The 288,358-nt window shown below is 39.7% G+C and overlaps 2 protein-coding genes across 3 annotated transcripts in view; both read right to left on the bottom strand.

Annotated features, from left to right (window-relative positions):
• Positions 1-30,525: 30,525 nt before the first annotated feature.
• Positions 30,526-172,069, bottom strand: LOC136876335 (valacyclovir hydrolase). 2 transcript variants are annotated; one of them, XM_067150188.2, is made up of 7 exons: positions 171,952-172,069; positions 171,737-171,827; positions 149,278-149,444; positions 76,434-76,587; positions 39,184-39,442; positions 38,678-38,802; positions 30,526-31,035 (listed from the first exon to the last, which is right to left on the bottom strand). In XM_067150188.2, exons 1-6 carry the CDS (start codon positions 172,063-172,065, stop codon positions 38,712-38,714), a joined length of 876 nt encoding a protein of 291 aa, XP_067006289.2. In that variant the 5' UTR covers positions 172,066-172,069; the 3' UTR covers positions 30,526-31,035; positions 38,678-38,711. The 2 variants fall into 2 exon arrangements, with proteins under 2 accessions (XP_067006289.2, XP_067006288.2); XM_067150187.2 differs by having other exon boundaries at positions 38,669-38,802.
• Positions 172,070-203,158: 31,089 nt separating this feature from the next.
• Positions 203,159-288,358, bottom strand: part of LOC136875667 (valacyclovir hydrolase) — a 115,439-nt gene continuing 30,239 nt past the window's right edge. The window contains exons 3-6 of the mRNA XM_068228094.1: positions 265,250-265,416; positions 243,316-243,469; positions 234,057-234,315; positions 203,159-203,677 (exon numbers count right to left, since the gene is read on the bottom strand). Of these exons, the coding sequence (XP_068084195.1) occupies positions 203,581-203,677; positions 234,057-234,315; positions 243,316-243,469; positions 265,250-265,416 (677 nt within the window). The 3' untranslated portion in view covers positions 203,159-203,580. The remainder of the gene's footprint in view (positions 203,678-234,056; positions 234,316-243,315; positions 243,470-265,249; positions 265,417-288,358) is intronic.

Genomic DNA, 288,358 nt, shown 5'->3' on the forward strand with positions numbered 1-288,358 from the left:
TATCCTATACAATTCTAACTCAATCAATACCTCTAACCCTTCTGACAAATCAGGCGTCTACAGATTTCACTGTAACGACTGTCTCAGCACCTACCTTGGACAGACCGGTAGATCGTTCAAAATTAGATATACTGAACACGTAAATGCGATAAAATACAGAAAATTTTCCGCAATAGGCCAACATATACATGATTATAAACATAAATTTTATGGTATGAATAACGACATAGACATCATTGAAATAATAAACAAAGGCCCCATACTCGATTTCACAGAACAATTCTACATCTCACTCGATCAATACCATAACCCAAATTTTAACCTTAACGATCTCTCCGAAAAACCTACAATACTTTTTGACACTTTTATCAAAATAATGAACACTCTTAAAATACCAAAAAACCGATCCATCTTCAAAACAATACACAACACGCTTACATATTTCCCCTACCATCGCACGCGCCCACCTGATCACAGTCCCGCCTCTACCGCGTTGCCTCCTTCCCCTAACTCAGTAACTCCGCCCCTCCCTGCTCCCTTCTAGGCCTCGTCTCTCCTCAGCCTGTCAGTTCCACTACGTTCCGTCTACCATCAACTTGGCACCTGAGGTGAGTTTCTCATTCACCAATACTTCGCGAAATTTAACTCCCTTTCGTTTCTTAAATACGGTAACTTTATATCGCGTTTTATTTCTTATAGGTTCCGACTTGGATCAGGATCCCTTCTAGTCAATTTATGTAATCACAACCTACAACATAAGATCTACAAGCACCATTTTAGCCAGGACCTTTGTTACTTCTCAGCAAGATGATATACAACCACATATCGACATGTATAATTGTTTAATAGGACTCGCTGATCATCTACATCAACAAGCAGTGACCCATTCAAATTGTTCATTTCTACTTATATTGATATTTTACATAATTATCTGCTCCTTAAGTCCAAGTTGTAGCTTCAGCTGAACTTTACCATATATTTTAAGTGGAACACCATTAACTAAATGTTTTATCAACTTTTAACTTGTCACACATGGCTATATGTCCCGAGTGTTAAAAATACCAACTAAGCCTACAAACATATTACTATAACCTCAGCTGAACTGTATCACATATTCTAAGTGGAACACCATTTAACTAAATGTTTGAACACTTTAACTTGTCAAACATAGCTATATGTCTTGAGTGCCAAAACTCCATAGATTTACACCTATAAACATCTCTGCTATAGCTATAATATAACAGCAAGTTTTTAACACGTTATTTTAATTAGAAATTTTATAAGTGTACACCCTACAGGACTATGATTTTTCTTAAATCGTGATTTTTTACCTGGACATGTTCACACCTTTTTGTAGATAGATAATGTATAATTTTATATTCACTGTTATATCATACCTGAAGTATTGTAAGGTTTATTGTCCTCGATTAATTGTTCTTGGCTGATGATGACAGGTACACTGTCGAAACCGGTCCCGAGTGTATAAAAATGTGAAGGTTTAACTGTAACGTAAAACTGTCACATAATATAATGTATTGAAAAGGTGGAACTTATTGTACTTTTCTTTGATGTGAATTCTGCTTCAATACGGAACCTAAATATGAAGTTCTTAACTTTAAATAATGTAGCCAACCAGGCAAAAACTAAAGCTCATTATTATATGAACTTAAGAATCAAAATAGGAAAATTAATCAAAGACATAGACTTCTTAAAGAAATGCATCGCCTACGATCTGACTCCAAACTTTCTAAAGAATAATAATAAGAAACATGTTTTACCACATCAATATAAAGTTAACCGTAAAACTAACAAATTATGGCTCAAAAATGAATTGAAATTTCTACATAAGAAAAAATCACTTTTAAACAACCGATTGTATGAAACCCACCTCGAAGTTGCCATGTTGTTATCAGACTCACAATGGAACATCTTCCAAGAAAAAATTTACAGTAAACTATCCACTTTGCTTGTCCAAAAACAGTCCACATTAGATAACAAATTTCAAACCCTCCTCAACAGATCTTCCATAACCAACAAACCATCTAATAACCTGATCAACCCAAACACTGCCAGTCACCCTATAGCTAACTTTCACTCTCCTTTCATCAATTTATCTAATACAACATTTGATGATGAAGAGATCACTATTTTGTCAAAAGGCCCTAAACACAACTGGCCTAATTATAACCCATTAAATGTTGCGAAAACACTAATAGTAGAAACGGAAACAGCGATAAAGAAGATGCCTCATGATATACAAGATGAACTCAGACACGAAGCCAACAAACAGCTTAAGAAAACCTTTACATCACCTACCCAAAGCATGACCAAATCTCAACTCGAAGATAGAAATAAAATCATTCAACTTAAAAATAAAATTAAAGATACTCATACTATCGTCACGAAAGCAGATAAAGGCAACACCACTGTTATTATGAATCAAACAGAATATGTATCCAAAACCAAAATGTTTTTCACAGACAGCACTTTTACAATAATTAACAAAGATCCTACACAAACTATCCAACGGCGATTAAAACAGACGCTTAAAAACACATCATTTCTTTTAACCGACAGTGAAAAAAGCAAACTAATTAAAATGAACCCAGGACTTCCCACCGTTAAAGCACAACCTAAAATACATAAACCTAATATCCCGATACGTCCTATAGTAAACTACAGACCGAGCCCATTGTACAAAGTAGCACAATTCACTCAACAATTTCTTAAAAGACACTACACCTTTAAGTCTAGAAAATCTATCAAGAATACACTACAACTTATCAAACAACTGGATGACTTTACACTTCAACCATACCACTCTTTACATTCGTTTGATATCACTAATATGTACACTAGTATTAAACCAGAAAAACTTCTTAAAATTATCCCTCAAAATTTGCATAACCATAGTCAACTTAGTCAACTTGAGATCACTGACTTTATGTCTATCTTGAAACTTTTAATCAATAACAACTATTTCACCTTCGATAAAACAATATACAAGCAAGACGGCCTAGCCATGGGATCCCCAGCCTCCGGCATTTTAGCAGAAATATACTTAGATTTTTTAGAACATACAAAAATTGACAATAACATAACATTTAGCAATATACATCTTTGGTCCAGGTATATCGATGATGTATTTATTATTATGGACCAACGCACTACAGACGCAGCTACCACCTTAACGCACCTTAACACTATTGATACAGACATAAAATTTACACTGGAATCCGAAGCCAATAATACTATTAATTTTCTTGATCTCACTATCACCAGACTTCTATCTTCCTTCAAATATAATGTCTACAGAAAACCTACACATACTGCCACTACAATACAAGAAGACTCTATTCACCCCCTAAGCCATAAACGGGCCACTTATACTAGCTTAGTACATCGAGCATTTAATGTCCCAATGTCGAAATCAGACCTCAACAAAGAATTAAATACCATACGCAATATCGCAGCTCATAATGGATACAACAAGAATTTTATAGAAAATATAATCAGTAAATTCAGACATCGCCCAAAATCGAACCTAATTAAAGAAGCTACTAAATCGAAATCTTTTTCAACCTTTACCTACAACCGTAATATTCACAAAATTACAAATATATTTAAGAAACAGAAAATTAACATCTCCTTCAAAACTAATAACAGAAATCTAGATATCCTATACAATTCTAACTCAATCAATACCTCTAACCCTTCTGACAAATCAGGCGTCTACAGATTTCACTGTAACGACTGTCTCAGCACCTACCTTGGACAGACCGGTAGATCGTTCAAAATTAGATATACTGAACACGTAAATGCGATAAAATACAGAAAATTTTCCGCAATAGGCCAACATATACATGATTATAAACATAAATTTTATGGTATGAATAACGACATAGACATCATTGAAATAATAAACAAAGGCCCCATACTCGATTTCACAGAACAATTCTACATCTCACTCGATCAATACCATAACCCAAATTTTAACCTTAACGATCTCTCCGAAAAACCTACAATACTTTTTGACACTTTTATCAAAATAATGAACACTCTTAAAATACCAAAAAACCGATCCATCTTCAAAACAATACACAACACGCTTACATATTTCCCCTACCATCGCACGCGCCCACCTGATCACAGTCCCGCCTCTACCGCGTTGCCTCCTTCCCCTAACTCAGTAACTCCGCCCCTCCCTGCTCCCTTCTAGGCCTCGTCTCTCCTCAGCCTGTCAGTTCCACTACGTTCCGTCTACCATCAACTTGGCACCTGAGGTGAGTTTCTCATTCACCAATACTTCGCGAAATTTAACTCCCTTTCGTTTCTTAAATACGGTAACTTTATATCGCGTTTTATTTCTTATAGGTTCCGACTTGGATCAGGATCCCTTCTAGTCAATTTATGTAATCACAACCTACAACATAAGATCTACAAGCACCATTTTAGCCAGGACCTTTGTTACTTCTCAGCAAGATGATATACAACCACATATCGACATGTATAATTGTTTAATAGGACTCGCTGATCATCTACATCAACAAGCAGTGACCCATTCAAATTGTTCATTTCTACTTATATTGATATTTTACATAATTATCTGCTCCTTAAGTCCAAGTTGTAGCTTCAGCTGAACTTTACCATATATTTTAAGTGGAACACCATTAACTAAATGTTTTATCAACTTTTAACTTGTCACACATGGCTATATGTCCCGAGTGTTAAAAATACCAACTAAGCCTACAAACATATTACTATAACCTCAGCTGAACTGTATCACATATTCTAAGTGGAACACCATTTAACTAAATGTTTGAACACTTTAACTTGTCAAACATAGCTATATGTCTTGAGTGCCAAAACTCCATAGATTTACACCTATAAACATCTCTGCTATAGCTATAATATAACAGCAAGTTTTTAACACGTTATTTTAATTAGAAATTTTATAAGTGTACACCCTACAGGACTATGATTTTTCTTAAATCGTGATTTTTTACCTGGACATGTTCACACCTTTTTGTAGATAGATAATGTATAATTTTATATTCACTGTTATATCATACCTGAAGTATTGTAAGGTTTATTGTCCTCGATTAATTGTTCTTGGCTGATGATGACAGGTACACTGTCGAAACCGGTCCCGAGTGTATAAAAATGTGAAGGTTTAACTGTAACGTAAAACTGTCACATAATATAATGTATTGAAAAGGTGGAACTTATTGTACTTTTCTTTGATGTGCTATTTCAGTGTTAGAGTTCTCACGCAAGCCATATTGTGCATTGTAAAAGAAATTATTTTTGTTTAAAAAAGTGAGAAGTCTCTTTTTAACAATAGTTTCTAATATTTTGGAGATTATGGAAAGAATACAGATAGGCCTGTAGTTACTAGGATTCCTCCCGTCCCCACCCTTGAAGACAGGAACTACTTTAGCTACTTTTAGCTCACTAGGTAATGTACCAGATGCCAAGGATTCGTTAATGATATCTGTTAGCATCCCACTTAAAGAATCCTGGAATTCTTTTAGAAAGTTGGCAGTTATACCATCCTGCCCACAGCTACTCTTGCTTTTTAGATTTGATATTATAGATCTTACTTCTGTTTCATCAGTTGGATACAGGTAAAACGAGTTCAAGTAACTAGAAACTGCAAGTGTTTCAGTGCTCTGGGGAGGGATTGCTGTAGCCAGGGTTTTAGCAATATTTGTAAAATATAAATTTAATGATTCACATATTTCCTGACTGTCTGTAATTATCTTGTTATCTATTTCTAGAGATGTACAATTATCGCCTTTTGTTGTTTTTCTGTTATGTATGATTTCATTGATTATTTTCCACGTTTCCTTTGGGTTCTTGTTATGAATTCTAAATTTTTCAGAGTAATATTTGTTTTTTAAGCTCCTTTTTAGATTTGTCACATTATTTCTACACCTGCGATATTCCTGATTGAGATTGATGTTATTCTTTAGGGTGGGATTTTTAAGTTTTGCATGTAAAATGTCACGTCGCTTAATAAGGCTGAGAAGTTCAGAAGATATCCATGGCAAGCTACCAGTTCTTTGTGTTTGATGACTTTGTGCTTTCTGTTTTTGTGTACCAAGCGGTAGCTGGTCAATAAAGGAATTATACATTATGTCAATTCTACTAGTAGTGTTGTTTATGACTTTCGTGTTATGTTCAGTGATATTACTACTTTCAGGTCTATCATTATTTTGGTCTACATTAGTTGCTTTCAGCCTTTTCAGTTCAAGCGATTGTGATGGAGATTTAGAATTTGGCAAAAGAATATCAAATATTAATATATTATGGTCACTTATATAGCTACCAACATTTGATAAATAATAATATATTCCAGAATTATTTATAGACACATGATCTATTAAAGTGCTTGTGGTATCACATATTCGTGTTGGATATACATTATTGCATTGCTTGAAATCATAGCAAGAAAGCAGGTTCATGTATTTTCTTTTTAGTTGGTCACTAGTTAAGATATCAATATTCGTGTCACCCAAAAATAGGCATAAATTGTTAGTTGTTTTACTTAGAAAATTTTCGAGGGATGCTAGAAATGGTATGGCATTATTCCTATTTGGGTTATATCCTGCAATTAAATCAATACTTTTATATTTACTACTACTAAATTTATCCCTATAAATTTCAACCCATATCAAGCTATGTTCAAGTTCACAATTCATTTTCACATTTGCTTTCCAACAGTGCGAAATGTAAATACCTAAGCCACCTCCAGCTTTGTCGTCTCTGTGTGAAAAGATGCTTCTATAATTTGGTATATTATAGTATTTCGCCTCCTCACTTTTTACCCAAGTTTCTGTCACAACCAATATATCTACCTGGCCTAAAATGTGCAACAGAATTTCTATTTCCTCAAGTTTGTTCCGGATACTCCTGCTGTTTAGGTACAAGCACCTAACCGCACTGTAAGATTTTGACGGGCCAGTAGAGCTGTTTCCGTCCAGGTGAGAAGCAACTGTATATGAACTGATGTTCTGTAAAACAAAATTATTTATGGAATCGTATTGTATTTCATAACAGCCTAATGGAAAAATGGAATATTTGCTGTAACACTTAGGTACTGCCATTAACGAGTGTTGGTATGATATCTTGGCTGTGCCGTTACACTTGTGTCTTCGCTCTGCAACTTTTTAATATCATCAATGCTCCTAATTCGCACTGATCGATGGTTTTCAGTCCTTCTTACGTAGATTTTGCAGTCCCTTGTCCAAATATATTTATATCCATGTTGCCGTAGATCCCTGGCCATCTTGTGGAGATATTTATTCCCCGATGTCAGATGTTCGTTGATGTATACAGCTCGGTTAGCTGCTTGGATACCTAAATCTTTTGAGCTTAGTGATGATTTATTCTTCCTTGCTGCGAGCAGCTGATCCTTTTTTAACCGGCTGCAAAATTTTACAAGGAGAGGAGGAGGGAGTTCCTGCTTCTTTTGGGGTAGACGATGACACGCATCAATATCACTGTCGGTCACTTCGACACCGAGCGCATTGCCAAGTGCTTTCACAACTGCGACTGGATTCTCGTCACCAAGCTGAGGCAGTCCATGAATTTCTACGTTGTTCCTCCGGACGTACTGTTGGAGGTCTTGATTTTCCTCTCTAAGCTTAGAGACTTCTTCGTCTGCTATTGTCTTTTCCCTTTCGAGGACAGCAACCTTAGACTTCAATGCCGCTACTTCTGCCATAGCGTTTTTAAAGTCATCAGTTATTTTGTGCAGCTGACGCTTAATATCGTCAAAACTCTCAGCACAGAAGGTTACCGACTTTCTAATTTCCGCTTGTTCAGCTTCGATTCCTTCTAGTTTACACAACCTTTTGTGGATGTCCCTAACTACAGATTCCATATTCCCAAGCTTATGGTCACTCGGCCCTACAGCCAGATCACCGCCGCAGTACCACTTCTTTGATTTGTCCTCAATTAGTGTCTTGAATTCCCGTTTATTTAATTTAACACACGCTCTGTGATGTTTTCTATGACACTTACCGTCACAGATGATGTAGTCGTCCTCGGCAGTAATTGATTTTATGCACGAACCACACACAGCTAGTTGCTTATTGCCCGCCATGCCGGTGATAGTCCTGGTAGCCGGGCAACCTGGAACTGCTGGGACGCCTGCTCCTCGTAGATCCGGAAGCAGGCTGCGTCCCTGGGGCGGAGGATGACCACCCAGCCAGGTATTACATCGCTGATAATCTCCGATGGACGAAGCGATGCGCTCGATGGTAAGGCTGATGACACACGGAGCGGTTTTTGCCCAGTCGGCAGCCGAGTCGGCGCATGTTTCCATTGTATCAGATGGGATGAAACAGACACAGCGGTGCTCGCCGACAGGCGGCATATTTGCCGACTCGGCCTGTGGTTTAGCTGGCGGTGCAGCGAGCGTTTTGAAGACTTTGTGCGCGCTCTAGCGCCACTGATTTAATACATTCAGCTGAATCACGGCCGACTTGATGCGTCGCTCTAGCGATAGATCCAGTCGGCCGTGGCTGAATTTACGCGGCGATTGCATCATTGGTAGGTATTCCTGTATTAGATATCATGAAGTATCTTTGAAATTCAATAATATACACGTAATAGAATAAGTAGACTGTTGGAATAAGAACTGTACCGGGCGGTACACCTCTACTCTGTTTATTTAAAAGTTGCGCCAGTTGAAACTCCTCTTCTGGAGGAAGGTTGAACTTTATCTATTCTATTAATTCTCTACTTTCTCAGAAGATGTCACCACGTGGAAAATTTTGAGTTTTTGAACTGTGTCACTTTTGATGTGTTTTGTTTCGCTTGGAGTAAGAAGTGTGAACTTTCTCTTCTAGAGGACACTACTGAAGAATTGGTAGTGCAACCTAGTGCGAAATCAAAGAACTATTTTGTTGGAGAAATTTTTATTTCAAGAGTTTGTTCTTTGTTAAATTTCTTTCTGTCATGGTTTAAGTTGGCTGTATACCCCTCTTTTTCCCCTTATTTTGGATCTAGCCAATCCCGAATTTCTTTAATTAATTTTCCACCAATAATGTGTTTCTTCTTCCTCTATGTAGGGGTTTCTTTTCCCGAACCAATAAAGACTTTGAGGGAGGGTGTTTTATTTCCCCTAACGCCTAGAATCTTCCGCGAGAGGATATAAACTGCTGATTTTGGGGTCTCCGGGCCACTTCTGTTCCATCTTTCAGTGTATTTAGTACATAGCAGGAGGCGGGAAGCGCCTCTTTCTTCTTCAGCCGTTCAACACCAGGTAATGGCCTTTTAATAACTTCTTTTCTTGCTAGGTCGGCAGTTTAACACTCGCGGCGGGTTCGAAGCATTTCCATCATGTAACCTTTTCCTAAAATGTAATTACTCTTTTCATCTTTTTCTTGTAAAGTTACATATTGGGATAGAGAGTGCTAACCCTCTCGAGCTCCCACTCACATTTGTTTTGAGGTGAACTTATTTTCTCAAACTTTTCTTCGTTTATGTAATGTAAAGTGTTCTTCTCTAAGTCACCTCTGTAGTATGGGATTAGCCCTTGCGTTAGTGGCCCAGAGCCAGATTAGGTTTTAAAAGCAAAGTGTATTAGGAGTGCAAGTTCGCCTCCTCTCAAGTTGTATTTTAGAGGTCACGTATTAATCTTTTCTCACCTAATAGACCTCAGTAGGTTGGGTATTTTACCCCTGTGTATATGTCCTTTGAGGACAACTTGAAAGTTGAGTTTGGTGTGGCCTGGGAGAGGCTTAACTTTAAGAGCGAGTGGCTCTTTTCTAAAACTGAGAGTTGTATGCCTCGAGGAGGCTTTGCTGTGTAATTTGGAGCAAAGGCTCCAGGGTTTGAGTGGGGTCTTCTGCCCCTTTTGTTAAAATTGGTATATCGTAAAGTTGAGCTAGTTGCTCAAGAATTGTGTTTTCAGGGCTCGAAGCCCAAATTCTTTAATCCCTGTAATTGTACATTTCAAGTTGTATTTCGGCTACTAAGTACCTGTTCTATTTGTTGTTACCTAATTTTGAAAAGAAAATATAACCTTGTTAAATTTTAAAATTTAATTTCTCTTTAGTAGCTTGAGACCTATTCACCACCCAGCACCTTCTTTCATGCTTAACTACCACAAAAACTCGGTAACAAGTGGTAGCAGAGCGTGGTTGAATGGGTCTCAATTTAGCCCCTTTTGACGGCTAAACATTGCTTTGATTCGAACTCTAACAATTGTCTCAGTTGCTGGAATTTTTTGAGTTTTTCAAACTTGTTCTGTCATCATGCCCGGCCCTCGCGATGTTCTCCTCCTTAACTATTTGCGCAAAGAGGAGTTGATATACGAGTTAACTATCAGAAATGTGCAATCCGGAGGCACGGTTGCAATCGACACCAACAAGCTTAGAGAGTCCCTTGATTTGCCCATTTCCATCCCCAATTTGGGAGAGAAAGAAATTGACGACTCTCTTTCCACGATTGTCGAGAATATTACTGGGCTAGCATCGGTAGTCAGCTTTTTTGATGAAAACGATCCATCTCCTAATCAAATTAAGCGTGTGCAAGGCAGGCTGTATCACTTTGCAAATAGAGTTAATGATCTATTGTCTCTAAAGGTGAATGACGTTCAGAGGAAGCAAGCTAATACGCTCCTTGAAACTATTTCTGAATTGTCTAATAAGGTCACTCAATTGCTAACCGGCGAAGCTCCTCCCAAAACTGATCAACCCGCCACGGTGAATGTAGGTAACGAGGAAGAGCCTCCTCAGGGAGAAGTCAATAGGATAACCGTTGCTGCTCAAACTATCTCTGCCCCATCGAACAACGAATCTGAACGCCGTGCGTCATTGAGTAACATCCGCTCTGAATTAACTTCCTTGCCCTTGAAACCTTTAACGACTATGTCACCTGGGTTCAGTAGCTTGCCTCATCCATTGGCAATGTTGCTCAGAGGTATATCCAAGTTTTCCGTTAATACCACCAGTGACGTAATTTCATTTTTAAGATTTCTAGTGGAATTTCAGGATCATGCCCTTGTGTTTTCTCTTTCCCCATGTCAAATTTTGCAAATTATCTATCCTTATGCTATTGGTGTTCTATCTGACAAAATAGTTAGAGCCATTGCCGAGCAATCTTCTATTGAGGATTTCCACGCCCATTTGCTAGCTAACTTCATCCCGGCTAGGGCCAGGTCCTCCCTTATTCAGAAATACTATTATCGGGTACAGCGCTTGGATGAAAACCTGGCAGACTTCATCCAAGATATTAAGTTTTATACTAGGGTGTTTGCTCTCCACTTCCCTGAGGATCAGATCGTGCAAGCTATTGTTGAAGGGATTTCACCACCCTACAGGTCATATTTGTGTTTCGCGGCGTGCCCGCAAACCTTCTCTGAACTGGAAGCATTAGCCGTCTCTGCGGAAGGAGTTAGGTATGCCGATTCCTTGCGTGTGGCGAAAGAACCCCCGCCTTCCTTCAGTAACACTCGGCCTCCACCTCGCCGACCAGTCAATCCTCGTAAATGTTATGCTTGTGGGTCGCCTGACCATCTGCGGAATAAGTGTCCTCTGATCAAGTCAAGTGGGACAAGGAATGGAGCAGGGTCATCACAAGGCTGTTTTAAGTGTGGGGCCTTCTCACATATCGCCAAGAATTGCCCAAACTCAAATAGCACCCCCTCCTGCTCAACTTCTGGTGCAAATTCCAGCTATGCCAATAATAAAAAGTGACTAGTGGCGTCGGCTGAGCCGACTAATCTATATTCCCGAGACTCAGCCCCTAGTAAACAGGTTGTAAATGCAGAGAACGACCAGCCTTCAAATTCATCTTTTGAATGCCCTAAAGAGTGTCTTAGGATTGCGGCGGATACCCCCGCACCTGTTCCTTTTCTTAAGATTGAGTTAAATAACGAGCCTGTAACAGCTCTCTTAGATTCAGGCAGTGTTTGTTCCATTATTTCGGCTGATTGGTATTCTAAATTGAAATCTGTTTGTAAACTCCCTGACTATGTCTCTTCTCCTGCTCAATACGTTTCGGCTAATTCATCTCCATTAGAAATTCTAGGTTCCTTACTGGTTAAAATTCGTGTTTTTAAGTTTACATGGAAAGTTAAATTGTTTGTGGCCAAGCGTTTGTCTTGCCCCATCATATTGGGAGCGGACTTCATTTCTCACACTGGTCTTGTGCTCGATCTCCAGTGTAGGTCGTGCATATTCAAATTTGCGTCCAATTGTAGAATTCCCTTGTTAAAGTGTAATTCTGTATCATGTTCATCTATTTCGCCTACCCAGGATGAGATGTTGTTAGACCTTAGACATCTACCTGAGGAGCAGGCTGATAGTATTCGGAAACTGTGTCAGTCGTTTCCCGAGGTGTTCTCTGATACTCTTGGTGTTACTGACCTTATTGAATACAAAATTGAGGTCACGGATTCAATTCCTGTCCGTTTTCCACCGTATAGGCTATCTCCACCTAAAATGAAGGCTCTGAAAGAAATCATCGATCAGATGTTGAAGGATGGTATTATTAGGCCCTCTAAGTCAGCGTATTCTTCGCCTATTTTTCTAGTCCCGAAACCCCAAGGAGGCTTCAGGCCTGTCATTGATTACAGGGCTCTCAATCGGAAGGTGGTGTTGCAATCTGTGCCCCTTCCCGACCTTCATTCTTGCTTCTCATGGTTTCGTAAGGCCAAGTTCTTCACCATCTTGGACTTGAATCAGGCCTATAATCAAATTCCCCTTGCCGAAGAGTCTAAACATCTTACAGCGTTTGCCACGGACTGGAATTTATATGAATACAACCGCGTGCCTTTCGGGCTCCCCACGGGGGCAGCTGTGCTCACTAGGCTACTAGATAGGGTCTTTTCCGACATCAAATTTGAGTACTTATATCACTACTTGGATGATGTCGTCGTATTTTCCGAGACTTTTGAAGAACATCTAGATCATCTGCGAGAAGTTCTCGATCGCCTTCGTAAGGCTGGGTTAACTGTTAAGTTGTCCAAGGTTGCCTTTGCTAAGCCCTCAATGTCATTCCTAGGGCATATTGTGTCACCCGATGGGGTATCTGTCGATCATTCTAGAACACAGGCCATCCGTGATTTTAAACCTCCCAAGGACATCAAAGGTATCGCCAGGTTCATTGGTATGGTGAATTTCTTCAGGAAGTTCATTCCTAACTTTGCTAATAGAGCGGCGCCCTTAAACCTTCTTCGTAGGAAAGGCATCAAATTCGAGTGGGGACCGTCTCAACAAGCCGCTTTCGAAGATCTTAAATTAGCTCTCTGTAATGCCCCTGTACTTGCTATGCCTGATTTCTCGAAGAAATTCATCGTCCAAACGGACGCGTCGTCGTCAGCTGTAGCTGCAGTCCTTCTTCAAGAGACTGAACTAGGGAGGCGTCCCATCGCCTATGCATCTAGGACTCTATCGGTTCAAGAAGCCAAGTATTCCATCTATGAGCTCGAAGGGTTGGCAGTCTTATTCGCCTTAGAAAAGTTCCGTCTCTATCTGGAACATGTCAAATTCGACCTGGAGACAGATAATCAAGCCTTAAGCTGGGTCTTAGGTAGGCCGCGTCGTACTGGTCGTATAGCCCGTTGGGCCATCCGTATTTCTGCCTTCCAATTTGATGTACGACATATCAGAGGTACTGAAAATGTTGTTGCTGATGGACTCAGCCGTATGTTTTCTAACGACGTCGAGACCCACGAACCGGTCGACAGTTCATCACCTTCCGAGTCCATACTATCTGGTGTTAATGCCATCTTAACAGATGCTCCCATGCTTTTTAGGGATATTGAGAAATACCAACGTGAAGATCCGACGCTGGCTCCGATAATGGAAACCCTTTCTTCTGGGGAACATGCTGTCCCTTATGTTCTGAGGAATGGTGTTCTATGTTGCCCTTCGAGGCATGATAAGTTGATGAAAGTTGTTGTTCCAGCGGTTCTTGTACCTATGATCTTCAAATACTATCATGAGACCCCATTGGGGGGGCATCTTGGAATCTTTAAAACTCGTGAAAAAATTCGTGAAATGTTCATCTGGAAAGGTATGGACGGTGAAATCCGTGAACTTGTAAAAGCTTGTAAATCTTGTTTGCTTAGTAAACCTACCACGTCCACTAAGGTAGGCCTTTTGTCTTCTCATCAAGCGGCGCGTCCCATGGAACGCCTGTATATTGATTATGTAGGACCCTTCCCCCAGTCGAAGGGTAATGCCAACAAGTTCATCTTTGTGTGTGTAGATGGTTTTACAAGATTTTCCTGGTTATTTCCGACTAAGCTGGCTACCGCTCAGTCCACAATTACTTGCCTAAATTCCATTTTTGCTTCTTTTGGTCCGTGCCAATACATTGTATCTGATAATGCTAAAGCTTTTACATCAAATCTGTTTCGTAAATTCTGTTTTGACTTGTCCATCTCTCATGTAACTACATCTGCTTATTACCCTCAACCATCTCTGGCTGAACGGGTTAACCGTAATCTCAGGTCCGCACTTATTGCCTATCATCATGAAGATCATTCTAGGTGGGACACGTCCCTGCATTGGTTAGCTTTTGCTTTGAATTCGGCGGTTCATGAATCTCACAAATTTACTCCAGCTTCTTTGATGTTTAAGTTTGTTCCCAACACGCCGCTCTCTAACCTCTGGTCTCTGAATGACATTCTGCCCGAGACAATAGATCCGGACAACATTAAAGATCTTTGGAAGAAGGCTAAAGCCAATCTTAAAGTGTCTCATGAAAAGGTTAGGGAAAGGTATGATCGTGGACGGAGACCCACCCCTTTGAAGGTAGGCGACCAGGTTATGGTCAAAAATTTTGTTCCCGCGGGCAAGCTTGCCCCCAGATTTCATGGGCCTTGTATCATTCTCGATTTTCTTACGCCGGTTACCTTATTGCTAAGTAATCCAGCCACCGAGAGGATATTTAGAGTTCACCTGTCCCAGGTGAAACCGGTGTAATTTCTGTGTTAACTTGCTTCATATTATTTTGAAAGGATATGAAGGTTATATTTTTTCTTTTTTTTGAGTTTCACTTTTAAGGCATTCTGCCCCTTCTGTAATATTTTGGTTTTAGATGTAAGCATGTTTGTGAAACCTGCCCCGACCCATTAAACTGCCATCCTGTCTTTGCCACGGCCATTACCACGCTCCCGTCTCCTGCTCCACCTTACACTGTGGCTTCATAATAGTAAATGCCATGGATATCTACACGCCGCTGGCCCCTCAACCTCTCCACAAGCCTGTACCCTCAAAGGAAATGATTGTCCAACACAATTCTGCCGCCTAGCTTTAATGTTTCAGCGCCCCCGCAGCCGCGCAGCGCCGTGCAGCGACTGGGGAGGGGGATGGGCCCCCTCCTCTCCAGCGAGGACGACATGTGCACGGCGAGCCGGAGCTCACCTCCCGGCCAAGGCTGATGTGCGGCGCACGACCTGCTACATGCCCGCAGCCTGTATCTGTTCACCGCGGGCGCGGCGTACTTCAACACCTCTGCTCCCCTCATAGTGCGGGCGAGCGGTATCTCAGGGTACTTGAGGGGTCCGAGCGGCCTCCGTTGGACGCAAGCTGCTACGGCCGGTCTGGCCATCCGACTCAATCTACATCAACTACATGGACAGTCACCATAAGCAATAATTACATTTGGGAAGTTAACAACAATATTTGGTGGACATTGCAAAACTTTTCTTCACCTTTTAAGCATTAAAGGTTTATCTTCAGAAATTCAACTTCTACAAACATAAAAACTTTACTGCACCGGCAACAACAAAATTTTGAAATTGCAACCAACCAAATTACTAAAATCTTATAAATGCTTCCGCAATTAATCTTAATATCAACATCAAAACTTGGACCTTATTTTGGAAACAAAGCTTATGTTCTTCTGTGTTACCCCTTGGAGGAACTTTTGGGGGGGGAGGTCTGTACCGGGCGGTACACCTCTACTCTGTTTATTTAAAAGTTGCGCCAGTTGAAACTCCTCTTCTGGAGGAAGGTTGAACTTTATCTATTCTATTAATTCTCTACTTTCTCAGAAGATGTCACCACGTGGAAAATTTTGAGTTTTTGAACTGTGTCACTTTTGATGTGTTTTGTTTCGCTTGGAGTAAGAAGTGTGAACTTTCTCTTCTAGAGGACACTACTGAAGAATTACTATAGTGCAACCTAGTGCGAAATCAAAGAACTATTTTGTTGGAGAAATTTTTATTTCAAGAGTTTGTTCTTTGTTAAATTTCTTTCTGTCATGGTTTAAGTTGGCTGTATACCCCTCTTTTTCCCCTTATTTTGGATCTAGCCAATCCCGAATTTCTTTAATTAATTTTCCACCAATAATGTGTTTCTTCTTCCTCTATGTAGGGGTTTCTTTTCCCGAACCAATAAAGACTTTGAGGGAGGGTGTTTTATTTCCCCTAACGCCTAGAATCTTCCGCGAGAGGATATAAACTGCTGATTTTGGGGTCTCCGGGCCACTTCTGTTCCATCTTTCAGTGTATTTAGTACATAGCAGGAGGCGGGAAGCGCCTCTTTCTTCTTCAGCCGTTCAACACCAGGTAATGGCCTTTTAATAACTTCTTTTCTTGCTAGGTCGGCAGTTTAACACTCGCGGCGGGTTCGAAGCATTTCCATCATGTAACCTTTTCCTAAAATGTAATTACTCTTTTCATCTTTTTCTTGTAAAGTTACATATTGGGATAGAGAGTGCTAACCCTCTCGAGCTCCCACTCACATTTGTTTTGAGGTGAACTTATTTTCTCAAACTTTTCTTCGTTTATGTAATGTAAAGTGTTCTTCTCTAAGTCACCTCTGTAGTATGGGATTAGCCCTTGCGTTAGTGGCCCAGAGCCAGATTAGGTTTTAAAAGCAAAGTGTATTAGGAGTGCAAGTTCGCCTCCTCTCAAGTTGTATTTTAGAGGTCACGTATTAATCTTTTCTCACCTAATAGACCTCAGTAGGTTGGGTATTTTACCCCTGTGTATATGTCCTTTGAGGACAACTTGAAAGTTGAGTTTGGTGTGGCCTGGGAGAGGCTTAACTTTAAGAGCGAGTGGCTCTTTTCTAAAACTGAGAGTTGTATGCCTCGAGGAGGCTTTGCTGTGTAATTTGGAGCAAAGGCTCCAGGGTTTGAGTGGGGTCTTCTGCCCCTTTTGTTAAAATTGGTATATCGTAAAGTTGAGCTAGTTGCTCAAGAATTGTGTTTTCAGGGCTCGAAGCCCAAATTCTTTAATCCCTGTAATTGTACATTTCAAGTTGTATTTCGGCTACTAAGTACCTGTTCTATTTGTTGTTACCTAATTTTGAAAAGAAAATATAACCTTGTTAAATTTTAAAATTTAATTTCTCTTTAGTAGCTTGAGACCTATTCACCACCCAGCACCTTCTTTCATGCTTAACTACCACAAAAACTCGGTAACAAGAACAATAATGTATTTTTATATAATGTTAGGTAACTTCCTCACCTAACGTCGCGCTCGCTAATGTGTTATGTCCACTGCCAGCTCGACACGCACCCGATGGCTGCTTATAAGCAGTCATTTTAGGTGCAGATCGAGCAGGCAGTGGTTTCGTCACAGTCGGCAAAAACCGCTCTGTGTATCAATCACAGGCAGCAAAAACCGCTCCGTGTGTCATCAGCCTAAGGGTCAGGTAAGCCGTCTCCTGGTAGGCGGGCTCCCCCCACCGGTTGAACACCACCAGCGCCGGAAGTCTGACGTCGGGGGCAGTCACTGATCTGAGCGCCGCTTGTGCTGCCTCTACAGCTCCCTTGTAGTCGAAGTTGTCCGGTATCTCTATGCCGACTAGTTCCTCCATCCTGGTCCTCCTCTTCCCTCCGTTTTAACCAACGTACACAAGGGCTTTCTTCCAGAATTTCACTCTCATCTTCCGAATCTTCGCCACTTTCCCGTGGTGATCTATACTCCGGGTCGTTACTTGAGCGACTTCCAGGCATTCCGTAAAACTTAATATCCACAAATACGTCTAGAAAACAGACGTTACACTGTTTACTGATACAAAGACATATTGTAGTAATAAAACACTTGGCACTGGAATTCACAGCCATGCATCATTCAACTACACAAGCACCACAACTTCTTCCTAAGACATCAAAAAGTCTATATCAATGTTATTCTCATTGGCTTAACGGGATATCTCCGTCACTTGTTTCTACGAATCGTTCGAGAAATTTACTTTCTTTTACACTAAGACATTTATCAAATGACACATACTTCATACTCGAAATGCTGCATACATAAACACTTTCAATACATCTGCACTTCAAAGATATTTTCGAATGAAAGACACACCTGATACGCCGGATGGAATCACTAATATGATGATGGTTCGCAAAGGGGAGGTTATAAGAACCCAACATGGCGCGGATCACACGACGTCACAGCGCACTAGACTAGGAACTTATTTCTCAGGCTAGTGACAAGAACATGATAAAATATGCCATATGGCTGGTCTGGATTGGTCAGGTCTAGCAACTGACAATACCATTGGACTGGGGGCAAGGAAAAGGGGTCTGGGGACGTTAGCCCCCAGGATAGAGCTGCAAAGTGGCCCACATGCCCCTGGTATACCCTGTGACAGTATTAGATATTGACCATCGGATACTTCCGCTGCAGATACTGCAACTATTTCAAAAATGCACTTGGCACACACCATGACACGTCACTTTCAAACTCTGCAGTTTCGTTATTCTCGCTGAGTGTGAGCTCTATCGGAGATGATTGAAACTGCCCTGTCCTGCAGCCAATAGGAATCCAGGAAATAGCCACATTTCAGAGACTGCCATAGCGTCAGTTTTTTCTACCGTATATATATAAGTGAGAACACTTCTTTGAATACTCACTGGTCAGCTATAGCTTGAAAGAGAGCTCTGTATTCTGGAGGCAGTGGGTAGGTCCCACTATCGGCTGTCCTAAGAATGTTTTTATTTTTATTTATCGTTCTCACTAAGGCAATTTTTTCTTTTCTTATCAGGGAGAAGCCCCAAACCCACCAACACAAGCTACATTGCCTCCAACATGCTGTTGTTTCTAAGCAGAGAATGAGAGAGTTGGGAAGTACCGTAGTTATAATAAAGGAAGTATCATGCCTGTCCCTATACTAGGCATACTACCAGGCAGAATGGTATTAAGGCCCATGGTTCTGGAGGTTGGTGTTAGGAATGAGGAGAAAAGTCCATAGGCAGAAATAGGAAGATACCTACAGGTAAAACCTGGCACAGGGATATAGGCTGGAGATTCCAAAGGTTAGCAGTAGTTAGGAAAAGTATCCTACACTAGTCATTAAACATATTTCCTAATTGGTCTAATTATTCAGGCGTCAGTTCTCCCACGCACTACTGTGCCTAACGCGGGCCTTGCTGACTGCCATGCCATGCTGTGAGAGATCTAATGACCTGTGACACAACATAGCCTCCGTGGTATCCCTCATGCCTGGTCTCCGATCCTAGAGATTGTGGTCACGCCTGGAGGGGGCGGGCATATGGCAATGGACCTTCTTCCCCGGGCGGCAGATTCCCTATCTGCTGTTTTCCTACGCTTTTCCTAAATGATTTCAAAGAAATTGGAAATTTATTGAACATCACCCTTGGTAAGTTATTCCAATCCCTAACTCCCCTTCCTATAAATGAATATTTGCCCCAGTTTGTCCTCTTGAATTCCAACTTTATCTTCATATTGTGACCTTTCCTACTTTTATAAACGCCACTCAAACTTATTCATCTACTAATGTCATTCCACGCCATCTCTCCGCTGACAGCTCGGAACATACCACTTAGTCGAGCAGCTCTCCTTCTTTCTCTCAATTCTACCAAGCCCCAAACTTTGCAACATTTTTATAACGCTACTCTTTTTTCGGAAATCACCCAGAACAAATCGAGCTGCTTTTCTCTGGATTTTTTCCAGTTCTTGAATCAGGTAATCCTGGTGAGGGACCCATACACTGGAACAATACTCTAGTTGGGGTCTTACCACACACTCATATGCCCTCTCCTTTACATCCTTACTACAACCCCTAAACACCCTCATAACCATGTGCAGAGATCTGTACCCTTTATTTACAATCCTATTTATGTGATTACCCCAATGAAGATCTTTCCTTATATTAACACCTAGATACTTACAATGACCCCCAAAAGGAACTTTCACCCCATCAACGCAGTAATTACAGTAAAACTGAGGGGACTTTTCCTATTTGTGAAACTCACAACCTGACTTTTAACCCCGTTTATCAACATACCATTGCCTGCTGTCCATCTCACAACATTTTCGAGGTCACGTTGCAGTTGCTCACAATCTTGCAACGTATTTATTACTCTATAGAGAATAACATCATCAGCAAAAAGCCTTTCCTCTGATTCCACTCCTTTACTCATATCATTTATATATATAAGAAAACATAAAGGTCCGATAATACTGCTTTGAAAAATTCCCCTGTTAATTATTACAGGGCCAGATAAAGCTTCACCTACTCTAATTCTCTGAGATCTATTTTCTAGAAATATAGCAACCCATTCAGTCACTCTTTTATCTAGTCCAATTGCACTCATTTTTGCCAGTAATCTCCCATGATCCACCCTATCAAATGCTTTAGACAGGTCAATCGCGATACAGTCCATTTGACCTCCTGAATCCAAGATATCTGCTATATCTTGCTGGAATCCACTCCTTTGAAATGGGAGATACTGGGATCACACTCAACCCAATCTAGTTTTGAGCATCTTGAAAGATAAAGTGTACCAACCGCATGTTTTCCTCATAAATTTAGGACTACTGGATTTCTTTTATCTCAGTTTGCAATAACTATTTCAAGAAGTTTGGACTTTTCTCCATATATGTCTTTATTAAAAATCTGATGTCATGCATCTGGTGCAAAGTGGAATAACTAGAAATTTAAAGAAATTTTGTGTTTATAGATTTTCTGATCTGAATGGACTTTCTTTGTGTTTGATACTTCAAGGTTTGCAACACTTCTTACTCATCCCACCAGCTCTGGAGTTTGGCCAATCATAATTTTTTTTGTATTTATTTTTTAGCCAATAAAATGTGAGGGTGTGTCCGGTTTTAGTCCAGAGCCTTCTCGAACCTTCCTCTCGGGTATAAAAGCTGACGCCTTTTCGAGTTAACTTGTCTTATTGATCGTCGTGCTCTTGAGTGTGTGTGCAAAGAGAGTTAAATGGAAAGGATTAGGAACAGCGCGAGCCATCCTGACAGGTAGAAACAAGATTTCAAGCGATATACGAACCACAACTTTTACGGAGTTTTAGGTTAGGTATGATCACGGTTCACTTTTCTTCGTCGGCAAACCAGCGCTTTTCTCTGCTACCAATGTAACCTTTACTAAGGTGGTTACACAAAACTAGTACTAAACACAATAAAGAAGGGAAGTAAGAACAACTACACACTATCGGAAAACACTATACACTCAGAGAAACATCAGCTGGCTTACGCGGATCTCTGCCAACAACAACATAATACGAAATATCAGTAGGGCCAGCTAGTGGACAATGAATCAGGAAAATGGAAAGAACTACGACCTTGTGAGGGCATGGATACGGCTTAGGTTGCAGATTCTGAAATAATTCGCCGTGATCCTTAAATTTGAAAAATATAATAACAAGTGAAAATTTTACAAATACTTTCCGAACAAAATTCACTAATTTACAACTTACGAACTATACGCTCCGTGATACACATATCTTAAAAATTCTTTGATAATGGGCTTCACTACGAGTTTCAAACTTCAAACCAACTATACAACTAGTAACAAATCCAGTAGTACAATGCAAGTTAGTAGGTTACAAGCAACGTAAAAACAATTACAATTTACAGTGGAAGTGAATGTACTCTCCTAAACTCTAGCGTATATCAAGAGACACTGAACAACCAGAGGCAAACCCCAAGGTAAATGTATTAAATTACAATCTACATATTTAGTGAAGTAAGAAATGGGAATGCCTCGAAAACAAACAGGGAACCCCAGCAGGAAAACTAAGGCGTCGTAAATAATTAATTTGGCGAATCTAGGTTAGGGTAGGGCAGACTCCTATACGGAATACCAACTGAACATTACGGAAATTTTAACCGGAACGGAAAGTAAGAGTCCTTACTCGAAGGTGCCCCATCCCGGAAGCGAGGCGTCGCACACGACGCAGACCAACACAGACTAATGGCATATCAGGCCAAGACAAGACCGAATTATTGCGAACTTCTTTTTTTTGTTGTGAGCGTTTAGTTGGGAGCCCCGGGGCGAATTTTGCCCCTCTACTCATCTCTTTCCGCGGGATACCGATGAGACGGAAAATCACTGTTCCATGCACTAGGTGGGGGGAACAATTTGTTTTGGGGGAGTTTAGGCCCCCAAATCAGTGGTGAAACCCCCGACATCACTGTATATTGTTGTATAATAGGCCCAGAAGGGAGGGGATACCGCTGCTTCTTAACAAACGGGCATTTTCAGGGAAGTTTTCTATTAATTATTGATGGTTGGAATTAAATTTGGAAAAGGCCGGAAGTTATAGCGAATTGTAAACTAACCAAGGGCGTCTGAATTTGTATCTGGTATTAGGCTTCTTGGTCTTAATAATCCGCTTCAACAAAGAGATTCCGGGATCGTTGGACTGGGTTGCGAGAATTCTAGACCTGGCCATCCTAGTAATTTTGTTAATTTGAAAGCGAATAGTCGGAATACGCAGATCATGTCTTATTTTCTTATTTGAGATGTACCATGGGGGCTTTATCATTCTACGTAAGGTTTTGTTTTGAAAAGTTTGCATTCTGCGTATATGAGTCTTGGCAATGTAGCTCCAGGCCTCACAGCCATACAGGAGGATGGGTCTCACACATGCTAAATAAATATTTCTCTTTATGGTAGGATAGATATATTTATTTGAAAGCAATGGTTTAAGACAGGCCACCCTCGCTAATGCGCGCTCTAGGGCCTGGTTCACATTGTATTTCCACGTTAATTTTCTGTCTAAACTGAGGCCAAGATATTTAACAATGCGTTTCCAGGGTAGAACAGTGTTGCCGATTCTACGATGGTCAAGTCTAGGTATCCGCCAAGTAAAGGGAATAGCCTGAGTTTTATCGGCATTAATTTTGATTTTATTAATTTTGCACCAGTCTCCAAAAACGATTTATGCAGGACTGCAGTAGCCGAATAGCATCGCATCTCCGTCGTTTCGAAGTGTAGACGGCAATGTCGTCAGCGTACTGCTGTACCTCTACTCCCGGAACTATAGGTAGGTCGTTTACATATAGGCCGTACAACGTTGGGGATAGCGTTCCACCCTGTGGTACTCCGGCTTTTAGAGACCGAGGGGTGGATTTATCTCCATCACAGGAAACGTAAAATTTTCTATTATATAGGTATGAATGAATAATCTTGACTAGGTAGGGGGAACATAGTATTTACCTATCAATTTTGAGATTAAATTGTCATGCCAGACCGTATCAAAAGCTTTTTCAATATCAAAGAAAACTGCAGGGACTGTACGGCGTAAATTAAACGACTAAGTAGCATACTGAGCAAGACGGAGCACTGCCAGAGGGGCACTCCGCCTCGTCCGGAATTCGAACTGTTCCGGTCTCACTATGCTATGTCGCAGAAGGTGTCCATTGAGACTTTTGAGAATAAGTCTCTCGAATATTTTGGAGATATGCGATAACAAGCTTATGGGACGGTAATTTTGCGGGAACAGTCGATCTTTTCCAGGCTTGGGGAGAACAACAACTTTTGCTGTTTTCCACAGCTTAGGGAAATATCCCGTGGTTAGGCAGGCCGAAAATATGGACGCTAGAAAAAGGACTGCTTTATAGGGCAGGAATTTAATTTCTTTATTTGAAACCTTGTCATCGCCTGGAGACTTATTCTCATTTAGGCCCTTAATAATTTTGCGGACCTCTGTAGGCGTCATTTTCTCAATGTCATTGTCAGGGGTCCATTGTCTTATAAAAGTTGAGACCTTTCTTCGTGCGGCACCGGTCCGTAGTTCGTCATCGTCATCGTTAATATCGTCATGTGTCACACGTTGATTCTCAATAGAATCTGCGAAGGTCTCAGCTTTATCATAAGGGGAGAATACCAGGCCTCTTGCGCCATAAATAGCCCGGCTGGGTTCCCGGGTTCGAGTCAGACAGCGGGTGGTTCTCCAGAAATTGCGATCTGACTCGTGTTCTGTAAGGGAGCGGCAGAGTTCTTCGTATTTTTCAATCTTGCGCTCCAGCAATCTTTTGCGGACTTCTCGGGCGAGTTCGTGGTATTCCGTCCGCTCAGCAAGGTCACGGTACAATTGCCATCTTTTCCTGTATCGGTTTTTAATGTAGATCAAATCCTTAAGGAGATCCGGTGTACTATTATCATCTGGGCTATACGTATTCCCGCCATGATGGGCGGGAGTATGTATGCCATTGTTGTGAGTTTGGGCCGGAAGTGAATTTCGTATAGCATTTGAAGCATATTTCCGAGCATTCCCCATCTTATTATATAGATGTTGAATAGCCCGGTCAATATCCTCCCTGCTACGAGGTTCAAAAGGTTGTAAATTTTTGTTAACATGCCATCTGAACTTATTATAGTCAATTGGTATATGGTCAACAATGGGCGATGTCGTATGTAGGCGGGACCCAGCAATATTGAAAATAATGGGATTATGATCTGAATTTAATACATTTGGGACATTGAAAGTAATATTCGGAGAAAAATATTTAGTGATGGCTATGTCAATTACATCAGGACGACCACGAGCTGGGAAGATGGTGGGTTCGGTGGGACCATGGACTTTAATATTATTATCCCTTACGTGACGTTGAAGTATTCTCCCCTTAGGATTTGTCGCACGTGAATTCCAGTCAGGATGCTTGGAATTGATGTCACCACATATGATAGATGGAACGTTGGCATTGTTATTTAGTAATGTGTCAATTTCTAGAGTGTGTAGGGGTGCATTAGGCGAAATGTAGGCGGCAATTAAACGATAATGGAAATTTCTGTGTTGAATTTCAACGCCTGTAGATTCAATTACTCCCTGAGGGAGGGGGTCAATGAGGTGGTGAGTAAGGCTAGACTTAATCAACACGGCAACGCCCCCAGCCTCAGTGTGGAGCCTATCCTTACGGTACATTATAAAGTTTTTAATTTTGAAAACATGGGGAGGTTTAAGCCACGTTTCACCTAACAACATGATGTCAATATTGTAATCAGAAATAAACGACTCGAGTTCGTATTTCTGATTTACAATGCTCTGACAATTCCAAGCACAGACTGTCAAGTCCATTGTCAGAACATTTTAAGGATCTAAGGTTCCGAGAAGTACCGCATAGCAGCACCTATCAGAACAGTGATCTTATCAAAAGTGTTTTGGCACTGTTTCAGTTTAGTAGCGGTATCACGTAGTATAGGCATTAATTTTGAGAAATTAACCTGCCTACAGAGATCAAGTATTTCCTTGAGGCCTGACAAGTCAGACCCCAAGGAGGAAGATGAGGGGGAGGGTTCAGTGGTAGTGGTGGTGGTGGTGGTGGTGGAGGGGGGGGGTACTGCCAGTTATTGCATTGGCAAAGGAAATGTTCGGATTTACTTCCTTTGCCAATAGAGCACGCTTTTTCTGAGCTCGTTCGTACTCTTTAAGCAATTTTGCCTCCATGATGTTTCTAAATAGGGAGCATCCCCTCCAGGAGGCGGGGTGCTCACCCTGACAGTTGGCGCACTTAGCCTTAGCTTCTGGTTTGAGAGGGCAGGCGGCCGCATGGTGGTTTTCACCACATTTGACGCATCTTAATGGCATTTTGCACTAATTGGCCGTGTGACCCCACCTTTGGCATTTATAACATTGTGAGAGACCTTCCCTGCCCTGATAAGCCTCAATGGTAACCATCGTACCACACAAATACTTCAGGGAATAAATGGTCTCTGAAAACTTCGTCTTGGGGAGGGTAACACTCATGACGCTCAGGGGAATCTGTTGGTTAGAGGTAGGGTCTTTCTTCGTAAATTGGTGAATATCGCGGGGCTCGTAGCTGAGCGCCATGAACTCATCTCGAACCCAGTCAACACCAACTGTTGGAACAATATTTCGGATAATTACTTTAAGCAGTCTGTTACTAGGTAACTGGTGAGTGAAATGAGCACTGTTAGATTGCTCAAAATATTGTTTCATCAGATGGTAGCCCTCCTCGTTCTCAGCATGGTATTTTATGGAATCTCTTTGGTTAATGGCTTTGATTTCCCCAGTGCATTTACTACGTAAGTAGTTAAAATGTTGCTGATAGTTAGACTTGTCAAACACAACAATAGGGGGAACAGAGATTTTCTGCGGGGCTACTACATCCATGTTTTCGCTCACAACCCCACCAGGGTTCGAGCCCTCTTGGGTCCTGTCTGAGTGGTCTCAGGCTGGGACTGAGAGGAAGTGCTCTGTTCAGTTGCATTACCGGGATTGGACTGAACTGCTGGAATTAGAGCAGCATTGTCATTGTTACCACTGGTGGGTAAATTAGTTAGCACTTGAAAGCTATTGCTCAAGGGCACGGGAGCAGTTAGGCTTCTGGTTTTCAACTGCTTGAAACGATCTCCGCGACCTTGCGCTTAGCTTTAGCAAACAATTGGAAAGCTGGAGCACTACGAGAGCTAGATGTTACCGGTACATTAGCAGACTTACACGTGGTGTCGATGACGGCTTGGAGAAGGTTTGGATCGACAGCTGGTAACACGTGGATTCTGGAGTCGGTAGCAGAGGCAGGCCATTGGTGCAGGGAAGATGTTGAAGAGGAAGCGCTTGAAGGAAGATAGCTTATAGGGAACTCGCCTCCCGGCGGGGCAGTCGCCATAGGTAGGAAGGCTCAAACAGAGGAAAGAAAAATGCACTCAAGCAAGGACGGAAGACACACCACGAATGAACAGTCAACAATACACGTCTCACAACAATGTACTACGTCCCCACGCAAACACCAATCACCACGGAGCAAGACACAACCGTATCCGTCAAAGATTAGCAAACGCTGCCTCGCTCACTATATATAGGAAAACTCTGGTCTTGGAGTAGCCAATCAGAATGCATGAGTCCGCCCATCCCCTCCTAGGTTCACCAATCACAATTCCTACTCCCGTCGCGAACTTTAACTAACATTCTCGAATACACACGTTCACGAATCTTCCATTTCCAGAATAGTTAGAAAATTCCTTCTAGAAAACATAACCCACAAAAGGCACACACCCTGTTCAACAATTTTCTAGATACTTCCAGTAAGTACAGAATTTGAAATCTACTATTTACAAATACATATGTTACAAATAATACACAGTACAGGTTAGGTCATTACAAATAAAACATTATATCATACTTTACAAATAAAGTCTTCAAAAACACTTTTCACTTCCACTATATTGTTCACCTGTGACAATAAATTTTGTGTATTTATTTTTTAGCCAATAAAAATGTGAGGGTGTGTCCGATTTTAGTCCAGAGCCTTCTCGAACCTTCCTCTCGGGTATAAAAGCTGACGCCTTTTCGAGTTAACTTGTCTTATTGATCGTCGTGCTATTGAGTGTGTGTGCAAAGAGAGTTACGGCTCAAATATCGGCATAGACAAAATTTTCTGTTCGGTCTGGTAATGGTTGTTCATTGATGCAAATGTTGAACAGCAATGGTGCAAGCACACTTACTTGGGGCAGCACATTCCTTTGTCTTCTCCATCTGCTTCTCTGCCCCTGGAATCAACAAAGAAACTCTGGTGTTGAAGCAGATGTCACATGACACATGTAAAATGGTAGTCCTTCGTGATATTATAGACCCTCTTTAGGAGAAGATGGTGATGAATAGCATCGTAAGCTGCCGAGAGTTCTATGAACACAGCTCCTGTGATCTGCTGCCTATGGAAACCATCTTCTAAACGCTGAGTTGGTTTCAATACCTGTGAAGTGCAGCTCTTTCCTTTCCTGAAACCAGTTTGCTGTGAAATCAGAAGTGGCTCTATCCTGTCCATCAGTCTGTATAAGTCTCTCCATGACCTTGTAAAGATGGTATAAAAGGGAAACTGGCCTGTAACTTTTAGGGTAATTTAGACATTTTCCTGGTTTTAGGATGGCTATGACCCTAGCTTTTCTCTGACAACCACAGCTTTTTCCTCAACTCTGAGGTCATCCAGACCAGCTGTTTTACCAGTCTTACATTTACTGAAGGCCAATTCCAGTTTAGATATCATGAAGGGCTCAGATAGGTCGTTCTTCTCACTGACCGGTTGTCCGACTATTGATTTCTTCCCTGCTTTGGTAACAGGTATAGGTTTTCCGTTCATTATGAGCTGGTGGACTGTTTGATCTGTCTTTATATAGGCACAAGTACTGATTAGGGAAGGGTCATTGCTTAGGGATCTTAGAAGCCTCCAAGTCTTCTGGTTGCTCCTGCCCATGTCAACTTCAGTCACCAACTTCACCCATTGCTCTTTCTTTGCCTGAGAGATGGAAGGAAGAATAGAAGAGCAACCATTGGAAATAACCATCATGGAAACTGTGGAGCTCCAAGTACCATGGATGTCTAAGGTTATTGTTGACTACGACCGTGTGCGAAGGGCCAATCGACGGACTTCAGTGGAACAACTCACCATCCAAATGAACCAGAAGGCATCCGACATTTCTCCCACAACAGTTCAGTGAACCATTCTGTGAATGGGGCTTCAGGGTAATGAGAGGCAACTGCACATGCTAACACAGGTGCATCAACAAAAACAACATTACAGGTGACTGGACTGTTGATGACTGGTGACGGGTAGCATTTTCCGACGAGAAACCAACACCCTGTAATCATTGCTGGACAAACACAAGGTGGTGGGGGCACTGAGAAATGTTCTCGTGTATTCTCTAGGTCCCATCATCCGTGTGAAAGGAGTTCTTGATTGATTTGGTTTTGAATCCATACTTGGGGATCATGCTCACACGTACATGATACTGTCCTTCTTCAGGAGGGTGGGATCTTCCAGCATGATAATGCCCCTTACCACATCGCTAGTGGTTGGAAGAGCACGATCAAGATTTCAAAGTTCTTCTCCGGCCCCCAAGCAGCCCTGATCTCAATCCTGAATATCTACGGGACACATGATCATCGTGTTCGCCATCTGTCTCCTCCGCCACTCACCCTTCAAAAGTTGTGGGATGCAATGCAGACAGCATGGCTCCAGACACCTGTGTTAAGCTATTCTCTGGGTCCCATCATCTGTGTGGAAGGGGCTCTTGATCGATTTGGTTATGAATACATCCTGACTGAAGCACCCGACTGAGTCACTGCCAGCATGTCTAGTTGCTGTCCATTCAGCTAAGGGAGGTTATTCTGGATGCTAGCAGATGGTCATAGTAATCTGATTCGACTGTGTATGTACAAAACAGAATTAATGTTGCACATTACATTTCATTTTCTGCTTTTTCTTTTACCAGTTGTTTAACACTGCATAAACTCTGCAAGTTTTTTGGCGATGATGAAATATGAAAAATGAGAAGAGAACATGGCCTTAATTAAGATATAGCCCATACACTTGCCTGGTGTGAAAATGGGAAAACACAGAAAACCATATTCAGTGCTTCAGATGATGGGGTTTGGACACCACCATCTCCCGAACGCAAGTGAACAGCTATGCAACCGGCACTGTGCAGCCAACTCATTCGATACCCCTAAGGTTTTCCTTGTGAATGATCTTACTCCACTGTATTTCTTTAAAAGCCTTGTAAGAAAACTTTATAATCTTCTATCTCTAATTCCTATTCTCTCTTTATATGAATACTTTCAGTAACATCCTACTTTCTGACTCGGTCATCTCTACATCCTTTCGTTCTTCTTTCCTTCCATATGACCTATGATATTCAGAGTATGCCATTACTGTGTGCCAACGGCCATAGCTATGTTGACATACCGGATCCCGTGAGATCTCTGAAGTTAAGCAACATTGGGTGTGGTCAAGAAGTGGATGGGTTGCCATGTGCTGTTGGTAGGGGTAAGGGACTGGAGGAGCGGAAAGGAACTGGCCACTCTAACGTATGTAAAGTCCGGTTCAGGCACACCTCTGCAGAGATTCGGACCTGCCTTCGGGCAGAATACACCCTTACCTTACCTTATTACCATGCGGTTAAGGGCGCACAGCTGTGAGCTTGCACTCAGGAGATAGTGGGTTCGAACCCCACTGTCAGCAGCCCTGAAGATGATTTTCTGTGATTTCCCATTTTCATACCAGGCAAATACTGGGGCTGTACCTTAAATTAAGGCCATGGCCACTTCCTTCCCACTCCTAGCCCTTTCCTATACCATCGTCTCCATAAGATCTCTTTGTGTCAGTGTGACATAAACCCAATTGCCAAAAAAAAGTAATCCATCCAATGTTAGTTCGCTAGCCAGGACAATCCTGTCAAGTAAAAGTGTGAGTAATATTGAGAATACATTTCTTTGTAAGCAATAACAATTGCATGTATAAGGTAAGTTAGCATATCCTGGGAAAGGGTGTGCCACATTTGCAGGTAAGGAGAAACAAGAACAATAATTTCCATAAATTTATTTTGTACAACAATAAATCAATAACAGATTTATGCATATTTTTTGGAGCTGCTGAGTTTATAACATATTGTTACATTTTCCACCAAATGATAACTCTTGTATAAATCAAGTAGATTCCCCATGTCTGGTCAACTTCTGCTAGGTCCAAGGTAAGTAGAAGAAACCGCAAGTAGTTTATATATAGTACGTTTCCAATCTGTGCATTAGAGAGCCAGTGTTATCTGGGCTATTTACTTCTTCATTCACCTCTAAAATGGTGGCATTGTCATGCATTCTTTGTCAATCATTTACTCTTTCTTTCAGTCCATCTACCATCATTTTTTGGTAACATTTATCAGCACAAAATCTTGTTTTCAACCAATTTAGTGGTTGATTCATAAGCTGAATATTTATACTAAACAGCCAGCTTATTTCTTTTCACTCAAGAAGTTTTCTACAATCTTGTTGAATTCATCAGCATATCTCAAATGAATGTTGTGTTTTCCTTCATCAAACACGTGTAATCTGTAAAAAAAAAAAAAAAGAAACATATTACAATGATATATATACAGAACACTATAAGACAATGAATATGTGACTCTAACCACTCAGTGGACTCTCAAACAAATGATAACGTATTTGTCACAGGGATACAACAACCTTAATAAACATACAAAGGCCAGCACAGATGCAGAGAGGAATGGTAGTTCAAACAACTATCATATAATTCCATTATACTCATTTTTGTAAAACTACAAATAAACTTAATAACCAGTAGGAGTTTAATTTGATCATAGCAGTCATCAAGACATTGAACAAGGTTATCTAGACCATCAACCGTATTTATGTAGGATAATGAGATCTGATTTTAAAAAATGTGTCATGTTAAAAAAAGGGAAGTTCTTAATTAAAAAGCACACAAAAATGTCTAAGCTCTTAGGACCCTAATAATAATAATGGAATCAAGAAAGCAACAGGAGTTGTTCATGAGAGACCTGACAATGTACAGGATGTTCCCAAACATGATGATGATGATGATGATCATCATCATCACAGAACCCCTCCAGCGTGCCGGGTAGCATGGTGTTAAATGAGCCTTTGCCATCGCTGTCTGTCCAGAAATGACTTCTTTCACACCACTGACTCCCATTTCCCTTCTCTTCTCTCCACATCATCTCTCAGTTAGTGTAGCCATCTCTTTCGAGGTCTTCCCACTTGCTTTCTTCCTTCAACCATTCTTTCTAGGCATGCATATGGTGTTCTTGTGCCAGGAATTCGCTTTACATGTCCATACCATATTAGTCTCAAAGTCCTTAGCTTCTCTCCTATTGAGTCCACTTCGAGTTCCATTCTGATGTCATTGTTTCTTACATGGTCCTTGCGTGTTTTTGAGGGTAGTTTGTAGGAACTTCATTTCACATGCTTGCAATTTACTAACTTCTCTCTCTTTTAGTGTACATGTTTCTACACTGTATATGAGAATGGGCACAAAGTATGACTTATACAGAGTCATCTTGGCTCTCATGGGCACTTTGTTCCCAAACATGTGCAAAATAATTCGAGGATGGATAGTATACCCGAAACAACCAAAACTGTCCCTATGAATGTATGCCCTACAGCCGATCATTTACGGGTAACAGACTTCCCAACTTTGTACTGGAAGACTTGATAATACCTCACTTGGCACATCCCACAGAGAATAGCAGCCACCATGTTGGTGTACAAGCACGGATAATGCATTTTAACCTTAAAATCTATTCAGCAAGGCAAGTGCCTTGAGCATAAATTTAGTTGAGAATTTCTGAAGAGGCATAAGACAGTTGAAATGAAGAGTCATATGTTCTAAAGCTCATTAATATGCAGTATTTTATTTGTTTATTTGATTTATTTAATCCGTTTACCGTCCAGGGTTTGTTTTTCCCTCGGACTCAGCGAGAGATTCCACCTCTACCGCCTTAAGGGCAGTGTCCTGGAGCATGAGATGTTGGGTCGGGTATACAACTGGTAAGGAGGATCAGTACCTTGCCTGGGCGGCCTCGTCTGCTATGCTGAATAGGGGTCTTGAGGGGGATAGGAAGATTTAAGAGATAGACAAGGAAGAGAGAAGGAAGCGACCGTGACCTTATGTTAGGTACCTTCCCAACATTTGCCTGGAGGAGAAGTGGGAAACCACAGAAAAACCATTTCAAGGAAGACTGAGGTATGAATCAAACCTCCTCGACCCAGTTGACCTCCCGAGGCTGAGTGGACCCCGTTCCAGTCCTCATACCACTTTTCAAATTCCGTGGCAGAGCCAGGAATCAAACCTCGGCCTCCTGGGGTGGCAGCTAATCATACTAACCAGTACACGACATACGTGGACTGCAGTATTTATAAACAAATTAATAAAATGAATAAATAACAGAAATTATTTAAGAGAGTAATATAATGTATTAAATATGCTTCAATTGATGCAAGCTGCATCATCAGTGATGTATAGTAACGTGTTGCATTATGCCACAAAAAAAGTCTCCTGATTTGTGACTTTCAATGTTGGCGATCACTGTGGTGAATGTTGTGTGATCTCTTGCCAGATGAAAAAAAATCTTTCAACACTGTGAATTCCAGTTCACTATTTGAAGTTTCCAAGCCATGATGTCTGCTTCCTCCCGACACCTCATTAATCCTGTATTTTGCAGTGTACAATCCAATTTAAGATCAGGTAATGGTCATTTCTGAGGATGTGGTCAAGGTAATAAATCTTACAGTGCTCAAAAAAATTATTCTATTCTAGCACAGTCTGACAAGTTAATTGTTCATGGGATGTTATTGAAAATTTAACACAAAATGTGAATAATAAAATACAGGAGAATAATGCATGTGCCTTATAAATTAAGAAATTGGGAGAGAAGTTTCCAGTACAATTTTTACTAGTCAAATTATGAAAATTAACTTGGGAGAGAGAGAGTATCAAATTTTGGTATATGAAGCATGGTTTTTAAGTATGTACTGTTTTTATGCTTGTTGATGATGCTTGTTGTTTTAAGGTGCCTAACATCGAAGGTCATCGGCCCATTACTGTTTTTAAATATGGCCACTACAGCGCTTTGGTCATCATTCAGAGCATGCACGGTCAGTATGTACATTTGTAGGCCGGCCACAAAAGCCATTACGGAAGCATTTGTTCGTATTTACATTTGTTTGTGCGTATTGAAAATGTCTCAGAAAATTAATGGCACAGCCGAGTATGAAGTACATGCTGTGATTCGTTTTCTAAAGGCAAAGGATGTGAAAGCTGTTGAAATTCATTGGCAGATTAGTGAAGATCAGGTAACGGTAATATCTGAGGATGTGGCCAAGGTAATAAATCTTACAGTGCTCGAAGAAATTATTCTATTCTAGCACAGTCTGACAAGTTTATTGTTCATGGGATGGTATTGAAAATTTAGCACAAAATGTGAATAACAAAATACAAGAGAATAATGCATGTGCCTTATAAATTAAGAAATGAGGGAAGGAATGCTAAGAAAATGGGTTAAAGCATTTAAAGAAGGCCGTACTAATGTCCATGATGAGAAGTGTAGTGGGCGACTGTCATTACTGAAGACTTGGTGCAAAAAGTTGGTGCAAAGGTTCAAGAAAATGAACGCTTTATGATTTTGTCATTAAGTTATGAGTTGCCTCAAATTTCAAGGAGTGTTCTTTATGAAATTGTATAAAGGTGCTTAGATTACTGGAAGTTGTGCTCATGCTAGGTACCGAGGATGCTGACAGAGGTGCACAAAACCACGTGTGTAGGCAGTGCTTTGACTTTCCTTGAGCAGTACAATAATGATGATAATGAGTTCCTGAGTCGAACTGTCACCGGTGACACAACATGGGTGGCTTATGTTAATGCCAGAATCTAAACACCAATCCATGGAATGGAGACAGTCAACATCACCCAAAAAAAGTGAAGTGCAAGCAAACAATTTCAGCTTGTAAACTCATGTACACTGTGTTTTGGGATAGGCAGGCTGTGTTCCTTGTGGATTTTTTGAACCAGGATGACACAATAAATGCCAAGACGTATTGTGAGACCTTATGTAAACTCTGTTGTGCAATCCAAAACAAACAGCGTGGTATGCTAAGGGGGATTCTTTTGCTTCATGACAATGCGCGACCTCACCATGGTTGATCGAACAAGAGACCTCATAGTTTCATTTGGTTGGGAACAATTTTATCATCCTCCGTATAGTCCTGACCTAGTGCCTAGTGACTACCACTTTTTCCTGCACTTTGAAAAGCACTTAAGAGGTCAGCATCACAAAGATGATGAAGGCGGCCTAAAAATGACCGTGCTGCAGTGGTTGACAAATTAGGTGGCAGATTTCTATGAGGATGGAATTCAGAAGCTGGTTTCATAATATGACAAGTGCCTTAATATGCTTGAATCTTATGTTGAGAAGTAGTATAAGGTACAGGCTTACATGTAAAAACAGAATTGTTTAAAAAATTGCATTACCTTTTTCCTATATCAAAACAGTACTTACTAAAAAAACATGCTTCGTATTTACTGTAATTGAATAGCTGCCTATTTTCCATGTTAAAGCATTGGTACAAAACAGTCCGATTATGAACTAGTGAATGACTAGTTACGATGAACAACCTGCTTTTTGGTTTTAATTTTGGCTGGCCAAGTAAATGTACTCTGCAAATATTTTCCATTCAATGGATTAAATATTTTAGTACTCAGAAAAGCCCAAGATCACATGGTTGGCAAAGTTATGCAGTTCCTTTTGATATGTATACAATCTGCACATGTTTCTTTAATAGAGAATCAAGTTGTGCATTTTTGCCCTGGCCACTCAGTGAATCCAAGCGAAGGTTTTCTCCATTCTCCTTTAATTGTGGATGTGAAATTTTCTTCTTTGATAAAGGTTAATGATCTTACCGGGCGAGCTGGCCATGCAGTTAGGGGCGCGCAGCTGTGAGGTTGCATCCAGGAGATAGTGGGTTCTAACCCCACTGTTGGCAGCCCTAAATATGGTTTTCTGTGGTTTCCCATTTTCACACCAGGTAAATGCTGGGGCTGTACCTTAACTAAGTACACAGCCACTTCCTTCTCATTCCTAGGCCTCTCCTATCCCATCGTCGCCATAACACCTATCTGTGTTGGTGTGACATAAAGTAAATAGTAAAAAATGAAAAAATGTTCATACAACCAATCAGAACTATAAAATACATATTATTTATTTATTTAAGCATTTAATAGTATTGATTGATATTGGCATTCCCAATCTCTTTCTCTAGTTGCAATTCATTAATAGATTTTAAAAAAATTGAGCAGGTCAATATGTGGAACGTGCAGGAAACAGTACCTTGTGGAACCAAAAGGGGTGACAATAACTTCAGCTACATAATGCTGCATAGAGAGGAAGAGACAGTATCCATTTTAAATGGGAAACTGCTTCTGTTGTGGTTGTTTACATAAAGCAAATATATTTTGGCCAAGTGCAAGTGATATTTAATGCAGTGAAATTTTCCACAGAGTGCAAGGCACTGAATGAGTAGGAAAATATGACAACACAGCAGCTTGTTGGTGGAAAATTTTGGGTAGCCTCTTGACAATGCTGCACGAATGATGATGTCCTGCAAGGCACTGAGTATGAGTCTCTCGTTTGCCACTTTGCTGCCAGAAAGTCCATAAGAAATTAGTTTTAGGCGAGTTTCCATGTAAATCAAAATAATTGTTTTGTTGAAGCTCAGTGCCTGGTGTTATTGTGCGATGTGTCTATTTGAAATGCATTTATTTCTGCTACCCTCACGGGAAAGCTGTCAAAAGGACAATAAAATAATAATGGTATTGATTTTACGTCCCACTAACTAATTTTGATGGTTTTCAGAGACGCCGAGGTGCCGGAAGTTTGTCCCGCAGTTCTTTTACATTCCAGTTAATCTACTGACATGAGGCTGACATATCTGAGCAACTTCAAATACCACCGGACTGAGCCAGGATCGAACCTGCCAAGTTGGGGTCAGAAGGCCAGCACCTAAACTGTCTGAGCCACTCAGCCTGGTACCAAAAAGACAAAGCTTACATGAAAAGTTGAAGTTTATAAGTATTATTAGTACAAAGCAATTTATTTACACTATTATTAAGAGTCAGCTGGCCCTGTAATGTAGGGGTAATATGCCTGCCTCATACCCGGAGACCCTGGGTTCAATTCCCAGCCAAGTTTGAGATTTTTACCTGAATCTGAGGGCTGGTTCGAAGTCCACTCTGCCTACATGATTACAATTGGGGAGCTATCCAACAGCGAGATAGCAGCGCCAGTCTACAAAACTAAGGATAAAGGACAAGAGGATTTGTCGTGCCGACCACAGGACACCTTGTAATCTGCAGGTCTTCTGCTTGAGCAGCGGTTGTTTGATAGGCCATGGCCCTTCTGGGCTGTTATGGTATGGAGTTTGGGTTTCTGTTTTTTTAGTTAGAGTGAAGTTTCATTATAACAAAAGGTCTTGCCAATAAGAACAATAACAACAGAAGGGCCTAAAACTGAGCCTAGCCTAGGGACCCACATTTTATAAATCTCTGATTAGACCACGACCCAACAAGCCAACAAAAATTCTGTTATCAACACTGAAGATTGGCATCATACAAACAATGAATACATACAGTCTCAAAAGTAAACATTCATGATTTTTAAAAGAGAGTGAGAATTTGCTGTAGTCTTAAAAACTGAAACTGTTGATGGATGAAAATTCTTCCAAAATGTTTGAACTTCTGCAGAATTAATGTTCATTTATCAAAACTACGAGGGCGGATCAAATATAAACAGGAATTAATTTTTAAAATTTATTGTATCAACCAAAAAAAAAAAAATACACATATAGAGATCACTTTTTTACATAGTGTCCTGCCTTCAATACAAATTTTCTCCAGCGGATTGGTAAGTTTTGATGCCGTCCTGATAGAAAGAAGAGGGACGTGTGCGGAGCTAGTTGCGCACGAACTCTTCAACACTTGCATCATCATCAAAACACTGTCCTCCTAGGTCTTGTTTGAATGGTCTAAACAAATGGTAGTTGCAGGGTGATAAATTTGGACTGTACGGAGGGTGTTCCAGAGGAGTCCAGTGAATTTCCTCCAGTTTTTCCCTCGTTAAAGCGGCAGTATGTGGCCTTGCATTGTCATGAAGAAGGACATTTCGGATCAGTTGCCGGCATCACTTGTTGCAATACTCAGCTTTTGCTTCATCCAAAAGGCAACGGTACTAGGCTGCATTAATTGTCCTTTGTTCCTGAAGAAAATCCACCAGCAAAACACCCGCGGAGTCCCAGAAAACGGTTGCAAGCATTTTCCCAGCCGATGGGCGTTTTGGCTTTGACCTTTGGTCTTGACCGGACCCCTGCTTCGTCTCTTCGCTGCCGCCACTCCATGCTTGCTTGCTTGCTTGCTTGCTTGGATTCTGCGGTGTAATGATGCACCCAAGTTTCATCACAAGTCACAATACAGCACAAGAAATCCTCTCCTTCCTCCTCGCAGCGATGCAGGAGTCTCTGGCAAACTTTCTGGCGTAAACTTTCTTGTTCCTGGTTAATGAGACAAGGAACCCACCTGGCAGGCAATTTTCTGAAATGGAATTCATCTCGGATGATGGTTTGAACACTTCTGTAACTTATTCCTATGGCTAAAACAATTTGTGAAATTTTTATTCGCCGATCTTCATCAATAATGTCATGAATGGCACAATGTTGTCAGCAGTGATGCTTCTTCACAGTCTTCTTTCATGAGGTTCATTTTTCACAGCTTCTCTTCCTGCCATAAATTTTTTAGCTCACTCATATACTCGAGCCAGCAAAAGTGTTCCTTCCCCAAACTGTGCGCGGGTGGTTTGATGCCCTCTTTTGCGAGAAATTTGATAATGATGCATTGTGCAACAGATGTGTGCGCCTCTTGCTCACTCACAGTGTGCTGAAGCAACCCAGCTCTCAACCGTTGTTCGCGCGGGCAGACCCCTTCTGCGGACACCCCCACCAATATCCTGGCAAAGCCCAACCTCAGAGTTATTACTAACAGCAATGGTACAGACAAATTCCTATTTATATTTGATCCCCTTTTGTAGCATATTCAAAGAAAAACATCAGATTTCTGTACTTAAATGGGAAAGAGACCATTTCTAGCATGTTGGCTTACCAGTATTACCTTAGTTACAGCTGCAAGCAGTTTGTAGAAGGCTTTATTCCATTAAAAAATCTTCAACTATTTTGTTAAATTCCTTCCAATATTTAAAATGAAGATTATGCTTTCCATCCTTCATAACAACCAACCTGTAACATAAAAAATTTCCCCCTCTTCGTGCTCTTAAACTAATTCAAATTTTGGTAAAATAACATTTCACACTATATTTTGTCAGCTCTTAATGAATCCCATTGGAGGTTACTCTGATGTAAATAAAAGAACTCAGTAACGGCATGTTATCACAACTGTGATCATAACAATATAGGAATGCTACAAAAGTGTGATTTGACCTCACAGATTTCAACTTAGTAATACATTTATAAAACAGCTGGCATGAACATGGGGCCTTTCAAGAAAATATGCTGTAAAATTAATTCCCATCCCTTCCTATGGATTGTTCGAAGAATGCATATTTCACGATACTTCACACAATATACAGTATATATATTTTTAAGAGGGAGGTTACCTACCTGCATCCTGAAATATGTTTTGCTATGTACAGAGAATGTTCAGGTGCTACGAGTCTATCCTTGCTGCCTTGGATCATAAGAGTAGGACACTGAATTAGAGGCAACATTTGTTTACATATATCTCCTTTAGTTTCACTGTGATACACAGCAATGCTACTATCTATCCAATCAACCCACAACTTCTTGAAGGTATCTTCTCCATAAACAGCCAACTTTGCTTCCAGTATCTCAGGTTTCAATGAATCCATATTACGATGAGCTGGAGACACAAAATAAATTCCAGGAATCAGGATGAATCAATTAATGAAATTCAGAGGAAAATTAGAGAGGAAGGCACAGCACTTTAGATTTACAACTGTTTCTATTTCACTTGTGACTGGCAACCCAACCTGGCTGCACACGAGCAATTTTGAATTGATGGTGATAGACCTTATAAGATTTCCTTGTAAATTACATTAGTAATTTTCCTGCTACTGTTTGTAAGTAACTCAGTGCAACAAGTTTCCAACACCTTTCTGGCCGCTCGTCTGTACGCTCGCTCATTTCTCCCCATGGAATACTTAAACCATTAAATCATTTTCACTACAACGACAATAACTCTTACACCATTCATGCAAATTATATGATGGAAAGGGGACTTTAATGTCAATATCTCAAAATGCGGTTTCTAATTTTAAGGTTAATTTTTGTTGCTAACTAATTAAACATTTAATGAGGGCTAACTTTTGCCGATAGGTATATATCATTGCCGGCTTTTTTTTAAGCCTTTTTATGCTCAGCAATTTTTCCCACACATACTTGAGGTCTATCATTGGCTGTTTAGGCAGCATGAGCCAAGAAATGGCTTAGATGGCTGTTTTCTCTTTGACTTCTTTCAGTAAAATCACCACTGCTCAGATCTCTTTTGTCACAGATTAATGTTTCATACACCTGAATCATCCTTAATAAATGCTGTGTACAATGGTGAAAACTGCATAAATATCTGTTAAGCAGATCTCAAAATTAGCCTACTCGTGTGCACACAGACAACTACAAGGGACTTTATAAAACTTATAGATTATTAACTCATTTATTACAAATCAGAAATTGAAGGCCTCCCTGGAAGAAGGGTCTAAACCACATTTTCCAGCAAGTTGAGTTTTTTGCGGAATAAGGGTCTATATCATCTCAGGTTATCAATAACACGCAGTTACCTACACATGGCAGATGCCACCCACCCTCATCGGGGGGTCTGCCTTACAAGGGCTACACTCGGCTAGAAATAGTCACACTAAATTATTTTATCTCAGGTTATTGCATACGAACTATGATAATCATATCTTTAACAGAAATAGGTCATTTGTTTGTTAAAAAACTTCTTTGCCTGGAAGAAGGGTCTATGCCACTCATTCAAGATGGCTGCCAGTATGTTGAGTATTTCGTCCAACGAATTAAAAAACTTGAATAAAACAAGAAAAAGAAAGATGAGTATGAACAACTGTAAGGATAATGAACGTAAAAGGAAACGAAACAGGGGTGAGGCTTATACAACAAGGAAAGGCGTTATAAAAGAAGCAAAAACATGGCCACAACAGGTGAGTGGAATAAGGGTCTATAATAAATGGGTTAAGTTGTGCTAAGGAAGATCCTTAGAATAAATTTGGTCTTTTTTAATACATAATACATTATACAAACAATTAATTTAATTATCATCATGCTAAAATGGTATAGGGTATAACATTATAATAATTTTCTGCTTCTTCGTTGTTTAGGGACCGTGTGTATGAACCAGAGATCTGTAACAAGAATGGGTGTATTCAGCTCATTGACTGTGAAAAGGAGGAGTGGTGTACAGAATACTATGCCATGGACCTTAATGAGCAGTCTTCGTTTCTTGTGGAATAAGTGCCTCAAAATCTCTGAACCAAAAAGGAGGTGTAATCAGAGAACAGATGCCACTTTACGTCAGAAATATTCTTTTGAATATCACATTCCAGCAAAAGGTGGTGACAGTAGTTCACTGCAGGTATGTAAAAGAACTTTTCCAGACATGTTTAGTCTGTCTACCCAGAGTTCTGACTTCCAGGACGCGGAATGTTGGTCAAAGACCCTAAATTCAAGGTTACTGAAGCAATGTGTCTGAAGTTTTCTGAAAATGATCCCACATCTGTGTTTATGGGAAGATCCCACAATCTGATTGCTCCTCGGTAGAGATATACCGTAGTTAAAAGTGTCAAGAACAGACAGAATCAGCCACTCCTCCTGCCTCAAGAATTGCCACAACTCTACGGCTCAACACTACCCGTTAAGAAAAGAAAAACGAATGACCTACTGAAGATGTGTGACTATATGTCTCAAGAATTCAGGGGATTCTACAGAATGTCCGAGAAATGCCCGTACCCCTAGTTTCATACGTTTGATATTATAGTGGAGTACTTACATATAAAAACTATGAATCCAGGGAATCTGTATGTGCACCAGCATGCCTAACACAGAGTTCTATCCATCTCCAAGTCCTCATTGACATCTTGCGGAGCATCTCAGGAGTTATGGAACGAAAGGCTTCCTCCACACTTTGGTTCAATTCTTCATTAGTCGTGTACCGACGCTGAGCCACATGGGACTTGATTATTCCCCATAATGCGTTGTCTGGCGTGGTAAGGTCCGGGCTTCGTGGTGCCCATTTCAATGGGGCTGGAGATGTTGGTCAGCCATGGCTAATCCAGCGGCTTTGAAATTGTCCATCAAGGAACTTGCGCACGTGAATAGCAAAATGTGCTGGAGCCCCATCCTGCTGTAACCACACATGACCCATGATTCCCTTGTCTTGAAGCTGAGTTATTAACCAAGATTGTAACATACGCAAATAAGATTTTCCATTCACATACCCATAAAAAAAATACGGTCCGCACAACTGACGTGATGATATCCCGGCCCATAGCATAATATGAGGGGGGGGGGGGTTCTTTTCCAACTCTTGCACATAATGAGGATTTTCTTTAGACTAGAAAACCACATTCCTCCTATGTGAACTGCGATATATCGCACATTCATCAGAAAATAACACTCTTGAGCGAGACACGGCAGTTGGGAATTGTGCCAACAAAGCACGGCAGGCCGCAACTTGTTGCTCCATGTCATTGTCAGATAATTCATTCACATGCATTGGCCTAAATCCTTTCATTTTCAAATCTCTTTTAAAGTGGTCATGCATTGTTGACCACAGTACTTGAAGTTCAGCTGCTCCATTGCGAATGGATTTCAATGGAGAGTGTTCAATTGATTGAGCGACGGCAGCACACGTTTCTTCCCGCGTCTTCTTACGTCCACTACGCGGGCTGTCTTTGACACTGCCTGAAGCAAACGCAAGTTTCTCCCAATCAAGCAGAGTAGCTTTATGAGGTGGGGGTTTGCCAAAGCGATCTCTAAATGCACTTATTATCACTGTCATTGTTTGCCCCGTATGTGCTCGTTCGTGCACCTACACGCACACACCACTAATCGCTCCTCAACAGTGTAGCTGTGTCCGCTCACATCCGCTATGACTTAACAACTGAAATGAGACTGACAACAATGCTAGCAGCAGGGATACCAATACCAATACCAATAAAACAACTATTGAATTCCCCAATTATAAAAACTCAATTGTCCATGCCATAATATAACAAAATAATAATATGAAACGTATGAAACTAGGAGTACGGGGACTTCTTGGAGACCCTATATAGTTTTGCAAGTGATAAATATCCTTATTAATCCGTATTGTAAACATTGAAGTGTTTAAAAATTTATAATGTATTGAATGGGTGACAAAACCCTTTAGCATCCTACACCCTATATAGTGATTTGAATTGATTCATCTGGCAATAAGTAACACTGTATTAAACTGTAAAAATGTGATTTACACCCTTATTCCGTGATATCAAAATGAGAAAATGCTTTTTTTACTACATTAATAAGGTTAATTTGTGATAATTCGGTTTTCAAGTGGCCTTTAAGCATTCTGATTTATTTCAAAATACGTATTTTTCATTTTCTCATTATTGAGAAGTTTTTTCTGTTTCCTGAACATTTTATATTTGTGGCATAGACCCTTATTCTGGGGGGACCTTCAATTATATTTATTCATTTACCGGTATAAGGCTTTATCATTATTTTGAATGTATTCTTAACAAATGGATTTATAAGGTTATCAAAATGCAGCCCAACTAATAGCAATCCATGCTGCATTGCTCCTACTTGACAAATGAGAAGAAAATGTCACTTCACCTTCCTTTGCTGGACTTTGAAAGCATACCACTCGACCTGATTTGGCAAGCATTTTTGACGACATGGTGTCCCAGTGTGTCTTGTCAGTTGAGAGCAGCTCCTTTAAGCAGGGTCAAGAAGTTATGTCCAAGCTACTATAGAAATGTCTGATAACTTTCTCATTCTATTTGGTGTCCACTAGGGCTTAGTTCTAACAATATTTCTGCTCATCCTCGTGATGGACAATATTACAGCAGACTTAAAACAAGCCCACTCCATGTCATATGATGTTGGCATGTAAAAGATCTCTGGTGACACATTTGGTGTTAACCAAACAAAATTATATAAAACCCAATCATGGATTGCCTAACAGAGATCTATTTCTGTGCCATTGGTAGAGTAAAATGGAACATTGAAATAGATATGAAGGCATTCTAAATGGCATCAAATAAGAACGTCTGTACGTGGTGGTGGTGGTGTGGTTTTAACACGCTGAGTCTACAACAGCTAATAAAGGCCAACTTATCGAGGAGGTGAATGCAAGAATTAAGGTATACTGGATGCAGTGGCACATGATTCCTGAGACAGGACAATAAACAACTATTATGGAAATAAAGATCCTAAGATGGTTAGCTGATGGCAGAAGGCTTGATCTTATTTCCAGTGTAGACACAAGAAAACAATTTGGAGCTGTGCTGATCCAGAAGAAAATGTGTGAATACTGACTATGATTGCCTGGACATGAGTTGCAATGAGAAAGAAATGTGTTTGTGCAGATCGGCTATACAGTGATAATTGTAAGAAAGAGACTTGAGGAATGGCCTCAGTAATAATAGGCCAATATGCTACACAGTGACATGAACATCATAAATCTACACTCCAACATTCCTCATAACTAGACTTGAGAATTGAATGTACATAATGCATATTTTTACTGAGCCAGAATATCTCAACCAAATGTTGGGATTTGATGAATCTCATGGAATTAAATGATGACAACGATGATGATGATGATGATGATGATTGCTGTTTAAAGGGGCCTAACATCTAGGTCATCGGCCTCTAATGGTACGAAATGAGATGAAATATAATAAATTAAAAATCCAAAATCCTCCACTGACCAGAATTCAAAACGTGAGGACGAAAAATGAATGAATATGAATTTAAAATAATCAATGGATCCGACCCGCGATACCTCACATTCACAAAAACTGACGTAAAACAATAGTATTACTGATCAAGGGAATGCTTCTATAGCATAATACTGAATTGATGATGCTTGTAGTCTAAAGGGGTCCAAAATCCAAGTCATCGGCCCCTCATAATGGTACTTATTACTACGAAAGTAGAACCATGGTATTTGTCATGTTGCGGTACTAATCAAAAGTAGCGTAGACTCGCTGTATTCCACATATTATGGTACTACTCACAGGTAATGAAATTCGCACATGCAATACAGACCTATGGTGTTTCGCATATTGCGGTACCATTTACAGGCAACGCAAACCTATGGTGTTCATCACATACGTGTACTAACCACAGGGACTTGTACTGTCCCGTGGTGTTCCTCATATAGTGGGTACTAATCATACACAAGCCAGAACCATGGTGTTGCTCCTAAAGTGGTACTAATCACAGGTACTATAAAATACAGCAACGCACTATGTTGCTACTAATCACACACCTATTTTTTACCTATCATAGTGGTACTGCGCACAAGTAAAAGTGACCCATGGTGTTCCCCACGTGGTGGTACTAATTACAGGTAGTCTCATGGTTCTAATTCGATCATCCCTTGGTTGCCCCTTTCAGTTGCCTCTTACAACCGGCAGGGGATACCGTGGGTGTATTCTTTGTCTGCGTCCACCACCCACAGGGGATCATGGAATTAAAGGCATAGGGGAAAAATGTATAGTGTATGCTTGAACATATTTGGACATTAGTGCACATTTGTTCATACTCAAATCTTAATTGCAATCATTCCACTTTCACCAACACTGCAAGTTTACGAATGTAGGGAAGGCTGGAAGTATTTGTGGAATCATATTCATGGGCTGAGATCAAGACATACCATAGTTCTTTTTTTGTTAAGCACCTCTCCCACCCCACTTTCATTATCCAAGAAACAAGAGAAAAATCTTAGTCAAGTATGTATCACTGCCGTTCAGGCTTCCACCTTGTGATACCGGCAAACTCACATTAGTCAAGAAGTGAAGTGAAGATGCCAAAATATGAAAGTGCTAAGAAAATGCTCATATTAGAATTGATTTCAGGATACACTGCCTTACAGATGATGGAAGTATGGTTTTGTGTCAAGGCTAGATCATTAATTAGCACTGTAAAAGGACCTCAGGGGAAAAATTATCACAGATCTTGGTCCTGGAGAAAAATACTAGTCTGACTATTCTTCAGTAAGTAGGGTGCTAGAAAGTGGTCACTTGGAAAAAAAAGTGAAGTGTTATTTGTTTTGATTTTTAAAATATTGTCCTGTGACCTCCTGTGATGTCAATAAGTTTTCCCATACTGAAGTACTGTACATGTTTTCAGACAGGAGGCAATCAATTGACCCAAGCAATCTTAAAAAGATTATTATTGCACATTGCTACAATATCATATTTATTTTGACTCATCATAATACATCTTAAGCCTCCGTGCTTAAGCGGCAAGTGTGACGGCCTCTCACAGCTGGGTTCTGTGGTTCAAATATCGGTTACTCCATGTGAGATTTGTGCTGGACAAAGTGGAGGTGCAACAGGTTTTTCTCCGGGTACTCCTGTTTTCCCTGTCGTCTTTCATTCCAGCCATACTATCCAATATCATTTCGTCTGTCACTCATTGATCGTTGCCCTAGAGGAGTGCGACAGACTTCGACAGCCGGCTGACTTCCTATACTTGCCGCTAGATGGGGGCTTCATTCATTCCATTCCTGACCCTGTTGAATGACTGGAAACAGGCTGTGGATTTCAATACATACATCTTCATTATAGACTGTTATGTCTTTCAGCATTCAGTCTGCAAGCCACTGTGAATTTACAGCGTGCAGCCACAATTCTCTATTTGTGACTAGTTCTGCAGCCTCATTTAGTTCTACACCTCTTATCTTTAAATCATTAGAAACTGAGTCTAACCATTGTCATCTTGGTCTCCCTCTAATTCTCTTACCCTCCATAACTGAGTCCATTATTCTTCTGGGTAACCTAACCTCTTCCATTCACCTAACATGATTCCACCACTGAAGCCAGTTTATGCATACAGCATCATCAATCCCGTTCATTCCTACCTGAACATTTATCTCCTCATTCCAAATACCCTCCTGCTATTGTTCCCATCTGTTTGTACCAGCGATCATTCTCACTAATTTCATGTCGGTTACTTCTAGCTTATGAATAAGATATCCTGAGTCCACCCAGCTTTTACTCCTGTAAAGTAAAGTTGATCCGGAAACAGACCAGTGTAAAGATAGTTTCATCCTGGAGCTGACCTCCTCCTTACAGAATACTGTTGATCACAACTGCGAACTCACTGCACATGCTTTGCTGCACCTTGATTCAATCTCACTTACTACACTACCAGAGCCTCCGTGGCTCAGGCGGCAGCGCGTCGGCCTCTCACCGCTAGGTTCCGGTGTTCAAATCCCGGTCACTCTATGTGAGATTTGTGCTGGACAAAGCGGAGGTGGGACAGGTTTTTCTCCGGGTACTCCGGTTTTCCCTGTCATCATTCATTCCAGCAACACTCTCCAATATCATTTCATTTCATCTATCAGTCATTAATCATTGCCCCAGAGGAGTGCGACAGGCCTCGGCAGCCGGCACAATTCCCATCCTCGCCGCTAGATGGGGCTTCATTCATTCATCCCTGACCCGGTCACTGACTGGAAAACAGGTTGTAGATTTTCATTTTACTACACTACCATCTTTGGGAGAATACACATCCTAAATACCGGTACTTGAAATAAATTTCCTGTTCCAGCTTTGTATTCCCAACCTACCATTCAGTTCTCTTAGGTTTCTTACCAACTGACATCACATTAGTTTTAGAAAGGCTAATTTTCATATCATACTCATTGCACCTATTTTCAAGTTCCAAGATATTAGACTGCAGGTTTTCAGCACAACCTACCATTAAGACCAAGTCATTGGCATAAAACAAACTGATTACTACATTTCCACTTAACTGAATCCCTCCCTGCCACTTTATACCTTCCAGAAGATGATCCATGTAAACTATGAACAACAAAGTTAATAGATACAGATTCACCTAACATATATATCCCTAATTTAGTCCTTAGCTATTTTTTTTTTTTTTACAAATAACATTTAGCCATTGTTCTCCTCTGCTAATAACCACTTACCATTCTTGCTACTTTCAAATCCATAACCTCAAGCTAATGCAACATATCATGAGTCTAGCCAGTTTTTAACTGACAAAACAAAATCAGCTAAAAATTTCCTAGTCCACATGTACGAGCATAACTGAATGGAAAGAGCATGTTATCACTGTGATTTCTTGGCTAGTGAATACACTGCCAAGAAAAAGAAACCATGCAACATCCTCAAGGACAATGTCATTTCATTCACAAGTGATTTGACAGGTAGTTCATCATTGCTGGAGTATACTATTACAAATTCAGACCAAATGAAACACATTTCACAGCAGAGGGTGCCCAAACAGTTGCATCATACACAGTGTACTCCTCTCGGGCAGTAATGCAGGCATGTATTAGCGTATGGAAACAATCATAAAGGTGCCGAATGGCATCCTGTGATAAGACTTGTGATGTTTGGGACATCACTGAATGTTTTCAATTATTGAACTATGAAATTAATTGATAAGATGTGTATATTTAATCACTGATAGGTCATGTTTAAATTAATATGTATATATATATAGGGTTTTTATCATCCATTTCAATCATCATTTCAATTCTTTGTATCGCGGCTATAACGTATTCTGAACGAACAAATTATTCGGTAAAGTATTTCAACATCATGCATATTTATAACTTGCAGTAAATTTTCCAATAGCCGTTGTGAGGTGACCAGAGTCAGCAGGCTAATTTCAGCCCAATTCCAGGAAAAGTACGTCATCTAGATTACCTCTACCTCATGAAGAGACAGTTGATACATTATTAACACCCACTTTTCAAACTCCGCTTCGGGACGCTTTATTTCAGCGGGAAAGTTCAGCCTATGTGAATGAACGTAATGAAGCAACGTGATGGATTCACAGCAATACATCGGAGAAGGGATGAGACCTCGAATCTTACTGGACCATGTGATATGGCTGATGGAAGGAGACTTTTGAGCCGATATATACCACCGACAAGAGCTGGAGAGGACATTCAGATTCTTATTAGCATTCTTATTCAGATTGAGATTCACATTCACATTCTTATTGGACATTCTGATTCTCACTCTTGGAAGAGACTCTTACTACGATTCTACGTCTGCACGTCGTAGAAGATTTTAACTTAGTTCACTTCGCATCTGAATATATTCTACTCAAAAGTTACTCTCATTGGGAATTGTTATCTCAATGAAGAGAGGTAGGTAGTAAACGGGAGACCGGTTCTGACTAGTATAGGGGAGGAGAGCTTTTATTATGAATTTAGCTACGCTACTGTTCCGTAATACGGAAGAATACAAGTGTATTCTCTCCATGAACATAACCCATGGTGGTTTTGCATTTAAAATTAGGACTCATTACGACTTTATGTAAGGAGTACAGTAGGAAGTGTTAAGGACAGGAAATGTAGAAGTAGGACTGGAATCCAACAACAGAGAAGGCAGCCGGTACGAGATCCACACATCATCAGCTTCAAGACAACAGAGTCTACATATGGTGAGCTTATGGCATAAGTTACTGCAAGTCTTCGCGCAACAGTTCATTTTTTAAATTAATTTCATTCAATTTTTCTTTTGCTTCCGTAAGTTCAGATTTCGTTAAAACGCCGTTGCATCACGTTTTTCATCTTAATAAATAGCTGTTTTAATTTTTATGTTCTGAAATTATTATTAATGATCCTTAATTTCCAAGTTAGTTTACTTAATGATTTGTGTTCCGTTCACCTCATCCCTGGGAGTTTTTTGAGTCTCATTACGTATTATTATTATTATTATTATTATTATTATTAATTATCTACTTTTGTTTTCAAGCCATAAGCTTGAAGACTGGCGCCCTTGGGATACTGTTTATGGAGAAACAATGACATATCATTTATTTATTTTAATATTAAAGTGACCCGCCACGTTATAATTTTGTCATACATCTGTGGGCCAAGTGGGTACGTCACAGACTGTCGCAAGCATCTTGCACCTTTTTATGCAATTTGGCAATGATTCTTGCAGGCTCTGGAGAACGTGTAAATTCCCTCTTCATCATGTCCCAGACATGTTTAATTGGCGACAGATCTGGTGATCTTGTTGGTCAGGGCAATTGTTGTACACCATGTAGAGCATGTTGTGTCACAGCAGCTGTATGTGGACGTGCACTATTCTGCTGAAAAAGCACATCACCTTCCTGTCTAAGAAATGGTGGTAGCACGGGGACAACAACCTATGCAATGTAGTGGACAGTGGTTATGTTGCCCTACAGAAACACTAACTATGACTGCAAGTTGTAACTGATGGCCCCCACACCATAAAGCCCGGGGTGAGACCTGGGTGTAGTGGGGGCATGCACTCTGGAATAGGCCGTTTACCAGGTTTACACCATACACGTGTACGTCCCTCACTTGTATACAGACAGAACCTACTCTCATCACTGAAGACAACAGAGTGCCATTCCCCTCTCCAGTCGACTCTTTCACGTCACCAGAGTAGCCATGCTTGGCGGTGTCAATGTGTCAGTGGTAGCCTGGCCAGAGGCACACACGATCGCAATCCTGCTGCAAGCAGACAGTTCCCAAGGGTTCTTGGTGACACAGCAAATGCAACATGTGACTGAATTTCATTCCTGGATGATGTTCAGTTGGCCACCGCTCCTTGCACAATGTGTCAATCTTGACGTGCATCTGTACTACACTAGGGTTACCAACTGAAAATTTCCAAATGCAGGACATTGGTTAACAAAAAGCAGGACATTTAAGAAAAAAGGCCTGACAATTTCAATCGATAACAATATTATACATATATTATACACAACTTTTTACAAAAGGAAATACCTTAACTAATGATCAGTCCTTGCTGCAGTTCTTTTCCTTGAAGCTGTATTTTTCAACAGAACCTACTTTTGAAAGAAGACACGAGTTATTTTCTTGAAGTACATATAAAATTCTTCACACAACACATCTCTGAAATTGAACTTCACAAGTAACGTTCCTTTCACTGATTCTACCAACAAATGGTTCCTTTCCTTTGTCCATTGAGCATTTATGAATGAAAACACACTTTCAGTGGAGGCATTGCTGCCTGGTATGGCACAGAAAAACTGGCAAATGTTCAAAAGTTCAGAAAATACCTCAATGTTCTGGCACTTATTAAAAGAAACAGACCATTGTTGGTCTAGTGTTGTATCTTTATCCAAAGTTGAAGTTTTAGAATAAGCCCTTACGTTGCAGAACTGGTCGAATAATTTTGAATCATTTATTTCTACACCTTTTGACTGTAAGTACTGAATACATGTTACAATATCGTCAAAGCTAAGGTCTTTAACGTTTTGAAGTTTCAACCATTTGAAACACTTGAATTCCTCTATAGGATGCATCCATTTATCCAAGTACTCAGTGCAGGTTTCATAGAAACAAGATACATTCTCCATAAACACTTTGCATTCTTTATCCAAACCATCTTCTGAAAATGTATTTAACATCTGTCTGACTTTAAGGGGAATGAATTGACCTTCAAGTCTGCCTTTCAATTAAGATTGTACAGATTCTAATAGTTCAAGCACTTCTGCAACTGAATTATGTTCTTTCTCAAGTGAAAAAAATTTTATAGTGAAAAATGCGCATGGTTGAGGAAAGAAGCAAAAGATAGAGCTCTGAAAAGTTATTTTCAAGGAAGTTTCTAATTGATGAAGGCACTGACTTCCTACCCTGAGAAAGAAAGTAGGATTTCAGAGCTGGGAAGAATTGCAGGATTCTTTCAACTGCTGGATACAATGTTAACCACCTAGTCTTAGAATGATTTAAAAGCTGCAGATAATTTACATCAACAAATTCACAAAAGTCTTTCAGTTCCTGAGTGCGCACTGCATATACAGTATATGAAAGAAGTTGAACATTTTCGTCACCACAGACTCAATATCAACAGGAAGATCATCAGCTCCATGTTGCAAACAGTTATGTAGAATGTGAGCAGGACATCCAACACCTAGGCTACTATGTTTTCATTCAAGTCTTTTTTGAGAGCAGAGAATACATTCTTCCCCTCCCTGCGTGCAAGGCCTCCAAAATTAACATTGGCATTGTCTCCAGAAAATGCAATGCATCTAGAAGTAATTTTATGCTTTTTGAGAGTATCTGAAATATAGGAGGAAATACATTCAGAACTTTCATTTGGACATGCTTGTAAATCAAGAACTTTTATCTGAATGCCATTATTTTTGTAATCAAAGAATTGGATGACAATTGGAAACAACTTTAGTGCACCATGATTGCTTGCGTCTGTTCCTAAGCCAAAAGATGGAACTTTATTGTTAAGAGATTCAATTATAATATCTGTCGAGTGAGGAGCAATAACATTATTTATTTTGGCTTCTGTTTTAGTTCTTGCACAGGTCAGTTTCTGTGCTACTTCAGAACCTAAGAACATACTCTTATTCAATTTAGCTATGCAGTCCATTTATTTGTAAGACTGGTGATGGAAAACTGTATGAAATGACATTGTAGCTTCTGCGGCTTGAACTTATTTATCATCTGGTGAATATTTGGGAGTGACAAATGATAACACTGAACATGATATGGACCTAGTTCTCACCGTCTTTTTGTGTTTTTCATTGTTAACGTGTCTTTCCAAGTCACCAACACTTTTGTATCCGGCATTAACATAACTATCACACACACTGCACATTTCGCTTCACTTTCACTGCGTCCGTGTTTTAGTTTATCCGAAAATTTACACTCTCTTTTTTTAGATTCACTCCTTTCAGGTTGCAAAGATGACATACCGGTACGTAATAGGATGCAATGAGATTAATATTTCACTCCACTCGCTGCATACTGGCACTATAATTTACAGTGACAACCAGATAACCAAACACGATAGCTGCAAATCCGTTGCCTACGCTATAATACAAGGCCTTGAAATGCACTAATGAAAACGGGTGCCACCGTAGTTCACCGTTCAGCCACTAGGATCGTGCTGTTGCCCCCTTGTGTTCGCATGGCCGTGTATGTCTATAAGTAAATTATATCCTAAATAAAGAGAGCTGAATGTTGTAGGTGTCTACAGTTTTAAAACTTTCCTACTCAGGGGCTTCTTATCCAGTTTCAAAACTTTCTCACTTCTACTTGAGTGGCTCGAAGCAATGTTGTCCAATAGAGGTCTCAGAAATTTTTGGAATAGAAAAAGAGGTATTTTGTCGTCTTTACACTCTCTACACTTAATTTCACTGATGAACCTGGTTTTCAGAAAAAAACGTACACATTTTTAGTAACTGTCGTCGGGGTAAATACTGCACAGCAGAGGTAACAAATTCCGTCATGCGCTGCAGAAGAGCCACAAACGATGATTTCGGGTATCTGAGGGCTCCTAGACCTTGAAAGCGAATAAGACACAATGTTGGACTTTCACTAGCTGGAGAAGTGATATGTTCTAAACAGCCTTCACAGTCTGTTTGTTCTTCTGCCACACGCACTAAGTATCCTGCTACCATAGCTAGAGAAATACCAGGTATTGTAGCTGTTGAATCTGAAACAAATTAATCATATTTATGTACTAGCGAACACTTAAATAAAAAAAGTGTTGTTCACACAGATCTGATGTAATTTACCTTGCAAGGGTTTTGCAATGATAGACATTACGTGTTCAGGAAGCTGCGGAATTTGCACATCATCGCGACTTTCATTCCTTCTATATCTTTCATCCATCTGGCCCATTCTTGGTTGTAGTAAACTAGTTCGTACATTGCGGATCTTATTTTCATCCCTCAGCTCAACATTGCCATGTTTTGATGCCGCAATAATTCCTGTATGGAGCGTTGTTTCGATTGCGTTAAGGCATGACCTTGCGTCCATTGTGTCATTGTATCCCGCTTTGCGTCGTAGGTGGCTAAAGAAAAGCTCGATATCATCGCTTGTTAGATTCCTCGCCAAGACATAATGAAAATTTATACTTATGAGGTATTTTACGCAGGCCACAGTGGATTGGGTAGTCAAGACCAACGCCTGATACGTTTCCCTCGTGAATCTTTTCTCTTTCTCTGGATGCATTTGAATGTTCTTGATATATGACAGGAAATAATTTATTAACCAACTGAGGCGTTCATCTTCAATGCTGAAAAATACCAGTTTGTTCTCATTCCTGGAATATGTCCCATACGAGGTGTTGCAGACATCGTGGGCATCGAGCCACTTCATAAAATGCTCCATGAAATAAATTGTTTCTTTTAAACTGTTCCTGTCTTTAATGCTCTCGGGACAAACCGCCTCCATAACTCTTCAAACCAGCGATTGTTTCAGGGGAAAATACAATTTTGGCTCTTGCTACATTCATTTTCTCCAAATTTGTAGGGTAAACTACTTTTCTGGTTAGTTTCCTCACCGGCTTCATAATTGAAGATTTCTGGAGTTTGAAAAGACCTCTCAAATGATCGCCGGTCACGATAGCATTGTTTACAAAAAATTCTCGTGACAAATGTTGGGATCGCACGTATTTTATGACGTGACTGGGATCGAAACTTAGGAACAGAGGCCTAGTTTTATCAGCTGGATGTTGTATCTCATGCGTAATGCTTCCTCCACATAATGTTTCGAACATCGAAACATTTACCTGAGAATTGTCGGTCACAATTCTGATCACTCTGAAACCACACTCTTCAACAGCATTTAACGCATCCAAGGTTAATTTTGCAAGTTGTGAGCCCGTAATGGATGAAGTGAAATAGAAAGACACCGGTATTCTGTAATATGTAGAGAGTCCCTTGAACAAAATGCCGAGTAGTTTATTGGCCAACCTATCTTCGATTCCAAGAGCGTCAATGTCAATGTCATTCAGTCCAATAAACATATCTAATTTCCTGTCATACAGAAGTTTCGGCTTTGTGGACATTTCATCTATTATGAGGGAACCAACCTTTTCGTTATCGTTCACTAACGACAGTTTTTCTACCAGTAATCAGGCTTTAGTTAGCGAAGTTATGCCGGTCTCCCCTTTTGAGTACCCAACATAAGATTTCAACGTTCTTGGATGAGGAAGATGCAAAATATCGAGTGTTCTGAGAAGCCGATAACCAGTTGGCGACCTTGAAGATAATAGCACACAAATTTTAACTGTAGTCTCCCGGTATTTACATTTCTTTTTTCCAAAGCTCTGAAGTTGTTCTAACAAAAAGTTTGCTTTCATATTACCTCCCTCAGCTTCCTTCTGAATTTTAGAAACTCGACTTGCAAGATTTCCGGGATCCTTCTTTACTTTACTAAGTTCTGCTACCAAGTCACGAATTTTTACGCGCAACTTCTTAATGATTGTCACGTGCTTTCTATTTCTTCTGATCTCCTTCCTTAATTTCCTGGTAATGTATTTTGGTACTGTTGATTTTAGGACGGGAGATAACTGTGTACCTACTGTTGTGGTGCCTACTTTTATCAGGTCAGATTCTCCAGTATTATCAGGCACAGGAGAATCCGATTGTTCCACACATTTTCTCTTATTTCTTATATACTCATTTTCACTGTCCGTTTTTTCAAGCTGTCTTTTCTTAGGAGCTTTCCTACATTTTAAAGTGACTTGTTTGTGTTTGGGGAACTCTGTAAAAACTGAAGGGACTTTTTTTTTTTGCTAGGGGCTTTACGTCGCACCGACACAGATAGGTCTTATGGCGACGATGGGATAGGAAAGGCCTAGGAGTTGGAAGGAAGCGGCCGTGGCCTTAATTAAGGTACAGCCCCAGCATTTGCCTGGTGTGAAAATGGGAAACCACGGAAAACCATCTTCAGGGCTGCCTATAGTGGGATTCGAACCTACTATCTCCCGGATGCAAGCTCACAGCCGCGCGCCTCTACGCGCACGGCCAGCTCGCCCGGTGAAGGGACTTTATTAGCCAGGAGCGTCTTTTTAGATGTACTTATACTAAAGTCTTCTTCTCTGAAGTGTTTACTGCACACCCTCGATTTTTCTGTAGGAACCCAGAGAGATCCCGTTCTTTTAAAGCACTATTCGCTGGAAACTTGTGAAATGAAATTCCACTACCTTTAATTTGTCGTGAATGACCATAAGGAACACAGCAATAAACCATGATTGAACCTGCGAGTGCTTATTATCACAAGAATACACACATTCACAACCAACTCAATACACACGTTTAAAGGCGCGAACCTGGTCAACAGGGGGCAAGGTAGCGATCCTAGCGGTCCGCCAATGAACTGCAGTGTGACCACTTCTATAGCGTTTTACGGGCTCTATTTCCAGGCCTTGTATTATAGCGTAGGCAACGTGCAAATCATATGACAAGCACATGTAAACTGTAGCTCTCGACACTTCCGGTTTCTCTCAACATAAACGTGGAAATGAAGCGCGTTGATTGGTTGATCGATGCCTGGACTTCGAGTTCAAGAGGCCTATATTGAATATTAGTATTACTTATTTCCACCCTCGGAAGTAGCCCCTTGAGCACATGGAGTTGATGTACGATACAATAACATGCTGTCTTCAGCCTAAAACCTAAGTGAGCAACCTTGTAACGAAAAATGCCGGACAATGTCGATAAATTAGAAATGCCGGCCGGACATAACCAAAATGATTGAAAAGCAGGACATGTCCGGCAAAAGCCGGACGGTTGGTAACCCTGTACTACACGGACATCCGGAGCCTGGTCTACAGTGGGAATGTTCCACAGACCACTGCTGATAGCAGCAACACACCATAGATATATTGTGCCCAAAATGTGCAGCAATTTGTCGATATGTCTATCCAGCTTCCCGCAGGCCCAAAATGCGACCCTGTTCAAATGGCTGCATTTGTTCAACAGGAGCACATACTCGTCGGCAGGGCATGTTTGTACCCTAGAATGAATGTTGCAAACACTGTTACCTTTAACCTCAGCACAGTTACTGCCTGCAGAGTCAAAACAGAGGCAGGACAGGCCTCCTGAGCGCCATCTGATCACCAATGTCCGTGACAAATAAATCACTTCTTACCAATTGTACAAAACTATTTTAATCCTCCTAGTCAATATTATATATTTTTTAAATCCAATTAAGGCGAAACTTCACACATAAATAGACATGTTTCGACCCGGCATTGGGCCATCCTCAGTAGGACATGTATGATGAATTAAAAACGTAGGAAACACACAAAATGAAATGTTAGTTAAAAAGTTTTTTAAAAGTTAAAAAACTGTGAAATATTGTACGTTAAAACAGTCTTGAGCTGGAAGTCTTTCTGTTTCAATGTTTTTTGTTGTCCTTTGGTGTGGTTCAACAGGTATCTGTATACTGTTGGCTCAGTTGTTGTGTTCCAACATGGGCTGATATAATATCAATATACACTGACTGACAGAGCAAATGCAACACCAAGAAGGAGTGGTCAGAACTTTATGCCAATTGCAGGGTAGACTGACGTCACTGAGGTATGCTCATGATGTAAAATGCGCCGCTGTGCTGCGCACGTAGCGAACGATAAATGGGACACGGCGTTGGCGAATGGCCCACTTCGTACCGTGATTTCTCAGCCGACAGTCATTGTAGAACGTGTTGTCGTGCGCCACAGGACACGTGTATAGCTAAGAATGCCAGGCCGCCGTCAACGGAGGCATTTCCAGCAGACAGACGACTTTACGAGGGGTATGGTGATCGGGCTGAGAAGGGCAGGTTGGTCGCTTCGTCAAATCGCAGCCGATACCCATCGGGATGTGTCCACGGTGCAGCGCCTGTGGCGAAGATGGTTGGCGCAGGGACATGTGGCACGTGCGAGGGGTCCAGGCGCAGCCCGAGTGACGTCAGCACGCGAGGATCGGCGCATCCGCCGCCAAGCGGTGGCAGCCCCACACGCCACGTCAACCGCCATTCTTCAGCATGTGCAAGACACCCTGGCTGTTCCAATATCGACCAGAACAATTTCCCGTCGATTGGTTGAAGGAGGCCTGCACTCCCGGCGTCCGCTCAGAAGACTACCATTGACTCCACAGCATAGACGTGCACGCCTGGCATGGTGCCGGGCTAAAGCGACTTGGATGAGGGAATGGCGGAACGTCGTGTTCTCCGATGAGTCACGCTTCTGTTCTGTCAGTGATAGTCAGCGCAGACGAGTGTGGCGGCGGCGTGGAGAAAGGTCAAATCCGGCAGTAACTGTGGAGCGCCCTACCGCTAGACAACGCGGCATCATGGTTTGGGGCGCTACTGCGTATGATTCCACGTCACCTCTAGTGCGTATTCAAGGCACGTTAAATGCCCACCGCTACGTGCAGCATGTGCTGTGGCCGGTGGCACTCCCGTACCTTCAGGGGCTGCCGAATGCCCTGTTTCAGCAGGATAATGCCCGCCCACACACTTCTCGCATCTCCCAACAGGCTCTACGAGGTGTACAGATGCTTCCGTGGCCAGCGTACTCTCCGGATCTCTCACCAATCGAACACGTGTGGGATCTTATTGGACGCCGTTTGCAAACTCTGCCCCAGCCTCGTACGGACGACCAACTGTGGCAAATGGTTGACAGAGAATGGAGAACCATCCCTCAGGACACCATCCGCACTCTTATTGACTCTGTACCTCGACGTGTTTCTGCGTGCATCGCCGCTCGCGGTGGTCCTTCATCCTACTGAGTCGATGCCGTGCGCATTGTGTAACCTGCATATCGGTTTGAAATAAACATCAATTATTCGTCCGTGCCGTCTCTGTTTTTTCCCCAACTTTCATCCCTTTCGAACCACTCCTTCTTGGTGTTGCATTTACTCTGTCAGTCAGTGTAAATGGTCCCTTATTGGACATTATACATTTTCCAGCTAACTCATTCCTGGTTGCCAGCATTTCGCCCCTGTGTGCTAAGTTGGGCTCATCAGTCAGTAAATAGCACACCCACCAAAATGCATAGCTAGTGCATTCCATGGAGGCCACTGCGTAGGGTTCGATTCCCGACCAGGTCAAGGATTTTTCTCTTGACCTGAGGGCTGGTTCGAGGTCCACTCAGCCTACGTGATTAGAATTGAGGAGCTATCTGACTGTGAGATGGCAGTCCCGGTCTCGAAAGCCCAGAATAACGGCTGAGAGGATGTGTCGTGCTGACCACACGACCCCTCGTAATCTGCAGGCCTTCGGGCTGAGCAGTGGTTGCTGGGCAGGCCAAGGCCCTTTCAAGGGCGGTAAGTGCCGTGGGGTTTGGGTTTGTATTCCTTAAAACTTCCTAGATTAGGTGAAGAACATCTTCATTTATGCTGTTACATTCATCATTGAAGGAGCTTATAATTGTTCTGTTATAGTAAGCTGAAGAATTAAGGGCCGCTTCACACTAGGCGACAGGAATCGGCGACCAGAATCGACTACAGAGTAGCTCAGGTGAATTCCGTGTCGCCGTGCGGTAGCCGGCCGCGCTACTTAGACGCCTTCCCCGGCTTAGTGACAGTTTTTATAACGAGTTCTCAGGCAGAGGAGTGTGTCTTGCTGCTCTTATTATTGTCAAAAAGAAAGAATGAAAGCTTCGTAGGTTTCATTTACAATCTATGATGAAAGATCGTTTGGAAAAAGGACTTTTCTATAAACTATCCCATGATTTATTTGATAATGGTACCAAGTTTTTTTATAGTTACCGGTACTTCACTATTCTCTGTAGACTACCGAGAAGACGGTACTATAGTTGTTTGTACAGCATCATTTTGAAAACTGTTGGTTGATTTCCTTCCACCTTCATTTTTTTAAAGTAAAATCAAGAACGCTCGCAACACCCTTGTATTGGCAAAATCTTCTCCATTATCTTTCTATTCTGCTTGACTTCTTTCCAATCAATTGAGGTCGGCATCTGACCCAATTTTACGGAGCGATCTATTTACTATTGCATGTGGTGTGTATAGACGAACAAAAGCACCCAGTCCTCGAGGCAGTGCATTAACCATATGAGATTAAAATCCCCGACCTAGCAAACGGCCATGCGGTTTGTGCCACGGAGCTATCATCTTGCGTTCTGGAGATAGTGAGTTCGAACTCCACTATAGGCAGTCCTGAAGAAGATTATCCGTGGTTTTCCATTTTCACACCAGGCAAGTGTTAGGCCTGTACTTTAATTAAGGGCACAGTCGCTTCCTTCCCACTCGTATCCCTTTCCTGTACCCTTGTCGCCATTAGACGTATGTGTCGGTGCTACCTAAAGCAAATTGTAAAAAAATTCCCAACTCATTTGGGAATTGAACCCAGGACCCTGTGGACCAAAGGACGCTGTGCTGAGCATACAGCCAAACAAGTCGGACATCAAAATCTCAATTATATTGAACATTTAATAAAAGTGTTGTCGCATATACTTGTAATCGTTTAATTAGAAAGCTCGTTCCTTTCGTGGGATGTTCTTTCTTTAAAGTCGCTGAAAAACTGTGGCATTACTTCATACCATGTATTTCTCTTCTCAACTTCATTACTACAGCCTATTCTTCATAGTTTAAGTTCTAGATGGACGCTGCTCAGTTTATATAATTAAATCATTCATACTGAATTTAATATATTTATTTAGTACAGTTTGTAATATTCTGAAACGGAACACGCAACGGGAAGGAAGTTGAAATGCACAATGACACTGAAGGGTGTTTTGAATGGAACGCAAAGAGGACGAGTAGCTGGGCTACACAGTCGCCTAGTGTGAAGACTCCTATACAAAACAATGGTTCACCAGCTGTCGCCAGCCGGGGTTCCGGAATTTGCCTTGGCGATCGGTAGCGGGAGTGAGCTACTGCAAGGTCGGTCGCCGGGCTTCTTTCTGTATCTCGGCTACTCAGTCGCTCAGTGTGAAGAGCGCCATTTAATAATATATTTAATGCAGCCAAATAGCCATAACAGAGAATATAGGATTACATTGATGGGTTACATATTTGCATAATCACTTATAGACATTGTTCTTCTTGTAGATTTAGATTTATTATTTTTTTCTTTAGATCTACAGTAATAATACCCATTTGATCCGTTATAAAGAAAAATAACAATGTCCAGCCTAAGCCAAATTACATACTACTACTTGGTGGACCCTACACAGGCGGAATACCGGACAACCATGCAAGGTTCCACCCCTAGCTAAATCTGTTAAGCTGCCTCTAACATGGACGGATGACCGGCTCACATGCTAGGGCACCCCCTATCTCTAAATTAAGCCTATAACTAATTACAACATTAAATCTATACTAATCTATCTTAAGCTGCCTCTAACATGGACGGATGACCAGCTCACATGCTAGGGCACCCCCTACGTCTAAATTAAGCCTATAACTAATTACAACATTAAATCTATACTAGTTCTAAATCTATACTAATCTATCCTAAGCTGCCTCTAACATGGACGGATGACCAGCTCACATGCTTGGGCACCCCCTACATCTGAATTAAGCCTATAACTAATTACAACATTAAATCTATACTAATTCTATCCTAGTACCTCTTATCATTAACTAATAAATCAAAACCAATACTGTCTCAATACACATAAATACATCTTCACTTGAATAAATACCCTCTAAACTTCGCTATCTTTCCTAATATCCATAAATACACCTTCACTTGAAAAAATACCCTCTAAACTTCGCTATCTCTTTTAATATCCATCCATCGAACTCAACAATCATTCACTTCATTTCCATGCCACATATCATTACATATCTACCTCTTATCATAAAGGCACCTTTACTAGAATAAATACCCACTAAACTTCGCTATCTTTCTTATCATCCATTCGCCACCATGCCCCTGCTGAACATACACACAAACCTTTGCACATTCCATTCCTCCTACATTTCCTCTACTTGTCTCTCTCAGGGTTGCTGATTCCATGCTTCAGCGGTATTATGAATGTCACAGACCCCATACACGCTAACCTTAGCACATTCCATTCCTACTACATTTCCTCTACTTGACTCCCTCGTGGTTGCTGATTCCATACTTCCGTTGCACTCACATTCTGCTAATACGTATTCTACTCATGTTGCAACTTTATCACTGTACTACCTATCTATTCCTGCTCATCTTATTCAACCATGCTTAATCTAATTAAATAATCATCTAAAACCAACTTTGCTTGCCGATTTACCATTAACTAATAAATCACTTACCAATACCATTTAAACTTCGCTACCTCTCTTAACATTCATCCATCATCGTCATACTTAACACTTCAATTCAAGTCCTCATTCACTTTACAATTATAATACACATTAAGACATCTTTACTTGAATAAATACCATCTAGACTTCGCTACCCCTCTTCTCATCCATCCATCGAATTCAACAATCTATCCATCTTATATCTCAAGTCTCATTACTTGAATAAGTACCATACAATTACAGTACACTTAAAAACACCTTATCACCTCGCTACCTCTCTTATCATTCATCCATCATACCATACACATGCAGATACCATCACTTCTTTACTTTAACCATTACAATGCCCTTCGAACTCAACAATCCATCCATCTTATATCTCAAGACACCATTATATGAATAAGTGCCATACAATTACAGTACACTTAAAAACACCTTATCACCTCGCTACCTCTCTTATCATTCATCCATCATATATCTATTATCATCACCTTTCATATTTAACACTTCAATTCCAGTAGATACCATCCAACCTCCTTTATATCTCCAAACTCGTAACAATTACACTACACATATAGACATCATTACTTGAGTAAGTACCATCTAAACTTCGCTACCTCTCTTATCATCCATCCATCTAAACTCTGATCCAACTTCTAAACATCAATACATATCTACCTCTTATCATTCTTCACTTGAATAAATACCCTCTAAGCTTCACTACCTCTCTTATCATCCATCCATCGCACTCCACAATCATTCTCTTCAATTCCATACCACATATCCTTACATATATACCTCTTATCATTAACTAATAAATCACTCACCAATACGATCTCCGTCATGCCATCACTTGAATAAATACCATACACTTGGTCTATCCATCTTCTACCTAAAGACACCATCACTTCAATTACAATTATACTACACATACAGGCACCATTACTTGAGTAAATACACACATACAAACACCACCATAACTACGCTTCTGTCCTCCATCATAGGCAAACTATGTTACTTACTACTGTTACTTGACTTTTTACTTCTCGTAATTATTCCTTCCATTTTTCCTTTTTTGTCCCATAGGTCCTTCAAACTCAAGCTTCTCCCTTTGATCACGGCACTTCTTACTTCTGCTTCCTCCCTCAAACCATTATTCTCGCTCCGATTCTGTCCGCTTGTCTTCCCCTGTGGTTCTTTTTCTTCCCTCGCGCAGACTTCCGACACTAATTCGTCCATTAAATTCCTGACTACTTCCATCCTTCTTGCATTTACTTTTTCTTCAGCTCTTTTCATGATCTCTTCCCAGGAACCCCATCTACTCAGTGTTCCTTCATTTACAGTATGTACATCAGCCCTGGTAGTTTCTTCTTGCCTCGAACTGTCAGCCCTGCTAGTTTCTTCTTGCCTCAAACTCTCATCCATTAATTTCAGTTTCGATATTGTCCACTTTCGGGTCCAATTCCTGTCGCTCACCACGAGTATCTGACCACTAATATACGCTTTCAATCCCTAAATTTTTGCTTTCACAAGATGTTTCTTAAGAATTTTAAAATTTCTACTCTCTTCTCTTCCGAAATCTCTCTTAATTCTAATGTTCTCACACTGTAGATTACCAGCGTTCCTTATCACTATGTCTGCCATCAATGAAGATAGCAGCGACACTTTTATGGGCCTGTGCCTTCCCACCTTGCCAACTCTCTCCACATTGTCTATATCTACCTCACTGAAATTTATTTTCATTTTTTTTTGTATAACATCTACCACTTTGTAAATAATGTCCACTTTAGATTCTGCCTTGTCTTCCTCCACCCCATAAATAAATATGGATTTCTTCTTGCGCTCCTGTCTGCAGAATTCGATTTCTTTCTTCAGGTTTACCATCTCTTCATCCATATTTTTTATTTTCTCTCTTAGTGACACCAGTTCTTTCTCGCTGCCTTCTATCATCGCCTTCGTATTCTTCATATAATCCTGGATCCACTGTCTCGTCTTTTCTTGCTCCTGGCCTTGTTCTTGAAGCATTTTCTTTAATTGTTCAAACGGACATACCTCCTGTATTACTTCTCTTACTACTTTCCTCATAACCTCTACGTCTACCCAATTCATCGTATGTATCTCCTTGCCGACCGCTTGACCTTACCGCTTCCTCACTCTTAATCCACTCCACTCAGCAGGCGCACGCCACACGACACGTCCGTCCTCCTCACTGGCTTAAGCTAGACTGTTCTTCTTGTACAGAATTCAATGTGGTACTGTTCACACGTTTTTCCACATAGTTTACACTCACAGTCTATACTTGGGTCATGGAAGTGTTTTGATTTGCAGAGTAGGTGATGAAAACCGTGAGCTGCTAATCTTGTAATGACATGTCTTAATTCAAAATTAGCTTTTGTCCACGAGCGATCTATCATTGCCCCTGTGCCATAGAAGTCTGGTTGGACTTCTTCTCTCTTCTCAGTCAGGTTTGCTAGCAGTTTCTTTGATGCACCGGTGTTCGGTAGTGGCATACTTGTCCTGAGATCTTCTATGAGAAATGATTCCCTTGCGAGGATATATACAAGTCTAGATCGTGTCGTTTTTGATACACCTATCACCTTCTTTATATAGTTCGCTTTCACCTTTTCCAAGGTTGATAAGTTCCTCGTTGTTAAATGTGTCCAGATAATTTCAATGCCGTAAGTCATTATTGGAAGAATTTTTACTCTGAATAGCAACATTGCTGTCTCCAGACTAAGTGATCTAATGTCTTTTATTTCATGCATTGCCATCATTGCTTGAGTTGCCTTTTCTGTGACATGTTTTGTGAAACAATATGCGCTCGATTGCAGGATGATGCCTAAATATTTGAAGTCTGATACTATCTTTAATTTTTTTATCCTGAATGCAGAAAATGGACGAAGATAGTCTTGTACACAAAACCTCAGACAACAGCGGGATAGACAAGTATAATACTCAGATGACATGGAGGCCTAGACCAACACCTCCACAAAGGAGTAATATGCAAATCCGCCGTCCTAACGAAGCTCAAGCAGAAACACCGCCGAGAAAGGAATATGAGTTGGTGCAGGTAAAAACTCTAGACCTTGAATATGCCAATTTTCCGGAGCAAGTTGCCAGCAAATCAAGTAGAAAGCAAACTAGACAGCAATACGCAATTATAAGCACAGGTCCAAGAGTTGAAGAATTGCAAGCGGCAAAGAAGAAAGCTTGGCTCTTTATGGGGCGTTTGAGCCCGCACACAACCTCCGATGTCAAAGAAATACCTAGAAAACAGAGGAATCAAAGACGACGTTACGTGTGAAGAAATAATAACCAATTACGACACGAAAGCTTTCAAAGTGGGGATTCCATTTGATCTAATGGACAGGGTATATGAAGAGGAATTCTGGCCGAAAGGGATTACTATCAAACGTTTTCAATTTCGATCCTTTCGCCCCATACGAGACAATGGACGCTCCTTCGAACGCCTTCGAACAATTCGGAAAAGAAAATAATTGAAAGAAGGAACCAAAACTTAAAAGACGCTTCAAGAAGTCTAAGAATCATGATGTGGAATATAGAAGGGCTAAAAGGTGCAATGAATATGAGCCCGGAAAACTTTCTATTAGGGTACGATATAGCAATTTTATTGGAAACATTCGTCACTGACGACTGGCAACACCCAGACTTCTATGGTTTTCATCTTACAGCTAGACAGGGAGAAAAAGGAAGACCTTCTGGGGGGATAACTATCCTCATAAAACCACACCTAACCCCAATATTATTAAAAAGGCAACAGAACCATACCCTACTACTGGAAATAGGCGGCCTGGTAATTATAGCCGCTTACTTCCAACCGAACATAACAGCGATCGACATAATGGACGAGCTAGGCCAAATGATCACTCAGACAAAGCAAGATAAACCAATAATTATAGCAGGTGACCTTAACTGCAGACTGGACATTCCGAATTACAAAGCAAAACTAGTCCTCGAGAAACTGGAAGAAGAAGGCTTCATCCTGCTAAACAACCCCACTATCCCTACATACATCTCACATAATGGAAAGAGCACAATAGATATTGCACTTACGAAAGGACCAATAACAGGCATCATGACTACAATATGGACAACAAACCAAGCCGTGATTAGGAAACACTTACTAATTGAAATACGTATCCAAGGGGAGTGGGAAAAACTACAGAAAAAGACAATTCACCCCCTTTCAAGGAAAATATATGTTGAGAAAGTTAAAGATATGCTAGATTCAACTACACATCTAGACACATTAATAGATAATTCAAGATTGGATGATGCAACAGGAATAATAGAAGAAATCCTACAAAAGGCCGCCATTCCACTTGCCACAAGAAGAACAAAGATATGGTTTGATAGTGAATGCTATAGGCTGAGGAGGGAGACCCTAGATAAATTGCAACAGTTAAGGCAGAACTTGAATAATCAAAGTCTAATACACATATACAATGAGAAGAGGAAACTCTACAAAAGAACACTGAAAGAAAAGAAACGCGCCTACTTAGAATCGGAGAGCAAGAAGCTAGCAGAGGAAGCCAAGAAAAATCCGTTCATAGCCCTACACCCAAAGAAACAACAACAGACGCACTACATAGACATGGAAATCTGGGAATCACACTTTAGTAAGATTCTCAACATCGAAGGTCCAGCGCACCCCAGAAATGATCTACATACCACTACTCCACATATACAATTAGACTGGGTACCCCTGACCATAGAGGAAACTAGAACCGCTATAGACAGCACTAAAAACAAGAAAGCCGCAGGTCCGGGCGGGATCTATAATGAATATGTAAAAGACACTGCACACCTGCTAGCCCCTATATGGACAAAATTATATAACAAATGTATAGAAACTGCTTCCATTCCCGACCAGTGGAGAAACTCAATTGTAAAAGTTCTATATAAAGGCAAAGGAGACCCAAGAGATCCCAATAAGTACAGAGGCATAGCACTGGAAAACTGCCCCTTCAAAATATCCACCAAAATTATAACAGGAAAAATAAATGAGGAAATAAATGAGCATCTGCCAGAGAACCAATTTGGTTTTAGGAAGGGACGATCTACCCTAAACGCTATTGAACTCCTGCTAAACCAAATCTGGGATGCCTTAGAAGACAACGGAAAATATTACACCATCTTAATAGATTTTACTAAAGCTTTTGACCTGATAAACAGGAAGCTAGTGATAGACAAGCTTAAGGAGATGCTAGGCACGAACAACATATGGACCTATCTCATCACGTCAATACTGCAATGGAACGAAGTACGAGTTTCAGATAACCTCACTCTATCAGATCCAATAGCTCAATCAAACGGGGTCCTACAGGGTGACCCACTGAGTCCTTTGCTGTTTATAGTTGCAACCGCAGATATCCTAAGAATTACCCAAAAGGAGGGAGTATTTTCTTGCGCGTATGCTGATGATATTGTAATTGGCTCAAGAGACATAACAAAATTACAGGAAACTGTAAATGACGTCCAAAACTGGTGCTCCGAAAACAAGCTGTTCATAAACATCTCAAAAACAGACACCATGGTGTTCAGGAAAGGAGGGAGAGTACCCGCCTCAGCAGAGACCTTCATTCAGAGCGCCATTTAAAACAATGTTTCACAAGCACGGGCGGCTGGTCTCCGATTCCTGTCGCCGATTCCCGTCGCCTAGTGTAAAGCGGCCCTAAATTTTATACAATTGCCAAAAAATTACCTATGAATTATTACTTCGAAGTCACTGGGAACCCGTATTATATCATTACTTATTTCAGTTTTAATTTCATTATTTTCTAGTTGTAGTAGCTGTTGTAAACAAGGTTGGGTTTACAAAAACACAACTTCTTTATTTACTTCACATGTAAAATTACAATATTTATACTAACAAAACTGAAAGTTATCTCGAAGCAAAATGAACTATGAATTTGGAGAAAGAGTCTGTCTTTGTACACTATATACACGTTGGAGTATTCACGTTCACTACTATTTCGGAAAGATAGTCCTTGTGACATGAAAAGTTCTTGATAGTCGAAAACTATCAGAAGCACTGACGTAAATATCTCAGAGAGTCCTTCCTTGTTGAAGTGTCTGAGTTCATTAACGTAAGTTCAATGACTGAAGAGTTCCTACTTAGCAAAACTAAGTTAATAATGGGAGCTTGCATTAGCTAGGGAATGATAGTGGCATATAATGGTAAGACTGGGCATGGACAGCGGAATAGGTAAGAGGAGCGGTGACCCGAGGTGAGACCTCTTACTGCCAGAAATTCAGTCCACCTGGCCGAAGCACATTTTCAAGAGGAGTAGCCTCCGTGCTCGACGTAGGGTGTATTCTGGAGCTGGACACCGGGGTCAGTGGGCGTCTGGACAGACTAAGAGCTCCTTTTTATAGCACACACGACGTTCCAGGCACGCGCACTGAGAGCTGCGCGTCGAGGCTCGAAGAATAACACACTGGCACGCGTGTAGCTGGCTGGCGGATCGAGAAGGGAGCGACGGACATACAACACCCCCCCTCTAAATACGCCGGTACGGCGTGAAACGGCGGTGGCGCTGGCGGCGGCTGCGATGCTGGGCCGGAGCTGCTGATGTCTCTGTTGTACTGTCCGGAGCTGGGACTGGGCGGAGTGGCGCTGCCTCGTCCTGAAAGGAACCCATGGTTATTAAATGGTCTAAAGCTCGTTCAGCAATAGATTTATCTGGCTTAGCAATGGCATCAATAGCTGGACATGGACGGTAGCGCAGACGTATCTGGTCTTGATGGCGGCAGATACGTTTCTCCGTAGTCTGTATCTCGTAGAGACGATGACCCAACGATCTGCAGATGACTCCAGGTATCCAGAGTGGGTTGGACTTGAATGTCCTGGTGTAACCTTGTCGTTGACTGAGAACTTCGGTGGTGAGGTCTGAGGCTGGGCCGGAAGAGGCTGTAACAGAGAAAGTAAAGTTCTGTGAGGTCGTCCGTGGAGCTTCTGTGCAGGAGTGATATTATCAGCGCCGGGCAGAGTTCTGTAGTTGCTTAAGAGTTGGAGCAATGCTTGGTCTTTAGTTAAGCCTGAAGAGACAGCTTTTTTCATACTTCTTTTAAATGTTTGTACAAAGCGTTCAGCTTCACCATTAGATTGAGGGTGAAAAGGCGGTGCTAGGATATGACGAATGCCATTATATGTACAAAAGTTCTTAAAAGCAGTAGCTGTAAATTGAGGTCCGTTGTCCGAAATGAGTACTTGAGGTAAACCTTCTGTAGTAAATATTTTCTGAAGAGCACGAATGGTAGCTTCTGTCGTAGTAGTTGAATGCATATCCACTACATATGGAAAGTGCGATAGTGAATCGATGACTCTTAACCACATGGAACTGAGGAAAGGACCTGCGAAATCGATGTGAACTCGTTCCCATGGAGTAGTAGCAGGAGGCCATGAAGCTAGATCAGAAGACGGGGCGTTCTGATTCATTTGACATTGTTCACAATGACGGATGAGTTTTTCGATGGCGGCATCAATACCGGGCCAGTAGCAGTGTTGACGTGCTAGTTGCTTTGTTCTGGATATACCCCAATGGCTTTGGTGTAATAATTCGAGAACTTGTTTCTGTAGGCTAAGTGGGATAACCACTCGGAAGATGGTGCCTGTTTCTAGGAGTACGACTCCAGCACGAGTCGTGAGACGATGCTGCAGACGATGATAAGGTGCAAGGTTGGCAGGAAGCTTGCTCTGAAGAGGCCAACCGTTGCGGATGTAAGTACGCACAGTAGCAAGTGTACTGTCCCTATCCGTAGCTTTAGCTATGCAGGTAGCATCAATAGGAAAACTGGATACAGTATCTTCAAGTTCTATGTCCAACTGAAGACATTCAGATTCCTGAGAATCGAAGGCAGTATCAGGACCAACTGGTAAGCGTGAGAGGGCATCAGCATTACAATGCTGGGATGTGGCTCGATAGACAATCTGATAGGAATAATGAGAAAGGAACATGGACCATCTTTGAAGCTTTCGGAGGGAATTCTCAGGGATCTTATTACCAGGGTGGAATAAGTGTACGAGAGGCTTATGATCAGTAATGATCAGGAAATGGTTGCCATAGAGATATTCATTGAAACGGCGAATACCAAAGATGATGGCTAAAGCTTCTTTCTCTATCTGTGAGTATCGACGTTGATGGTCATTAAGTGTTTTCGAAGCGAAGGCGATGGGGCGTTCCTGTCCATGACGATCCTTCTGGGAGAGAACGGCACCGACACCGTAGTCTGAAGCGTCAGTAGCTAGCGTGATGAGCTTGTCGGGTTGAAAATAAGTGAGTTGTATAGCTTGAATTAAGGCGTTGTTGATGGTTTTCCATGCCTGTTGACATTGCGGAGTCCACTGAAATTTAACACCTTTTTTACGTAGAGCGTTTAATGGAGCGGCCACTGTAGCGAAGCAGGGAATGAACTTATTATAGTAGTTCGCTTTGCCTATGAATGACTGGAGCTGCTTGAGGTTCTGAGGTGCCGGCATGTTTACGATAGCTGAGACATTCTGTGCATTAGGGCGAATTCCAGTCTTATCAAGTATATGTCCTAGGTAGTGAACTTGAGGCTGAAAGAATGTACATTTAGCGAGATTCGCTCGTAGGCCATTGTCTTTCAATTTCTGGAGAAGGAGGCGTAGATTGGTTAGATGTTCCAGATGATCTTTTCCAGTAACAATAATATCATCCAGGTAGTTAGCACAACCGGGAATGGAGGTGGTGAGTTGAGCTAAATAGCGCTGAAAAATAGCCGCTGAGGATGAAACACCGAATGGGAGCCGCTGGAGCTGGAGCAGTCCGAGAGGAGTGTTGAGTGTTAGAAATTTCTTAGATTCTTCGTCTAAAAGTAGCTGGAGATATGCTTCTTTAAGATCAACACGAGAGAAGAATTGTCCACCAGAAAGACGACGGAATAAGTCTTCTGGACGTGGAATAGGAAAGATATCTGTGTCGATGTGTGCGTTGACGGTAGATCGAAAATCTCCACAAAGTCGAACATTACCATCAGGTTTCTTGATGACCACTAGTGGAGTAGCCCATTGACTAGAAGTAACTGGTACCACAATTCCAGTTTGTATCCATCTGTCTAATTCTTTCGTGACCTGGTCTTGAAGTGCTAGGGGTACTGGACGTGCTTTGAGGAAGCGAGGCTTAGCTCCGGATTTCAGCTGTATGTGAGCTGTATAGTCTTTTGCTGTTCCGAGCTGAGAGTCGAAGACTTCAGGAAACTGCTCTAGGAGAGCGGTAACGTCAGAAGTAGGATGCAATGTAGATACGACGTTAATGTTGTCATGTATCTGGAAACCAAATAAGTTAAATAGATCCATGCCCATAATGTTGGAGGGAGTGTAGTTGTTAACTACGAGAAGAGGAATGGCCTTCTGAATTCCTTTATAACTAGCCTGAAGCTTGATTTGACCTTTAATGTCAATTTTCTTTTTGTTAATTGTCACGAGCTGGATGTCAGCTGGAGAGCATGAAGGTGAACCTAAGTCGTGGTATGTAGCCAGGTTAATAATAGAGACAGGTGATCCAGTGTCTAATTGAAAATCGACAGATCGATCAGAGAATGAGAGAGGAACGATGATCTTGTGAGAATTCTTTGTGGGAAGAATAAGATTGATCTGATCAACTTCCATGACTTGGCGGGGCTGTATATGCTTCCGGCGTGCTGCAGGAGTCTTAGCAGGGCGGAGCGAACTCTGACATACAGTCTTAATGTGTCCAAGTTTATTACATCGTTCACAAGTGGCTTTGAAAAAACGACAGTCACGACGTTCATGATGTTTGAAACAGCCTCGGCAGGAAGGCAGGAGTTTCGAGTTGTTTTTAGAATTGGGCTTCCTTGTAAAATTACGAGAGGGACCCGTGCGAGAATGCTTGGTAGAGAGCGCCTTGTCTGCGCGGTTCACTGTAGCAGAGGACTTGCGGGCCTGAGGCGAGACTTGAGCAACTTCGTGTGGAGAAGCTATGGCTGCGGCAGTCTTGGTAGTAAGCTCATAAACCGTAGCAATACGCTGGACGTCTTCTAAAGAAGGGTTACTCTTCTTGACAGCGTCAAAACGTATTTTGTCCTCAGGAGTATGTAAAATTACCATGTCCCGAATGAGAGAATCAGTGTAGGGTGAACCACAACCGTCCTTGGAGCATATGAACTGGCAGGGTTTAGCTAGACCACGCAATTCAGTTATCCATTCAGTATGTGTCTGATGGGGTTGCTTTCTGCTCTGAAAAAATTTATAGCGAGCAGCCACTATGTGAGGAGCTTTGGCATAGTGTTCAGTGAGACGGGCCAAGAGCTGTGCGATGGTACCTCAGAGAGATTTTCTTCTGGACTTAGTTTACGTAGTAATTCACACGTAACATTGCCAACCGAACTAAGAAATAGTGCTCGGCGGCGTTGATCATCTGTGACAGAATGGCAGATGAAATGCTGTTGTAAGCGGGCTAAATAAACTGACCATTCTTCCTTAGCCGAATCAAAAGCAGAGAACGGAGGAATAGCTGATGGCTGTGTAGAGACAGAAATAGCTTGAATAGCCTGAATTAATGCTGTCTGTTGTTGTTGCATAAACTGTTGTTGTTGCTGCTGTAAGGCCTGGAATACTGTAGCGAGTTGCTCAGCTGTAGCCATTGCGAGAGGCGTGCAATAAAGAGCAAGTATAGCTGTGTGTCAGAACTGGTTGTAGGCGAGACCTTGACCGGTATAGCGGGGAGTGAGAGAGAGAGCAAGCAAACACGCTGGAGCGTGCCACACAGGTGGAGCGCACGACAGAGAGCTGTGGAATGTCGGCTGACGTTCCGGAGTGTGAAGAAGTCTAATAGCTTCAGTTGAGAAAAGCGAACTGCTGTGATAGGTCGTACGGGCGCCAATGTGGAATGATGATAGTTACGTAGTATAATGTCACTGTGCCCATGAGTGGACAATATCCCGCAAGAGTTTGTTGGTCTGTTGCAAATGGGTTGATAACCGAATGGACACAGGCTTGCACGTTGTTTCGACCGAGTGGGCGACACATTGAGCACTGATTGACTTCGTCGCCAAGGTATAAGTGTCTGAGGGCACGGAGTTTGCTGTATCTCAGTGTGAATGAGTGGATGACGGGGCCTATAAAGTTCGTGCTGCGTCTCGTCACCACTGAGTGTCGATTGGGGCAGATGAATTGCAAGTTTGTTATCCCGTCGCTCCAGAGTTGGCGACTGGGGCCGATGAATTGTAGTTTTTTTTTACCTCGTCGCCACAGAGTTGTGTTGTAAACAAGGTTGGGTTTACAAAAACACAACTTCTTTATTTACTTCACATGTAAAATTACAATATTTATACTAACAAAACTGAAAGTTATCTCGAAGCAAAATGAACTATGAATTTGGAGAAAGAGTCTGTCTTTGTACACTATATACACGTTGGAGTATTCACGTTCACTACTATTTCGGAAAGATAGTCCTTGTGACATGAAAAGTTCTTGATAGTCGAAAACTATCAGAAGCACTGACGTAAATATCTCAGAGAGTCCTTCCTTGTTGAAGTGTCTGAGTTCATTAACGTAAGTTCAATGACTGAAGAGTTCCTACTTAGCAAAACTAAGTTGATAATGGGAGCTTGCATTAGCTAGGGAATGATAGTGGCATATAATGGTAAGACTGGGCATGGACAGCGGAATAGGTAAGAGGAGCGGTGACCCGAGGTGAGACCCCTTACTGCCAGAAATTCAGTCCACCTGGCCGAAGCACATTTTCAAGAGGAGTAGCCTCCGTGCTCGACGTAGGGTGTATTCTGGAGCTGGACACCGGGGTCAGTGGGCGTCTGGACAGACTAGGAGCTCCTTTTTATAGCACACACGACGTTCCAGGCACGCGCACTGAGAGCTGCGCGTCGAGACTCGAAGAATAACACACTGGCACGCGTGTAGCTGGCTGGCGGATCGACAAGGGAGAGACGGACATACAACAGTAGCCATGCAGCAAATTCCTTTTTGGACGGCTTTGCATGCATATTTGTTTTCAAGTGCAGTGCAATACTTTAATTCTTTAATTTTTGCCTCAGTTATCTCGGCTCTTCCATCTTTGAATACCACAGAAAAATCTTGGTTAAAATCCCCCCCAATTATGACAATTTTACCACCCATTTCTTTTTCACACCTCATAATGTCCTTTAGTACGCGATCGATGCAAGTTATTGCTGATGCAGGAATTATCGAAGCTTTATGAATAATAGTAATAATAATAATAATAATAATAATAATAATAATAATAATAATAATAATAATAATAATAATAATAATAATAATAATAATAATAATAATAATAATAATAATAACAGCTGATTTATGTAAAAGTCTGCTTCTGAGCTGTTCTGTTTAATATGCAAAACTGAACTTCCTCTTACTGGAACAGGCAAATCAAAAGTTTTTTGAATAGTCTTACCATCTGGTAATAACAAAGCTGCAATTCCTGTCCATGCAACAGCGATTGCAATCTCACCTCTGCTTCTAATCATGTATACTAAACTTGAATAAACAAATGTTTTTCCACAGCCTGCTGGAGCTTCTAAAAAAATGTTCTGACTTGATTTCACAGAGCCATTTATTGGACTAACATAGAAAGATCTGCATAGACAACTTTCACAGAGCCCTCTATCGGGCTGGCATAAGAAAGATCAGCGGAAACAACTTTCACAGAACAACGATTTATTGGAATAAATGACTATTTTACGCAAATAAAGGATTTAATTAAATAACATAAATAATATTTTCTAGTAGTCCTGAGATGGAGATCTTTCTTTTGATGTATAATACATATGCACTAGTATTGAGATTTTCTCACAATATTTTGTTACAAGTCAAATTCTATATATAATTCCCCTTCCTTTTTGAGTAAAGATGCTACTCTATATTTAATCTTTCTTCTACTGCTATCAATCTTAAAATATGACGAATTGCTGGAATTTTGCCTTGAACATGAATTATGTCAGGATATCTACTGACAAAAGATTTGAACCATCTTAATATTAAACAACATTAATGTGATTGTATACTGCACCCTAGAGCTCAAGAAGTAAATTGCTAATCATCTGGCTAACTAACCGAACAGAACAGATCTCTAGAATCTCAACAAATAAACAAACTGACAGGTCAGTGGGAGCAAAGGGAGCAACAAATGGAGAGACAAGGACAAATGCAAAAATCCTAATCCTCAAGGGAAGAAAGTGCTTATAGCCTACAAGTTAGGTGTCATCTTGCCATTTTCCTGGAGCTGAAAAGAGGAACTAATATTACTGCTGCTATTAGGATGCCAAGAGTGGGATTTAAACCCACTGCTCTGCCCAATCATATTCCATGGCTAAGTGTACCTCTTCCACCATCTCCAAATCAGTTTTAAAATTACAGCAGAACCAGAAATCAAATTCAAGACCCCTGAAAAGAACACTAATATGCTAACCTCTAAACCAGGGGCAGGCAAATGTTACGCAATGTTGTACATGCGCAAAGAGCTTAGATATCGTAGTAGCTGGTGGGTCTCAACATGGAGAGTTTACATCCCCATCATTTAAAAATGACCTGGAGGCACAGTTTCTCTTTATACAAAAAGACGACATTTTGGTTCCACTTAAGTGATAAATTTCTATTACATTGTGCAATTAATGAAGCGAGGTAGCAAACAAACATTACACACAATAGTCTCTGAAGATTCTTGCGTTTGTGTGTTGAAATCTTGTGCCAGATGTAAACATGATTATTGCTTCAACTAATAGTAGCATAATGAAGTGGCTCTTGCAAAACAAAGTTATAATATAGCAATTATTTCTAACTGTCCTACCCAGCATTATTCTTGTATTTAATGATAGAAGTCTGGTAGAAAAGAATTTAAACATCATAGAAAAAGAAAACACTCTAAGGAAAGACATAGTGAGGGAACACATGTCACAGTAATATAGGAGGGCGAAGGTGACTCTGGTGGGGAAAAATGCAAGGAAATGACAGTTGATCTGCAAAGATGCAAAGAGCTGTGCGTGGAGAAACATTCATTCCCCTTCCCTGTTCTAAACCATGGTAGTGCCTTTCAAAATAAACAAAAGTAAAACAAAGTCAGAGGATTTTAAATTAATGATGTGAGCAAAGAAATATTAGATTACGAAATGAAATCAGAAGAGATATATGACTTTTGTTATTTGGATAGTAAAATGATAATGACAGAAGCAAGGAAGGCAAACAAATGTTGTTCTCTTCAAATGCATGTGTATATAAAATCCTTCCAAACTCTATGGTACCCATTACAGGCAATAAATGGAACAGAAATTTATACTTAAGAAGAATGCTGAAGATAAGATAACTTTAAATAAGAGGGACGGTAAAATTTAACTAGAAGGTGAGAATGGTTGAAATGACACATTTACCCAGGACCTAATCACTTAGGTTTAGAGGGGTGTACGTGGTGGGATAAGAATATTGGAGGATATAATTCAGGAGCATAACAAAGTGAAATCAGGCTGCAATAGTAAAATAGGTATGGAAATGTTAACACAAGATTGGGTGATAAGGAGGTCTGGATCAAACAAAATGGACTGACAACTTGTGCAACACAATTATAAGTGCATTCTTCTCTTTCAACATAACAACATACCAGCATAGAGCATGATTTCAGGCTTGGTGACATAACTAATTGAGCCCCATACAACCAGTTTCTTCACTCTATCTGGGTACTTAGCAGCTGCAATCATAGATGCAATTCCTCCATTACTCCATCCTAGCAAGGAATACTTTGGAATATCCAGTGCCTGCAGATAAAATTCATGAACTTAACTATACAAGGAAACATGCAGGCAAAATATTATATCAACAAAAAAGTAATACTTCGGCTTTATCGACGATATTTTACCCCAGTATGGGAACAGGCTCATCGGGTGGAGTGTCACACCTGTACAAGTTGCTGACTGGTAAACTGCTAAAAAATTATTCCCAGCCTCCTTTGAAGCACATGCACTGACAGTTCATTAGCAGAAATATCACCACACTGGGGTAAAATGCTGGTTTCAGCACTGGAAAAGCCTGAATATTTTTCTGTTTAACGTCGTACTGACACACTAAAGGTTTTCACTGGTGGAAGGATGAGAAAGCGCTGGGATTGGGAAGATAGCCTTATTTAAGGTACATTTGCCTGGTATGAAAATAGAAAACCACAGAAAATAAACTTCAGGGCTGCCGACGGTGTGACTCTAACCCACAATCTCCAAAATGCAAGCTCACAGCTGTGCAACATTAACCACATGCCTCGCTGCCATAAGAAAGGGTTGGTCTGGCTAAAGTGTTTTCAAGATGTAAGCGAGTGTACTTTTGGACAAGCTCCAGTTCTTTGAGAGTAATGGTTTCCAAAGACTTGTTGAATGATGTTGGTAGATAAACGGCTCAACATTTGCACACGTCCAAAGGCTCTGAAAATAAGTATGTAATCAAAACTATAAAAGGTAAATATTACAGCTAAGAAATCAACTTAAGTGACAATTTCCTATTTTGGGAAATATAACACAGATAATAAATAACACAAAGAGCCAAACTTCAATTCTGTACATATTCTGCATGGATTTTTTTGTTACAGAAGAAGCAATTTCTTTCTTAGCTTTGACTTAGTTAATCTATAACTGTGAAGTTATTTTATTCTATCAAAGCTAATGCAGAATTAATAAAATTAAAAATACCTGAAAAAAACAAACAAATATTTAATAACATATTATGCCTGAAAAAGATATAATTAAAAAAACATGTTTTTGCACAAAGTTTGCAACATTTTCTTTCATAACACTCCTCTTTTGTTAGAATTCACCAAGAACAAATTGTGCTGCTTTCCTTTGGATCTTTTCCAGTTCTCGTATCAAGTAGTCTTGGTGTGGGTCCCATACACTGGAACCATACACTAATTGTGGTCTCATCAGAGATGTACCCCTCTCCTCCACATCCTCACTACAATCCATAAATACCTTATTAACCACGTGAAGATATCTCTATCCTTTCTTTACAACCTCATGAATGTGATTACCCCAATGAAGATTTTTCCTTATGTTAATACCTAGGTGCTTACAGTGATCCCCATGAGGTCATATCAGCCCATCAACATAGTAATTAAAACTGAGAGAACTTTCTATCCTCTTTACCATCATGCCATTGTTCGCTGTCCATCTCACAGCATTGTATAGGTCTGGCTGCCAATTATATTATCCTTAGAAGACTATTTTGCTTAATTCAATTTTCCTAGTAATTCCTTCAATCTCTCCTTACTCCTGCAACGATTCCTAACTCTATTTCTTTATCCCCTGCGCATCCTTCTTAACTTATTTTCCCCCCTGTTATAATATAATCGATCAATTGATCACAATTACTTTTTAAAGAGTGGTTGAATGGGTAGCTAAATTCCTATCAACCATTTGCTATTGCCTATTAGTCCTACTTTTACAACCTTCGTTTCTGGCACATTTATTTTTAACTATGACAAAACTGCTTCATAATCACTTATACCATCTACCATCTGGTTTTATCAACACCATATCTTGAATATTTTCCCCTCCAGTTCGTTCCATCACTTTCTGATTCAATGCTGGGGATGGACCTTAATTGAGGCCACCGGCCGCTTCCTTCCCAATCCTAGGCCTTTCCTATCCCTTCGTCGTCATAAGACCTATCTGTGCTGGTGCGACGTAAAGCCAATTGCAAAAAAAACTTTTCTGATTCAGTTGTCCTTCCCTCTTATTCACCATTTGTTGGTCATGCTTTCTGTCATTTGCATTTCTCTCCCAGTTTTTAGAACAAAGAATGTCCACAAGGAAATTATTTTTAAATAATCATCCACCTGTTCAATACTGTATAACTAATTTAGTTAAACATAGTCAATACTGTTGGAATGTTGTGGTTTTCTCATAAAAATAAAATGTCATGTATCATATCTTGTACATATTTTAAGGAATGCAACATTGAGGTTATATGTTGGTAATTCCAATTAATTTAGTCGAGTGGTTTATCTTCGTTTGTTTTGTTCTTTGGACATTCTGAATTGCCATGTTTTTGTGTGAAACAATGTCAGTTGTAGTGAACTCCTCGTAATAAAAGGTTGTGTGTGAATGAATCTGGTGTTTCAATGGTATAATTTGATTACCTCAACTAGTGTAACGAGCAAGAAATGTAGATATATCAACAGGTTATGGGCCCAGAGCTCCAGAGCGCCAAAACGCCGCAGTAAATTTCGGACAATATAAGTGGAAATGGAGTAACGAGCATTAACGTCGGACGAAGCAAGTTGTGACATTATTGATGGTAAAAATGGCGACCTCGTGGACCGGTGAAGAAGCACGGAATAGGAATGTGGCCAAGCTTACAGTGGAGAACTATTTTTCGTGGGCATTAAATGTGAAACAAGAGCTGTTGTTGAAAGATATATGGGAATCAGTAATAGGGTATGAGGATACGCCAGGTTGTCAGCTGCCTCAGACAGAAGCGAGACGACGAGCGCGAAACAATGTGATCGCGTTAGCGATTATTTTCAAATATGTCGGAGAAGATTTTGAAAGTGACATTGCAGATATTGAATCAGCGAAAAAGGCATGGGAAAAATGGACGAGTTGTGCAATGACGGAGGGTTAGTGAATGGTGCTATGACCCTGAAACAGTTAACTCATTTTGTGAAACCCAAGGACTTGAGTGCTCAAGAATACTTCGCAAAAATAAATCAACTGTGGAGGAGAACGAGTAAAGCTGGATACGAGTTCACAGATCAAAAAGTTGCAGGAATTATCATAGGGAATCTTACAGAGGAATATGCAATTTGTATCTCTTCCTTGGAAGCTGATTTGGCGAAACTGACCATTTCGAAGGTGAAAGCGAGATTACTCACGGAGGAAAGCAGAAGGAGACTTCAGCAAAATGGAGGAAAGGCTTACGACACTGGAAAACGTGAGGAGGATGAAGCTCAAGCCATGGTTGTTCAACAGAAGTGAGATATCAAGAAATAAAACGTGGGACGAGGAAAACAGTATAGTTGCTACAATTGCGATAAACAGGGACATGTATCTAAATATTGTCGCAGTACCCAACAGTGCTTCAATTGTGGTAAGTCAGGACATTATTCAAAAGTATGTCCAACAATGAAGAGTGTCGAACCATCGCAGGAGAGTAAATCAGTGAATGCGAGTGAAAAACTGGTAAGCTCAGAAATTATACATATAGTAGATAAGGCGATGAGCATGGTAGTTTCTGTGGGAACTGAGAAAATTAAAGATTTACTGTTCGACTCAGGTGCGTCCTATCATATGTGTCCAACAAAGGAGATGTTTACAGACATGTTAACAAATGTAACTGGGAATGTAGAAATAGGAGATAACAGTATGCTGGATATTAAAGATATAGGTAAGGCGAAAGTAAAAATGTCCACAGGACGGACAATTACATTTACAGACGTGTTGTATGTACCAAACTTAGGTGAAAATTTAATATCAGTTGGTAAGTTAACCAGCAAAGGTTTCAAAGTAGGATTTGCAGGTGAGAAAGCAGTCGTTGTAGATAAGAATGGAGATGAAACATTGTTTGTTGCAAACATGAAGAATGATGTGTATGTAGTACAAATAGAGGGGGAAAATGATATTGTAGCTGTGAGTGACTGTGATCAAATAATAGATCAAGAATGTAATAGCAATGTAGCATTTAAAAGTGTTGGGCAGGTTAGGTTATGGCATGAGAGATACGGACATGTTCATTCTGAAGCTTTGTTTAAATTGCCTATGTTAGAATTGAAAAGGAGTAATGGTATTAATACTTATTCTGTGTGCATTCAGGGGAAACTGAGTAACAAGGAAGTACCTAAGTTTTGTGAGCGTAAGGCGGAAAAACCACTTGATGTTGTGCACACTGATGTAACTGGAAAAATTAGTCCACCATCACTTGGGAAAGCTCAATATGTTGTAACTATGATTGATGAATACTCCAGATTGAATGTGGCTGTATGTGTGAAAAATAAGGATGAAGTGTTGGAGGTGTTTAATATGTATCAGGCAAATGCAGAAAAGTTACATGGTGTAGGAATTAAGGTAGTACAATCTGACAATGGTACAGAGTATACATGTAGCGGGTTTCAAGCACAATTGCAAAAATGTGGTATTACTCATAGGAGGTCAGTACCGTGCATTCCACAATAGAATGGATTAGCAGAAAGGCAGAATAAAATGATGTTTAATACTGTTAGATGTCTATTGATCCAGTCAGGGTTACCAACGGAATTCTGGGGAAAAGCGGTAATGGCTTAAGAAATAGGTGCCCATCCTCAGCAATACATTTTCAGATACCGTATGAACTGTGGTTCAATAGGAAGTTGGATTAGGAAGAAATAGGTAGATTGAAAGTATTTGGATGTCAGGCGTGGGCTGTGAGGGCAGACAGCAGGAATTTAGATCCCAGAGCAGAATCGTGCGTTATGATAGGGTACGAGGCAGGTACTAAAGATGGATATAGGAGTCTTGGAAGGAAAAAGGCAATAGTGAGGAGAAGTGTGGTATTTGAGAAGCAGATATTTCCCTTTAAGGTGAAATGTCCTGGAATTGATATAAAGGAAAAGATAAATGTACCAAAGGCAGCGGGTAGTGAAACATACTTTGACATACTGTGCACTGAAGATCCAGAGATAAAATTAGGGACTGAGTTAGACACAGAGGAGGACGGAAAGGAAACATTGGCTGTTGAGTCAACGACCGGAGAGAAACAACTAGAGGTTGAGTCTATAGCAATACAAGAACCAGGGAATAGTCTGAGAAGGTCAATAAGACAGAGGAAAGGTAAGACTTGTGCAGATTGTAAGGCAGTGATGGAAGTTAGACATGCAAATGTAGTGGAACCTAAAACAGTTGAGGAGGCTATGTAAGCCAAGAGTCTGCTAGCTGGATGGAAGCATTGAAAGTGGAGATCAATGAGATGAGAAGGAAGGATATTTGGGAAATTGTAAAAAGACCAGAAAATGTCAAGATAATTAGTTCTAAGTGGGTGTTTTCATTGAAATATGACAGTGAGGATAACATTCAGAAATATAAGGCCAGATTTGTTGCTCAAGGTTTTAAGAGACAGATGAATCTTAGTTTTGATGAAACATTTAGTCCTGTTATAAAGAGGAAAACAATGAGACTGTTAATAGGTATTGCAGTACGTAAATGTTGGAGGGTAGAACATCTAGATCTAACTAGTGCTTACTTAAACAGTGAAATCAGTTGTACTGTGTACATGGAACATCCAGAATTGTTCGTATAAAAGAATGTCCAAAGTTATGTATGTAAATTGAAGAAAAGCATCTATGGACTACCTAATTCGAGTAAAGACTGGAACGCTTGTGTTGATGCTATAATTAGAAGACTAGATTTTAAGAAATGTGTCAAAGAATCATATATGTAAAGGAGTGTTGTATTATTGGCTTGTATGTTGACGACATGATTGCAATAGGTGACAAAGAGGTTGTTAAATTGGTTAAAATAAGGTTGGCAGATGAGTTAGAGATTAAAGATCTAGGGAAAGCAACAAACTAACTGTCAATAAAAATAGAAAGACAAAAGAAGGGGTTATGTTGAGTCAAAGTTTATACATTGGCAAATTACTTGCTGATTTTTCCATGAGTGACTGTAAACTGAATAAGACTATTTTACCAAGCGGGTATTCAGCAGCTGAAAATGATGAGCAGGAACTTGATTGTACCATTTATCGCAGTGCAGTAGGAAGTTTGCTATATTTGTCAAATGATACTAGACCTGACATTGCATTTGCGTTAAGTAAAGTTAGTCAAAATTGTCAAAAACCTAAGATTAAAGATCGGAAAGAAGTGAAGCATATCATGAGATATCTATGTGGTACTAGAGATTTAAAGTTGTGTTTCAAAAATTGTGACGATTCAGTACAAGTGTTCTGTGATGCAGATTGGGCAGGAGATACTAAGTCTAGAAAAACAGTGAGTGGTTATGTAACCACAGTGGCAGGGGGAGCAGTATCATGGTATAGTAAGAAACAGAGTTGTATTGCTAAATCTACTATGGATGCTGAATACATGGCAATGGCAGAGGTATCTCGAGAAGTAACTTGGATGAAAGATTTGCTCTCAGAGCTAGGGCTGAAAAGCTTTATGAATATAGCTTGTAAAGTTTTGCTGACAACGCAGCAGCAATTAAATTGAGTAAAATTGATATTGTGAGTGTAAGGCCAAAACATATTGACATCATGTACCATATATGTAGAGAGCTAGTAGAAAAGGGGTTCATTGAGTTTGTATATGTAGCATCAGAGAGATATGCTGCAGACTTGTTCACAAAGAATTTATCAAGCAACAAGCTTAAGAGTTTGTATAAGCATATAGGTTTGCAAAATCTAATAAACAAGAAACGAAGAACATTGAATAAGAAGTTAGAAAACCTAAAAAGCAATGCCCCAACAAATCTAAATGAGCAAAAACCTAAATCTTCTTTCAATTGTGAAAAACTCCCACCCCCTGTCAGGAACATATCGAACACGACATTTACAGAACAAGAACTACTAATATTAAGCAAAGGACCTAATCACAATTGGCATTGTTTCGATAACAGACAAGTATTAATACAAACTTTGGCAGAAACAGAGACGGCCATACAAACCCTTCCAGTCGACATTCAGAATGACGTACGGGACGAAGCAAAGAAAAAATTCCCTCTGTAATTAAAGGATTACTAACCAATTCCTCAAATACTAAGATCGAGCGTAAAATTAGACAAAGTGACGTAGTTATAACGAAAGCCGATAAAGGTGGAACAGTGGTAATATTAAATGAAACCGAATACATTAAGAAAACGGAACTTTTCACTAACAACAAATTTAAAGTAATTGATAAAGACCCCACCCTAAAAATTCAAAAGAATTTTTTTTGCTACGGGGTTTAAGTCGCACCGACACAGTTAGGTCTTATGGCGATGATGGGATTGGAAAGGCCTAGGAGTTGGAAGGAAGCGGCCGTGGCCTTAATTAAGGTACAGCCCCAGCATTTGCCTGGTGTGAAAATGGGAAACCACGGAAAACCATTTTCAGGGCTGCCGATAGTGGGATTCGAACCTACTATCTCCCGGATGCAAGCTCACAGCCGCGCGCCTCTACGCGCACGGCCAACTCGCCCGGTACAAAAGAATTTGAAAGGGATACTGAAGCAAAGCTCCGTCTTTTTTAACGACCAAGAAATTCAGAAGCTCATAAATATAAATCCAGGACTGCCTAAAGCTAGAGTTATGCCTAAATTACATAAAAAGTTCGCACCTCTGAGGCCTATAATAAATTTTCGGAGAAGTCCAACATACAAAATATCCCAATTTATTCATAAGTTCTTGACCCAAACTACGTTTTTAATCTTCGGTAAAAAACTACAAAGAATTTTGCATGGCTGTTAAAGATTTCAAGTTAACTTCATCTCACGTAACAAGTTCCTTCGACATAAAGGACATGTACACGAACATTCCTATTAAAGACACCATTGAGATTATTAAAACGAATTTAGTAGTTCACAAACGTATCAGTATACCCGAAATAGAGAACTTTATGACTATCTTGGAATTCGTTTTGAACCATAATTTCTTTTCTTTTAATAATAAAATATATCAGCAAATGGGAGCGCCGGCTTCTGGAATTTTAGCTAACATATACCTCGATTATTTGGAACACACTCAGATAATAGGCCACATTAAAGGACTTGATCTCTGGCTACGCTATGTTGACGATACTTATGCCATAATTAATAAGGATATCAATGACAGTCTTAGTATTCTAAATACTTTAAATAATTTAGACCCTAACATAAAATTCACAACTGAAGAAGAAGTGAAAGGCATACTTAATTTTCTAGATATCCAAACAATTCGGAAATACAACCATTTCCAGTTTGAAATATACAGGAAACCCACCTTTACACCGACCACAATCAAGTGCGATTCTTTACATCCCACCTCACAAAAGAAATCTGCTTACTATAGTTTCGTCAACAGAGCCTTTGAAATACCACTAACAGAAACAGACAGAAAGAAGGAACTATCTTTCATTCGTCAACAAGCCCTACATAACGGTTTTAGTTTGAAATTAATCAATAAAATTTTTACTAAATGCAAATATCAACAACAAATTAAACTTAAACAGCAATCAGAAAAGGCAAAGGGATATGCCAAATTCACCGTTAATAACCCGAGGATTTATGAGATCACCAACTTATTCAAGAAACACAACACCAAAGTAGCTTTCTCTACCAACAACAACACGAAACATAGGTTCTTTTATCACAATAAAGCTAAAAACTTAAGGATGACGAATTCCAGGAATCTGGCATTTATAAGCTAACATGTACTCAGTGTAAAAAACTTACGTGGGACAATCGGGAAGGAACTTCTTAATTAGATATCAAGAACACGTCAATGCAGAAAAATACAGAAGATTCTCTGCCTTGGGAACTCATATGAAAGAGACTAATCACAAATTCACTAATATCAGACAGGACCTTCTAATCATCTGTATGATCAATAAAGGAAGTCTAATGAACAACCTGGAAATCATCCACATCGTTCTTGATAAATTAGAAAACGGTGAACAGAATATTAACGAAAACAACGAGCAAAAAAATCTTATACGAGCATATCTGTAAATACTTGGAATGGTTAGACAGGAAACAGGGAAGACGGACAAGAGATATAATCAAACACGACATCGCAGAAGCACAGCCTAATCTTCCTCCTATCTCACTTGATATATTAGATGACAACAGAACTCTACTTCCCTTCTCTCCAGAGTTTAGCACGATTTGTCAGACTGTGTCGCATCGCTACTACACAAGATCGCGCTCAAAGACAGACCTTCTGGACAGCGCAGAATAATCATCTTTTCCAAATAAGAACGAGAGGCAAGATGTCCTGATCAGGTGACCGCCATTTTATAACAAAGGAGTCACCAAAGAACTTTTACCAAACAGTCAACACAGATTTTTTTCATCATAACCTAAGAGTATCACTTGAGCTTATTATCCTAATGTTTTTTCATCTTAATTTTTTCTTTATACAGCTGAAGATGACCACTAAGTGGTCGAAACATGTTCTGTAAGTATTAATACATATTCAGTTTTGCCTGAGGCAAAAAATAGAGTATCGATTAGGTGGTTCTTTATATTAACTTCTTGACTAGGCAAATCATTGAAGTTGTATCGTTTACTGAGCGAGATAGCTACGCGATATGTGCACAGTGTGTTTTGATTTTTACACTAGGCAATTCATTCAAGTTGTACTTTTGCTCTGAACACATCAAACAATATTCTAATCACATGTTGAAGTTAACAACCTCGAGTACAGTGTTCGATTCTAGTCTTGCTATGTTTCAATCTGATCTTCTTTGGTATCCCCTAACATGTTCTAAACACATGTTGTATTGAGTACAGTGTTCAATTCTAGTCTTAATCACTTATGTAGTGTTCTGATCACATGTTAAGGTTAACGACATGGATTGCAGTGTTCGATTCTAGTCGTGTTATGTTTCAATCTAATCTTCTTAGAACAAAGGTATCCCCTGACATGATCTAAACACATGTTGTATCGAGTACAGTGTTCGGTTCTAGTCTTGATCACTTGTGTAGTGATCTGAACACATCAATCAATGTTCTGATCACATGTTGAGGTTAACAACATAGAGTACAGTGTTCGATTCTAGTTTTGTTATGTTTCAATCTGATCTTCTTAGAACAAAGGTATCCCCTGTCATGTTCTAAACACATGTTGTATCGAGTACAGTGCTCGTTTCTAGTCTTGATCACTTATTTAGTGATCTGAACACACCAATCAATGTTCTAATCACATGTTGAAGTTAACAATAACCAGTACAGTGTTCGATTCTAGTCTTGTTATGTTTCAATCTGATCTTCTTAGAACAAAGGCATCCCCTGACATGTTATAAACACATGTTGTACAGTGCTCGTTTCTAGTCTTGATCACTTATTTAGTGATCTGAACACACCAATCAATGTTCTAATCACATGTTGAAGTTAACAACAACCAGTACAGTGTTCGATTCTAGTCTTGTTATGTTTCAATCTGATCTTCTTAGAACAAAGGTATCCCCTGACATGTTATAAACACATGTTTTATCGAGTACCGTGTTCCATTCTAGTCTTGATTACTTATTTAGTGTTCTCAACACATCAATCAATGTTCTAATCACATGTTGAAGTTAATAACATCGAGTACAGTGTTCGATTTTTCTTGTTATGTTTCTTTTGTAATCCGCAAGTCCAAACATGCACAATGTTGTTATAGCTGCACACTCACGCCTTAGCAATGCATAATCGATAAGGCTATGCCTTGACAGATGAGGAGGAGGTAGAGGAGGCGGAGGAGGTAGGGGAGGAGGAGGAGGTGGAAGAGGTAGCCATAACAGCCACCGCCATCTTGTGTAGTAACCTCTAAGTAGTAATTAGCGTCGGAGGGGCATCTTGTTGTAAATTAAGGATGGTCTCCTTAAAGATGGTAGATGAGTGGTTAGGTTCGCAAATGCATTAAAGTTGATGATAGCTAACGGAATTTTTTTCATATTATCCGCCACCACAATCGAAAAGTAGTAGCTAAAGATAGCAGCACGGTGCTCTGTTGATTAAGGATGGCACCTGGATAGAATTTCAAAATACCGCCACCACATGTTAAATGAAGGGTCAGGGGGAAAATCCAGGAGAGTCAATATTTGTACATCTTGAGAAAAAGAAAGTTTTGTGCTTGACTTCCCTAGTTCTTTCTCCTAATATCGAAACTTTGAGTGCTAATTTCTCCTGACTCGCCTGCTTTTTCCATTTCCGACCTCTCAATAGATGCGCATGATCACTCTGAAGCGGACTGTAACAATATCTCTATTTCGATGACATAGTAACTTACCTGGTTTCCCTCTCCCCCGACCCTTCAAATGTATGTAGCTAAAGATAGAAGCACGGTGCTTAGTTAATTAAAGATGGCGGATGACAGCTGTTTAGAATTTTTCAAATTACCCGCAGTGCCGTAAAGATTGCAGCACGGTGCTCTCTTGATTAAAGATTGCGGATGACAGCTGTCAAAAGCACGTGGGTTTGTTTCCAAACAACGGCACGTGGAAATTGCCGCCACCACATTTCAAAGGTAGTGCCGCAAATAGGGCAGCACTAAGGTTAGCGATACAAGATGGTGGATGACAGCTGACGGAATTTTTCAAATTACCCGCAGTCAGTGCTATAAAGAGGGCAGATCTAAGGTTAGCGATGCAAGATGGTGGAAGACAGCTGTCAAAAACACATGGAATTTAAATTACCCACCATCACATTTCAAAGGTGTGTAGCTAAAAGGGCAGCACAGTGCTCTCTTGATTAAAGATGGCGGATGACAGCTGTCAAAAAAGCACGTAGCTTTTAAATTACCCGCAGTACCGTAAAGATAGCAGCACTAAGGCTGTGGAATTTTTCAAATTGTCCGCCACCACATTTCAAAGGTAAGTAGCTAAAGAGGGCAGCACTAAGGTAAGCGATGCAACATGGCGGATTACAGCTGTCACGTGGAAATTGCCAGCCACCACATTTCAAAAGTATAGCAGCACGATGCTCTCTTGATGAAGGATGAATGCTGTCAAATAGAATTTTTCAAATTGCCGCCACCACATTTCAAAGGTAAGTAGCTAAAGAGTGCAGCAATGAGGTTTGCGATGCAAGATGGTGGATGACAGCTGTCACGTAGAAATTTCCGCCACCACATTTCAAAGGTAAGTAGCTAAAGAGGGTAGCACTAAGTTTAGCGATGCAAGATGGCGGATGACAGCTGTCAAAAAAGCACGTAGCTTTGTTTACCAATTCAAATCTCGCGCTAGTAAGGTTTAGTTAGTAGCAATGAAATTTAGGCCCGTCAAGATAGCAGCACTGAGATTAGCGATGCGTTGTTGTCGATGATAGCTGTCAAAAAAGCACGTGACTTTGTTTACCAATACAAATCTCGCGCTAGTGATGTTTAGTTGGCAGCAATGAGGTTTAGGCCCGTAATGTTGGCAGCAGTGAGGTTAGCGATGCGTTGTTGTCGATGACAGCTGTCAAAAAGCACGTGGCGTTGTTAAGCACGTAGAATTTTTCAAATTGCCGCCACCACATTTCAAAGGTATGTAGCTAAAGATAGTAGCACGATTGTGCAAGCACCCATAAGCAGTCCTATAAAAACCTATGTATAGCCGCCACCTTGTAGCCGCCATCTTGCGCAAGAACCCTTAAGGTGTCTCATAACCGCCATCTAGTTTCCACCATCTTTCGCAAGCATCCCAAGGGCGTCTCATAAAGCCTATGTATAGCAGCCATCTTGCGCAAGCACTCTTAAGGCGTCTCATAAATGGCCATGTATAGCCGACATCTTGCGCAAGCATCCCAAGGGGGTCTCATAAGAGCCTAAGTATAGCAACCATCTTGTAGCCGCCATCTTCCACAAGCACCCTTAAGGCGTCTCATAAGGAGTCATGTGTAGCCGCCATCTTGTGCAACTGATTTCGGGAAGGGCATCAGCCATAAAACTGGTTAGGCTTTCTGACTTGTGTTAGGTTAAGCCCCTCTAAGGTAGCGGATGTGAGGTTAGGCGGTGTCTCATAAGGAGCCATGTATAGCCACCATCATGTGCAATTGGCGTCGGGAAGGGCATCCAGCCGTAAAACTGAGGTTAGGCCCTTTCATGAGGTTAGACTTGCTGTCTTTGCTAGGTTAAGCCCTTTCAATATAGTGCATGTAAGGGTCGCACTCTTAGAAGTCAGGAAGGGCATCCGGCTGTAAAACTGAGGTTAGGCCCTTCCTTGAGGTTAGGCTAGCTCTCTTACCCATAAAAAGTTAGGTTAAGATCCTCCAAGATGGTGGTTGTTAGGTTAGGGTCGCGCTCTTAGCCAGCGTGAGGAGGAGGCCGCTTCCGAGAGCGTGTGGCGGTGGTGTAGGAGGAGAGCTCTCCCGAGAGCGTGAGGAGGAGGTGGCGGAGGAAGCCTTGCGGTGGGGCAATGGCGGCTGTTGAACTCTCCACTATATCTACTGGTATTGAATAGACGGATATATGGTCTTAACACCCAGTTCATTCAACTTGGTAGTCCATATCTTTGAACTGAACTGACTGCCATGATCTGATAATATTCTGAGTGGACATCCAAATTCAGGGATATATCTGTCAATAACCTGCTTCAGGCAAACCCTTCCAGTAGCTTTTCTTAGGGGATACATTTTGACATATTTGCTGAAGGCATCAACCAAAACGAACACATATCTGTATCCATACCGAAACTTTACTAATTGCTCGAACAGATCTACGCATATAAGTTGGCCTGGTTTGTCTACAATGACGGCCTGCCGTGGCCCCTCTAACGTCCTGTTTGGATGCTTACTACGCTGACATAGATCACAAGTCGCAAGTAATTTCCTAATACTCCTTCCCACATTCTTCCACACAAAATTCCCTTGAATTTCATAAAGAACCTTGTTTGCTCCAAAATGACCGAGTTCTTTGTGGTAATAGCAGATCACATCTTCCTGTAATGACTTTGGTACACAAACTTTAAATTGACCAGAATGACACTTCCTTGACAGGAAACCACTACTTACTTTGTACTCATGTTTACCTTCCTTCACGACAACATCTGCCTCCTTATCACTTAGCAAGGTCAGGATAGCATACATCTCATCCTCCCTCTCTTGTTCTAACATGAGATGATGTAACCGATCTTGTTCTGTCTTGTTGTCTGTTACATTCCCCACACATACCAGTATCCCTTCTCTTATCTCTACATACCTGGACTCTGTATTACCTGATAGATTCCTACTGAGGAAATCGGCTAAGACATTATCTTTACCCTTAATATGACGAATAGTGAAATCATATTCACTGACAGCCAAAATCCATCTTGTCATTCTATTACTTGTTACCTTACATGTCTTAATAAATACTAATGCCTGGTGATATGTCCATAACTTGTTTCCTAATACATACACCCTAAACTTGCTAATGAATAAATAATGGTTAAGAACGCAATTTATATAATCCCCCATGGCACTACAGCTCTTGAAGTGCCTTAGCCTACCATGCGACCGCTGCTCAGCCCAAAGGCCTGCAGATTGCGAGGTGTCGTGTGGTCTGCACGACGAATCCTCTCGGCCGTTATTCTTGGTATCTAGACCGGCGCCGCTATCTCACTATCAGGTAGCTCCTCAATTCTAATCACGCCAGTCTAGCTCGAGCGGTCGAGGAGAGAGGTCGTGTAGAGTAGTGCGTGCGGTGAATATGGTTGGCATCGAGCAATACAGGGCCGCTATTGGCAAATGGCAGGCGAAACGGAAGAAGGAGAACAAGAATGGATTGGTGATAAGTAAGGTCGGATTAAAAATGAGTGAAACGGTGCTGGCAGTGGTAGCGGTGCTACTGGTTATTGGGGGGGGGGGGTGGAATTAAACCCAGGCAAAAATACCAGTGGAAAATATAACACAGAGGATTTGGCCGCACTCAGGGTGGTTGTGAGTGAAGTCATGCAGGAGAAATGCCAGTGGGAGAAAGTGCAGGAAATAAAGGACATGATGGAGGAGCAGAGAAAGGAGATAGGCAACATGAAGAAATGGCTGGAAACGAGGACGGAGGAATCAAGCAGAAGAGTTGACAATAATGAGAAAGAAATCGAGTTATTGAGAGGGGAAGTGAAATATTTGAAAGAGGAGATGACGAGGATGAAGAAAGAAGGGGAGGAGTACAAGCAGGAGAGATGGAAGAAAGGCATATTTATATATGGAGTTGAGGAAGATGTGAGGGAGGACAAGTTGGAACTGATAGGCAAGGTGATCGAAGTTATATGTGATGCAATGAAGATAAATTTCAGTAGTGATGACATAGACGATGTAGAGAGAATTGGTAAAACTAAAGGTCGGAGGCCAATTAGGGTAAAATTTGTATCTACCCTAATGGCAGAAATTGTGTTAGGTAACAGTAAGAATTTACAGGGACAGAAAATAAGGGTGAAAAGGGACATGGGAAGAGAAGGAAGTGAAAATATGAGGATCTTGAATAGGCACCTATGGAGAGCGAGGAACCAGGGGCTAAAGGCAAGAATAAGAGGTCTGAGGTTGGAGGTAACAAACGGGCGATGGGTTAGAGTACATTCAGTGACGAAGCTAAAGGAGATGGACGAAAACGAGAAGGTTGAGGGTGGTGAGATGACAAGGGAAGATGGGAAGAAGAAAGAAGAAAAGAAGAAGAGGAGAGACGTGGCAGGAGAGGAGAGCATCTCAGAAGAGAATGGGCAGTGCAGCCGGGAGACAGAAGATCAAGATAGTGAAGTGGACGGTGAGAGTGAGCAGCAAGAAACTGGGAGAGTAGAGTGTAGTGTTGCAGTGAGCAAGAAAGGACAAGGGAAGGTGGATTCAGAAGTCCAAAATAGTGAGGGGGTGAGTGGGGGTGAGCAGCAAGAATCGGTGAGAGCAGAGTGCAGTGGTGTAGTGAACAAGAAAGGACAAGAGGAGACAGATCGACAGGAAGGTAAAAAAATTATGAGTAAAGTCAGAAGTAGGAGCTTAAAAGACATATGGGGAAAAGTACGTAAAGGGATAGAGGATACAGAGGACATGGAACGGTATAGGTTGGTTAAAGAAGGAGGAATGGAGACGAGGGATGAGAGGTCGATAACTACTAGAAGTAAGAATAGAGGGGGAGACCTAGAAGGGAGGGAGGGAAAGTTATAACTATATTGGAAAATAGGATGTGTGAATATTGAGGGACTAAGGAACAAATTAGGAAACAAGAAAGTTCGGGAAGTAATTGAAAGTTTTGATGTTGTGGCACTCTTGGAGACGTGGCTGGAAACAGGGAGGGAGATTTCATGGAAGGGGTTTGTGATAAAATATAAATATAGAAGAAAAGAGAGGAATAAGGGACGAGCACCAGGAGGGATGATAGTTCTAATTAGGGAAGAAATTAGTGAAAGAGTAGAGGATATAGAGACCGATCTGATGGAAACCATATGGTTGAGATTGAATATGGGAGGGGGTGAGGGAAGGAGGAAGAAAATAAATCTAGCTTTTGTTTACTGCCACCCTAGTAATTCAGCATATGCAAATAAATATTTTTTGAAGAGTTATTGGTAGATATTGGTAGGATAAGGGGAATGTTTCCAGGTGAGGAGGATATGTTGTTATTCGGGGATTGGAACGCGAGAATAGGGGAACAGAGCCCAGTTTATAGTAGGGAGGATGGAATGTGTTTGTTGGAAAGTAGAAGGAGTGAGGACAAAATTACAAATAGTTATGGAGAGAAGCTCCTAGAGATGTGTTCTGTGGGAAATTTGTATATTCTGAATGGGTGGATAGAGGGTGACAGGAGGGGGAATTGACATATGTTACTGAGAAGGGTGGTAGTGTGATAGATATGGTTTTAAGTTCGGAAGGGATGATTGAGGAAGTTGTAAGAATGGAAATAAGAGACTGGATTGAATCACACCATTTCGCGGTGAGGGTTATGCTGAAAAGGGGGGAAGAGAAGTGTACAATGAAGGAAGATGAGACAAATGATAAACGTGGGAGTGGTTATAATAAGTATAAATGGACAGAGAAGGTGGGCCGGGATTGGAATAGGGTAGTAAAAGAGGAGTTACAACTCCTGAAATATGGGTGGGAAGGGGCGTTAGAAGAGAATAATACTGATAAAGCCTTGGAATTGTTGCTACATCCAATAAAGATAATAGCGCAGAAGGCGAAAGCTAGAAAGGGAAATAAGAAAGAGGGAGAAGAATGGTTTAATAGGGAGTGTGAAGGAATGCGGAGGAAGGTGATGGACGCGTTAGGAGAATATAGAAGGAAAGGTGGGAGTCAAGAAAGGGAGTTTTTCTGTAGATTGAGGAAGGAGTATAAGAAGAAAATTTTTGAGACAAAAAAGACGTGGTTAGAGGAACAAATGGAAGCCATAAATAATGACTGCAAGACAAATAATTTTGAGAGAGTTTGGGATAAGATTAATAAAATTATTAAGGGTGGAAGGAATATAGAGAAAACGAGTATTGAGGAAGTGCAATGGGTCAGACACTTTGATGAATTACTAGGGAATAAGGGGGATGAAAGATGGAGAGGTTCGGGAGAAGAAGTAATTTGGAGGAATAGGAGAGTGGCAATTTATGACCTGGATAAAGAAATCACAAGGGAGGAAATCCTGAGAGTGATAAGCAGAGCCAGAGCAAAGTCGGCCGGGGGGTGTAATGGTATAAATAACAAGTTTTCGAAGGAAATTAGCAAAAATGAGATAATGATAGAGGGCATGGTTAAACTATTCAATAGGATATTTGAGGGAGGTAATTACCCTAAGGAATGGGAAACAGGAATTATATGCCCTATATACAAGGGGAAGGGTAGTAGGAACAATGTGAACAGTTATAGAGGTATATCTCTGTTGGATTCTTTGAGTAAAATATATACTGGGGTCTTAGTGAACAGAATAAGCGGGTGGGCGGAAGAAAATGAAATTTTGACAGATTACCAAGGGGGATTTAGGAAAAAGAAAAGAACAGTAGATAATATAATGATAGTAAAGACTATTCTAGAAAAGTATAAGAATATGGCTAGAAGTACGGTTTATGTAGCAGCAATAGATTTTGAGAAAGCTTTTGACAAGGTGAATAGAGAGGCCCTATTAGAGAAATTAGGCAGGCTAGGGATTTCGGAGAAGATGTTGAGGGCAGTGGAAGGAATATATAGGGTTGTCAGGTTTTGTGTAAAATTGGGAGAAGGGAGACTGAGTGGACCATTAGAGTCCAAGGTGGGTTTAAAACAAGGATGCAAGTTATCGCCAATACTGTTTATTTTATTTATCAACGATATTTTAGAGGGGTTTGGGGCAGAAAATTGGGCTGTGCCAGTAATTAATGGTTTAGAAGTACCAGGACTGATATTTGCGGATGATGTGTTATTGATGACGCTAACTTCAGGGGCGATGAATAGGGCCTTAAAGTCAGTGACGCTATTTGCGAGGAATGGGGATTGAGAATTAATGGAAATAAGTCTAAAATATTAGTAGTCCAGGTGGACAAAAGAAGAAAGATAGAAGGTAATTGGGTGATTCAGGGAGAAAGATTGGAACAGGTAAGGAAGTTGGAATATCTAGGAGTTATTTTTAATGATAAAGGAACTTGGAGTGACCAGATCAAAAGGGTGAAATATAGAGGATTGGCAGCCTTAGCCGCAGTCAGAAATTTGCTAGTCAAATACCCGGGGATCAGTTATAAAACACTGAGGCTAGTGTTCAGGTCGGTAATCGTTGGGAGGGTATTATACGGCTCAGAAGTTTGGGGGCTGGATGAGAAAAGAGAGGAACTAAGAAGGATTGTTAGTAGTTTTGCTAAGTTAGTAATGGGCTTACCGAGGTGTACAGCAAATGTAGGGGCGGAATTAATGTGTGGGGAGGATTTGGAATCAGAGGGTGTGAAAAGAATAGTTAGATACTGGATGAATTTAAAAAGACAGGAAGGTGGGAGGGTATTACAGGCAGCGTATGCACAGCAATGTAAGAGCATGTATAAGGGTGGATGGTTAGAAAAAATAAAGGGATATTTGGAGAGGATAGGATTCGGACACCTGTGGGGGGGGTTTGGTCGAAGACAGAAGTGAGAGGGATGAATATACTGGAAAGGAGAATTAGAGATATCCATAGGCAGAAATTATTGGAGGAAAGCAAACTAAGAAATTCGCTGACTGTTTTGACGAAAATAGAGGAGATAGCAGGGTTGAATATTAGATACGTCGATAGGTCAAAACGGTATGGGATGATGTGGTGGCTTTTAGGTTTGCAAAGGAATACAGGGTGGATACAGGGGAGGGATAAGACAAGGTGTGTACTTTGCGGAGATGTGAATGATGATTTTCACTTGCTAAGAGACTGTGAGGTAACGAGGGGGTTAAGACATGGATTATTGAGTGCCGAGCATCGTGAAATATTGGGAAGAGGGGATGAGAACGCAATCCTGAGATGGATTATTAAACAATGGGAAAAAGGGGGTGAATTGAACAGGTATTTTTGTGCGACAAAAAAGGCCTGCGAGAGTCAAATGAAGGAGAGTGAGTTAGAGGGTGGGCAGGGGAATAGGGGGTGGAATAGTTATGTATATAAGGGAAGGGGATAGTATGATAAAATTCTAATGGATTAGGGAATATAGGGACCGAGTACTTAGTTATGTGGAGTTGGGTAAGAATACAGGATTGCATGGTCTGTTTGTTTTAAAGCTAGCTGGAATGCAAGTGCTGAAATGCTGAGTGTTGTTGTTTGATTTATTGATTAGGTGTAGGTCAGGAACAATAATGTGACGCAAGTACAGAGCACAATAAGGACACTGGATGAATATGTTTGAACATTGAGTGAGTGACTGCTACAGCTAATGACTGCTAGAAGAATATTATATTATTCTTATCATTATCCTTATTATTATTATTATTATTATTATTCTTTATTATTTATTTTACTCTGCATGTGAACATGTATAGGGGCGAAGTCGCCTGTTATGTTCAAAAAATATATGTATGTATAATTTTAACCACGCAGGCTGAGTGGACCTCGAACTAACCCCCAGGCCCAGGTAAAAATCCCTGACCTGGCCGGGAATCGAACCCGGGGCCTCCGGGTAAGAGGCAAGTACTCTACCCCAAAACCAAGGGGCCGGCAATTTCTGTAATAGTATACATTTTTCTGTCGAACTGAGTCGCCAACTTAAAAAGTAAATAATAGCTAAATTTCCGTCATAATCCCTCTGACTCAAACATCCTGAAATACCCTTTTCCGACTCATCGGTCACGAGTACGAACTCACTATCAGGCATAGGGTATTTTGACATAACAGCATCATTGAAACTTTTCTTCAGCCTAAGAAATACCTCATCATGTTCAACCATCCACTTCCATTTAGCTCTGCATTTTAATAAACCTCTAAAAATGGTTCTAACAACGCTGCATAGAATGACAAAATGTCTAAAATAATTACAAACTCCTAAAAATGATTTTAACTGTTTAACATTACGTGGAATGCTTCTGTTGTTAATCTTCTCTACTCTCGTTTGTTCTGGTTTTACAGCCTGTGCAGATACAGTGTGTCCCAAGAATATAATCTGTTGTGTGCACAGTGTTGACTTATCCAGTTTTAATGTGAAGCCATCTCTCTTTAATTTTCAGTAAAATTACGTTCAGATGTTCCACGTGTTCATTAAAACTGTGAGATGCTATAACTACATCATCAATATACATCGTAACAGAATCCCCTGCATCCCGACCTAAAAATCTAGACATAGCATCAATCAACGCTGCGGAAGACGTCTTGGTCCCAAATGGGACTCGCACAAATTGATACAAACAGTTCTATTTACAAAAGCTGTGAGAGGTCTATCCTCTTTTCTGAGGGGAATTTGCCAAAATGAAGAAGGCAAGTCCATGATGGGAAACCATGTTTTTCCTTCAAAACGCTGAATGCGTTCTTCCACTGTTTCAGGCCTCTTTTGGTCTGCCTCAATTCTCTGATTCATCAGCCTGGCATCGATACACAACCTGATAGACCCATCCTTCTTGGCAACAATAATTAATGGATTAACACTATGGCTACAAGATGGTTCAATTATTCTGCAATCCAACATAATGTTTATTGTTCTTCGACAGCACTAGCATATTTAAATGGAATTGGGTACTTAGGTCACACAAATGATGAATGGTCATGTACTACAATTTTGTGTTCACATACATGTTTTCTTCATGGCTTATCACTAAATACATCCCGATGCACAACTAACATCGAACAAAATTGCACATCCTGTAATTCACTCAAATTACTTCTCGCCACTGCCTCATACAGACTATCCCTTGGATCCTGTCGTATAGACACCTGACACACATAAAAACATTTCCTCTCACTAGGAACACGTTCATTCACCTTTCTACTATCTTTAATAGAACACACGTTACCAACACCTACCTCAGACCCATCATAATTCACACATACTTCTTTGCTAGTTTTCCCCCAGGACAAACAAACACTAACTAAATCGAAGTATAATCTAGCTCCATGATTAATAAGCCAGTCAGCTCCTAAAATAACCGAATACACAAGATTTGGCACAAGGCATGGTTGAAAGTTACATTCATTTTCAATCGTAATTGGTACCGCTATCATTTTATTTACTCTCTGTGACGTACTACCAACAGCTGTTATAATGAAGGTTTGCCTCAAAGGAATTTCCGTTATATTCTGACTTTCCTTCAGAAATTCCTTGTAAAGCTAGGAGCTAATACATGACCTTTCACTACCAGAATCTAATAATACCTTCACTTTTCTTCCCCATATCATAATTTATATCGTCGGAGTTAATACCTCACTACTTATATCCTCAGATTTATAACTACTTACATCACTTAAGAGATCATTCCTTATATCTAAATTAATACTACTATTAGTTACTTTATTATCTATGTCTACGTAACTACTTAAAACATTTGACTTATCACTACTTAGGTCACAATCACGCTGTTCTCTTAGATCTACTTTCACTACACAATTATCCACACTATTCACCTGTTTCTGACAACTTACACCTTCGGACTGTCCAGTGACCTACTTATCCAGTCCGCTGAGAGTTTAAAGTGCTCTGGCTCGATGATGATTCCTGAATAACATTCGTGTGAGGCTCATTATTATCTCTCTGACTATTCTCTCCAGAATTTCTCACATGTTCACGCCTCCCATTTTCGGATTGCGTCTGTTAACTCTGCTGTCCCATATCACTATTGAAATTTCTATTAGCCCTCGGCTGATCATAATTGTTACCTCTCCTCTGATAATTATCTGACCTGATTCCCACTCACTCTACAGTTCTGTTTTGCAGTCGATTACCACATACGCTACTATTCAGAGCTTCGAAACTATCTAAAACACCTCCATTTCTTTGATAATACTAACTTTTTGCATACAGGCAGCTTCCCTAATCCTATCAGAATAATGTTTTAACATAATCCTTACGATATCAACTTCTGAACCAATACTATTAAGATTTTTCCATATGAGCACGTGAGCCAGAAAATATTCTGTCATAGACAGTCCCTTCTCTTGTCTATATTTACCAAACAATACGTTCTCTTTCACGACATTGAACATTCTCATCCCAAAACTTGTCAATTAACTTCTCTTTAAATTCTCCTAAATTAGACATATTATTATTACGCTACACTTGAAACCAGGTTTTACTTTCACCGATGTAGGCATTAGACGAGGTCTCTAACACGTATTCCCATTCGATAATACTATCCCTCAACTTACTTGCAAAATCTTTTCTCAACTAGTTTTTACAAATTCCATAGGATTGAACTGTTTTCCCGAAAACTTAGGCAAGCCTTGGTCTCTATTGTATAAACCACTCGTTACAACTATTTCTCTTGTAATATGACCTTCTCTAATTTCTTGCCGTAGTACCATTTGGTAATTCAAAACTTTTTCTTCCGCTGTTCTCTCCGCATTATCTTTCATTATTCTCAGTTCTTCCTGTAATTTTTCCTCTTTCTCTGTCACCTGCTGTGACAAATTTTCCTGTTAGTTTTTAGTTCACTGACCTGCCCCAGCTTTTTTCCACCTGTTCAACTCTGCTGAAACATTCCTTCGTATCTTGCACAACTGCATTATGGATCTTGTCTAATCTTTTCCCTACAATCTCGTGAATTTCTTCCTGATAACTAGAAATCGTATTGCTTAGCTGTACTCTATTGTTACTATTCTCAGTACATGTTCCCTTGACTTCCTGAATCTGAGTATGAAGATCGCTCCGACTCAACTCCATTTCACCTCTGATGTCAACACACTCTTTATTCAACTTGTTTCCTACTTAGATATTTGATCAGTTACCTCTAATAGATTAGTATCTATCTTACAATTTAATGATTCACTTAACCCATCTATTTTATTATTGATCACATTAACATTTTCTTTTTTACTGCCAATTAATTCTTCCATCTGTTTCTTACTATTTTCGTCACTACTAATCATATGTTCCTTTCTGCTGCTTATAGAGTTATTCTGTTTATTATTTTCGTTCAACTTGGTCATTCTGGTCATTAGCAAATTAAAATGTTGTAAACTCATTACCCTTGAGACTTCCTTTTGAGTTTCAACGCGCTTCTCAACTTCTGCACTTTCCTGAATTACCTCAGAATCTTCCATTGTATTCACCTTTTCCCCATTTTGAACCTCACCTTGGATGATCATAAAAACAACAGCCTCCTTGTCTATCTTGGTTCACTAGTAATAGTACGCGATCTCAAATTAATTTCCCTCTTCAAATCCCTAAACATACCCCCAAAATACTAATAAGTAATACAAATTACATTCATCACATCTACCGGTTTTAATTCCATTGGCGCATTTTGCATACTCTTCCCAAAATCAACCTATGGTATGCTGTCATTCAGAACAAGTTCTGAATTATTTGAGCCTCACGTTGTGGCGACACTTTGTGAATTGCACTTCACACACTGATTTAAATAAATATTAAATTGAATTAAAGATGACAAAATTAACATATTAAAATATTCACGAAACACAATACTCAATTGTCGGACTATGTATTCACACTTAGCTCCTACCTGATTACTTACACATACAATATTTTATGGACACCAGCTACTACTCAATGCAGCAGTAAGAGAATGAGAGTCTTGAATATCTCTAGGGTATGTGGTAATAAGCTTACTTAGACAGCACAATTTTAGGTTCTAGGAAAAGGAGATTGTTGTTTTGTTTCCCCATTAAATTTGAGGTTATCTAATTCTACCATTGAAATAAAACGTTAAATTATTTTGATAGAACAAAATATATTCTTTAAAGTAAGTCAAAAATAGTAAGACTTGCTGCAATAAAACAGACGAGAATATAAAAGTATAACATTACAACTGAAAGAAACTAGGCACTTATTTGAAATCCTATTGGCCGGACATTTGAAAGTTGTACAAGAAATTTATCCCTCGCTAGTTCACAAACAGTACCTTCAACACTTTGAGTGTTATTACGGTGTATTCCTTTGAATTGTTATCCTGTAGGTATCTCAAGCCTAATGTGGTGATGTATCCTTTTTGTTTCACTGAAATTAAGTTCACACTCTGGACATTTAATCCATATGGTGACTTGCGACCAAGTGTTCATGTAACTGCTGCTTCTCCATCCAGATGACTGACTACTACCATATCGGTAGTACTCCGTATGACAAGGCTCGGTATTCCACTGACTTCATGATAAGTCTCTCCGGTCAAATCCTTGATCCAACTGCTTCCAACTAACTGACCGACTGAGGCCTCTGCATCCATATGACTGACGCTATAGGACACTGGTCCTAGTATATATAGCCATTAACTGTCACACCTACGTAATCTCCAAAAATAACTATGTTACTCCCACCCAACTACAAATGTTGCAGGTCGTTGTGAAAAAGCCTTAGGGGGCTGTCACACTGAATCGATCGAACGACTGCGATCAACCGACGAAGAAAACAAACCTACAGAGGGCAGTGGCACCAGTCACACAGCACCGATCGTCAGCGATCAACTACGAGCGATGATGATCGACTAGTTTGTGAAAACAAACGTGTGTGTTTTTCGGTCGCAGTCGTTCGATAATGGTGGACGTAACATTGTGTTCTGTTGATGAAATCGAAACATTAATTTGCCTAGTGTATGAAAACAAGGTGTTGTATAATCCTAGACTCCCTGGATATAGTAATAGGGACACCGTAAAATTCGTATGGCATTTTATAGCGTCGAGAATTGGGACGAAAACTGGTAATTATTAGATTTATTATGGTTATGTGTAGTGATATCTTAGATTAATTATTAATAAAATATATTGTATGGAATAGATTGGTAAAGAAAGTTACAGAAGGAGAAGTAGTAACTGTCATTCTTATGGCTTAATTGAAGGAATATATGGAAAACATAGTAGTGCTTTCCTAATCTCCATCTCGTAGGCCTACCTAATGAAATGAACAGCATTGTTCCTTTTTAATGACAAATAAGTGTATGCCATAAGTACTACCAGTATATTTTCTTTATCACAATATTCTAATTCATTGTTTCAGGAAAAAGTTGTGAAAAAATATGGCAAATTCTGAGGGCAGGGTATCGAACTTGGAGAGATAACATCCCCCTCCCTTCCTAGGTTCTGCTGTACAGAAAACAAGAAATGGGTCTACTTCACTGCCCTCGACTTTCTCGAACACTTCATTGCTGGAATATGGTACAATTCTGTTATATTTACTTTTAAAAGTTGGCCTACACTATAGACCGGTGTTCTAGTTGTGAAAAAGTGAGCGGAAAATTCAGTCTGTAGGCCATAAGTTCTACCCACCTGTTCATTAATGTATCAGATATAACTGAACGTAATATAATATAATCTAACCTAACAATCATCTTACTAAAATCATTATTGAAACTAATAATTTCTTAAACAGAAGGCTTGTGTGCAGACTAAAATGTAGCTCCAATTTAGATGAATTGCATTAATATATTGTAAAATTTTTAAAGTTCTATAACAAACACACCTATAGAACTGGCACCTGGTGTAGGAAAGCCTTCTCACCAAGCTGAAATGGAGGAGGAGGAGGCAGAAATATTTCGTGTTGGAGGGGCCTAAATCCTGCAGTTCAGTAATTATTGAAGGGACTTCAACTTCTAGTCCAGTGAGTTCTGCTTCTACAAATAGCTCTGCCAGCAGTTGAAAAAAGAAATAGAAATGTGAAAGTGATGTGTTAAGTAAATATTTAGAAAATATACTGAAAACTGAAAAGAAAACATAATCAATGTTATTTTTATTTTCATGAAGACATGGAAAGACTGAATGAACTAGGTCGAAGGGTTTTCATATTTAAATTCAGGAACTATTGTAGATCAAGAAAGAATCTAATAAAATTTATGTCCTTGAGAAATGTTCTATTTTTAAATTAAAACAGTTTTTCTTCTAATTATCTATCAATATTTATTGGAAACGTCAGTGATTTATGTGTATTAACACCTAATGTGAAAGTAACCTTAACTCCAATTGTTATTAATTACTAGCGCTTTGCCTGCGGCTTCGCTCGCGTCATGGTTGAGTTATGTCCCATTATATTATTTTATTTCCCATTTTCTTTTAAAGTCCACCGAACCAATCTTATGCGTTCATCGACTTTCGTACGAAATGTAAGCCATGAACGTAAATGATGTGTTTTCCCGTCCCGGCTTCGGGCGAAATTGAAAAGTTTCACGTGCATTCCGAGTTCGGTGTTAAATGAAATTCTCCTGGAGAACACTGTAATAACAGTAGGTTCTATTATTTTTGTTTAACAACGTCATACGTAATCTAGTGCCATTGCACAACTTAGGTGGTTTGAGGTTACGTAACAACATTTCAGGTGCTCCTACTTTCAAACGAAGTTTGTGAGATGGAAATCCTGGAGGATTAAGGGTATTTAGGAATTCTGCTGTATAATTGGCAGCATCGTTCGTTTGTAATACAGTGTCGACCGATTTATACTCTATTTCTTCTGCATCAAAACATGTAAGCAATGCTTCATTTATTTTATTAGCCGTCTCATTAAAGTAAATCTGCAAAAATCCAGGGTCTTGATGAGCATTTGGCAACAGACTGCTTATGGAATGTTAAATTTGACCTTGTACTTTGAAAGTTGGCATAAAGCCGGGTTGGATGACTTACTTAGTATCAAAAGGTGTCATTTGAAAACAGCTGCTATATTTTTTAATTCGATCAAAAATGACCATGTTCTGGATGGGCACCCATTAGTAACTGTACAATGGTTCAGGTGGAGATTAGAGTGGTGGCAGCTGAAGCTTGCCAGAATCGCAACACATGCCTGGTGTTTCATCTTTCCACTCGAGAGCATTGCAGAATTGGCATTTATGGATCATTGTACCAGTGGTTATCAAGCTGTTACCTTCGTAATTAATTTCAGGATCGTAAGACATCCCGGAACGAAACATAATTTTACATGGACGCAATCGTCTTTCTTTTCGGACCCCAGGGTGATGTTGCTCATATCGCATTTGAATTGTCCTGTGATATTCGTGATTATTTTGCTGGTGTGTAGCTGCCGCTGCTCTATGAAACTCAGGATTATTTTTCTGATATATCGGTGCCGCTGCTTTATGAACCTTGGGGTCATTCTTCTGGTACGTGTCCGCTGCTGCTCTATGGACTTTAGGATTTTTTGGGGTATTTATTTGCAGCAATGGTATGTGCGGAAGGATTATTCTGTAAAAATGTGGTTGCTGCTTTTTTAAATTGTATTTTTCTCGTAGCATTTGAGTATCGAGTACCATGTTTTTCAGAAACTTTTGTAGCAACGAATGAAGCACTTGTTTCATCGCACAGACATTCATATACAGTACTTCAAAATGTCCGTTAGGGAGATTACCAGTAATCTTTTTACGGTATTAGCTTCATCACTAAATGTCCAGTATAACTTTTGATAACGATAAACTTTAAAGCGGAATGGAAATATTTTCCCTGCTGCCGTCAAGAATGTTCCACCATAAGTTGAATCATCTGACACGAAAAGTCGGCACTCTTCTGAGGAGGAATAGTTATTACCAAGATGATTTTCGGACAAAATGGAGACAACTTACGAAACAATAGCTTCACGAACTTCTTTATACCGTAACTGAGTAGAATATAAAATGTAAGAAAGAGATTTAAATAGATATGCACCGTCACTTACAACAGAAACAATGTTATGTGGCAACACTTCACCATTAATGTTTAGATAATTTACTGCCATTATTCTGTGTGCGTGAAAAAGACATTATCCCGCTGCAGTCTGTTATTTAGCTGTCTCTTGAAATATCACACACCAGTACGTTGAATCTTCTGATATGAAATGATGGTACTCTTCTGAGGAGGAATAGTTATTAGCAAGGATTGCCAAGGTTCAAACCCTTATTGGTCAAAGAGTTCTATCACACACACTTCATCACTGGTCGACAATATAATGCAAGTTGCTTCCGGTCTCTCCTTCGTCAATATGAGTGACATATCTTCGAACCATAGACAGCTTTGCTAATGACGCATGCGCGCACAGAACTGGTACTGCTTTCGCCTAGCCTGTTTTACCAGTTGTACGGATGAAACAATTCATTTAAACTGTAAGCGGCTGCATAACTCACTAACAAAATATAAAATTGTAATAAATCTCCTTGATAAAACAATATTCCTGTGTTAAAAAAAGGCCGTCAACGGGCAGATTCGAACCTGCATTCTTGCAGTCTGTAGTCCGTTGACTTAACCGTTACGTCAAAAACTTCTCATGAATTCAATCACAAACACTCGTATACGTAGGCCTATATACTGTTAATTGTATTTTCTTATCTTTAAGGACTTGGTTCGTTACCGTCTTAAAATACACGGAAGGGGATTGAATTGGCGCGTACACTTATATGTTGTAAAGTGCTGCGACTATTTTTAATTGGCAAAAGCCAAAGATTCATTCGCGCGAAGGAAGTATTTAATCTGGAAAATCTTGAAAATAAATATATTTCCGTTGACTTTTCAAGAAAAGCAAGATTTTTGCTCTACTATTGAGACAATTTGGAAGACTGAATGAATATATATGTACAATGTTGTTCAAAAACGGAGATATTGAACACAAATGTAAAACCATATATCAGCCCTTCTCACCCCTTCAAAATCAGAATTTTTAAAATTTCTTTTAAAATAGTATTTACGATATATGAAAATAAATATCTGAATGAATGTAAGTACAATATTTTTCACAGAAACGGAGAAATTCAACAAAAATGTAAAATCATATTTCACCCCTTTACAACAGGATTTTTTAACAATCCTTCTTTTAGTGCGCATCTAAGCTACGGTAGGAACATGTCCTCAAATTTTCATGCAATTATCTCCAGTAGGTTTTTCTGTGCGTTGATTATCATTCAGTCAGTCAGGACATCTTGCTTTATATATATATAGATTAGCATTTTTACAATTTAATTTGTATATTTTATGTGGTAGGACATGTATGGTTAACAAAGAAGCAGCCTATTTTGAAATACTGGTAGTAAGACCTTTCTATGTGTATGTAGTAAGCAGTTGTACAGCACAGGTGGTCTGAAACCAGACCGGTGTATAGACACGAGTAGTTTTGTCCAGGAGCTGACTGCCTTCTTACAGATTACTGTTGATTGAATATGCAAGCTCATTGCATTAGGATTACTACACCCATATTCAGTGTTGCTTACTATAATGCCATCCTGGGAGAATACACATCCTGAATAACTATTTGAAATTATCTACCTGTTCCAGTTTTGTATTCCCAACCTGATATTCAGTTCCGTTTTAGGTTTCTTCCCTACTGCAATCACTTTAGTCTTGAAAAGACTAATTTTATTATTATTAGAAAAGTGCACAAATGTGCATTACATAGCTTATTAATTTTCATGTCATATTCATTGCATCTTTTTTAAAGTTGCAAGATATTAGATTGCACAGTTTCAGTTAACCAAGTCGTTCGCAAAGGACAAACTTATTATTACAGTTATACCTAACTGAATCCCTCCCTGGCACCTTATACCTTTGTAACTTAGCCTTTATCTACTCATTCCAAGTACTCTCCTGCCATTGATACCTGTTTGCACCAGCAATCATTATCACTACTTTCATGTCTGTTACTTATAACTTACTAGCAAGATACCCGTGCTTCGCCACGGTATTATACTGAAATTTATAATTGAATGCTTATTGTTTTATATATAATCCGCCGAAATTCGCGATCTCATTGGTTTTCTGAGAGAATCCGCCAGAATTCGCGATCTGTCTCGTTTTCTAATAGATTACGGCAAGTATCCTCTAATTTGTCAATCTTTCTTTCCAGCAATCGATTTCGTACTTCCCGGGCTAGGTTCAGGTATTCCACCCGGTCAGTTGGGTCCCTAAATCTGCCATCTTTCCTATAAGCATTTTAAATATGGATCAAATCCTTCAGGAGATCCGGCGTGGTGTCGTCTTAGGTGCCTTGGCGGTACTGAAGCCGCGGCCGGACTGAATTCTTAGTCATTACCCGTCCAGGACCCGTTTCCAGCGCGGTCCGAACATTTGACGACGGTCCAGAACATTATTATTATTATTATTATTATTATTATTATTATTATTATTATTATTATTATTATTATTATTATAGATGTTCTGGACCCCAGAGCAAGATGCAAGACCGCTACTTGGCGGTAAATTACATCTGCTGCCATTGTCATTTTTGACAATGTGACCAGCACCATTGTCGCGCGTAGGCAAGTGTGTGGGATTTCCCGCGATACGAATGACATACTTCCGTGCATTATTGACCTTATTATAGAGGTGAACAATTGGACGGTAATCTCATTCCTATAGTTTATTTCAAAGGTGTTTAAATTTTTATTTATATGCCAGGAGAATCTACTGTAATCTAAGAACGTTCTCCGAAGAAAAGATGGCTCTTGAAAACGAACCCAGGAAAGATTAAAAATGATCTGTTTATGATCAGAATAAGTACATCGAAAATCTACAGCCTGTTTCCAGTCATTCGATAGGGTCAGAAATGGAATGAATAAAGCCCCATCTAGCGGAGGCAATAGGAAATGTGCCGGCTGCCGAAGCCTGTCGCACTCCTCTGGGGCAATGGATAATGAATGACAAATGAAATGAAATGATATTGGACAGTGTTGCTGGAATGAATGATGACAGGGAAAACCGGAGTATCCGGAGGAAGACCTGTCCCGCCTCAGTTTTCTCCAGCACGAATGTCACATGGAGTGACCGGGATTTGAACTACGGAACCCAGCTGTGAGAAGCCGGCGTGCTGCTGCCTGAGCAACGGAGGCTCCTTATAAGTACATTATGAACAGTAAAATCAATTGGTCTCACCTCCTTTTACACCCCACAGCCGTTAAGTTTATTGACCCCCAAAATATTAAAAGAAGGCGTGTTTCTTTATATTTAAAGGAGATTCCAAACACCAATATTCACGTTTATTACCTTCAGTTTTGAGATGTAAGTATCCCCATAAAATAATTCACTTTTTTAACTTCCTTTCACACTCCTCCCCCCCCCCCACCAAGTGCGTTTTCCGGCAAAAACTTGTTTCTTTAATAGTAAGGGATCTTCTAAATACCAATTATCACGACTCTAACTTCTTCAGTTTTTGATTTATGTGTCCTTATGAAAGGAATTCAACTCCTTTTCACTCCCGCCCCACAAGATGACTACCCCCAACGCGTTTTTCTTTGTTTTTAAAGGAGATCCAAATACCAATTTTCACGTCTATAACAACTTGAGTATTTATTAGATGTAAGTATTCTCATAGAATTCAGTCAATTAATTTTTCAATTCTTTAACCTCCTCCCCCTCGCCCCTTTTCATTGGATTTTCCGAGAATATGTGTTTCTTTACTTTTAAAGCAGATTCCAAATATCAAATTTCACGTCTGTAACATTTTTGAGATATCAGTAGCCTAATCAATAGAATTCAGCACCATTTTCAATCACATTTACCCCCCTCCACCCAAGTGGTACTTCCGAAAACTAAAAATACACGTTTCTTGATTTTTAATAGAGATAAAAGTACCATTTTTCACTTCTGTAACATGTTAGGTTTTTCGAGATATACTGTTGAAATTCTCATTTTAAAATTTCACCCTCTTTTTATTTCCCCTTAAGCGGAGTTTTCAAAAACAAATCACCTATGTTTCTTTACATTTACAGGAGATTCCAAATACCACATTTTATGTCTGTAACATTTTACGTTTCTCAGGTATTCTGTAGATACTGTCTTTCAAAAAATTCACCGCAATTTCTCATTCCTGTTTAACCGCCATTAACTGGATTTTCTAGAATAAAAAATGCGTGTTTCTTTATTTTTAAAGGAGATCACATATACAAATTTTCAGTTCTGTAATATCTTCAGTTTCTGAGATATATGTATCCCCATTAAAGGCACTCAACCCATTATTAAACCCTTTACACCCCTCCTATAGGGATTTACAGAAAACAAAACATACGTGTTACTTTATTTTTAAAGGAGATTCTAAATATCAATTTTTACACGTGCTAACTTTTAAGGTTTTGAGATATAGATACACTCATTTTAAAAATCCACCCCTTTTCAACCCCACTATTTGGATTTTGCAACAGCAAAAAAATGGTTCTTTATTTTTAAAAGAGATCCCATATACCAGTTTTCAGGTCTGTAATATCTTCAGTTTATGAGATATAAGTATCCTTATTAAAGGCGTTCAACCCCTTTTTCACCCCTCCTATTGGTATTTTCCGAAAACAAAGATGCATGTTTCTTTATTTTTAAAGGAGATTCTGAATACAAATGGTTACATCTGTAAACTTTTCAATTTTTAAGATGTAGATACACCCATTTTAAAAATTCACTCCCATATTGAGATTTTCCAAAAACGAAAAGAATACTTATTTATTTTTAAAGTAGATCCCAAATACAAATTTTCAGGTCTGGAATATCTTCAGGTTCTGAAATGTAAGTAGCCTCATTAAAGGCATTCAACCCATTTTTCACCCTTTTCCACTCTTCCTATTGGAATTTTCCGAAAACAAAAAATAGATGTTTCTTTATTTTAAAGGAGACTCTAAATACCAATTTTTACATCTATAAACTTTAAAAGTTTTGAGATATAGATACACTCATTTTAAAAATTCACCCCCTTTTCACCCCTATTAATTGGATTTTCCAAAAACAAAACAGTACGTATTTCTTTATTTTTAAAGGTGATCCCAAACACCAATTTTCAGGTGTGTAATATCTAAAGTTTCTGAGATATAAGTATCATACTTAAAGGCATTCAACCCATTTTCACCCCTTTTCAGCCGTCCTCTTGGGATTTTCCGAAAACAAAAAATATCGGTTTCTTTATTTTTAATGAAAATTGTAAATACCAATTTTTACATCTGTAAACTTTCGAAGTTTTTAGATATAAATGCATTCATTTTAAAAATAAACCCCCTTTTCGCCCTCCCATTAATTGGTTTTTCCAAACCAAACAAAAATTACGTGTTTCTTTATTTTTAATAGAGATGAAAAGTACAAATTTTCAGGTCTGAAATATGTTCAGTTATTGAGATGTAAGTACCGGTATCCTGATTAAAGGCATTCAACACCTTTTTCACCCTTTTTTTACCGCTTCTATTGGGATTTTCTAAAAACCAAAAATACGTGTTTCCTTATTTTTAAAGAAGATTCTAAATACCAATTTTTACATCTGTAAACTTTTAAAGTTTTGAGATGTAGATACACTCTTTTTAAAATTTCACCCCCCTTAGCGAAGGAATATCCAAAAATCCTCTCTTGGCGAGCACCTACATCTTAATATGAACGTATCCCCAAAATTTCATTTCCTTATGTTCAGTAGTTTTGGCTGGGCGATGATGAATCTCTCAAGTCAGTCAGTTAGTCAGTCAGGACAAGTTATTTTATATATATAGATTAATAAATAGGCATACTGAGGGCTTCAAGGTAGACCCATTCTTTTATTTCTTGGGCTGTAGATCCATGTGTACAATGAAAAACAGAGGTGGAAAATTCATATGTAACTGTTTTGACAGGTGTTTCTACCAAAATTTTGTAGATTTTAATCTACAAAATAAAATCTACATTTTGTGTGATGTGTGATAAGGCGATATGATGACAGAAAATATACATATTTATAAAAAATATATTCATAGGACAGTTACATGCTTGTAATAAAAGGTTGAGTAGATTAATTAACCTGTATGTTAATCCAAAATCTTACAAGAGCCAAGCACCCTACTCTGTCAAACATTATTTTGTAGAATCAGTATTTAAAAGTAATCTTGACACGTAATGTAAGATATAGCAAAATGAAATTATTTACCTCCTGAGCAACAGCCCTAAATAACATTGTACTGCAAACAGCCATGGTATTTAGTTGTTAGAAAGGCATAGTCCTCACTTCAAAAAATAGAAGGCAAGCTGCTTCTTATTAGCACCTGTTATTGTTTTCAGTATTTGGTTCTCATTTTTGGTGAAACTGAAGGCAAAGCTTTCATTTTCCTTCAACTGATTCATAAGGAAAGTATTTCAGGATGGATAGATAGGCTTGGTAGTGTTCACATCAGTAAAGAAGATTCATATGAAAAATATACAGAAAGGCAAAATCAACATTGAGGTAAGAAAGAGAGTCCTAGCAGACATTTGTGGAAAAAGTTGTCACTCTGTACCAAGGAGGTTACCAGTAACTTCGATGGAAGTGCAGGATTTAGATTAATAGGTTTATTATTGCTGAGTGAGCAATTAGGTCAGCTTGCCTGTGCAAAGTTTGGGGAGTCATACTTTATGCACAGTGATGAGGGTAATAAGACCTTTTGTGTAATTTACATGTAGTTGTGACAAGTATCAGTCTATTTATTACACTGCCACCTTACTCATTAGAACAATATTCCAGATGCTTTTCCTATAGTTATTAATCTAGTGTACAGAGCACTAGCCTCATCTGAACTCCTCAAGAAAACTACACATATGTGAATACACAGAACCCTAATGAGAATTTAAATTTTTTACTTTGGAAGAGATGTCCGTAGACAACAAATAGCCATTTGGTAAAATTACCTGCTTTTCAAGATGCTGTAGTCTTCAATGATATAAATTATGACAGGATTGTCATTCTTGCATAAAGTTTGGTTTTGGACTTGGATTCTTTGCACAAAAGACAGTACAGAAATTCAGCAATATGCTTGTCATGAAAGCAATATGCTACTATTCTGAACATGGTACAGTAACAAAGAACAAGAGAGGCAAGAAGAGATTTACAGAGTATCAAGAGGGAGCGAAACAGTGTAAGGAAATTCATTGCTTTTTCTTTCTTTCAAAATTATTTACAGGTTTGTAATGAAACTTGACACACTATTTCTACATTAGGTGTAATGTAAATTTTGACTGGAAGCATTTCTTGACATATTTATTATTTTGGTAGATAGGGTCTCACCAGTATGTATGAAAAAATTAAAATGCTGTTAACCTCCATCTAATAAACACCTCAAAATATCATCAGAAAAAGACAGTAATTATGTCCCAAGAACCAGCATCATTAAAAAGTAAGCATAAATGGTATTAGTCTTATTTTTGAAGTACAATGAGCCACTGTTGTGGGGCTTTTGTTGCAATTTTCACCCTGTCAAGAATTCTGGCTGTAGTGCTCTATGAATGGCATCACATGTAATAGGTACAAATCTGCTGATGTAATGTGAGCAATCCTAAATCTGTACGATTCAGACATGTACGAGTCCCCAATGTCCAGAAAGCTGCAGGCCTAAATAAATATATTTCCACTGTTAATTGTAGTACCTTCAAATTATGAATTCCAATTGATGTACATAAATGCCTCCATTGCTTTCAGTCCTTTTTTATCAATACTTTATTAGCAACCTATAGAATGCAAAGAAATGTACCTGCCACTAATCTTATATTTGATATATTTTGTCACGGACATAGTTGTTTCGGAGGTGAACATCGCTTCTAACTTTAAACCTTAAAAATTGTTGTGAATATTGCATTTTATACGATACTGTCAGCCTTTCCTCAAAACGTATAATTTTCCTGTAATTTGTTTGCCTGATGTTTATTAGTGACTTCATTTTTTCCCACTAATTCTTTATAATTATTGATGGGCTTTCGGTACTAGTTCCTGAATTTTTCTTCGTCATTCAACAACGAAGGCACACGTTGGTGGAATTCTCCATGGCTCTTTGCCTTGTCCACTGCGATCGTCTGGCACTTTCCTTTCTCCTAATATATTCATAAGTTAGAATAATATCTTCACCCGAATTATCGCGTTCACAACACATTCTTTTCCGCTCGTTGATATGAATACGTCCTGTAGCCTGTACGGTACTGGGCAGGAGTATCAGCTGTTTCCGTGCAGTCGATCCCTCTCGATTGATGACCCGTGTGACAAGGTAAATGAATTTAGTCGTTAGTACTCGATGGCAGTTGGTTGCTCTTGATCGTTTGATGCTCTGTGTGACAGCGGGCTAAGGCAGCTGTAGGTATATCCTAAAAATTAGCTCTTCGCTAAATGCACACAATGACAGAGCGACGACTCGGCAGTTACGCTAGCAGTAGTGTACAATGTTGCAATATCAAAAGTTATTTTACACATTATATCTATATCTGATATTATGCTGCAAGTCTTACTTTATATGTCTTTAATGTTAATCTACACACACATATTTACATAACAAATTAACTACCATCAAGCAAGGGATAATCATTAAAGAATTGAATTGAACAATAATATTAATACAGATATAATAATAATAATAATAATAATAATAATAATAATAATAATAATAATAATAATAATAATAATAATAATAATAATTGTTACGGGGATACCCGTGGAGCAGAAAGAGGTTAAAGAAGGTGCTGGGGGTGATTGGGTCTAACTACAATGTCAAGAATTGAATTTAAAACTTAAACTGAAGGTTATATTTTCAGAACTTCAAACTTAACAATTTTTCATGAGAATATTACAGGTACAAGTAGCAATCATTAAACAAGGGAGGGAAGAAATCCAAGATTCAGAACCTTAACACTTTGGGCTTTAAGCCCCTAGCATTACATTTCCTGAGCACAAGCTCAAATTTACAAAGGAGCAATTATGCAGGGGCAGAAATCCCCTAATTCCACAGCACTTGCTCTCCAAAATCTAAATATCCAGCCTTCCAGAGGCACTCTTTACAATTACAAAATGTTGGAAAAGTGCTAATAGTCTCTCAGGTTCTACTAGCCTATTCAAGCCAATATTCGAAAATTACAATCACTCGCCCATCAAATGGAAGGCAATGTTATAGGGGTATCTAGTACCCAACCTACAGGGCCTTTGTGGAAAAGAACAGGTTAAGTAAATGGCCCGAAACACAAACTGAATGGAGGCGTATACTTGCACTCCTAGATATGAACACTAAAACAACCTAAGAGGCTCTAGGCCGATGAAACAGGGGATATTCCCAAACTACTGAGGTGACTCGTATAGAATTTACTTTACCACATTACAGAATGAAAAACAGTTATAAAAACGTAGTCACCTCAAACCAAGATGAAGGGGAGCTCGAGAAGGTACATCACCCTCTATCCCCATTTTACAGTTGAAGATTTTATGAAGATTTTTACATTTTCCGACAGAAGGTTACATTTTTAGAAAAGAAGGTTACATAATTAACGATTCGGACCTTTCCCTCGGGTTAAACTGCGGAGGTAGCTACAAAAAGAAAGATGGAATTATGTAGCCATACCTGGTAGCAGTTCTAGCTGCCGATGAAAAGGCCGCCCGCCTCCTGCTTAACACACACACTCAGATAGATGTCGATCAATTGGCCAAGAAACGTGAAAATCCGCAGTTTATAAACCCTCAGGGAAGGTTTGAGATCATTCAAGATGAATCAGGACACGCCCACTTAATTTTATTGCCAGATACAAAGTGAAGAAGAAATACGGGATTGGTTGGAATTAATTACAAAAATTAGGGATTGGCTATATTCAAAACTGTCGGAAAGAAAAGGAAGAACTTCCAACCCAAAAATAAATGAGCATCAATCAGTTATCAAAAACCTAGAAATACAAAACTTCTTTAAATCACAAGTTCTTTCACTTTGCACCACGGTGCATGATCATAGTTTTTTGTAGTGCCATCTGTGGAAAAATGTCCAAACTTCTTGATGAATGGCAGACAAAACAAGGAGAAATTCACTCAGGTTATGCAACTACATAATAACAAAATTGCATAATATTTTAGTGGTGACATCTTCTTTATAAGTTCCAAGTTGGTATAGTTTCAGTTACACTGTTTTGCCTATAGAGGAGTTCATTTAGGCGCTAGTTTTGCATGCGCGGCGTTGAGATGTAACTCCCGGTACAACAACAACAACAACAACAACAATAATAATAATTGTACCGGGCGGTACACCTCTACACCGTTTATTTAAAAGTTGCGCCAGTTGAAACTCCTCTTCTGGAGGAAGGTTGAACTTTATCTACTCTATTAATTCTCTACTTTCTCAGAAGATGTCACCACGTGGAAAATTTTGAGTTTTTGAACTGTGTCACTTTTGATGTGTTTTTGTTTAGCTTGAAGTAAGAAGTGTGAACTTTCTCTTCTAGAGGACACTACTGAAGATCAACAATAGTGCAACCTAGTGCGGAGTCAAAGAACTATTTTGTTGAAGAAATTTTTATTTCAAATGTTTGTTCTTTGCTAAATTTCTTTCTGTTATTGTTTAAGTTGGCTGTATACCCCTCTCTTTCCCCTTGTTTTGCATGTAGCCAATCCCGAATTTCTTAAATTAATTTCTATCCAATCAGATGTATCTTCCCCCAACTTGAATCGATTGCGGGGTCCTAGCCAATAAAATAATTGTGGGCGGGTGTTTTCATTCCCCTAACGCCTAGAACCTTCCACGAGAGGTTATAAACTGCTGATTTTTGGGTCTCCGTGCCACTTCTGTTCCATCTTTCAGTGTATTAAGTACATCGCAGGAGGCGGGTAGCGCCTCTTTCTTCTGCAGCGGTCAACAATAAGGTAATGGCCGATTAATAAATTCTTTCTTTTCTTGTTCAGCAGTTTAACTCTCGGGGCGGGTGCGAAGCGTTCTACCATGTAACCTTTTCCTAAAATGTAACTACTCTTTTCTTCGATTCTCTTGTAAAGCTACATTCTGGGATAGAGAGTGCTAACCCTCTCGAGCTCCCACTCATATTGTTTTGAGGTGAACTTATTTTTCTCAACCTATTCTTCGATAATGTAAAACAAATTGTTCTTTTCTAAGTCACCTCTGTAGTATGGGATTAGCCCTTGCATCAGTGGCCTAAGAGCCAAAGTAGGTCTTAAAATCAAAGTGTATTAGGAGTGCAAGTTCGCCTCCTCTCAAATTGTTTTAGAGGTCATTTAATTAACCTGCTTTTCATTTAATAGACCTCAGTAGATTGGGTATTTTACCCCTGTGTTTATGTCCGTTGACGGACAACTTGAAGGTGGAGTTTGGTGTGGCCTGGGAAAGGCTTAAATGAAAGAGCGAGTGGCTCTTTTGGAAACGGAGTGTTGTGTGCCTCGAGGAGGCTTTACTGTGTAATTTGGAGCAAGTGCTCCAGGGTTTGATTGGGGTCTTCTGCCCCTTGGTTAAAATTTGTATATCGGAAAGTTGGGCTAGTTGCTCAAAAATTGTGAACTCAGGGCTCGAAGCCCAAACTCTGTAACCCCTGCAATTGTACATTTCAAATTGTGCTTCGGCTACTAAGTACCTGTTCTTTGTTATTACTTAATATTGAAAAGAAAATATAACCTTGTTAAATTTTACGTTAACTTTGATTCCGTAGTTTGAGACCCATTCATGCCCGCACCTTCTTACACCACTACCTACCATCAAAACGCGGTAACAAGTGGTAGCAGAGCGTGGTTGAATGGGTCTCAATTTAGCCCCTTTTGACGGCTAAACACTGTTTTGATCCGAACTCTAACCATTTTCTCAGTTGCTGGAAATTTTTTATTGAGGTTGTTCAAAATTTTTCCGTCATAATGCCCGGCCCTCGCGATGTTCTCCTCCTTAACTATTTGCGCAAAGAGGAGTTGATCTACGAATTAACTATTAGAAACGTGCAATCTGGAGGCACGGTTGCTATCGACACAAACAAGCTTAGAGAGTCCCTAGATTTGCCTATTTCCATCCCCAATTTGGGAGAGAAAGAAATTGATGACTCTCTTTCCACGATCGTCGAGAATATTACTGGGCTAACTTCGGTAGTTAGTTTTTTTGATGAAAATGATCCGTCTCCTAATCAAATTAAGCGTGTGCAAGGCAGGCTATATCATTTTTCGAATAGGGTTAACGATCTGTTGTCTCTAAAGCTGAATGACGTTCAGAGGAAGGAAGCTAGTACGCTGCTTGAAAATATTTCTGATTTGTCTAGCAAGGTCACTCTATTGTTGACTGGGGAAGTTCCTCCCAAATCTGATCAACCCACCATAGTAAATGTAGGTAGTGAGGAAGCGCCTCCCAAGGGAGAAGTTAATAGGAAAACCATCGCTGCTCAAACTATCTCTGCCCCATTGGACAACGAGTCTGAACGCCGTGCATCGCTGAGTAACATTCGTTCTGAATTAACTTCTCTGCCATTGAAACCTTTACCTACTATGTCACCCGGGTTTAGCAGCTTGCCTCATCCATTGGCAATGTTGCTCAGAGGTATTTCTAAGTTTTCTGTTAATACCACCAGTGACGTAATTTCATTTTTAAGATTTCTAGTGGAATTTCAGGATCATGCCCTTGTGTTTTCTCTGTCTCCATGTCAAATTTTGCAAATTATCTATCCGTATGCTATGGGTATTCTCTCAGATAAAATAGTAAGAGCTATTGCTGAACAGTCATCTATTGAAGATTTTCACGCACACTTGCTTCCAAATTTCATTCCTGCCCGCGCGAGGTCATCTCTGATTCAGAAATACTATTATCGGGTACAGCGCTTGGATGAAAACTTGGCTGATTTCATACAGGACATTAAGTTTTATACTAGGGTGTTTGCTCTCCACTTCCCTGAGGATCAGATCGTGCAAGCTATTGTTGAAGGGATCTCCCCACTCTACAGGTCATATTTGTGTTTCGCGGCATGCCCGCAAACTTTCTCGGAACTTGAAGCATTGGCCGTCTCAGCGGAAGGAGTTAGATACGCCGATTCCTTGCGTGTTGCGAAAGAACCCCCGCCTTCCTTTAGTAACACTCGGCCTCCACCTCGCCGATCAGTCACCCCTCGTAAATGTTATGCTTGCGGGTCGCCTGACCATCTGCGCAATAAGTGTCCTCTGATCAAGTCTAGTAGGGCAAATAATGGAGCTGGTTCATCACAGGGCTGTTTTAAATGTGGGGCTTTCTCACATATCGCCAAGAATTGTCCCAATTCGAATAGCACCCCCTCCTGCTCAACTTCTGGGGTAACTTCCAACAACAGTCAAAAGTGACTAGTGGCTTCGGCTGAGTCAACTAATCCATCTTCCCAAGGCTCAGCCCCTGGCAAAAAGGTCGAGAATTCAGGGAACGATAAGTCTTCGAATACATCTTTTGAATGCCCCAAAGAGTGTCTTAGGATTGCGGCGGATATCCCCGCACCTGTTCCTTTTCTTAAGATTGAGATAAATAACGAACCTATAACAGCTCTATTAGATTCAGGCAGTGTTTGTTCCATTATTTCGGCTGAATGGTACTCCAAATTGAAATCTGTTTGTAAACTACCTGTCTATGACTCTTCTCCTGTTAAATATGTTTCGGCTAATACATCTCCATTAGAAATTCTAGGTTCTTTACTGGTCAAAATTCGTATTTTTAAGTTTACATGGAAAATCAAACTGTTTGTGGCTAAGCACTTGTCTTGCCCCATCATACTGGGAGCGGACTTTATTTCTCACACTGGTCTTGTGCTCGATCTCCAGTCTAGGTCGTGCACATTCAAATTCGCTTCTAGTTGTAAAATCCCACTATTAACGTGTAATTCTGTGTCATGTTTCTCTATTTCGCCTACCCAGGATGAGATGTTGTTAGACCTTAGACATCTACCTGAGGAGCAGGCTAATAGTATTCGTAAATTATGTCAGTCATTTCCAGAGGTATTCACTGATACTCTTGGTGTTACTGATCTTATTGAATACAAAATTGAGGTCACGGATTCGATTCCTGTCCGTTTTCCACCTTATAGGCTATCTCCACCTAAAATGAAGGCTCTGAAAGAAATCATCGATCAGATGTTGAAGGATGGTATTATTAGGCCCTCTAAGTCGGCGTATTCATCGCCTATTTTTCTAGTCCCGAAACCCCAAGGAGGCTTCAGGCCTGTCATTGATTACAGGGCTCTCAATCGGAAGGTGGTGTTGCAATCTGTGCCCCTTCCTGACCTTCATTCTTGTTTTTCATGGTTTCGTAAGGCCAAGTTCTTCACTATCTTGGACTTGAATCAGGCCTATAATCAAATTCCCCTTGCCGAAGAGTCTAAACACCTTACAGCGTTTGCCACGGACTGGAATTTATACGAATACAACCGCGTGCCTTTCGGGCTCCCCACGGGGGCAGCTGTGCTCACTAGGCTACTAGATAGGGTCTTCTCCGACATCAAATTTGAATACTTATATCACTACTTGGATGATGTCGTCGTGTTTTCGGAGACCTTCGAAGAACATCTAGATCATCTGCGAGAAGTTCTGAATCGCCTTCGTAAGGCTGGGTTAACTGTTAAGTTGTCCAAGGTTGCCTTTGCTAAGCCCTCTATGTCTTTCCTAGGGCATATTGTGTCACCTGATGGTGCAGCAGTCGATCATTCTAGAACACAGGCCATCCGTGATTTTAAACCTCCCAAGGACATTAAAGGCATCGCCAGGTTTATTGGTATGGTGAATTTCTTCAGAAAGTTCATTCCTAACTTTGCTAATAGAGCGGCGCCCTTAAACCTTCTTCGTAGGAAAGGCATCAAATTCGAGTGGGGACCTTCTCAACAAGCCGCTTTTGAAGATCTGAAATTAGCTCTCTGTAATGCCCCTGTCCTTGCTATGCCTGATTTCTCAAAGAAATTCATCGTCCAAACGGACGCGTCGTCGTCAGCTGTAGCTGCAGTCCTTCTTCAAGAGACTGAACTAGGGAGGCGACCCATCGCCTATGCATCTAGGACTTTGTCGGCTCAAGAAGCCAAGTATTCCATCTATGAGCTCGAAGGTTTGGCAGTCTTATTCGCCTTAGAGAAGTTCCGTCTCTATCTGGAACATGTCAAATTCGACCTGGAAACAGATAATCAAGCCTTAAGCTGGGTCTTAGGTAGGCCGCGTCGTACTGGTCGTATAGCCCGTTGGGCCATTCGTATTTCTGCCTTCCAATTCGATGTCAGGCATATCAGAGGTACTGAAAATGTTGTTGCTGATGGACTCAGCCGTATGTTTTCAAACGAGGTCGAGACCCACGAACCGGTCGACAGTTCATCACCTTCCGAGTCCATACTATCCGAGGTTAATGCCATCCTAACAGATGCTCCCATGCTTTTTAGAGATATTGAGAAATACCAACGTGAAGATCCGACGCTGGCTCCGATAATGGAAACCCTTTCTTCTGGGGAACAGGTTGTCCCTTATGTTCTGAGGAATGGTGTTCTATGTTGCCCATCGAGGCATGATAAGATGATGAAAGTTGTCGTTCCAGCCGTTCTGGTACCTATGATCTTCAAGTATTATCATGAGACCCCATTAGGAGGGCATCTTGGAATCTTTAAAACCCGTGAAAAGATTCGTGAAATGTTCATCTGGAAAGGTATGGACGGTGAAATCCGGGAACTTGTAAAAGCTTGTAAATCTTGTTTGCTCAGTAAACCCACCATGTCCACCAAGGTAGGCCTTTTGTCTTCGCATCAAGCGTCGCGCCCCATGGAACGTCTGTATATCGATTATGTAGGACCCTTCCCCCAGTCAAAGGGTAATGCTAACAAGTTCATCTTTGTGTGCGTAGATGGTTTTACCAGATTTTCTTGGTTATTTCCGACTAAGCTGGCTACCGCTCAGTCTACCATTACCTGCTTAAATTCTATTTTTGCTTCTTTTGGTCCGTGTCAATATATTGTATCTGATAATGCTAAAGCTTTTACATCTAATTTATTTCGTAAATTCTGTTTTGACTTATCAATCTCTCATGTAACTACTTCTGCTTATTACCCTCAACCATCTCTGGCTGAACGGGTTAACCGTAATCTCAGGTCTGCACTTATTGCCTATCATCATGAAGATCATTCCAGGTGGGACACGTCCCTGCATTGGATAGCTTTTGCTTTGAATTCGGCGGTTCATGAATCTCACAAGTTTACTCCAGCTTCTTTGATGTTCAAGTTTGTTCCCAACTCGCCGCTCTCTAACCTCTGGTCTCTGAATGACATTCTACCCGAGACAATAGATCCGGATAACATTAAAGATTTTTGGAAGAAGGCTAAAGCCAATCTTAAAGTGTCTCATGAAAAGGTTAGGGAAAGGTATGATCGTGGACGGAGATCCACCCCTTTGAAGGTAGGTGACCAGGTTATGGTCAAAAATTTTGTTCCCGCGGGCAAGCTTGCCCCCAGATTCCATGGGCCATGCATCATTCTCGATTTTCTCACACCGGTTACATTGTTAGTAAGCAATCCAGCCACCGAGAGGATATTTAGGGTTCACCTGTCCCAGGTGAATCCGGTGTAAATTTTGTGTCAACTTGCTTCATATAATTTGATAGGAATATGATGGTTATATTTTTTTTTGAGTTCCACTTTTAAGGCATTCTGCTCCTTCTATTTTATTTTATATGTAAGCATTTCTTGTAAACCTCCCCCGATTGTGAAACTGCCATCCTGTCCTTGTCACGGCCATTACCACGCTCCCGTCTCCTGCTCCACTAAATACAGTGGCTGGCTTAGATGAAATGCCATGGATATCGCCACGCCGCTGGCCCCTCAATCCACATGCCTGTGCCCTCAAAAAAAAAGATGATGGTCCAACACAATTCTGCCGCCAAGCTTTAATGTTTCAGTGCCCCCGCAGCCGCGCAGCGCCGTGCAGCAACTGGGGAGGGGGATGGGCCCCCTCCTCTCCAGCGAGGACGACATGTGTACGGCGAGCCGGAGCTCTCCTCCCGGCCAAGGCTGATGTGCGGCGCACGACCTGCTACTGGCCCGCAGCCTGTATATGTTCACCGCGGGCGCGGCGTATTTCAACACCTCTGCTCCCCTCATAGTGCGGGCGAGCGGTATCTCAGGGTACTTGAGGGGTCCGAGCGGCCTCCTTTGGACGCAAGCTGCAACGGCCGGTCTGGCCATCCAACTTAATCTACATCAACTACATGGACAGTCACCATAAGCAATAATTACACTTGGGAATTCAACAACAATATTTGGTGGACATTGCAAAATTTTCTTCACTTTTAAGTAGTAAAAGTTTATCTTCAGAAATTCAAATTCTACAAACATAAAGACTTTCATTCACCTGCAACAACAACATTTTGAAACTGAATTAAGAAATCTTGTAAATGCTCCTGCTATCTATCTTCATATCAACATCATTACTTGGACTTTGTTTCAAACTGATCTCATGCGTCACCCCTGGAGGAACTTTTGGGGGGGGGGAGGTCTGTACCGGGCGGTACACCTCTACACCGTTTATTTAAAAGTTGCGCCAGTTGAAACTCCTCTTCTGGAGGAAGGTTGAACTTTATCTACTCTATTAATTCTCTACTTTCTCAGAAGATGTCACCACGTGGAAAATTTTGAGTTTTTGAACTGTGTCACTTTTGATGTGTTTTTGTTTAGCTTGAAGTAAGAAGTGTGAACTTTCTCTTCTAGAGGACACTACTGAAGATCAACAATAGTGCAACCTAGTGCGGAGTCAAAGAACTATTTTGTTGAAGAAATTTTTATTTCAAATGTTTGTTCTTTGCTAAATTTCTTTCTGTTATTGTTTAAGTTGGCTGTATACCCCTCTCTTTCCCCTTGTTTTGCATGTAGCCAATCCCGAATTTCTTAAATTAATTTCTATCCAATCAGATGTATCTTCCCCCAACTTGAATCGATTGCGGGGTCCTAGCCAATAAAATAATTGTGGGCGGGTGTTTTCATTCCCCTAACGCCTAGAACCTTCCACGAGAGGTTATAAACTGCTGATTTTTGGGTCTCCGTGCCACTTCTGTTCCATCTTTCAGTGTATTAAGTACATCGCAGGAGGCGGGTAGCGCCTCTTTCTTCTGCAGCGGTCAACAATAAGGTAATGGCCGATTAATAAATTCTTTCTTTTCTTGTTCAGCAGTTTAACTCTCGGGGCGGGTGCGAAGCGTTCTACCATGTAACCTTTTCCTAAAATGTAACTACTCTTTTCTTCGATTCTCTTGTAAAGCTACATTCTGGGATAGAGAGTGCTAACCCTCTCGAGCTCCCACTCATATTGTTTTGAGGTGAACTTATTTTTCTCAACCTATTCTTCGATAATGTAAAACAAATTGTTCTTTTCTAAGTCACCTCTGTAGTATGGGATTAGCCCTTGCATCAGTGGCCTAAGAGCCAAAGTAGGTCTTAAAATCAAAGTGTATTAGGAGTGCAAGTTCGCCTCCTCTCAAATTGTTTTAGAGGTCATTTAATTAACCTGCTTTTCATTTAATAGACCTCAGTAGATTGGGTATTTTACCCCTGTGTTTATGTCCGTTGACGGACAACTTGAAGGTGGAGTTTGGTGTGGCCTGGGAAAGGCTTAAATGAAAGAGCGAGTGGCTCTTTTGGAAACGGAGTGTTGTGTGCCTCGAGGAGGCTTTACTGTGTAATTTGGAGCAAGTGCTCCAGGGTTTGATTGGGGTCTTCTGCCCCTTGGTTAAAATTTGTATATCGGAAAGTTGGGCTAGTTGCTCAAAAATTGTGAACTCAGGGCTCGAAGCCCAAACTCTGTAACCCCTGCAATTGTACATTTCAAATTGTGCTTCGGCTACTAAGTACCTGTTCTTTGTTATTACTTAATATTGAAAAGAAAATATAACCTTGTTAAATTTTACGTTAACTTTGATTCCGTAGTTTGAGACCCATTCATGCCCGCACCTTCTTACACCTCTACCTACCATCAAAACGCGGTAACAATAATAATAATAATAATATCGCAGATAAAATAATAATACAGATATCATCTTGTAACGGGATTTGAACCGTTACAGGTTGGCAGCACGCTCCTGGTTCATGTAGTTTTCGATGTTGGGTGTACAGTTATGCTTTCTGTAACCACATATGGAATAAAACTGCCCCCACATGTCATATTTAAACGGAAAACAATTCAGACTTTTAATTCAAAACTGCCATCACATTTTTAAAATCTAGTATTTTGCAGAGTAATTTAAATTCGAATTTTCTCTGCATCACGATAGAACGCATCTTCCGTAACGTAGGGGTAGCTTTCCGTATATTCACTCTCTTCGGTGTGTCTACAGTGTATTTCATAGTTGTTAAGTTTCAGTGAAATCGTAATTCGTTTGTATTCACCGTTGTAAGGAGCTCCAGAACATCACTGATCAGGCAGTATGCTGAGAAGCAGAATCCGCGAAGACTGGCGATGCCGACAGTGGGCGAAACGGCGTGGCTTATGTTTATAATCAATTCGTACGCACCGAACAATATTGTCAATGCCGATGAAAGTGCATTTTTTTAATGACGTGGTCAACGAATTATGGTTTTAAATGAGATGGGGTGACTGTACTGTTTTGCAATGCAGACAGAAGCGAAATACTTCCTCGCCACGATGTTTACGTACAAGTACAAGGCATGTAAGAATGCAAACATTACAGTAATCCAAAAAATAAGGCAATTGCACAGGGGAATCAGCATAATTTGCCCTCGTCTTTGCATATTGATTTTTTCATTGCAATTGGTTATGTTTGCCAGTGATTTATCCAAGTGCATTATTTGAATAATGTAAATTCACCTAGGTGGATACATTCCAAATAGGCCTGGTATTTTCCCGTGACATTTGACAGATTTAAACTCTGAATCAAGGTGATTGCATTCATTAATGGGCCTTAGAATAGTTTTTGAAGCGGCAAGGTTTGGCATTTCTGAAGTACGAGAGAAATGCCATGGCGGGATATCGTACAAGTATAGAGTCACAGTCAGGGGGGTGAAAGTCTAATGGGGCTTATGGTTCCAATCTATAGCTAGCTTCAGATAGTTTTAGTCTCCCCTTTTAGATGGCGCTGGAAGTCATTCATAACGTGTAAATAGTTATATACAGGTTGTGTAGATGGCACGCAAGTAAGCATGAAATGAGCGATGTTAATAATTAAAGGCAGTTTGTCTCGAAGTGAAGTATTTCAAGTACTTCAAATCTAACCTCAATCAGTGGGCCCTTCTAACAAATTATTTAGTCATATAACGTCAAGCATTGTGGAGATAATAGGTTCTTTGCAACACAGTCCCTGTACCAGTATATGGTGTCCTTGCGCATGCGCAGTACGAAAAATCCTTCCAACACAGTCAAAATTGCGTTCATGTATTCGTCTGTGTACTGCAGTCAGGCGTTCCAACTAAATCTTCGCATCGATCCCTAGCGATCGGAACTAGTTCGCAGTCTAAAGCATGTACTGAGGCGTACATTTCTGTGACATGCGCAAAAACACTGTATCGTTCCCTCCTGCTGTACGCTGATTTCTTTGGAGTTCCTTAATCAGCTGTTTTTATGCACATTGCGCGCTCTTCTCCAATTAATAAATTAATCAGCTGTTTGGTTACTGAAGTTAGGATGGATAGTGACGACGATTTTTTACACTCTTCATCCAGTGAAGAAGAGGAGGTACTATTTTTCGCAAAAATAAAAAGAAATGAAAATTATTTAGGTGACGGTAGTTAAACATCTTTCTTTAGTTATTTATGCACTGTGTTACGTTAGGCCTATAGTTTATGAAGGCACAAAAGGTACCAGGTGAAACAAAATATAATTGAAATACGAAGTATTTTTCAGAAGAAGCTGTTCCTCAGTATAATGAAAACGGGTTTTTCGAGCATTTCCGTATTAGCCGAGGAGTTGCTCAATATATTACAAATCGATATGAAAGAAGTGAGCATCATAAAAGACATTACGGGCAATATGGGAAAATATCGGCATAACACCAAGTTAGTACAGTAATTGCGTTACTCCTATTCCTTGGAGTTCATGAACGAGAATCCATTCCAACACAACCCAATCGTGTATCAATCCCGGAACCGATACGAAGTCAGCGCATGCGTATAGAGCAGTATATGGATGCGTCCATGTACTGACAGCAAACTGCGTGTTGGAAAGAACCTAATATTGCTGGATTGCATCGAATTCGACTTTACTCAATCAATTAGCCAAGACCAACTACAATTAAATCAGACCGTAATCCAAAAAATACATGGCGGACATCGTTGTGCGATATGAGAGATTGTGGGAAAGGTTTTGCATGCTTATTCCGAGTCACTTAAAGAAAATATCACAAGTCGAACGTCATGAAATGCAACTCACTAACTCAAAATATGAATAATTAAACACCAAAAGTAGCTTTATCGCTTTATAACGAAGGGGGAATTATTGTATCAATGTCCGGTTGAAACAGACACAGAGTATAAGAATATTTCCCATCTAAATCTCCGGTCAGCAAATACGATATACAGATGTCAACAAAGAACATTATTAACCTTACATGAAATACTATGTAACACCACCATTAACCACAGATAATTTTGTAAAATTTCTCCAAAAAATTTCAACCCTCCAAAATCCACCTGTATTGTTGAGTAGGTAAGCTATATTTGTATGTTACACTTGACCAACTAAAGCCCTCGTCACCTTAAAACTCACCAGAATTGATGCCATAATAGTATTTTATATAAAAAAAGAACATACTCCTCATGTTCACTCACGGGAAATGGGGTTAGGTTTAGTTTACGCATGTTCATCGTAAAACGTTGAAAATTAATTACATTCTTACACCACCGTTCAAGATTAATTTAGTCTCTAAATCATAAATCTTGGTCATGATTTTCCGGATCTTTCTGGGACTGATTTAATTTTCTTTGTAGTAAGGTACCTACGTTGGCTGATAGGGCAAATGCTAGGATGTGCATAATTGGTTTTAACTTCGGAAATTTGCGCGGCACTCGAATTAGATCACCACCTTCTATGGGTATATAATATCTTCCCTCACAATACATTTGATTTCAAAAATGATAAAATGATTAATGCACACAACATTATTAGGCCTATGATTCGGTTCTAAGTTTTCCTTACGAATGCTCTTAACCCAATTTTGCCTTAATACTAGGTCTTTTGGAAACGGGAACACTGAAGTTCTTACTTACATCCAGGCACACAGCACATTAAACTATAAACATATTTCACAGGTAACTAAAAATGAAGAAAATACTTTCAGCGATGAACATGAGAATCAACATTAACCTAATCACCACCGATATTGTTGGAATAAATACGCTCTTTGAGAACAAACAGATTCTTACGGCACTGAAAGAGAATCTATAACCTTCTTAAAACTATAAATAAATATAATGTACGATTCATAATATTCAAATTTCCGTAAATATTTGGTAACAACACGGCTTACACAAATCAAAACAAACGCATGCTAGCACTGCAGCTGCCGCCATTATGGACAGTTTCGATAGGTCGGTTCAGGTCTGATATATTGTAGTTGGTCTTGGTTAATCTTAAACGGTGGCGCAAGAATGATGTAATAAATGTTCACGTTTGACAATGAACATGCGTAAACTAAACCTAACCCCATTTACCGTGGAGTGAACATGAGGATTGTGTTCTTTTATATAAAATGCAATGATGCCATCAATTCTGGTGAGTTTTAAGCTGACGAGTGCTTTAGATGGTCAAGTGTATCATACAAATATCGCTTGTACCTACTCAACAATACAGGGTGGATTTTGGAGGGTTGAAATTTTGTTGGAGAAATTTGTTTGCGTGTTTTACATAATGGGCTGTGGTTAATGGTGGTGTGACATCTATATATCGTATTTGCTGACCGGAGATTCATATGTGAAACATATTTATACTCTCTGTCTGTTTCAACCTGACGTTGATACAAAAATTCTCCCTTCATTATTTTCCCCTCTGAAATTTAGACTTACAATACGCTATAACGCTACTTTTGGTGTTTAATTATTCATATTTTGAGTTAGTGAGTTGCATTTCATGACGTTCGACTTGTGATATTTTCTTTAGGTGACTCGCGATTAAACATGCATAACCTTTTCCTCAACCTCTCATATCGCACGCCGATGTCCGCCATGTTTATTCTGGATTACGGTCTGATGTAATTGTAGTTGGTCTTGGATTAACCTTGTTCGAACTTATATAGATTTTAATCGATAGTTACCATGATGCTACAGTATTTGTGCTGTTTGAATTCCAAGTGCTCATGTGCTTGTGCTGTAAATCTTTGTTCCTTGTGCTTGTTTATTTGAAATATATCTTCGCCAGTCCTCCTGAGATCCTGTATTTCCTGTTTGAGTACGCATCAGGGGCTGAAAGCTGAATGGTTCTATTAATGTAGTTCTATATACTTCCTGTCCCAGTGCATTTAATTCTGTTATTTTTATTTTCATGTGGTACTTGGATATTGATGTGATACCCCATTCTCTTGCATGTGGTGTGCTCTGCTGTCTTTCTTTCGAAGGGATTTGTTGTTTGTTATAATATCAGCTTTGTGTTAATGTGTCAATCATTCATTTGAAGTTAAAGCTACTTTGAGGTGTGTGGTTATGTTCTTAGTAACATATTATGCCATACGAACTAGGGGTATCAGATCATTATTTACAACATAGTAAGTACTTTGGAATAAAAATATATGAATTACAATGTATTGGCATGGAAGTAGTAGAACTGCATTACTATCGCCGTGGCAGGGGGGTGGGCGAGGGGCAGAGGGAATGAGAGGGGAGGAGCTGTAAGCATACCCGGATGTGCGTCACTGCGTCGGACGTCGCTTCTCTGCGCTATCTGTTGATAATAGCGGTAAGATAGTGCACAAAATGCGCACTGTGACGCTATCTCTGATGAGAGACTGAAATTACTAGCGCCGAGTGGCTTGGTAGCGACATTTATCATTGAGTTTCATCTCTACTCTATTCTCTTTGGTCACAGTCCCGTGTTGCAATCAAAGAGGATAGCAATGCAGATGGAAGCGAGAGGTTTCCTAGTTCCTTCCCTCATCATAGGAATGTACGGTAAGCCACGATGTTTTAAGGGCATCGAGTACTTTCGTGCAAGTACAAGGCATCTCAAATACATAAAGTACAGTAATCCATTGAATAAAGCACTTGCACAGGAGAGCCAACATTTATTTCTCCTCGTCTTTGAATCATTTTTCTTTCGTTGCATGAGGTTATGTTTGCTAGTGAGTTATCCAATTGCATTATTTGAATACTGTATATGCACCTTGTTGGATACATTTCAGAAATATTTTTTCCATGGCATTTGAAAGGTTTAAACTGCGAATCAATGTTAACTGCTTGCAGTAACATGTTTTAGAATATTTTGTGACACGGCAAGGGTTGTCATTTCTGAATTAACAGTTGGCGGTTAATTCGCAATCATGTAATTCAATGTCACATTTTTGCGCCCCTAAGACTTCGAATTAACGAGGCTTTACTGTATCGCAAAACTATCAAACGAGTTCGCAGGTTTGTCTGTCTTAAGTGTTTACATTGCACGAAAGAATTATCCTCCAATGGTCGTGTTAGTATCCGAGTAAAAGGAGACTTCGCGTCGGAAGTGTTTTAGACGTGGAGTGTGACGAATTCGTAGGTAATGTAGGAGAGGATTCCAGTGATGCAAGAGACAAAGAATCTTCCAATCTACAGCGAATCGAGCCTATTGCAAGTTCAGATTAATGAAATATGTCACGTAGTGGCAAATATATTTTATAGCAGTGATAATGCATTTTTCATCTCAAATATGTTAAAGCAAAGTAGCTATATCCGTCACGTTCATATTTGTGTAAATACCACGTGGAACTCGAGGAGTGTCATGGAATGTTTGTTTATGCCTACGTTATTCTTTCGATGGAAGAAATTTTAGTTCATTTCCTTTTTTTTTTTCAAACTGGCCTTTCCTAAAATTAGGGTGCGGGTGTTATTCGGCGGCGGGGATTATTCGCATAAATACGGTATTAGTAATCGGAGAGAAGAAACGAAGGGAGGCCGACACTATGAAAACTAGAGGTATCGGCCTAAGAAAGACCAGGACCACATGAGAAAAGACGTATGTTGACTTCCCCGTCGCGATTCTGGTATAATGTTAAGAGGTACACAATTTAATATAATCTTACCCACAAATATAGTACTTAACCTAGAACTCTGTATACAATTTAGAATTCTGTAGTAAAGCAGGGAACATCAGCTAGTGAACATAAATTATATAAACATACCCCTTATTATGTCATCACCTTGCTGAATTATGAATGCCTGAAGTTTGTACAACTGTTACCATCACATCAAATGAATAAGTTACCAACATCACAAAATTCACAAATATTAATTTAGTTACTTGGACATTGAGTAGGTACATACAAGTACATACAGTACTTCTGTAGAAGAGGATATGCATAAAAAATGCAAATAAGAAAAGGGAGAGCATAACATATTTCCTGTGTTCTGATGAGAAATTGTTTCCAAAATACAAAATTTTCAGTGAAACCTCCTTTGGTAGAAATGGATGCATAACCAAAACTATTACTTCTTTACAAAATTCAACAACACAATATCACACGAGACTTCCACTTCAGTATTTGATCATTATCACACAATTCTACAGAAATGATGAGCTGATATAAAGGAACAGGCTATGAAGACCGTAAACCACATGTTTGAAAGGTTCATTGTACCGGAAAAATCTCCACATTGCAGTCTTTCACTTCCCATTTAGCAGATATGCTTAATGCTGTACTTAATATAATAATAATAATAATAATAATAATAATAATAATAATAATAATAATAATAATAATAATAATAATTGTACCGGGCGGTACACCTCCACGCCGCGAATTCAAATATTGCGCCAGTTGAAATCCCTCTACAGGAGGAAGCCTGAACTTTAACAAACTGTATTAACTCAATGGTTTCTCGGAAGATGTCTCTACTGTAAATTTTGAAGTGTTCTGAACTATGTTTATTTCGATTTGTATTTGTTTGCTCTGTAGCAAGAAGTGTGGACATTCTCTTCTAGATGGCACTACTTAAGAACTATAATTATGCACCCTAGTGCGAAGTGAAGGAACTGTTTTTTTGAAGAAATTTGGTATTCATAAGTTTGTTCTTTGATAAATTTCTTTCATTCATTTTTTGGGTTGGCAGTATAACCCTTCTCTTTCCGCCACTTTTAAATTTAGCCAATCCTAAATTTTCTAAATTAATTTTCCACCAATCCTAGATTTCTTCTTCAGTTTTGACTTGTAATCTTTAGCCGACCAATAAAAGTTTGTGGGCGGGTTGTTATCATTCATGAAAGGTCTCGAATATTCCACGAGGGTATAAAAACTGCTGATTTTCTTGTCTCCGGGCCACTTCAGTAACATCTCTCTTAGTGTGTGATTATGTAGCAGGGGGCGGGAAGCGCCTCTTTCTTCGGGCAGCAGTTCGTCAACAAGGTAATGGCCTGTTAACATCTTCATTTCTTGCTAGCTCAGCAGTTTTAACCCGCGGGGGAAGGTTCGAATCCTTTTTAATGTAAACCTTACTATATTCATGTAAATTAACCGCAATTTGGGATAGAGAGTGCTTAACCCTTTCGAGCTCCCACTCATGTTGTTTTGAGGTGACTACGTTTTCATACCCGATTTCCTTCTCTTCTTAGTGTAATAAATTATTCTTCTACGAGTCACCTCCCTAGTATGGGATTAGCCCCTGTATAACTGGCCGAGTGCCACCTAGGTTTTAAGAAGTTTCATGTAGGAGTGCAAGCTACGCCTCCAGTCAATTTGTTTTTTTGGGGCCATTTAATCAACCCATTGTTTTCTTCATGTGAAGGCCCTGTAGGTTGGGTACAAGATACCCCTGTCTCACTGTGTGTGTGCCTTAAGGGCAGTTAGGAATGAAGTTTGTTGTAGCCTTGGATAGGCTTGTAAAATTGAGAGCGGGTCTGCTCTTTTCCTCTTAACATTGTAATTAGGAGCAAGTGCTCCTCGTACTTAGGGGTTTTCTGCCCTTTAGCTATTGTGGTGGTGAGCTGAGAGCTCAGAAATTAATCTTGGGGCTCGAAGCCCAAATCTTGTAACAATTGTAATTTCTTAACTTGTTTTCCTGCTACTTGGTACCTGTTACTCTGTTGTTGTTATCTGTTGATTTTGAAAAGAAAATATAACCTTTGTTAAAGTTTTAAATTAACTTTAATTTTGTAAGTTGAGACCTATTCCCGCCCGCACCTTCTTTCACCTCTAACTACCACGGATAACTCCGTAATAATAATAATAATAATAATAATAATAATAATAATAATAATAATAATAATAATAAATGTCCCATGAAGTTTAAATAAATTGTTTGATTATACAACAACTGTATGGCAGGAATTTATAAAAGTCATTTTGAATGCAATTAAGACAAATGGAGTCTGAAACATGCAGATGTTTCGCATATTTTGAATTACAGCACTAAACATGAACTGAACATACTTGTTTTCCAACTTTATGAACAATTATAATGATGTTATGGGCTTCATAATGATGTGTCATTTTTTGGCTATGGGTTTTATATAGCACCGCTTCACAGCAACGATGGAATGGGCCTGAGAAGGAAGCAACTGTGGCCTTAATTAAGGTACAACCTTTTTAAAAAAATGCTATTTGTTCGGGACATCGACCCATGTGGATCTTTTGCCTGTACTTGCACCATATTGTATGAACCTGCGTGTAATTAGAATGGCGGTAGTGTGGAATGTTGTGTGTGAGGAAAGGAAGATTAAGATTAAGAACGTCACAAACATCCAGTCCCCAGGCCAGGGATATTAATCATTACAATTAAAAACCCCTGACCCGGCAAATACTGACTGTGTAGGTACGCAAGATATGTCCCATACTGGAGCTATACCAATGACATACAAAGAAGATAGGAATTTGATCCCATAAGCATCACATTTTGATGTAAATGCAACTTCGTCAAGAAGTTGGAAGGATAAACCACCTAACTTCCAATAAGTCAACTACAGTTCACTTGAGATCGACCCCGTAACCCAGAACTCTCCAAGTAACTAAGAACTACCAGGAAACTGAAGGCATCAACAAACATCCGTACACCAGGAAATGAGCAATTTCAGAAGAGAGAAGAAAGGAATTAATGTTCAAAGGTCATGTTTCATCAGACGTCGAAATTAGAAATTTCACCACCTGGATTATATTGAATGGAATTCCTTGTCACTGCGCGAAAGGAATTCGTGTCTTGAGGGAAATATGAACCCACGACCTTTGTGCCCTACGAATTTTAAGTATGAAAAGTTACTACATTTCTGAACATTTCATGATATCACTGAAGTGACACGTGGCAAGGAGGTAGCTACTTTCCGTCCCACGCTGGGATACGTGACGTCATCCGCACGTGTCGGCAGTGGAAGGATACAGAAGAAAGTTTGAGACTGCTAAGCCATTTCTGGGGATTCTTTCAGAAGGGTGCGTGTGTCCAGCGTCCCCACGCGAAGTCGACACAAAAGTAGTGCATATCAAATGAGGTCATCTAACCAGTTAAATTAAGGTGCATAAATTTTAAATGTCCAGGAACACTGCCGATAGTAATGTAGCAAGTATGTGATTACATCCAAAACTCTTTTAAATACGGTTCATTTAAGTCAGAAAAGTTACGCAAATTTTCTTGGCGGCAAAGGGAAAATGCCTGGAGAGAGGGGGTACTGTCTATAAATACAGAAGTGACGCCATGTTGAAACCCCTGCATTTTGTATCGTGAGGCTGAAGACAGAGGGTTGAACTGCTCTGTAAATCGATCGACAAAAGTAGACTAAGTCCAACCAACATATTTTAGCCGATGTGGCTGGGGTCTTGACTCCATGTGGAGATAGTTTTTCTTTGAGCAGAAGTAATTGTATAAAAAGGACAACCACGATAGAGGAAGATTTTTTTTACATTTGTGTGTGGTAAGGGAAGTAATTTGTGTGCGGGAAATAAATACTATCAGTCGAGTGCGATCAACAAAATCAACTAGTGAAGGGTATTTCTTTTTTTTATGTTTTATTTCCAGTAAAAATAAATAAATATTATGATGTACAGCCAGAAATGTAAAATGGCTAGATAAGCGGCGGAAGGTCACAGGTGAGCCGAAGGATGGAATCCGGCGTCTGTCTGAGGTAGGTGCCTTGTCATCTTACCACCTACTATATCTTGTTTTGTGATGTCAAACTTATGTGCATTTGAAATGGGTTTTCATGACGCAGTTGGTCACCCCTATGTTTTTTGGCGAATGTAAAAATATGACGAAAGGTCATTTGTCTTATTTTCTGCTTGGATAAATTTAAAATATTGCGAAAGGCCGTGTGACATGTAAAAGTTATTAGTGAGGGCTTCGAAGTGATATCACGTCCAGAGTAGATCGTCATTTCCGTGAATTTATTGCCTGTGATGTCAAATTCAGATATTTTATCTGACGTAATTTTTTGTTTGAAATTTGATGGAATTAATGTAAGCCTGGTTACCCATTTTCAATTGAGTGGAAAAGCGCTGTCGGGTTGAGAAATTTAGAGTGGTGAATTTTGTCACGAAGTGAAACGTTATTCTATGTCAATTTAAACTCTGTCTGACTGGCAATAAAAATAGTAGAATTTTGACAGTCATTTTGTGAAATCCAGTTTTGGAAAATACAAGACCATTATGCGAAGTGTTCATTATTAATGTATTTTTACGTATTATGCGTCGTGGATTCTAAGTATTTTTATTCCATTCTTTTTCGTCAGGGAGAGCCGTCGAGTTGAGACGAGAGTTCAGAGTTGTCGTATGAGTTGAAATAGGATTTTGAATCAGGTGACTGGAAGCCTGTAAATGTGCCGGGATATGTATAAGCCCGAGGAAGATTTTGTGTAATGTTTGGGATGGAAAGTAGAACTAGAGAATCCATGCCGGTATTACTTTGCGACGTGTACAATTATTAGGGCATTTTGAAGTATAATCTATGTGCATTTTGTTGGTATTTGTTTAATTATGAGAGGCCAGTCAGGCAGGACCAAACAGATGTTCCATACCACAGCGGAGCGAGGGTCGTGTCTCAACGCCGTCAGCTGATAGGAGTTCGCAGCTCGAATAACAGAAAGTGCAAAGTGTGTTACGCATTGGCACGAGATTGCATTTCTTGGCAGGGTATAACGTTAACTGTTGGATCTAATTGAAATTTTCATCCGGGAATAACGTGTGTGTTATTAGATACTGTAAATTTGTTTAATTGAGATTGTAATGTACATTTGAGACCACGAACTTAGAGTACAATGAGCGAGGTTAACCAATTTCAGGGTTGTCCAAAATATAGAGCGATGGTAATGACGCTTGTTTTGTTTGTGAGGGGCGCACAAAGCTTCACGGAAATTTTATGACAAGATATCACATCGTAATCGGTTTACATTGTACGGCGACTTACTTATGGTTTTGGACTTAATTATCAGGGTTATCCAAGTAGTAATAATGGTTAGTATTAGATTAAATTAAAGTGTGATATCACGAAACAAGATGAATACTGGAAATAAGTGATGTAATTTTTTTCCAGCTAACGACGATATCCATCCAACATGATTAAAAAGGAATTACATCAAGACGTTAAGTAGGGACTTGTGAAAGAAACCATTCGTCCGCGGAGACAGAATTTGTTGTTCATTAAGATTTCATTAAATCATTTAAATTTATTTAAATATTAAATTAAGTGGAAACGTATTTTGAAAAAACTTTAAATCAAGCGAATGACTTGAAGATGCATTATAGAAATAGTTTATTTTTCAGGGGAATACGTAAATGTTAACGTAACGATTAAGGGGACATATCCGAAGGTAATGTATTTTAGTGCCACAAAGTATTGTAAGCATTGTTGTTGCATTATTTGACTTTGATTGATGGAGCAGTAAATGTGCTAGGGTTAGTAAAGTGGAAACTTTGGTCATCAACCGATGTAACTTAATTGTGTTTAGCCTTCAGCTTAGAAACTTGGATGGTCATGGGGTCATCAACCTCAGTGATATAGAGTAGGACTATATGCCACCGTAGCATCATTTTCCTTGCGGTCATCATCCACAATGACTTTAAAGTAACTTAGAAGTTCAGATGTCGGTCCATGACATAGTCGCAGGTCACATCGATTCAATTAAGGGTCCATGCCGTATAACCACTGTGTGGCACACACTCACTGGATTGCCTTAATTATACCCAGAGTCCAGAGTTCGTGTTACGAGGACTGGACCATAAAGAATCACTATGATTGTACATATAGTCTCACATGGAAGCCGAAGTTAAGGATTCCCAGACTTTCTTTTCTTTAATTAATAATTGAGACAATGGTTTCTAATAAGGATGTCCATCAGGCAGTTATGTCAAAGGCTCACACCAGTGTTCTGACCTTCTATGTAAGATGATTGTGGTGTCCAGTGGACACAATTGGATCGCAATGATACCGATGATAAATGATTAACTCTTCAGAGATTACTTGAATAAATAGGAATAGTTTTAAATAGACCTTCCATTTGAGTAGATAGATTAGAATTACTGAACCCTACCTTTACCTCAGCAAGTGACGAAGAACCCGATTCGACCCAAGAGACAGATCTCATGAAATTTTGCTGATAGGTAAGGAAGGTAGGTATCCTTCATAGTGGACCAAAAGGGTTCAATACATAATATTAATACATAATATTAATACATATTTCAGTCATTGAAAACCTGCAATCTGTCTTCCAGTAAGTGACCGGGTCAGGGATGGAATGAATTAAGCCCCATCTTGCAGCGAGGATAGGAATTGTGCCAGCTGCCAAAGCCTGTCGCACTCCTCTGGGGCAATGATTAATGACTGACAGATGAAATGAAATGATGGTAGAGAGTGTTTTTGGAATGAAAGATGATAGGGAAAACCGGAGTACTTGGAGAAAAACCTGTCCCGCCTCCATTTTGCCCAGCACAAATCTCACCTGGAGTGATCAGGATTTGAACCACGAAATCCAGCGGTGAGAGGCCGGTGCGCTGCCGCCTGAGCTACGGTGGCTACACATATTTCAGTCAATATGTGTTCCAAATTAAAATGTAAACACTGTAAAAGTGTTTATTTAAATTAAAAATCTTCATTATTGTCAGGATAATTGCGCAAGTTACATCGGAGTTCAGCTTATCACATAGTGTTGTGCGCGAGCGATGTCTGGATTAGCGTGGAATCGCATGCGAGCACTCAATTCCGCAGGACGTAACAAACCCATCTGGCTCTCCACAGTAACCGAGTGTTTATGAATGAGCAGTAGAACACTAGAAGTTCAAACTACTCTGTTACGTCTTCTTTGTGATAATACTAAAATAGTTTATTTTTGCAGTAAATGTTTACTTGTCTAATATTATTGTTAATGGCCTGCGGGGAAAAAAATAAGTTAAAGTTTTATCATATTTTATTTTCTACGTTGTATTGCCCACCTGGCTAATCTTTCCTGCCACCCAGCTAACGAAAATTTCTGGGGAGAACACTGCATACATCATGAATGAATTTGGACATATGTAATTATAGGTATGGAAGTTTGTACAACTCTTTGCATCATATGATATGAATGACTTACCATCACAAAATTCAGAAACATAAATTACTTGGAAACCGAACAGATACTACTGTGTAGAAGGACACACTTACAAACTGCAAATAAAGGAAGAGAGCATAACACATATTTCCCGGACTCTGTCTTGGACATCAACAATGATTCAATAGGAGCTCCTACTGCACAACTGAATACTTGGGCTGCCAATTTCACTCGCATGTCCCTATAGCCTGTGGAGTGAATGTGATCTTTTGTGATGGTGGTGGTGGTGATTATTGTTTTAAGAGAAAGTACAACTAGGCAACCATCCTCTATATAACACTAATCAGAGGGAAAAATGAAAGGGATCCGACACTTCGAAAAATGAAGATATCGGTCAAAGAAAGACAAGGGCCACGAAGGGCGTGAAAATGAAAGACTCCCTAGCCCTCGCAAACCTAATAGCGTCGGGGTCGGAAAAGAACAAGAGTTGACCAAGGGAGGTCGGATAGGACCGGTGAAAGTGAGGAGCCTGGCACAAGTAAGTGGAAGCAATGCCAGGACGCAGCTGAGGGCCCTGTGGTCGCCAACCCACGCTCCAAAGTTCAGAGCCCCGAGGCTCCTTTTAGTCGCCTCTTACGACAGGCAGGGGATACCGTGGGTGTTATTCTACCGCCCCCACCCACAGAGGGATGATCTTTTGTGAGCCTGTGACAAAAGCGGAACGTCCTCTGTGAGTCACATTCAAACAATCTGACTAGATGTTACCATTTTGCTTTCTTCCCAGGTTCATAGAACACTCCATGGCAAAACAGGTTATTTCCAGTCGTGTTCAGAAGGTGGGGAGGATCAAAGATTGTAAAAATCTCCTTCTCTCCCGCTATGAAGAATGGACCAGGATGTCCAGAGCGAGTCTCACTGCACAGCTCTGGTATTACCCTGCTGTTTGTGGGACCCTGGTAGCACAAACTTTCCACAATTTCCAAGCCAGTTTTCTGCAAAGCAAGAATGATATCCTTTATCAAAACTTTCAAGTTTCTCAGTGGGTACAGTGCCTCTGCAGAAAAAGTAAGCAACAGGTTGCTTCCATTTTCTGAGGAGACCTCTAACCATGAACACCGAGGCATCTGTTTGGTACGTCCTAGGTGTCCATAGTCTTTGTACCCATCAATTTAATCCAAAGTCACATTGTAATGAAGTCCAGCAGACAAACAAATTTCATTAAAAATGAGGGACCAAACTTTTTGATCACTAGTCTACTCACCTTTCTGACTCGAGATTCTAACACTTTGAAGAAAGCCTTGCCAATGCCTGTAGGAAATAAAAAGGAATTAAGCATTTTGGTAAGGGTTCAACAGTATCACTATTGGCAGTAGTAGCAGAAACAGCAATACTACAAGTGGTAGTAATAGTAGTGGTAGAAGAAGTAGCAGTAGCAGCAGGAGTGGACGCGGTGGGAGCAGCAGCAGAACTCGTAGCAGCTGAAGGACCTGACCGAGGACCAAACTCATGTCGAGGCACATCTATATGGAGGGAAAAAGAAATCACTAAGTAATGAACCCATAATTCTACGGTGAGAAAAATATTTTTTTTTCTCCAATATTTATTTGGTATTAAGAAAGTACTTTTATGTTTGAGGGCAGCCATGTTGCGCTCCTAAGAGCCCCGATGTCACGTGGGAAAGTTCTCACTCACGGCAAGCTCGTGAATTGCCGGGACACCTCGGTGGAACTCGAGTGCCCGACAATTCTTTAAATTCATGGAATTCTATACAACGAGGGATTTTGGCAATACAGTAAAGAAAGAAATAACTAAGCAAAATTATTCGTACACCCTACGTGAAGATAGAGACACCAGGGAAAAACTTAAATGCAGTTAAGCCTAAGTACATGTTAGCGTGAGATCAGCGAACCAGCTACACGTGCCAAGGTCAGGGGAGGAAGAAAACGCGCGAAACGCACGGGCAGAAATAATTTATTTCCCCTGTTGTGAGTGTAGAAAAATTATAAATTTAACATCTAACATCAGTGCAAGCCTGTCCGGAGTTCTGGGACAAGTCTCATCAAAATCGGTCTATTAGACGCAAAATTGGCAGATTACACAATCAAGCCTCATAGAGGGGATAGCGTCCCTCCTGAGATTATAAAAGAAACCCCCACCGTAGATTTTTCAGTGTCGATCTGGAACTTGAAGCCGCGGGAGCTTGTGCCCGTCGTCCTTGGAAATTCGCGCCAGATTGACCGACAAATAATTAAATACATGTCCGTGGCTAAGGTCCATATACTTGGTTAAGAAGAGAAAGTGATTGGAAAGGTTCTGAACGTTTGCCGACGAACTAGGAAGGTGTAGGCTGGTTGAAATATACACAGCAAGTTTTATTTATATCATCTCATGTACGCTTGAAAGTGAAGAGAGTTTGGGGGAAGCTATTCAGAGTAGTTCTGCTCCCTTTATCTGCTGAACACCTGTTTTTATTGAAGTAACGGAGAGAAACCACTCTGGGAACGCATCAGACAGTTGTAGTCGACTGCAGAACGAGGGAAGCTCGTGGTGCAAATTACAGAGAAAGTGCCTGATTTATGTGGTAATTTTAATATCGTGCGTGTGAAGGGTAGTGTTTGTATGAGTGAGATTTTTGAAATGAAAATGTTATCTGTGAAAATGAGCGGCTAAGCCCGAGGTCAGCTGGTGATGATGTAACCAGAATGCTGGGAATGTCACCATTGTGCAGGTCTGTCTATTTTATATTATGTTGTAGTTAGTTAGTTATTGTTCTGTCCCAACAAATTTTTCAAGATGATTGTCGGGTTGATATTCGTAACTATCAGGCAAAAGGTGTTGTAATTTTTGGTCAGCGTGTGAAAATTTCAGTGTGTAAAGTTCATGTCAAGAACGGTAAAATGCGACGCTTAAAATTTTGCGTTGAATGTTCGATGAGATATCATCCAAAGCGTGGATTTTTGGAACGTTATAAGTGTAAATTAGTCGTGGCGAATATCTTAATCTCAGAGGTCAGTTAAATTCAGAAATGTTTGTTAATAATAATAATAATAATAATAATAATAATAATAATAATAATAATAATAATAATAATAATAATAATAATAATAATGTCTACCGCGGGATAAGGAAATTTTTCTACGTTAAAGTGCATTTAACCAGTATATTTTTACAAGGATCGCAGGCATATTTAGATGATTTCGGTGAAATTTGTTAGAGTCACAGTTATTAATGGGAAGGAAAATTTTGAGACATCGTGTATATCAATGATACGAAAAGTCGCTGGGTGCTCTTGGACTCTCGAGGTTCGAAAGTCGTAATAATAGTAAAGTAAGAGATGTGTTTAATAATGGTTGTCGTTTTCACCAGGGGATCGAAGTATGAAAAAGGGTCTTGAAGGAAAAGGGATTGAGAGCGACGAATTTATATGTGGAGACGAGAGAGATGGAAGTGATACCGCTGGAATAAAGCGAGGAGAAGGAGTTTGAGACAAGCTATATTTTTGAAGAGGAAGTATTTAGGAAACAGGCTGTGTTGAGGCAGGCTGTATTGTTTTCCGCAATCAATCCGAATTTGTGAGACGGCTATGGTGTGAAGCATCGTAAATTTATAGAAAGATCCCAATTGAAAACGACTCTAGTAAAATGTTAAAGTCTGGGTAGTAAACATCCAGTGATGTTGTTACGTAAAGCCCGTATGGATAATAAGATAATGAGCGACCTCAAGGATGAAAGAGCACTTTGGACACACGGTTGGTGTTGTATTGAATTTGTTCACTGGATAGGTCATTGATAAAAATAGTTGGAATTGATGATAGGCGATTTGAGAATTTCGAATGCGGTAGTGATGATTATTATTTTGAAGGCATCCACTAAATGGTAAACGTGTGTTGGGAATTTTCATTTGCTTCCCTAACACTTCAGCGCACAGGCTGAGATTGTGTTCGAGGTGGAGATTTGTTCGTCACATATATTTATTTTTGAGCTCACGTATTGTAATGGTAGAGACTTACTGTATTTTTCGACTTGCATTCATTTGATAGTAAGAGACGTGGTTCCGATCGTGTGGTATTTGTCTGACCAGATTTAGTATTAAATGTCGGAGGTGTTTGAAATTGCTAGTTCGCCTGATATGTTAAGGGAGGCGTAGTACGACCCACTTTGACGCCCGACGATAGATTTAGGACGTCACATGTTATTCTTGGAGTCACTGATGATGAGACGTCCTAGGTCACGCCCGACGATAGAATTTGGAAGGCATCATGTACATAATGATTAGTGTTAGGATGTACAGATTTCAAGTGAGCCCGACGATAGGTCTGGGTTGGTAGCTGTACACACTCAAGTCTCAGTTTAGATGTTTCGTTTTTTTTTTTTGTTGAAGCGGCCTGGATGAAGGTAGCAGTTACAGTACGATATGATTTATGAAGAGGGTCAATGCGTAGCTCTCCATTGAGATAACGGGACAGCTGTTGACGAGTGAGGGTTGTCCAAGTGTTGGATATCGGCTCGATATAGATTAAATATTTTTACTGTGATTCTCCGTGCGTGTTAAGCTTTAATGACTTCGAGATGTTAATTTATTCTTACGGACTTTATTGTTTTCTCGTTTTGACGTCCGTTCTCGTTTGATAGTGTGCATATTGACACTCAGTGTATTAGTGTGAGACTTGAGTTGCGAATGCGGTTTCGATTCGTCAGCTAGTAATTTATTTTATTTTCAGTCTTGTCGTACTTTCATTTTTATTCATAGTTAAAGTAAGTAAGTAATCACTTTACAAGTAGTGTGTTGGGACAGACAGTAAATAGAGAGATCTGTACTGGTAGCATTGTTTTTTTAAGGGAAAGAATTCCTTAAAGTTATAGTAAAATTGAGCGTGGACTGGTAATTTTATTAAGCATAACAAACCCATTTCTAACCTGAAAATCGGTTCGATAATAATATTTTTCAAGTGACTTTCCACTTTTTAATTATCTTCAGTGTTTGGCATTTCTTCTAAATGCATGATTAGTAATTGTTTCCTGCATTTCGCAGTTTTGTTCCTTTAGAACGACATAACGTAAGATCCTCTCGGATCCTGTTGTTGTTGGTTCCTTCCGAACAGCTGTTTGGGGTGATGCACATTTAGCATCGGGATTACCTTATCACTTAAGGGTGTCATGAATGACAAATACATGGTGGGATTTTATTTCAATTGTGAATGATGCTGTTAACTGGTAGTGAACACCATGCTTTCCCATAATATTTCGCAACCTATCCAAAGCAACTGATAGTCAGTTTGGTTCGATTAAGGGTCCATTCGGCGGGTGTTCCGTATCCGTTAAGGGTATTCGACTGGTGGATAACCTTAATTGAGAGAAAATCAGGCGTTCTACTTGTTGAAAGTCAGATTTTCCACGGATCGTGTGGATTAACTCTCAGTTCTCGTTTGGAATAATAGGTGCCCGGTTTTCAGGTCTTCCCTTTTTCAGTTTTTCAGTTTCGCTGTCCACTAACATATTAACTTCTCCGAAGCAACTCTTCGATATTGTAAGAAACAAATTGACGTTATGTAATGTGACTGTGTTTGGAACATTCAAAAATCAATAATTTATATTTTTTTCTCTTTTGCAAGAATGCATATTAAATTATTGATGTTATCGTGCTCTTTCAATTTAATAAAAGTTAGTAAGCACATTTTTGCTCCTCATTTCAAGTAGTTAGGCTCTCTTCTGAACCCCATCGTTTGGTTAAGATCGTGACCGAATTTATTCCCGCAACGACCCAGGATTTAAGAGCTCTAAATTGTTCTACTGTAGCAGCCGTGGCCGACCAACGATGGAATGGTAAGTTCAAGGGTTCAGTAAGGTATGAATTTTTTCTCCCCTGCTACAGTGAATGCAGGGTATTGATTTTCAAATCTCATTACATCATCATTCATTCATTCATTCATTCATAAACATCTATGGTTATTATGGTCCCCCTATGGTTCTTAAGGTAGGAAAAACAGGAATAAAATTCCATTGAGCAAGTTATCCACCTAAATTTGTTAAGCACTTGACTGTATTGAGGGATATTAAAGGACTGTGTTTGCTTTGTTAATGTCTGGTTGAAATTAATGGAGAAAATTTTACTGTTATTGCAAATTTGATATTCACTGACTCCAAAAGTAGATCCCTACATGCTGAGAGGAACACTGACAACAATTTAAAATGGTACATTCAAATGTTAGAAATTTTAGCTACACTCTGCCTCTAAGAGATGTATGAATTTCAACTTACTAGGTAAGGCAAGACTATTGTCGCGGCCACCACATTAGGTGGGTAAGAAAAACTGTGCTGTCGTCAGATATGGGAACGGCGAAGCGACAGAAGGTCAAGAGTCGCTTACCTCCAAGCACGGATTGGCAACGCTGATCATGCAGTGCTGTCTAAACTGAAGCCCATCCGCTCCAGGCCACCTTACCCGAGTCATTCCCTGTCATGCAGCTGTTGAGCTTGCACCGTACGTGCAGTTAAAGATGGATAGTAAATGTGAATTGATTTGGGCTCAAGTTGAGAGAGAAGTGGCAGAGAGGAACAACACATTCAAAATAAAGGACGTAGAAAATCTCACGTCAGAAGCCATCGACCGTGTGACTGCTGCAGATTGGGACAAGTGCTTCAATCGCGCGAAAAATCTTCAAACAGACGATTGGGCCAAGGAAATAATAAGGGACGAAAGAATGGAGCCATTCATCATCAGTGTACATGACGACTTAACAGATAGTAAGATGAGTGATGACAGTGACTAAGAAATCTTAGACTCCTTTGAAGCTAGAAACCGATTCTTAATGCATTGTAAATTAATGTGAACCTATTCTTTAAAGTAGTTCCTTTTCTATATTACTCAGTACAATTCTGTCTGGGACAAGATCTTTGATAGAGGTCCTGGATAGCTGGAGCGGCGAAAATGTCTCAAACACATAGTGCAGTTTCTCAGCTGCTTTGAAGGAAGCTGCCGCAACCTTTGGATTCCCACAATGTCCAGCCACTCTTTGCAAATTTCATGTCTAGCAACAGGGAAATGATGAAATATGGTAAGATTCCCTGCTGGCGGACCTCTTCGCTATCGGTGTATATCCCACAAATTTGGCACTTTCCATGCATGGCCTGAGCCATAAAAAGAAACAGAAGAAAATAATTAAGGGCACCGTCAACAGTTTATATTTTTACTGCTAATTTCGATACCCTAAAAACAGTAGTGGCTTATCAGAAATAATAAAACATTACATCAACTGAATTAAATTAAATTAAGAATTTAGCCTATTTCAGCCGAAAGGCCATAACATGACATAAATATGTATGATGATAAACATGTTATTGTTATTAATAACAACCACCATGCAAGAAATCTTTTAAAAAAAGAAGATATTTTTGGGAACAGAAACAGCTATCAATCATCAACTTAATAACTTACATAACCTCCTGTGGCCTAGTGTCCCTTTAAGAGGACACTGTTTAAAAATAGAATCAAATATCCTGCAAAATATATTTTAAACAATAAAATAAATAGAACATTGAGTAGACCGAAAAGTTGGTGTTCCAATTTTTTGGAATTTCATTTATTTTGGTGTGATACGCTTTTCATGTTCTGGCCTCAGGAGGTTAATAAAATAAGAATAATAGGGAATTCTTACCTCAAATTTCTTGTACTTCTTCAAACAAGAAATTCCACAAAAAACACACCCGACGAGTATGAAAACGAAAATAAACATGAAGATAATCAAAGACAACAAAGTAGACTGGTCTCCCATGTGGTCATCAAAGCGATAATTAAGAATTTATTTCAGCCGAAAGGCCATAACATGATATAAATATGTATGATAAGCATGTTACTGTTATAATAACATACTCGCATATAGTGAAACTGAAGTTAAAGATGGGTTGGCAAGTTCAAAACACATAATACAAACTACTAAAAACGATAAACCAAAGCGATAAACGGCCCAATCGACCGGGAATTCTCAACTTGAAATCGAACAATAGCAATCGGGAGATGTTTCTACCAATAGAAGTTCCTGTATTTGTCATGTAGGGTTCGGTGAGGTGACGTGAGGTACAACAGTGCGCACGGTGAAGGTAGGATAAAATACTCAGTCTGAGCAGGGCCCTCGGAAGCATAGGATCTAGGGATGGGTGCGACTGAAGCCTGGAATCGAGAGTGTCGACTCCATCGACTCCGAACACTGCACTCGGTTCGCATGAAGCCTCACAACTCCAAGTTAACCTGATGCGCATTGCAGGGCCGCACGGTCACTTCGCATGAAGCCTGCAACTCCATGCTGACCATAGTTGCTGCACCTCTCACGACCAATTGTCCCCGAGCTACCTCATCCACCCGCTTATATAGCCAAGCGGATTTTCGCATGTAGGTGAGACAGCACGGGCATCAGCCACGAGAGGGCAGGGAGGGGTCCCAGATGGGTGCCACCCCTTCAGTGCTTTATGAAATGAAAATTTCCTACACAAATATTTATAGACATAATGTTTTCTTCCCTGCAAACAAAGATACACACAGAAATGAAGATGACCAGAAATAGATATACATGCACAGTAAACCAGATATATATGTGTATATCGGTACATATAAATATATAACACGAGAAAATCACTGCTATTCACGACAAAGATCCGGCGGCGGTAGTCCAGTCAGAGATTGTTGAATAGGAGATAATACAGTCTGCCTTAGGAGCCGGTGGGGAGAGATCCGTTGTCGTCCGAAGGCAGGAGAACGCATTACGCCTTGTCTTGCTTATGCCTCACCCCGCGTTTTTCGCATCCTCTTCCTGGCCGACCGGAGGTGGCCCCGTGGGGGACCGTTGCCTGGCGTGGCGTCGGAGTGTACTGAAAGCCTTCTGGTAAGACCGCTACCTGATCCTCGGTGGCTCTGTCCACCTGGACTGCGACGTCCCAACCTTGCGCCATGGCAAGATAAAGCAAGTTCGCCCTGTTGAAGAAGCATTTGCGTTGCACCAGGTCCAGGTGAGGCCAAGTGCTGAGAGCTCAGAGCGTTGTTGCGGCATCGTGATGGTCGCGCCTGGCTGGAGTTACTGCGAGGAGGTCCTTGAGTGCTAGGCCAATCTGGTGAACCTTGTGGTCTGGTGGTAGAGGAAGCCCTTTGTCGTATGTGGGCGACTGTAGATTGCACCGACTTGATCAAGCGACAACATGTCGTCTAGACAACACATTCACAGCTACATGGCCTCAAACTTAATCAATTGATAGCCATTCAGGCATTTCATTTTATTATTTAAGGTGTAAATAGTGTTTGTGCATTTTGTTAATCATGAATAATTTAAATAAAAGTTTTATTACGTGTAATACTGGTGAATGACTCGGCCCTATGGTCTAATCACATGCATAACCAAACTACAGTCCACAACCAGAGTAATCATCTCTGTTTAATATTACGTGTGTGCTACAGTATTCAGTTCATCACTCAAACAGCATGTAAAAGACCTCTGGTGACACATTTGGTATTTATCCGATTAAAATCATTGAAGTTGGCCATAGACATTCAAGAAAGATACGGTTTACTCTGACATCTGGTGCAATAAAATGGAATGTCAAAATTGATATGCAGGCAGCCTAGAAGGAGTCATATTAAAATCTCTGCACAGGGTAGCTGAGGCCAATTATTATTAAATCTGATTAAGACGATAATAAAACCATTTCCTTGTAAATAGAATATGGAAGTAGAAAAACATGTTATAAGCAATTTGTGAGTTAAATAGAGTTTTTAGTCTCAAACATGATTGCCCGCGCAATCTCCTCCTTGACTAGTAAAGACAAAAAATTGCCTCCCTTATAGCTTAAACTAGCTGATGTACCCGTGCTTCCCTACAGGATTCTCACAAAGACTGTCTTTGTGGTTTACCTAACTACAGTTAACTTAGGCCATTACAAAACGTCAATAGGAATGTAGGGATTAAAAGCAATGTTATCATATAAAATACTCGCTCAAATGAAAAACCACACATTTTCTCACTTTGAACGAACAGTACTATGATGCCGATCTAAAACTCCAAAGTTCTAGTGCTGAAATGAACAGGCCGCAGACAGCCGTGAACACTCCTCTGCCACTGTTCTGTGAAAAATACACACTGCTCATTCCAATCAGTGCCTTAGGATGGGGACTAAATAGCTCGAATGCTATGGTGAACCAGTTTGTTACGTATCAGTAGTATCAGAAAATGTATGAACCAGAGGAATGGCATGCTTAAGAAGAAAGTTATCTAACTCCCCAGCTACTTCCGCCAATATTCAGGCAGGCTGTTATACTCGGCACGACTGAGCGAGTTGGCCGTGCGGTTAGGGGCGAGCAGCTGTGGGTTTGCATCCGGGAAGTAGTGGGTTCGAAAACGAATGACTGTCGACAGCCCTGAAGATTGTTTTCCGTGGTCTCCCATTTTCATACCAGGCAAATGCTGTGACTGTACCGTAATTAACGCCAGGGCCGCTTCCTTACCACTCCTAACCCTTTCCTATCCCATCATCGCCATAATATCCATTTGTGTCAATGTGACGCAAAAGCAATTTTTAAAAAAATACTCAGTATAGAGCACTAATCCCAACTATCGGACATGACTGGCAACAGAAGACTCAACGCACATCACAACAAACCATGGTCAATGTAATGTTATTGTTGTTCAATGTTATGTGCTTTCTTTTATTTTAGGTCTTCACATTTCGTTTTCTTTCTACTCTGTGATATTAGGGCATCTTACAAAATTTTTATAGCGTAGACTGTAGTTCCTTATTCCACGACTTTACATAACGATTTTCATTAAATCCTGTTTACCCATTTTCTCGTGACTTGGCGATGATATGGACTTGGCAACAAAAATCCAAGTTGGTGAATATCTCTGTCATCATAGCTAGTACGCTAAAAATGTATGATGCAGTCGCTTAAGTGCGGCCAGTATCCAGTATTCGGGAGATAGTAGGTTCGAATCCCACTGTCGGCAGCCCTGAAAATGGTTTTCCGTGGTTTCCCATTTTCACACCAGGCAAATGCTGGGGCTGTACCTTAATTAAGGCCACGGTCGCTTCCTTCCCACTCCTAGCCCTTTCCTGTCCCATCGTCGCCATAAGACCTATCTGTGTCGGTGCGACGTAAAGCCACTAGCAAAAAAAATAATGTATGAGACATAAACGATCGAAAATTTAATACTATATGATTTTAGTAATGTAGTATTTGTCGATAGGACCACTAATAACACAAATATTTGAGAATTAAATTTTAGGCCTTCTCCTAAACTACCCTTCCACTCAGCATGAATAAAATTATTTTGGCTTAGATTGTAGCGACTTATTTCCTGACTTTGCATACTGATTTTCATTAAGATAGGACCACTAATAACATAAAAATTTGAGATTTATATTTAGACCTTCCCCTAAACTACCATTTCTTTCAGCGTGAATAAGATTATTTATAACCTCGAATGCAGCGACTTATTTCCCGACTTTGTATACCGATTTTCATTAAGATAGGACCACTAATAACATCAATATTTGAGAATTAAATTTTAGGTCTTCCCCGAAACTACCATTTCTCTCAGCGTGAATAAAATTATTTAGGCCTAGATTGTAGCGGCTTATTTCCGGACACTACATACCGATTTTCATTAAATTCTCTTCAGCCGTTTTCTTGTGATGCGTGTACCTACAAACACACATACATACATACATACATACATACAGACAGACAGACAGACAGACAGACAGACAGACAGACAGACAGACAGACAGACAGACAGACAGACAGACAGACATTATGGAAAATTAAAAGTGCATTTCCTTGCTGCTATGGACACGACCGATACAGAAATACCATCCTTTTCAAATTCTGAGCAATGTTCAGACAAAACTCTTATTTTATATATATAGATAATTATCTTGCAGCATTCTTTACAATAGTACCAACAATAAATACAAATTATTTGTTGGCTGACAACTACAAGACAAAGTAACAGAACGTTTATAGTAAAACACTTTTCAGCCAGCCTGTTATGTTCTATTCCCAAATCTTGTACTAAAATTACCTATTTGCTCACTATCTTTGTTATAAACTCTCACAACATGCTTGTAGCTTACCTGCATTAATTTCACAGCCCATTCTGCGTCTCGCTCATAAAAACCAGGTGAAAAATCTCTACTGGGAGGACGGCTTTTACCATAACCAGGAGGATCCCATGCAACAATTGTAAATTTTGTTCTGTCCAAGTTTTCCACTTGAGGCTTCAGGTGTGTCCATATTGAACCTGAAATTTTGCACTTTGAATAAAAATGGATATTTTGATTTACCTTACCTTACATAAATAACAACATGCAGTATGATACAACGAACATACCAGTATTAAAACAATCATTTTTATGAAAATGATTGGAAAAAACGACAACTCTAAGATTCAGCATTTTAATTTATTTAAAATCTGATACAAAATAAGTTCCAGAAAAAAAAATAAACAAATTGCAGCAATAGAAAAATTAATCAAAGAGTCCAGCTCCTTGATTGTATGATCAACAGAGTGGTCTTCCGTTCAGAGGGTCAAAAAACTTAGCTAATATCTGCACATATGTTGTGCTCCCCAAGTAATTGGGAATGGCTAAGTTAATGACATATAACTGGCCAAGAAAGAAGAACAAGATCCATTAGTCAAAAAACAGAAAAATTCTGCCTTGGATAGGCTTCTAAAATTATTGCAGAATGGCTACATAATCACTACGATAGTACTTGTCATTTTTCCATCACTAAAGTTCAACCCACTCACACCTGTGTTTACCAGAACTGTGCTTAATGATTGACTTGCTTAAAATTCCTGAAATATTGACCTCCTTTCTCCCATCCCCTAGTCCAGATGAACTCTTAGTCTGGACATCGACTAACATCCAGATTCAAGGAACCAATTACCCTTAACATCAGGAAATTGTTGATGTTTAAGTTTTCTCTCTTGTACTTACATTTCCAGAAACGTTGAGGTATACAGCCAGATGGAGAATCACTTTTCTTCTCTCCCACAGAGATAAAATTTGTATCACTAATTTTGGACTAAAGTAATGCTCTGTTATTATTATTATTATTATTATTATTATTATTATTATTATTATTATTATTATTATTATTATTATTATTACGATAGCAGCGGTAGCACCGATTGATTTACTTGCCTTAGAGAGGCAGGAAGTCTGGCGAACTCAAGGAGAGCTCGAAAAGAAGCGCGCTAAGGAGCTAGCTTATAGGCAACGAACGGAGCGGTGGCAGCAAAGATGGGAGGAAGATCCTCGTGGAAAATGGACTAAGCGGCTGATACCACGCCTAGCTGATTGGGTTGCCCGAGCTCATGGCAAGGTTAACTTTTACATCACGCAACTATTGACGGGTCATGGATACTTCCGGAAATTTCTACATAGAGTAGGTAGAGCGAGCGACTCGGCGTGTATTTATTGCAATGATATAGACGATGTATTTCACACATTTTTCGTATGCTATCATTGGTCAACTCAGAAAAGATGTTTATATACTGAGCAAGGAGTTGACGCCAGAAACTGTTGTGCAGGCGATGCTACGAAACCAAGAATCTTGGGATCAGATAGCAGTATATGTAGAAGGCATCCTGCGTCAGAAAAAGAGAGATATGAATGCTCATGAACGACAGTAAGGAGAAATAAAGAAGAAGAAACCTGAGAAATTAGCACAACACCGCCCTGAAGTAATGCAAGAGCGGTTCCGGGGCGGAGATATACGTCGTGGGAAAAGGGTGTGTGGGTTTAAGTGAGTAGGAATCTCACACGCTTGTGGAGTGCGGACCCTCACAAGTGTCTAATGAAAGATTTCCCACACTTCCCTCGTAAAAAAATAATTTATTATTATTATTATTATTATTATTATTATTATTATTATTATTATTATTATTATTATTATTATTATTATTATTATTATATATAATTCGCTGGGGCCATCAGGGACCACGTTAAGTCTTGTTGCATTTGACACTGAACTTGGCCTTCTTTAGAGACCAAATTTGCCTCATTCTTTGTGAGTGGGCCTGCTTACGCTTGCTCCTCTCGGATTAGCCTGTTCGTCAATATTTTCTTGCGGAAGAGATCTCTGTTAAGGGCGTCTTCAGCTGAGATATGTAGCATTTGCAGGTCTTCTTTGGTATTTCTAAACCAGGGAATTGTGGTTTTGGGATTTGAATCAGAAAAGTGAAAGATTTCTTTAGTTAACTTTCTTCCATTCTTTTCAGATGACCGTAAAATCGTGCCCATCTTTTTCTGATTGTGTCGGTAATTTTCTCTATTTTGCTGTAGACTTCCTTGTTGGATCTCTTTTGATGGATTCCATTTCTGTCCTTTGATCCCAAGATTCCTCTCATAATTTTGCGTTCTCTTTTCTCCAGTTCTTCAAGGAGTCCTTTGTTGGCATTTAGAGACAGGGTTTTGGCTGCATATAGAACTACTGGCTTCAGAACTGTTTCATAGTGACGTATCTTGGTGTTTTGGGAAAGGCATTTTTGGTTCTAGATTGTGGAGGATGTTTGGTAGGCTATTTCCAGTTTGCGTACTCGCTCCTGAAGTGCTTCTTTGTCCAGTCCATTTTTCATGATGATATCACCCAGGTATTTGAATTGGTCTACTCGGGTGATGTCCCTGTATTTTGTATGGAGTTTTGGTGGAGCCTCTTTGATGTTAGTCATTACTTCTGTTTTCTCAAAGGATATCTGCAAACCAGCTTTTTCGGCAATTTCCTTTAAAATTTCAACTTGAGCTCTAGCGGTTTCTATGTCGTTTGAGAGAACAGCAATATCATCGGCAAATGCTAAGCAGTCTGTTGCAATCCCCTTGGATTTAGTTCCTATTCTCAATGGACTGTAGTTGGTTTCCTATAATCTCACACGCCAGGTTCTGATGATCTTTTCAAGAACGCAGTTGAAGAGTATCGGGGATAGCCCATCACCTTGTCGGACTTCTGTTTTGATGTCAAAGGAATGCGAGAGACATCCGTGGAACTTCACCTTGGATTTTGTATCGGTCAGGGTGGCTCTAATTAATGCCAGCAGTTTCAAATCAACTCCAAGTTCATTTAAGATGTTTAGCAGGACTTCCCGGTCAATGGAGCCGTACGCTTTCTTAAAGCCCACAAAGACAGACACATACTGCTTGGACCTTAGTCGCACTGGCGTAGCCAAGGGGGGGGGGGGGGCAGGGGGGCCGGGCCCCACCCCAAAATATTTCCTGAAACTAGAGCGAGGATCAGCCGTTGTTTTACGTACGGTACCAACAACTTAAAAACTTACGCCGAAATGTTAAGTTAACGTAGCGACAAAGAATCTACTAGTAAGGCTCAATAGGGCCATACATAATTCTCCATATTTATACTGCTTGAATGAAAGGAAGACAATCAGGATTGTGATGCGCGGGGATATTTCCCTGTAGAGGTCTCACTATTGAGAATGTAACCGTGTGTTGACAATAATGTCAAGACATGAAGAAAGGGGCAATTAGCAAGGGATTACTCAGTAGAGGGCCGGAACGTGACCACCGAGATAACGGGGGCCACGTCCAGAAACATTTGCAAGCTTACAACATCGTGTCAGCTATTGCATATCGGTTCCAGGAAACAACAATGCCCTAGGGATCCTCGGGTTTTACTGTGGTTGAGAGATGTGCTGTGTTTAAGTTACAGCGTTGGGAAGGCTGTGACGGGATTGTGAGCTGCACGTTAGTTCCTCATTTTGTGCCATATAAGTAACTTTTTTTGAAGAGGAGCCGTTTTGTCACTGAGAAGCCAACACTATGTGCATTCTCGGTAAGTTATGAAAAAAGTTCTTTTATTCTTACAGTAGCAAGACAATCGCGGATGCGTGCCTAAGTTCGATAGGTGGGCCTGTATATCTTGTCAAATGCCCGGAGACTGATTGGAACCTCAAATGGCACCATCACGAGTGCGGGTAACTATTTTGTAATTGGCGGGCGTGATAACTCAGTCCCAATGGTTCTGTCTTCTCAACAGGACGGCCCAGGCTTGAATCGCAGTCGATACATGAAGCATTTTCAAAATGGGAAATCACGTTCTATTGATACGGATTCTACTTAAAACACTAGATCCCGTCCCTTACCTTTCCTTGTACTTTTGAGCCAGGACCTCATCATTTATGGTGGTGTATTTTGAGTATCCAACCATTCTTCGGACTTACCTTGTACCTTAAATGGTGAGTGGATGCAGTGGCGTACCCACAAAATAATTTCAGTAAGTCCAGACCAGTAGTGTGGATACAACTTTACCTTGGAAGGGGTTGTGAAAATATTTTTTAATTTTTATTTAGAATTTGCTTTACATCGCACCGTAGGTCTTATGGCGACGATGGGGAAGGAAAGGGCTGAGAGTGGGAAGAAGCGGCCGTGGCTTTAATTAAGGTACAGCCCCAGCATTTGCCTGGTGTGAAAATGGGAAACCACAGGAAACCATCTTTAGGGTTGCCGACAGTGGAGTTTGAACCCACTATCTCCCGGATGCAAGCACACAGCTGTGCGCCCGTAACCGCAAGGCCAACTCGCCCGGTGGATATGAAAAGAAAGCCGGTCCTACCGATTGCGGTGACGGATCTTCAGTAGATATTGTTGGTTTTGATTGTTACCATGTACAATCATACCTTCTGTACTCTTAACATAAACCGACTGCATTACTGAAACTGTTCCTTCTTCGTTTGTGAGGAAGTAGAATCTTCATTTAATTTGTCTTCTTAAAAAAAGGAACCACTTTGGTACTACACCCCGTGAAGGTGACTACCTGCCAGGTCGTAGATATTTCGATTACGGGAGACTCAAGGCCAACTGTACTGCAACCACAAACAAAGCTATATCCTCCCCATCCCTTTCTTAACTCTGTCAGTGCCGGGAATCGAATGCAGGATGCCTTAAGTCAAATTCTAAAATAAGGAGACCTAAAAGTATCCAGCCGGCCCCACGGTGTAGGGGTAGCGTGCCTACCTCTTACCGGAGGCCCCGGGTTCGATTCCAGGCCAGGTCAGGGCTGGTTCGAGGTACACTCAGCCCACGTGTTTATAATTGAGGAGCTATCTGACGATGAGATGGCGGCCCCGGTCTAGAAAGCCAGGAATAACGGCGGATAAGATTCGTCGTGCTGACCACACGACACCTCGTAATCTGCAGGCCTCCGGGCTGAACAGCCGTCGCTTGGTAGGCGATGGCCCTTCGGGGCTGTTACGCCATGGAGTTTGGTTTGGAAAAGTGTACAGAGAAGGAAGCGACACCCCTGCAAGGCTCTTCAGCTTCCAGGTAGTTCTTCTGTCCGGCCTCGTGCATTTAGGACAGTTGGAAAACGTATGCCGTAGTAAATGCTCCTCATAAAACCTTTGTAAAAGTACTAACTGCATCTATTTATAACAATAATCACAAACGCCTCCTTTTCATGTGGTTCAGTTGGTTGAGTCGCTGCCCTTCTGAGTCTGAGTTCGCAGGTTCAAATCCCGGCTTGGGTCGGTGGCCCTTAAAATGGTGTTGAAATGGCAACAGCTCAGTGTCGTTGGTTTCTGGCACGTTAATAAAAATTATACCTACGAATATTAGCGTCATAAAACTGTAACTTTATACTACTATGTTCTGTATCCCAGGCTTGCGAGGGAAACTGATTAACAATTTGCTTTACATCGCACCGTAGGTCTTATGGCGACGGTGGGATAGGAAAGGCTTAGGAGTGGGAAGGAAGCGGCCGTGGCCTTAATTAAGGTACAGCCCCAGCATTTGCTTGGTGTGAAAATGGGAAACCGCGGGAAAACACTTTCAGGGCTGCCGACAGTGGGGTTCGAGTCCACTATCTCCCGGATGCAAGCTCACAGCTGCGTGGCCCTAACCGCGGGGGAAACTAATAGGACAAGGTAAACCCTACACAGCATACGTTGTGAGGTGTACCCTTTCTTTACCAACTAACAAAATATCTATACCCATACGCTTTACATTATATATATATTTATTTGTTTGTTTGTTTATTTATTTATTAGTGCCTTCAGTACAGTGGTGAAGTTAGGGCTCCAGGCCCTCTCGTACACTTAACCGCATATTAATCAGAATCTTAAATAAAATACTGAGATACTTAAAATAGTTAAAACTGCATAAATTAATAGAATTGAAAATAAATTACTCACTAAATTACTATTAGAACTAATAAATAAAAAAACTCTTGAAAATGACTGATCCTCAGGAACGCACACATTCATCAACCATTCAGTTAGCTGTCCTCAGCAGGTAGTCTCGGCAGGTGACCTTAAATCGTGATTAAAAACAGCTACTTTCTCTGACTTGAACTGGCGGGGAATTCCATAATCTGACGACAGTCACCACAAATGATCTATTAATTTTATTTGTGCGGTGTATTTAAGTTGTGAAATGATGATAAGAAGTTGAATTTAGAAGACATATACAGTACATTGGCTGACTTTCAGCTAACACTGATCACCACCGTTAAAGTGTGTAGCTGCCGACGTTTATCAGACATCAGCCATGAGACAGCTTGATAGCGTGGGTTGACATGAACATCGTACCTGATATTGTAAATACATCGCAGGCAGGAATTCAGTGCTCGTTGAAGTTTAAATGTTTCTTCTCTCGTCATGTCAACTAAAACAACGTCACAATAATCAAGAATAGGGAGAATGAGTGTCTGTATTAGTTTGGCCTGTAGCTCAAATGGAAATACATCCCTCTGCCGTTTAAGAGAGTGAAGAACTCCAGACATCTTTTTACGTATTTCTTTCGTGTGATCAGACCAATCAACTGTTTCATTCATCATTACGCCGGGATTTGTAACCGGTTTACTGTAGGGAATAATATTACCATTCAGTAGGATAGGCGGGATTGCGACATTATTTGAGCAGTTCAGTAATTTTCGAGATCCAATTATAATTGAGATTTTTTGCAGTTTAGTATAAGAGAGCTTCGATGTGTAAATACACTGGGTCCTCGGAGGTCCCTGTTAACATCTTGTCTTGCAGTGTCGCTATACTTGAAGATCGTCAGCATAGAGGTAATGTGTGTTATTTCCTGTCACAGATGGTATGTCATTATATAAATACAGAAAATTAGGGGCCGTAGAACACTGCCCTGTGGGGCAAAACTAAGTTTCATTTTCCATTTAGAGGCCTTGTCGTTTACTGCTACACGCTGTTGACGGTTACTCAAATAAGAACTAAAAACCTTAAGCGCAGCCAGGCCGAAATTTAGCAGCTCCATTTTCTTTGTCATAGTCGGAGTTACTATAGTGTCAAAGGCGCTACTGAAGTCAAGAAGGATAAATATAGTGAGCAGTCGTTTGTCCATAGCGTTTTTAATGTCTTCAGTAACCTTCAAAAGTGCTGTCGCGGTACTGTGACCCTTCTCAAATCCAGATTGCAAAGGGTCCAAAAGAGCATTTTCATTTAGGTATTCCAGAACTTCCTCGTATACTAAACGTTCAAAGTCTTTAGAAAGCGCAGGGAGTAGGGCTATAGTCAGAGGGTGATTGTGGGTTTAAACTCTTAGGTACCGATATAATATATATATATATATTTTTTTTTTGCTAGGGGCTTTACGTCGCACCGACACAGATAGGTCTTATGGCGACGATGATGACGATATAATATTGGCTGTTTTCCAGACAGTAGGGAAAGTTCCGTTTAGTAAACAGTAGTTCAGTATGTGCGTCAGTATAGGCAAGATAGCACCCATAATGTTATGTATAAAAGTAATAGGAATATCATCTACACCTGTAGTCTCTCATTTAATCGAGTACAAAGCCTTTTAAACTGATTTTGTGACACTGTGAAATGTGAATGGTGGATTGGCTGGAGGGGAGGGCGGTGAGTCGGTGCAGTTAATTTGGGTAGGTTGAATATTTATTCTTCTAAAGTAATCGTTCAGTTCGTCAAGTGGAATGTCAGGAGTTATCTGTCTCTGTTGATGTTTTTCTATTCCTAGAGCTCTAAGTTGGTCCCATTCGCGATTAGAATTTAAGTTGTTAGCTAAATTCCGGAAATATATACATTTTTTATTTCTGATTAACTACTTTGTGCGATTTCTTAAGATGCGGTTAGATTCGAAGTCTGTGTCATCTAGGGTTTGTTTATAATGTAGAAATAGAGTCACGGTGGGCCATCATTCTCATGCCTTCATCATCTAGCCATGGACAACAAGAAGGATGAGAAACCTGTATTCGACGTGTGTATATGTATATCTTGGCCTCATTATTTGTATAAAATGTCGCTTCTTTATTGCTTATCACATGACCATTATTATAATAACATTACCGTATTCATTCTAAACCAGAATATTGCATCCTTACTCAAACTGTTTATTTTTGCATTCATTTCACTTGTACTCGGAATATATGAAATGCTGCAGTTATGTTGGGGTGGGAGTAATGGCGGTAGCCGGAGGGGGGGGGGTGTCCTCCAAGGAGTCCAGACACCCCAGGAGTTTTAACGAATGTACTTTTATTAAGCATTTTATATAAAATGCATATTAATATTAGCTTCCGGAGTCCGACTAATTGCCTGAATGATCAGTGTTGAGGCCTTCGGTTCAGAGAGCCCCGGGTTCGATTCCCGGCTGGGTCGGGGATTTTAATCGCGTCTGAATAATTCTTCTGGCTGGGGACTGGGTGTTTGTCCGAACATATTCATATTCAGACAACATACTACACTACCAACCACCAGAGAAACACACAACACTGATTACATCTCTCTATATAGGGTTGGCATCGGGAAGGTCATCCGGCCGTAAAACAGGGCCAAATCTACATGTGCGACGCAGTTCGCACCCGCGACCGCACACATGTGGGAGAAGAAGAAGAAGAAGAAGAAGTAGAAGAAGAAGAAGAAGAAGATGATGATGATGATGATGATGATGATGATGATGATGATGATGATTACTATTGGCCTCCGGAATCCACACGAATCCCCCACTCTTACTTGGATCCAAGGACACTCATTTCCTTTTTAGGTATTCTACACCACGTAAACGATGGAAGTTTGGACAACTATCAAAATAAATTTCTGGATGAATGGGCCCCCCCCCAAACTGAAATCCTGGCTACGCTACTGCCTTAGTGTACAATATCTGATGATCGTTTTGAGATTTTGGATCTGTTCAGCTGTCGAGCGACCTTTTCTGAACCCTCCTTGGTATTCACCTATTTGATGTTCGACTTGTGCTTCCAAACGCTCCAGGATGGCAAGTGATAGAATTTTGTAAGTCATGGGTAGCAAAGATATTCCTCTGTAGTTGTTGATGTTCTTCATGCTGCCTTTTTTGTGTAATGGATGGATCAAAGCTATTTTCCAATCTTCGTGTAGGGTCTCCTTGTTCCAAATTTCTTCTATTTGCTTTTGCAAGGTATCAAGTGATTCCTCTGGGGCATATTTCCATAGTTCTGCTACTACTGAGTCTTCCCCCGGCGCTTTGTTATTTTTGAGATGGGCAATGTGGCGCTTGATTTCATCTCTGTCGGGTGGTCTGGAATCTGGGTACATGAGTAAGGGTTCGTTGGTCTCAATGGCGCTTTGCGGTTTAGAGCAATTAAGTAAATTCTTGAAGTAATCTGCCAGAATGCTGCAAGTTTCTTCATTCGATGTCGCCAGTGTGCCGTCCTTTCGCTCAAAGCATAGAGATGGTGGTTTATAGCCAGTGAGTTTGCGTTTGAAGGCTCTGTAGTATTCTCTGCTTTTATTCTTCCTTTATCTTTTCAATGAGAGATTTTTTGTATTTACGTTTCTCAGTTCTGAACACCCTAGCTAATTGGGCATGTTGGGTTTTGTAGGTTTCCCAATCATTTTCTGATTTCGTAGAGTAGTACTGTTTCCACGCATTGAGTCTTTCTTGGAGGACTAATTCGCAGGTACCATTCCACCAGGCATGCTTTTTGCTTCTCTTGATTTCTGCAACGTCTTTGGCGGCCTCAACAAGGAGATTTTTGGCGTTGTTAAAGTCACAGTCATTTGGTCTAGCCTTCTGCTGGAACTCCTCGACCCTTTGTCGAAGTTTATCATTGTCGAAGCGTGTGATCTGTTTGGTTGTCTTCCTTGTGTTTGCGGGAATTGGTTTGAATTTGATAAGAGACATATAATGATCTGAGGCCACATTGATGTCTTTCTTCACCTTGACATTCATAATTTCAGGGCTGTTTCTCCTGGAGATTGCAACATGATCAATTTGGAACTCTCCGAGAGCTTGGACGGGAAAACGCCAAGTCATTTACTTTCTGGGTAGATGGCGAAAGTGGGTCGACATGACCTGCAGGTTGTGATTTTCGCAAATGGACACAAATCTTTTGCCATTGGGATTGGTTCTTTTGTGAGCAGGGTAATTTCCTATAACTTTCTTGTACTTCTGTTCACGACCTAGTTGGGCATTGAAGTCATCCAAAAGAAGCTTGACATGGTGTTTGGGGATTTTGTTTAAATTTTTCATCCAGTAGGTCCCAGAAATTATCAACTTCATCTGGATCAGTGTTGTTCTTTTTGTTTGTAGGAGCATGTGCGTTAACTAGGGCGTAGGTTTTGTTCGCGCATTTAATTCTGAGTATAGAAAATCTGTCATTCACAGGTTCGAAATTTGCAACCGATTTAAGGATCTTGGTTCTAACAGCAAACGCGGTTCCAAGCATCACAGCTCCATTGGGGATTCCTCTTTGCGCTTTCCTCTTGAAAAATCGGTAGCTTTCGGATTGAAAAATCTCTTCATCTGGGTACCTTGTTTCCTGTAGGGCCATTATGGATATCTGATTTTCGTGAAGAGCTTTGGTGAGGGTTTTCAGCTTGCCAGCTTGTGTAAGTGAATTTATGTTGAAAGTTGCTAGAAAGGTTTTAGATTTTGGCCTGAGTTTTTGACTCTTCGGGGTACACCGAGACGCTCCGACTCGTCTCTTGCATGATGTCAAGTCTCCCCCAGAATCCGAACGAGACTGGTGCGCCGCGGCGTTCACGACGAGGGATTTATCCGAAGATTTACCCCCTGGGGTATGTTTCTTGAAATGTTGTGCCATCATGCTTTTTGACTTGACTTTGCTTTGGACGGGTACCCATCCTTTTACAACTAGGGTTGTTAGCCCTAGAGGTTGCCTCAAGATGTTTTCTGGCTTCTGGTCATTTACCAGTCTTTGCCGTGACCCTGGCAAGGGACCAGTTTTTTTTTCACGGTGGTATTTTATTTCCCTACTACCCTCTGACTCTGCTGGCGGCAGAGCCAGCGAGCTTCCCCAATTCCAATGGGACGCGCCCGATGGAGGTAACCGGTAAATCCCCACATGGGTATTATTATTATTATTATTATTATTATTATTATTATTATTATTATTATTAGAGATGGGTTTTTTATACTTTCGACACCTCAGTACTAAAGAGGTACCGTACTGATTTTGAATGATACTACTACTGATCAGCTTTTTCGATACTATGTTACTAGAATAGTAAAATATTTCATTAATATTGTCAACTTGCCAGAAGTAGCAGTTTTTAAAGTGGCCCCAAAGAGAATGTTTCAACTCATAAGTTTCAAAATAGCAGGTATAACAAGAAACTGGGCTTATTTATATGTCTACTGATCTCATAACAAAATGGATCTTCTGCCAAATTTCTGCAGATGTTCTGGTGCCCAGCATATTTGAAGTACAAATTTCTTTAAAAGTCATGTACCAGGCCAAAAAAAAAAAAAATCAAATTGTAGCTTGAGGAAGATATATCTGAACGTGATATTGCACTAATTTATAGAATTATTTATTTGCAATTTAGATGGTTATGAAAAAAAAAAAAAAAGAAACCACACTCCACCTAACTAATCTAGTTCTGAGTGTAACCAATAGGAGAAACTTTCAGTAAATCAAATCACATCACAAGCAAGGAAATAACTTATTGTAAAATTATCAGCAAATTTAGCATGAAACTCGATTTTGATTTTAGATTATTATTTTATGATTTCAAGTCAGTTGTTATTTTGAAATGACAGAGGCAGTGGATTTTGTAATTTATCACTTCTGGATAATATAGTGAAGTGTGGAACTATTTCCTGTTGGATCCTGTCAATGATAACTGTGCTATTTGCTGCATTGGTAAAAAGAGTTTCTTGCTAGGAGGAAAATCTCACAACAACCTGAAAAAGCATGTCATCTAAGTTCATAAAAGTTACTGTTTTATCATTCACTTGATTTCTATACTTTTATATTTTATACATTATTTTATTCAGCCAGGAATTAATATTTGGTTTGTGGAAAGATGCGTAACTATGAACTAAAACTACATACCACAATATATTTTGATTTCATTTACTATTATACAAATGCCTATTTGATAATGGGGCCTACTGTATTTAGAAATTTGTATTTTACTATTGAGACAAAAATCATATACTGTATTAGTATTGACTACCAACAAAAGCTGGTATTCACCCATCTATAGTAATAAAATAATAATCATCATAATATTGTCCGACTCGTTGGCTGAATGGTCAGCGAACTGGCCTTCGGTTCAGAGGGTCCCGGGTTCGATTCCCAGCCGGGTCGGGGATTTTAACCTTCATTGGTTAATTCCAGTAGCCCGGGGGCCGGGTGTTTGTGCTGTCCCCAACATCCCTGCAACTCACACACCACACACAACACTATCCTCCACCACAATAACACGCAGTTACCTACACATGGCAGATGCCGCCCACCCTCATCGGAGGGTCTGCCTTACAAGGGCTGCACTCGGCTAGTAACAGCCACACGAAATTAAAAATTAATCATAATATTAATAATAATAACAACTCCACCTGCAGCAGTCACTGGATGGATTGAGTAGGTCAGTGGTTGCTGTTGCCGGTCCCAAGACCGGGTAAAGGAGGAGGGTTGGTTTTGACTATATATTTGGTCAACTGTAAAATAAAATTTAGCCAGAAGACACCAAGAGGCACCTCTCAATCTCAACAATCGAGTTGTAATCTTATGATCATAACATTATGATCGCCCTTGCATGTATCTTCAACTCGCAACATTGGCATGATGGATAACATGTTATCACAGAAACTACCCCAGGCTCCGGACACACCTAGTCCGGTTTCTGGGGGACCGGGAGCATCATGCAGAGAAGGATCGGAGCCTCTCAAAATCTCTTCACCCCAAGAAAAGGACTTTCAATTAATGTCAACACTTTGGACAAGTCTGACATTCATATAGCTGCACTCCAAGAAATGCACTTCCAAGATGAAAACTATTTTGACTCTGAAGAGTACAGGATGTTTCAAGGTAAGCCTGCCATAAGAATCCATGGGAACCTACCACAACTAGTGACAGCCTTTGCGGTACAAAAAACAATCATCAATTCAGTACTTGACTTTACATCCCCATATGAAAAAATCTCAGTACTTACTGTGAAATCGATCAACAAAGCTTACTCCTTGGTCAACACCCATGCTCCCACAAATACTGACAACAACAAAAACTCACAGAATTTTGAAGCCTTCAGGAAATTCTTAGAAAAAAACCACTAGCAAGATTCCAAAACATCACGTGAAAATTTCAATAGGTAATTTTAAAGCACAGGTTGGCAGAGAGAGGAAACACAAAAGGATTATAGGCCTTCACTCAGCACATCGTAGGATGAATAAGAACAGAGAATGCTTTATATCGCAGTACCTCACATGGCAAGAGCGTAGTGAGAAATGTGATGATGATGGTGAAAACTCCTTATAGACTTTTATAAAACTTTTGCTTTGAAACTCATATCTATGTATTTTGTGAGACCTCCACACGAAAAGAAAACATGGAAACCACCAAACCCATCATTAAGGGAATTTCAGATTGTTGTTGTTTGAGTCATCAGTCCACAGACTGGTTTGATCCAGCCCTCCATGCCACCCTACCCTGTGTTAACCTTTTCATTTCTACGTAACTGCTGCATGGAATGGAACTGTCAACTCGGACCACTATCACAAATCAAAGTGAGATTCCAACGCAACCGATTCAGACCTAAACACAACAGATCTGTAAGAGCTAACCCAGAATGCCTTAAACAGAACATCAGCACCTTCTTACAAGACATATGAGAGCAGGATCCCAAGGGCTGGTCAGACCTACATAAAACACTTGAAACATCAGCCCTGAAGTTAGGACAGCCTCCAAGGAAACAAAAGCATTGATGGAAGAACACGACCTATTATAAAGCCATTGATGACCGAATGAAAGCATGCAATCAGTGAAATGGACGTCAAACAATTGAAAAAGAGGAGGCCTTCTTATAGGTACAGACAATTATCTCAAGAATACAGTAATCCAGAATCATAGAAATCGAGCAAGAATTCCTCATAAACAACACTAGGAATTTCTACAAGACCTTCCATGAGAATTTATCCAGTTATCAACCACTCCTTTATGTTTCATCGAGCAAATGGAACATTAGAATCGAACACCAAAGAGAACTGCACAATTCTAACCGACTACTTCCACGACCTCCTCAACTGTGATCCTCCAAAAGAAAGACTGAACTTCAAAAAGCGTATGCTGAACCCTGATTCACAACCCCCAACAACACAAGAAACAGCAGAGACCATCCGATCACTTAAAATTAATAAAGCCCCTAGCGAGGGTAGCATCACTGTGGAGATGTGGAAACTAGATGACCTCATATGAAGAATTCATGAAATCTTATTAGAAATCTGGGAAACTGAAACAATCCCACAGGATTGGAAGTGCACATTAATGCACCCATTGCACAAAAAAGGTGACAATGCAGATCCAAATAACTACAGAGGCATATCCCTACTACCCATCACACACAAAATTCTTTCTAAACCTCTCTTAAACTCATTAGAAGGACAGACAGATTACCTGATCGTCGAGTACTACGCGGGTTTCAGGAAAGTTCAATCATGTGCTGAACAAATATAGAATTTGAAGACAATATTAACGATCATCACTTTTGTGGACTTTAAGAAGGCATATGATTCTGTGGACAGACAGATCATTTTTGATACTCTAGAAGAACTCAGAATGGACAGGAAGATGAGAGAACTAATCCAGCAACCTCTCACGAATACAGCTTCTAAAGTGGAATTCCTTGGAGAAATTTTTGAGTCTTTTGAAATATGTACGGGCATTCGTTAAGGTGACAGCATCTCTCCTATTCTGTTTAACTTAGTTCTAGACAAATGTATTAAAGAATGGAAAAGGGACATCAAAGATGTGACCATCAGAAATTTGGGAAGTTAAGTCAAGGTGAAATGTTTAGCTTTCGCTGTTGATCTAGCAATCATTACTAAGACCAGAGATGAAACCAGATATGCCGTACAGGTATTACATAATACAGCATCAAAGGCAGGCCTCCAGATATTGTACATAAAAATGGCGTATGGCTTTTAAGTGCCGGGAGTGTCTGAGGACATGTTTGGCTTGCCAGGTGCAGGTCTTTTGATTTGACTCCCGTAGGTAACCTGCACGTCGTGTTGGGGATGAAATGATGATGAAGACGAGGCATACACCCAGCCCCCGTGTCAGCGAAATTAACCAATGATGGTTGAAATTCCCGACCCTGCTGGGAATCGAACCCGGACCCCTGTGACCAAAGGCCAGCACGCTTACCATTTAGCCATGGAGCCATGTGCATAAAAACTGAGTACATGGAAAATCTACATCAATATAGCAAAATTTAAAAAACTCCACTAGAGACAGAAATTGGCACAATTTCACAGGTGTCCTCCTTCAAATACCTTTGAGAAACCATACTACCATCAGGACTAGACAGTAGGACCAACGTAGAACCGCTCCATAAGACAGACAGACTACCGTGGAATGACTGCAACAAAAGAGTTATATCACACTGCAAGACAGTTGTTTCTTTGTACACCTCAGAAACTACATCCCTTGGAGGTCACTCGAAAATGATAGAAATTAAAAAGCAAGAAAGGTAAATTCTCTGGAAAATTTATAGTCCCATGAATGAAATGGAATGTGGATAAAAAGGAGAACAGCAAAACCTCTACTCATTAACTGACAGGTTTACTGATGCCGTATGAAAGAGACGCCTGAAATTCTCTGGCCATATCTATAAAATGGACAGCAACAGACTCAAAGATTATTTAAGGTAATCAACTCAAAGAAGGTCATAATAAACTGGCTAGAAAAAACTAAGGCAGACCTCCAAGAAATAAATATCACAAACAACATCATAGAAGATCGTGGAGCCTTTAGTACAATAGTAGCCAAGCACAAATTCATGGAGAAACCTAAAAAGGAAACTGGTAGGAAGTCATCCACAGAACACAAGATGCAACACATGAAGAGATTTTGGGAGGATAAGAAGGCGAAAACCATCAGGCCAATGGGCAAGTCCAAACACACTTTTTGAATGCGCATAACGAAGAAAAAAAGAATAATAATCATAATAATCACTTTACATCCCACAAACTACTTTTATGGTTTTTGGAGATGCCAAGATGCCAGAATTTTGTCCTGCAGGAGTTCTTTTATGTACCAATAAATCTAATGACATGAGGCTTCATTTTCAAATACCACCAAACTGAGCCAGGATCAAATCTGTTGACCTGGGTTCAGAAAGTTAGTGCTCCACTGTCTGACCTCCTCAGCCAGACCTTGTCTGTGTTAATAATAATAATAATAATAATAATAATAATAATAATAATAATAATAATAATAATAATAATAATAATAATAATAATAATAATTTTTACAAGGGATTGTGGAAAATCTTCAAAAGACACTTGTGAAGGGTCCGCACTCCACAAGTGTGTGGGATTCTTACCCACTAAAAACCACATACCCTTTTCCCACGATGTGTATCATCACCCCGGAACCGCTCTCGCATTACTTCAGGGTGTTAATAATAATAATAATAATAATAATAATAATAATAATAATAATAATAATAATAATAATAATAATAATAATAATAATAATAATAATAATAATAATGTTATTGATTTTACATCCTGCCAGCTAATTTTACAATTTTCTGAGATGGCAAGGAACTTAAATTTTATCCTGCAGATTTTTTTTATTTTTTTATTATTTTATTTTTTTAGTACCTACCTTCAAATGTCACTGGATTGAGCCATGACTGAACTTGCCAGCTTGAGTTCAGAAGGACAGTGCTCTACTGCCTGACCTACTCAGCCCAGCATGTGTGTGTTACCAACCAAGTTATTATCTGTCAAGATACTACTCTCCAAATATTTATATTCCTGAGGATTTTAGCATTATATTTTGACCCTTTATTTAACAAGAGAATGTACTATGAAATATTGTTTCCAAGTACATTATTCAGCCAGGAATGATTACTAGAAAATGTCTTAGAGGGGAGAAATCAATCCTTTATACCACGGGCGGCCATCCCAAGGCACGTGAGTCACAATCTTTTATAAATAGCATTTGTAAAATATATCAATACCATATTGCTGCATTATTCACTAAGAACCCTTCTATGCAAGGACTTAAACAAAACTGTCTGTCTTACTGGATGCAATGACTTGATGATATTCATAGAATACATGCTGGTGTACACAACAGAAGGGAATTACTCAAACTCTTGGAAGATGATGAATACCATGGAGAAATTTTACTTCATTGTAGTGTCCACTGGCTGTCATTGAAAGATTTTAGTAGCTGAAAGTATTCTTAGGTTTTTAAAAGAAAAGAATACACATTCTGATGACAGAGCACTACTAAAGGATTGAAATTGCCTGTGGGACTTGACGTATACAATACCGGTAGACATTGTGAGCCATCTCAATAAATTGAATCTGCATCTGCAGGGTAAAAACAACTTCTATATCTGCTAGTCTGGATGGAACCTATAAAGAGGACCTAAAGTGAACAGAAGCTGACATTGTGGAAACAACGGTTTTATATACAACGAAAGTCGGAGGAGGAAACAAATATCCGATATACGGAGGCAATCACTGTCCTCACATTATACAAAGGGAAAGGCAGTAAGGAAGACCCTAGTCTGTCCTTACTGCTGGATAGCCTTGGAGAGAAATACAGCTTCATGAAAGGCAAATCCATGATTCAAGCAAGAGTGACACTTCTACCAGAAATCAACATAACTCTTTCACAGCCAGTCACCTCTCTTTATGTATTCTTCATTAACTATGCCATAAAATTTGATAGCACTGAACAGAAGATCCTTGTTGAAAAACTCAAGGCAACTCTTGTCACTATACAGCATGAAGTGGAGAGACAAAGTCATACTTGATGTTAACAATGTACAAATTTTCAACAGCATCTCAACCATTCCACTTAACATGCAGACAATGGGATCTGTTTTGAATTATGTACTCCAATTGGCCCTGAAGGCTAACTTCTTATCCTACCCAAGTAATCAGTGTTGGGGGCTACGCTATCATTTCACATCAAACGGAGGGGCATCTGGTCTTAAAGCCCTGGTCAAGACTAAAAACAAGGCCTCAGAGCTCCAGCAACTCCCCAAATAATGGGGGTATGCTGATGAAACATTACCTACTGTTAGTCAAGACAGCCTCCCCTGCGAACCATGTGACCTCGCCACGGGGGGGGGGAAGCTTGCACATCCCAATGAAGTAGATAGCTGAGCTGCAGGGCAACCGTATCGGGGTGGGTATCTGTTGAGAGACCAGACTAACAAATGGTTCATCGAAAGGGGGGTAGCAGCTTGTCGGAAGTTGCAAGGGTGGCAGTCTAGATGACTGACTGTTATGGCCTTGTAATAATACTCAACATGGCTTAACTGTGTTGATATTGCTACACGACTGAAAGCAACAGGAAACTACAGCCGTAACTAACTCCCGAGGACATGCAGCTCTCTCTGTATGTATGATGTACTGATGATGGCTTCCTCCTGGGTAAAATATTCCGGAGGTAAACTAGTCGCCCATTCGGATCTCCGGGTGGGGACTACACGAGAGGGGGCAATCTTCAGGTGGATGGATACTGACATACTATGAGTCAGAGCATGGAATGTTAGAAGTTTGAATCATTGTGGAAGGTTAGACAATCTGAAAAGGGAGATGGATAGACTAAAGTTAGATGTAGTTGGTATAAGTGAAGTACGTTGGAAGGAAGAACAAGATTTTTGGTCAGACGACTACCGAATTATCAACACAAAATCAAACAGGGGAAATGCAGGAGTTGGTTTAATAATGAATAAGTGAATAGGGCAGCGGGTAAACTACTATGACCAGCATAGTGAAAGAATTATTGTTGTCAAGATAGACACTCAACCAATGCCCACTACAATAGTGCAGGCCTATATGCATACTAGTTTGGCGGATGATGTGGAAATGAAAATAATATATGAAGAGAGCGAAGATTTAATACAATATGTAAAAGGTGATGAGAATCTAATTGTAATGGGAGACTGGAATGCAGTGGTAGGCCAAGGAAGAGGAGGTAATACAGTAGAATTCAGATTGGGACAAAGGAATGAAAGAGGAAGTCGTCTGGTTGAATTCTGCACTGAACATAATTTAGTCCTTACCAATACTTGGTTCAAACACCACAAACGATGGCTGTATATGTGGAGGAGACCTGGAGACATTGGACATTGGAAGGTATCAAATAGACTTCAATATGATTAGGCAGAGATTCAGAAACCAGGTGTTGAATTGCAAAACATTCCCAGGAGCAGATGTGGACTCTGACCATGCCATCTGAAGTTAAAGAAATTGAAGGAAGGAAGGAAGGAATGCGAGGTAATGGGGTCTAGACAAATTGAAAGAAACGAGTGTGAGGGATTGTTTCAAGGAACATGTTGTACAAGGACTAAATGAAAAGGCTGAAGGAAACACAATAGAGGAAGAGCAGATAATCATGAAAAATGAAGTCAGTAGGGCTGCTGAAGAAATGTAGGAAGGAAGAAAATATCAACTAAAAGTCAGTGGATAACTCAGGAGATTCTAGACCTGATTGATGAATGATGAAAATACAAGAATGCTAAAAATGAAGAGGGCAGAAAAGAATATAGGTAATTAAAGAATGAAGTGGATAGAAAGTGCAAGGTAGCTAAGGAAGATTGGCTGAAAGAGAAGTGCAAGGATGTCAAAGGTTTTATGGTCTTAGGAAAGGTAGATGCTGCATACAGGAACGTCAAGGACACCTTTGGAGAAAGGAAATCTAAGCGTATGAATATTAAGAGCTCAGATGGAGAGCCACTTCTAGGCAAAGAAGAAAAGCAAAAAAGATGGCAGGAACATATTCAACAGTTGTATCAAGGTAAACACATAGATGATTTGGTTCTGGAACAAGAAGAGGCTGGTGATGCTGATGAAATGGGAGACCCAGTTTTGAGGTCAGAGTTTGACAGAGCTATGAGAGACCTAAGTAGGAACAAGGCACCTGGAATTGATGACATTCCCTCTGAATTACTGACTGCCATAGGAGAAACCAGCATGGCAAGATTATTCCATTTATTGTGTAAGATGTATGAGACAGAAGTGCCATCCGATTTTCAGCAGAACATTGTTATACCTATTCCCAAGAAAACCAGTGCTGACAAGTGTGAAAACTATCACACCAATAGTTTAATATCTCATGCCTGCAGAATTTTAACATGTATTATTTACAGAAGAATGGAAAGACAAGCTGAAGCTGAGTTGGGAGTAGATCAATTTGGCTTCAGAAGAAATGTAGAAACATGTGAAGCAATCCTGACTTTACGTCTGATCTTAGAGGATCGAATTGAGAAGGACAAGCCCATGTACATGGCGTTCGTAGATCTAGAAAAGGCATTTGATTATGTTGATTGGACCAAGCTATTTAACCTTTTGAGTGCTGAGTTAGCAGTTGACTGTTTGGTACCTCAGTGCTGAATTTTTTCATTCGTATGTAAAAAACTTGTAGAAGCCTCCATTTTTAACTTATCAGTGGGGTTATTAGCTTAAAATATTTATAAATGTTGGCTCTTTATAAACCTAAATGCAAATAGAAAATCCTACACTTATGTTCAATATTATTTTGAGTTCTCATGCACCGACTATAGACGGGCGTAGCAGTGCTGGACCAGCCGCGTCAGCCCGTCTATAGGCGGGCGTAGCACTCATCGGGTTAAGATTCTGAAGGTGATTGGGATCAGATACCGAGAACGAAGAATTATCTACAATCTGTATAAAAATCAGCCTGCAATGATAAGAATCGAGGACTTTGAAAAAGAAGCAGCAATCTAGAAAGGAATGAGGCAAGGCTGCAGTTTGTCCCCCCATCCTTTTCAATGTTTACATAGAACAGGCAGTGGAGAAAATCAAAGAGGAATTTGGAAAGGGAATCACAATCCAAGGAGAGGAAATCAAAACCTTGAGATTTGCCGATGATATTGTTATTTTATCTGAGACTGCAGAAGATCTCGAGAAGCTGCTGAATGGTATGGACGAAGTTTTGGGTAAGGAGAACAAGATGAAAATAAATAAGTCCAAAACAAAAGTAATGGAGTGCAGTCAGACGAAGGCAGGTGATGGAGGAAATATTAGATTGGGACATGAAGTCTTAAAGGAAGTAGATTAATATTGTTATTTGAGTAGTAAAATAACTAACAATGGCAGAAATAAGGAGGACAAGAAATGCAGACTAGCGCAACCAAGGAAGAGCTTTCTTACGAAAAGAAATTTGGTCACTTCAAACATTGATATAGGGATTAGAAAGACAGTTTTGAAGACTTTAATCTGGAGCGTCGCATAGTATGAAAGGGAAACATGGACAATAACTAGCTCAGAAAGAAAGAGAATAGAAGCTTTTGAAATGTGGTGTTACAGAAGAATGCTGAAGGTGAGATGGATAGATTGAATCACAAATGAAGAGATACTGAATTGGTGAGAGGAGATCGATTAGGCTAAATTTGACTAGAAGAAGAGATTGAATGATAGGACACATCTTAAGACACCCAGGACTTGTTCAGTTGGTTTTTGAAGGAAGTGTAGGCAGTAAGAACAGTAGGGGTAGACCAAGGTATGAATATGACAAGCAGATTAGAGCAGATGTAGGATGTAATAGTTATGTAGAAATGAAAAGGTTAGCACAGGATAGGGTGGCATGGCGAGCTGCATCAAACCAGTCTATGGACTTATGACTCAAACAACAACAGTCAAGACAGAAGGAATGATGGCTGTCAGGATAGTAGAAAGCTAGAGGCAAATGGTGAAGGTGTCGTACCATACTTCTACAAGCAGCTGACAAAAATGAAAGATGAGTGGTGATAATTTTCTTATAGGGTAGCGATACGATTGCGGGTATCCGCATTTCCGTAACAATGAAAGCATATAATAAAAATGGAGTAGGCCTATAGCAAAATCTAATAGTGGGAGAGATGAGAGAGTATTCGTTATGCTTGCCAGCGAGCCACCAGCTCGCCCCAGATGTATTCTTACTTATATAGAAAAATTTAAAGAAGACTGTGGATATATGCCAAATGCGACTATTTTCTGTGTTGCTAACTGCGCCAAGTTGGATTTCTAACCTATCTTTTGGGAACCCGCACTCGAATCTCTCTCTCTCTTTAATTTTTTTTTTTTTTTTTTTTTTTTTTTTTTTTTTTTTTTTTTTTTGACTCACCCAAAGCGCCCGGAGTACAAAGTACAGGATGTGGTCCAGCTCCGACTTTAACATAATTTATGTTGCATCCATCTACCAGCAATTTTTGTTCCTGTGGGATAACATTATTTGTTTGAAAGAATATATGGCCCTACCGATAACCTAAATAATGTTGAGGATTTGTATAATACTACATTTCATCTTTGGAAATTGCAAATCTCTCTATGATGACATACTTGCACCGCAGAACAGTAGTACTGATATCTCAACAATGTGTTTGCTGAAGCTGTTTTCACAAATTTCAACAGTTTATAAGCATGTTCATATCTCGATAGCACAAGACGAGCCATCTTCTCCTTGCGAATTTAACTTGTACTGGACCTAAGCCGGCCACAGACGAGCGATCCATTTGACCAGATTCAATTTAGATCGAGTCCATTTGGCAGCGGTCTAAATTAGATAGACACACACGAACGCTCTGCGCCGAACCCAGCTCCTGGCAGTAATAATAATACAGTAATAGCAGACTTACTTTTATTTATCGACTAGCAAGATACCCGTGCTTCGCTACGGTATTATACTGAAATTTATAATTGAATGCTTATTGTTTTATATATAATCCGCCGAAATTCGCGATCTGACTGGTTTTCTGAGAGAATCCGCCAAAATTCGCGATCTGACTCGTTTTCTAATAGATTACGGCAAGTTTCCTCCTATGTTTCAATCTTTCTTTCCAACAATCGATTTCGTACCTCCCGGGCTAGGTTCAGGTATTCCGCCCGGTCAGTTGGGTCCCTAAATCTTTGCCATCTTTTCCTATAAGCATTTTTTTTTTTTTTTTGCTAGGGGCTTTACGTCGCACCGACACAGATAGGTCTTATGGCGACGATGGGATAGGAAAGGCCTAGGAGTTGGAAGGAAGCGGCCGTGGCCTTAATTAAGGTACAGCCCCATATAAGCATTTTTAATATGGATCAAATCCTTCAGGAGATCCGGCGTGGTGTCGTCTTGGATGCCTTGGCGGTACTGAACCCGCGGCCGGACTGCATTCTTAGTCATTACCCGTCTAGGACCCGTTTCCAGCGCGGTCCGCACATTTGACGACGGTCCAGAACATTATTATTATTATTATTATTATTATTATTATTATTATTATTATTATTATTATTATTATTATAGATGTTCTGCACACAATAGCAAGATGCAAGACCGCTACTTGGCGGTAAATTACATCTGCTGCCACTGTCATTGTTGACAATGTGACCAGCACCATTGTCGCGCGTAGGCAAGTGTGCGGGATTTCTGGCGATACGAATGACATTCTTCCGTGCATTAAGACCTTATTATAGAGGTCAACAATTGGACGGTCAATCTCATTCCTATCGTTTATTTCAAAGGTGTTTAAATTTTTATTTATATGCCAGGAGAATCTACTGTAATCTAAGAACGTTCTCCGAAGAAAAAGATGGCTCTTGAAAACGAACCCAGGAAAGATTAAAAATGATCGGTTTACGATCAGAATAAGTACATCGAAAATCTACAGCCTGTTTCCAGTCATTCGATAGGGTCAGAAATGGAATGAATAAAGCCCCCATCTTGGGGCGGCAATAGGAATTGTGCCGGCTGCCTGTCGCACTCCTCTGGGACAATGGATAATGAATGACAAATGAAATAAAATGATATTGGACAGTGTTGCTGGAATGAATGATGACAGGGAAAACCGGAGTATCCTGAGAAAAATCTGTCCCGCCACCGTTTTGTCCAACACGAATGTCACATGGGTGACCGGGATTTGAACCACGGAACCCAGGTGTGAGAGTCCGGCGCGCTGCCGCCTGAGCAACGGAGGCTCATTATAAGTACATTATGAACAGTAAAATCAATTGGCCTCACCTCCTTTTACACCCCACCGCCGTTAAGTTTATTTACCCCCTTCCCCCCAAAATTAAAAGAAGGCGTGTTTCTTTATGTTTAAAGGAGATTCCAAATACCAATGTTCACCTTCAGTTTTGAGTTTTAATTATCCCCATGAAAAAATCACCTTTTTTCACTTCTTTCACACTCCTCCCCTCTCCTTAAGTGAATTTTCCGGCAAAAATCTTGTTTCTTTAATAGTAAAGGATCTTCTAAATACCAATTATCACGACTCTTAACTTCTTCAGTTTTTGATATATGAAATGAAATGTATAGCTTTTAGTGCCGGGATATCCCAGGAGAGGTTCGGCTCGCCAGGTGCAGGTCTTTCTATTTGACTCCCGTAGGCGACCCTCGCGTCGTGATGAGGATGAAATGATGATGAAGACAACACATATACCCAGCCCCCGTGCCATTGGAATTAACCAATTCAGGTTAAAATCCCTGGCCAGGAATCGAACCCGGGGTCCTCTGAACCGAAGGCCAGTACGCTGACCGTTCAGCCAACGAGTCGGACTTTTGATATATGTTTCCTCATGAAAGAAATTCAACTCCTTTTCACTCACGCCCCCCAAGATGATTTCCCCACCCCGGAAACGTTTTTTCCTTTGTTTTTTTTTTAAGGATAGCCAAATACCAGTTTTCACATCTGTAACAACTTTAGTGTTCATTAGATGTAAGTATTCTCATACAATTAAGTCAATTAATTTTTCAATTCTTTCACCTCCTCCCCCACCTTCATTGGATTTTTCGAGAATACGTGTTTCTTTACTTTTAAAGCAGATTACAAATATTTAATTCCACGTCTGTAACATCTTCAATTTTGAGATATCAGTAGCCTAATTAAAATAATTCAACACCATTTTCAGTCACTTTTACCCCCCTCCTCCACCTAAGTGGTATTTCGAAAACTAAAAATGCACGTTTCTTGATTTTTAATAGAGATAAAAATACCATTTTTCACTTCTGAAACGTTAAGTTTTTTGAGATATTCTGTAGAAATTCTCATTTTAAAATTTCACCCAATTTTTAGTTCCCCTTATGTGGAGTTTCCAAAAACAAATCACCTATGTTTCTTTACATTAACAGGAGATTCCAAATACCACTTTTTACGTCTGTAACAATTTACGTTTCTCAGGTATTCTGTAGATATAGTCTTTCAAAAAATTCACCCAATTTGTCACTCCTGTTTAACCGCCATTAATTGGATTTTCCGAATACAAAAAAGTACGTGTTCTTTATTTTTAAAGGAGATCCCATATACAAATTTTCAGTTCTGTAATATCTTCAGTTTCTGAGATATATGTATCCTCATTAAAGGCATTCAACCCATTATTCACCCTTTTACACTCCTCCTATTGGGATTTACAGAAAACAAAAAAATACGTGTACCTTTATTTTTAAAGGAGATTCTAAATATAAATTTTTACATGTGCAAACTTTTAAACTTTTGAGATATAGTTACACTCATTTTAAAAATCCACCCCCATTTCACCCCCACTATTTGTATTTACCGAAAGCAAAAAAAAAAAAAAAAAAAATCTTTATTTTTAAAAGAGATCCAAAATACCAATTTTCAGGTCTGTAATATCTTCAGTTTCTGAGATATAGGTATCCTCATTAAAGGCATTCAACCCCTTTTTCACCCCTCCTATTGGGATTTTCCGAAAACATAAAGTACACGTTAATTTTTTTTAAAGGAGGTTCTAAATACTTATTTTTACATCTGTAAACTTTTCAAGGTTTAAGATGTAGATACACTCATTTTAAAAATTCACCCCCCTTTTCACCCCCCATTATTTGGATTTTCCAGAAACGAAAAAATACCTGTTTATTTATTTTAAAAGTAGATCCCAAATACCAATTTTCAGGTCTGTAATATCTTCAAGTTCTGAAATATAAGTAGCCGCATTAAAGGCATTCAACCAATTTTTCACCCTTTTCCACCCTTCCTATTGGGATTTTCCGAAAACAAAAAATACGTGTTTCTTTATTTTAAAAGGAGATTCTAAATACCAATGTTTGCATCTATAAACTTTTAACGTTTTGAGAAATAGATACACTCATTTTAAAAATTCACCCCCCTTTCACCCCCTTTATTTAGATTTTCCAAAAACAAAACAGTGCGTATTTCTTTATTTTTAAAGGAGATCCCAAACACCAATTTTCAGGTCTGTAATATCTTCAGTTTCTGAGATATAAGTATCCTCATTAAAGGCATTCAACCCCTTATTCACCCGTTTTCAGCCCTCCTTTTGGGATTTTCCGAAAACAAAAAGTAAGTATTTCTTTATTTTTAATGAAGATTCTAAATACCAATTTCTACATCTGTAAAGTTTCAAAGTTTTGAGATAAAGATGCACTCATTTTAAAAATTCACCCCACTTTTCACCCTCGCATTAATTGGATTTTTCAAAAACAAAAAATACGTGTTTCTTTATTTTTAAAAGAGATCAAAAATACAAATTTTCAGGTCTGTAATATGTTCAGTTTCGGATATATAAGTACCGGTATCCTGATTAAAGGCATTCAACCTCTTTTCACCCTTTTTCACCCATCCTATTGGGATTTTCTGAAAACAAAAAAATACGTGTTTCCTTATTTTTAAAGAAGATTCTAAATACCAATGTTTACATATGTAAACTTTTAAAGTTTTGAGATATAGATACACTCATTTTAAAATTTCAGTCCCCTTTTCACCCCTTAGCGACGGAATATCCAAAAATCCTCTCTTAGCGAGCACTTACATCTTAATATGAATGTATCCTCAAAATTTCATTTCATTATGTCCAGTAGTTTTGGCTCGGCGATGATGAATCAGTCAGTCAGTCAGTCAGTCAGTCAGTCAGGACAAGTTATTTTATATGTATAGATTTATTTATTCATTTACAAACATAATGCAGCGAAATCCGAAAAAATGCAAGAAAAATATGAAATGAAAATCCTCGGGTCAAAGGAGAAGAATCAACAGTTCTATTAATTCAAAAAGTCTACAGAAGAAGTTACTGTATGATTTAAACTTGAGATGTTGAAATATTTATGGATATGACTCTACAGCATCAAAGTACGCCCTCATTATGGGGTCCTGGCTTCCTGAGGAAGAGGCAGGCAGGCGCTCTTCATCTGTGACGATTCTGGAAGTGGCGTTTAGCACTCCCATTTCAGCATAAAACTAGCGTCATTTATGATTTTTTTTTTTTCAAAAAGGTGTCATCGAAGCCGAAATGGGCCGCAGTTTTTCGGCAACATATTCCCCAAACGCATCATGAGGTTGCCTTATTTTTTCAATATGTGCGCGAATGGTGACAGGCTGTTTTTTTCTTTTAGATATTTTCTCTAAAACTTGACCCACTCTTTGAAGGGGCCGATTGAAAGAACCGGATGATGCTGAACATTGACTCCCAGTGCTCATGTGATCATCGTTATCTGCCGAATCTCCATCATTACTCTGGGAAAAAATGAAATGAAAAAATGAAATAAATAAATAAATCATGAAATAAAAGTAACCACATACAAAACAAATATATCCTTACAATAATAATCCATTTATATAAAAGTTGATGATATACGTAACTTTGTAATACACTGACTGACAGAGCAAATGCAACACCAAGAAGGAGTGGTTCGAAAGGGATGAAAGTTGGGGAAAAAACAGAGACGGCACGAACGCATAATTGATGTTTATTTCAAACCGATATGCAGGTTACACAATGCGCACGACATCGACTCAGTAGGATGTAGGACCACCGCGAGCGGCGATGCACGCAGAAACACGTCGAGGTACAGAGTCAATAAGAGTGCGGATGGTGTCCTGAGGGATGGTTCTCCATTCTCTGTCAACCATTTGCCACAGTTGGTCGTCCGTACGAGGCTGGGGCAGAGTTTGCAAACGGCGTCCAATGAGATCCCACACGTGTTCGATTGGTGAGAGATCCGGAGAGTACGCTGGCCACGGAAGCATCTGTACACCTCGTAGAGCCTGTTGGGAGATGCGAGCAGTGTGTGGGCGGGCATTATCCTGCTGAAACAGAGCATTGGGCAGCCCCTGAAGGTACGGGAGTGCCACCGGCCGCAGCACATGCTGCACGTAGCGGTGGGCATTTAACGTGCCTTGAATACGCACTAGAGGTGACGTGGAATCATACGCAATAGCGCCCCAAACCATGATGCCGCGTTGTCTAGCGGTAGGGCGCTCCACAGTTACTGCCGGATTTGACCTTTCTCCACGCCGACGCCACACTCGTCTGCGGTGACTATCACTGACAGAACAGAAGCGTGACTCATCGGAGAACACGACGTTCCGCCATTCCCTCATCCAAGTCGCTCTAGCCCGGCACCATGCCAGGCGTGCACGTCTATGCTGTGGAGTCAATGGTAGTCTTCTGAGCGGACGCCGGGAGTGCAGGCCTCCTTCAACCAATCGACGGGAAATTGTTCTGGTCGATATTGGAACAGCCAGGGTGTCTTGCACATGCTGAAGAATGGCGGTTGACGTGGCGTGCGGGGCTGCCACCGCTTGGCGGCGGATGCGCCGATCCTCGCGTGCTGACGTCACTCGGGCTGCGCCTGGACCCCTCGCACGTGCCACATGTCCCTGCGCCAACTATCTTCGCCACAGGCGCTGCACCGTGGACACATCCCTATGGGTATCGGCTGCGATTTGACGAAGCGACCAACCTGCCCTTCTCAGCCCGATCACCATACCCCTCGTAAAGTCGTCTGTCTGCTGGAAATGCCTCCGTTGACGGCGGCCTGGCATTCTTAGCTATACACGTGTCCTGTGGCACACGACAACACGTTCTACAATGACTGTCGGCTGAAAAATCACGGTACGAAGTGGGCCATTCGCCAACGCCGTGTCCCATTTATCGTTCGCTACGTGCGCAGCACAGCGGCGCATTTCACATCATGAGCATACCTCAGTGACGTCAGTCTACCCTGCAATTGGCATAAAGTTCTGACCACTCCTTCTTGGTGTTGCATTTGCTCTGTCAGTCAGTGTATTTTATTGTTCCTGTTTTCAGAACAATTTGGAAGTGGATCTAACTTTTGGAACTACAAATATTTCCATTACATTGAACTCATGGCATGCGCTAATGCCGATTATGAATTTGTTTGGTGCGAAGTTAAGTTGACCGCTGTTAGTGGTGAGAGAAGGTTGTCTGCTCTGCCTTCTCCTGCTAGTCGCTCGTGTCACAACAGTGTACTTGTTAAGAAAACTGGGACTTTGTTTCGAGTTCTACTTGTGTGAATTCGTTTAATTGTTTTCAGTGAAACAGTGAAAAGATAAGTACTATCATGGCAACAAAATTTGCAAGGAGGAATACTCTGAAATGCATATTTGAACGTGAGAATAAGCCTTCGGCGTGGGTTGTACATAATTGGATTCAGTCACTGCTGAAACTCTCATCAGATCAAATCGATATGATCCAGGTAATTTCAACAGTGATTTACGAACGTTTGATATGTCACTATTCAGGGATTCAGAAATTATTAATTGAGGGTCGTATAGGAAAAGTTACTGATGCCAGCTGCCAGGATACAAAAGAATGTTCGCATACATAATGTTCCCACGGAAGTGCCAATAGAGTCCATTTCATTAGCGTTAAGTAGATACGGGAAAGTGGTAGAACATAGGGAAGAGGAGTGGTCACAGCAATAGCCTACTCCTTCAAAGTACGCAACGGTACACGTGCTGTTAGAATGGAGTTAATTTTTTTTTTTTTTTTTTTTTTTTTTTTTGCTAGGGGCTTTACGTCGCACCGACACACATAGGTCTTATGGCGACGAGAATGGAGTTAAAAGACTGAGCCATACCCCCTCGCATCGCGGAAACAATCCCAGAACAAATAAATACCATAAGAAATTTGAGGCGTAGATCGCCCTAGGAAAGGCCTAAAAGCAACCAGCCTTGAACTGGAAAAGAGCCTCTTGACAAAAAATAGTAAGAGACTAAATCTATAAGTAATAAAATTCAAATACATGAAATAAGGGTTTATTCAAATCATGAAATGAAGGTAGAGGGAAAGGAAATTAACCAAATAAAAAGGATAAAGAACGGGTACATACATAAGCAGTCCAGGTCGAGTTGTTGGCACGACATTATTCCGTGAGCATGAAGTCACAAAAAAATATTAAAACATTCGGCGGGCTCACTCAGTTAAGTACAATACCATTTTAAGGGTGCCAGTATCAATATTGGTGTAACAGATCAATAGAGATCGTTCTTTCCACGAGTATATTTCATATCATTTTCCACTCAACAACGTTCAGTCACCACCCTCATTAATAACAATCATCACAGATCTTATAACTCCCACGCATCAAGGAGAAAAACCCGAGTTGAAAAGAAAATAAAATACGTAGGATTTCAGTATGGGATAAAAGAGAAATAACTCTGGACCAAGGAGATATAACCACCGCAGTCTCTATCCTCCTATACTGCCTGCTCTTTGCGAGCCTTTTTGCGACTACGCTGCGACAAAATTTCTCCGCTGGATGGCAAACATAGACGCACAATGTTCTAAACTTACTCTAATGACGACAGCCTACAAAACACTATGCAGTATAGTCATATGTTCACTGAAGCTGGTAAATTACATCAGTAATATTAAATATCGGCAATATTACCTGTATGAAGTCGCAGTTGGCCTCTTCATGCACAATTTAAAAATTTTCCTGAACGAAGGCTTGGAGTGGTACCGTACTTTTTGTGTTCTTGCCAACGCAATATCAAATACCGTAATAGAGGTCTTACGTCGGTAGATGCAGAGTGGGTTGTTGTCCCATATGCTGTGTACTCTGACCGGCCAACCGAGCAGAGGAAAGTTGGCCACGGCTCTACCGTGGCTCCACGCCTCTGCATTCGGGAGACGGACCTGGGGCACAGTGCCGGACTTCACGCCTGGCCCCACACGTCGGCTGTCCTGAGAATGGTTTTCCGTGGTTTTCCATTCTCCTGCACTAAGGCGAATTTAACCATTTTATTTTATTTATTGGTGACAAAAGGTCCCATGAGCCTCTGGCTCGTGATAGGGACAATACAGTTCATACTTTTTTAAGGCGACACAATAATTATATTTCATATACAATAGCTTTTTCTGTAAAGTGACAAGTACATTTTTGGATAACTAAGACATTGCCTTTTTTTTTTTTACATGGTAGTATCATAGTTTTTCAGAAGTATATTCAGATATTGCATGGCTGTGATATATTAAATAAGGACAATATATATATATTATTATATTAAATAAAGCAAGTTCGTAGTATAGTATAGTATAGTATAGTATAGTATAGTATAGTATAGTATAGTATAGCCACGGCCGCCCACCCCCTCACCTTCTCCGCACATCTCCTTCACCGTAACAAATCTCCCGGCCTGAGAGACGACGTCACCGTCTAAGAGGCCCGCCTCCCCCTTCAGGGGAGGAATGAAAACGTTTAGTAGTAGTAGTAGTAGTAGTAGAGGTCTACCCCACTGTCGGCAGCCCTGAAAATGGTTTTCCGTGGTTTCCCATTTTCACACCAGGCAAATGCTGGGGCTGTACCTTAATTAAGGGCACGGCCGCTTCCTTCCCACTCCTAGCCCTTCCCTGTCTCATCGTCGCCATAAGACCTCTCTGTGTCGGTGCGACGTAAAACAATTAGCAAAAAAAAAAAAAAAAGAAAGAAAGAAAAGACAGGAATGACAAGCGCGTAGTGCGAACTTCATACGGGAGGAATGAACGAGCATTCTCACATGAATTTATAACTTGTCGCTATTATTGCGCGAAACTACACTCCTTCTTTAACTTTTTTTAAAAAATGCTATATGTTCGGGGCGTCGACCTTTGAAGATCTTTTGCCTCTACTTGCACCATATGTGAGGAAACCTGCGTGTATTATGTAAATGGCGGTAGTGTAAAGTGTTGAATGTGATGAAAGGAACGTTGAGGATGACACAAACACCCAGTCCCCAGACCAGGGATATTAATAATTTAAATAAAAAAGCTCTGAACCGGCCTGGAATCGAACCCGGGGCCGTCGGGTGACAAGCGGACGCGTTGCCACCTACACCATGAAACCAGTGTTTATGAGTTGGTTGTGCCATACCTTACAGAGCAGCAGTTAAAGACTTGAACCGCTTGAACTCCTCCGTCCACTCGTAAATAATCATCCTTTACTTCTGCACGTCTTTCGCGTTTTTTACATATGTCCAGAAATTAAAAGGGAATTCAAATTTAACTTGAAACTACTGTATTCTAGTGCCAATACAGTGGGAATATTTCCATAATAATGATAATAATGAACGATGTGTACTGTGTAAGTTCTGCACAGGTAGGGCCTGCACTTTTCTGAGAAACAGCTGAACCTATTTAGATATATTGTTTGTTGTATCTACAGGGTTTATACCTACAGGTATATGGGGTTGTATTATATGTCGATATAATTGCATTTTCTTGATAACAAATGAGAGGATGCATTAATTATTCTGAATGACTATACGTTATTTGTTAAGGGGTATTGTATGGAATATCGGTGATATAGATCAATTTTTGTTTATGTAGGTAATGATTTTTATAGGGCGCCTACATTCATGGACGTAAGTTTGAAATTACAGCCCACTAAGTCCTTACACTCGGAGCTACTGTTGCAATATAGACCTGGGAACGGAGCAGTTGCTCCTATGATTGCAATCGGTAGTGCGAGTGCAGCGCTCCCTCCGGTATTCTCCGGTAGTAAACTGTTGCTGGGAAACCAATCGGTGCTTCGGCACGCGAGCGGAGGGCGAGCGGAGGACGGAGCAACAGTACTGAATGTGTGCCTCGCTTGCCGTTCCATCCGTGGTGCGCAACGAATGTGCTAGCGACATAGTAAATACTGCTTTATAAGTATGACGAAGGAGAATATAGGAAATAAATACATTCTCATGTTCGTGTTTCATTTGTCGATTATTTTTGTAACAATTTGCTTTACGTCATGCCGTCTTATGACGACGATGTGATAGGAACGGCTAAGGAGAGTAATTTCTAGGCGTGAAAATGGAAAAGGACGTAAAACCATCTTCAGAGCTGCCGACAGTGGGGTTCGAACCCACTTTCATTCGGAAGATAGTGGGATCGAATCCCACTGTCGGCAGCCTTGAAGATGGTTTTCCGTGGTTTCCCACTTCTCCTCCAGGAAAATGCCGGGATGGTAGCTAACTGAAGGCCACGGCCGCTTCCTTCCCACTCCCAAACGTTCCCTATCCCATCGTCGCCATAAGCCCTGCTGTCTTATCAGCTAATTATTTGCTTTAATTAATAACGAAATTATTAGCGGAAATACGCAACAAAGTCGTTCACGCGGTTAACCGATTTGTATAGCGCCACAGCGAGTACTGTAGTGGAGACTTTGTATGTGCTGTGAGGAAGGGTACGCGTGCATTCGTTAGTCTGGCAGTCTATTTAGTGTCAGTTTTTTTTTAGTTCGTAGTCAAATACTAAATGATTTTTAATTATATAATCACGCCGTACGTCTATTTAATAAAACTTTCACGAGAGGAACAATATTACACATTATTTTATAATAATAATAATAATAATAATAATAATAATAATAATAATAATAATAATAATAATAATAATAATAATAATAATAATAGTATTGAATCAAAATCTCAAATAAATATTATCAACACAGGTAAGTTGGTAGGCTGAGAATCTTTACCTCTCTGTCGAAATTCCATTTAGTAGTTTTTTTCTTTCAGTTTTAATGTATAACGTATATAGCCCCCCCCCGCTATATCCCACAAACTGGGGTACTTTGTTGTCTTTACATTTTTTGCCCCCCCCCCCCTACTTCTAATTCCCAATCGCCGCTACTGCCGGTACACCTGACCACCTTCAGGTACCGCCGAGCAAAGTCGGAATTGAAACCACAAGCTTGAGCTCAGAAGGCCAGCGCTCTACCGTCTGAACTACTCAGCCCGGTACAGCATATAACCAGTTCCAATCAGTTCGTACTCTTCAGTAAAACTGAATTGGCGTATGACTTTTAGTGCCGAGTGTGTCTGAGGACAAGTTCGGCTCACCAGATGCAGGTCCTTTGATTTGATGTCTTTAGGCGACCTGCGCGTTGTGATGTGGATGAAATGATGATGAAGACGACACATACATCCAGTTCCAGCGCCAGCGAAATTAACCAATTAAGGTCAAAATTCCCGAACCTGCCGGGAATCGAACCCGGGGACCCCTGTGACCAAAGGCCAGCACGCTAACCATTTAGCCATGGAACCGGATGTACTGTTCCGTAATAAATGAGCTACGAGTATAATTAATGTAAGAACATCGTATATAATACATGTTTACATGCAATGGAATATAATTACCACTTAAACTATTTTACTACGAGTATTAATAATATTGTTAACGCATTTGCAACGGTATAATATATGCCAACATTCAATCTACAGTATTCTATCCACCTGCACCTATTGCAAACTGAACGTCAGCAGATCAAAATCTGTTATTCATAACGTAACAAATAATGCGGCGATCTTGAAACGACTACATCATTTGAATGACAAACGTAGGGGAACACACGCATCTGTGGAATTAGTACTGAAATCTAAATTGTAATTCCTCCTAAGATCATCGTTGCAACATTGCCCACATCAAAGCATTTGAATTTTCCGCCAGTGAATTCAATCGGAGGACTACCGGAGGTCTCCGGAGGAGCGCTGTAATCGTATTATCCGATTCATCAACAGGAGGTCCGCCTCCTCTTCACAGCGCTAGTAGTAATAGAACTGGGAGCGGAGCGAGTAATACCGATGTGTAATCCGGTTGTAGCGGTAGAGCGCACCACCGATCCCCTCCGCTTACAACTGCAAGTATAGTACGCGAATCTTTTCTTGAGCCCTGAGCTCCATAGTGCTGAATGGGAACTAGAGCTCAAGAAAAGGTTCGCGTACTATACTCGCGGAGGACCAGGGCACAGTGTAGCGCACGACACATGTTTAACAAGGGGAGAGCACGACGTTCAAATCACGGATTATCTTCAAACTTTGTACACTTTTAATAGTCCATTAGGACAAGATAATGTGCAAATAGTAAGGCGTACTACTTAGGCGCTTTCGAGAAAATCGCAAGAGAATTTTCGCGTCGAATGTACCGGTGCGTTGCGGGCACGAGCACGAGATGACGACGGTCAAGTGATTAGCGGTCAAGCTCCGTAATCGCTGGATCACTGGATCGAGTCTCGCTCGTAGCTTTTTTGTTTTTCAACACTGGTCATATTCTTTCAAATATATTGCAGGTCAAAGCGTCCAGGTGCAAAGCAGTTCCAGGTACCTTACTCGATTTCACTGTCAGGTATCAGGGATTTCACAAATCACGACAGGAATACATTATGCATTGGACCGTTTACTTGTTGATAATTATAAATGATATGTATATTTTTGTAGTCCACCTCTGTCGTGGAGTGGTTAGTGTGATTGGCTCCCACCCCCGGATGCCCGGGTTTGATTCCCGGCTCTGCCACGAAATTTGAAAAGTGGTACGAGGATCGGAATGGGGTCCACTCAGCCTCGGGAGGTCAACTGAGTAGGTGGGGGTTCGATTCCCTCCTCAGCCATCCTCGATGTGATTTTCCGTAGTTTCCCATTTACTTCTCCTCCGAGTAAATGCCAGGATGTAGGCCCCTACCTAATGTAAGGCCACGGCCGCTTCCTTCCCTCTTCCTTACCTATCCCTTCCAATCTTCCCATCTCTCCACAAGGCCCCTATTCAGCATAGCAGGTGAGGTCGCCTGGCGAACTGGTCATCCTTCCCAGTTGTATCCCCGACCCAAACTCTCGTGCTCCAGGACACTGCCCTTGAGGCGGTGGAGGTGAGATTCCTCGCTGAGTCCGAGGGAAAAACCGACTCTGGAGGGTAAACAGATTAAGAAATAAAGAAAGAAATATATTTTATGTAATGATAAACATTAGTAAAGAGCCAAATAACGTCCGCCGCCTCTGTGGTGTAGTGGTTAGTGTGATTAGCTGCCACCCCCAGAGGCCCGGGTTCGATTCCCGGCTCTGCCACGAAATTTGAAAAGTGGCACGAGGGTTGGAACGGGGTCCACTCAGCCTCGTGAGGTCAACTGAGTAGAGGGGGGTTCGATTCCCTCCTCAGCCATCGTGGTAGTGGTCTTCCGTGGCTTCTCACTTCTCCTCCAGGCAAATGCCGGGATGGTACCTAACTTAAGGCCATGGACTTGAGGCGGTAGAGGTGGGATCCCTCGCTGAGTCCGATTACGAACAAAAGAACCAAATAACATTGAAAATCCAATAAATCTCATGCAAATATACTTTTTTCATTATATTATCTTTGAATTGTAATATATATGAAAGAATACGACCAGTGTTGAAAAACAAAACGACAAGCGGGACTCGAGCCAGCGATTACAGAGCTTGAACGCTAACCACTCGACCACCATAGTTTCGTGCTCATGATCGCAACGCACCGGTACATATTTGACGCGAAAACTTCTCTTGCGATTTTCTCGAGAACGCCTTAGTATTACACCTTACAAGTTGCACATTATCTTGTCCTAATGGACTACTAAATGTGTACAAAATTTGAAGATACTCCGTGATCCGAACGTCGTGGCCTCCTCTTGTAAGAATATTGCACCTGTATTCAGTCTATTTCTTAATTTGCGTCTATATTTCCTCTGCTTGTTGTGTTTTGTAGACGATGCAAAGCATAGTAGATAATAATTGCGGTATTCGTTTGATATTTAATCCAATTTTGAGATGGTATTCATGTTGTAGAATATTTAAGGGTCCGCCTCTGTGGTGTAGTGGTTAGCGTGATTAGCTGCCACCCCCGGAGGCCCGGGTTCGATTCCCGGCTCTGCCACGAAATTTGAAAAGTGGTACGAGGGCTGGAACGGGGTCCACTCAGCCTCGGGAGGTCAACTGAGTAGAGGTGGGTTCGATTCCCACCTCAGCTATCCTGGAAGTGGTTTTCCCACTTCTCCTCCAGGCGAATGCCGGGGTGGTACCTAACTTAAGGCCACGGCCGCTTCCTTCCCTCTTCCTTGCCTATCCCTTCCCATCCCTCCACAAGGCCCCTGTTCAGCATAGCAGGTGAGGCCGCCTGGGTGAGGTACTGGTCATACTCCCCAGTTGTATCCCCAAGACCAAGAGTCTGAAGCTCCAGGACACTGCCCTTGAAAAGGCGGTAGAGGTGGGAATATTTAAGGAATTGCATACATTTTTACAGAAAATTGTATCACAAATGCCACGAAAACCGTCTGATGCATGGCAGTTCTTTGAAATTACTGGTGATAAAAATAAGCAAAATGCAAATTTTGCGGCCGCATTTACGCGACGGGTGGTGGCTTATCAAATTTGTTGGATTATATCAAGAGGCATCACAAGGATGAAATGAGTAGGTCAGCTTCTCCTGCAGAAAACAACATTGCTGTATTCAGCAAAACAGTTATGTTGTGAGAAAAGGGAATTGCATTTACGTTGCCATACCAATAACGTATTTAAACGTGCCGCCACATTCCGTTCACTCGGTACAACCAGGTGATGACGTCACAACAACTGCTCCACTCCGTCCCCACCACTATGTAGTAAAGAGTAAAGACAAATACAGTAGAGACAATACGCGACACTTACGGATTTAGCCTTGCTAAAATGGGAGACAATTCGACGGTGGCGCTCTTAGTGACTTGACCTGAAAAAAATCGCGCTACATTCAAATATCAATGGAAATGTATATACGGAAATGGATAAATAAATTACGTCTAGAAAGAAAGTGTTATTGAGATATTAACTTCGAAGTTGCTAAAGTAATTCTGGATAAATTAATGAAGAATTATTTAAAAGGTTATAATTCAAAGACTGAAATAGAACATATAAACGAGAAGTGAAATGGACTGCTGTGAAATGGCTTGATCTTTCATTTATGCTTTACTTTTTTAGCTTTAGCATTCCTGCCTGAACTCTTACGGTTGGATTTGTCTTTTTTTCTCATTTAAAAACATTGTATCATCACATTAAGACACTTGTCAATAAAAATATCGGCACATTCCTTACACATATGATGCAATGAATTAACATTTAATAATAATAATAATAATGTTATTTGTTTACGTCTCACTAACTACTCTTACGGTTTTCGGAGACACCGAGGTGCCGGAATTTAGTCGCGCAGGAGTTCTTTTACGTGCCAATAAATCTACCGACACGAGGCTGACGTATTTGAGCACCTTCAAATACCACCGGATTGAGCCAGGATCGAACCTGCCAAGTTGGGGGCAGAAGGCCAGCGCCTTAACCGTCTGAGCCACTCAGCCCGGCGAATTAACATTGAATAGCTGGACAATTTTCCTCTTAACATGAAGCCTACTAACAGAAAGTTAATCTATAAAATCCCGGCTTTAATCTGATAAGAGGGATAAAAGAAAGAAAAGTATGAACATGTTGTCGATACTGATGTTTTGAGGAATATTTACGTACAATTAGAGTAAAAATGTAACATACCCTTGGCTGTATAGTTGACGATTTTTAAAGTCGCTGGCCTGGAAATGATCTGAACAGATTTTATAATTCTTATATAAGCGTAACACCTTATCCAAATCACTTCTGTGACATTTCAAAACCCACAGATCACACCTACAACAACACACCTGTATTGAAGGTTAAGTGCTGCACTATACAATAAAATATGCGTATTACATTTTAAGCCAGTTAAAATATGGGTTGAGCAGGTCAGAAGATTATGAAGTACTATAAAAATCTCTGTCACTGGAAGAATATATATGCAAACACAATATTACTTACATGTTCTTGTCACGAGGGAACCTGAAGAACGACCGCGCTGTTACGAAAATTTGGTTATGTTTATTTGTTCTTGGCCTCAAAAATGGTGGACACTGGCAGGATATCAATGTTTACTTGGACTCGGTGGTGTGTGAGGCCTGATGGGACATTGAAGACAAAAGCGGGATGTATAAAGGCGGTAGCCATGTGTATGTATCATGTTTTTGCGTCGTGTGCAATAAATAGTATGTTCTATCTTTGTGGTTAATACTAGTTCAGTGAATTAGTCCCTTAACGAAACAATATGGTGACCCCGACGTGATAATAACGCGTACAGTAAGAAAAATTGCGATAGAATACGGTACGTAAAATTTCTTTTGTCAGTGAAAAATACCGGCACACGACCATGGAAAGATTAGTGAAACAACGTAAACCAATTCGGGCGTCGTTTACAAAGGTGTATAACGAACTAATGCGAAGTTTAACTAGTGAAGTAGTTGAGCTGGAATCGGCACAGAAGATGCTGATGAAACTGGAGAGGTTAAGTGCTGACCTTTCCCCACTAGATGAAAAAATATTAGAACTAACATTGGAACAAGAGGACGATGTTTATAACCGTGAGTACGAGGCAATTGAAACATATAGAGACAATTTGGACGAAGTTAAGTTAAAGATGACGAATTTATGTACTGAAAATGTAGGCATAGTTAAAGATCACAGATCGGATATTTCATCTACAGCTAAAAAGAATTTAAAACTACCTAAGTTGGAACTAGCCAAGTTTGGGGGGGAAATAAAGGATTGGCTCGGATTCTGGAGCATGTTTAAAAGAATCCATGATGATTGTGATATAGAATCTGAAGATAAATTTCAGTATCTGATTCAGTGTACCAAACCTGACAGTCGAGCCAGAGAACTGGTAAATAGCTTCCCTGCCACTGCCGAAAACTATCCAAAGGTTATAGAGTGTATGAAGGAACGCTTTGGACGTGAAGATCTTTTGACTGAGTATTACGTTAGGGAGCTTATTGGGTTAGTTATCCAGAATGTGTCCCATAAGAAAGATAAATCAGGGATAGCCGCTTTGTATGATACACTAGAGAGCAAGTTAAGAGCATTAGAATCCATAGGTGTAACCAGAGATAAATATGGGTCAATGTTGTTCCCCCTGGTAGAATCGTGCTTACCTGAAGATGTTTTAAGGGTATGGCTCAGAAATCAATCGTCAGGGAATGAAGATTTTATCAGTCCACATAAAGATAAACTGGAGACTCTTCTTAATTTCCTTAAACGTGAAGTGGAGGGAGAAGAAAGGATTACCTTTGCGCAGGCAGGTTTCGGTTTAGCCGATAGGAAAAAACAAGAGAAGGGAAGAGGGAAAATTTCTGAAGATACATCGCTACCAACTGCGAGTTCATTGTTCTCTGCGAAATTCGATGGCAAGAAGCGAAAGTGTGTGTTTTGCAGTAAACCACATGAGAGTAAGGAATGTCATCTTGCTCAACAAATGAGCTTGGAAGAAAAGCGTAACAAGCTAGCCAAAGAAAACTGTTGTTTTGCATGTCTGAAGTTAGGGCACAGAGCTAAGAATTGCAAGGCACACATTCGATGCCCCTTGTGCACTAACCCTCATGTTGTTATTATGTGCCATAAACTAAATGTGAAAGGGGCTGAAGAGAAACTTGAACCTAGAACTCGGGAAGGTGGGGAAAACCAGAGCAATATCTCCATGAACATTCAGAGTGCCACAAAGGAGGTGTTTCTTCAAACATTGTGTATCAAGCTGACACATAAGGGGAAACAGAAGAAGGTCCGGGCATTGATAGACAGTGGATCCCAGAGATCCTACATCTTGAAGAAGACGGCTGAGGAAATGGGATACAAACCTTTGAAAACAGAGACGATGATTCATAAGTTGTTTGGAGGCGCTGAGACCTGTGAAGAAGACCACCATGTGTACAACGTAGAGGTGAACAGCTGCGATGGTTCATATAGTACAACGTTGCAGTTAATCGATCAGAAGGTAATTTGTGGTAAAATTCCAAAGTTGAAGTTTGGGCCCTGGATGAAGGAGATGAGAGAGAAAAAGATATGGCTCTCAGATGTGGGAAGTGACCCAACTGACGTGGAAGTTCTTCTAGGAGCTGATGTTGCTAGAAATATTTTGATGGATGAAATGCATAAGCTTGCAATCAGGATTGGTAGCCGTTAGGACTGCGCTTGGCTGGACAGTGACAGGCAGACTGAAGGAAGGGGAGAAGGACACTCTAGCTCCATATACAACCTCACTGTTCATTCAATCTGCCTCGATAGCTGACTTATGGAACTTGGATACCATAAACATATCTGATCCAGTGGAAAACAAATCGAGAGAAGAAATGGAAGAAGCCGCACGTAACTACTTTCAAAATACAGTAAGAATTAATGGCGATGGCCGATATGAAGTTGCGTTACCTTGGCTGGAGAGCCGTCAGTATCTACGGAACAACAAGGAGATAGCGGAAAAGAGATTGATCTCTGTTTCGAACAGGCTGATCAAGGAAGGAAAGTTTGAGGAATACGGAAAGGTGTTTCAGGAGTGGGTAAATGAGGACATCATTGAAGAGGTTCCAGAGGAAGAAAACAAAGATCGATGTTACTACTTACCACATCGAGGAATATTTAAAGACATCTCTACCACTAAGGTGAGACCAGTTTTTGATGGTTCCTGCAAGTCAAAGGATACGCCTTCATTGAATGAGTGCCTCGAGAAAGGACCTAATTTGCTACTACAAATCCCCACACTTCTTTTGATGTTTCGGAAGAATAGGATAGGGGTGATTTCGGATATTAGAAAGGCTTTTCTTCAGATATCTGTCCAAGAAACGGACCGTGATTGGTTACGCTTCTTATGGTGGAAGGATATAGAGAGAAGAGAATTAAAGGCATTTCGTCACTGCCGAGTAGTATTTGGACTGAATTGCAGCCCATTTCTGCTGGAAGCAGTGTTAGATCTACACTTGAAACATAGTACAGACTACCGAGGGACAACTGAAAAGTTGAGAAACTCCTTTTATGTCGATAATTGCATCACTTCTGTGGACAATGAGGAGGAATTATGTATGTTTATGGAAGAATCTACTGCATTACTGAGCAGAGCACGGTTCGATCTTCGTAACTGGGAGCACACATGGCTAAATTCTTCTGAAAGAGATTCATCCGCTTCTGAGGTAACTTCAGTGTTAGGTCTTCGATGGAATAAAGCAAGAGATGTTCTTTCTTGTGAACAAATTGACGTATCGAGGATTGGTGAGAAGATCACTAGAAGGAATGTATTGGCTGCTGCCCAGAGCATCTTTGACCCCATCGGTTTTACTTGCCCTGTCTCTATAGTACCCAAGTTGCTGTTACAGGAAAGTTGGCGGAAGAAAATGAGCTGGGATGAAGAAATGGAGGACGAAATGAGGAAAAAGTTTGAAAATTGGCTTCAAGAACTGAACGTATTGCCTGATATTAAAATTCCTAGACAAATAGCACCTTGTGAAACACAGGAATCTTGGAGCCTTCACACATTTTGCGATGCGAGCGGCGTAGCATATGCCGCAGTTGTATTCCTTCGATCACAAGATGGTCAAAATTCAAATGTAACACTCTTACAGGCGAAATCTCGTGTAGCACCTCTGAAGAAAACTACTATTTCTCGGTTGGAACTCTTAGCTTGTTCAATTGCAGCTCGTCTTGCTTCCTCCGTAAAGGCAAGTTTAGGAATTGGAGACCTTTCAACTTATTATTGGACGGATTCGACAACAGCGCTCTGCTGGATCAAGAGGAAAGAAGTCTGGGGAACTTTCGTGGCCAACCGGGTGAAGGAAATTAAACAATTGTCGAGCCCTGATAGTTGGAATCATGTGCGTGGAGTGAATAATCCGGCTGACCTACCCTCCAGGGGATGCTCCGCTACCAAACTCCTGATGTCGAAATGGTGGGAGGGTCCTCAGTGGCTGAGATGCCCCAGTTCTGAGTGGCCTAATGACGATGTCATGCCTGATGAAGAAAAGGTCAACGAAGAGAAAAGGAAAGGACTTTCTACTGTTTTAGTTTCCGCGAAACCAGAAGAAAAATGGTATCTTCATTATTTTTCAAAGTACACGAAAGTTGTCAGGATGACAGCTTGGATTTTGCGATTCATCCACAACACGGCCGGAAGGAGAGGACGACACACTTCAAAGGAACTTGAAGTGGAAGAGTTGCAAATGGCTGAAAGGAGGCTATGGAAGATTGTGACGCAAGAGATGCTTGGAGAAAAGGAGCGGTCGTCCCTCAAATCTCTCAATGTGTTTGAAGATGAAAGTGGGTTACTTCGGGTCAAGACGAGGTTAATAAGAAGAAAGGATGAAGAATTATTCCTTACTCACATTCTGATACCTGCAAACCATAAGCTAGTTCACATGATGATTATGGAGAAACATTTGGAATTGTCTCATGCTGGAGTACAAGTTCTGCTCTCTACTTTGCGAGAGCGGTTTTGGATCGTCAATGGTAGGTGAACCATAAGAAAGGTGATTTCTGGCTGTGTCAAGTGTAGAAGATACCAAGTGAAAGGAATTACCACAGAGGTCGCACCTTTGCCTGAGGATCGAATTCGAGATGCTTCTGTTTTTTGAGATTGTAGGGGTGGATTTGGCTGGCCCATTACATCTCCGCGGGGGTGAAAAGGCATGGATAGTGATATTCACATGTGCTGTTTACAGAGCTGTACACTTTGAGCTCATCAGGACTTTGTCTACTCCAGGGTTCCTTCAAGCGTTACGAAGATTTATTGCTCGGAGAGGGAGACCAAATGTTATTTACAGTGATAATGGAAGGAATTTTGTGGGAGCTGAAAATGCGTTCCGTGATCTTGACTGGACGAAAGTGAGTGCAGAAGCTAGTTGTCTGAGAATCGCTTGGAAATTCAATCCTCCCACAGCTGCATGGTGGGGAGGGTTTTGGGAACGTATTGTTCAGATGCTAAAGAAGTTGTTGCGACGAATCTTAGGTCGTTCCTCTTTGGATTACGAGGGACTGTTGACAGTATTAATGGACACTGAAGCAGTTATTAATTCCCGACCGTTGACTTACTTATCTGAAGACAGTGATGATTTACTAGCATTGACTCCAGCAATGTTTCTTCAGGATATTCCTAGGGTGGGAGTGCCCGATATTGATCACATTGATCAGATAAGCCACGGAAAAAGATTCAGATATATGCAGCATCTGAGGACAGAATTACGTAAAAGATTCAGGATAGAGTACTTAGGACAACTTAAACCGGGGAAAGGTCAGACAAGCCCCCGTCGAGAGTTAAAGGTTGGGGAAGTAGTGGTCCTTGGAAGTGATGGAGCACGTAGAATGGACTGGCCTTTAGGAAGAGTGGTTGCTGTATATCCTGGGAAGGACAATGTCATCAGGGTGGTCAAGGTGAAGACTACTGGTGGTGAGTTGGACCGGCCTGTGCAGAACATCTATCCACTGGAAGCAACTCCCATTACTGAGTGGCAGAATGAAGAAGAGGTCCAGGAGAAGAGCCCTGCTGTGCCTGTCTCTAGCAGAACTGTTCCACGAGTGGTTACTACAAGATGTGGGAGGAAGATACGAATCCCACCTCGTCTCAGTTTGTAGATTTTTCTTTGCTTTGTTTTGTTTTGGTTGTTAATTTAGTGGTTTTAATCATGTGATTAAAAGGTGGGAGGATGTTACGAAAATTTGGTTATGTTTATTTGTTCTTGGCCTCAAAAATGGTGGACACTGGCAGGATATCAATGTTTACTTGGTGTGTGAGGCCTGATGGGACATTGAAGACAAAAGCGGGATGTATAAAGGCGGTAGCCATGTGTATGTATCATGTTTTTGCGTCGTGTGCAATAAATAGTATGTTCTATCTTTGTGGTTAATACTAGTTCAGTGAATTAGTCCCTTAACGAAACACGCGCATTCTTCTCTACTTCATAGTTACTGCAGCCAAACACAGCACATACCTTTCCCCTCATGTTGAGAGGAGATATCAAGGAATGACACACGTTACTATTTAATTATGTCAACTCACTGAAAACGCATAAATAACACCAAAAACTTCACACAAAAATGCACGTGCTCTTATGACAGAATCAGTAGTTTTCAGGTCTACTCGCTAGAGAGAGCTCCAATAGCTGTCCCTCGATATCTCGCTCAGTGTCGCGTATTGTCTCCACTGTATTTGGTAAAGACTGGTAGATAGAGGCGGAAACTATCGATATGGCTTTCGATAGTTATCGATAGCGACTACTATCGTCATGCATCAATAGTCAGTTGCCTATTATCGATAGTCAAGGATAGCTTTGTTTCTTCCAAGACCGACTCCAATCCTCAGACCTTAATGCTACTCTCGATCGTTCAAAGATGGCGAATCGAGTAGCCGAAATTGTTGGAAATGTGGGTTTGTTTTGGTTTGTTGTTATCGTATATAGTCGGTGTAATTTTATTAAATTTGACGATAAATGTTAGTTTCTTTGTAGAATAGTGTGCGAGTGTATTTATATGAGTCGGTGGGTACATAGGACTGTAATTATACGCAGTAATGTGAGAATGTGCTTGTTTTGACCGAATTTTTACTCATTAAAAACATGAGTGCACTAGGTGGACCAGTTTTTAGTCTAACTATGGCAATGCCTCTCATACAACTATTCTTAAGTTTCCTACGAAATAGAACATTAGAAGAGAAATCGATTAGGAATATATATCGTGATTATTTTGAAGTCCATGGAAAAACCGTAGCGTGCATACATCATTTTGAGAATAAGTCTGAGGTTAGGAAATCTAGTTCTCTACTTCCAAACTATTCGTGTTCCTCGAAAAATATTAACCTAGACAGAATATAATTGATATTGTGTTATTCCGCCAGTGTCTATGTGCTTCAAAGTGTCTAGTGATTTAGATGCAAGTGTATTTTACAATAATCTGTGCTTTGCCTAAGGAAATGTTTGGCTGGATCTTGGAGTATAACAAAACTTATAAGTGTGACAGATGGAGCAATCTGTATACTGTTACACAAAAGAAATAGTGACTTAGAGGGATTAGCTGGGTTTGTAACGTAGGGTTTTACACTACCAACACCTTCCGATTCATGCTGTGGCTATCAGTTATCAAGCAGACTGTGCCGAACTGAAGCTCGTGCATGTGGTTAAATATCAATGTTTAGTCAATAGAGTTTTTCCACTCATGTTATTTAATGGGTAAAAATCTATTAGGTTATATCTTTAGTGTCTGAACGTTTCATTACTAGGGGGCGGATTTCTATGACCTAAAAATGTATGAAATATGTATGCATTTATGACCTAAAACACACAAAAATATGACCTATAAAATTCAAAATATGACTTAATGAATAGCATCTACGTTACATAGAAACACTTGTATTATGATTGCTACAGGCTGCAATTAATTTAGCGTTAAAAAAGTTTTAATCCTTCGAAATCTTTAACCCAAAATCAACTAAAATAATGAATATTTCATGAACTCGTTAAGGTTACACTGCATGCTCCTAGGCAAGGACGGACTCTGTGGAAGACAAACACTACAGTTACTTTCACTGTTCAATATTCAATCAGTTTTAATTCATACACAAAACACATGTTATTTGAATGAAACTTTCATACCTGATCTAGTCTCCATTATCAGAATTGTTGAAATTTATGACCACATGCATCTTAAGATTGTTGAATGAGAATCCCTTCCTGTTGTCGCTGAGTATCGTCTTGTAGCGAGAAAAACTTCTTTCGACATCACATGATGTAAGGGGAGCGTACTTGAATAGAGTTAAATCGCTTGGAGAAAATTCCTGGAAATCTGCAGATGAAGGGTTTCCACAAAGAATGTCACTTATTCCACGCAGGTACACAAGTCTGCTATTTTTTTCCAGTACATTTTCTAGTTTTCTACACACCCTAGGTGCTATTGTTCCTTTCGCATACTTTAATTCCTGTTCAATGCACTTTAGTGCATCGCTTAGTTCTGCACCTGAAACTTCCATTTGCGTGATTGCTCCAGATAAAGAATTAAAATGGGACTTTATGTAAGCCACGTCCGCTTTTAATGTAGTGCTTGAAAATAAATCTTGAGTGGTTTTTATGGAGGACGATTCTGCAGGATCAAAAGACTTCACGATATTCTCCACGACATTAAGTTGTTGCAATAGTACACTGCGACAACAAGCCAAGTCCCCCATCGCGTTATAACTGGCTTGGGTGGTAGGCGTAGTGAAGGTGCTTCTCCTTGAAATTTCTGAACGCGAGGTGGAGCTTTGACAAGCACTTCCTTACAGTTCGATATTAATTTATCAACTTCAGGGTAGCTACTTCTAACTTCTTCAGCTGCCCTATGTGCAAGACATGTCACATGTATCATTTTCGGGTATAGCATTTTAAGTCCCTTGGCTGCCTTCACCAAATACGGAGCAGCGTCAGTTACAAATAGAAAAAATGTGCTCTCTCTTTGCCCCATTTGGCCATAACAGATTCATTGAATTGTCGAAGGGAACTGCAATGGTGGAATGGTGTGTCTTCTCTAGCACTTCACGTGTCAGGAGGAACGTATCTCCAGGTCGATCTTCCTTCACCGTGCCAACGATCACATTTGCTACATATCTTCCATCCACATCTGTGGTCTCGTCTATTGAAACTCATATCGTACTGTCTCCCACGCCACGCCTTATTATATCCAACATCTCTTCATAACAAGAGGTCAGATAGTCCTTCCTGAGAGTAGATTCGTTGGGAACAGGATGCTTTGTATATTTTTCAAGAAACTGTCTGAAGCTTCGTCTGTTAAGTTTCTTTAAAGGAATATTAGACAAAACCATTCTCTTCCAGAGATCTTGTGAAAATTGTGAACACTGTGAACTTGATGTCGGGGTTTCGAATAGCAGACGTTGCCTATTTACGAGTGCAGGATATCTAGTTACACAATTCTTATGTTTTGCAGTATTACAATGTTGTTGCACAGAGAAGCGTTTTTCTGCAGTAACTTTTACCTCACACAATTTACAGAATAATATCACTCCATCCGTACTGAATATGCTTTCACCGAACTCGCGAACAAAACTTCGCAACTTCTCACAAATTGAGACTTTCGTTTCAGGCATATTGAAAGGAACTGAATGACTGAAGCTCCCTGATGACCAGGGTCATTCAGTGCGTTGAAGGTGGAATAGGGAAGGGCGAAGGAGAGAGATAAGAACAATGATGAATAACTGCAGAATTACCTCTGCTTCAGAGTAAACAATAGCCCGGTTTCCAGGAATTGACCCAGCTAGCAAACAAGAGCTCCTACCTGTTAGAAACATTCCATACACTACTTTAGAATGGTTCTTCAGCAGTATATTCCAGTCTATCCTGAAAAATAATTTCTAGAGCTTATTCTGATTTTTTAAAAACGAAATTCAAATGAAAATCACCAAAATATGCCGTTATAATGATATTTTGTTCAAAATATGCCATAAAACTTAAGAAAGCCTAAATATGCATTTATATGCACAATAAAACCGGTTTAATTTTGATTATCATGCTCGGAAACGTGTTGCAAAATACAAGACTCTAAGATATAATGTTAAGGGAAAAAATATGACTTTTCATAGAAATCCGCCCCCTCTTCATTACTAAGGTTACTATCATTGCGGGTGTACTTGATCTGAGTGACACCGAGCTCGAAAGCTGCAGTCGCTTAAGTGCGCCAGTGTCCAGTATTCGGGAGATAGTAGGTTCGAACCCCACTGTCGGCAGCCCTGAACATGGCTTTCCTTGGTTTCCCATTTTCACACCAGGCAAATGCTGGGGCTGTACCTTAATTAAGGCCAAAGCCGCTTCCTTCCCACTCCTAGACCTTTCCTGTCCCATCGTCGCCATAAAACCTATCTGTGTCGGTGCGACGTAAAGCAATTAGCAAAAAACTAGCAATGATATGAGTGACTCAGACGGTTAAGGCGCTGGCCTTCTGATCCCAAGTTACTGGATTCGATCCTGACTCAGTCCGATGGTATTTGATGGTGCTCAAATACGTCAGCCTCGTGTCGGTTGATTTACTGGCACGTAAAGGAACTATTGCAGGACTAAATTTCGGCATTTCGACGTTTCCGAAACCCGTAAAAAATGTAGTTAGTAGGACGTAAAACGAATAACATTATGATTTCGGGTGTACTTCCCATGCATTGGGTGCTGAATTTAAGAAATTATCTACCACTTCAAAACTAAGGCAACAAGTTATATTTGTGTTTCACAGTTCTCATGAGAGCGAATAAATCGAGGAATTTTGCACCTTAATTTATTTTGATATATTCAAAATGATGCTAGAAATATCATTTTAACAGTTTTATCACGTATTTTCATCTATCCAGCGAAGTGAAATCTAAGAGAAAACGTTATTTGACGAATTGAAATGTCTAAATAATCAGCTTGTTGGTCTCTTTTCTAGTAGAATATATGTTATTCTAGTTGATTATATGTGATGCGTGCTTGTTGGCGAAGCGTTTTCATACGTGTAAAAGTGATTTTCCTTACGATGTTACATTTATCATAATAAATTACGGCCGTTTATATAAAATGCACGTAATATTTTCGTGTTAGCCAATACCAGCAATTCGGCTACTTCGGCCGCCATGTTTTTCTTATATTACGGTCTGAGGATTGGAGTCGGTCTTGTTTCTTCTCATTGCCTTAGCGAAGCGAAGCGAAAGTAGGTTATTTCATTCACGAGGAGGGGCAGACAGAGAAGCAACAGTTAAAACAGTGCCGCTAGGTATACGGCTATCGCTCCATTCCTCAGCGCGATTCCAATTGGCATTACGAGAATGACTTGCACACAAAAGCAAATTATTTTTCATCACCTTTTTATCATCATCATTATTACCATAATTTCAATGGATTCTTCGAAGATGGAGGCGACTCTGAGTGCCTGTGTTGTTGTAGAGACGAAGTCTCGGTTCGCTCCAATCTCCTGGTCTCCCCATAAAAGCACATTAGAAAGATTTTTAAAAATGCGTTTTGAATAGAAAAGTGATATTCCTATGACGATTAGGGAAGAAAAGTAAATCTATCACACAATAATTCAAGAAGAGCCCATACGAGTCGGGTTGTTGCGACTGCAAAGTTCACGTCCTAGTAGAAATTAAAATACTACATAGTGTAGGCCTAGATACATATTTACAATTGGCTTTACGTCGCACCGACACAGTTAGATCTTATGGTGACGATGCGATAGGAAAGGGCTAGGAGGAGGCGGCTGTGGCCTTAATTAAGGTAGAGCCCCAGGTTGTGGTGGTGATAATTGTTGTAAGAGGAAATACAACTAGGCAACCATCCTCTATATAACACTTATCAGAAAGAAAAAGTGGAGGGGATCCGACACTTCGAAAAATGAAGGTATCGGCCAAAGGAAGATAAGGGCCACGAAGGGCGTGAAAATGAAAGACTCCCGAGGCCTCGAGTGCTCTAAAGGGGTCGGGAAAGAACACGTGTTGACCAAGGGAGATTAGATAGGATAGATAAAAGTGAGGAGCTTGGCACAAGTAAGAGGAGGCAATGCTAGTAATCAGCTCAGGGCCCTATGGTCGCCAATCCACGCTCCAAAGGTATGAACCTCTGGGGCCCCTTTCAGTCACCTCTTACGGCAGGCAGGGGATTCGTGAGTGTTATTCTAAAGCCCCCATAGCATTTGCCTGGTGTGTAAATGGGAAACCACGCACAACCATCTTCAGGACTGCCGACAGTGGAATTCAAACTCCCGAATGCAAGCTCACAGCTGTGCACCCCTAACCGCATTGTTCCCACAACGAATTACTTTTCCTTCTTGGTCGTTATTGGAATCCACATCTACGGCATAGCCACAGTCCATCCACAGAAACTCTTTTATGTTATACTGTTAGTTTGCTTTCGTGAAGGAAATGAACGATCAAATTTGCTAGTTGAACTGCAGGTTTATATAACAGGCAAGAGCCATTCAAGGGCAGTTGCAAACCCAAATTCATACGTTTCGAAAGAAATTTGTTCCGTTGGTGATTGAATTTCTGACTGGAAAAGAATCTGTGTATTTGCCGCCACGTAGTGCCATAGGAAAATAAATGTAATTATTCGGGAGAGCCATAGTTTCGTGTTTCACCGAATAGCGCTGGAGGAAAATAGTAATCGGAGCTCTTCGGAAAACTTCGGTGAGTTTGGCGCCGCGTAGCACCGTAGGAAATAAAAGTAATTCGGGTGACAGATTAAATAGTATTTTCATTCTGTTTTCGTTCTTCATTAGTCCACGCTCATGTTTGAACGAGGGATTAGCTAGAGTAGTACCATGTAAATGTATCTTACAATTTAGGAAGTGCATATAGCATGTCTAATTTAAAGTGATTGTACATCAGGCGATAGATTATCTGTTTGTCCACGCTCGTGTTTGAAGGAATGTTGCGGTGATTAGCCAGCACTGTAACATGTAAATAGATGGGTGTTACTGTTTTATAAGCGTATACATTTATGTGGATAATTTCACAGGTGTCTTTTTACAATGTTCAAGTGTAGTGACTGTGATTTATTATACAGGCATAGACAAAGTTTAAATAGGCACATTAATAGTACACATAAGGAAATTAACACAAGTGGCCCTAATGCTAATAGTGCTGGTAATTTTACATGCAGTGTATGTTCACATACATATTCTAAAAAGTCAGATATATTGTTACATTTCCGCAATATTCATGACGTTGTGATAAGTGAAAGCAGGTCATTTAATTCTTTTGAAGAGTTTAAGGAATGGAAAATAAATTATGAAGCAAAAAACCTCGTGAAATATGTTTTAATGTTTGGTTCTGAGGACATTGCAAAAAGTGGAACAGTATATTACAATTGTCATCGTTCAGGACACTTTAAATCAAAGGGGTCGGGTGCCCGCCATTTAAAGAGCCAAGGCACCAAAAAGACTGATGGTTTCTGTCCTTCAACAATAAAAGTTTCTTTAATTGAAGAGGGAAGGTTTGAGGCTGTGTTTTCACCTACTCATCAAAATGATTTAGAGCATTTATTTTTAACACAGGATGAAGAGAGTTCTTTGGCAGCTAAAATAGCATTAAAAATTCCTTTTGATGTCATATTAGATGATATTTGAAGCGGCCAGAAAACCCTGGAAGAACTGCAAAGAATTCATCTCCTCACAAGAAAAGGCTTGCATAACATTGAGAAGTCTTATAATTTGAGCTCAGAAGCTGTGAAGCATTCTAATGATGCAGTGAGTGTAGATGCCTGGGTGAATGAGGTGAGAGCAGGAAGTGGGGACTGTGTGTTATTTTATAAGCCTCAGCGGAAGGTTTCTGAAGAGTATCCTTTCTTGGATAAAAATGACCTTGTGTTAGCATTAATGAATGATGCACAAGCTTCTATGCTGGAGAAATATGGAGGGGATGCTGTATGCACTGATGGTACCCATGGACTCAATGCATAAGATTTTGAATTGATAACTCTTATAATTATTGATGATATGCATCAGGGTTTCCTGTGTTCATTTTTATTTACAAACAGAACTGATAAAGAAGTCTTAAAGATTCTATGAAAAAGAATTAATGTTGCACATTACATTTCATTTTCTGCTTTTTCTTTTACCAGTTGTTTAACACTGCACAAACTCTGCAAGTTTTTTTTTTGCGATGATGGAATATGACAAATGAGAAGATAACATGGCCTTAATTAAAATACAGCCCAAACACTTCCCTGGTGTGAAAATGGGAAACGCAGAAAACCATATTCAGTGCTTCAGATGGTGGGGTTTGGACCCCGAACACAAGTGAACAGCTATGCAACCGGCACTGCGCAGCAAACTCACTTGATACTCCTAAAGTTTTCCTAGTGAATGATCTTACTCCACTGTATTTCTTTAAAAGCTTTGGAAGAAAACCTTATAATCTTCTACCTCTAATTCCTTTTCTCTCTTGATATGAATACTGCTAATTAGCACCACTTTCAGTAATATCCTACTTTCTGACTCTGTCATCTCTACATACTTTCGTTCTTCCTTCCATGTGACCTATGATATTAAAGAGTATCCCATTACCGTGCGCCAACGGCTGCAGCCGTGTGGACACACTGGATCCCATGAGATCTCCAAAGTTAAGCAACATTGGGCGTGGTCAAGAAGTGGATGGCTTGCCATGCGCTGTTGGTAGGGGTAAGGGAATGGAGGAGCGGAAAGGAACTGGCCATCCTAACACATAAACTCCAGCTCAGCCACACCTCTGTGGAGGTTCGGACCAGATTTCGGGCAGAATACACCCTTACCTTACCTTACCTTATTATTGTGCGGTTAGGGGTGCAAAGCTGTGAGCTCGCATTCAGGAGATAGTGGGTTTGAAGCCCACTGTCAGCAGCCCTGGAGATGATTTCCATGATTTCCCATTTTCATACCAGGCAAACAGTGAGGCTGTACCTTAAGGCCATGCCCACTTCCTTCCCACTCCTAACCCTTTCCTATACCATCGTCTCCATAAGACCTATCTGAGTCAGTGTGACATAAACCCAATTGCCAATTTAAAAAAATGAAAAGAGGTAACCTATCAAATGTTAGTTCGCTAGCCAGGACAATCCTGTCAAGTAAAAGTGTGAGTAATATTGAGAATACATTTCTTTGTAAGCAATAACGATCGCATGCATGAGGTAAGTTAGCATATCCTAGAAAAGGGTGTGCCACATTTGCAGGTAAGGAGAAACAAGAACAATAATTTCCATAAATTTATTTTGTACAATAATAAATCGATAACAGATTTATGCATTTTTTTTTTTTTTTTTTTGAGCTGCTAAGTTTGTAACATATTGTTACATTTTCCACCAAATCATAACTCTTGTATAAATCAATTAGATTCCCCATGTCTGGTCAACTTTCGCTAGGTCCGAGGTAAGTAAAAGAAATTGCAAGTAGCTTATACATAAAATATTTCCAATCTGTGCATCAGAAAACCAGTGTTATCTGGGCTATTTATTTCTTCATTCACCTCTAAAATGATGGCGTTGTCATGCATTCTTTGAGTCAATCATGTACTCTCTTTCAGTCCACCTACCATCATCTTCCTGGAACATTTATCAGCAAAAAATCTTTGTTTTCAACCGATTTAGTGGTTGATGCATAAGCTGAATATTTCTTCTAAACAGCCAAATTATTTCTTTTCATTCAAGAAGTTTTCTACAATCTTGTTGAATTCATCAGCATATCTCAAATGAATGTTGTGTTTTCCTTCATCAAACACGTGTAATCTGTAAAAAAAAAAAAGGAACATATTACAATATATATAGAGAACACTATAAGACAATGAATATGTGACTCTAACCACTCAGTGGACTGAAACAAATGATAACGTATTTGTTACAGTGATACAGCAACCTTAATAGACATACAAAGGCCAGCACATAGGCAGACAGGAATGGTAGTTCAAACAACTATCATATAATTCCATTTTCCTCATTTTTGTAAAACTACAAATAAGCTTAATAACCAGTTGGAGTTTAATTTGAACATAGCAGTCATCAAGACATTGAACAAGGTAATCCAAACCATCAACCGTATATATGTAGGATAATGCGATCTGATTTAAAAAAAAGTGTCATGTTAAAAAAGGGAAGTTCTTAATTAAAAAGCACACAAAAATATCTAAGCCCTCAGAACCCTAATAATATTGGAATCAAGAAAGCAATAGATGTTCATGAAAGACCTGACAATGTACAGGATGTACCCAAACATCATCATCATAGAACTTCTCCAACATGCCAGGTAGGGTGGTGTTGAATGAGCCTTCGCCATCGCTGTCTGTCCAGGAATGACTTCTTTCACACCACTGACTACCAGTTCCCTTCTCTTCTCTTCACATCATCTCTCAGTTGGTGTAGCCATCTATTCCTAGGTCTTCCCACTTGCCTTCTTCCTTCAACCATTCTTTCTAGGCATGCATATGGTGTTCATGTGCCAGGCATTCGCTTTACATGTCCATACCATGTTAGTCTCAAAGTCCTTAGCTTCTCTCCTATCGAGTTCACTTTGAGTTACATTCTTTTTTTTTCCACAAGTTGTTTTACGTTGCACCGACACAGATAGCTCTTATTGCAACAATAGGACAGGAAAGGGCTAGGAGTGGGAAGGAATCGGCCGTGGCCTTAAGAAGGTACAGCCCCAGCATTTGCCTGGTGTGAAAATGGGAAACCACGGAAAACCATCTTCAGGGCTGCCGACAGTGAGGCTCGAACACACTATCTCCCGAATACTGGAGTTACATTCTGATGTCATTGTTTCTTACATGGTCCTTGCGTCTGTTTTTGAGAGTAGTTTCACATGCTTGCAATTTACTAACTTCTCTCTCTTTCAGTATACATGTTTCTACACCGTATATGAGAATGGGCACAAAGTATGGCTTATATACAGAGTCATCTTGGCTCTCATGGGCACTTTGTTCCCAAACATGTGAGAAGTAATTCGGGGATGGATAGAACACCCAAAACAACAAAAACTGTCCCTATGAATGCATGCCCTACAGACGATCGTTTACGGGTTACAGACTTCCCAACTTTGTACTGGAAGCCTTGATAATAGGTACCTCACTGGGCACATCCCGCGGAGAATAGCTGCCACCATGTTGGTGTACAAGCATGGATAATGCATTTTAACCTTAAAATCTATTCAGCAAGGCAAGTGCCTTGAGCATAAATTTAGTTGAGAATTTCTGAAGAGGCATAAGACAGTTGAAATGAAGAGTCATATGTTCTAAAGCTCATTAATATGCAGTATTTTATTTATTTATTTATTTACTTCTTTTATTTATTTAATCCGTTTACCGTCCAGGGTTTGTTTTTCCCTCGGACTCAGCGAGAGATTCCACCTCTACCGAATTAAGGGCAGTGTCCTGGAAAGTGAGATGTTGGGTCGGTTATAAAACTGGTAATGAGGATCAGTACCTTGCCAGGGCGGCCTCGTCTGCTATGCTGAATAGGGGCCTTGTGGGGGATGGGATGATTTAAGAGAGAGAGAGAGAGAGAGAGAGAGAGAGAAGGAAGCGACCGTGACCTTATATTAGGTACCTTCCTAGCATTTGCCTGGAGGATAAGTGGGAAACCACAGAAATCCATTTCAAGGAAGGCTGAGGTGTGAATCGAACCTCCTCGACCCAGTTGACCTCCTGAGGCTGAGTGGAATACGTTCCAGTCCTCATACCACTTTTCAAATTCCGTGGCAGAGGCAGGAATCAAACCTGGGCCTCCTGGAGTGGCAGATAATCATACTAACCAGCACACCACAGAGGTGGACTGCAGTATTTATAAATAAATTAATAAAATTAATGAATAACAGAAATTATGTAATAGAGTAGTATTGTCCCCTTCAAATTTGGCCTACAATGAACATTTTATTGTATGTGGAAATGGGATGTTTTCATTCTTTCATTAAGGGTGATATATTACAAGTTCATGCCAACACAGTCGTGTCTTCATAGAGAGAACCGGTTTGGACAGGCAGGGAGCACAGTATTGATTTTTCAATCGACCGGCCAGCTGAGTGTTGTGACCTACTGGGAAACTTTCAAGGCTGCTCTAATTAGCAGCGCATGTGGAATATTCTGGAGACAGTAATATCTAGAATCATGAGAACCTATCAGGTGAAAGTACGATATCCAATTACGAGATGACATAGAGATGCACCCACCCGGTATAAATGCTTAAATACCTGCGTTTTAGGAGTAAACGCTCTCTTATCACTGATCTCTTATCTTCTGGTAGTCATTGAGTGAAGCAGATTTTTGAGAACTAAGTTACATACTGTTCTTCGATAATTCCACGTGGTTGTGTGTGAGAACACAGTCTAAAATTTTTGTGTCAGTTTCAGCTCTTATCCAGTCAAGAGAGAAGAGGACCTCTACGTGTCGATAATCTTCGCCGGGATGTTTCACCCATCGTCCGAAAGAGCAATCTACAGGATTATGGATATGGACTTTGCTGTTGACATGAAGAATTAAGATGTAGGAATTATCTAACATGGGGGAGATAGCGACAGGGAGCAGATTGCCATGTAAGCAGATCACCATGTGAGCAGATTGAGTCAGCGACGGAGAGATCCACATTCATCAGAAATTTAAGTACCATTTTATAATGAATTTTCTGTTCATTTTTGTAGAAATAATACTTACTTATTCATTAATGGTAGTATTTCTATTAGATTAGAAAATTTGACAATATTTCCATTCTTCTTTCCTATGGGTAATGATAGTGTTGTTATGTTATGAGTGTATGATTTGTTGGACTCTGATTACTGTAGTTAGACTGTGTGTGTTTTCTAATATGATTCTGAACATCCCTCTGACAGCTTAGAGTGTTATTTAGAAATCATGGAGATCACCGATAAAAGATGATTGTTTTTTGAGAGTATTTTCAAATATTTGAACACGTGTGGACAAAAACATGTTGAATTTCGGAGTAAATTTCATCTCACTTATTTTCATTGGATTTTATGCGAGTTAGTGTCATCAGATTCAGTGTCGAATTCAGATTTTTGTGAAATTGATATCCAGCAATAATAATAATAATAATAATAATAATAATAATAATAATAATAATAATAATAATAATAATAATAATATTTGTAGATCGGGTTAAACTAAAATTCAAGGGTCATGCGATGAGGATATTTAGGGGTTGTAGTAAGGATGTAAAGGACAAAGCATATTTGCCTCTGGTGAGACCCCAATTAGAGTATGGTTCCAGTGTATGGGACCCTCACCAGGATTACTTGATTCAGGAACTGGAAAAAATCCAAAGAAAAGCAGCTCGATTTGTTCTGGGTGATTTCCGACAAGAGAGTAGCGTTACAAAAATGTTGCAAAGTTTGGGCTGGGAAGACTTGAGAGAAAGAAGACGAGCTGCTCGACTAAGTGGTATGTTCCGAGATGTCAGTGGAGAGATGGCGTGGGAGGACATCAGTAGATGAATAAGTTTGAGTGGTGTCTTTAAAAGTAGGAAAGATCACAATATGAAGATAAAGTTGGAATTCAAGAGGACAAATTGGGGCAAATATATTTTTTATACGAAGGGGAGTTAGGGATTGGAATAACTTACCAAGGGAGATCAATAAATTTCCAATTTCTTTGTAATCATTTAAGAAAAGGCTATGAAAACAACAGATAGGGAATCTGCCACCTGGGTGACTGCCCTAAATGCAGATCAGTAGTGATTGATTATTGTGTAATGTTTGATGTGTGCTTTATTAAATGGAATATGAGCCTGGAATATGGCAGAATCCTGAGGGATTAATTATATAGTTTATTTGAGAAGTATGTGTCTAGTGAATCATGTCTTCTGCAAATTTTGGAGCATGTGTTAAATGATGTGAGTAAGACTTAAAAGTAATAATAATAATTTTATTGTGACTCATGAACCACAGGTTCGATGGTGTTAATGTTTAACCTATATTGATGTGCGTGTTAGTAGTCGACAATTCTTCTGAATACTGAACCGATGATATTCTTGATGATCAAAGTTGTGAGAACTCTGTTGTTTCTGAATAAGTGATTGCCTATATTTAATCACATTTCTGTGAGGGTCGTGAGTGATATTTACCCGATACCATCACCTTAACCCCTTAAGCGGGGAGCTCACTCCCAGGTGGGGAGCGATTTCCATGATTGAAGAAAATATTTAATTACTTGATTAAAAACAATCTTAGACTAAAATGAACTATTGAAGGGCAAAAAGAGAAATATTTACTTGAATATAATATATTCAATTGTTGAAAAATTTGATTATTTTAATTTTTCAATACTTTGTGCAAAAACGTACTAAGTGTTTTCACACTGTGAAATCGAGATTGCTTCTTCGTAACAGCAAAGCTCTGGTTTTTGTTTATACAGTAACTTTCACATGAATATTTTAGGCAGTTTACTATCAATCTTTGCCTTAAATAAACGTTTCTGCATATGTAAATTGTAGATTTACAAAGTTTACATGTACTTAAAAGATGTACAATGGAATAAATTATAACACTCACAAATTTTTCTGTTATGTTGATTAGTGCTTTCGAGGGATCAAGTTTATATCGCCCCTCTACAATTCATAAGTGACATAAACGGACTATATTACACTACAATACAGGTAATATTTACAGTATTTACGGTTTTCAGAGTGTTATGTCTTTTACAGCTGTTCATTATGATACACACGGAAGCAGGTCATGTTATGTAACCTGTCTCGCCTTCGCATAATTTATATAATTCCATTCCGAAACGCGATCGTTTTCTTATTATGTAAACTTTCCACCCTAGCCACCCTTTCCATAGCAAGAGGTTGTCATCAATTGACATTTTGCCACCAGGGGTATAAGCTTCCGAAAATGTTGCCAATAGGTGATCAAATACTGGATTTATGTCGTATATTTTGGGAGGAAGTTGTGCATTATTCACCTCATTGTCAGAGATATGTAAAATGCTGTGAAGGAAAATATAATAATAATAATAATAATAATAATAATAATAATAATAATAATAATAATAATAATATTGGCTTCATGTCCCACTAACTACTTTTACGGTTTTCGGAGACACTGAGGTGCCAGAATTTAGTCCCGCAGGAGTTCTTTTGCATGCTAGGAAATGTACTGACAAGAGGCCGACGTATTCGAGCACCTTCAAATACCACCGGTCTGAGCCAGAATAGAACCTACCAAGTTGGGGTCAGGTGGCAGGCCAGGCCACTCAATCTGGTGAGAAAAAAATCTCTTCTGTGTCATCGGCTCATAGAAAGTAGGCGTAGTGAACAAGCAATTGAGAGAAATAGTGTCCTAATTTAGGTTTCTCTACAATCCTCTGCGGCAACAGTGTGGCCATAAGAAGCTTTATTTCGTCTTTATTTGTCCGGGCACGGTCTTGATCTCGATTCCTTCCTTTTGTCTTACTAAACTGGGATTTATGTGCGATTTCCTGTTCGGCATCTTTTGTCTCTTCAGCTATGTTCTGGCATATCTCGTCATAAGAAAGTAATTGAAATATTTCGCTTAGTTTTGTTTTCCCTAAAAACACTATTTTTACATCACGATGGAAATTTGGATAAAAGCGGGAATTTCTTTGTCCATTTTCAGTATAAGTTGACGAAGAACTTGCAATGGTTGGATTGTAATCAGTATTATCGTCACAACTGTCACTGTCATGATCGCTACTTGAACTGGAATCGAACACGTGTTATCTCTTCTGCGACTGCTGAACATTCGCATCAGCTACGCCCAAACCCTGTATATTCGAGCTTATAGTACATTTTCCATGTAAATTCCTGTCACTTACGAATTCCCCTTCGGTAGAACTTACTTCACTAATATCACAATTCTCCCCACTAAATTCCAACATTTTGTTTATCATGACCCGTAAATCGTCTTCCTCTAACAGTCGGAGCCGGTAATTCGTTATAGATATTTTAGCGGAAAATATGTAGGAAAAAGGATCGTATAGAACCCTGGCCTCAGCAGTTTGGCCGGAAATCATGAAATAGGACTGTATTACGGATGCATACGATAATAAAATGTTGTGTAACTCGCGATAAACACACACTCCAGTCGTGAAGGATGAACTCAAGACGGGATAATAAATCAGGTCACAGTTCTGAAATGTCATCAGAGAAGTCTGTTCAGTGTCACAATCTCTAGAAATCCCTTCTACAGCATATTATTACATCCAAGGAATAATTAGGCGATGAGCTAAATCTTCAGAGCGGAGCTATTAGGCTTAGGTTGTTCTTGCCCGGACTCAGCAGCGTTCTTTATGTTGCAACATGTGGATGACACATTGGTATTGGGAGAACATAGTAGAAAAAATTCACATCAGAGGGAAGACTCATCCAGAATACGCTGCTAAAAAGGAAATACACCTCTGCAGGCAGGCAACTGAGAAAAAAATTATAATTCGAATCGGCGGATATATCCGCGTTCCCCACCGAGCAAGCAACTTGTAGCCGCGGATCTCGCTGCATCGCCCACCGAAGGGGTTAAAATTCCATGAGTAAGAGAATAAAAATCAGAACTTAATAATAAATTCCAGAATCCGACTGTAATATATGTAAATAATAATGGTGTATCGTGTGTGATTGTGGAGTGAGTGTAGTAGTTAATTACATTTTTATGTGATTTATTGAAATGTGGTTCTGACCCGGCCACGTGTTCACCATGTTGGGCCCAGGTTATTTCCAGCGTTGTCTCTGATGATTTATTTTGAGATGGTTAAAACCTTTAGTAAGTTTTATTTAAAATTAACGTAAAAGTAACAGTAAGGTACCAGCCAAAAATGAATAAGTGTGTAATATTTCAATCGTACGGACAAGGTACCCAAAATTTGTAAAGATTGTTAATTTCATTTTTGAGGTGTCAGATAACATGAACTGATTAATCTCACATATTATTCAGAGCAGTTTAAAAGGAGATTCGTGGAAATAACAATTCTTGTGAATGTAGTTTAATGGTGATAAAGTCTTGAATAGACATGCTCCAGTAAATTTATATAATAAAATATTTCAAAAGCATAGTTCAGTGGAATTCAAGCTAGATAAACATAATAATGATGTTAATGGAATTTATCCATGAGAAGGACGATAATGTTATTATATTTCTGATAGTATTTGTGAAAGTTAATGACACCACGATTTCTTCATAAAATGTAAACTTTCTTTGTGTGAATGCAGACGCTATCACGATAGCATACGATAGTATTCGACAGCTTAGAACAGTCTAGGATAACCTAGGATGGCATAGGATAATTTACAAGCCATGGAAAGCTTATTGCTATTTAATTTTTCTTTTGAAATTTGTTAATAATCCAACCATTATTAAGAGGAGGTTCTCCCAGAATAGTTTTATTTCTTTACTCAAGCCAGATGTGGGCTAATGGATATTTATTGTATATTTCAGTTAAATTCAAGCTTCAATATGAGTGGAGAATGAAGGTGTAACATCTCATACAACTTGTGGAGAAGAATTTTGAACAAAATCCCTCAAGATTTATTTGTTGATTTCGTTAAATTTGGGTTTTTAGTGCTAGTTTTAATAAATGTCAAACCTGTTGTTTTAAATGTTTTTTTTTATTGTCGTCAGTCCTTGTATCTTACCTGCCCTTTTAAAATAAGCAAGGCTCGACAGCGAACTGTCCATGACTGGGTCTTTCGCTCTCCGGCTGAGCCGACCGGGAATAAAGGGGGCAGTATAATGTGTTAATTATGCTTCAATTGATGCAAGCTGCATCATCAGTGATGTATAGTAACATGTTGCATTATGCCACAAAGAAAGTCTCCTGATTTGTGACTTTTGATGTTGGAGATCACTGTGGTGAATGTTGTGTGATCTCTTGCCAGATGAAAATATCTTTCAACACTGTGAATTCCAGTTCACTATTTGAAGTTTCCAAGCCATGATGTCTGCCTCCTCCCGACACCTCATTAATCCTGTATTTTGCAGTGTACAATCCAATTTAAGATCAGGTAACGGTCATTTCTGAGGATGTGGTCAAGGTAATAAATCTTACAGTGCTCAAAAAAATTATTCTATTCTAGCACAGTCTGACAAGTTAATTGTTCATGGGATGTTATTGAAAATTTAACACAAAATGTGAATAATAAAATACAGGAGAATAATGCACGTGCCTTATAAATTAAGAAATTGGGAGAGAAGTTTCCAGTACAATTTTTACTACTACAAATTATGAAAATTAACATTTACTTGGGAGAGAGAGTATCAAATTTTGGTATATGAAACTTGGTTTTTAAGTATGTACCGTTTTAAAATACGGCCACTGCAGTGCTTTGGTCATCATTCAGAGAATGCACAAAAGCCGTTAAGGAAGCATTTGTTCGTATTTACATTTGATTGTGCATACTGAAAATGTCTTAGACAATTAATGGCCCCGCCGAGTATGAAGTACGTGCTGTGATATCTTTTCTAAAGGCAAAAGATGTGAAAGCTGTTGAAATTCATTGGCAGATTAGTGAAGATCAGGTAACGGTAATTTCTGAGGATGTGGCCAAGGTAATAAATCTTACAGTGCTCGAAGAAATTATTCTATTCTAGCACAGTCTGACAAGTTTATTGTTCATGGGATTTTATTGAAAATTTATAACAAAATGTGAATAACAAAATACAAGAGAATAATGCATATGCCTTATAAATTAAGAAATGAGGGAAGGAATGCTACAAAAATGGGTTAAAGCATTTAAAGAAGGGCGTACTAATGTCCATGACGAGAAATGTAGTGGGCAACTGATTTATTACTAAAGACTTGGTGCAAAAAGTTGACACAAAGGTTAAAAAAAATGGACGCCTTATGATATCAACGTTACGTTACGAGTTGCCTGAAATTTCAAGGAGTGTTCTTTATGAAATTGTGTAAGGACGCTTAGATTACTGGAAGTTGTGCTCACGCTAGGTACCGAGGATGCTGACAGAGGTGCACAAAACCAAGTGTGTAGGCAGTGCTTTGACATTCCTTGAGCGGTACAGTAATAAAGATGATGAGTTCCTGAGTCGTACTGTCACCAGTGACACAACATGGATGTCTTATGTTAATGCCAGAATCTAAACAGCAATCCATGGAATGGAGACATTCAACATCACCCATAAAAGTGAAGTGCAAGCAAACAATTTCAGCTTGTAAACTCAAGTACACTGTGTTTTGGGATAGGCAGGCTGCGTTGCTTGTGGATTCTTTGAACCAAGATGACACAATAAATGCCGAGACTTATTCTGAGACCTTCTGTAAACTCCGTTGTGCAATCCAAAACAAACAGTGTGGCATGTTCACAAGGAGGATTCTTTTGCTTCATGACAATGTGTGACCTCTCATGGTTGATCGAACCAGAGAGCTCATTGCTTCATTTGGTTGGGAACAATTTGATCCTCCTTTGTATAGTCCTGACCTAGCACCTATAGACTACCACTTGTTCCTGCACTTAACAAAGCATTTAAGAGGTCAACACCATGACGATGATGAAGACGACCTAAAAATGACCGTGCTGCAGTGGTTAACACATTAGGCGGCAGATTTCTATGAGGGTGAAATTCAGAAGCTGGTTTCATAATATGACAAGTGCCATAATATGCTTGGAACTTATGTTGAGTAGTAGTTTAAGGTACAGACTTACATGTAAAAAGAGAATTGTTTAAAAAATTGCATTACCTTTTTATCTATATCAAAACAGTACTTACTTAAAAATCATGCGTCGTATTTACCGTAATTGAATAGCTGCCTATTTTCCATGTTTCAGCATTGGTAAAAAATAGTCTGATAATAAACTAGTGAATGACTAGTTACAATGAACAACCTGCTTGTTGGTTTTAATGTTGGCTGGCCAAGTAAATGTACTCTGCAAATAAGTTATGCACTTCCTTTTGATATGTACACAATCTGCACATGTTTCTTTAATACAGAATCAAGTTGTGCATTTTTGCCCTGGCCACTGAGTGAATCCAAGTGAAGGTTTTCTCCATTCTCCTTTAAATGTGGATGTAAAATTTTCTTCTTTGATAAAGGATAATGTTCTTACCGGGCGAGCTGGCCGTGTAGTTAGGGGTGTGCAGCTGTGAGCTTGCATCCAGGAGATAGTGGGTTCTAACCCCACTGTTGGCAGCCCTAAAGATGGTTTTCCATGGTTTCCCATTTTCACACCAGGTAAATGCAGGGGCTGTACCTTAATTAAAGCCACAGCCACTTCCCTCTCATTCCTAGGCCTTTCCTATCCCATCATCGCCATAAGACCTATCTGTGTCGGTGCAACGTAAAGTAAATAGTAAAAAATAAAAATAAAAATAATGTTCTTACAGCCAATCAGAACTATAAAATCCTTACTATTCATTTATTTAAGCCTTTAATAGTATTGACTGATATTGGCATCTCCGATCTCTTTCTCTAGATGCAATTCATTAATAGATTTAAAAAAAAATTGAACAGCTTTATATCGTGCTTTTTTGCCTTTTTGAGAAGTTTTACTGAGGCAAGATATCTGCTGCCTGTGAGCACTGATGTCTGCCAGCACTTACTATACTATTCAGGGCATGCACTACGAACTTGGAACTCCTGAATTTCCCCTTTCAAAAAGACTAATAAAAAATTAGCCCCCCTCCCCTCTTCTCAAAACTGTTTCTGCTTAAGAAGACCTTCACGAATATATAAGAGAATTAATCAGAATTTGCCATCCAACTATGTACAGTTTCTTTGTGAGGTCTTTGGTCTGAAGGTAAAATGCACACTTGCACCTCGGGTCAATACGTGGAATGTGCAGGAAACAGTACCTTGTGGAACCAAAAGGGGTGATGATAACTTCAGCTACATAATGCTGCATAGAGAGGAAGAGAGAGTATAGTCCATTTTAAATGGGAAACTGTTTCTGTTGTGGTTGTTTATATAAAGCAAATATATTTTGGCCAAGTGCAGGTGATATTTAATGCAGTAAAATTTTCCACAGAGTGCAAGGCACTGAACGGGTAGGAAAATATGACAACACAGCAGCTTGTTGGAGGAACATTTTGAGTAGCCTCTTGACAATGCTGCTTGTGGTGTGCAGTCAAAAATAGCTGAAGCAAAGAGCATCTTGAAAAATCACGCTAGCACAGTAGACACCAATAAAACATTCACGCACAAATTGGTTACTGTGCAACACACCTAAATTCTTGAGTGAGATTAACAATTTCACTATATGACCCACAATGGCCATGTGTACAAAGCTTTTTATGTTCTCTCTTAATAATGTATTGTCCGTTAGGGTACTTTATTATAACTAGTTCATTCCACTCAACCAGCCGATTGCAAGTTTGCATCACTATAGCCACATCCCGCCCAAAATATGCATCAATGTCTCAGAAGTATAATTTGAATCTTGACATAAGATAAAATTCTTCCAGTGCTTTAGTCTTAAACAAGGCAAACTTACACTATCGGTGCGTACAAATGTAAAGCAAACACACTACCATTATATAACAATGGTACTTTGTCTTTCCTTCTTCTATTGTTTCTTAGGAGACTGACTGAAGGATGGTGATAATCATCACTACTACCGATCAGCATTTAGGGTAGTTGCCCAAGTGGCAGATACCTTACCTGTTGTTTACCTAGCCTTCTCGTAAAAATGATTGCAAAGAAATTGGAAATTTATTGAACATCTCCCTTGGTAAGTTATTCTAATCCCTAACTGCCCTTCCTATAAATTGAATATTTGCTCCAATTTGTCCTCTTGAATTCCAACTTTATCTTCATATTGTGTTCCTACTTTTAAAGACACCATTCAAAATTATACGTCCACTAATGTCATTTCATGCCATCCCTCCACTGACAGCTCAGAACATAATACTTAGTAAAGCAGCTCGTCTCCTTTCTCCCAAGTCTTCCCAGCCCAAACTTTGCAACATTATTGTAATGCTATTCTTTTGTCAGAAATCACCCAGAACAAACAAGCTACTTTTCTTTGGATTCTTTCCACTTCTTGAATCAAGTAATCATGGTGAGGGTCCAATACACTGGAAGCATACTCTAGTTGGGGTCTTACCAGAGACTTATATGCCCTCTCCTTTACATCCTTACTCAGCATCATCATCAATGTCCCACTCCAGTCACCCTCTTAATTACATAGGTAAATCGTTATACAGTCCATTTAACCTCCTGAATCCAAGATATCTGCTATATCTTGCTGGAATCCTACAAGATTGAGCTTTGGTGGAATAACCTTTCCTAAACCCAAACTGCCTTCTATTGACCCAGTTATTAATTTTGAAAACATTTCTAATATAATCAGAAAGAATGCTTTCCCAAAGCTTACATGCATTGCATGTCAAACTGACTGGGAACTGTCCATTCATTTGGTATAGCTCCTTCATGCAAACAATAATCAAGTAAGTACTTCAGATATGGTACTATATCCCAACCCACTGTCCTTAGTATATCCCCAGAAATCTTGTCAATTCCAGCTGCTTTCCTAGTTTTCAACTTTTGTATCTCTCTTTTTTTATTAAAATGCTATTTGTTCGGGGCATTGACCCATGTGGATCTTTTGCCCCTACTGGCACCATATTGTATGTACCTGCGTGTAATTGGAATGGCAGTAGTGTGGAATGTTGTGTGTGTGGAAAGGAAGATTAAGGACGTCACAAACACCCAGTCCTCAGGCAAGGGATATTAATCATTACAATTAAAAACCCCTGACCCAGACAGGAATCGAACCTGGGGCCACCGAGTGACAGGCGGATGCGTTGCCCCCTACACCGTGGGGCCGGACACTTTTGTATCTTACTGTAAATGTCATTGTTATCATAGGTAAATTGTAATACTTCTTTAGTATTAGTCACCTCCTCTAACTGGACATTATTCTTGTAACCAACAATCCTTACATACTGCTGACTGAATACTTCTGCCTTTTGAAGATCTTCACATACACACTCCTCTTGTTCATTACTGATTCCTGAAATGTCCTTCTTGGAAACTGTTTCTGCCTTAAAGTACCTATACACACCCTTCCCTTCCATTTTTCACTAAAATTTGTATGACTGCCTATTATGCTCACCACCATGTTATCCTTAGCTGACTTCCTTGCTCGATTCAATTTCCTAGTAAGTTCCTTCACTTTCTCTTTATTCTACAGCTTCTTATATCTTTCCAACTTTCACCTCCTTCTTAGTCTCTTTATTTCTGTGTTATAATATAGTGGGTCTTTATCATTCCTTACCACCTATAAGGGTACAAACCTGTTTTCACATTCCTCAACAATTGCTTTAACACGTTTGCGGCCAATGACAAGAAATATGCGCCATGACTTCACTTTCACTCAGTGCCGATGACGACACACGTGCGTCACACTCCGCGCCAAATATTAAAGCTCGTATTTCCGCCAATATTTATGTGAACAAACAGACTTATCTGTGCATTGTTAAGGTGTTATTAAACATATGCCCCATCCAGGCATCACATCAATTGTTAGTTACAATCTCTGTAGCCATTACAATTCGGCATACATTTCTGTAATGTCAAGAGAGAACAGTCAAGTCTTAGCGGGATAAACAGGCGATTTGCAATTAATGATGATAGTCTGGAAGCTCTCTTGAACGCTAGTGACAGTGACAGCATTGATAATGATGACAGTGTGAAAAGTGACTGTAGCCACCTGAGTGAGAATCTTAAGAATTTTAATCAAGGATCTGTGTGTCGAGCATCTACTCCCAATTCTCACATTACAGAAAATGAGAAAGACGTAAGTAATATCTCATCTCCAAATCTCCCGCCAAATAACATGGGCAATATTTCAGGGGTCATTTTATGGAGTTCAGATTAGTCCTCAATGAAACAAATAAACTTTATTGGTCATCCGGGAATGAAGGTTCCACTGCAAAGTGACGCGAAACCTATTGATTATTTTCGCTTGTTTGCAAATGACAACTTGTTGAATAAGATTGTCATTGAATGTAACGCATTCGCAGAAGAGTTATTTTTGCGAGGAAATGTCACTGAAAAGTAGCACACTGCATTGATTAGTTACATTGTACAGTTTATGGAGTAATGTAGGTATACATTGTTTACACAGCAATAACAAGATTCTACTGCACAGTCTTTTTGTGTGAAATGTTCAAAAACTTATTTTTCTGATGTAAAGAAGTTCTGTAATCGAACAAAACATTATTTTCCTCGTTCCACTTCATTACCAGGCATGATGCATATGCTGCCTCAAACGGCACCAAAGGCGAATTAGCTCATCGGTAGTGCCGTTTGACGCAGCGTGTGTGTCGTGGCTGATATGCAAATAAATAATATTGAAATAATTAAAATAATAATCTAAAATGCATAAGGACATGGAAATGAACTCCTTTAAACAAAAAAGTATTACGGTACCATGGTAATGGTCGCCGATATCCGAGCGGCCGCGAACATGTTAAACCCATCCCAGAGTCTGTTTATATTTTTATTTACAGTTTTCCACCGATCATAGTTACTTTTTTTAAACTCCTTCATGCCTGTTTTATCAGCCATGATACTGCCTTAGTCCTACATTTAAGACCTTCCTTTCTACCACATTTATTTTTAACTACAACAAAAACAGCTTCATGATCACTAATACCATCTATTACTTCGGTTTCTCTATGGAGCTAATCTGGTTTTACCAGCACCACGTCCAGAATTTTCTTCCCTCTAGTTGGTTACATTACTTTCTGAATCAGCTGTCCTTCCCATATTAACTTATTTGCCATTTGTTGCTCATGCTTCCTGTTGTTCGCATGAACTTCCCAATTGACATTTGGTAAATTGAGGTCACCCGCTACAATCACATTCCTTTCCATTTTGTTCCCCACATAGCTGATTATTATCAAATAATTCTGAATCAGTGTCAGTGCTGCCCTTTCCTAGTCTGTACACTCCAAAGACATCAAGTTGCCTATTATCTTTAGAGATGAATTCATGTTTGTCATCTTTAACATTTTTGTACCTTACAAATTCTTCTTTCACCAGAATGAATAATCCCCTTCCTACCATTCCTATGCTATCTCTACGATACCCACTCCAGTTCCACGAGAAAATTTCTGCATCCATTATATCATTTCTCAGCCATGATTCAACTCCTATTACAATATCTGGTAAGTATATATCTATTAAATTACTTAATTCTATTCCTTTCTTTGCAAAACTTCTACAGTTCAACACTAACATTTTTATGTCATCCCTACTTGACTTCCATATCCCATATCCTCGTACCCTTATCACCGCTCCCTAGACCACCCCGTTTCCCTGAATGTACCTCCCTATAACCCTTCTAAACAAATTTCCTAACTTATAGTACTACTGCAGTATAAGTTAAGGCCATCTGAGTGCAGATTCTTATCTCCTACCCATCCATTAGGATCTAGAAATCTCACTCCCAGTTTCCCACATGCCCACTCCACAGTCTCATTTACATCCCCAATCACCGTCCAGTCAGTATCCCTCCTACACAGTTTTCCAATGATAACAATCTCTGCTTCCTTGAACTTCACCCGTGCTGCATTTTCCATATCCCACACATCCCCAACTATGTTCGTACTTATACCTACTTGCCTTACGTTGTTGGTGCCAATGTGAAACACTACCACCTTCTCCTTTCCTTCCTCTTTCTCTTCTAGTTTCCTCAACATCTGCCATAACCTAATTCCTGGGTAACACTCTACCCTGATTCCCTTTCCTCCACACACTTTCCCCACATGTCTAACAATGGAATTTCCCATGACCAGAGTCTCAACCCTATCCACCTCATTTGATCGCCCCCCTCCTGGTCAGTTCTGTCTTTCCTGACGGTTGCAGAGGCTACTTCCTTCTCCTTTTTCCCCCTCCCATGATCCTGTTCCACCTGTCTTTTCCTATCCTCTTCTCTACATACATTTTCCTTTCCTCCTACTTCCAGACTTCTCAGCAAGTTCCCTGTTCCTCATCTTCTCTTTGTTGTTCTACCTGCAGTGACTCATACCAATTTCTCATAGACACCTGTCCTGAATTCTGATCCTGAATAGAGCCCCCCTTTCCTTCTTGTCCTCTGATAGAATCCTAATAATCACTGCCTTGTCATGGTTGATCATTATCTACATGTAGGATAAATCAGATCTATTCTTCCCAGTGGTGTAATTTTAAAGGCCACTAGTATAGATGGTAAACTGTCAAGTGTAAGCAAGTACAGTCTCATGCAAATTAATTGGAACACAACAAAAACATACACATTTTATTTCATTTTGCACTTATTCACTTAATACATATTTTTAATCTTTGCTAATAGCTAAATTAGTATGTCATCATCTTTTTTATTTTATTTTATAAGTTGCTGTACACAATTTGGCTTAGATTTCACAAGTTTTTGAGCACATATTTTAAACTTCATCATCATGGAACCCTGCTGTAACTAGAGGCTCTATCATGCATATATTTGTGAACAGTCAAGTTATGTGAATCTCCTTTCACAAATAGCCTACAAGTTTTCTACTGGATTAATGTCAAACAAGTTCCCTACCACTCTAAGACATGGATATTGTTCTCACTGAAGAATTTCATCACTTTCTTTGAAGTATGGCAAGGAGCCAAATTTTGCTGATAAATTCTATCAACATTTGGAAACATCTTCTGCAACTCACCAACAGCTCTCCTTTCCAGTGTTTGGATGTAATGGTCACATTTCATCATTCCACTGACTGGTAATAAGACCCTTGTCCTTCATGTGTGAAACACCCACAAAACATCTCCTTCACAGGGTGTTTTACTGTCTATTGCATATGTGCTGAAGTTGTTGGCTCATTCTTTGCTCAGCACACATTCTGAACCCTTTGCCCTTGCACTTCAATGTGGCTCTCATCAGAGAAAAGAACTTTCTTCTAATGTTCCATTGTTCAATCCTAATGATTACATGCCCACAGGAGATGTTAATTCCACATTTCTCCTGTCAGCATTAATTTTTTTTTTACAGGTTTGTGGGCTTTCCTTCGAGTTGCCACACGTCTACAACAAACATAAGAAACGTTAAGATTCACTCCCTTTCCTTTGGTGAAACTGAGCCAGTCTGTTTATGATGCTGAATAATATTGTATTCATAGTGCCTACAATGACACCAAATTTAGTAGCTAACTCTCTTTGTGTCATGGAAGTATTCTAAGATAATGCTACAATTGCACTAAGTTTCCTGGGAGTCATATCCATTGAAGACATAAGTATTACTAACTGCACAGAGAAACCTTAAAATTCCTCAAAAGTGATACACATCAAAATAAATTACACTTTTAAACAATATTGTCACTTATTAATTACCAATGAATAACAGTGCAAAGAATGCATAGAGAGCATGTGATCTAAGAATAAGCAATGTGCAAGATTCAAGTGAAACTCTCTGGATTAAATAAGCAGTCCCTGTTAGCCTAAGTCAGAACCTGAACATTTTCAAAATGTGAGAAAAGGCTTCAAAGGATGCTTTTCATTACCAAAATACTTAATAGAAGTTGCAATTTTGAAGGCCAGTAGTATAGATGGCAAACTGTCAGGTGTATGTAAGTAGAAACAATGACATATTCAACTCAAGAACCTGTGGTTACCAACTAGACTTCCCAAAATTTGAGCAGGAGGGAGGAACTAGTGGCCTGTCGCAGCAATAGCTGTGAGCAAAAACTAAAAATGAAACTGATGATAAAGGAAGCATGAGAAAAGTACCAGAAAATATAATAAACTCCAGAAGTAATAATAATAATAACTTAAATGTTTCCACCTTTTCAATACAATATATTCACAAAATTACAAAATTATACGGTACTAGTTTCGACCCATCTAGGGGTCATCATCAGCCGTATTGGATTTCGCCACAAATGATCTTTGCTCCAATACGGCTGATGATGACCCCTAGATGGGTCGAAACTAGTACCGTATAATTTTGTAATTTTGTGAATATATTGTATTGAAAAGGTGGAAACATTTAAGTTATTATTATTATTACTTATATATTGTTCAATACGGACCAAAAACATGAAATTCATAACCATCAAACTCCAGAAGACCATTTATTTGCCTTTAAACTCGCACTTCTGTTGTGACTATACATATGGAATGTGTGAACCTTGGAAACACAGAATACCCAGTAATCGATATTACGTCCTTTCATCACTGCATTCCAAATTTCATGCAATGGCACTTTTGCTACGAAATAAACGTGCCACAATGGTGCTGTGGAATAAAACAGCTAACAATCGACATGCTCTGCAGTCTCGTTTATCCAATAACGGCAGTTCACTTGGTACGAAGAAGAAAATATACAACCATATAAGTGAGCTCCTGACCACTAAAAACGATGAACGGAATCAATAATTAGATTTCTGTTTGGTGCAGACTATGAGATAAGCAAGTGAAGTTAGTTGTATGCACCGAAGGAACCAAAACAAACCCTCCATCTGAGAGAATACCCATTTACTGGTACAATGGCACTGTGTGTGCGTGTAATGAAATGACCAACATTTCACAGAGCCATCTATTGAACTAACACAGAAAGAGCTGCATAGACAACTTTGCAGAGCCCTATATTGGACTGGCATAGAAAGATCAGCAGTGACAACTTCCATACAGTCATCTATCAGCAAATGCAGTTAACTGCAATGACCTAAGCATCATATTATTGAAATAAATTACTATTTTACTCAAAGGACTTCATGAAATAAATAATATTTTTCTAGTAATCCTGAGATGGAGGCCTTTCATTTGATACATAACACATAGGCATTAATATTGTGGTTTTCTCATGATATTGCATTACGTGTTCAAATTATATATACAGGGTTTTTACAAATGATTGAAGCAATTTCATAAATTCACTGTAGCTCCAAGAATTGACATATGAACATGAAACTCAACAGTCGTGTAGAAAAACTCGAAAGGTTATGAACTGCTGAAGATGCACTTCAGATTTCTGCCAAGAGAGCGCAGCAGCAGTGAGCAGTGCGCAGTGAGACAAGATGGCAACAGGAGCCGAGAAAGCGTTTGTTGTGCTTGAAATGCACTCACATCAGTCTGTCATAACAATGTAATCAAAGTAAAAGATCCACTAATTGCTAACTCCATTTGGCGCTGGTATGTGCACTTTAAAGCTTCAGGATGCCTCTGTAAGGGGAAATCAACGGGTCAGCCTGTAGGGACTGAAGAAACAGTTGATCGCGTGCGGGCAAGTTTCACGCGTAGCCCACAGCAGTCGACGGAGAGAGCAGGCAGAGAGCTGAATATACCACAGCCGCCCGTTTGGAAAATCTTACGGAAACAACTAAAGCAGAGGCCTTAGCGCTTACAATTGCTACAAGCCCTGACTCCCGATGAAATGAAATGGCGTATGGCTTTTAGTGCCGGGAGTGTCCGAGGACATGTTCGGCTCATCAGATGCAAGTCTTTCGATTTGACGCCCGTAGGCGGCCTGTGCGTCATGATGAGAAATAAATGATGATGGAGACGACACATAAATCCAGCCCCCATGCCGGCGAAATTAACCAATTATGGTTAAAATTCCTGACCCTGCCTGGAATCGAACCCAGGACTCCTGTGACCAAAGGCCGGCACGCTAACCATTTAGCCATGGAGCCAGACACTCCTGATGACAAAGTCAAACGCCTTGAATTTTTGGCACGGTTGCAACAGTGTATGGAAGAGGATGAGTTTAGTACAATGAAGCAACAATTTTTGTTAATGGTGCAGTGAATATAGACACAATGTGCGAATCTGGAGGGTAGAGAATTCCTGCAGCACATTTGAAATTCACCAAAAGTTAATGTGTTCTGTGCAGTCTCACGGTCTAAAGTGTACAGCCCCTTTTTCTTCTGCAAAAAATCCATTACAGGATACGTGTATCTGGACATGCTGGAAAATTGACTCATGTCGCAACTGGAGGACAGCATGGTGCTCCACCCCACTTCCATGGTGATGTTGGTCAATACTTAAACAGGAGATTGCCAAACCGATGGATCAGTTGTGGTGGAGGTTATGATCAGAAATTCATGTCATGGCCTCCATGCTCTGCTGACCTAACCCCATGCGATTTCTTTGTGTGGGGTTACGCGAAAGACTCAGTATTTACACCTCCTCTCCCAACAAACCTGCCAGAACTGCGACCTTGCATCAACCGTGTTTTCGAATCCATTGACAAGGACATGCTGCGCCGAGTGTGGGACGAAGTTGATTATAGGCTTGATGTCTGCAGAATCACTAAAGGGGCAAATTTGTAAATGTCAAAACAAACTTTTTGAGTTTTTCTATGTGTGTGCAAAGCCTTGTGACAATATGTCAAATAATAAAGTTATTGTAGAGCTTTGGAATCGCTCAAATCATTTGTAATTGTAATGTGAAAATGGGAACTAATATTTACTGGACATAACTGAATTATTACATCAAAGCATCTAAGTGTATTTATTTATTCATCTGTCATGTCGACTTGTGTATCCAGCCGTTATCTGTATTATCGGTCATTGTTGGAACTGTTTCCTAACTGTGGAAGTTACCAGACCAATTTAATTCAAGTTATCTATCCATTATTGTCAGGCATTTGACTGAACTCTGTAGTGCCCCGAATTATCATTTGTAACTTCTGCGCATTTTCGCGGTGCACGCATTGAATTATGGGACTGCCTCTCGGCTAGCTCGGTGTGAGCTCAGTAGACGGCAGTAGTCAGCTTGCCGTTACTCTCCAAGATGGCTGTGTTGTATGAAGCTCCCAAGCAGACGGCTTGGCGAGAAGGGAAAGCTATTATAATGGAGCTTGACTCCGGCAGTTAAACATAACGTGAGGGCTAGGCCCTATTATTCCTTCAAAGTTATCCAGTGTGCTCCAACCCTTTTTTTGTTCTTAATGTAACATGTAAACTTGGTGCAGTGAGTACCGTTATCGGCATGAAATGTTTTAAGTGTCTTGTAAGTTTGGATACCTTAACTCAAGTAAGTACTGAAAATTATAATTTATTGAAGGGATCCCAGTCGTTCAGGCACTAGTGTGAGTGATTTCATCTTGGACATGAGCAACATTATAAACGACTATTTTGGTATTGTGTAACCTTGTAAGCAAAATCCGATATATATTTGAAGTGAATGCATTTGAAAAAGAAAATTTAATGTAATGTAGGGAGCTCGAGGATCGCTAGTTATGCATCTATGAGGTGATATTTTGTGTAAGTGATTTTGTCTTACGTTTTTGTCGGGGTGCATTTTTGCCAACTGTGTTTCTTGATATTCATTATGATGACGATTATTATTATTATTATTATTACTTTTATTTTTTTGTAATTCATTTCGGTGCGTGTTTTCTCCCTTTGTGTTGTCCTGTTTGGTTGATATTGCTGTCTAATTTTGTCCTATTGCCTTCGTGGCTGGTTATCTGTACGTAATGATTATCGCATTGTTACGGGCCTCAATTAATGACACCTCATATTCGCATCGTAGCGCATTCCACGGCCCCCTCTGTTCTAAAGTATGTAAATCGCTGGTGAATTAATTAAGTAAGGCTAATGTAAACTGGCACTATCACCTCTTGGATAAATGATAATTATTATTATTATTATTATTATTTTAATAACTTAAAATCTTAAAATTGAAATTTGCTGGTCGAAATTAAGTTTAATAATGGGACTTTTCTTTCGTTGTCTTATTATCTTTTCTCCCATTGTTTGGGTTCCTTGCTTTTGTCTTTATTACGTCATGTCACCCCTTCTTATCTAATCTGATGATACGTTAATATTTTGGGTGGCTTTGATGATTATTATGGGATCTTGGCTTCGCGTCGGTAACGGGTAGCTCTTGTTGGGTGCTTCAGTGTTCCTTATTTTTTTATGAGTGCACCGTTAATTGTAAATTTCCTTTAATATACTTCATTTTGTTCGGATTGATGTGCACTATTATTTATTGTGTTTTCATCTAGGTCGTTTCTTTGGTGTAATGTTTATTCGCGGTTGGAGTCACTGAATTTTCTTCTTTTTCGTGTGTCCTTGTGTGCGTCTTGTAACTTAGAATTTTGTAGTGTAGCAAATTTCAGTTTTAAAGTGTTTTTATATCGCGGGCCCGCATATCGGTTGCAACCAATTTTAATGTTTCTATATTAATGAATTTTCAAACCTTAATTTCGGCGGAAGCCTATGTTTATGTGAGCTTCATTTTTCCTTAATTTCTACTTTATTTTAAAATACTGTTTTCCTCGTCTAGCTTGATTGCATTTTTAAATTTCAGAAAAAGAATTATGTATTTTTTTATTGTTCTTATTTTATACCATTTTCAAATTACATTTGCTTAGTAAATTTTCTTCATTTCAAATTTATCTGGTGTGTCATTTAGTAGCTAGCAGTATTTACCTGGCAACCTGTCAAAGTTATGTAAGATCCTGGCCTTTTTAATTCTCGCTTTGCCTTCCACGCTTCATATTTTATGCTACTGCCTTTCGGTAAGTATTGTGCTTGTTTTCTTCTTGATGTTTGTGCTTTTCTTTTGAATGTTTGGTTTACTAATTGGTAAGGTTGCAGTAGTGAGTGGTAGCAATTCGCTGTGGTTGCTATTGTTATTGTTATTCTAACAACTTGATAAGTTGCCCGGGTCAGTGTTGCTGGCTGCCAAAGGAAACCAACCTTTTAAACTTAAAAATTGTAAAACTGAAATGGATCCAAGTAATTGTGCTTAATATGTGTTTCATGTTTGATCGAGACTTGCTTGTCGCTGCTTTCTTGGCCTTGGAGTATGGCGTGGCTCTGTATCTGTGCACTTGCTGCTTGTTTCATTTACCATGTTCCGTGGTCATGGAATCCTGTTGTGTTTTTGGGGTCTGCTAATACTATACCTGCCATGTAGGGGTAAGTTGAAGACCATTCTCACCTTTATTAATAATTGATTTGAAGTATTCACTTAATCTGCTTTCTGATTCAATAATTGAAAGTTTCTTCCACATTTTACCTTAATGATGTGATTGTCTTTGACCTTGTTACCTGCAGCTTCTTTGTATTCTATAGGTCTTGCTGAAATTGCTGTGCCTGTCCTTGGTGGGATTTACTTGGATTAATTTGTGTTGGGTTTTGAAACTGCTGTTGTAACCCTGGTTTGATCTCTAAATTATGTTTTTATTCCAGCTTCATTCCTGGTCCAGATGGAGTGTTACAATTTGTATTGTAATTGCATTTTCTCTTCCAGTGACTGTGTACCCACCTCGCTGTTTGGCCTGAACATGTGAAATTGATTTACAATCTTGACCCATGGTGACTCTCTCCTTCCACTTTTATTTTTACTGTTCTGCCTTGTCCAGGTTACTATGTGTCATGTGTTATTATTCTGAGTTTATTTAATGTGGTGAGTTCTCATGTGTTGGTGATTCTTGCTTATGTAGGCCTATATTGGTTTGTATCTGGGTCATGTGCTGTGGGATTTCTTCCTATTTTACCTTATGTGGTCTTGTGCATGTTCCCGTTGTTGATATGGTGTTCTTGTAGGTCTGTATTGAACTCGTGGATGATTATGTCATGTGATTATGGTGTATTGATGGGAATCTCACTTGAATTTGTTGTGTTTAATGTTATTTGTGTAACCTTGGGCAGTCTTCTTGTTGTCATGTGCTCTGAAATGAGTGTCCTGATTGAACGGTGATAGGCTACGTCTGTATGGTTCATCTGAGATGGTATTATCTTTTTAATTTGATGTGTCCATGTCAGGTAGCTCTATCAGTTCTGTTGTGGAGTGATTAATTACAGTACCTGATGTTATTCATGTCTTAGTCCTTTTGGAACTACTCATCACCTTTTATTCACCTTTTCTGCTGTGTGCATGTACTTCACTCATGTGGTCTTGTTGTAATGAGGTGTGGTCTTAATTTCCTTGTAAATCTGTGGGTTATTTCACCTGGTTAATTGTAGTCATTGTGTATTAGCTTCTTCCCCTTGCATATTTTCTGTCAGGTGTCTGTGTACTAAACTCTTGCTCTGGGTTTCATTCTCTGCTGCTCTAAGTGTGACTAGTGTCACGCATGTGTGTGATCTTCTGGTGCTGGTTAATGATTTCAGTTTTGGCCATGTGCTTGAGTGAATTTTCATTCTTCCTGATTTTCCATTGCTAGTCCTGGTGGGTTGCTGCATGTGTTGATTCTTGGTTGCCCTTGTCAGTTGTCGTTTTACCTATGTGTTGTTACTGGTACTTCATGGCAGTTGTGTGGGTTCATTTCTGAGTTCTGGTGTGGAGTACAGCTGGCTTATCGCTTAAACGACCCTTCGTTTTTACTGTGTCTTCATGTTGGGATTTTGGTTGTGAGTTTCGCAATTGTTGTGTTGTTACTGGTGGCGTTCTTTATCTAATTATGGTGGAATCTGTCCTGAAAGTAACTTTCTGTGTTAAATCTTCCTTCCTGTTCATTTTCTGTGGGTTATGGGAGTGTAATTGGTAAATCTTGTCATTTTGTGAATGTACACTGTCCTGATCATGTCTTCATTTGATGTCTAGTGGTATGAGCGCTTATGTCTCTTTTGATTTGTATCCGTGGATCAGATGCTGTATGTGATCTGCTGTTATTGTGAAAAATTTGTGTACGAGAAATTTTCCTTGCATCTGGTGCTTGTCACTGTGTAACGTCTTCCGTTTTATCTTATTTACATAAGGTATTCCTTTGTTGGTGCCTTCCGTAGTTCCTCATCTGGTTTAGTAAGGTAACCCCTTGTAACTCAGTTGCTTCTGGCTTTACCCTGCATGTTTTTGCAACACTATATCGTTGCCTGGTTGTCATCTGACTGTTCTGGGTTCTATTCCAATGAGTATGGGATCATTTGGTGTAAATCCGGCACTGTCGCTAAAATTCCTTGTCCGTCGTTGGGGTATGGGACCCAACTGATTGACTGAAGGTCCTTCTCCATCAACTTATGCGCTTTGTCATCGTGTAACCTATCACTTCTTCATCATTTATATTTTATTATATCCCGTGTATTCCGACTGGCTGGTAGGGTGTCTGTGGTGATTGGCCTAATCACACAGGGTGGACTGTTGTTTTGCCACCATATTATTAGTCCTGGGTTATCCAGAGGTTCTTCTGAACACTTGATGGTTGTGATAATACACCTGTGCTCAGTATACTCAAAGATTATTTATATGGAGAGGTAACTTTCCCTGAATTTTGGCCCTTGTTATGCTGCGTTGAGCTGGTTCTGCTTGATGTAATGTCATTTTCATGTTTGTTCAGTTGTTCTCTATCGTCCTGACTGTAATTGTTGTCTGTCATGTGGTTGTTGGCCTCAGTAATGGTTGTGTGGTGATCTCTTGCGGACACACATTGTGTACACCCCTCCACCTATTATATTGTCGACGAAGTCTCCAGTTATTGCCATTGCTTGCTCCTTATTCTGGGTCGATTATCTGTGTGATTGCTACGTTATGGTTGGGGATGGTTGTGTATACTGTAATTTTCTGCCTCTTCGTCTCCTGTTTTCCTAATCTTCATGTTCTGGGCTACCTGTTTTCTGTACATGGTTTGTCAGTATGTGCTCTGCTGCCTCCATTTAGTAATATCTTTTTGCTCTGTTACCTCCCTGCACCCCCTGGTCATTTCTCCTTCCTGTTCTTGGTCTTGAGGATCCTTCTGGTATCTGTACTGTCCTGTAGAATTATGTAATGTGTGGAAGTATGCTAGTATTACATGTAAAAGAATGTGTAAACTATAATGGTCTTCGACCTATCAAATTGTTGTGTCTATTGAATTTTACTTAACTAGCTGGGACTAAAACCGCTGTAACTTGCCACTGGATTCCATGAGCCACCTTAAATATTCAAAATTACATTTCTGATCTCCCGTGATTGGTCTCGATACTAGTATATTGAAGTCTTGGAATATTTCAGTTGAGTTATTTTCCCTTTTCTAAATATGTAAGTCTTATTCAAAGGTTGGATGGGTAATACTATAACTCATAAATTGGTAATTCAAAAAAAACTTGTGTATGTTTGCGTACTAGTCAACAAAAGAATGTAAAACAACCTCGTTATTTTGGTAATTCTCCAAATGCCGATACAAACTGTGTGGTCTAGTATAATGATGTTAACGGTGTTACTTATGTGTTCAACTCGGATGCAAAATTGGAACTATTATCGGTGGTAAATTTGGACATGTGGAACTTGTGTAACTCCTCGAAGCATAATGAAATATTACTAAGGTGTCCTGGAAACCTAGTTGGAAAAATTTTGTGGTCCCTAACATTAGTGGTTGAATCATTTCCGTTTATTATGGTCTGCTATGTACACTTGGACCCTCTCTTTCTGCTCCTGTGTGTGGTGTTCCAGTTATTTGCGCGCGCGAGCACCCATGCATCTGCTGATCGAAGATCTAATGTGTGTGATATCTGTGGTTCCCTACTGCGCTCGGTACTGGTGTGATCAATGTGCTGAATAATGTACTGTCAACTTGTGTGGTGCGTGATGAGACGCTGGCCCCGTTGCATCCCATTCTGTTTACACTCAGCATGTTTGTCTGCTAGTATGGTGTGAAGGTCAACATTCCTGCAACCAAGTAAGACCATTCCTTGTTATTTGAACCTGAAAAAATTTGGTGTCTCTCTTCCTGTATCCAACGTGTGAAGATTTGTTTGGACATTGAAATTATACCATTGGCATGCTATCCATTGTTTTGGACTTGCGCCTCCCCTGTGTTCTAGCTTCGGGAGGGGAGAACTGTAATGTGAAAATGGGAACTAATATTTACTGGACATAACTGAATTATTACATCAAAGCATCTAAGTGTATTTATTTATTCATCTGTCATGTCGACTTGTGTATCCAGCCGTTATCTGTATTATCGGTCATTGTTGGAACTGTTTCCTAACTGTGGAAGTTACCAGACCAATTTAATTCAAGTTATCTATCCATTATTGTCAGGCATTTGACTGAACTCTGTAGTGCCCCGAATTATCATTTGTAACTTCTGCGCATTTTCGCGGTGCACGCATTGAATTATGGGACTGCCTCTCGGCTAGCTCGGTGTGAGCTCAGTAGTCGGCAGTAGTCAGCTTGCCGTTACTCTCCAAGATGGCTGTGTTGTATGAAGCTCCCAAGCAGACGGCTTGGCGAGAAGGGAAAGCTATTATAATGGAGCTTGACTCCGGCGGTTAAACATAACGTGAGGGCTAGGCCCTATTATTCCTTCAAAGTTATCCAGTGTGCTCCAACCCTTTTTTTGTTCTTAATGTAACATGTAAACTTGGTGCAGTGAGTACCGTTATCGGCATGAAATGTTTTAAGTGTCTTGTAAGTTTGGATACCTTAACTCAAGTAAGTACTGAAAATTATAATTTATTGAAGGGATCCCAGTCGTTCAAGCACTAGTGTGAGTGATTTCATCTTGGACATGAGCAACATTATAAACGACTATTTTGGTATTGTGTAACCTTGTAAGCAAAATCTGATATATATTTGAAGTGAATGCATTTGAAAAAGAAAATTTAATGTAATGTAGGGAGCTCGAGGATCGCTAGTTATGCATCTATGAGGTGATATTTTGTGTAAGTGATTTTGTCTTACGTTTTTGTCGGGGTGCATTTTTGCCAACTGTGTTTCTTGATATTCATTATGATGACGATTATTATTATTATTATTACTTTTATTTTTTTGTAATTCATTTCGGTGCGTGTTTTCTCCCTTTGTGTTGTCCTGTTTGGTTGATATTGCTGTCTAATTTTGTCCTATTGCCTTCGTGGCTGGTTATCTGTACGTAATGATTATCGCATTGTTACGGGCCTCAATTAATGACACCTCATATTCGCATCGTAGCGCATTCCACGGCCCCCTCTGTTCTAAAGTATGTAAATCGCTGGTGAATTAATTAAGTAAGGCTAATGTAAACTGGCACTATCACCTCTTGGATAAATGATAATTATTATTATTATTATTATTATTATTATTTTAATAACTTAAAATCTTAAAATTGAAATTTGCTGGTCGAAATTAAGTTTAATAATGGGACTTTTCTTTCGTTGTCTTATTATCTTTTCTCCCATTGTTTGGGTTCCTTGCTTTTGTCTTTATTACGTCATGTCACCCCTTCTTATCTAATCTGATGATACGTTAATATTTTGGGTGGCTTTGATGATTATTATGGGATCTTGGCTTCGCGTCGGTAACGGGTAGCTCTTGTTGGGTGCTTCAGTGTTCCTTATTTTTTTATGAGTGCACCGTTAATTGTAAATTTCCTTTAATATACTTCATTTTGTTCGGATTGATGTGCACTATTATTTATTGTGTTTTCATCTAGGTCGTTTCTTTGGTGTAATGTTTATTCGCGGTTGGAGTCACTGAATTTTCTTCTTTTTCGTGTGTCCTTGTGTGCGTCTTGTAACTTAGAATTTTGTAGTGTAGCAAATTTCAGTTTTAAAGTGTTTTTATATCGCGGGCCCGCATATCGGTTGCAACCAATTTTAATGTTTCTATATTAATGAATTTTCAAACCTTAATTTCGGCGGAAGCCTATGTTTATGTGAGCTTCATTTTTCCTTAATTTCTACTTTATTTTAAAATACTGTTTTCCTCGTCTAGCTTGATTGCATTTTTAAATTTCAGAAAAAGAATTATGTATTTTTTTATTGTTCTTATTTTATACCATTTTCAAATTACATTTGCTTAGTAAATTTTCTTCATTTCAAATTTATCTGGTGTGTCATTTAGTAGCTAGCAGTATTTACCTGGCAACCTGTCAAAGTTATGTAAGATCCTGGCCTTTTTAATTCTCGCTTTGCCTTCCACGCTTCATATTTTATGCTACTGCCTTTCGGTAAGTATTGTGCTTGTTTTCTTCTTGATGTTTGTGCTTTTCTTTTGAATGTTTGGTTTACTAATTGGTAAGATTGCAGTAATAACTCTGTATATACAGATAACTTTGACATAACTTGAATTCAATATCACTTTATCTATTCAGAAACTGGAAGGAACAATATAGGTGTTCCTTGGAGCGCACATTACAACTGAGGAAGTTGGCTAAGTGGTATGGGCTGTTTTACTGCAAGCTTGCATGTGGGAGATAGTGGGTTTGAACCCCGCCATTGGCAGTCCTGAAGATGGTGACAATCCCTATTTTCCCATTTTTACATCAGGTAATTGCTGGGGCAATGCCTTAATTAAGGCCGAGACAACTTCCTGCTCAATTTTAGCCCTCTCCTATCCTATCGTCGCTGAAAACCTATCTGAGTTGGTGCAACGTTAAGCCACTAGCAATAAATAAACAAACATATTACACCAATATATAATTTCACACCATGCTAGTCTGTTTATCTGCACACCCTCACAAGGGTTCATGATTCTGTGATACCTTTTCTTACACTGTGCACCATAAATGTATGTGACACTGTTGATTTTTTATTTTATTTTTCCAGTCTGAAAATGTGCATAATACTTCAGATGGTCTGTAGTTATTGGCTAAAATACAATGCCCATAAAGAGATGAGCACTTAAGGTTTAGTCCAAGTTACTTTACAATGTCTTTACAATCCCTATTTTCCCATTTTTACATCAGGCAATTGCTGGGGCAATGCCTTAATTAAGGCCGAGACCACTTCCTGCTCAATTTTAGCCCTTTCCTTTCCTATCGTCGCTGAAAACCTATCTGAATTGGTTTTATTTTTTGGTAAAATAAAACTTCTAGCATTGTTGGAAACATGTACTGAAACAAACACAGCAAGAAGGCACTTAGAGAATTAAAAAAAAAAAAATCCAATATTACTCGCAACTTCTATACCAGTAATAATGACAGTAATAATATGGTGGAGGTTATCATTGTCCTTTGATTTTAATAATAATAATAATAATAATAATAATAATAATAATAATAATAATAATAATAATAATAATAATAATAATAATAATAAATGTCTGGCCGAGTTACCTCGCTATGGTAATAGAGCAGACTATACAGCAAGTGTCTCAATGCCAAGTGGCAGAGGAGCTGTGAAAGACAGTAAAGGTTGTAATGATTTATGGGAGAGAAAATCTTTTTTAAAGATTATGAAGAAGATGGCATGTATGAGTGTGATGAAGGAACTAAGTTAAGATAGTATTACTAGTTTTTTGAAGATAAAGGTTGTGTTGAGTAGGATGTTATACATTAGACAGAGGAGAAATAAAATAATGTTAAAAAGAATTCACCTCACCTGGCACCTTTTATATTATTGTGAAGATACAGATGATGCTGAGGTGCAACCAAGGGATCCTTCTTACCATGAAGAATCAATGTTGGACACTGAATAAACGGTAACAGCCATTTACATATGTCACCACTTTGTTGTTCCTTATAGATTCCACACACTGCATCACACCACTTCTCCCAAGTACTAGTGAAATATTCTTCTCCATAAACTGCTATCATAGCTGCCTTCATGCGATCTGACCATTTGTTTAAGTCTCGAACACCTACCCAAAAAAAAAAAAAAAAACTTCTAGCATTGTTGGAAACATGTACTGAAACAACAAACACAGCAATAAAGCACTTAGAGAATAAAAAAATAAAAAATCCAATATTACTCACAACTTCTATACCAGTAATAATGACAACTTCAATTAATTGTAAACTTAGATTAAGCTCTCCTACAACCATTTTAAAATCTGGACTGCTGAGGAACGAGCCAATCTATTGGAATATGGTGGAGGTTATCATTGTCCTTTTATTTTAATAATAATAATAATAATAATAATAATAATAATAATAATAATAATAATAATAATAATAAATGTCTGGCCGAGTTACCTCGCTATGGTAATAGAGCAGACTATACGGCAAGTGTTTCAATGCCGAGTGTTGAGTGGCAGTAAATAACTCAACTCTCTAACAGAACCAATGGCTTTGGGCAACTGATACCCTTTAGATGGGTGGAGGATATATCACTTGAATCCATAAAGCAGCGCCTGTCTCCATGCTACGGATGGGAGCAGTATAGGCGAAAGTCTGAAGCGGATGATCATTTTGGTTCAAATGGCAAGGATCACTGTGTAGGAGAAGGCAATGGTAAACCCCTCCTGTATCAATGGCCTGAGGGTGGAAGAGGAGAGTTTCTCAATGAGAGAAGGGATGGAGGACCTAGGGAGTCAACCTGAATGAAATCCAGTGCAGGCTCTGTAAGCTGTAGAGAAAGCAGTTTGCCTAGGAGAACTCCAAAATCAAACTTCAGTTCCATGATTACCCATCATGGTTCTAAATCTTTGGAAGCCTAGCCCTCTCCATTTCATTTTCAACACTTGAATCTAGCACTATGGAAAAAGTGCAAAAAGAAATGATACCCCAGCCAGTAAACTCTAATAGAGAATACAAGGCCATAGAGTGAGCTGTAAAGGTAGCCTCCGTAGCTCAGACGGCAGCGCGTCGGCCTCTCACCGCTGGGTTCCGTGGTTCAAATCCCGGTCACTCCATGTGAGATTTGTGCTGGACAAAGCGGAGGCAGGACAGGTACTCTGGTTTTCCCTGTTAATTCCCCAGGCTTGGGGACCGGGCATTAGTGTTCACCTTAATACACTTCTTTTCATCTGCACATAATACACCACATTACTAACCACCACAGAAACGTGCGATAGTGAACACATCCATCCACATAGGGTAGGCTTCAGGAATGACATCAGGCTGTAAAACAGGACCAAGTCCACAAGTGACAAAATTCGTACTCAAGACTCTACCGAGGTGTGGAAGACAGAAGAAAAATCAAGACTGCAATCATTCTTTCAGGTGACTTCAACCCCCAGTTGGGTAAGGAACAGAAGTTTCAATACACATACATGAATATCTAGTTCATTCTTGAACCAATTGCAAGGATCAAACCAAATCAAAATGCCATTCATGATTACCAGAAAGAATTTGGTTTCCTAGAATCAAAAAGTGGAAATACATTTCCAAGAAGGTTCAGGATGCTTCTACTCTAAAGATAAATTTAGAAGGAAAAAAAAAAGAACACCCATGGGGGACCGAACACCATGATGAAGCTTACAAAAAACGGAGTCAAGCCTGAAATTACTGGAACTGCTGGAATGAAACAGAAAAAGTTGAAGAATTCTTCATCCAGCATAGACTGACACTGCTTAAGTAATCCACAAAGCAACCCATGCTTATGAGAAGGCTTTGCTTGAGACCATTTAAGAATCCTTCATGAGGAACAACACTCACAATTTTTACTATACTGTACTTCCAAATCTGGACGTACTGGCTACCAAGCCCCTTTGTTATGTTACCAGGATGAGAATGGTGATCATATTCTGAATAACTATGACAACTGTGAACAATCAGCTCATATTTAGAATCCTTACTCAACTGCCCTCTTCCAGCATCACCTTTACTATGCGAGTAAAGATTATTCACCGAGCTCGATAGCTGCAATCGCATTAAGTGCTGCCAGTATCCAGTAGATAGTAGGTTCGAACCCCACTGTCGGCAGCCCTGAAGATGGTTTTCCGTGGTTTCCCATTTTCACACCATGCAAATGCTGAGGCTGTACCTTAATTAAGGCCACGGCCGCTTCCTTCCCACTCCTAGACCTTTCCTCTCCTATCGTCGCCATAAGATCTATCTGTGTCGGTGCGACGTAAAACAAATAGCAAAAAAAAAATATTATTCACCCAATTCTCTTCCTCTTGATCGAGAAGAAATCACCCAAATCACAACATCTCTCCCCAACCAACAAGACAAACAAGGATTCCAAAGGTGCTGAACTTTTGAAAACGACTGGTCTCAAATTTGTTGCCAAAATGGAAGAACCATAATATATATTTGTGTGAATCAGAAATTCTAAAGAGTGACAATAGGCTCTTATACACCCTCTCCACAAAAAGCAATAAAGCAGATGTGAATAACTACAGAGGCATTCAGCTGTCTATAAAATCCTGTCAAAAGCGCTTGAAAGTTGCACTGAACCTGTAGCGGATCTGTAGATTGGTAAACATCAAACTGACTTCCGGAACAGTTCCTGCAAAGAACAAAGCTTTTCACGACAAAATATCACCAAAATCAAATGTCTTTGTGCCAAACCATGTGTATTGACTTTTGTTGATTTCACTAAGGCTTATAGGTGGGTTGACACGATGCGAGTGTAATTGCATGATGCATGCATGCGCTCGCTACTTGCATCATGTCAGGTGTTGGCCCAGTTGCCTGGGGTTATGCGCGTCCAACCTTTTACTGATAATGTTATTGGCTTTTATGTCCCACTAAATACCTTTACACTCCCACGCTGGTATCTTCATCTTGTCGCGATGTGGGAGCTTGCGTGCCTAAGTGATCCTGAGAGCTATGCCGGCGGGAGCATAAGCTCCTGGTAGGGCCACCCAAGCCGGACAGGTCAAAGGTGATAGGCCAGACTAAGAGGGATACCCTGGTCCTCCAGGTTGGGGGTTGATCATGGGGCTAACAACCCTATATCGGAAAAACAACTCGTTACGAAACTCACAGACAAGAATAGCCGGACTGATGATAATGGTAAACGACCCACGCGAGGAAATGGAAGATGCAAACGGAAATATGATATGTATGTAGCAACCTGGAATGTACGAACCCTGAATAAACCAGGAGCCCTAAACAATCTAAAACAAGAAATGGAGAAATATAATATTGGAATAGCAGCAATTCAGGAAGTCAGATGGAAAGGAAATGGTGTTTTTAGAAGTGGTAGATATACAGTTCTGCATAGTGGAGGAGCCAAAGGTACAATAGGTGGCACAGGCTTCCTAGTGGATGACAGATATAAGTCAGCAGTTTTGAATTTTAAACCTGTAAATGAAAGAATATGCACTTTAAGGATAAAGGCCCATTTTTTCAATATCACCCTTGTGTGTGTGTATGCACCTACAGAAGAGGCTGAGGATGAAGAGAAAGATATGTTCTATGGACAACTGGAACAAGAAATAGAATGCATCCCAAGACAAGATGTAAAAATCATACTTGGAGATTTCAACGCTAAAGTGGGTAAAGAAAAAGCCTATAGGGAGACAGTTGGGAAGGAAAGTTTGCATGATGAGTCAAATGATAATGGACAGAGGCTAATTGATTTTGCCATGGGAAACTCAATGGTGGTAAAGAGTACATGGTTTCAGAGAAAGAATATACGGAAAGCCACTTGGTGTTCACCAGATGGTGTCACCTTTAATCAAATAGACCATGTAGTAATTGATAGGAGACATGCATCTGACATACTACAAGTTGACAGTTGTAGGGGAGCTGATTGTGATTCGGACCATTACTTGGTACGGGTAAAATACAGGCAACGTATTGCAACTTACAGATCTGCTAAGAAAGGGAAAGCTCCAAGGAGATATATGGTCTCAAAATTGAAAGATAAAGAAACTGCACAACTATATGAATGCAGGATGGAGAAGAAATTGGAGGCTAAACAACAAAGCTGGGCAGTGGAAAACACCGAAGGAAAGTGGATTTTATTGAGGGATGCATTGCAGGAAACTGCGGATGAAGTACTAGGAGTTGAGGTAAAGACCGAAAGGCAAGGATGGTTTGATGATGATTGCAGAAGAGCAGTTGAGGAAAGAAATGAAGCAAGGAAGAAAATGTTTAGCAGGAAAACAAGAACATATGTAGAAGAATTTAGGAAGAAGAGGAAAGAGGCAGACAGAATTTGTAGGAGAAAGAAGAGAGAGGCAGAGAGGAAATGGATTACAGATTTGGAGGAACAATATGATATGCAAGAAGTACGGAAGTTCTATGGGAAAATAAAGGACGTACAGAAAGGTTTTCAACCACATGCTGTATTCTGTAGAGATAAAGAAGGAAACATGATTGGGGGAAGAGACCGGATTCTTGACCGATGGGCGGAATACTTTAGTGAACTGTTGAATGTGGCTGCAGAGACGGTGAGATTGGAAGAAGTGGATGGGCAGCCTTGGCAGGATCCTAGCCTAGATTTAAAACCAGTGCCTGTACCATCTATAGAAGAAGTGAGGACGGCAATTAAGTACTTGAAGAATAATAAGGCTCCAGGAAGTGATAACATTTCAGCTGAGATGATTAAATACGGGGGTGAGCAGTTGACACAACTTGTTCACCAACTAATTGTGGAAGTTTGGGAAACAGAACAAATGCCAGAGCATTGGAGCTTAGCAATTATTTGCCCAATTCATAAGAAGAAAGATAAAGCAAATTGTGAAAATTATAGAGGTATATCTTTGCTTAGTGTGGTTTATAAGGTCTTAGCCAAGGTTTTGGCTATGAGATTCACTCCACTGGTTGAGCAGATACTAGGAGACTACCAAAGTGGCTTTCAACAGGGTAAATCAACAACAGATCACATCTTCACTGTCAGGCAAATAATGGAGAAATGCTATGAATATAATGTGGATGTGCATCAGCTGTTTGTGGACTTTCGGCAGGCTTATGATAGTGTGAAGAGAAGGAAACTGTATCAAACAATGATGGACATGGAGTTCCCAACTAAATTGATAAGACTGGTACAAATGACCCTAACAGGTACTAAATGCATGGTTAAAATAGAAGAAAATCTTACTAAAGAGTTTGAAGTAAACCAAGGTTTGCTCTTCAATGTGGTTTTGGAGCGTGTGATGAGAAAGGTGGAGGTCAGTAATCCAGGCGGTACGCTGTTCAACCATGTAACACAGAATCTGGCTTATGCTGATGATGTTGATATGCTGTCTAGAAGATTGAAAGACCTAGAGGAAGGACTGGATAGATTAGAAAAGGAAGGAGGTGAAATGGGCCTAAGAGTGAATAATGCCAAAACTCGTTACTTGTTTGCATCTAGGAGGACCATAGTAAGGGAAGACAAGTGCATAAAATTAAATGGGATTAACTACGAGAGATGTGAAAAGTTTAAGTATTTAGGAGTGCTCGTGACAAAAGATAATGACATGAAAGAGGAAATAAAGCAAGGATTGCTGCGGGCAATAGGGCTTACTTAGCTTTATTGAAAGTGTTTAGATCACGCAGCCTTGGTAGAAGATTAAAGTTGACAGTCTATCGAACAGTATTACGACCAGTGGTAACTTATGGCTCTGAAACATGGACAATGACCAAAGTAGATGAAGAACTGTTGAACAGATGGGAGAGAAAAATACTGAGAAAGATTTTTGGCCCGATGAAGGAAGGGGAATTGTGGAGAATAAGGAAAACAAGGAATTGGAAGAACTCTATGGACATCCAAGTATCGTAACCGAAATAAAAAGCAACAGTTTAAGGTGGTTGGGACACGTGGAGAGAAGCCAGATAATAGGGCTGTCAAGAAGATCTATACCGGGCGAGTTGGCCGTGCGCGTAGAGGCGCGCGGCTGTGAGCTTGCATCCGGGAGATAGTAGGTTCGAATCCCACTATCGGCAGCCCTGAAGATGGTTTTCCGTGGTTTCCCATTTTCACACCAGGCAAATGCTGGGGCTGTACCTTAATTAAGGCCACGGCCGCTTCCTTCCAACTCCCAGGCCTTTCCTATCCCATCGTCGCCATAAGACCTATCTGTGTCGGTGCGATGTAAAGCCCCTAGCAAAAAAAAAAAAAAAAAAAAGAAGATCTATAAGGGAAATCCAGGTGGTAGAAGATGGAAAGGAAGACCCCGGAAAAGATGGCTGGATGATGTGGAGGAGGATTTAAGAAAGATGGGAATAAGAAGATGGAGGAGGCGTGCAGAAGATCGTGAAGATTGGGCTACAATCGTCAGAGAGGCCAAGGCCCTACAAGGGCTGTAGCGCCGAGGAGTAAGTAAGTAAATAAGTAAATACCTTTACAGCTTTTGGAGATGCTGAGGTGCCGGAATTTAGTCCCGCAGGAGTTCTTTTACGTGCCAGTAAATCTGCCGACACAAGGCTAACGTATTTGAGCACTTTCAAATAAATCATTTAATTGGCGCTGAATGAAATGGTATTTTAGTGGAAGGCATAAAATTTAATTCTTGAATATTTATATTATTAGTGGTCGTATTGATAAATACTACATAACCAAAGTTATATAGAATTAAATTTCCAACCATTTATATCTTATACATTTTTACCGTACCGGCTATGATAACACAGATATTCATGAATTTGTATTTTTGTTGCTAAGTCCATATCAACGCCAAGCCATGAGAAAATGGGTTAACAGAATTTAATGAACATCGGTATATAGAGTCGGGGAATAAGAAATTACAGTCTAAGCTATAAACAATTTTATTCACCCTGGATGAAATTGTAGTTTACGGGAAGGCGCCTAAAATGTAATTTTTAAATACCTATGTTATTGATCCTATCTAAAAGTACTACATAACAAAAGTTATAGAGAATACAATTTTCGGTCATTTTTATTCAGTATGAAAGTACTGACTATAATAAGAGTGGTATTTCAGAGTGGGAAGAAAACTAAATGTGAAGGCCTACCATATCGAAAGCGCATAACATTGATCAACAATAACATTACATTGATCATTGTTTGTTTTGATGTTCTTTGTCTCTTATGCTGCCTCTCAACTCCGATAGATGGGATTACTGCTACGTACCGAGTATAATAGCCTGACTGAATATTGGAGGGAAATAGCCGGGGAGTTAGAAAACTTTCTTCTTTAGCATGCCATTCCTCTGGTTCATACATTTTCTGATACAGCTGGTATGTAACACACTGATTCATCATAGTATTCCAGCTATTCGATCTCTACTCTGATGTGCTGTTTTGAATGAGCAGTGGGCAGAGTAGTTGTATGGCCTGGTCTAGAATAACAATTAGGGCTATTCCAAATTATAGCACCACAATTCACTAAATGACTCAAAATTCAACCCTGAAATGAGCCGTTTCTGAAGAAAAGCTTCTTCCTCTTCATTTTTATTAAACTCTACATTCATTTTATTCCAAATTAGCAGTGAAGAGGGGGTTTCTCCTCTGGCTTGGAGGAAATTTTTCTTTTTTTTTCTTTTTTTTTGCTAGCTGCTTTACGTCGCACCGACACAGATAGGTCTTATGGCGACGATGGGACAGGGAAGGGCTAGGAGTTGGAAGGAAGCGGCCGTGGCCTTAATTAGGTACAGCCCCAGCATTTGCCTGGTATGAAAATGGGAAACCACGGAAAACCATTTTCAGGGCTGCCGACAGTGGGGTTCGAACCTACTATCTCCCGAATACTGGATACTGGTCGCACTTAAGCGACTCCAGCTATCGAGCTCGGTAGGAGGAAATATTTGCCTCCAAGTCAGATAGATTCTTCCGCTGCCAGTGTAGTGAATTGATACTTTCAGACTAATCGGGGTACTCCTAGGGAACAGATTAGTAAAAGGGCATAGTTTTTGCCCTGGAAGTCGCCACTATTCGACCCCCTCCCTGCAGAAAAGGGACGAAGAGTGTTCACGGCTCACGGCAGCCTGCGGTCTGGTCATTCCAGTTTTGAAACTTGTGACTGTTAGATCAGCAGCTTAGTCCTGTTCGTTAAAAGTGAGAAAATGTGTGGTTTTTCATTTGATCGAATATTTCATATGAAAGCATTGCTTTTAATCGCTCCATTCCTACTGACGTCATTGTAATGTATGTTCATTTCAGTTGGGAAAACCACTAAGACAGTCTTTTTGAGGATGTAAAAAGGCAGGAGGAGAGTGCATGTCTACCATTATAATGAAAGCTCCCCAACCTGATTGTGACTGATGGTATGCAAGCGGGTCTACCATTACAGTGAAAATTCCATAACTCGGTCTTCATATGAGAAAAGATGTTTGGTGAATTCCCCGGCGCGTTTCTAGGGTAACGTTAAGAGCTATGAAATTTCATACAATCCTGCTCACAACGAGTACACTACCTAACCTAGAATTCTGTATGCAATGTAGAATTCTGTAGCAAAGCGCGGGTACATCAGCTAGTTCAAAAGAAAACTGTGCTAAAATTGGCGTTGATTTATGGTTTCTTAACCCAATTTGTATTATTCTATTATATAGTAATACATTATTTAAGTATATTTGCTAAAATTTACATGTTGATTTCAACTGTTTATAAGAACAGAAGAACACATGCAATATTTCAGTACTTTAGTCTTATTTAGGTACACTTAGGTCCAATGTGGCAAATTATCAAAACATGCCAAAAGTAAATTGGACTGTGCACTGAAATCACTTGACATTTTTGTGTAAACCCACATGTAAGAGAGAGAGAGAGAGAGAGATTTTTTTTCAAAACACAACTGGTTGAACAGAATGTAAAAAGTCCTTGTATCCTTCTCAAGGGAACATATCACAGGCAAGCAGTGGATGTGATATTTGCACCATTGCACATAAATGACTAAACTACAGAAAAATGAGTCAAATACTAAAATTAATGTATCTATGTAAAATATATAATTTTAAAAAACCTCTGTTCTAAGGTGCCACAAGAGAAAGAGTTCTAATACTATAGTAGCAAGGAATGTGTTAAAATTCTAACCTATACTCTAAGAGTATGCACAGATAAAACTTTTAAGAAGACGACTCACTTTCATATATTTTAAAATCTTCTTCAATAATATATGCATTTGAGCCCCAAACAACAAGTTTTTCAACATGCTGTGGATATTTTGCAGCAAGAATCAGAGAAGATATTCCACCATCACTCCAGCCTAGTAGAGAATACTTTTTAATTTCAAGAGCCTGGAAGCACAAAAGAAACAATCCTTTCATACTATGATAACAAAACCAAACTGGAACAGAATGGAAAAGCAGGCACTAAACATGTTTTACAGAATTCAATAAAAATATAGTTGTAACGTATTAATTTATTCATTAGGAGGAAAAGGCAGGCAGAAAATAATAATAATAATAATAATAATAATAATAACAATAATAATAATAATAATGATGATGTCAGTGATTGTCAGAAACGTTTGTACTCCCTGACCTGAAATACCACATATTCGATTTTCCTTTTCCTCTTCCAATAAAATCAGAAAGTCCACCTGATGGTTGGCAATTTTAATTCTGAGTTTCAACTCAAACCCCGCTTACATCTAAACAACAGACAAAAGAAATAATGTTCATATGAACTGATCAGAAGGCCAATCATTTTGATTCCCCAACAGCGGTGGCTATCAGGTGAATTATTTCTCTTCAATAAGTATCATCTCCCAACTTGTGGTATCAGATTTATTAAACTTCAAATTAGTTCCAAAGAGTAGCATCACAAATCTTAATAATTACTAACAATAGTTTACATTATTTTCTGGAAATCATCATCATCACCCATTCATATATTAGACCTAGCGGCCTATTACGATCCCGCAAAGCAATCTCTTGCTAATATTTCACTGAACGACCAATGGATCTTGCTATTTTAGGGTAGTCCCATAAACAGAGCTTGTTCTGATCAGGTGGTGTGAATCTGATCATTGATGTATTTTTCAACAATAGGAAATCTGTGCATGACACATAACAAAAACCCCTTAGCTGATTGTTGTTTTGAATTTTAGACTAACTGGCCTACAATAATGCTAAGTTGTAGCACACAGAATCAACAACTGTCATTGTCAGCAGAAATTCCTCATATCTGCCATATTTGTGAAGTACGGACCAAGTCCGGACATTGATCAGATAACTTCTGTTACTGCCAAGTATTTCATTTCCAGAATTGTGATGTTATAAAATTTTTGTTCTCATTCAAACATCTTAGTAGAGCCTCCGTGGCTCAGACGGCAGCACGTCGGCCTCTCACCGCTGGATACCGTGGTTCAAATCCCGGTCACTCCAGGTGAGATTTGTGCTGGACAAAGCGGAGGCGGGACAGGTTTTTCTCCGGGTACTCTGGTTTTCCCTGTCATCTTTCATTCCAGCAACACTCTCTATTCCCATTTCATAGCATCTATCAGTCATTAATAAATCACTTTGGGAGTGGCGACCCCATCGTACTAACAGCCTATATCTGATTCATTCATTACATCCCTGACACGGTCAATGACTGGAAAACAGGTTGTAGTTTTCATTTCAAACATCTTAAATACTGTTCTTCATTTCCATGTCCATAGTTAATACTGATTTTGACACTATCCAAGTTTAATTATAATATTGTACTTTTGTAGGGTGAATCTGATCATGCTAGTATATCAGGAGGTTTTTTCAATGGGTCCAGCTCATAAACCACAGTCCTGGCACAAACAATTTGTGCTTTTTCTGCACCAGTTGCAACTTTAATTTCTGGAAAGGCAAAGTAAATATTACTATCAACCTATTTATTTCTCAAAAATGTCATTTCATACGTATCATCTCCAATGCTGTCAATTCTGCCAATAATTAATCCCTTTTTTGGTAGGAAATTTTGCAATGGTGAAATTGTTTTCAATTCCACACTCTTTCTTTCACCTTGTCTGTTCCGTTATTTTCATTTGCCTCGTGTTACTGTATATCACAGTTAGGTAATGTGGAGGTAGAAAGTGTGATTAATAATAATAAAAAAATAATGACATAAAGTATTATAATACTGAGTAAAGCATCCTCTATGTAATTAGTACATTTTCTACCACTTGGAACTTGTGTAGTTTAGATTTATTTGGAAAACATTCTAAATTCAAATAATTTGTGTAGCTCTGCTGTTAGAATTGAGAATTTCTCTGGGAAATCTTCCTGTATCAATCCTTCAAACATGATTTTTCTATTTTTCTTGATAACCATGTAGGCCTATATATTGTAACTCTTTTTATAATTAAAAGACTAAAACATTTTACACATTATTGTGATTATTCATACATGTATATATCGTACTGCTTATTCAATTTTGAGTTGTTTCAATACCGTGTCATAGGATTAAGAGTGAATCCATCCAAATGTAAAATTATAAATATTCAGAAAAGCATTTTGAAGGAAGGAAAAACTTTTGGTGGAGAAATTATTTTAGACACTTCTAAATTACATGTAATAAATCTCATTGTAGACCGTATTGGATATCAGATTATAAACATTAAAATAAGAGCAATAATATACACCACCTTTTCAATACTTATCAGTCCTTATATTTAGGATACAAACATTACAACTGGTGGTATAAGTTGGGACATGTTTCGCTTGACTGTCGTAAACATCCTCAGCCAAAATAAATCTTAGTCCAGAGTTTGGTCAGGGCCCCAAACCTAGTGACCTTAAAGTATATGGCTCCCTAAGATCCGACGTTTTATGGTTCCCTAAGATCCGACGTTTACATTAGAGAAAATCAAAAGACTTAAAACTAGTGTGAAAACTTCTAACAATATTCGACATAGCCAAGAGTAAAAACACTACAATCGTATTGACGGAGGTTAAAACATAAAACACAAATTAGAGCTGATAGTGAAGTAACTAATATCATACAGGATATCATATTGCTATCAGTCAATCAATAAAAATGTTTATACATAAAAATGATTATTTTATGTTCATTGGAATAAAGAAAATAATTAGAATAGTCACTATTTAAATCTCATTCTATTGCACATACATGAGAGTCAGGTGAAAAAAAGTCACATATAGTAGTTGTCTAATGAAGTAGTGACACATCACAGGATTGATCACGCCTAAAACTGCGTATATGTAGAGGCAAATATCCAGTTCCTTTAAACATTGGTTAAAGCCGAAAACAGGTGTCCTCGAATTTCTACTGGGAGTTCAACAAAGTCATAGATGGAGAAAATAAGATGCAATGAGCGTGAATTGAAGTCTGAAAAAATGAAAGAGAAAAGATGTACTCAGTGCCTTAAAAATTAGTGTGTCCAAAAATGTCCTTTATGTTGGAAGAGCAGTGACTGGTCACCTTAGCTGCTCGAGGAGGTCTGGTAATCATCTGCCCGTTGCTGCATGTGTTGTATTGGTGTGCTTGCTTGGGCAGAGAGCAAGTCGGGAGGGGAGGGGTAGACGCAACAATGACAGTGCTAGAAGTTGGCGGCAGAGTTATAGCATGAGGAGGGGATAAAGTGGAAGCTGTTATTACGACCGGAGGGATTATTTAAATGTTCATAATTGAAAATTTTTGAGAAATTATTATGATTTATATCAAAATTAGCAAGTAACTTGGGGACTTGTTCAATTATCGGGCATAATATGAAAATTGCCTATCGAACTCGCAACACAAATCGTAACATATTTTTTAATTCCAACTCAGTAAATGCATCTCAGGACAAATTTTGGAACTCTGGTATTTACAGACTTAAATGCCCTCAGTGCCAATTTTCTTATATCGGACAAACTGGCCGTAGTTTTTGAACTAGATACTTGGAACAATATAATGCCTTAAAGCATAAAAAATACTCGGCTATGAGCAACCATATGAGGGATTCCGGCCACAATTATTCTACAACTGATCAGGACCTTCACATTATTAAATATGTTAATAAAAGCAGCTTAATAACTGGATTTGAAAATACTTACATTTTTTGGATCCTTTAATAATAATTTGAATGATGTCTCCGAGAACAATAGCCCGATAATTGAACAAGTCCCCAAGTTACTGGCTAATTTTGATATAAATCATGATAATTTCACAAACATTGCCAATTATAAACCTTTAAATATCCCTCTGGTCGTAATAACAGCTTCCACTTTATCCCCTCCTCATGCTATAACTCTGCCACCAACTTCTAGCGCTCTCATTGTTGTGCCTACCCCTCCCAACTTGCTCTCCGTCCAAGCAAGCACACCAATACAACACATGCAGATGATTACCAGACCTCCTCGAGCGGCTAAGGCGACCAGTCACTGCTCTTCCAACATAAACGGTAAGCGATCTTAGACTCTCATTTTTTGGACACACTAATTTTCAAGGCACTGAGTACATCTTTTCTCTTTCATTTTTTCAGACTTCAGTTCATGTTCATTGCATCTTATTTTCTCCATCTATGACTTTGTTGAACTCCCAGTAGAAATTCGAGGACACCTGTTTTTAGCTTTAACCAATGTTTAAAGGAACTGGATATTTGCCTCTACATATATGCAGTTTCAGGCGTGATCAATCCTGTGATGTGTCACTACTCCATTACACAACTACTATATGTGATTTTTTCATCTGACTCTCATGTCTATGTAATGGAGTAAGATTTAAATAGTGACTATTCTAATTACTTTCTTCATTCCTACGAACATAAAATAATCATTTTTATGTATAAACATTTTTATTGATTGACTGATAGCAATATGATATCCTGTATGATATTATTTACTTCACTATCAGCTCTAATTTGTGTTTTATGTTTTAACCTCCGTCAATACGATTGTAGTGTTTTTACTCTTGGCTATGTCGAATATTGTTAGAAGTTTTCACACTAGTTTTAAGTCTATTGATTGTCTCTAATGTAAAAGTCGGATCTTAGGGAACCATATACTTTAAGGCCACTAGGTTTCCCTGACCAAACTTTAGGCTAAGGTTTATTTTGGCTGAGGATGCTTAGGACAGTTAAGCGAAACATGTCCTAACTTATAACACCAGTTGTAATGTTTGTCTCCTAAATATAAGGACTGATATATATTGGAAAAGTGGTGTATATTATTGTTCTTATTTTAATGTCCGTAACTTCTAAATTAATAAAAAAATTATGAAGATGATTTAAACAGCTTGTCTGTTTTAACACTTCCCAAGCCTGATCAGAAACTGAATACTGTAAATCAGTACATTTTGCCTAGAATTATTTATTCACTCCATAGCACTCCACTGAACAAAATTCCCATAAGTTTTCTAAATGATACTGATAAGATTATCCGTTCAACTGTAAAAGATACAATCAAATTACGTCCTGACTGTCTGAATGACATGATTTATGCTCCTCAGAATCTTCAAGGGGCTGAATGGGAGGCTTGCATCCAGAATTTGAACATCTGTCAATGTTTGCTTCAGGATGAACATCTTTCGCACAATAAAGACACAGAAGCTGAAAAACAAGATGCTCTTCAACAACAAGATTTTCCCCTGAATGAGAAATACCTTTGAATATCTGGCCAACGTTTGAAGAATGACCTTCATCAAAGATCTTTTGAGAACTGGTTTCATCTTCCTTATAAAGGTAATGGAATAGAAACATAAAAAGATGATCCCAAGGCTACTTCATGGATGAGCGACAGGAGAGAATCATCTTCCAGGTGGACTAACGCAATTCAAATGTCCTGCAATACTTCAGCAGTGAAAGCAGTTTTGGGAAAGTCATAAAATACCATCCAATGTCACTATCCAGGTTGTGAAGATGCAGAGACTCTTGGGCATGTGTCAGGTCACTGTCCAAAAGGAGAGTTACAAAGAAATAATCAATATCACAAGGTACATTCATACATTGTGATTGCTTAATGGAAAGTGCAATGGGAAGTTTATGAAGTCCACTGTACCACAGAAGATGGTTGAAACAAGCATGCAGATATTTTAAAAAAAACATTTTTTACAAGTTGCTTTACATTATATTGCTCTTCAATATGGAATAATATGAAATTTATTACCTATGAAGTCGCTTTACATCGCACCGACACAGATAGGTCTTATGGCGATGGATAGGACAGGAAAGGGCTACGAGTGGGAAGGAAGTGGCCGTGGCCTTAATTAAGGTACAGTCTTAGCATGTGCCTGGTGTGAAAATGGGAAACCACGGAAAACCATATTCAGGGCTCCCGACAGAGGGGTTCAAACCCACTATCTCCCGAATACTGGAAACTGGCTGGACTTAAGCACCTGAAGCTACCGAGCTTGGTCATGCAGATACTGTTGCCATCAACTGCAAGAAGGAATGTCTTCTGTTGGATCCAACAATACACTTTGAGAAACACACAGCAGACATCACTGGTGTATGACGAGAAAAAAAAACTGCTTACTGTCCATGTGTTCCTCACTTAAGTGAGAGCTATAACACAATTGGATACACAAAATAAGTGAAGGATCTTCTCTTTGGAGCCAGAGGAACCTCCTTTAACCCTGCAACCGGTGACTACATTACCTCTAACCGCTAAGCATTTCTGGGAGTTTTGCAAGCAACTTTTCATAAAATCATGCAAAAGGGAATAGTTGACTAATAATTAAGTATTACATGTTGTTTTATTCACAAAAAAATAGAGGAAATTATAGGATGAAATCAAACTCAGCAATTAAATGTCTTAAGGGTGTATCGATGAAATATTCCACATAAAAGAAAAAGGTCTTACGCAAAGCACAGGTAACAAAAATTGCTTTATCAATGTTCTGTTATATACAAAATCTGCAATTTTATGCTGATCAATAATACATACACTTTGCACTATCTTGAACTGTTGTAAAAGTAAGAGAAATTTAAAAAAAGGACTAAATAATATAATACATGAGCATCACTCCTAAAAACAGACTGCTTAGTCGTACTCATCCCGGCATCTTCAGGGTGGCTTCTCTTTCTTCCTGCCTTCATGGGTCTCCAGTAATGTAATTTATGGTACAAGTATTGATGGACACCACAATTACATCCTGGGACCAAAAGTGGCTGCGTGATTTTTTTCTGCAATGCACAAGCATAGTTTCATTTCTGCGAGGTGTACCAGCTGATGTCAGAAACATAATTTCCTTCCTCCAGAATGAAATCACTATCTTCTTCACCTTCTAAATCTAATAGACAGCCACTGATTTCACTGTTCCATGATAATTAATTCATTTTAGATGCAAATATCATGGAAACATTCACTAGCCAACCACTAGAAACAAGATGACTGTCTGCAATATGTTCTTTTTCCGCGCGTATGCCAACTTTCTCTATGACCCTGAATTACACTACCAATGTGTTACATTATTTTATAAACAGACTTTAATATTTGAAGTTATATATAATATCTGATCAATACATTGCCGGCCCCGTGGTGTAGGGGTAGCGTGCCTGCCTCTCACCCGGAGGACCCGGGTTCGATTCCCGGCCAGGTCAGAGATTTTTACCTGGACCTGAGGGCTAGTTCGAGGTCTACTCAGCCTACGTGATTAGAATTGAGGAGCTACCTGACGGTGAGATAGCAGCCCCGGTCTAGAAAGCCAAGAATAACGGCCGAGATGATTCGTCGTGCTGACCACACGACACCTCGTAATCTGCAGGCCTTCGGGCTGAGCAGCAGTCGTTTGGTAGGCCAAGGCCCTTCAAGGGCTATAGTGCCATGGGGTTTGGTTTGGTTGATCAATACATTGACAATAAAGGAGCTATCATGAGATTAGTAAGCGCTACATACTGCGTTGCGATCATGACTTTAGTGGTAGAGCTACATGGAAATATGTCGCAACTGCGACGTTTACCGGTTATAGGGTTAATAGCACAAGCTCCTTCCTCAAGAAGGTGGAGTTAACACTCAATGATATTCATCTATCTCTTATAGTTCTGAATGAATCTTTGTCTATTTTATCCACACATTTGTATTATTGTTGATTGTCTCTCAGTTTTTAATTTTCTTTTTTATAGTTCATAATATTCTTTTTAATGTTTTATTAACTCAGATTTGGTACCTTACCATTGTTTTATAAATATTTTTTCAATGGAAATAAGTATCCATTTTGTCTTCTGGATCCATGTGGTCATCCACAAGTGCAGTAGATGCCTCTATTTGAGAAATATATAGGGTAGAGTGGGGCTATTCCGATCACGGGGCTATTCCGATCACGGGGCAATTCCGATCGAAATAAGAAAGTCTGTTGCTACTCAGCTGCACTGTGCATGTCAGTCACCATTCTTCTTCAGCCGAGAGCCAGCTTCCTTTGTGCTCAGTGCGTTCGATAGAGGCATCTCAGTTCCTATTTGTTTGACACCAATTGGACGTAATCTTCCGCAAGGTAAGTAGTACACTGCTCATTATAGCCTCTGAATAAGGTGCCAGTGATATATCATAAGGTCTAGCGTAGTAATTAACCAACATTCAAACTTACCCTTACTCCATGCTTGTTGTCTAAGGATTCTAGTTCACATTCTTGCCACAGATAGCTGCACTTGTCAAACGCATTTCCAGTCAGGCGGAGAAAACCAAAGCATGACATAGCGGGGCAATTTCGACCGAAATTTTGGGGTAAATGCGATCACTGAAAATAAAGCAGACTGACAAGAGGAAAGTAAACGTAGCACTGTAACTCCTGCTTGCGATGACTAATAGATTACATGCCTATAAAAACGTGTAATACGAATTGTTATAAATATTTAAAAATATTTAGTTCAGACCTGTCTTACTTTAAATGTTATTAAATTATTTTCCTCTCATATAAAAGACTGTTACTAGCTACACAAATACAATAATTCTTCTTTCTTTCTTAATCAGTTTACACTCTAGGGTTGGTTTCTCCCTCGGACTAAGCGACTGATCCCACCTCCACCGCCTCAAGGGCAGTGTCCTGGAGCGTGAGTCTTGGTCGGGGGATACAAATGGACAAGAGGATCAGTACCTCCCCAGGCGGCCTCACCTGCTTTGCTAACCAAGGGACTTGTATGGGGATGGGAAGAATGGAAGGGATAGACAAGGAAGAGGGAAGAACGTGGCGGTGACCTTAAGTTAGATACCATCCCGGCATTTGCCTGGAAGAGAAGTAGGAAACCGCGGAAAACCACTTCAAGGATGCCTAAAGAAGAAATCTAAGCCTAAGCCCCCTCTACTCAGTTGACCTCCCAAAGCTGAGTGGACCCCGTCCCAGCCCTTGTACCACTTTTCAGACTTCGTGGCAGAGTCGGAAATTGAACCCGGACCTCCGGGGTTGAAAGCTAATCACACTAACCACTACATTACAGAGACGGACGAAATACAATTCTTAAATAATTTTATTAGGATAAATATAATAACTAGATATGAATTTTACGTTCAGTGTAGGCACACATTTTAGTAGTTGTTGAACTAGGTCTACTTTCTATGTTACAGATGGTAAGAACGTACAAGAGAAAGACCGCCCAAGACAAATGGTCTGAACAGATTATTTCACAGGCCATTAGCAGTGTACTGAGGGGAGATATTGGGATCCGAGCAGCTGCAGATATCTTCAGTGTGCCCTATACAACCCTTCAGAATCGGATCCAAAAGGCTCGGGTTCGACAGCTGATGATAATAGGCCTATTTATAAATCAGTGGGACTACCCTCTGTTTTCAGTATTGACGAAGAAAAGGAACTTTGTGACAGGCTGATGAGTCTTGCAAACATCCCCCTGTGGGTGGGGGTTGTAGAATAACACCCACGGTATCCCCTGCCTGTCGTAAGAGGCGACTAAAAGGGGCCCAGGGGCTCTGAACTTTGGAGCGTGGGTTGGCGACCACGGGGCCCTCAGCTGAGTCCTGACATTGCTTCCACTTACTTGTGCCAGGCTCCTCACTTTCACCTATCCTATCCGACTTCCCTTGGTCAACTCTTGTTCTTTTCCGACCCCGATGCTATTAGGTTTGCGAGGGCTAGGGAGTCTTTCGTTTTCATGCCCTTCGCGGCCCTTGTCTTCCTTTGGCCGATACCTTCATTCTTCGAAGTGTTGGACCCCTTCCTTTTTTCCCTCTGATTAGTGTTATATAGAGGATGGTTGCCTAGTTGTACTTCCTCTTAAAACAATAATCACCACCACCATCTTGCAAACAGAGGTTTTGGTCTGACTCCTGTGCAAGTGTGCAGTGCGGCCTATACTTACGCGGAGAGGAAAGGCATTAATGTCCCTTGGAGTAGAAACATTAAAAGATTGGCCGGAAAGGACTGGTTCACAAATTTCATGAAGCGAAATCTTCAGATATTTCTGAGAAAACCCGAGGGCCTATCCAAGGCTACAGCTGCCGCAATGAATGAAAAGGACGTTGACATTTTTTACAACATTTACGCTAATTTGTGTGATGAGTTGGGATTTCTTCACTGTCCGGAAAAAATATACAATGCCAATGAGACAGGATTTCCAATGAATAATAAACCACCGAAAATAGTGTGTGAAAAGGGAAAACGTGAAGTTGTCAAGCTTACCAGCGTTGAACGTGGTGAAAATGTTACAGTCGTTGCTTGTTTTAGTGCAAGTGGAGTGTACATCCCGCCATTCGTGTTCTTCAAGGGTGTTCGATTTCGAGAAGCCTACGAAGAGAATTTGCCTACAGGTGCTGTAGCAGAAATGTCAGATTCTGGATACATCAATGAGGACTTATTTCTGAAATGGCTTGAACATTTTCAGAAGCACAGATCTCCAGGAAAATGCCTGCTCATTTTAGATGGCCATTCATCTTGCTGCTCAATGAAATGCTTAAACTTCTGTTCAGAAAATGCAATTGAACTCCTGTGTTTGCCTCCACATACAACACACGTCCTTCAGCCTCTAGATCGCACCCTCTTCAAACCACTGAAGGCATTTTATCATCAAGAAGCGACTGCATTCATTCACAACCATCCAAACGCATCCATAACTAAGACTGATTTTGGAAAGCTGTTCACAGCAGCGTGGAACAAAGCTGCATCACATGGAAATGCTACAAAGGGGTTTCAGTGTACCGGTATTTTTCTGTACAATCCTAACATCATACCATCACACAAGTTTCTACCATCAGTAGTCTTCCAAGCTGAATCGTCTTCTTCTGCAGTCCATTCAGAAGTAGTTCCCAATCTATCGACTCCTTCAACGTCTGTCCATTCTAATCTCTACAAAGCATCTTCACCATCACCTAGCATGACTATATTACATGTAGCAACTACTCAGAGAAATAATACCGACTCACAAAAATTCAATATGTAACCGCAGGAAGGCAAACAGAAAACAGCAGGCCCGTCACCTCACTTCAGAGGAAAATCTCTCCAAAATTGCTGAAAAGATGAGACTGAAGATCGAAAATGGATTGAGGAAAAGGCCCCACCTGGAAGTGAACAAGCTGAAGAGGAGCAGGCTCTTCGAGATCGAGGTCGACAATAACGTTTCTCCTGGAAAAGAAAGTAAAGAAATGGAAGATGAAGAGAATGTCCCTTGTGGATTTTGTGGAATTAAGTGGAGCCAGTCTGCCAGCACGGGTGATTGGATCCACGCCATTAAATGCAGAACAATATGGCCCGGTTTCATCAACGCGGGTTAAACCTTAACCCCGAGTTACACAGTTTTAACTCTGAGTTTGACTATTCATTCCGTTTCATCAAGGAGGGTTATTTTTAACTCTAGGTTAAGACCGGAGTTAAGTTAACCCCTCCTTTCACCTGGGTTAAACTGTTTATTCGAGGTTAAAAGCAAAATGGCCTCCGTAAATCATACGTTTGATGCAGAGTTGCGTTATTTAGATTTGTTAAACGGTGTTCCTAACAGAAATAGGCTTATAATACGAAGGAAGGACTTTCAAAATATACCTGAGTAACAATTTCTGAAGAGATATAAGACTGTCAAAAACCGTTGTCTGTAAAGTCGTCGATGAAATTCGCGAGAGGTTAGATTACACAGCTAACCGAAACAAACTAGGGCTTGCGAACTAAACTAGAAACTACGTTGACCGTAATAGTAGGAACACCGGTATTACACAATATTGCTGTGGAGACCCGAGATGAACTTCCCACACAGAACTTGACTCTGCATCAGTATCTCACAGAAAGGAGAAGGAACAGGAATGTTGGAATTGAGAATGGCAACATTCTTCACATTGATAACGACAGCACTGCAGTGGCATTTACGAATGTAGATGTACAACAACACTTCAATAGTACAACACATGTGAACATTATACTGTGTATTACGGGTAGTGGTTATACAGAAATGCACTCTGAAACTAAACTGTGTATTTACTTTCGTCCGTGTGTGTCATCGCTAATGTGAAGGTGTGCCAACTTTAAAAAAACTCTTGGCAGAGAGAAGCTAAAATTCAATATCAGAAAATTATATAATAGCTATATAAGCAAGGTACAACTCGTCAGAAACAACATTAATAACAATAATAATCTAATTATTAGGTGTGTAAGAAGTCCATATAACTAACTACATTCCAACTATTGACTATCATTCAGGCGTCTTCTCTTTTCCTTGTAGTACTTAATTTTTTCACTTGCAGCTTCCTGATTAAGCTTTCCTGCTTCAATTTTCTCCCTCGCAGTTTGCTGATATAGCTTTTCCATTTCTATTTTCATTTTTAGAAGTTCTTTTTCGTAGGTATATTTATCTTCAATCATTTTCATTTCTGTTTTGCAGAGAGTTGTTCGTTCCTCAGCAAGTGCAGCGATGTTTTCACGGCATATGTTCGCCTGGAAACAAAAATTTTAGTTAGGAATGTTGGTAATCCAGCAGTACTCTATGTTCGACACGCAACATGAATCAGCTGTTAACACTAACCTCGTTGAAACGTGATGCCTTTCTCCTTTCCCTTTTCGTCAGCTCTGTTGAATCTTTAGCCTGGAAGTAATAAAAACAACTCTGTTAAAATACTACTCGAGGCAAAAATACATACAATAATGAAGACTTTCGGATTTTATCTCAAAGACCCGTACTAGTGTGCAATGAACTAATGTAACATAGTAGTGCTCTTAACTATAGTAGAGTCTCGATTATCCGACCTAAACGGGACCTGGAGTATGTCGGATCACCGAAAATGTCGGATAATACAGAATATCTTTGACAATGAACTAAAACAGGAAGGCTATCCTGTATTGCTATGTTTTACGGCAATCTATTTATTGACTTATCAGTTCAATTGTACAGTACATGCAGTATTGAACGAAAACATTTCAAATGTCTTACGAAAAGAAACTTGTCAATAATGTCTGCTTGCCTGCTGATTCACGTTTTCTTGCTGCGAGTTCCAGCCATCGAGGATAATCCTTCTCTGTGAGTCATCATTTTCTCCTTTTATTCTGCAATGCCTCGTTATTCCTGTTCATCATCCTAATTTTCGTTAGCATTCACAAAACCAATAATATCAGGGTCAGTTAGTTCAAACAGCTGATCTTGTGCACACCACTTACTCACATCTTGAGCCGTAGCACCCTCACAGCCAGGAATGAAAGGAGTTTCCATCGATATTTCCTCTTTAATATTTCCAGCACACCTTGGTCCATTGGCGGCATAATGACGTCACGTTAGGAAGGAGGAACATGACTTTGATGTCACCATTTCTAAGTTACTCTTCATTTGGGTGTGATGGAGCGAGCGTTGTCTAGTAGAAGAAGAGCTTTTCTAGGGAGATTGTTTGTAGCTAGAAATGTTTCCACATCTGGAACAAACTGTGTAAAGAACAGTCTTTTAAGAATTCAGCAGACATCCACGCAGCCTTCTGATTCGTGTAATGGACTGGAAGAGCATTAACAGAAATGTTTTTATTTGCTTTACCGATCATAAGCAATTTTGCTCTTAAGTTCCCAGTAATATTACTGCAGGCAAGAACAGTAACTCTTTCGTACTACGCTTGTCGCCAGGTGCAGACGTCTTCGTTTTCGGCTGCGAGAGTTTTGATGGCAGCATCTTGAAAAGGAGCCCAGTCTCATCACAATTAAAAATCTGATCACCGTTTAATCCTTCAGCAAGAATATTTCCTGTAATTTCCTTTTAAATTTCACAACCTCATCGGATTTAGCTGACAGTTTTTCCCCACAGATAGTAAACTGCCTAATTCCGTACCATTTTTTCCACCGACCAAGCCACCCAGCACTGTCAATAAAATTAAGGTCCCCTTCATTAAACTCCTTCTGGAAATACACCGCCGTTTCTTGCAGAATGGTGCCAGATATTGACAGGCCCTTTTCCCGGTTTTTGAGTGAACCAAAGAAATAGTGCTTCGCTCACTTTTTCCTACTCACATTTTTCATTGTTTTTCTAATTTTCACTGCATCACTTGTTGCTCTGGTAGAGCACCAATTTTCAAAATCATCCCTCTTACGTTCCTAGTCTCCCACTGTAACACATCCAACACCATAATGTAAAGCTATTTCTTGAAGAGTTTCCACTTTGTCCAGTCTCTTTAACCCACTCAACTTGTCTTGCACAGAAAGAACCACTTTCTTCCGTTTACTCGCCATACTCACAGAGGATATGAAAATTATAACATCCGCATCCAACCAGTACTACACTGAACAATGACTGAAAACTCGCTGCACCTGTCCTTGAGAAAAAAACGGTCCTACCGTATGACTGCATATTCAGCGTTTATACTCGTTTATACTAGTACTTACATTACTTTTTAATACACAGGTATATCAGCTGAATATTGAGCAAAGTAGTTAAGAAATAAGTGTATGAAAATCAATTAACTTACAAGTGGCGTGGATTTCTCGTATGAAGCCGAGGAAACGTGAAGAGACGTATTCAATATTTTACAAGGTGTTTCGTCCTAGTTTGATGGTGTGCTGACTTGCTGTGATACTATGTTTTGATTGTTACGTGTGGTGACTTGGAACGATGTGCTAGTTTCAGGTTCTACAGAAACGTCAATAGGCCTGTTGACTTCTTGTAACTCAGTCCCTACATCCTGGCCATTTTCATTGTCCTCAATAATTATTTCAACGTCTCCTAAAATGAAATATAGATAGCATTATAATTAAAAGTTGATATAACGATGTTATCTGTTGGAAAATTAAATTCCTGTTACCGGTATATATAATACATTTGAAATGTAATTAAATTAATGCATTACTTACCATAATACTCTGCATCACAGTCATATGGGTTGACGTTAGGCTCAGTTTGGTCCTTTATTAGGCAGAGAACACTTTCATCGATTTTTGTCATCGAACAAGGACCTCCACCTGTTTTGAATCTTTCCAAACGCTCCTCGTCCTTTCCTTTCTGCGCTGCCTTTTTAATATTTTTATAAAACTGTTTTAGTTGTTTCGTAGATCGTACTGTAACGTGGGCAATGCTATTAAATTACCCTGTTATTCTTTCCCATGTGTTCTCTTTTTATTTTAATTTTACACCATCAGTCTTATTGCATTCTATAATGCTTTGGTACTTGGTGGCTAATTCAATAAGCAATGCTTTTTCTAAAGCAGAAAAATTCGTGCCCCTATTTCTTTTCTGAACTTCTTCCATTTTTTTATCACGATCACGAAAGAATATTATCTACTACCACGGACCTGAGGAAGAAAACGAAATACCGCACAAACAATAAACAAAAGAACGACGCAAGAAGTGCGTTCATGATCTCTGATTTTTAGTCACTGCCTCCTTGATTAGTACGGCAGCTGTTCCCAGCTAGGGTTAATGCAGTGTTAGTTAACCCTCTGCCGAAATAGCTTGGTGAAACGCGTGACTCGTAAGAATGAGTTAAAATATTAACCCTGAGTTAACAAACCCAGGGTTACAACATATTTAACCCGCGTTGATGAAACCGGGCCTATATGTACAAAAAACTTGTAGTTGTTTAACCACATACTGAATGCTAATGTAGAATATGATAGTTTATCTCTCCCTCGTTGAACTTTGAATAGAAAGCAGCATACTTACGGAGCCAGCCTTTATTGAACTTCTATTTATCATCCCTGACCAGCAATTTAAGGATCTCTATTGTAAACAACTTTTTAATGTAGTGCAGCGCACCGGATTTTTATATGAATCTCTATCAAAGAGCATCTTTTTAACATACCTTACCTTACCTTAATTTCTTACATGGTATGTATATATCATTTTTTATGTCATTGACGCTGCACTGTGTCTTAAATTGCTTGAACTTTCAACGAAATTTCATTTTATGTAACCAGTCTCAACTTCAATTCTATGAGGTGCGCATACAGTTTTTAAGACCTTTGTGTCTATACATTGTTTATTTTCTTTGATATATTTGTGTTGATTTGATTTAAGGCATTTGCTGATGACCTACAGTTAGGTCGAAACTAGTCCTTGAATGTAAATGTAATGTAAAACATTGTACAGTTTGTATTGAAAAGGTGGACCTTAATAATAAAATACACAGTTAAATACTATTGTAATCACAGTTCAATACAGATCAATCATAATGAAATTTATATCTGTTAATTAGCAGCACTTTAACCAGTGCTACTGCGCAGGTGGACTGGAAAAATCTTTGCTTTGTTCCCAAGGGGCAGATACAGTGCAGCAAGCATGGTTAGCAGTAAGCGAATGGAATATATGTTTAGTTTATCAGAGGAGTTTCTGTTGTGCACACATTATTAGCGTTGTTAGTGTTGCATTCCTACACTTGTTGTCAAGTGTTATTTGTGTTAGCTATCAGTATTGTTATGTACAGCATACGGCAACAGATACTGGATGAGCAAATAATTAGTCACAAACTTTGGCCCCTTTGTTCCCCAATTTAACTATCTGTGATATTTATTTGTAGCGAAATTTAAGTGTACAAGAACAATCCATGTACTTTTGAAGCCCTGGAGTGAAATCAGGTACCAGATATGTGGAATTTCAGAGGTCGAGATACAATGAGAGTTTCAGATTTTTTTTTTTTCACTGATGCAATATTTATGGACATCATTTTCAACAGATACTTTGATGAAAGATGAGATCTACATTGGTTTTCAACTTCAACTAATATGGAATTAAAGGTAGATTATTAAAATCAATTCAAGGTATTTATGTTGACAATTGGGCTTCAGTGAGAATTGATGGTAGAATGAGTTCTTGGTTCAGGGTACTTACAGGGGTTAGGCAAGGCTGTAATCTTTCACCTTTGCTGTTCGTAGTTTACATGGATCATCTGCTGAAAAGTATAAAATGGCAGGGAGGGATTCAGTTAGGTGGAAACGTAATAAGCAGTCTGGCTTATGCTGACGACTTGGTCTTAATGGCAAATTGTGCCGAAAGCCTGCAGTGTAATATCTTGGAACTTGAAAATAGGAGCAATGAGTATGGTATGAAAATTAGCCTCTCGAAGACTAAATTGATGTCGGTAGGTAAGAAATTCAACAGAATTGAATGCCAGATTGGTGATACAAAGCTAGAACAGGTCGATAATTTCAAGTATTTAGGTTGTGTGTTCTCCCAGGATGGTAATATAGTAAGTGAGATTGAATCAAGGTGTAGTAAAGCTAATGCAGTGAGCTCACAGTTGCGATCAACAGTATTCTGTAAGGAGGAAGTGAGCTCCCAGACGAAACTATCTTTACATCGGTCTGTTTTCAGACCAACTTTGTTTTACGGGAGCGAAAGCTAGATGGACTCAGGATATCTTATTCATAAGTTAGAAGTAACAGACATGAAAGTAGCAAGAATGATTGCTGGTACAAACAGGTGGGAACAATGGCAGGATGGTACTCGGAATGAGGAGATAAAGGCTAATTTAGGAATGAACTCGATGGATGAAGCTGTACGCATAAACCGGCTTCGGTGGTGGGGTCATGTGAGGCGAATGGAGGAGAATAGGTTACCTAGGAGAATAATGGACTCTGTTATGGACGGTAAGAGAAGTAGAGGTAGACCAAGACGACGATGGTTAGACTCGGTTTCTAACAATTTAAAGATAAGAGGTATAGAACTAAATGAGGCCACAAAACTAGTTGCAAATCGAGGATTGTGGCGACGTTTAGTAAATTCACAGAGGCTTGCAGACTGAACGCTGAAAGGCACAACAGTCTATAATGATAATGTATGTATGTTACCATAATGAAAATGAATGCCTGTCTGTGCTGCTACAGCTTACAGGTGAGTCTAGCAATGGATTGAGAGTATCTGTATTGCCGAGGTTCCCTGCATCATACAGTAATCATTTTCTACCTCCCCTGTATGTTAAGGTCAGCTCTTTCAGGTACATAAGCAATTATTTTCAGAAATTTTTGATATAATATTTCAAGAAATGGAAATACATATTTTCTTCCTCACTGATATTTCAGAATTCCTTCAGTCAATATTTTTTCTCACAATAACCCCCTCTCCACTCTAAAACAAAACTCCCCACACCTCCCTGAATTTAAGACAAGTCATTTGGAAACAAACTTACTGTATGTAACACAGTACCCAAGTATTTTCGCTATAAGCACTAATCACGAGTTTTTTGTGGATTTTTCGATGATACAGACCACTATCTGATCTGTAGTGAACTAAGTATCTCTAGGCCTACGGTAGAGCAAGTGAAATCTGTCTGCAAACGAATAAGGGTAGAAAATCTCCAGGACGAGGAAATTAGACAGAAGTATATGGATATGATTAGTGAGCAGTTTCGAACAGTAGACAGTAAGCAGGTTCAGGATATAGAAAGTGAATGGGTGACATACAGGGATGCTGTAGTAGAAACAGCAAGGGAATGCCTTTGGAACAACTCTGTGTAAAGATGGGAAAAGGCGAACATCTTGGTGGAATGATGAAGTGAGAGCAGCCTGTAAACGTAAAAAGAAAGCTTATCAGAAATGGCTCCAAACAAGGGCCGAGGCAGACAGGGATTTTTACGTAGATAAAAGAAACAGAGCGAAACAAATAATTGTTGAATCCAAAAAGAAGTCATGGGAAGATTTTGGTAATAACCTGGAAAGGCTAGGTCAAGCAGCAGGGAAACCTTTCTGGACAGTAATAAAGAATCTTAGGAAGGGAGGGAAAAAGGAAATGAACAGTGTTTTGAGTAATTCAGGTGAACTCATAATAGATCCCAGGGAATCACTGGAGAGGTGAAGGGAATATTTTGAACATCTTCTCAATGTAAAAGGAAATCATCCTGGTAGTGTTGCAAACAGCCAAGCTCATGGGGAGGAGAAAAATTATGTTGGTGAAATTATGCTTGAGGAAGTGGAAAGGATGGTAAATAAACTCCACTGTCATAAGGCAGCAGGAATAGATGAAATTAGACCTGAAATGGTGAAGTATAGTGGGAAAGCAGGGATGAAATGGCTTCATAGAGTATTAAGATTAGCATGGAGTGTTGGTAAGGTACCTTCAGATTGGACAAAAGCAGTAATTGCACCTATCTATAAGCAAGGGAACAGGAAGGATTGCAACAACTATCGAGGTATCTCATTGATTAGTATACCAGGCAAAGTATTCACTGGCATCTTGGAAGGGAGGGTGCGATCAGTGGTTGAGAGGAAGCTGGATGAAAACCAGTGTGGTTTCAGACCACAGAGAGGCTGCCAGGATCAGATTTTCAGTATGCGCCAGGTAACTGAAAAATGCTACGAGAGGAATAGGCAGTTGTGTTTATGTTTCGTAGATCTAGAGAAAGCATATGACAGGGTACCGAGGGAAAAGATGTTCACTATACTGGGGGACTATGGAATTAAAGGTAGATTATTAAAATCAATCAAAAGCATTTATGTTGACAATTGGGCTTCAGTGAGAATTGATGGTAGAACGAGTTCTTGGTTCAGGGTACTTACAGGGGTTAGACAAGGCTGTAATCTTTCACCTTTGCTATTCGTAGTTTACATGGATCATCTGCTGAAAGGTATAAAATGGCAGGGAGGGATTCAGTTAGATGGAAATGTAGTAAGCAGTTTGGCCTATGCTGATGACTTGGTCTTAATGACAGACTGTCCCAAAAGCCTGCAGTCTAATATCTTGGAACTTGAAAATAGGTGCAATGAGTATGGTATGAAAATTAGCCTCTCGAAGACTAAATTGATGTCAGTAGGTAAGAAATTCAACAGAATTGAATGTCAGATTGGTGATACAAAGCTAGAACAGGTCGATAATTTCAAGTATTTAGGTTGTGTGTTCTCCCAGGATGGTAATATAGTAAGTGAGATTGAATCAAGGTGTAGTAAAGCTAATGCAGTGAGCTCGCAGTTGCGATCAGCAGTATTCTGTAAGAAGGAAGTCAGCTCTCAGACGAAACTATCTTTACATCGGTCTGTTTTCAGATCAACTTTGCTTTACGGGAGCGAAAGCTGGGTGGACTCAGGATATCTTATTCATAAGTTAGAAGTAATAGACATGAAAGTAGCAAGAATGATTGCTGGTACAAACAGGTGGGAACAATGGCTGGAGGGTACTCTGAATGAGGAGATAAAGGCTAATTTAGGAATGAACTCGATGGATGAAGCTGTACGCATAAACTGGCTTCGGTGGTGGGGTTATGTGAGGTGAATGGATGAGGATAGGTTACCTAGGAGAATAATGGACTCTGCTATGGAGGGTAAGAGAAGTAGAGGGAGACCAAGACGACGATGGTTAGACTCGGTTTCTAACGATTTAAAGATAAGAGGCATAGAACTAAATGAGGCCACAACACTAGTTGCAAATCGAGGATTGTGGCGACGTTTAGTAAATTCTCAGAGGCTTGCAGACTGAACGCTGAAAGGCATAACAGTCTATAATGATAATGTATGTATGTATGTATGTATGTATGAGAGTATATACATTCCTCATACTCATTTCAACATTACCATGAAGGAGTAGGAAGACTAACTTAAGCAAATCAACTGCAAACATGAGATTAAAACCATTGGCAAATATCTCTACACATAAGAATCTGGTATGTAATCTGATCAAGAAATCATCATCATCATCGTAGGCATTCACTCACAGGCGAGTATAATGATGCCTTCCGAGTGCATCATGGTCACTTATTACGGGTTCTTAGTTGACTAAAGAGACTTATTCTAAAACCACAAGATCTGCTGCAATACTGGCTCATCAAACCTGTCAGAGCTTCTTGATCTTCCCTGACTTTCTCACTCTTTTACGATCACGATATCAACAGCCGCATAAAATTACAAGTTTACAGATCAAAGGAAGATATAATATGGTATGAGCATGTATACTTCGAAGTGTTGTGATTAACAAAAATACATTTGCACGACCAAGTATGTAAACTGCCACAAAAAATTACATACATAATGTTTGTATAACAAAAGTAGTACAGGAATATATTGAACAAGTCAACAAAATATCTGTAATTTTTTAACAGAAACTGTGAGTGACAAATATTATAGTGTGATCATACTTAGATTAATTCAAATATCCTGATCTTCTATTAATTTACTGTACAGAAAGCAATCAAATTAAAAATAAATTATTTTTCACATGTATGTATGTATGTTTAGTCCTCAGCCCGAAGGCTGGTTGGATCCTCAACAGCTCTGCCATCAGCTGCCATATATGGCCTAGGCATCACTGAAGAGGCGTACTAGGGAAATGAGGAGTGAGGTAGTTTCCCGATGCTTTCCTCACGAGCCAGAAGTTACCATTACATATCAGTCTGCCAAGCCCACTGAAATGTATGCACCAACCAACCCTATGAGCAATATTTTCACACCATTCATAGCAGGGACTGGCTGCAGAAGGAATGGCATTACTAGCATCACTCATACCTCAGTCACTTTCATTTTGTCAAAGCCAAGGATAAAGCCGAGACAGATCAATGAAAGTAACAAAATTGCTCTAGCCCATACCAGAAGACATAGTGCACTGTAAACACTAGGTCCCGCCAGCAAAGGCACATTTTTCACATAACATACCACAATCCTGTAGGCTTAATATATTGTTGTAAGAGTTAGATTCTATTACCTTTCTCCTCATTAAGAACTCTAAAAAGGAGCACTAATCAAGAAATATTTCAGCTGAACTTCTATACCGTGCTATCTTACAAGCACAAATGAAGGATTCAAGTAATTAGCTAATTAATTAGTAACATTTAACAAAGGATATAAAATACCTCCATTAGTTTCACAGCCCAATCTGCATCTTGATAATAAAAGTCTGGAGGAAATTTTCTTGCTGGTGGACGGCTCTTGCCATAGCCTGGAGGATCCCATGCTACTACTGTGAATTGTGATCTGTTCAACTTCTCCACTTGTGGTTTGAAGTCAGTCCATATTGATCCTGAAAAAAGAATACTCTATGAATTTTTACTTAAAATTACGTTGGAAAGATATACACTAAAATAAAATCGAAGTTACAGGTGATAAGTAAAGAAGAAAGCAACAGGAAACTACCTCATTTCTCATTTACCTAGTGAGTCTCTTCAGTGATACCTATGGTATCTATGACAGCTGATGGTGCAGCCATTGGCGAACCAACCACCCTTCAGTCTGAGGAGTTAACATTCACAGGTTGTATGTAACTTCGTATCACATTGGAGCTTTTAGAAGTTTGTAAGCAAGTGATTAAAGATAGAACATTTAAGCTGATCATAAACTACCTGAACTACAGTACCATGCAATTTGTTGGAACAAGGTTTTGTCCTTCATTATTTTCCTAATGGTTGGCAACAGTGTGCTACATACTGCTTATTTTTAGATCCTGTGCTCTCCATGCATTCTTTGCACTGTTATTCATTGGTAATTCATATATGTGATGACTGTTTTAGGCAAAAAGTGTATTTATTTCAATGTGTGTCACTTTTGAGGAATTTTGAGGTTTCCTTGTGCGATTAGTATACTCCTGAGCACGTAAGCCCATACACTAAGGGTGCAACATTACTCCTTCTCCCCTGTAATGTAAAGGTAGTGATTTATAGTTACTTTTCTAACTGTTGGGTTTCCATTCAGTGTCGCTAACCATACAGTTAGGGGCCCTACTTGCCAATACGACGTATTACAGTCACTGTTAATCTGGCACGTTGGCACTATACAGTCATGATTTATTTAGTGAATTGCCAGAATTATGTATTGCCACTGCAGTATTGTTAAAGTCACTAGCCTTACATTTGCGGGTATAATTAAAGCATATTTTCTTTTTGTGTGGGATTGTAAATTTGTTTGGCTAATACCAGGTAAGTAAAATTGTGGCATGTTCGAATAATGCATTTAATAATGTAGTTTGTGTGAAATGACGAACACAGCATTTTATTAATTTTGGTCTTATTTTGTCCAATACTTACATACAGAATTCAATTAAAATGTCTAAGAAGCAAGGAAAAAAAAACATTACCGAGCTCGATAGCTGCAGTCGCTTAAGTGCGGCCAGTATCCAGTAATCGGGAGATAGTGGGTTCGAACCCCACTGTCGGCAGCCCTGAAGATGGTTTTCTGTGGTTTCCCATTTTCACACCAGGCAAATGCTGGGACTGTACCTTAATTAAGGCCATGGCCGCTTCCTTCCCATTCCTAGGCCTTTCCTATCCCATCGTCGCCATAAGACCTATCTGTGTCGGTGCGACGTAAAGCAAAAAAAAACATTAAGAACTCCTACTAAAAGGAAAGCAACATTACCTCATTTACAAAAATCAAGTCAGACATTACTACGAGGTATTGAAAAAGGAAGACAATGATGAAGTTATCACTCATAGTGATATGGACCTTATGACAAGAGTTTCACAATTAATTGGGGTAAGTGTTAATTTTAATTTTGTTTCTATGATGACAGTGAGAATCAGCTGACATGGAAAGATATTTCGTTATGAACCTAACCTAACAAAACCATGTCTTGACTTCAATACGGTTCGCAGACCTAGCCTTTGTGTATTCTTATTGACTTATGGCATATGTGTATGTAATATATTTGCTCATGTGTATTTACAGCGTGGTGTCATTTCAGATTTCTATTCTGTTTACCAAGCACAACAAATCATTGACTACCTATAAGTAACAGTGAGGTCCACAATTATAACACAAGAATTAGGAATGATTACGACGTGAGTTTCCACGACACTAGAAAGATGGACCATAGCCCATATGAAAAGACTAGGTAACATCTGCCACCTGGACGACTGTCCTAAATGCAGATCAGTGGCGATTGATTGATTGATTGATTGATTGATTGATTGATTGATTGATTGATTGACTGAAATAGACTGGTACGATATAGGAAGTGGCATTTTAACTTACTGCTTCACTGGGTTCAATCAAGTGGTTTTGACTTTGACTTCTCCACTGTTAAGGGGTCTGTTGATTATTAAAAAGACCTATAGTTATTCACTTTAGGCCAACGATTAACTTTAGAGATGCACTTCAATTAAAACTTCTCCAGTGTATTTTCATGTAATATTACTGGATATTGGTATCAGCAAATTACTTGTACTGTAGGCCTATTTATTATGTTTGTTCTGTATTGACAATCTCCAACTGAATCAGTGTATAGCTGACTGTTGGACACCTTCTAAGCTTCTTATTTCTTAGTGCTCGATATAACCCTAGTATACTATGTAAAATAGGATTCCAAACTGCTTTGGATATTCAATAATAATAATAATAATAATAATAATAATAATAATAATAATAATAATAATAATAATAATAATAATAATAATAATTTTTTTTACGAGGGATTGTGGAAAATCTTCAAAAAGACACTTGTGAAGCGTCCGAACTCCACAAGTGTGTGGGATTCTTACCCACTAAAAACCACACACCCTTTTCCCACGATGTGAGTCATCACCCCGGAACCGCTCTCGCATTACTTCAGGGTGATATCGTGCTTTGTCTTTCAGACGTCTTCTTTCTTCATTTCTCCTTTATGAACATTCGTATGCTTCCAAATCCTTCTTCTTCTGACGAAGGATGTCCTCCACATGTACTGCCACACGATCCCAGGATTCCAGGTTTCGCAGCATCACCGAAATAACATTATCTGTTGTCAATTCTCCTAGTTCAGTTTCCACACATCTTCTCTGAATCGTCCAATGGCCGCATACAAAAAAGGTGTGATATACGTCGTCAATATCATCGCAGTATATGCATGCTGCGTCACTCGCTCTGCCCACTTTATGCAGGAATTTCCGGAAATATCCATGTCCTGTTAGGAGCTGATAGGTAGTAATTTACTTCACCATGGGCCCTTTCAACCCAGATATCCAAGCGTGGTATCAGTCGCTTGGTCCATTTGCCTCGAGGGTCACGTTCCCATCTGAGTAGCCATCGCCTCATCAGTTGACTGAAGGCGCGCTTCTTTGCACATTTCTTTCCCAGCTCTCCTTTGGTACGCCAGATTTCATGCCGCTCCAATGCGAGTAGGTCTATTGGGGCTATTGCTGCCACCGTGAGGATTGCCGGTTCGGAAACAGTGCGGTATGCACATGCAATACGTAAAGCTGCTCTCCGTTGTACGGCAGCTATCCTTCTCCGATACCAAGCAAATCTCAAGGATTCAGCCCAGATTTCAGAACCATATAGAAGCACTGAATGAACCGTCGACATGAGAAGACATCATTTACTGGATTTCGGACCTTTAATATTTCCCATTAGTCTGCTAAGTGCAGTCATGTATTTTAAGGCCTTGTCTGTCACTCTCTGAATATGAGTCCAGAATGTGAGCTTGGAGTCAAGTGTCACTCCTAGATATTTTGTGCTCGCAGATGTTTCTATCACTAACTCTCCAACAGTCATTGGTACAAGAGTTTCGATCCTTTTTCTCGTCAGAAGAACTATCTCCGTTTTGTGTTCAGCTAATGTTAAACTGTGGCTCATCATCCATTCTTTTATGCGCCACATCACCTGGTTCAGTTTAATTTGAGCCATTTCAACATTACGAGCTACTATCAAGGCGGCCACATCAGCAGCGTAGCCCACAAGCTTCGTGTCCTCTGGCATCTCCAAACGTAACAAGCCATCATACATTATGTTCCAAAGATCTGGACCAAGGATCGATCCCTGCGCTGCACCAGCCGTCAGACGCTTTGTCTTTTCTCCATCTTCTGTATCATACAACAGAGTGCGATCTTTGAAGTAATCTCTCATTATGCGCATAAGATATTGTGGTAGCTTGAAAGTTTCTTCAAGAGCTACCAACATGTCGCTCCATCTTGCCGAATTGAAGGCATTCTTCACATCCAGGGTCACAAGAAGTGTCAATTTACGGGAATGATGGTTGCCCGTTTGTGCCCTTTCTGCTGTATTCACCACCTCCCACACTGCATCTAGCGTTGAGTGTCCTCTCCGAAATCCATGTTGGCAAACAGATAGATCCCCTGCTAGTTGAACTGCTGAGAGGATTCTGGGCTGCAGAAGTTTCTCCAGGCCTTTTCCAGCTGTGTCCAGCATACATAAAGGTCTATAACCACAAAGTTTTCCTTTGCTGATCAGAAGCAAACGAGCCATTTTCCATCGGGGACTAAAAACACCCGTTTGCAGGCAATGATTGTACATATTCAGCAACAGTTCTGGGCATAGTTCTGCTATTATCTTTAGCACTTCTGCAGGTATACCATCTGGTCCTGGAGTTTTCTTGCTTCTAAGAGAGCTAATAGCTCTATTCAGCTCTTCTACAGTAAAGAGGGGTATATCATCCAGTTCTTTCTCGTCGTCACAGTCAATCCTCTCTGGATGGTCTGGGAATAGTGTATCCACAATTTGTTTAATTGTTTGCAGATCCGCACTCGGGGTTGAAAATGTCCCGAGTTTCTTCATGACAATCTTATAACCTTGTCCCCATGGATCATCTTCTACTTCTTTAGCCAGTGCCCACCATTTATCGGCTTTACTTTTTCTGATTGCATTACGGAGTTCCTTCTTCGCTGACTTGTACTCCGCTGTGACTGAGGTATTCTCTTGACTGCCTCTCATCCTCTGAGCCCTGCGTCGAAGTCGCAGACAATTCTTTCTCAGTTCAGCAATCTCTTCGGTCCACCAGTACGCTGGGCGCTTGCTGTTTCGCGGTCTCCTTCGGGACATTGAGGCATTGCATGCTTGATGGATTAGCTGCATAGTGAGTTCAACACATACACCAGCTGCTTCTTTCCCTCTACGAGCAAAACATTTTTCAGTTATGTTGTCCATTCCATTCCGAATTACATCAATGAACTTTTCCTTGTCAATACCGGCTATGTTCCACCGTGCTGGCCTGCGCAAGATGTTTCTTTCTTGAGGAGATTCTTGGAGCAGTCGAAAGATGATATATTGATGATCGCTCCCTGTGTAGTTCTCGATCACTTGCCATTCGTAAACCTTAGGCGTAATATCCTCTGATGAGAAGGTTACATCCGGTATTGTTCCCTGACATCCTGGCCATCGAAATGTTGGCACATTTCCAATGTTGTTGACCACCAAACCTGTTCTGGCTACCATCTCCATTATATGACGTCCTATGGAGTCTGTTTGTGGCATGCCCCATTCCAACGCTTGAGCATTTACGTCACCAGCGACCACTAGTTTTTTTTCCATTCTGCGTATTACGTCCTCAAGACCATCAAGTTTCATCTGAAAGTTGGAAACAGATTCATTTGGTGTAAAATAGCAGCTTACAATAGTGATTCCCCCAGTCTGTACCCAAAGAAAACCGTCATCGCATCCATGCTGTGTTACTGGGACTTTTCCTGGATCTCAAGATGCACCTCTTCTTTGTATTGATTCTCCATTATCTGCCGTCTGATATCATCAGTCAGATTTAGGTCAATACTCCTACCATTTCGGCCATTGTGGATACTTTCCCTTGATACACCAGGGAGCTTCACCGCATCACTCAGAATGTCTGCTTCTGCCATCATGCCAATATGGGAGTCTAGTTGGCCGTGTGTTAAGTCAAGGAGATGAAGTTGTGGGTGGGCGCTGGGAGCGCTTACACTAGAAAACGACCGTCTATCTACCGCAGTGTACCTTCTACGTGATTTTGATCTTTGACAAGATGGCTGCTCACAACAGGATTATTTCAACGCAAACTTTTCAATATTTCACTTAATATTCTGTCGTTCCAGTAGTAATCAAACACATCTACCATGAAAAGGGGCTTAAAATAACCATACAAGCTCGTTTAGGTAAGTGCCTTCACAATGTAAACCCACTTTCTTGAGCTATTTTGTAGCTGCCAAGTTCACACGTCTTTTCATGCCCAACAATCCCAATAATAATAATAATAATAATAATAATAATAATAATAATAATAATAATAATAATAATAATAATAATAATAATAATAGCCGCCATTACTGACAGAAATGCATACCGTTTAATGGTCAAAACTAAACCTTTCCTAACATCCCTTACATCAGCTAGCCACAAAGGAGCCGGGAATTGGTCAGAGGAGTGCAGGAAAGAATTCAGCAATAAAATGAAGGAATACTGGGCCAACAGGAAGGCTCAAGAGGCCACTAAGAACACAATCCAGTACGCTAAAAGGGGCAGACAACAACAAAAACACAGCTAGAACACAAGCACCATGGTCCACAGATGGCCTAAATGCAAATACAATAATAATAATAATAATAATAATAATAATAATAATAATAATAATAATAATGATAATACTTATACTTGATATAGGTTCGGTGTTCATAGCAGTTACAATTGTTCTAAGGTATTAAAATTAGTGTTTATAGTTATATCATTAATACAAGTGAGAATGGACTTTTAGTTTAAATATACTAGATATACTATATTGATGTTAAATAACTATATTCTAGATACACTAATTCATGACAAATGTTAGCACAGAGTAGTGTAAGTAGTAATTCATTAATTTCATTATCACGTGACTGTTGCAATGTAATTTTTTAAAATCAGACATCTTTTTCAATCATTCAACAGAAATAACAATTTTTGTTCATTAATATCCCTGAAGAAGGTGGTCTCATATTTATAGGGAAAAGAAGAAATAACTTCTTGCTAAAACTCAAAATTCTTGCAGGTGCTGATTTGCCCCAAATTTGAAGAGAAATCAAGATTATCATGGTGCTATGAACAGTGAGAAATCTCAGATGTGGGTGGAAACACAATTAATCGTAGGATTAAGAAATATAGGACCCTGTGTATTGTAATGGATAATGTAGCATATCAATGTAAGGTTGTGGAGCATCAACCAACAACGAAATGGAGGAAGGATCAATTAGTGGTAATTATCCTAGACTGAATATTCTCTTCTACTGAATTATATTTAATGATGTTACAGAATTTAATTTCAATTTTTCCTTTAATTTATAGCCATGGGTGAGGCAGAATGGGGTGTCTCCACCAGAAAATGCAACAAAAGATGAGCTTCAGATGTTGCATCATAAGAAGTAAAGTCACTTAAAGAGGTACAGTAGCATCTAAACGTAAGTTTGATGATGATGATGCTTGTTGTTTTAAGGGGCATAACATCGAAGGTCATCGGCCCCTAAAAACATAAGTTTAGGTAATGTTGTTTACTTCCATATATGCATAACAACGTTGCTCTGATTTTTTTAAGGCAGTTATACTGTTGATGAGATGCTACGCAATGAAGGCCGTACTGTCCTGCGACTTCCTCCATATGATTCATTTTTCAATGCTATCGAGTTAAGTATGGTCTGTGGCAAAGCAGTATTAGTAACAAAACAGTGGCTACAAGGCCTGGCCATGGATTGGACCAAGTAGAGCTGTGTAGAAAGAATCTCTTGAACAGGTAGGCCAAGTGGAAATGTTATTTAATGGATATAGGCAAGTGGAGTTTATCATATACTTGTCAGGTTGTGATACTTAGATATATCCTACAGGTGACAGCAGAGATATGGAGAAATGAAGTGAAACATGGCAAGGAGAAGATTGTTGAGTTCTATAATAATGAGATGAGAGGTGTTCCTGAACTGGAAGAACTAGTCATTCATCATGGAAGCAGTGAATCGGAGGAGGAAGAACAGAAGAAGCTGAGGAGTTGGCTGTTTCGTAATTCAGTGACAATGGAATGGCTTCTGATGTTGTAAATTACCATATATTTATTTTTTATTGCATACTTTTGTTGTTATTAGTATTACTACATATCCCGTAAAATGTAAATAAACTAATATTTAATATAGTAAATTATGCTTATCTCTTTGGATTCAATTATTTCACTGCATATTGTTATTGCTATGACAACATGACTTCTTTATGATGTAGATACAGTATTAAAGTATTTCTTCCCATACAGATTTGTTATACACCCCCTGAGGGTGAGGGACACAGACAAAGAATACACCCACGGTATCCCCTGCCTGTTGTAAGAGGCAACTAAAAATGGCGACCAAGGGATGATTTTATTAGAACCATGGAACTACACAAGAATCTCATTTATCCGGCCCTCATTAATGTGGATCTCTGGTTTATCCGGATCAAAAGTAATAAAAATTTATTTTTAATGGTACATTAAATTCTTTTGCGGGGTTGACTCTACTTGAATGCCTTTTCCGCCAAACATAGTAATTATACTTAACTGTTAAGGACAGGAATTGGAAGTAATTCGGCCATGGTCTATCAAAGGTACCATCCTGGCATTCGTCTGGAACTGAGAATGGGAAACCGTGGAAAACCATTCCCAGGACGGCCGAGGTGGGGCTTGAACCCACGCTCTTTAAATTCATATCCATCCATTCATTCTTCATCATCACATTTTTCATTCTGGTCAGTGGATGATTTTGAACTTTTAAATCGTCATTACATTTTGTCTCATTTTGTACCATTAGGGGATGATGTCCTAGATGTTAGGTCCCTTTAAACAACAAGCATCATCATCAGATTTGTTATACCTGCACCAATCAGACTACAGACTAGGGAAGTATCTCTTATTAAGGTACATAATGTTCTTACATATATGTATAATTGAAGAACTGAAGATCCATATACAGTTTAAGCGGGTCACGCTATGGTAGAAATCCAAACTGTGTAATTTGGGAGAGAATAAGCCCATGTGATATTGCGCATCACAAGCAACTGAGTGAACTGACTGTACAGTTCAATCACATTGCTGTGAGCTTGATTTCGGGAGATGGTGGATTCGAACCCCACAGTCGGCAGATCTGAAGTTTTTTTCTTTTTCTTTTCTTCTTTTCTTTCTTTGTGGTTCCCTCATTTTCACTTCAGGCTAATGTTGTGGCTGTATCTTTATTAAGGCAATGATTGCTTCCTTTCATTTAAGTCCTAGCCCTCTTTCCTATCTCATTCTTGCCTTACAACCTGTCTTTAATCAGTGTGATTTAAGCCAATATATAAAAATCTGGTAATGTTGTTTGACTCATTAGTGCCCCTGTACATTTCTTAGGTTTCCTTAATGTGGTAAGCTTAAGACACACCAACTTGCAAGATAAAAATATGTTTAAAATGGCCCCCCCGTCCCCTACTGCTTACTCAGAAAGAAGAAGATTAAAACAACATCTAAGTAAAAGGAAGGACAGATAGGTCCTACGTGGTAAGTCCTTGAACTTATGGAAATTGCAATAAAATATACAATCTAGATCTCTCTCTCTCCCTCTCGCTTCCCCTCCCTTTAAGAATACGGTTATAGTAAAGCGTACGTCAAAATAAAGGCAGGAAAATTTAAAATTAATTTAAACAAGTGAAGGAGAGAATGTATGACTAGCTCAGATAGTATAGCTCAGGTTGGTGGGTTCGAGTCCGGCAGTATTTGAAGGTGCTCAAATACGCCAGTCTCATGTCTGTAGACCTATCGGTATGTAAAAGAACTCTTGCGGGATGTTCTAGCACCTCAGCATTTATGAAAACCATAGAAGTAGTTAGGAGAACTAATAACATTATTATTCTCAATTCTGCAGTGAGCTTGCAAGCTGACCAAATTTCCGTTCACATAGCTTAGCACATTAGTTCTCATATATGTTTCCTGGATAAGCTTGAAAATATAACCAGCCTGCAAACTGCAAATATGCCCAATAATCTCTCTCCTTTACTGGTTATTGATGAGAGAAGAAAACGTTCATGCAAAAGAAAGGAAAGGCACTAAGTAATTTCTGGATCTTTCGAAAATCACACTGCAAAGACTTATTAAATAAATTGCATCTTTTAAGACACCCCTCATTTCAAGAATATGGTTATAGTAATGCATATATCAAAATAAAGGCAGAATTATGTAACATTAATTTGAGTGACAGTGACAAAGTGTCTTTATTTCCTTAATTCCTCAAACTGGCATAATTATATCTTGATTTATTTCATCTTAACTTTTCTCATTTACTGGGGTGAGGGAACGTTCATTATCGATGCTTACATTGAGATTAGTTTGTTATGGTTATGTCTGGTGTATAATAATTTCATGTAGCTACTTCTAGCTGGGTGCAGCCCTTGTAACGCACACCCTCCGATTAGGGTGGGCGGCATCTGCCATGTGTAGGTAACTGCACGTTATTGTGGTGGAGGATAGTGTTATGTGTGGTATATGAGTTGCAGGGATGTTGGGAACAGCACGAATACCCAGCCCCCGAGACACTGGATTTAACCAATGAAGGTTAAAATCCCCGACCCGGCCGGGAATCGAACCCGGGACCCTCATGTGGCAATTAATATAATACCTATGTCTTCAATGGATACGACGTCTGCCTCTGTAGCGTAACAGTTCGTGTTGTTGACTGCCGTCCTCGGGGGCCCGGGTTCGATTCCCGGTACTGCCGGAAATTTAAGAATGGCAGGAGGGTTGGTACGTGGTTAAAATGGTACATGCAGCTCACCTCCATTGGGGGTGTGCCTGAGAAGAGCTGCACCACCTCGGGATGAGGACACGAGTTTACTTTAATGGATACGACTCCCAGGAAGCACAGTGCAATTGTAGCATTATGTTATTATCCCAATTCCAGTTTCAATTAATTGCAAATAAACACATCACAACAGAACTCCATGAACACAGTTTAACAGCATATTTTACCCTGTCAAAAGAAAGTACATGGAGCTATTATTACAATATCGACTGTTGACTACCATCTGGAAAGCTGTGACTGGGTGTCTCTAACCCCCTTATCCCCTCCCATCTCTCTCCCTCTGAAACAGCAGGGAAGCAGAAACAAGCTTGTCTGGGAAGGAACGGATCTGAATAAACTGAGACTGAAGAGAACAGAGCTTGTTCCTTTGTGTTTTTATATTATTTGTCTTTGTCTCTCCTTTATGTTACCCCCTCTACCCACAATAACATATCATGATATCTCAGTGTACGTTATACTGGTTGTTGATGGGCTAATTTCCCTATAACTTCAGGAAATGTATCTTCATAACCCTTTCAGTGGAGTGTTCCTTGGAAAACAAAACTGGTAGTTTTCATCTGAGGAACATGCCTCAAGGAAATAAACTTGGCAACCTGATTTTGAAACAGGCTGGCGGTTTAATGTCACACTAACACACTGAAGGTTGACATAGATGTTGAATCCTTATAGGGAATCTGAAATATTTGTCCTGAATGAGTAAATTTATAATACCAATATAAATGGTCCATCATTGGACATTATAAACCTTCCAGCTAACTCATTCCTGGTTGCCAGCGTTTCGCCCTCGTGTGCTAGGGTGGGCTCATCAGTTGGTACCTAGCACACCTACCAATACGCTGGCTAGTGCACACCGTGGAGGCCACTGCGTAGGCCAACTGGAGCCACCGGCAGTGCCAATGCACTAAGAGACTTTGTCTCATTATTAAAAATTGATGCCTGCTTGGCCATCAGATGACATAGATGTTGAATCCTTATAGGGAATCTGAAATATTTGTCCTGAATGAGTAAATTTATAATACCAATATAAATGGTCCATCATTGGACATTATAAACCTTCCAGCTAACTCATTCCTGGTTGCCAGCGTTTCGCCTCCACGGTGTGCACTAGCCAGCGTATTGGTAGGTGTGCTAGGTACCAACTGATGAGCCCACCCTAGCACACGAGGGCGAAACGCTGGCAACCAGGAATGAGTTAGCTGGAAGGTTTTTAATGTCCAATGATGGACCATTTATATTGGTATTATAAATTTACTCATTCAGGACAAATATTTCAGATTCCCTATAAGGATTCAACATCTATGTCATCTGATGGCCAAGCAGGCATCAATTTTTAATAATGAGACAAAGTCTCTTAGTGCATTGGCACTGCCGGTGGCTCCAGTTGGCCTACGCAGTGGCCTCCACGGTGTGCACTAGCCAGCGTATTGGTAGGTGTGCTAGGTACCAACTGATGAGCCCACCCTAGCACACGAGGGCGAAACGCTGGCAACCAGGAATGAGTTAGCTGGAAGGTTTATAATGTCCAATGATGGACCATTTATATTGGTATTATAAATTTACTTATTCAGGACAAATATTTCAGATTCCCTATAAGGATTCAACATCTATGTCATCTGATGGCCAAGCAGGCATCAATTTTTAATAATGAGATAAAGTCTCTTAGTGCATTGGCACTGCCGGTGGCTCCAGTTGGCCTACGCAGTGGCCTCCACGGTGTGCACTAGCCAGCGTATTGGTAGGTGTGCTAGGTACCAACTGATGAGCCCACCCTAGCACACGAGGGCGAAACGCTGGCAACCAGGAATGAGTTAGCTGGAAGGTTTATAATGTCCAATGATGGACCATTTATATTGGTATTACACTGAAGGTTTTCGACAATGCAAGGATGGGAAAGGGCTAAGATTGAGAAGGTAGTGGCCGTGGCCTTAATTAAGGTAAAGCCTCAGCATTTCCCTGGTGTGAAAATGGGAAAATACAGAAAACTATCTTCAGGGCTGCCGATGGTGGGATTTGATGGTGATGCTTGTTGTTTAAAGGGGCCTTATATCGAGGTCATCAGCCCTGCAGTGGGATTTGAACCCACCATTTCCCAAATGCAAGTTCACAGCTATACGATCCTAACCGCACGGCCAACTCACTCAGTCTTTTGAAACAGGCTATGTGAAGCTGACCATATGGAAAGAACATTTCTCTAAGTTCCAGACCACTTGTAGAGACATTACAACTTGTTTATATATATACTAGTTGATGTACCCGTGCTTCGCTACGGGATTCTCAGAAAGACTGACTTTGTGGTTTTCCTAACCTGAAATCAACATAGGTCATTACAAAAACGTAAGTATGAATGTAGCGATTAAAGGCAATGCTATCATATAAAATACTCGATCAAATGGAAAGCCGCACGTTTTATCACTTTTAACGAACAGTGCTGCGGTTAGATTGCGGTGCCAATCTAATAGTCCAAAGTTCCAGAGCTGGGATGACCAGGCCGCAGATTGCCATGAACACTCATCTGCCATTATTCCGCTAAATATTCACATTGTTCATTCCAATCAGTGCCTCAGAGTAGGGATTGAATAGCCCGAATGCTATGATGATCCAGTGTGTTACGTACCAGTAGTATCAGAAAATTTATAAACCAGGGGAATGGCATGCTAAAGAAGAAAGTTATCTAACTCCCCAGCTACTTCCCTTCAATATTCAGACAGGCTGTTACACACTGTACGACTGGGCGAGTTGACCGTGTGGTTAGCGGTGCGCAGCTGTGAGCTTGCATCCGAGAGATAATGGATTCGAACCCCATTGTTGGCAGCGCTGAAGATGGTATTCCGTGGTTTCCCACTTTCACACCAGTCAAATGCTGGGCCTGTACCTTAATTAAGGCCTAAGGCACTCCTAGCCCTTTCCTATCCCACTGTCGCCATAAAACCTATCTATGTCGGTGCAACGTAAATCAAATAAAAAATACTCTGTACACAGCAGTAATCCTATCTACCGGAGATGAGGGGCAACAGAAGACACAAAGCACATCACGACAAACAATGGTCAATGTAATGTTATTGTTGATCAATGTTATGAGCTTTCTATATTGTAGGCCTTCACATTTAGTTTTCTTTCGACTCTGTGATTTGTAAAATATTTTATACCATAAACTGTAGTTTTTTATTCACCGACTTTACATACCGATTTTCATTAAATACTGTTTACCCATTTTCTCGTTACTCGGCGCTGATATGTACTTAGTAACAAAAATCCAAATTCATGAATATCTTTGTGATCATAGCCAGTACGGTAACAATGTATAAGACATGAATAATAGGAAATTTAATACTATATAACCTTAGTTATGTAGCATGCATCGATTACACCTCTAATAAGAAATATTTGAGAATTACATTTTAGGCCTTCCCCTAAACTACCATTTTTCTCAACGTGAATACAATTATTGATAGCCTAGATTGTAGCAACTTATTCCCCAACTTTGCATACCCATTTTCTTTAAAATACGACCACTAATAACATAAATAGTTGAGAATTCAATTTTAGGCCTTCCCCTAAACTACCATTTCACTCAGCGTGAGTAAAATGATTTATAGCCTAGATTGTAGAGGCTCATCCCCCGACTTCACATACTGATTTTCATCAAATTCTCTTCAACCGTTTTCTCGTGATGCGTGTACATACAGACAGACAGACAGACAGACAGACAGACAGACAGACAGACAGACAGACAGACAGACAGAAATTACGGAAAAGTAAAAAGTGCATTTTCATGTTACTATGGACATGACCGATACAGAAATACCATTATTTTCAAATTCTGAGCAATGTACAGACAAAACTCTTATTTCATATATATAGATATAAGATATATATAGATATAATTATAATTTAGTCTAACACTTCAAATTTTTGCCTCATACTTTGTTTTGTCTGCCTGTTTGTGTCGACATCATGGGTAAATTGCAATAGTACATATAATCATACCCCTGCAACATATTTATTAAAATGGGTTATATTTATTATTATGTTTATTTGTGTATTAATTTAGTTGTAATAGTGAGTAGAAGCTATAAGATCTCCATTTTTGGATCCTGTACAGTACATAATTTATTTTGCACAACGGTTGGGAAATACAGAGCTATTTACAGAGCTCGTGATATGACTGGAAACTTTATGAGTCATGTCTCAGTCACAACTCAGCCAAAAGGATGGTGTCAGTATGGAAGCTATTGGCCTGAAAATTCTATTTCAAGGTGTGGCCTTGCAGGTTGACTATGTTAGAGATTAAGCACAGTGAATCTCTCTCTCTTGATTGGTCAGCCACAGTCCAAGTGAGGTATATCATGACAAGTTGAAGGTGGAGGCATGTATAAAGTATGGATGGACCTTGTCAAGTGTTCTATTTCCATTAGTGATTAACAGTCACTAGTCTGCGAACATCATCATTGTTCTATCATTGATATATGGTAGCCTAGTGCTATCTACATTCCACTGCATATCTCGTTGTACGAGATCATGTGTATTCCTTAAGAGCTTTCTAGGGCAGACCTATGTAGGCAGACAATTATGTTACCTATAAATATAAATAACTACACGGTCAAGGGGAAAAGTGCTTGCTCATGCACAGATTATAGTTATATCAGAATATACTATGTTACTGGTATTTTAAAATTAATGTGGAGAAGTTACTGAAGGATCCAGGTGCAGTTCCCACCCATTTAATTGTTTTCAGAGGTAAGGCCCTTACCAGCTGTACCAGTGCACAGCCTCATGTACATGCCCTGGGGGAGAAGAGGAAATTATCCTGCTCTATCTAAATTCATGGGATCCATTTTTGTGAAATCTGGCTTCCAAATTATGAACAGTTCAGTTTTATTTTATTTATTTCTTCTTCTTTTTGTTTTGGCCATCTGAGGACCATGTTAACTCGTATCAGCTTTGTTTCTTCTGGTCTTTCTCCTTGTCCAATACTCTTTCATTCTCATATTTTGCGACCTTCTTCGCTCTTCTGTCCATGATGATTTTGTTCTGGGCGTAGTTCTGTCCTAAAAACCTGTGCAAGCCTGAATTTTGCTTGAGAAGGACATTTATGTGGTGACTGTGAGTGGTACAAATGACATTGCTGCAAATGAAGGTGAGGAACTAATTACAACCCTCAGAGGTAAGATTTCCAAACCACCTGACTCAAAAGTAATTGTAGTTAAGGTGCCCACCAGGTATGACCTTATAGAGGACTCGTGTGTGAACAAAGCTGTACATGATGTAAATATAAAAATCAAGAGATTATGTAAGAGTTTTAGAAATGTCTATGTAGTAGATACTTTAGGTCTTGGCAGGCAAATGTTCACTAGACATGGGTTACATCTGAATGGTAATGGAAAAGCAACCCTCTGTAGACAAAATGCTACAATTATCAATAGAGATTTGCAAACTAATATGCGCTTAAGAAAACCCATACCACTAAATTGGCATATACAGGGAAACTTGCTGGAAAACCCAGATCCTTAAATCAAGATCTATGTACTGTACCCAGATGAGATAGGCCCTAGCTTTCATGATTTGATTTCTATACGATAAATGCAAATATATAGGAATATTAAATTGAATACAGTGTCTGTTTTGTGTGGACAGAAGGATTTCAACATAGCTAGACAGATCGCGACTGTCCGTCGCCACAGTTAAGCTTGTCATTATGGGGAGAATGTTTCCTGGCCAGAAGCTAAGAGGATTAAATCTAGAGCTCACAACAACAGAAGTAATGACTACAAGGAAGTGAAAGAGTATGTATTTCGGAACAAGGGCGAGCAGGTGCAGCACCAATACCGAGAATATGACGTACCAGTTTTTCCACCACCTCGAGGAATTTTGTGTTGTCAGGTTGCAACGAAGAGATTTTAAACTAACCGATGCGGTGTTGACCAATGGAAAAATTTATCATAGGCCCGCAGATAAACCAACATAAGAAAAACTCAGAGTGAACTCCAGTTAGCTTCTCCGATAACTATATTAAATTATTCCAACCACATAATTGAATAGAGGGGATTTTTGTGATATTCCCATGTTGATTAATTGTAATCGTAATAAATTAAAGTAATGAATTCGTGGAAATGACCCACGCTATCTCGCCATTGGTCAAGATGAGCACGCCATCAGGGACGCCGGGTTAGCGCGCGAAAGGCGAAGGACAGGAATTAAGTGATATTTCCATGATCACCGAACGATATGAGTTCAGAATACGACACATGAATGTGTATCGCCAATTTATTAAGTAGGATAAAGCAAGGGATCAAAATCCACCTGCATATGCCAATTTAGGATAATCAAACCCCCTCCCTAGGAGATGACCACGGATGACCCCGGCGGGAAACCATGTCGTCCATTAACAACCAGTAGTGGGACCTCACATCAACCAGTTCTTACCAGTCACCAGTTGTTATCAGTCACCAGTCGTGTCAGTCGTATGAAGTAGTTGAGACTCCGACACGTTGACTCTGTAAGTCAGTACCTCGGGACGCATTCGAAGTCAGTTAGAGCTGAAAGTGCGTGAGTTGTTATGAGAATGAAGACGAACAGTGAGATTATCCATAGTACCGAGTGTAAATAATCAGTACAACTGTATGTTGAATTTAATAAATGTCATGTGATTAAATAATAAATAACTAACGGAACGCCGATAGTACCTTTGGAAGGCAGTGTGCGGAGCCTGAAGTAAATAGCTCAAGATAGACGGTGAATAACTATCCGAGCAGGGAACTATAGGAGCTAGGCGATTATCAAGACGGCTTAGAAATAAACCAGGAAGTGCCGGTTGAAGACGCGATGCGCGCCGGTTCAAATGAAACGACACCTCGTCGCAATGTGTCACGACGTGTGTTTCGGCCTTATATGAAGAATATATTGTGCGAGTGTCAGGGGTCTAGACGCACCTGTAAGTGTTTTTTTATTAGTATTCTTGTATAAAATAGTGTAAATTATTTAATAAGGTGTTAATCATGGGTAATCGCACAGAAGTGTTTTGCTGTGTTAATTTTATATTGTGTGACATGATGGACGAGTAAATCACCATGGGGCCGTGAGGCTTCTCTTCCGCTACGAGACAATGGAATTCTACATAGGAATGAGTACACAAATTTAATATTTGGGGATGTTATCGCGACTAAACGGGGTTCAATGTAGATTAATTATGGTTACTTAACATGGTCCGCCTCCCGAGTCCATGATTTTATTTTTTTGTTAGACGGACGAACTAATTTATATTAACGTAATAATGGGTTAGATTAATTAATTTGAGTATTTGTTTGTTGTATATAATGTAAATATGGGATATATTTCTTTCAATTAATGCATGCTGTTTGTAATACTTTGACTTAAGTTCATTTCAAGTGTTAAATTCCTTTTTGTGCTAACCCATTTACTTGATTTCAATCACTGCGGTGTTTATTTGTATTTTAGTTAGGAATATTTTCTACCAGACAGCCAGATTATGAAAGTGCCAGAGTATGTAAAATTTGTGTTGCGTACGGAAGGTCATAAAAAAAAAAAAAAAAAAAAAAAAAAAAATAATAATAATAATAATGTTCTATCTGCTGTGGGCGTTCGTAAGTTCTATATAATAATAATAATAATAATAATAATAATAATGCTCGGCGTGTTTGCGAGAAAGAAATAATAATAATGTTTGTGAGTTGGCAAAGGAAAGTAAATTAATAATAATAATAATAATAATAATAATAATATTTTGTGCGTTTGCAAGTTAAAGTATAATAATAATAATGACAGTGCTTCGTGAGTTAGCCAGTGCAAATATAATAATCAATGTGGAGATGACATGTAGCGTTAAAGACTTTAATTCGCGTAGTCAGTTTGATTTTACGTAAATTGTTGATTTCACGTTTGGACTTTATTTTAACCATTAAAATTTGTTTAAAAGCAATAGAGGCACATGAATTAGAATGGTCACGATATGTTAAAAGCCCAGAGTGGTTTGAGCCCATATTTAGAGTTGGAAGTCATGAGGGACGAATATCCGGCGTGAAATAAATTGAGCCGTATTGTTTGTAATGATGAAATAGATGAATCTCAAGGCCTAAGATGATATAAAATGCATATTCCGGTGTTATTAGTGGCAGAATCCACGCACCGAGGATTAATTTATGAATTAAATGTTTGAAGAGTTCCGATAAAAGGAAATGGGCTTCAAATTGGAAGGAATAGTTTAGCAATCGCCGGCATTGGAGGTATTTGCCCAGCCGCGATGTGCCATAGGTTGTGAGATGTGTCTTGGGAGGACGTGTGTCCCCATATAAAATTAACAGCAGTACGAAACTGAAGGTACGGTCCCGAATACCGTGTTGTCCCGACCGATATAAAGCAGATCTTAGTGGTTCATAACGGGACTTAACATATGTGACTAAATTCTAAAGAGTGGAAATTAAAATATCATCTTTCCATTTTTAATAATAATAATAATAATAATAATAATAATAATAATAATAATAATCATACACCAAGTGAATCTTGTCTTAAATCAATTGCTTAGTGCCAAAGTAGACTGAAATTGTAAAGGTTTATGCATTTAACCATAAATATCGCTAACGGTAGTGTAAACGTGAAATAATAATAATAATAATAATAATAATAATAATAATAATGAAAACTTGAAGAAGCAGAAGATGAAGAACTTGCAATAGTATTTTGAGAATAATAATTATGATGAAAGGAAATTAAGATATCTAATGGGCGATGATTCATTGTTACGAATATAATAATAATAATAATAATAATAATAATAATAATAATAATAATAATAATAATTAGGAAGGTGATCATTAAATTGTGCGGATAAATTACGAGGAAGAACGACCCTTCGTTTGAAACGTCGGCAAGGGTTGGCATATAATCATCCCGGATGACAAATGATAATAATCAAATATAGGATTATAATTGAAATTAATGATATTAATAAATTAATTGATGGCAATCAAAGAATATAATTATGATCAGATAAAGAATAATTATATTATTTAATAATCATAGGAGGATATGATAGGGACGGTCATCCTGTGTCGAACTGCTCAGAACCAGATGTTGGGTTTTCACGGAGAGATTGTTAGCGGTAGATATGTAAATAACCCACCGACGGCACATGTCTTCATTGTCAGAGCATAGTAATGAACCTTTCCGTACGTCTTGTCGTATTGACAAGTGTAAATATTGAAATAGGCTTTGAGTTAATGAACTCTACCTGGCGTGTTTGTGAATCTGGAAATAATAGGCTAGAGTTTGTCCGTACTATAAATTCCCGTTTTTTCGAGGTGATAACATTTCCACGGTGGGTATCCGGCTCACCAGAATGTACATACCGGAAGTGTCTCATGTCCAAACGGAACGAGGAGATGACAGTAAAAGGTTACAGTCATGCCTTCGTCTCCGAAAGAAGATCTCCAGCGGTGAAACGTCCACTCATACGGATGTGAATTCGATCCCCAGTAACCAATTGGGGCGAATTCACCAGATGTTTTACACTACCAGAGTAGTGAGGTAAATCCAAGTAGTATGTCATTTATTTTTCAGGATGGAAGTGTCCCAATGTAATAATTGTCATCATGTGTAGTTTGCAAAATAAGTGAATAAATTGCTCCTCATTGCAATTTCAATAGGAAACAGTTTCCATATATTTTTATTGTAGTTAGTCCAGTATGCCCATGGAATTTAAGTTGTCACTTCCCAGTCCTATTGTGGAGTCAAAAATTTGTATCCATGAATGAGTCGTCCCCCGTAACCTTAATTTGCATGCCCCGTTCATCCCTGTGTTCATTTGATGCGCCGATATATAATTTGATTTTCTTTATATTAATTTTTTTTTATCGTTTTCGAACTGATCACCCCTGAGATAAATGCTAGTCTGGGACTCAGGAAGTGAGCGGCTGCAGTACAAAGATCTGGGTTCCAGGGACATTCTCAACTCATGAGTCAAATGTTACCCAATTGCAACAGTCAAGTTTTAGGGAGGAAGGGGGTCTGTAAACTGTCAGAGTGTAGTAAATAAACAATTAAATTTTGGTACACTCATGGAATCTTATGAGACTGATGTGGTGATAGGAGTGGAATCGTAGTTGAGAGAAGGGGTGGATAATAGAGAAGTATTTCCAGAAGGGTATACAGTCTATCGTAGAGACCGAGGAGATAAAAAGGCAGGGGGGGTGTGTGTGTGTGTGTGTTTATTCTGGTGAAGGAAACTTATTGTTCGCATGAATGGTTTACCGATGAAAGGGATGAAATATTAGGGATAAAATTAGTTTGTGATAATATGAAGGAGGTGGGAATTGTAGGAACATATAGGTCTGGAAGAGAGGAAAGAGACATGGAAATATTTGAGAAAATAATAGATTATACTCATTAAAAACAACAATAATAATATGGTAATAATAATTGGGGGAGATCTAAACTTGCCTGAAGTTGAATGGAATGGGGCTGCAAGTGCAGCCCATGAAGAGAAACTGGAAAACAATTTAATTTGGGAGGGAGGATTTACCCAAGTAGTACAAGAACCGACTCATCTCAATAACTTGCTAGATGTATTTTTGGTTAAACCATGGAAAATTGTTGATAAAACTGAGGTAATTGAAGGAAGAGGTGACCATAAGGCTGTAATAATGGATGTAGGACTCGTACCAAAAATGCTTAATAAGAGGGTCACACAAGACAAGAAATTATACAGAAAAACTAAAGTTGATGAATTTGGGACTTACCTTAAATCACAATTCAGTTGTTGGATAAGTAAAGGGAGTAATGTGCATACACTTTGGGCTAAATTTAAAGGAATCATTTGGGAAGGAGAGAAGAGATTTTTACCTGTTAAGAAGGGTAAAATGACCTCAGACCCTGTTTATTATACAAGGGAAATAAGGAAATTAAAAAGAAAATGTAGAATAGTAAACAGGAAAATCAAAGAGGGTAGGGAGAATAGAGAAACTAGAAAACAGCTAATGAGGGAACTGAATAGAGTGAAAAAGGAAGCAAAAGAAAAATATATGAATGGCATACTTCAAGAGGGTAATGACCACAAAGGGAAATGGAAAAAGCTGTATTCATATATTAGGAATCAAAAAGGAATCCAAATTCCTACCATGGTGGGAGAAGGGGGTGAACACTATTTAACAGATACTGAGAAAGTAAATCTATTTAGTAGGGAATTCAAGAGATTCAGTAGAAGATTGTCAGGAGATGGAAACAGTAACAGAAGATAGAGAGGGAGAGACACTTAGGGAAACAAGAAGCTTCTCATTCACAAATGAAGATATTTTCAGAGAAATCCAACTGCTTCAGCAAGGAAAAGCAGAAGGAAGTGATCCAATTACTGGGGAGGTATTAAAGACAATGGGGTGGTACATAGTGCCTTATTTAAAATTTCTCTTTGACTATGTCATAAATAATAGTGTAAAACCAAAAGAATGGAAGGAATCTATAATAATACCAATTTATAAAGGAAAGGGTGATAAAAGGAAACCAGAGAACTACAGACCAATCAGCCTGACCAGTACAGTTTGTAAAATACTGGAGAGTTTAATAGCAAAGTACATCAGAGGGATATGTGATGATAAAAATTGGTTCATGAGGGGCCAGTATGGATTTCGAAAGAAATTTTCTTGTGAGGCACAACTGGTGGGATTACAGCAGGACATATCAGATCAGTTGGATTCAGGAGGCCAGTTAGATTGCATAGCCGTAGATCTTTCCAAAGCCTTTGATAGAGTGGAACATGGAATATTATTAAAGAAATTGGAGGGAATAGGATTGGACGTAAGGGTTATACATTGGATAAGAACATTTCTAAATTCAAGGGTTTAGAAAGTCAAAGTAGGAAATAATATATCACAGGAAGAGAAAGTTTGGAAGGGAATTGAACAAGGTAGTATAATCGGTCCGTTACTTTTCTTAATATACACAAATGATTTAGGGAACAATATAACATCAAAAATAAGATTGTATGCAGATGATATTATTGTTTACAGGGAAATAAATAACATTGAGGATTGTTCAGAATTACCAAGGGACCTTCAGAGTATCCAACAATGGGTTGAAGAAAATAATATGAAGGTTAATGGAGGCAAATCAACTGTTACAACATTTACAAACAGGAGCTTTAAAACTGAATTTGAATATACTTTGGATGAGGTAGTTATCACAAAAGATGGCAAGTGCAAATACTTAGGTGTGAGATTTGAAAGTAATTTGCACTGGAAGAGTAGCTGCCTCTGTGGATCAGCGGTAGATTGTCCGCCTCCGGATCCCAAGATAGCGGGTTCAAACCCGGCAGAGGTAGTCGGACTTTTGAAGGGCGGAAAAAAGTCCATTCGACACTCCATGTCGTACAATGTCGGCATGTAAAAGACCTCTGGTGACACATTTGGTGTTTACCTGACAAAATTCATTAAAAATCTCAGCCATAGACGCCCAAGAGAGTTTCGGTTT

Source organism: Anabrus simplex, chromosome 6, assembly GCF_040414725.1.
Source record: "Anabrus simplex isolate iqAnaSimp1 chromosome 6, ASM4041472v1, whole genome shotgun sequence".
Classification (NCBI taxonomy): Eukaryota; Metazoa; Arthropoda; class Insecta; order Orthoptera; family Tettigoniidae; genus Anabrus; species Anabrus simplex.

Excerpts from the sequence above, each read along its gene's own strand:
- LOC136876335 (XM_067150188.2), bottom strand. The coding sequence starts at position 172,065 with ATGGCTCGTCTTGTGCTATCGAGATATGAACATGCTTATAAACTGTTG. Across the intron at positions 76,588-149,277 it reads GGGCTGTGAAATTAATGCAG|GCACTGGATATTCCAAAGTA; the intron begins GTAAGCTACAAG and ends TTTTATCTGCAG. Across the intron at positions 38,803-39,183 it reads AAACATATTTCAGGATGCAG|GTTGGTTGTTATGAAGGATG; the intron begins GTAGGTAACCTC and ends TTTATGTTACAG.